This window comes from Oryctolagus cuniculus, chromosome 5, assembly GCF_051225735.1.
Source record: "Oryctolagus cuniculus isolate XC-2025 breed Fujian yellow rabbit chromosome 5, ASM5122573v1, whole genome shotgun sequence".
NCBI classification, from domain to species: Eukaryota; Metazoa; Chordata; class Mammalia; order Lagomorpha; family Leporidae; genus Oryctolagus; species Oryctolagus cuniculus.
The window spans coordinates 114,102,947-114,391,304 of NC_142871.1; the positions used below are offsets into that span (position 1 = coordinate 114,102,947).

The window sequence follows — 288,358 nt, forward strand, 5'->3', positions numbered from 1 at the left end:
GGCCCTGGCCCATTTGGACCACCTGGAAAGCTGTCCTAGCTATATGACCTTCAAGCTGATTGGAGAAGCAAAGTGGTACCAATATCGTTCTATCCTATAGAATTAGTGTTGCCCTGAATTAGTTACTCCCCTTCTGACTGCCCTTTAAAAAGTGTGTGTGATCATTAGTAAAGTGGACATGTTCATCGATACTTGTCTCCAGTGCTTCTTGCAGAAGAACGTTATCGCCTCACCATCCTGGCAGTGTGCAGGCTTTGTGAGTTGAGCCTGCAAGAGATAAAGATATTACATAGATAGATAAATAAGTAGATAGAATCATGCACAAGTAGATAGATAGATAGATAGATAGGAACATGAACACAGTCCATGTGGGTTCTGTATCTGGATAAAACTAATCTGAGATTGAAGATATCAGAAAATTACGTTTTTATTGAATATATGTAGACTTTTGTATTGTCATTATTACCTAAACAATACAATATAAGAACTATTTACTTAGCATTTAATTTGTGATAAGTATTATAAGCAAGCTAGAGATGATTTAAAATACATGGGAGGATATGCATATGCAATTAGTATGCCATTTATGTAAGAGATTTGTGCATGTATATATTTTACTTCCTACAGGGTATCCTGGAACCAATTTTCCATGGGTTTCAAGAGATGACTATATATTATTATTTACATTTGAAATTCTAATTTATTTGATAAATATATTAATTTAGCTAATACTTTGTGTTCTATCAAGTTATTTTACTTTGATGCGATCTGTATTCTGTTAACATAATTCAATTTCATAAAATTTCGTGATTATAGATTGTATATTTTTCTATTTAACATCTCTTCTTATAGTCTCATCAGAAATTTACTTCATCTAATAAAAATAATATTTTAAAATATTTTCAATTGTACTTGTCTGAAATATATTTGCTCATAAATTAGTTTTATTTTTTCTTATCTTTTATATATCATTCTTAATTAATATGCGACTAGAATTTGGATTAACTGAGTGATTCTATCCATTCAATTCTTTCACAAAAAATAATAGATTTTACCTTCTGAGTCACCTTATGATGACATTTTTCCTTCTCTCAAATTTTTACTTACTTATTTGAAGGGCAGAAAGAGATCTCCCATCTGCTGATTTACTCCCCAAGTGTCCATGACAGCTAAGGTTAGACCCAGGAACTCAATCCAGATTTCCCATGTGGTGGTAGGGACTCAGTATGGACGTCAGGGACCCAAATAGTTAAGTCATCACCTATAGCTTCCTAGAGTCTGCATTAGAAGGGCAAGAGTTGGGACTCACACACTGCACTCTAAATGGTATGCAGCATTCCAATCAGCATCTTTACCACTGAACCAAATGACCAGCCCTCCATTTTCCTTACTCTTGATGATCTTGCTTAAATTCACTTTGTCGACTAAAGAAAGAGTAGACTAAAGTCTCCTCTTCCGTAACACTTTTTATTGTAAATAATTTCAAAATTTTAGTCCCAGGCTGCTATAAAATTATTCATTTAATATTACTCCTTGTTTTCAAGAATCTTGGCATTAATTTTTAAAATTTTTTTCTTTCATCTTTATTTTTTCTGTTTTTTTTAACTTTTATTTAATAAATATAAATTTCCAAAGTACAGCTTGTGGATTACAGTGGCTTTTCCCTCCCATAACTTCCCTCCCACCCACAACCCTCCCATCTCCTGCTCCCTCTCCCAGTCCATTCACATCAAGATTCATTTTCAATTATCTTTATATACAGAAGATCAATTTAGTATATGTTAAGTAAAGATTTCAACAGTTTGCACCCACACAGAAACACAAAGTGTAAAGTACTGTTTGAGTACTAGTTATGGCATTAATTCACATTGTACAACACATTAAGGACAGAGATCCTACATGGGGAGTAAGTGCACAGTGACTCCTGATGTTGACTTAACAGTTGACACTCTTGTTTATGGCGTCAGTAATCACCCTAGGCTCTTGTCATGAGTCACCAAGGCTATGGAAGCCTTTTGAGTTTGCCAACTCCATCCTTATTTAGACAAGGTCATAGTCAAAGTGGAAGTTCTCTCCTCCGTTCAGAGAAAGGTACCTCCTTCTTTGATGACCCGTTCTTTCCATTGGGATCTCATAGAGATCTTTCATTTAGGTGTTTGTTTCTTTGTTTGTTTGTTTTTGCCAGAGTGTCTTGGCTTTCCATGCCTAAAATACTCTCATGGGCTCTTCAGCCAGATCCGAATGCCTTAAGGGCTGATTCTGTCCAAAGTGCTGTTTAGGACATCTGCCATTCTATGAGTCTGCTGTGTATCCCACTTCCCATGTTGGATCCTTCTCTCTGTTTTAATTCTATCAGTTAGTTTTAGCAGACACTGGTCTTGTTTATGTGACCCCTTTGACTCTTAATCCTATAGTTATGATCAATTGTGAACTGAAACTGCTCACTTGGACTAGTGAGATGGCATTGGTACATGCCACCTTGATGGGATTGAATTGGAATCACCTGGCACATTTCTAACTACTGTTTGGGGCAAGTCCGATTGAGCATGTGCCAAACTGTACATCTCCTCCCTCTCTTATTCCCACTCTTATATTTAACAGGGATCACTTTTCAGTTAAATTTAAACACATAAGAATTATTGTGTGTTAATTAAAGAGTTCAACCAATAGTATCAAGTAGAACAAAAAACATTAATTTTAAATACTTGCATAAGTACATTACTCTTTCTCCCTAACTTTATTCAAAGCATCAGTGAATTAAAATTTGTTGCTAAATTAATTTAACCAGTTAAAACACTTCAGAACCTGGGCTCACTGATAATTGAAATGGTTGGTTGAGGTTCCTTCTTTCTTTGTCCTTCTTTTTTTTATAATCTGACATGACAAATGGATCCTTAACAGCCACCTTGCACAGAGCATGATAATCTTATGCTAAGGATATAGGACAGAAACACAGGAGGCTGGCACTCTGGAAACTGTAATGCCCACACACAAATTCTCCCTTCCTCTCTGGATTGCATGTGATTGAGAAACAATTAACTAGTCCTGTCTTTAAGGCACTTCTGTGAACTATTTTCTGCAACCAAAACTAATCCTATCTAATAACCAATTTCCACATGACTCTGTTAATGTATGTATGTGAGAATGTTTATGTTAAGATTTGCTGCTCAAATCTCATCATCTTCACTTTCTCCCTGTACTGAGATTATTTTGTCATTTAGCTTAATTTTAAAATTTCTTCCAGGAAATTATTCTCCTTGACTCATTAAATGTCCCACAATGTGGCCCTTTGGTTTGACACGTTATAGATTCAGCACCACAGATCCCTAACATCTGCTCTTGCCTGTGCATAAAATTCATGAAGGTCTGAGGCACTGCAAGGATGGAATACTGCAGTGGCATATTAAAATCTCAACTCAAAGCAGGGTGGCCCTTTTAAGAAATGGCAGCTGAAGAGTAAGCTGTGTCACCGAAGAGCTTCAACCTCTTGGACCTGGGATGGGTTTTGACAGGAGATATCCCTGGTTCTGTATAACACAAGAGGAGAAAATTTCTCCCACTTAGAGTAGATACATGCACACTCAGGTGCACACTCAGATAAAGGGGGAGAGAACAGAATCCTCAAAGCTCACATGTCCAAGGCACCATTAGCCAGGCTGCAGCCAGCAGAGCAGGCAGTAGTGGGCCAGGTGGTGGCAGATTCTTGGCTCTAAGACCAGCCAGTTGGCAGCATTCTCAGGGTGCCTGAGGAAACATGTGCCAGAGAGGCAAGGTGGGGGTCCTTGTTTGGAGGAGAAAAAGAAATAAGACAGCACAAGGAGAAAACTTTTACGTGTGATCCTAAGTCAGTCATCTCCATCAATATATACAGACAAAAAAAAAAGTATGTTAACAAGGGGAGGACAAATCCAGAAATGTGTTTAAAGCACCTCAGCTACTGGAACAACCTTCTATTAAAGTGGATGGTGGCTGAGATCCATAATAAATAGAATTAAACATTAATGTGATCTCTTATTTCCCAAATCTTCATCTAGATATTAAATCTAGTGTTTATATTTCAGTCCATGCCACTGCCTTGGTTTAGTTCCAAATCATGCTTCGTGAGGATGGTTATTTCTATAAAAACCCATCTGAGACCTAAACTTACTATATCCTACCTTGAAATTCACCAGCTACCTGGCTATGAAAACACTCTCCAAAATACAAATCTAACTATGTCTCTTCTCTGGCTAGAATTTCTAGATTGTTCTCCATTACATAGCACAATTCTCAAATTTCTTTGGATGTTTTAAATCGAGTTTTATTTCCTACCCATTTTGACCCATCCAATGCCATTTTCTACCATCAGTTCCCATTTTCCCTTTAAGGTATATGCAATTCCCTACAGGGGTCATGCCGCCACTCCACATCCTTACCACATTGTAGAGCAGTCCCTTCAGCCCAGAACAGCTGTCCTCATCTCTGCCTTTGAACTCCCAAGAAACCCGTTTTCAAAGCTACCTTTCTCCAGGCAGAGCCAGAAGTTCTTTTATTTTTTTTTCTAAAGATTTATTTACTTATTTGAAAGAGTTACAGAGAGAGAGGGAGAGAGAGAGAGAGAGAGAGAGAGAGAGAGAAGAGAGAATCTTCCACCTGCTGATTCACTCTCCAGGTGGTCACAATGCCAGCACAGGGATAGACCAAAGCCAGGAACCAGGAATTTCATCCTGATCTCCCATGAGGATAGCAGGGACACAAACACCTGACCATGCTCCTCTGCTTTCCCCAGGCCATTAGCAGGGAGCTGGATGGGAAGTGGAACAGCTGGTTCTTGAACCAGCTCCGATATGGGATGTTGACATTGCAGGTGGCATCTTTACCCACTATAACACAGTACCAGCCCCAGATCCAGAAGTTCTATCCAGACATAATAGGCTTTAATATAAAAAATGTTAAAAAGAGGTGAAGAAGGTCACTATGTAACGATTAAGGGAGCAAATCAACAGGAAGATGTGACTATAATAAACGTATACATACCCAATTACAGGGCACCTGACTATTTAAAAGCAATGTGAATGGATCCAAAGGGAGACATGAACTCCAATACAATAGTAATGGGGGACTTTAACATCCCACTTTCATCAATGGACAGATCAACTAGACAGAAAATCAGCAAAGAAACAACAGATCTAATAGGTACTATGAACCAAATGGACCTAACAGTAGATATGTTAGATATATGTTAGATATTATATCAGAACTTTTCACCACACATTTGCAGAATACATATTCTTCTCTTCTGTGCATGGAACTTTCTCTTGGGTAGACCATATGCTGGGCCAAAGAGCAAGTCTCAGCAAATTCAAAAAATAAAAATCATACCATGCATCTTCTCTGACCACAATGGAATGAGGCAACTAAAATTTCATTTTTAAACTTTACATTCTTCTTTACAAAGCAGTAAACTTGATATGCACAATAGTTTAGCCATTTTGATCTATATATTCTGCCTTACTATACTGTTTAGGTAAGTAGTAGGCACTCAATACTTATTCCTTGTTAACAATCTCATATTGTTTAAAGAGCTTTTCAAAATTGACTTAAGTAAAGCAGAAACTTATATAGGGATTTCTTCATTTAATGATTTGGACAACAGAATGAGGTACTCTGCTAGGGCCTGGGACTGACATACAAATCTTATGAATAGAGTGTGGTTTCTCCCTTCTAGTAGGTATGTCCCAGTAGAAAATAAAAATGCTCATATCTACAATTAATTGAAAAGAATTTGGTACTCTTGTGTTCTGAAATTATATTTAGGAGATTACTGAAATAATGTTTAGAGGACAATGACATAATTATTGAAAGGTGAGGTTTTTTTCAATTTTAAGAAAATCAGGAACAGAAATATTTATCAAGACTTGAAATCTAGCAACTGGGAGATGATCTGATGTTTCAAAAATCCTTTATGGGAGCCTTTTTAAAGAAAAATTATTAATGTGACACATTGTGGAGTAAAGAGTTATTGAATCCCATCTGAAGGTCTTGAGAATATAAAGCAGGGTTGTTCACCTGCCAGCTGTGACATGGGCAGACACATCTTATCCAATCATCAGTGGAATTTAGAACCAACATAAGCTCTTCTACAGATGTCACACATAGTCTGGGAGACTTAAGTCCCAAATTTGCACTTGTACCTTTTAGGTTCAAATATTCTCCCTGTGATACAGTTTAGTTTTTTTTTTTTTTATTTTTAATTTTAATTTGAAGAAGTCATTTTGGAGCTGACATTGTGGTGCAACAGACTAAGCTACCACCTGCAATGCCAGCCTGACATATTTGAGCACTGGTTAGAATTCTGGTTGCTCCACTTCCAACCCAGCTCCCTGTTAACATGCCTGAGAAAGTGGATGATAACCCAAGTACTTTGACTCCTGCTACACATGTGAGAGTTCAGGATGTAGCTCAAGTCTCCTGGCTTTGGCCTGGACCAGACCTGGCTCTTTCCTCCATTAGGGGAGAGAACTAGTAGTTGGAAGATCTCTTTCTCTGTCTCTCCTTTCTGTCACTGCCTTTCAAATAAATAAAATAAATCTTAAAGAAAAATGAAATCATTTGCTAAAATGATGTATATATAAATGTATCACTAGCAATTTTTCAGTTTTGCTTAATATTCATCTCTTTAAATATTTCCAGATACTTTTGTATTTTGTGTCAATTGGCTTTATTTATATTTATTTGTTCCAAAAATCACTTAAATACAAAATTCAATTTAAAAAATTAAAATGCTTGGAAATGGAGGCATATAGGGAAAGAAAATAGAAAATAAAGTAAAGCCAGTTGGAGATTAACACATACAATCTTGTCCATGATGTCATGCAAAATTGCTAAATTGAGATTGGGCAGGTTACAGATCTGCTTGTAATACTTCCAGCAGGCAATTTGAAAAATGAGCACAATTTGAAAAATAATTGTACATTATGCAATGTTTTTAACATGAGGGTAAGAAATTTACAAGTATTCCGGGTACAAAGTTCAGGCAAACTGTTCTTTTTATATAGTATTTCATAGGACCTAGGAATGCCATGGCCAGTTTCTGCAATATTTTCAAGTAAACATAGGACAACATTATTAGGATCTATTCCCTTGAATGCTTCTTAATAAAGGGTACTATCATCATGTGTGGTGTGTGTGACACACACACTGAGATGGAAGGACCAAGCTCCACCTGGGACTAATAGAAAAATATATTTTAAAGTAACAGGACAGAAACATAAAAAGAGAGCTAGTCCCACAGAAAATTTACCCAAAGATATGTAAAGGACAGTGTTGAGTTCCTTAAGTTCTAAAAAACAACCAGTTAGCTTCTGAAAGGCCACTTGGAATTCTATTTGTAAGTCCAAAGTACACCATCTGGTGGTGGTAGAAAGAATTTTATTTTATCATAACTATCAAATACTGTTAGCTGAAAATTTACAACTGAAAAATACACATGAATTTTGAAAGGAGCTTGGAATGTAACTATGCTACCAGAGAAAAATGGAGCCATATAATTTAGCTCTTATGAAAATGGAATTGTATTGACATTTTCTGGCCACTAAGAAGCCAAATAGGGATTGTAGTATGAATGGAATGCTGCCAATTCCAGTCTCAAGCAGGCAGAGAGGCCCATAGACTACAAATATTCTCCTCAAGACATAATGAGTCGGCTGTAAAGCAGATAAGTGAATGTTTGACTCCTTCGAGACCCTGGCAATAAATCAGTTATAAAATGCCAGAATCAGAATCCATGAGTTTCATCCTACACCAACTAAAATCTGCGTTTTTAAGAGGAATCTCAAGGGATGGTGAAACACAAATGAGTTGATGGTATCTGTCAGGGAAGCCTGTTCACAATAATTTTAGCTTTGTGAAGAGGTACAGTAAAAAAAAAAAATACCCTAGTAAATCACTCACTAAATGTCCAACTTTAAGTATCACTAGCTTGATACACTCTCCAAGAATATCCTGTTGAAAAATAAGTACCAATGTGGTTAGATGATTTTTTATTAGCCAAATTAATAAGATAGAGACCTCAAATTCTACAAGCATTGATTGGCAGCCATATTAGTGTATAGCTAAACAGAATAATCATGTTTATTTAAAATATCTTATTTAAGGTTCTTTTTGTTGGTAATCATTGGAGCACTGTTTCAGTGTTCTATCCAGGATATCTCTAGCTGCAATATGACCTTTCCACATGTGTATAAAATATTAACAATCATTGTGTGCCCTGAGGGGACAGAATTCATTAATTTTCACCCCATTGGGAAACCTTGCTAAGGAACAACTTGACAGGTGCTGACTCTAAGAAAATATGGAGCCTCAAACCAATGTAAGCATCACTCACTGGACTTGCAGACATTCTTTGAGAAACAGGAGGCAGGAAGGTAGATTCAGTTTTCTGAACCATTTGCATTCAGGGCTGGATTTAACCTGCATGTAAGTTGTTCATGAGTGATAAGTGTGAAAGAATCTCCTGTAAGACTACATAGCATTCTGCTAACCTTCAAAAATATTTTCTTGCTCAATCTTCTGAATGTCAAGACCTCACTTGATTTGAGTTATGTACATGACAAGTCACGGGAACAAAAACTAGAATCAAGAAGATAAAGAGATGAAGTCTCCTTTCAAAAACAGGAAAACAGGATGGCAACAAACATTGGGTAACATTTGAAGCTAAATATTCATGCTCCCATGGTAAAATAAAATAAAACAAACAAAAACATTGTTGGTAGATGTTTCTTACAGCTTTAACGGCTCAGACTAGATTTTCTTGAGGACAGTGGGCTTTTAGAATTGATAGAATATACATAGAAGGAAGGAGCAAACTTTGTATGGAGCAAGGTAGTTTTCTAATAAAAAAAATAATTAATTTAGTCATCATAGCAGAGATGGAGTGAAGAAACAAAAGTGATTAATGCCATGAGTGTCTTCCAACCTGGAGTGTTTGGAGAGGAGTTTTGAACTGGAGAAGACTGGTTCTACAAGCCTGGCTTGTGTTCACATGAGTTTCTGTGCCTTGCTTGAGTCATCAGATTTCTAGTGCTATTGGAGAGCAGGCTCCTTCTTACATGAAAAACTGATAATATGCTTATCAAGACAAAAAATAAGAAATTGTTTGAAGTGAAGCATGTGCAGTCATGAATACATTACCACTTATTGTCTTGCTTTTGGGGGACTAGGGGAGAAGCAAGTCCAGGATGAGACTTGTTATCAAGGACCATTGAGTCTTAAGTATCATTGTTCTCTCCTTTCATTTTCCCTAAATTTCTATAATCATATGAATACTAGTAAAAATCAAATAAAAATAGATTAAAAAAAGAAAAATAAAAAATAAATTCTTGAAGAAAAGACTTTCTAGAGTACCTGAAACATGCGGTCTGGATATTTGTAAGAGTAAGGAGATCAAGGAGCGAAGCTACAAGACGTAATTTAAGAGAGAGTGACCAAATTGAATCAAGAAATCTGTACAAAGCTAAAACATGAAGTTGATATACATGTTGGGCTATATTCAGACTAATTAACTGCATTGTACTCACTTATATATGTATATATATATGTATATATATGTACTCACTTTATATATGCATAAATCTACATTTACAAAAATTACACATCTTCAGATGTTGTTTAGTAATGCCCTGAAATAGTAATTTTTTCTCATTCCTAATAAATACTCTGCATGTGGTAGATAGGCTTTGCAAAAGAGTTCTCCACTTGGTCTACCTGAACCACACAAAGATAGCATTTAGGCTGGCACTGTGGCTCACTTGGCTAATCCTCTGCCTGTGGCGCCGGCACCCGGGGTTCTAGCTGCGGTTGGGGCACCGGATTCTGTCCCGGTTGCTCCTCTTCCAGTCCAGCTCTCTGCTGTGGCCTGGGAAGGCAATGGAGGATGGCCCAAGTCTTGGGCCCTGCACCCGCATGGGAGACCAGGAGGAAGCACGTGGCTCCTGGCTTCGGATCAGTGCAGTGTGCCAGCTGTAGAGCCATTTTGGGGGTGAACCAACGAAGGAAGACCTTTCTCTCTGTCTCTCTCTCTCTCTCACACACACTGTCTAACTCTACCTGTCAAAAAAAAAAGCAAAATGGCCAAATTCTTTGGATGCGAAACTGTCAATTTTGTACTTTTTCTTTAGAATCTGATTGCCACTTACTACTCAGTCCCCTCAGCAAGTATCAAGAGCCTGAGGCAAGTGTATAGAGTTGGACTAAGTGATGGTTCAGGAGCTCTGCTGGGCATGGGAAGTAGTGGAGGGAAGTCTGCTAATGCTCAGGTTGGGAGTTGAAGAAAGAAAATAATGAAAAGAGGGCAAGACCAAAGTGGTGCTTCCAGAAGGTGTCTTCTGATGCCATACTTCTCATCCATGGCTGCTAGCCTATATGAAAAGTGGAGATGCTGTGACCTCCCTTCAGAAGTGGTCAAGTATGTAGACTGTGATATTGCATTACTCAGAACAAAGCAGTTGCACCACTGAAAGAGTTTGATGGGATTCTGCCATGAGACAATGCACTTCATCCTGAGAAACCACTCCACACTCAAATCACATTTCTCTGGGAGTCAAGGACTTATTTTGCCTAGTTACTTTGGCTCCACTTTTGATAAAGGTTAGAATAAACAGTGATGAATAAATTTTTTTTTTAAATGAAAATCCTTGGCACTTGATTCTGTAGTTTATCAGAATCACTTAGGTAAAAGAAGAGCAGAATAGTATTTTAAAGTTAATCATTGAACGTAAAATAATCCTGAGACTTATATATAATAGTCTATAAAAGATGAACTACAATTGCCATATTTAGTACTCTAATACTAAACTAAAAACCACATGGTCATTATTTCATTTAAGAATGAAGTAGATTAAGTCTCTTGATTCAAGATAAAAGCTCCAAATTTAATGCTATATGTATATGGTTTTGCATAACTATTATAAAATATTTCAGTATTAATCTTAACCTTTATTATTGTACTTGCTCTTAGAAACAACATTAAAAACCCTTTATATCATGATTATCCCCAGTTACATAAACTTATTGGTAAAAATATCTTGGTCATTGAGCACTGTAGCACAAAGCTTAATTCAATCTTTAACTGCAAAGATTTAACTCTAATTATGAATGAATATGCAACATATCTAGTCAACAACAAAATTTTTCATGTAATAGAGATGTCACTGTAAATATGATGATCAAGTTCTCAATATGGTTTTTACTTAAAAACTTCAAAAAGAGCATCTGTCGCAGCAAAAGGTGTGTGATCATCTTGGGTTTGATAAATTTCTCCATGAAGACACTATACAATCAAGCCTACAGAATCTTACAAGATAATTGTTAAGCAACTGACATTGTGTTATACACATGAGATACAACAGTTACAGAAATACATTTCAGGAAAAACTTAGAAGACATTCTAACTCCAAAGCTTATAAGGAAAATTTAAGAGGCTAGAAATACGTAGCAAGTTAGAGGGTAATCTTTTGCCCCTCTTTTAGCATCAGTAAGTGTGTAGAAAACAACTCCCTTTGAATTTTAGGAGATACTAGTATTTTCGTGCCTTTTCATTTCATTTTCTGCGGTGCATAGGTACTAGAATATACTTGAAATAATATTTTCTCTGTTAATATATTGTCTCTAAAAATCTATTATTTTGTTTCATGCAATTTGAAAACTAACTGAAAATAACCCAATGGAATTTACTTTTTTTTAACTTGTGATCTGTAGGAAGTAGAAAAGTGATCCGTCATAAAATTAACTGGCATTGAAAAGCTTTCTAAGTTGTAATAACTAGCCAGCTACTTTGAGATGCATTCTGTTACTATTATAATTTACATCAAGAACAAAATAATAGATTATAATGCTAGTAAAATCATAGCCCTCCTGACAATTTGGATCCTTAGCAGCTTTAGGTTTTTTGGCATTCTGATATTTCAGGCTCAAGCATACTTAAACAATATGTTGTAAGCATATTTACCTTAATTTTCCTGAAAATGTGAAATTTAATATGATTGTTTCTGACACTTTTGTAATTAATTCATCAATGATTTATAACAGGAATTTAACAGACAAGAAACTACCCAAGTTTTGGAGAGTTTAGAAGTAATTTTCTTCACAAACCAGGAGTAACTTTTTGATCAAGAGTGAATAAGTTCATATATCAAGGTTTTGTTTTTTTTTTTTATTTTGTGGAAATTCAGAAATAATGAAGTTCAAATGGATTTTATTTTAGAGTATTAAAGTATAGCTCATTCATATTGACAAGAAAATTTCAGTGAGACTGACATCTTACATTAAATCTTTTAAATACAGCAAAAAAAGGATATATATGTATATTCAATGTATAACACAAAACAGCCCCAACACATTCCTTTCATAAGAATTCTTCTCATTTGTGTCATTAGCACATAATGAGGTAAGTAGTTGACCCTTGTTCCATAGATTGTCAGAGCTGGGAACACCTGTTTCTTTGCCATTAGTCCTAAGGTAACCATACTAAATCCAGACCTCTCAGAAGGATTCCTGGATCCATATGTTGAGAAGTATGTACATCATCATGTATTATTCCATTCCAGTTTCTTGTAATTACAGGCTTTATTTTACTTTTTTCTTTCAGGAAATGATCATTCCTAGAACTGTCTGCTCTCCCAAAACGTATATTTTAGTAATTATAAATAAGATTGGGGATATGAAAGTCTGATTTCAAAACTCAAGTCATCCAGGTTGCCATAGAGCACATAAGTGCCTTAAAAACAGTTTTCTTCCACCCTTACAATTCAGTAGTAATTGTTTTGTAAACCATTCTCTTTAACTGAGATGACACTGGTGAGATTCAACAGCAGCTTCTTCTTTCAGACCTCCAACCAGGTTAACAGTAGTGAGGATGACGGCCCCTGTTGTAGATACCTGTACAGTAAAAGACTTTATTGCACATGGGCTAATAAACTCATGCTATGTGGTATCATTTACCTTAAGGTGCTTCACCTGTAAGGCTTGTGAATGCACAGATTCCTGCATACCATCCTTCTCAACATCTCTGGTTTGGTAGGCAGAAACTTGCATGTTGAATAATTTCTCAGGTAACAATGAAATTAATTTTTTGGAAATATATTTTGAGGATCACTTATTTAGAGCAAAGGAATTATGAATTCTAAATGCACACAAATTATTCCTCTCTGAGAGTCAGTCTCTCTCTCTCTTTCTCTTTCTTCCCTCATCTTAACTGATAAGAATTAGGCAAACTGGTGTCTTACACTGAGCTATTACTATTACTTGTCTTTAAGGCATATTATCATATTATGTTCAAAATAAAGTGATGGCTTTCACCACAATCTGAAAATTACAACTTTCCTTTCATGCAGCAGAAATAACAACAACAACAACAACAAAAACTTCCCAGTTGCACAAAGGGGAGGAAAGAGAGATTTAAAAAAAACATGCTTGCATTGACATACTGCTAATATTTAGCAATATTACAATAAAGCTCATCTAAGAAGGCTAATTTTTGCTTTGAGTAATAAAAGGCACAAAAAACAAAATCCTAAATTCTAAGATTTGAAAGCAAATTATGAATAATTTGGTTGTGTTAATTTTCTCTTAGGGTAATGAGTTGGAAACAAGAGAAAATAGCAATCTAGTAATTATCTCCTATGAAAATCTTAAATATTGTACCCGTATCTTTTACTTCAATACAATCAGAACACCTGCTGGTATAATGTGAGGTGAAGAACATCTTCTCACAAACAGTTCTATTACTTTGAATTTAATTTAAAATTGAATATCTGAATCAAAAATCTTGCAGAGGAACCAATTTGAAATTACCCAGTGCTTTGGATCCCTGATCTTTTGTTTGTACAAAATAAACTATAGTGATCTCTGGCATCTGAGTTAACAGCAAGACTGTTCATTTTTCTGATCCTGTGGTCCTCAGCTCCAGGCACATTTGGAATCACTGACGTGGACAATGGAAGTGTAATTAGATGGGAAACAACGTGCTAATCTGCCACCAATGTTCTGTTGAAGATAGTACTTCATTGACACAGTTTTTTCCATGCCCAGGAATCTTCCTCCTTGGCTGTTGGCTGTCTTGCACTCTGTCAACAAGCCTCCCTCACTGTACCACAGCTCTTTTGGAGGCCTCTTTGCACTTGGCCCTGCTTCCTTTTCTAGTGCACACTACACTGTTATATTCATAAATTAATCCATCAGGGCTGAGTGTATCTTGTTTTGGTTAAAAGAATACAATGGAGTGATTTTATTGTATTCTTACCAACTCTTTCTTTGGAGGTGAAAATTTTCATTTATTAGTAGTTACTCCAACTTTTTTATTTTACACAGAATCTTACTGGGCATAGATTGAGACAAGAAATGTTAACAACGGTAAAGTTCCAAACCAGAGAAAATTATGTAAATTAATGATAAATATAGAAGAAAATAAAGTTTAATAGTATATATTGTATGCAAACTTGTTGGATAGATTTTGAATTATCTAATGTTTTCTAATATATAAATGTTCTCTCAGATGCTAATTTCAATGACAGTCTTTTGTGATGTTTTTAATAAACACTATTAAGTCAATTTCTCTGCCTGTTGTTCATTCACAGAAACTGATACTGCTTTTAGTAACTGAAGGAAATCATCAGATAACTTTTGGTAATTTTTAACAAGCTCTTTAAATATCTGAGAATAAAATTAAAATAACAAGGGATCATAAAAAGAATTAGAAATATTAAAACATTTAATTGACACATGTAAATACAAGAAACTAAAATTGAAAAAGACTTAAATAAGTACAGTTGCAGGTTAAACTTCTAACACCTTAAGTCAAAATTTGAGAAATTATTTTAAATGGACTTTTTTTAATTTCCAAAGATAAATACATTCTTAAAAAAGGATCCACAAGTAATTTTAGCTTCATATCATTAGAATAATAAAATTTCTGTTTACAGAGATTTTAAAAAATAAGAGTTTTATTCAGTAATTCTTGTCATATGAACAAATATTCTACCAGTTTTGAAGCGGTCCTGCTCCATTGGCTGCTGGGAGGGTGCTTATGCTAGTGAGCACAACTTGCTCTGAGAGTTTTGATACATTTTCCAAGTTGCTGATCTGCGTGGTCAGCGACTTCCTGCTCTCTGTGCTGGTTCGGCCCCTGGTGAGCCGATCCTCTTGGCGATGGTGAACTCCAAGGCAACAGCAAGAAAATGCAGCTTTAAATTCCTCTCGAAATTTTCCTGGCAAACCAGGGAGAATGGAAGGAAAAGGAATTATTCAGAAATGTTTCAACAAATAATGAGTAGGGTACATCTGAGTTGCTCCCTTGAGCCAAACTAACAATGAGGTGTAATATTCTGCAAAGATGGGAAAAATAGGAAGAGGAAATTGAGTTTATTGGAAGTTTGATAGACTTTTGAAATGATGAGGTATTTCCATGTAAGAATGAGACTGCTTTTCATATATGACTCTTAGAGTTTGCTACATTCCTTTATAGTCACACCATATGTATTTCTGAATATAGCTATATTTTAACTATAAAAGCGATCATCAGTAGAAAGATATACTGAGGTATTCAATATTTTTAAAAATGATAACCAAATCTACATAGAAGTTACCCCTGCATCATGTTCAGAAGACACTCCTACTGGCACAATCATCTTAATAAACTATCAAAAGAAATACTTTAAAAAACATCTAAAATATTTCCAATTCCATAATCTTACAAAGCAGAACAAAAACAAACAAACAAAAAACTCAAAGGGAAAAAACTTTAGAAGATATTCCTTATCTCTAACTTATTGATGTGGAGGCTGGCTTTGTGGCATAGCAGGTTAAGCCTCCGCCTGCAGTGCCCACATCTCATATGACACTGGTTCGAGACCCCTCTGCTCCACTTCTGATCTGGCTCTCTGCTATGGCCTGGGAAAGCAGTAGAAGATGACCCAACTGCTTGGGCCCTGGCACCCGCATAGGAGATCCAGAGGAAACTCCTGCCTCCTGGCTTTGAATTGGCACGACTCCAGCTGTTGAAGCCAACTGGGGAGTGAATCAGTGGATGGAAGACCTCTCTCTGCCTCTCCTTCTCTCTCTGTGTAACTCTGACTTTCAAATAAATAAATAAATCTTTTAAAAAATAAATTATTGATGTGAAATTGGAGAACGATGAAAGTGGGAAAAAACTGTATTAGGGTGAATGCCAGTGTTGGGACTCATCCTTTCTTCTCCCTTGCTCTTCAACACCCTGCTGGGTTTCAGAGAGCAGAGGAACATTCAAGAGCCAAGGACAATGGCAGGCACAGAACAAGTTCTCAGAGAGTCTTATTAGCTTGCCCTCACTTTAGTCTCACTGTCCATACTGGAACATTGACTTCATTCTGTGGCATCAGCTTCAAGTGCTCTCCCTACACCTTCCTAATAGATTTTACATGCATCGTATAAGGCTCAGAACTTTAGTCACTGTGCATTATTTTTTTAAAAAGGACAAAATTATTTTTTAAAAAATGAATTTTTTTTGCTTTTTACTTGATAAACTCTTATTTAGTGAAGCATTAAGTCATTTTACTCTAATGTAAATTTAAAAGATAATATCTCTCTTTTTTTTTTTTTTTTTTTTTTTTTGACAGGCAGAGTGGATAGTGTGAGAGAGAGACAGAGAGAAAGGTCTTCCTTTGCCGTTGGTTCACCCTCCAATGGCCGCCACGGCTGGCGTGCTGTGGCCGGCGCACCGCGCTGATCCGAAGGCAGGAGCCAGGTGCTTCTCCTAGTCTCCCATGGGATGCAGGGCCCAAGCACTTGGGCCATCCTCCACTGCACTCCCGGGCCACAGCAGAGAGCTGGCCTGGAAGAGGGGCAACCGGGACAGAATCCGGCACCCTGACTGGGACTAGAACCCGGTGTGCTGGCGCCACTAGATGGAGGATTAGTCTATTGAGCCACGGTGCCGGCCATAAAAGATAATATCTCAAAAACTGAAAAAATAAGAAAGAAAAGTAGAAGGAGGGAGGGTAGGAGGAAGAAAGGAGGAGGGAGGGATGGAGAAAAGGAATATAATTATATTCTTAGAATTGTATGTAGGAAGGGCCAGCGCTGTGGCATAGCAAATTAAGCTGCTGCTTGCAGTGCCTGCATCCCATATGGACACCGGTTCGAGTCATGGTTGCACCACTTCCAATCCAGCTTTCTGCTGTGGCCTGGGAAAGCAGTAGAAGATGGCCCAAGTCCTTGGGCCCCTGCACATGCGTGGGAGACCCAGAAGAAGCTCCAGGTTCCTGGCTTCAGATTGGCCCAGCTCCAGCCACTGGGTCATTTGGGGAGTGAACCAGAGGACTGAAGGCTTTTCTCTCTCTGCATCTGCCTCGCCTCTGTGTAACTGCCTTTCAGATAAATAAATAAGTCTTTAAAAAAATAGAATTATATGTAAGAACTACATTGAATCTGTTAAAAACCAACCAAAATTAAAAATAAAAAAGCAACCAAAAGGCCAAAGGTAAAGTTAGAAGATGCACATAAATTTATTGGGTATGTAATAAAATGAATTGTTATTCTTCCACATAAACTATACACTAGAAATAAAGAAAAAAAGAAATAGACAATAGTTTGGAGATGAAGAAAATGCCCATGTAGTTAATTAAAACACAATTCTAGAGGTCAATCAGACAAAATACAAAGAAAACAATAGCTTATCTAGGGGCTGGTCTTGTGACACAGCAGATTAAGCAACTGCCTGTACTGATGGCATCCCATGTCAGAGCCCTGGCGCTAGCCCTAGCTGCTCCATCTCTGATTGAACTCCCTGAAAATGCTTCTGGGGAAGCAGCAGAAGATGGCCAAGGTACTTGGGCCCCTATCATCAGGTGGAAGATCCAGACTGTCTTCCAGCTTCATGATTTCAGCCTGGTCCAGCCCTGGCTATTGCAGCCATTCAGGGAATAAACCAAATCTCATTGTCTCTATCTCTCCCTCTCTCTATCACTCTTCCTTTCAAATACCTAAATAAAAATTCATCATTTAAAATGTATTTAAATAGCTTTTATAATAATGCTAATCACACAAACAGAGATAGATTAGAGATTTTTTTAAAATCAATTTTGTGATTAGCAAGAAATCTTAAGATAAACACAAGAGATGTTACCCACAAGAGAAATGTAAATACAGTAAATATATGAAAGTGAAAAAATTCCAATTCAATGTCAATTAGTATGTGCATTTTAGGAAAGGATTGATACAACATGGCAAAACAGATAAAATATTTTATATTTTGTGAATCATAGGTTGAAAGTTTACACTCAAGGTTCTGCATTATCTGTTTCTCACAATCTTCACTTTCCTAGTATTATAACTTGTCATCTTAGATTGGGGGGGGGGTCATTTAGAAAATTTTCTCTGATTGTTAGATAATATATATTCCCTCTCCTAAATGGAAAAATAAAAAAACATACCAGGTGAGAGAAAGAAAATATTTCAGAGATCAGCTAAGTTTTTTATATGCTTTGAGAATATTCTGTGTCTGGTGTTGTGGCCTAGCAGGTTAAGCCATCGCAGGTATCCTATATGGGAACTGGTTTGAGTCCTAGATGCTCCATGTCAAATCCATCTCAAGCTAATGGCCTAGGAAAGGCAGTGGAAGATGGCCCAACTGCTTGGGCCATTGCCACCTGTGTGGGAGACCCAGATGAAGCTCCTGGCTCCTGGCTTTATCTGGTTAATCCCAGCCATTGAAGACATCTGGGTAGTGACCCAGAGGATAGAAAATCTCTCTGTCTCTCTCTTTCTCTGTACCTTTGGCTTTCAAATAAATAAATAAATAAATAAATCTTAGAAAAAAAAGAGTATTCCAATCTTCTGGTCATTGTCCCTCACCCTTAGTTAAAGCTGTTTTATAGAAGAAATAAGTGAAAACTCACCACTAAGAAAATTATAAATAATTGGGTTCGCAGCACTGTTGGCATAAACAAGCCAATGTGAAAATGTAAACCAGGCATAAACAGTCTCTCTGTCTTCTGTGTGGGTAAACATCCCAAATACTCTGTAGGAAAAGAAACAATAACAGAAAATACAGTGTGAGGGTGGAAAGTGCCTTTAAACCGTCAGATTCAAAGTGAGCAAGCCTGCAGTACTAACCACGGGCTGGTGTAACACATGATGGTCAGTGTGGAACAGAGTTTGTTTCCAAACAGAACCTTCATGGCACAATTAGTAATCAAAAGCTCAGTCAGGCTAGAGAAAAAGGATCACTTCGTCAGGCAAAGAGCAAATACAGTGCTTCTTGTAGACAAGAATACAGAAGTTGAATACATATCTTCCTTATTCCATTTTGTGTCTTAAACATAAACAATCTCGTGTTCAATGAGTATTATGTGGATCATTTCAAGAGCACTCACAATATGCATTCTATAAGTACTTCTTCCTAGTTTCATTTGCACAGGGATCAAAATATTATATGTTTAATTCCAACCTTCCTGGCTTTGTTGAAATTTGGCTTCTGGGAACTCTTTACACCCAAAGAATTATTATTTTCAGTAGGCATAACTCAGATAATTTGCTAAAATTCATGAGTTCTAAGTTTTTGTACAATATACTGAATGCCACAAAATATTTTATTGTGGCATCCTTAAGGGCTATCTTAAGTTTTGTTCCATAGTTAGAATATTTTATATATCAAATTCTATTCACTAACCTATTGCAGATAACTTACAGCTGGAAGTTTATAGGCCAAAGATTATAAGGGATTTCCTGTTGGAGGCTTCATCATTGATTATATGTTTTGTGTCCTATCTTAATGCTTTCTTTTGATAAGAAGGCATCTGATAAAAGTGCATCTCTGAAATGAAGCAATGCTCTACAGATAACTAGAGTTGTTTTTTTTTTTTTAATACAAACACTGTAAGACAGAATGGACAAATGAAATCCATCAGGTTATAACCCTTTACCCCAAAATAGCTTTGAAATCCTGGAAAAACTAGAACTGATTTAAGAAGTTGCTTTTGACTACTGTTTTTTGGTAAATTCAAGTTTCAAGGAAATTTCTTATGTGTGTGAAGAAGAAAAAAAAAACTTTACTATGTAAGGGCAACCCTAGACATAGTAATTTTAAAAAAAATGTATATGTTAAACTGAAAAACAATTTTCAAGATTATTTAAAAAATTTTTATTTTGTGGAAACAAGCAGAATGTTCACTAGATTGAAAATATTTAAAATTTAACACAAATTTTCTTAAAAGTTATTTATTTTCTTTGGAAAGGAGGATATTCAAGTCAGAAGTCTAAAAGAAATATTATATATGAGTAGGTATTCGGAAATCAGTGCAAATGCTGAGATACAGGAATTCCAAATGAGCAATGCAGAGTAGTAAATGAAAATTGAATTTACACTGACTTAAAACAGTAAACGACAAAAAGAGAACTCATCTGGTCCCATAGCATGTTTTCTAGCTTCTTTTGTAAGGGCAGGAGACACAATCTAGAAAAGGACCATATTTGATCTGCATGGGATTTTTGTGAGCAAGAAAAAGTAAGAGGGGGAATATGAAAATATATGAAGGGCAAGATACTTATTTTCTTGTGAGCCAATATACATCTCAAGGATCTGAGTTGCCAAAAATCTTATACCTTTAAGACTGTGACTGCAGTAAGTAATATTGCTGAACAAAAGTTCATTTTCCAATTCTTCTCTACTGAAAAAAAAAAAAACCACTAAATAATCAAAAAACAGGGGCCAAAGAGAATGGAAGATCTTTGCAGCTGGTCATACCACCTTTATATTGACTCTCGCCAAAGCTGCCTCTCTCTAGAGTCCCCAGCTGTGAGGAATCTGATATTGACTCCAAAACAGGGAAAACTGAGAGGAGCAAGTCCAGGTTAAGTTTGAAGCCCATAATAAACAGAATTAGTATTGTCTTGGGAGCAATCCCTGTACAACAGTTTTGATAATTTCCAATAAAGTTGGCTGGCCATGCAGTTTTGTGTGTACCACTGCCTCTGCATCTGCTGTTCATGTCATTGTCTGATAATCTGAATTTAATAATTGCATCTGCAGCATAATGTATTACATACTTTCCTTCACTGAAAAATTTTGTGATGATTTTTATTAATATTCACCTTGAGCTTGATTCAGTAACTTGAGAAAATGGATTTTCTCTCTTTTTGTTTATATATTCAAAACACAGCATTATCTTTGATTACTTTTTTTTTCTTTAGAGCTTAAAAACAAAACATTCTTATCTCTTTATCTTTAGATAGAATTTTGTCACAATTGCCTATGACTTTGAGGACAAAGTTTTGGAAATCCTATTTGTTCTCATCAAAAAAAGAACTCCAAGATGCAAAGCAGTTTTTCTTTTCTTTTTTTCTTTGCATAAAAATTTTCACTGCATGGAAGGCTTAGCAATTAGCTTCAAGAGTTTGGAGGAACATCTGTTTTATGTCTGCCATTCAACAGAGAATCTGCATAGACAAGAGCATATGTCTGAGCACTTAAAAAGGCTGTTCACCTCACCTGTTGTTAACAACATAACTGGGCCATCTGGCCTGAGAAGGTATCTAGGCAAAAAGTGTATTTTCTCCTGGCTTGAAATAAAGTTATTAATGATGGACCGAGAAATGATAAACCACTTCATTTCCAAATAGATAAGTTTTACCTTTTTAGCACATTTAGGATGCTAATTGGTAGATAGCAAATTGCAAACACCAAAAGCACGACCATTAACATCCGGGCTGTTTTCCTTCTGGCTCGGATCTGTTTTATTTCAGCAGCCACAGCGCTAATCCGGGACTTGGTCTGCTGTCCTGGCGCTCGAGACTGTGAAACGGGCTGCAAGGGCTTCCATTTTCTCTGAACTACAGATGATGTTCCAGGGATCTGAAAGGAGAGGGGATTCTTTGTTGCTATTTGACTTAGGAAAGTTCCACGTTGGAGAAGTAATTAGAAGACACAGGAAAGTGTGCCAGACACCGGAGGTCTGGGAGTTTTGAGTGCCTATTTCTCCAAAACGTTTGTGGAGTGGAATAGGTTTTTGGCTTTCCTTCAGTGGACAGCTAACTAGGTGTTTGGATGGAAACAAGCTAAAACAGCATAATTTTGTCAAGGTCTAAAGACAGTTGCAAATGGAAAAGGTGTTCCCTTATAAAAGGGGAAGTAAAAACTGGAGAAGGAGAATGTTAAATGGATGACAATCCTATTAGGAATTCTGGAGCGGCTCAGACACCTAAGGAAAGAAGGAAAACCTAGCTGGTAATGAAACAAATCACCCAAATGAGTTTGTTCCATGCTTCAACACTGCCATCTGCTGGCAGATGGAGAGGTAGACCTTAACTCCCTACTGTTTTCTGTGAGGTTTTCTGCTTCTCAGGCTTGTGTAAAGCAAACCTTTGAGTGAAACAAATACACTTAACTACTCTGTGCTTTTTAATATTTGAAGATATTAAATTGTCTGCAGCCGATTTTTGGTCAAGCCCTTTAAAATGCCCACAAAAACACGAGGAGTCCTTGTGATCTTATGTTAACATTTCAAATAACTAGAATTGGTAACAACAGTTACACAACTTGTACTTTTCCATCTCTTTTCAAAGTATCTGATAATAGCAGGGAGTCCCGCCAAGTATAATATTTTCTTAATTGTAAGCTCATGAAGATTGATAGGCTTTACTGAGCAAAACAATAAAATTCAGCATGTGTAATTTTTTCAAGAGGAAAATGTGCCAACGAGCATGCCGTAAGGCTGCCTTAGTTCTATTAAGATTATTCAGCTGTTACTTTTCTCCCTCTGCAGCAAGGCAGGACAGACCAATGTGTCCTTGTGGTCTTTCCAAATGGGTGTTAGATGGATTCTCTGCCTTTTACACCACAAAATCAAAGACTGTTAGATAATGTTTAACTTGAGAACAGAATTTTGCTTTGATGCCCATACAGATGAGTAAATGTGGTCTCCCTTTGACCATCTCCTCTCTTGAAGAAGAGGGAAATATCCTAACGAAAGATCTACCCTTAAATAGAAAGCATTCGACAAGCTATCTTCTCTTTATATCGTGCTATGTAGACCACACTTTCACATAGTGGCAGTCCAACCCAATCTTTTAATCTATTGGTTGGTGGGGGGCAAGGAGACAGCAATTGAGAATTCTTTCTCTTCTGTGACTCCAATTTTAGGACAGTAATTCTGTTTAATAACTGAGAAGCAACAATGAATGTTAGAAAGTTCCAGAAGAACTAGCATGAAAACTCTAAGTACACTAAATGGTCTTGTACTGCCTTTCTAAATGATCGCTGAGAGATCATTTGAACTTTAGTGACTCTATTATTAAGTGCTCCCTTGAAGGACAGAACCAATGTCCTGCATCTGGTGACTTTTGCAGCTATCAGAAATAGCTCCCATAAAGAGAAACTGTCATGGGGATCATAGGCATGGTTCTTAAATCAGAAAAACTAATGTAGTGATCCGCTTTTTACCTTACAATCTGCATAAGGACAGATATGTGTGACCTTACACTCATTTTGAGAATAAAATTCTCCACTGATAAGCTGTCCAGAGAAAGTAAGTGTCCAAAGAAACTGCACATAATGTTTAATAATTCTGAATGCATCCCTAAAATTAGCGTATAGCAAATCCCTTTATACAGATTTCACAGATCAAGAAAACACTGAAGATTAAATCAAGTATCCAAGCCAGTATCTTTAATAAGTGGCATGCCACATTTTGAGTTCTATCTGACTGCAAAGCTTTTTTTGCAATGCAAAGCATTTCTTTTAAATGTGAGCACAATGTGATCTAGAAATCAGTATATTTTTAATTGTATGCCTAGTTACATAAAAGCAGTAATAATTATGGCAAATAAAAAACTTTAAAAGATCCAACCTGGGAGGTTGTCAATATGGGAAATCAGTATATTTTTAATTGTATGCCTAGTTACATAAAAGCAGTAATAATTATGGCAAATAAAAAACTTTAAAAGATCCAACCTGGGAGGTTGTCAATAAGGGAAGCTCTATTCTGCATTGACAGTGGTGACTCAATGATCTCTGACTAGGAAAATCACACACTTTTATTCCAGTGTTTTAAGTCATTTTATAACTCACACTCGATATAAAAATACATTCTGCAAGTGGTATTACCACCCTAATTAATTGGTAATTTTTTGTCAATAATTGACCTTGAAATCCACCATGTCTTCAGAAGTACTTGTGATCAGGATGAAATGGCAGATTATGGTACACTCTTTAAAAAGAGAATTAGAGGCTGGAGCCGTGGCTCACTTGGCTAATCCTCTGCCTGAGGTTCTAGTCCCATTTGGGGAGCCGGATTCTGTCCTGGTTGCTCCTCTTCCAGTCCAGCTCTCTGCTGTGGCCCCGGAGGGCATTGGAGGACGGCCCAAGTGCTTGGGTCCCTGTACCCGCTTGGGAGACCAGGAGGAAGCATCTGGCTCCTGGCTTTGGATCGGCACAGCGCCGGCCATAGCGGCCATTAGGGGAGTGAACCAACAGAAGGAAGACCTTTCTCTTTGTCTCTCTCTCTCACTGTCTATAACCCTCTCTCTGTCTCTCTCACTTTTGAACTCTGCCTGTCAAAAAATAAAAAAGAGAGAGAGAATTAGAGAATATTATGAACAGTAAATTTGTTAGTGTTCATGAAATGGAAAAACAAATATTGAAAGACAAATAATACCAAAACTGACACTACATGGTGTTTAGAAATCTTGCTAAAAAACATCCCAGTATCAAATAGCTCATTGATACATTTCATCAAACGGTAAAGAATAAATTGTAAATAATCTTGTTCAGACTCTTTACAAAATTCATAGAATTTCAATGAATTTCATGAGACTTATAATAATCATAGGTATGAGCTCAGTAGAAAACCACTGAGCAAATATCCCTGACAAATAATTATAAAAGCCTCTTCAAATACATCATCAAATCAAAGCCAGAAATATATTTTTAAAAAGATAATACTGAACATTCAACTCATTTCTGCAATGCAGTGTTGGCTTCACAGTTCAGAACTCAAACAATACAACTTATATTAATAGCACAAAATATAATTATTTTAATAGACAAAAGAGAAGCATTAGAAAAAAAATCAACACCCATTTATAATAAAAACTCTCAGTAATCTAGTTATAGAAGGAAACAATCTCAACCAGAAAATGGTTATCTACAAACAGACATCAGTTGCCAAATAAATGCTAAAAGATCAGAATTTTCTTCAAAGAAACAAAGAACTTCTCATACCATTTACACTGCAGTTTTAAGCAGTTTTAAGCCATAGAAGACAAGGAAAACAAGTAAAAGGCATACGTATTTATTGTAATGAGAAAAAACTATCCCTTAACAAAAAATAATCCTAAGGAATCTACAAAATGTCCACCAGAAAAAAAGAATTTAGCAAGATGGAAGACACAAGGTTATAAACAAAAATCAATTGTATAAAATATACTAGCAATAAACAAAAAGGAAAATTAAATTACAGAGCAAAAATTTCTATAACAAAGTATGTATTTTAGGAGGACATTTAAAAATACGTTGGTAAAACATGTATACCTGACATTATGAAACATGGATGAGAGATATTAAGGCTGAAATAAAAATGAATAAATTCAATATAAATGTGGATTAAAAGATGTGATATTGTTAATAAGGTAATCTTTCCAAATTTATCCATAGATTGAATGCAATCAATTCCACTAAAATCATAGCAGTCTATTTAATTGAAGCATTGATTAAATTTTTATAAAAATAAAGATATCTGCAGAGCTGAGCTTTTTTTTTTTTTAAGTTTTTATTTATTTATTTGAGAGGTAGAGTTAAAGATAGAGAGAAGGAGTGACAGAGAAAGGTCTTCCATTCTCTGATTCACTCCCCAAATGGCCACAAAGGCCAGAGCTGGGCTGATCGGAAGCCAGGAACCTGGAGCTTCTTCTGGGTCTCCCACGCATGTGCAGGGGCCCAAGGACTTGCACCATCTCCTACTGCTTTCCCAGGCCATAGCAGAAATCTGGACTAGAAGAGGAGTAGTGGAGTCTCGAATTGCTACCCATATGGGATGCTAGAACCACAGGTGGAGTCTTAGCCTACTATTCCACAGCACTGGCCCAACTGAAGTTTATATATTTTTTTTTAAATAAAATGTAGGAGGACCTATATAATTTGATTTCAAGACTTTTTGAAAGATACAGTGAGTGTCTCTGTTTATGTATGATTCTTTGTAAATAAGAGGACTAGTCTGATATATATAAAATTAATTGCAAATACATATATATTTATTTGTTTATCATTGAAAAAATACCTGGGAACAAGACCACCTAAAACAGTGTATGGAGTTGTTGAGGGACCTAATAAAGCATTATTTAATATCCAGGAAGAAGACAATAAGCATTCAAAGCAAGGAGAAGCAAAGAGGCTGAGAGTAAGCCTGTGAAAAGGGAGTTTGTGAACAATGAAACCTTGAACCATTGTTTATTGTTGCCAAAAGACAGGGCAAGACTTTAGGAAATCATTCCTTTGAAAATCATTGGTGGCTTTAATGAAAGTTGTGTTGTAGTGATGGAACTTGAAACCAGAATGAAAGTGGCCAAGAAATCAATGGGAGTCAGAGGTGGTGAGGAGATGGAGACCACAAATGAACATTATGGATTTTATCTGGGAGGAGAAACAAAGTCTGAGAGTTTGGCTGATGCATTTTCTTAGCACTCAACAATTGCCTGCTCTAAGAGATAAGTCTCACCTTTCCTTTATTCCCTGACTCATTACCCATTTGTTGACAGTGGTTGGGTACACAGACGCTTAATGGACACTGACTCTCTCATATAAAACATCGGCCTCCTTACATTTCGCTATTTGGCAAGGAGATGATGATTTTGCGCCAACCCTCAGTGAATTGATATTAAACTCCGTGACTTCGTGAAGCTTTTCTTGACCTTGCTGCTGCTCTGTTATTATGGTCCACACCCTAAGTTCTTTTGCTGAGGACTATAACAATGTTCTTCTTCCATTCTTCCATTCTCATAATAAATAGTTCTATTTTCAGAGTCTTCACATAGTTCTTATGGATCCCAGCTACTACTCCCAGTTCTCTCCTATATCCCACCCCTAACCCTGCTTCCTGTCCCTTGTCCATCTCCAGATCCATTGTCTCTCAAAGTCGTTCCATTGCACACTCTATCAGCTTTTCTGTACAGAAACTGGTTTCCCCTCTCGTTTCTGGTATCTGATACATAATTTTTGCTACTGGCTCTTTCTTGTTCTACACGTCTATCAACCTTAAAATATTACTAATAAACAAATCCTGGAGAGTCCCCACTAAACACTTTCCTTATATCATGTCAGATCATATGATTAACCTGGCTTTTTGTCCCAGCAGTTACAGCAGAATTTTCTAAAAGACATTCCCTCCGCCTTTTAATTTTTTTTTTTACTTGAACGTATTCATCATTTGCTGTTCTTTCCTTTATAAAAACAGATTTATTGAGATATAATTAACATACCATAAATTTATCCATTTAAGGAGTACAACTAAGTGGATTTTAGTATATTCACAGAGTTGTGCAATCACTACACTGTTGTCTTCTGATGCCAGAAGATATTCCTTACCCTAAAAAGGAGTTCCAGATTCATTAGCAGTCATTTCCCATTGTCCAATCCTGCAGCTCCTGTCAAGCATGAAACTTTGGCTCTATCAGTTTTCCTATTCTCAGTATTTCATATAAGCAGAATCATATATGTTTGTTTAGCTCCTTTCACATACCATAAAGTTTTCAAGACTCACCTGTATAATATAATATTCCATACCCTTTTACACCTGAATAATATTTTATTGTGTGCATATACCAGTTATTTTAATCTATCCATCCACTGATAGACACTCATTAAAGCTTTCTCCCATTTTTGGCTACTATGTGTTGTGATGGTATGAACACTCATACACATTTTTGTATGGATACATTTTCAGTTCTGATGGAGATATAGATCATAATTATAAGCCACTTGTTAAATTCATTGCTTAAGATGTTTAAGCACTGTGAAATTGCCTTTCTAAGTAACTGTATCATTTGTATTCCCACCAGGCAATGTATAGAGATTTCAATTTCTCCACATCATCACCATTTGTTATTCTCTTCCATTTTTATTTTTAATAGTCCTTACTGAATGTCAAAAGGTGCGCCATTGCAGTTTTTATTTGCATTTCTCTAATGTTTAATGATGTTGAACATCTTTTTTTAAAAATATTTGTTAGCAATTTGGGTATATTCTTTGGAGAAGTTATTTTCAAATCTTTGTTTATTTTTTGAAAATATAGTTTATTAATGTATTTTTACTTGAGAGAAAGAGAAAGAAAGAGAGATTGCCCCCATACTCTCCACAAATGCCTAACAAAGGCTGAGTCTGAGCATGAACCAAAGCCAGGAGCCAGGTACTCAGTCCAGGTTCCAACATGGGTGGCAGGATCTCAATTACATGAGCCATCACCTGCTGCCTCCCAGAGTCTGCATTAGCAACAAGCTGTCACCAGGAGCTGGAGCCAGGAACTCTCAGGAGAACCCAGGCACTCCATTGTGGAACCACAGGGCTCTTTACCAGTAGGCTAGACTCCTGCTCCATCTTCGCCTACTTATTATCAGATTTTATTTATTTACTTTAGAGAGAGGGGAAGAGAAAGAGAGAGAGATTTTCCACATGCTGATTCACTCTCTGAATGTCAGCGATTGCTGATGCTGGTCCAGAAAAAAATCAAGGAGCCAGGAATTTGATCCATGTCTCCCAAATGGGTGGCAGATACCCAACTACCTAATCCATCACCTGCTGTATCACAGGATGTACATTAACAGGAATCTAGAATTGGGAGAAGACCAAGAACTCACATCTAAGCACTCTAATATGGTATGTGTTTGTCTTAACCCTTACCTTAAGTGCTAGGTCAAACTTAACCTTCTTTGCCCAATTTTAATTAGTTTATTTTTTTCAGTTGTTGATTCTTAAGAATTGTTGCATATTCTGTTACATACAAACCTCTGAACAGATATATGATCTGCCAGTACTTTCTGTCATTCTTTGGGTTGTCTTTTTACTTTATTCATGATATACTTTGAAACACAAAAGTTTTAATTTTGATAATGTCTAATTTACTTATTTTGTCATTTTGTTTTTGCTTTTGTTGTCATATGTAAGAACATTTTGCCTAAACCAAAGTCATAGTGATTTACTCCTGTTTTATTCTGGGATTTATTTCTAGTATTAGCCCTTATATTTAAGTTTATGATTCATTTTGAGTTAAATTGTTAGTATGATGTGAAGTGGGAAGTCTTTGTGTGTGTGTGTGTGTGTGTGTGTGTGTGAAGGAGGGATGGGCGTTCAATGTGATTCTTCTGCATGTTGACAGACAGATGGGCTAGCACCGTCTACTGACGAGGCTATGATTACTCCATGAAACATGTTGGAACCCTTCTCAAAAATCAAGTGAGCATATACATGAGTTTATTAGTTGATTATAAACTCGATTCCCTTAAGTAATGTTTTATAGATATCAGCTATGTTCTGTGGTTGGTAATTTTGTTAAAATCCTGTATTTTCTCAAAGCTTTTTTATTTAGTGCCCCATGAGTTTATCAACTGTAATTATTGAATTGTGTATTTATTGCTATAATTCAATTAGATTTTGTCTGTTGTATTTTGCATTTCAGTTGTTAAGTGCATATGTTTATAATTTTACAACTTCCTAATGGATTTCATCATTGTGAACTATCCTCTCTATCTGTGGCAATATTTTTGTTAAAATCTCTTTTGCTAACAGTTTTCCTACTTCAGCTGTCTTTTAGGTATCGTTTGCCTAGAACATCTTTTTCTGGTTTGATTGTTTTTCATCTACTTGTACTTTTAAGCATAATCTGTGTCTCTTATATATAGCATAAAGTGAGATCAATTTTTTGTTGTTGTTGATTGGTTGGTTTGCCTGTTTCTCCAATCTATTTAATTTTATTGGAATGTTTCTTTCATTTATGTTTAATGTAATTGAAGAGGTATAATTTATATGTTCCATTTTCTTAATTGTTTTCTCTGTATAGTATCTGCTGTGTATCTCTATTCCTCCATTAATGCTTTAGTTTGAGTTTGTGTCAGCTAGATATTTTAATGAAATTAGATTTAATTCCCTTTTTTCTTTTACTATTTAAAAATATTTTCTAAATGGTTACAATTGGGAATGCAAAGAACAACTTAATCTAAACAATACTTTGAATTAATACCAACTTAGTTTTAATGGCATGCTTTAAGTGTGCCCTAATATAGTTGCATTCCCTCTTCCTTCATTGAAATTACATATTTATACATCATATCTTCACAGTTTTATAGCCAAATTTTCATACAATTGTCTTTTAATTCAGACATGGAAGGAAAAAATTAGAAACAAAAATGTTTGTACTATTTATTTCTATTTACCTTTATTACTACTTTTATTAGTGTTTGTTTCTTTGCATGGATTTGAGTTACTATGTTCCTGATTCCTTCTTTGCAATTATATTTTGCTATTCACTTCCTCAAGCTAGACTGATTTGTCTTCAACTTATTATTATTTAAATTATTTTTGATGAAGAATTTTGAACAATGAATGTCATCAAAGGAGACTGTGGTAAAAGCTGAGAAGAGTAAGTCCATTAAAAGTAGTTGGGGAGTAGATTGTGGTGTAGCAGGCAAAGTCACTACCTATGATGCTGTCAATCCATATGAGTGCTGGTTCAAACCCTAGCTTCTCCACTTCTGATCCAGCTCCTGCTAATGGCCTGAGAAAAGAAGCAGAAGATGGCTCAAGTATTTGAGACCCTGCCATCCATGTGGTTACGTGGATGAAGTTCCTGGCTCCCAGCTGTGACCTGGCCCATCCCTAGCCATTGTGGCCATATGCGGAGTGAACCTGTGGATAGAAGATGGCTCTCTCTGTGTCTGTTTTTCTGTAACTCCCCCTTTTAAAATAAATAAATTAGTATTTAAATAAAAAGATATTGTGGTTTTTATTACGTTTTATTACTAGTGCTACATTTAATACCAGATAAATAGTAAGTACTTAACACATATTTTGGAATAAATTAACCTAAGTCACTTGATGACTGATGCTTAAGAGTTGAATTATATAAGGCACAGAACTGGGAAGAATGCTTGATACAGGGCCAAGCATGCTATGATTTTAAAAAGTTCTTGCTTCTTAAAGAGGAATCAGAGGAGACTGTGACAGCTCATGTCATTGGTGATATTGCCTGAGGGAGAACCCTGTGAGCCACATAGACTTTCAGTCTGACCTGGAACACTAGATGGGGGCAGGGTGCCTACCTAAACCCTTTGAAGAGAACATTGCAGGCTTCCTATCACCCTGAACAAAAGGGTTCCAGGTGAATAGCAGGGAGAAAGCACCATCTTAAAAGGCAAGTACAGGATACAGTGGCTCATATGCATATGACTAAGAAATTTTACACTGTTGACCAAATGGACCTAATTGATATTTAAAGAATATTTCTTCACAGAGATGCAGAATACACATTCTATTCAACAGTACATGGAACTTTCTCTAGGATAAACCATATACCTGGGAATAAAGCAAATTTAAACAAATTCAAAAAAAAGAAATAAAATGTATCATTTTATGACCACAATGGAATAAAGCTGGCAATTAACAACTTCACAAAATCCAGAAAATATGCAAATACATGTAGACTGAGCAGTGTACTCCTGAATGAACAGTAGGTAATAGAAGAAATAAATATGGAAAGAAACAATTCCTGGAAATGAATGAATATTATAGCACAGCATATCAAAACCTTTGGGATACTGCAAAAGCAGTATTATGAAGGATATTTATAGCAATTAGTACCTACATACAGAAATTGGAAAGGCATCAAATGTGTGAGCTATCAATGCATCTCAGGGACTTTGAAAAACAACAACAAACCATAACCAAAATTAGCAAGAGGAAAGAAATTATTAAAATTAGAGAATAAATGAAAATGAGATTCAAAAAAGATACAAAAGATCAGTGAAATGAAGACCTGTTTTTTTGAAAAAAATAAAATTGATACATTATTGTACCAACTAACTAAAAATAAAAAGTGAGAAAACGCAAATTAATAAAATCAGAGGGGTACAATGGACACCAAAGAAACCAAAAGAGCCATCAGGAATTACTACAAAACAGCTATAATTGTAAAATACAGAAGAAATAGATAGATTTCTGGACACATACACTCTACCAAAAATAAGTCACGAAGACAGAGAAAACTTAAACAGACAAATAATTTAGATGGAGATTGAGTCAGTGAAAAAGACCCTGCTATCAACGAAAAGCTCAGGACTTGAAGGCTTCACTGCTGAATTCTACCAAACTTTTAAAGAACTAATTTCAATTCCTCTCTAATTATTCAAAACAATTTAAAGGTAGGGAATTCTCTCAAACTCTTTCTGTGAGGTCAGTATCACCTTAATTCCAATACCAAAAAAGATCCAACATAGAAAGAGAACTATAGACCAATAACCCTGATGAATATACATGCAAAAATACTCAACAAAATACAAGCTAATTGAAGACAACAACACATCAGATAGATCATTCACCCAGACCAACTGTGATTTGTGTCTGGTATGCAGGGATGGTTCAACACTCACAAATCAATAACAATGATACATTACACAAAGAAATTGGAAAATAAAAACTATGTGATTATCTCAAAAGATGAAGAGAAAGCACTGGATCAAATACAACATCTTATCATGATAAAAATCTTAAGTAAATTGGGTATAGAATATTCCTTAACCCAAACAAGGAAATATATGACAAACATATAGCCACCATCCTATTGAGTGGGTAAAAGCGTTTCCACTAAGACCTGGGACATGACAAGGATGTCTACTTCCAGCATTGGTTTTCAATATAATTCTGGAAGTTTTAGCCAGAGCCATTAGGCAAGAAAAAAAAGATCTAAAGAATACAAATTGGAAAAGAGTAAGTCAAATTATCCCTGCTTGCAGATGACATGAATCTACATATAGGGAAACCAAAAGACTCCACTGAAACTATTGGAATTCATAAGAGAGTTTGGTAAAGTTCCAGGATATAAAATCAACATGCAAACATCAATAGCCTTTGTATACACTGACAGTGCCATATCTGAGAAAGAAATTGTAAGGTCAGTACCATTCCAAAAAATCCACAAAAATTAAGTAGCTTGGATAAATTTAACAAAGCAGGTGAAAGATTTCTATAGTGAAAATTATAAAATATTAAAGAAAGAAATAAAAGAAGATACATGAAAAGGGTGAAAAATTCTGTTTGTGGATTGAAAGAATTAACATCATCAAAAGGTCCTTACAACCAATAGCAATTTACACATTCATTGCAATACCAATGAAAATACCAATAACATCCTTTTCAGATCTAAAAAAAAAATTATGCTAAAATTCCAATGGAAACACAGACAATCCTGAAAAGCTAAAGCAATCTTAAAAAGCAACAACAACAACAAAAAGCTTTAAATCCCAGATTTAAAGACATACTACAGGGCAGTTATAATCAAAACAACCAGAGATTGGCACAAAAATAGACTAGGAGACAAATGTAACTAAATAGAAGCCACAGAAATCACTCCATGTATCCACAACCAACTATTTTGACAAAGGAGCTAAAATCAATCCCTAGAGAAAGAATGGTCTCTTCAATAAATCATGCTGGGAAAATTGGTTCTCTGTATGCAGAAGTGAGATCCCTACTTTACATTGTATACCAAAATCAACTAAAAATGGATCGGGGAGCTGAATCTACAACCTGATACCATCAAATTACTAGAGGAAAACCTCAGGGACACTCTTTAAGGCATTATCTTTAGCGAAGACTTCCTGGAAAGACCCCAGAAAACCAGACATTTAAAAAAATAGATAAAAGGGATTACATCAATCTAAGAAGCTTTTGCACTGCAAAAGAAACATTCAACCAAATAAAGAGGCAACCAACAGAATGGGAGAAAATATTTACCAACTATGCAACCGATAAGGGATTTATACTTAAAATCTATTGAGAGTTCAAAAAAACTCAACAAAAGCAAACAGATAAACAAACAAAAATGTAGTTAAGAAACGGGCACAGGGCATGAACAGACATTTTTCGAAGAATGAAATGCAAATAGCAACAGGAACAAGAAAAAATGCTTAGGATCACTAGCCATCAGGGAAATGCAAATCAAAATTGCAATATTTCACCTCCAACCCCAGTTGAAATGGCTCTCATATGGAAATCAAATAATAAATAAATAAATAAATAAATACTTATATACATACATACATGCTGGCAAGGATTAGGGGAAAATGTAACGTACTACATTGTTGGTGGGAATGTAAATCAGTACAGCCATTACGGAGGTACCTCAGAAAACTCAAAATAGATATACTGTATGACCCAGCAATCCCCTCCTGGGAATTTACCCAAAGAAAACAACATCATGTTTATTGAAGTTCAATTCACAATAGCAAATTTATGGAATCAACCCAGATGTTCATCAACTGATGACTTGATAAAGAAATTGTGGTGTATATACAATATGGAATACTACTTAGAGCCATTAAAAAAAGGATGAAATCCTGTCTTTTGCAACAAAATGGATGCAACTGGAACCCATTATGCTTAGTGAAATAAATTAGTCTCCAAAATACCAATATCATGTTTTCCCTGATCTGTGGTAATTGATAGAGTACAAAAAATGTAATTCATATATATATATATATATATATATATATGCTTATAGCCCATTTCTATACTGTTGAGTAACAGTGGTGTTGCTATTTTTTTGAATTTTTACTTAGTGAGAATTAAGCTTATGATTATTAAATAAACTGAAAGTGTGTCTTTATAAAAATTCAAAGAAAGAATAAGAAAGCAAGGAGGTGGGAGGGTGGAAATGTGGGTGGGATGGAGGGTAGTGACAAAATATCACTGTGGCCCTAAATCTGTATATATAAAACATAAAATTTGTACACCTTATATAAATAAAAAAATAAAAAGTTCTTAAAAAGATGAGTTTTACAGAGTTGTCTGTAGGGTTTTTTGATAGAATTCTGAGACACACTTTCAATGAGAGAACTTAAAAATTGATTAAGCAAAGCATTAACTAATTCCTTGAGTGAAGCTTAAAGTTCTTCAGGAAGTCAAACAAGGGCACAAAATGTGATCACTAATAATCTTATACATACTAATTTAAAAGTATACAACAGATTTCATGGATCTCTGTAATTTAACGCAAATAGGACAGGTTCTTCAGTTGATGGCTCACTTGATATAGCCTATTGCACACATATTGCCTTACAATCCTGTTTATAGACACTAACAGTTGGAAACTGAGAGTTGCTCAAGCAGAATTCTACATAATTACCCATTTGGGGTTAATTTACTTTTATTGTGCCTGCAAAAGTGAACTCAGCTAAACTTGCCATTTTCCATTCCAATGGGTTGTAAATGTTTTCAGTTTCACAGCTCAGGCATTTTGCTGCAAATCTTCTGAACCATGTGACTTGGACTAAGCAGGACAACATGTCAAAAGAATGTAGATTACTTCTAAATCTGCAGCACAATTTTAAATTTCTGTTAGAGTGTGGGAAATTGGCAACTACAAGCATCAGTAATGGAAATATAAATTGTTTGGGATTTAGTAGTCAGCATTTACTCAACAAACAGTTTTGGAATAATTTTTCTGTGTAAGATACTAAGTTTTGGGGTTACAGTGACAAGAAACAGACCAATATAAAAGCTTCAAAGAGTGTTAAAGGTTGGTCAACTTGTAAATTGAATAGTATGCATTATATATATATATGTATATATATATTTAATGAACACTAGCTAGAAATACATGGAGATTGAATACACTCTTAATAATGAAAATTCTCAGTGAAAATCTCTATCTGACTCTAAAATGTCTTTATTTCTACTTGCTCATTAAATCATTTTTCCCCATCAAAGCATTTTTTTCAAATTCCAGTTTTTCTCAAAACTTTTCTTTGAGTATCTGGGCAATGAATTTTCTTATGTCATTCTTTATAAACTTTCACAGAACTTCTCTTATTCTTCTATTTATTTTTTGCTTATAAAGCAAATATTGAGCTCCTGACATGTTCTGACCATGGTTAATTGAAGGGATATAAAGACGAAAGTGTCTTTATCTTAATAACTAGAGGAAACAAATAACAAAACCATTACAATTCCGATTAAATGTGCCATGTTTGGCTTATTGCTTAAGATTCCAATCAGATCAACAGCATCCCATATTGGAACTCCTGGGTTTGAATTGCATCTCTGTTCTCTATTTTACCTACCTGCTAAGGTACACCCTGCAAGACAGCAAGCAATGGCTCAAGTACTTGGATCCCTGCCACCTTCTTTGATTGAGTTCCTGGTCTCTTGCTTAGCCTGACCCCATCCTGGCTGTTGTGGGCATTTGTGAAATGAGCCAGAGAATGGGAACAGCTAAAGTTCAACTAACTAACTACATAAATATAAAAATGCTATAAAGAGGCCTATTTAAAAAAATAACAAACTTCAATGCAATGCAGGATTGTTTTTTTAGAAATATTAGCTGAACTAGTTAAAAAATCAAATAACACAGATACTACTAAAATATTAAATGGAAACTTTCTGTGTTTTAGACAATTGAATTAATTAATCTAATGCATATAGCAAGTCTGAGGCAGATCATATGCCACAGTATTTTAAAGATGATGAAAGAGGGGTAGGTGTTGTGTTGCAAAGCTATGTGTTGCTTGTGATGCCTGCAACTCATATCAGAGTGCCAGTTCAAGTCCTGGACACTCCATTTCTTATCAAGCTCCCTGCTAACATGCCTGGGAAAGTAGCAGAAGATAGCCACAGTACTTGGGCATCAGCCACCCATGTGGGAGAACTGGATGGAGTTCCTGGCTCCTGGTTTTGGCCAAGCCTGGTCCCAACAGTTACAGCCATTTTAGAAGTTAACTAGTTGATGAATGCATTCTCTTTCTCTCTCTCTCTCTCTCTCCTCTATCTATAATTACCTTTAAAATAAATTAGTAAATAAATCTTTAGGAAAAAAGATGATAAAAGAGAGGAAAGGGAATTTAAAATTTAAATGATTGACATAATTCATGTAACTGTTAAGTGACGGAGTCAGGATTTGCATTCATACACTTGGGCAAATGAAGTTGTGTTTATCTGTAGTTTTTCATTCCAGATTATCTATCTCCAGTTTATAAGAATAACTCATCAACTTGTGACTTACAAAGTATTCTGTCAGAGAAGAATACTTCCCTTCTTCATGATCCTCACCACTGTAATAGGAGTGAGAGAGAACTGTTGTTGCAAACTACTTTTTGTTCACCATATAATAACCTAGTGAAAACTGATGGGTACAATAATAGATACCAGGATGTGGGATATCACAATGACAAACACTCTAAAACATTGGCTCATGAGTGTATGGGGAGTGCTGGGAACACTGTAATTGGGATGTAGAAAATTATCATTCATATTTTTTAGTAGTCCACATTTGCTTTTTAGTTAAAGATTTGAGAAACAGAATGCTAATAAATATTGCCTCTGATAATACTTACAAAGTAATTAAATAAATGTCTGCTTTTCAAAAATAGAAAAAAGGGAACATTTTGACATTATGTGACTATAAAGTTAGAAAATACAAGTGCTGCTTGTTCTTCAAAAATTGTTTGAATAGCATGGGTTGAATAAAAGTCAAATAAAACTCCACACTCAAAGATTAAATAAAAATTTGTGAAATCCTTTTAATGAATTAATGTGACTCTAGTCAATCTTTTCAGTTGGATAAAATATGTCAGAGGAAACAGTAATGGCATAGCTTTACACAAGCATACTAAGCACAAAGAACTAGCAATAAGATTAGAGAAGGGAAGAAAAGCATCGTCAAGAATTGTGGCATTTTAGGATACAATTTACAGACTACATGAGGCTGAGCTATATTCTTTTTTTTATTTTTACTTTTTGACAGGCAGAGTTAGACAGTGAGAGAGAGAGAGAGAGAGAGAGAGAGAATGGTTTTCTTTTTTCCGTTGGTTCACCCCCCAAGTGGCCACTATGGCTGGTGCATTGCGGCCAGCGCGCAATCCGAAGCCAGGAGCCAGGTGCTTCCTCCTGGTGTCCCATGCGGGTGGCAGGGCCCAAGGACCTGGGCCATCCTCCACTGCCTTCCCAGGCCACAGCAGAGAGCTGGACTAGAAGAGGAGCAACTGGGACAGAATCCAGTGCCCCAACCAGGACTAGAACCCCGGGGTGCTGGCGCTGCAGGCGGGGGATTAGCCTGGTGAGCCATGGCGGCGGCCTGAGCTATATTCTTTGTACCTTTAAAATCCACTGCATATATTTGTAGGTGATTTTTATTGAATCATCAAGGTTCAACTTAAATGCCAACTGCCTTGGATTAAATACTCCTTCATTACATCTTATTTGGATTCTCTGTTCCTTATTATATTTATGAAGGTGACTTCTACCCTGCAACTGACTATGCCCCCCTATGTAATTTGAATTTGTCAATGACTTTTAAATTTTGTAAGATATGTATGCAAAAGCTACATGATAAATGTTTGATGCTTGAATAATTGAGCAGATTAGTACAAACCTTCACTGACATAGCAGAATAATCTAACCAGTTGCAATAATCCCAGTTCAAAACTAAAAACAGTTTTAAGAATTCACAATTCTACCTGATTCCTTAACTTAAAAAATAAAAAAAATTCAAGAGTAGATTTAACCTGTACAGTAAAATGTGTTACATAAATCTCATCAAAAATATAATCTTTTAGACTTCTAGTCTCAGGAAATTTTGAAGGATTTTTATTTGCTACTTTTCATTAATAATTTTCTTCATAGACAAAAGTCAAGTCAATTAATCACAGATTTAAATTTGGTTATAAATTTAAAGGCCTGTTTCAGGTCATAAAATTCATTACCTAAATACCACTTTAAAAAATAGTCGACATATTTCCATGGTGAGGGCCTTGATATAAGAAGAAATCACAATCATTTGTTGCACATATCTTGTTTGTTCAATAAATTCCCAAATTTTGTTTTTTTTATCATATTCTAAAGGAAACAACAACCAAATTATTGGAATTTACATACCTGTCGGCACCAGAGTTTACGAAATATTTGTAGATAAGCCAACACCATAAGACACAGTGGTGCCATGTATGTCACCAGAAAGAAACAAATGTGATACATCTTGGGGTAAATGTCACCTATGATGAAAATTGAAAACAATGCAATCTCCTGTTACAATGGATGAATATTTTAACAGACATATCTATCAACATTTTTCAAAGTAAAAATTTATACTTTATGTGATTCCCTTGGCATGTTTTATACACTACATTCTCATGTTAAATACTCTACAGTATTTAACTGCTTACTTATTACTTCTCCTTACTAGAATATAAATTCCCCAAGAACTGGTAGGCTGTTCCTAATTTTACCTCCAAATACAAATGTGGCAACATCTGGAGAAAGTAAATACAACCAGTGGTTCCTTCTGTTAACTTATAGGCACTTACTCAAAGTTCTTTAAGCTTGCCATGTCTGTGCTTGTAAATGATTGTACACATGAGGAAAGAGTTTTAGGGATATTTGAAGTTAATTTCAATCCAGTATGGATTTTTTTGTTTATATCCATGTCACTTATTCACAAAAACACAATTAGATTATAGTGCTTTTTTATTTTTAAATCTAAAATACACAAAAGGTACCTATTATGCATTAGGCAGTTAATAGAGAACCAATCAATTCATTAAAAGTTTTGCGTCATTTTTTTTTTAAGATGTATTTATTTATTTGTAAGGCAGAGATACAGAGAGAGAAGGGAGAGAGAGAGAGAAAGAGAGGGGGAGAGAGAGGGAGAGAGAGAGAGGGAGAGAGAGAGAGGGAGAGAGAGAGAGGGAGAGAGAGAGAGGGAGAGAGAGAGAGGGAGAAAGGAGTCTTCCATCCACTGGTTCACACCCCAAATGGCCACAACGACTAGGGTCAGGCCAGGCAGAAGCCAGGAGCCAGGAGCTTTATCCAGGTCTCCCACGTGGGTGCAGGGACCCAAGCACTTGGGCCATCTTCTGCTGCTTTCCTAGGCACATTATCAGTGAGCTAGATTGGAGGTACAGTGGCTGGGACTCGAACCAGCGTCCAAATGGGATGTTGCCTCTTTAGGCAGAGACTTAAACTTCTAAGTTGTATCAAATTAATATTCTAGTATTTCTAGACTATGTCTATTATTGACTTTAAAATGATTTAGAAATCATTTTCCTTAAGCTAGCATTTGAATTCATTACAGTAGACCATCTACTTATACTACAACGTAAAACAAGAAACAACAAACTCTGCATAGATTCCATGGATACTACATCCAATAATTCAATATGAGTCTAATTTATTGATAACAAAACAAATTTTGCTTTGTATTTCTAAAAATTAAATCCTTTATTTTGCCTTTGATTTTGGCAAGGTGTTAGTTTCATGCAGTTATTGAGAGGTAAAGCTATCAGTTCCATGCATTTTATTCTTTTCATTACATCAGAAAAGTGAATAGGAGGATAAAGGCTTGCTTATGAGATAAAATTTGTGTTAAGGGCAACTTATAGTCAGGATTAACAATGACCTTAGTAATCAGTAATACTTATTAAAGCATTTATCTCTTACTGAATGCATTTTAAAAATATCCACAAGTTTAATATCCTCCACAATCTAGATTCCATAGCCTTGTCTCCCAGAGTCAATTGTGTTTGAGCACATTATTTTCTGTATTCTTCCTTGTAAATCGCTGTCAGCTTTCTCAGAATAGACATTTTTCTCCACTGAAATCTTCAAAAGGAAAAGCAGAGTGCATATGCTGCTAAGTGGTCTAAGAGACCAATCTGAGTTGTCATTTTTATCCTCTCTCTGGCCCAGGATGCACTCACCTATGTCATCAGTTTCTAACTTCCTTTCAAGTTTATCCTGTACCAGCAGGCCACTTACATAAAACGTTGTAGAATCCAAGCAGCCCAACTGAAGGAAAAACAAATAGATTTTCCCTTTGAAGTGCTACACTTGAGCAATATGTGGTGGGCCAGTTTCAATGGAACCGGTAGGTGACCTCAGCACTTCCCAGGCACCTGAGTGGCTTGGAACTTTTATTTGTATTGAAGAAAGTGTCACATGAACTTTGCAAATAAAAAAATGTCTTTAACACTTACCTACCTGTGAAGCTCTGATGCCTGCCTCAGACTAAATTGAGTGACAGGAGAAGATAGATGTGATAGGTAATTTTCTCTCTCTTCAGCATGTTATCATTGTGATAATGGTTTGGAGTTTTGAACAGATGGGAGTTTTTTGTGGTTGGCATGTGTATAAATAGTTGGAAAACTATGCACTTGACTGCTAAGTGAATATTGTAAGAATGAACACTTACATGGAGAAAAGTTGTTCAAGAAAATTGTTCTTCCAGGATAGCATAGATTGTGTTTTCATAAGGAGATTATAATAGATAATTGGGGAAACATGATCATCTTAAATCCCTCATTTCATGCTTACAGTCTAAGGTAATTGAAAATCCAGATATATCACTGAAAATTTAATTGTGTTTGTTAAAGATACCTTTGGTATTTTTCTATACTTGATAAGCAGTGTCTCCCATATATTTTAAGACATTTATGTATGACCTAGAATATAGCTTTATCAAATTTGTTTCCCTTAAGAATAACCTTAATTAGTTAACTTCCATTTTGAAGATTGACATCTACTAAAAATCCGTGTCTCTACTCAGATGATAAACAGGCCCATTCTAAATAAATCCTGGCATATATGAAGAACAAATGTGGATCTTTAGCCTGAAATCAAAGATTAAATAGTATTATCATGTATTAAATAGGCAAAATTTCACTTCACTCACACAAGTTAAAGTCCATTATTCAGTAGCATGTTAACCTGATTTTTTGAAAATTATGAATATTTCTTCTTCATGCTAACCTTATCAGAGACTAAATGGGCAGAAATATTATTTCCCAATATTCAATTTGGACTGTCATAACCTATCAAACCTGTTTTCCTCCACTCGCTCAATTGAGTCTAGGCACACAATCAGGCCCTGCCTTCTATGTGTGCACCCCTTTTCCTTACAGGAACATTTATTAAACTACTTACATAATTTACCTGAATCTTTAATAGCGTTATCTTTTTTAATGGTGTTTTTAGTAAATGTTCTAGTGGATACATGTACATATATTTTAATCAATTTTAAAATCTTACAATATGCCAGATTATGATTGCTTTGGCTGTCAAAAAGGACTCCACTTTTATTTTTTAGCTACCAAAGAACAATTTGTCAGTAAGATTCAGCAGGAGATATATTATTAATTCCCAGCATCCAGACCAGTGTTTGACAAACAACAAGTGTTCCTTAAATACTGATGAATTAGTAATGAGACCATTGTTCCTTTGATTGTGCTTGGGAAAAGAGAGATGCTTTCCTTTCAATAGGTTCTATCTTGTGGAATCATGCATTTACAAACCATTCATGAAAGAAAGGGGGCCAGCATTGTGGCATACCAGATAAAGCTGCTGCTTGGGATAGGGATATCCCATATGTGATCTCCAGCTCCCTCTAATGGCCAGGGGAAAACTGCAGCGTATAACCCAAATGTTTGTGCCCTTGCTACTTAGGTGGGAGACTTGGATGTGGCTCCTGGTTCCTGGCTCCTGGCTTCTGGCTTTGGTCTGGCCCAGCTCTGGTGTTACAGCCTTCTGGAGAGTGGATCAGCAAATGTAAGATCTCTGTCTCTCTCTCTCTCTTTAACTTGACTTTCAAATAAACAAACAAATCTTTAAACAAAAAAAAAATTGGGAATAAATTTTTGGAAGAAATCTAAACTTGCAGAAATATGAATATATGTGCTCAAGTAAAGAGTGAGCAAAACATGTAGAAAAACTCAAATTCATGGAGTAATGGAATCAAAGGTCAGATTTGCTTTGGTGCCCAAAATTTTCTGAAATCCATGTGTAGTTTTTAGGGTATGTAATTTTTGAATTTTTTAAAGAGTTCTCGTACACATGGAATTCAAAAAACAAACATTAAGAAGCTATGAAGAAGGCTTTTAAGCTATTAAGTTATTAATGTCAAAATCAATATAAAATAATAAAAAACAGATTAATTTAATGCCACATCATAAAAGCCTCTCTAAACATTGTAAGTAAACATGGACTATATAAAATCACTTTAATTACTTTTCTAAAGTATTTAAGTATTTAGACTGAGTTCGATGTTAAGGTATTCAGCAATACTTGTGGTTTATTTTCAAGAAAATTTTCATGATAGAGTTAAATAATAAAATACTAGAGTTACAAAAACTTCTATGTGTATATAGTTATTATTCAAAGGTAATTGAATAGAATGTGCCTACTTAATCATAATAAATGACAGGATTAATATAATAAATCATAATAAATGACAAGATTCTCAGGTTAATGCTACTTGATTATTCATAGCAACATAATGAAAATTTATAAATGCAAGTTATATATCATGTATACATAAATGAAATTAATTACTAAAATACCTTAGAGAAAACATACTCACATATATTAAGTAATATATGTTATCTAATTACCCTCTCTATAAATTTAAAAAAATCCTAACTTTTGAGTTGGAAGTTTTGATTTAAATGTACATATTTACTTCATAATCTTGAACAAATAATGTAAACTTTCTACATATTTAAATTTGTATTTCTGGAAATTTAAGAAAACCTAACATGACTAAGTCTACATTATAAAATAAGCTCTTCATTCCATTGACTATCTGAAAAATATGAAAGCTAGAAATCAGTCCAAATAGATTTTCCAAAAGACATGATTTTGGGTTTTAACTTGGTTTTCATATTTTTGCAACTGAATTATAAGTGCCAATAAACTATATAAGCCCTATTTTATGGTGGCTATGAAAATCCGAACTTTCAGTTTGTAGCTGTAATAGAAATGAAAGCTCATGGGCTTAAATGTACTTACCTCCCCAGCGCTCATCACATACTGTGAAGAGAGTGGTTTTATTGGCTAAGCCAGGGAGCATGGTACTGCACTCCATGACGATGGCCTGAGGAATCATTATGATGCAGGAGACAATCCAGATGATGACAATGCTGTTCCGGGCCCGTTTGGCTGTGCTCTTAAACATCAAAGGATGACAGATGGCATACCATCGATCTAAGGCGATGCAGCTCAGTGTGAGAACAGACACAGACACTGACACAGTCTAGAGAATGGAGAAGGAACATAGTACAAGAGAAGCATCAGGTGTCAAAAGGATCACTCATTGTCTTTACTGCATTAGAAAAATGGTCACAGTAGGTAAACAAATTCAAAGCTGTCAAAAGGTGAGGATGTGGAGAAAGGGGAATCCTAATACACTGTTGATGGAAATGCTAATTAGTGCAGCCATTATGTAAAACAGCATGGAGCTTTCTCAGAAAACTGAAATAGATCTGCCATGTGATTCAGCTGTCCCATTTTGGGGAATATATCCAAAGGAAGTGAAGTCAGCATATGAAAGAGATACCTGGACTCACATGTATATTGCAGCTAAATTCACAATGGTAAAGATGTGGAATCAACCTAGATGTCCATCAGCTGATGACTGGATAAAGAAGGTGTAGTATATAAATGGGATGGAATATTACTCTGTGATAAAAAGAATGAAATCTTGACATTTGCAATGAAAGGCATGGAAGTGGAGATAACTGGAATAATTGAGATTAACCAGACACAGAAAGATAAATTCCACATGTTTTCTCTGATATGTGGAAGTTAATAAATATATATATATTACATATGCAATATGTAGCATAAAATGCGTGGATGTCATATTATTTGGTATATAGCTATTTATAAATATTTTCTTCACTGAATTGTACCCTTACTTAAAAACATACTTCCTTCACTCTTCGATTCATGTCATATTAATATCTGTTTTCAAAAATAGCATGTGTGTATAATATGAGGCAAATAAGGAAAAATTTTAAAAATTATTTTTAAAATCACTAAAAATATAACTCTGAACTCTGAATGAAAAATATAACTATGAACTCTTTAAAGTTCCTTCATAAAAAGTCTTAAGAATAAAGTAATACTGATTTTGACAAGTAAAAAATTATAATAGCACTAAAAATATGATACCACAGAACAAAGTCTGAGAACTACAAGTTTTATGGAAGATTTTTAAAGAACTGAAATAAAACAAGATACAGAATATTAAAAAAAATCCACACATGTGTCGTCTATATCTTTCATGGTAACATCAGAAAGAGGAAGAATATATTGGAAAAATGCCTATTTCCTGTCAAATTTGGGAAAAAATGCCATGAAAACTTCTTAAATTTCCTTGACACCAAATATTTTAATTTATAATCGGTATTTGTTGAATAATTACTTCCACAATTTTGTCTTAAGACTTTTTTATTGATATAAGAAATCATATCTTAAAATTAAACAAAAAAGAAACCCATATATTTTTTCTCAAATGGAACAACCTCTTTCTCTTACAGGGAATAGTATGATGTGTCTATCCTGTAAATTTTCAGGTAGGAATTTTAAAGAAACATTTTAAGCATAGCTATACTCACATGATCAATATATGTAATTATGTTTAGTGTGTTCTCCTTTCCTGGATAAAACATTGATACCTATATTATTCCCAAGATTCTCTCTTCCTATATAAAAAAAGTTTTCATTTCTCTTATTTTTAATCAAAAATTCTTATTTGTTTTCTTTTCAGAACATGTCACACAGTAAATGATTTTGTTTAATTTGCTTATTTTGTCTGTTTTCTCTATTGGAACAATTCACCATGACAGGATACACTGCTTCTATGCTTCTGGTTTTTTTTTTCTTCTTTTTCATAACTGGCTCAGAATTTGATGTGTATTATGTACTTAATAAATATTTTTAATCAATTATTAGTGATCAGCCTCAATTTAAGGTAATAGATGTGACATCTTCCTCTTTCTTATGTCCTAGTGTGCTGACCCCATAATATGCACCAAAGGTAAGTTTCTATGCTTGTTAAAACAGGAATTTCTCATTTGATGTATTGACTATAGCTACAACTAACGGGAAAGAGTCTAAGAGCCAGTGCAACACAGGAAGAGCTTGGGGCTAATATGTCAGGATGATCTATTTTCGTTCTTCCACCAGCGAGCTGCACAATATTGGCTAACCCACTTTACAGCTTGTGCTGACTGTGAGTGTGCCTGTGTGTGTGTTTCTTAAATGAAGGATATTTGACAGGGTTAGATTCTTACCAATCCTGATTCTTTGATTCTGTCTGGGAGAGGTAACAGAGTACAATCAATTTGGCAACCAGGTTTCCTGGGCATGAATCTGAACTCACTTCCTGAGTGTGTAATTTTAGATAAGCTACTTAATCTCAGTATTGCTCAGTTATCTCCTCTATAAAAAGAGTATAATAGTAGCATTCAATCAGGTAGGGAGAGTTGATTGAAATGTAAAATGCCTGGCCCAAAACTGGCATATAAGTGTGTGCATTTGTTATTAGTTACAACGATTATAGTAATAATAATGCTAATTGCAATATAGGTGTTCTCTTTTATTTTTGGACATAGAATTATAGATTTTTGGAATAGGCTGCTTTTTAGAGAAGAGTAGTGATAGATATGATAAGTAAAAATGTAAATTCTACTAAATTATTGGAGGCTAATTTCATTTTAAGTATAGGCTTACAGGACCAGAATCCACTGGAACAGCTTAGGTTAGTTGATGACTCATACTCCCTTAGAGCACCTTTAACTCTATTTCTCAAAATAATTTCACTCCCACCCTGTAAACTTCCATTTCTTCTGTCCAGATAAATCAATCACTAATGCCCCTCCATACCTTAACTAAACTGGGATTAGAACTATGGCAGTGTAGATCTGCAGAATTGATTTCTCATAGCTACAGGTCAGGACTTATATTTATTCACTCTAGCAATGAGAAGAAATGTTCAAGGCTTTATAGTTTATTTTTTATGAATTCTAATCAACCTGGATGAAAGAGAGAGATGTAACATGACCCAACTCTATATTTCTTAATTCTATTAGGTAATAGTAATCAATTCATATCCGTGCACTTGAAAGACTGGTATCTAGTGCCAGCAGTTACCCAGGATACATTGCCATTAAGTTGCATAGCTGACTCTAACAGTAGAATCCATTGAATGGAGCTTTGACAAACAGTGACTTAATATTAACTATTTAATGTGTAAAATATGAGTATACAATTAACATCTAATTTAAAAGATTTTGGAGGGAGGGTATAAAATTGTATCTTATCACGTGTATAAATGAGAGTTTTGCTAACCTTTAGCACTTAAGGCATGCACTTCTGGGTCCTTTTTTGTGTATTCTGATATTAGCTCAAATCAATCTTTTAGTAAGTCATTTTAGAAGTGAATCTGTGGACTATGTGTTATAAATGAAGTGTAATCAGGCAATGGGAATTTTTGCCTTCAGGTATTTGGTCTTTCATTTGTATTATGGGTAACTTATGGACAAAGTAAAGATAGAGGATTTCATTTAGGATAAAACAATATTACTTTATGAGAGCACATAAAAGCATCAAAACTATTTATTAGAAAGGTTCAGCAACAGAGAGAGACAGAGATCTTCAATTTTCTGGTTCACTCTCTAAATGGTTCCAACAATTAGCTCTTTGTCGGGCCAAAGTCATGAACAAGGAACTACATCTGGGTGGCAGGAACCCAAGTATTTGGGCCATCATCTGCTGCCTGCCCAGGTACATTAGCAGGAAGCTAGATCAGAAGCAGAGGAGCATAGATTCCAACCAGCCTTCTGATATGGGATCCAGGCATCCCAATTTGGCATTTAAGCTTTTGTATAATAACACCTGTCCCTCAAAGGATCCTAAAATCCATGGAAAGTGGAAATGTAAATTTTTCCAAATCAAAAATCTAGGTAATAGACACTGATAGATTTGAAGGTGATAAAATATGGCTGAGAAAGTGAAGCGTGTCTATCTGCATAGCTCACACCACCCATGTTTCATTTGGCTTTTGTTCTTTTCCTGGAATTTCCTGTGAAAAATCTTTTCTGCAGCTGAAAAAAATTCACCATGAATAAATAATCTCCTACTGCTATCAATCTTGGTTATTGGACGAGAAGTAAAACACATGATAATTATTAAGCCAACAGCCTAACAAATGTTAATGGTTTTGGAATTACAGAATTCTTAAAGATCCATAAGGATCATTTTATTCAGCTAAGTTTTATTACAATTGTCATATTTTTAAATATTTTGAGAATTTGCCAAAGTGTTACTGTGTATCACTCATAAATCTAAAGTTATATTGTTTTTAGAAGAACATATAAATCATAGCAAATTAGCAAATGTGCCTGAAGTCTCAAATGAAACCAAATAACTTTAAGTGGTGGCAAGCATTATGTAATATATGTTAAATATTCAGTAAGATACAAATTTCATATCAAGAATAAAAGCTACCAGTTTCAGAATATCACAACTGGGGAATAAACCTACTCCAATTAAATGATAGACGTATTGCCTAGTTTCATTGCTCATTGCTTTTGGGAAATCTCTATGGAAAAGGTACAATAAATGTTGAAAAGGTGGAGATACTGCTGTTACTAGGTTGCAGTCTTTTTGTAAATTTACATCTTTACACCAAAAGTAGCACTGCATGAGTTGATGAGTGAATCTAGTTTATTCTGCCTTACAGTTACTCAATATATTTTGCTCATTGGCCTGAGTTGAACAGGGCTAGTTGAGAAGTTTATCATATTGGGACACTGTTTACAGACAAGCAGACTAAATTTCTCAGGAAATGAGGATATCTCTTCAACTGCAGAACTTGCTATTAAGTTGTGCTCTATGAAAGAGTTATAAAGAATTTGACTACTGCAACCTCTCATTTCAGGCAAAAGCATAGTCAGTGATTTTAAGAGCTACCTATGACCTTCATCACTCTGTGGTTACAGGCTGCTTCCAGTCTGTCCTCCTTGTGCATAGTGGACTCAGAATTCCTACTCTATATGATGAACGGCACTGCACCTGCTAGAAGGGGATACACTCCTCCATTTTTATCCCATTCACCACTGGGGAATTCTCTGGTTCACTGGAAGAGCATGAAATCTTCTCAGCTAGCTGAAGAGTCTGGGCAAACGGAGTCATCCTGAAACTTAATAGGAGCCATGAAATTTCCTTCTGGGTGATTACAGGAACCAAGATAAATACAAAGCTTTCCAGAACTAGCACAGAGGTGAGGCTGGCATTGTGACCTAATGGGTAAAGCCACTGCCTTCAGTGCTGGCATCCCTTATGGGCAGCTGTTCCACTTCCAATTCTGCTCCCTGCTAATGCACCTGGGAAAGTAGTGGAAAACAGTCCAAGTGCTTGGTTCCCTGCACCCACGTGAGAGACTTCCCTTCAACCATGTGAGAAACTAGGAAGAAGCTGCTGTCTCCTGGCTTCAGCTTGGACCAGCCCCAGCTGTTGTAGCCTTTTGGGGAGTGAACCAGTGGATGGAAGATCTCTTTTTCATGATCTCTCTGCAACTCTGCCTTTCAAATAAATAAAATAAATCTTAAAAAAAGAAGAAGATAGACACACACATACTCCCTCTTTCAAAAATGAAAAAAAAAAAAAAACACAGAGGTGGTGAAATGTTAGAATTGTCTAATTTTCCCACTGCCTCTCTGCAAATTCCATCAGAATAAATATGTTTCTTACTGAATTTTGTTCTATGAGAATAATTTCTCTATTCTTTCATTTCTTTTTATCTAAAAATCTGGTACAGTTCATTTTTTTAAATTCGTTCATGATTTTTAGCACATTGCCCCAAACTAACCCTATAATTATATATAATGTATGCAGGAAACATAACTTCTATGACATTTTACTTTCTATGCTGTAAATGATGCTTGACCCTTAAAAATTATCACTTCTCTTTGTAAGAGGTTATTGAAGAACTATTGAGCTAAAGATTCCTTTGAACCGTATCAGTTCCAAAAGCCCAATTAGTATAATTTCTAGTAATGAGCGACTTATCGCATCCCTCAAATTTGTATTATTGGAAGATTATTTTCTGTTCTTCTAGATATTATGGTGACTGTCCGGGACACTAGATAGAGTAAGTTCTGGGGTGGTGGGTGGAGGAAGTCTATGGGATGACGAGAAGACGGTGGCTGTCATTTCACTCACATTCAAATGCCTTAGGGACTCGACCTCTTTGGAAAATGTGGCTGTGGCTACCATCTTGGGAATCTGATTTTCAAAGATTATAGAATTATATAAACAATCAGAAAACAATTCACTGAATTTATTTTTAAAATATATATTTAATTGACAGAGAAATAGAGAGAGAGAGAGAGACATCATCTGCTGGTTTATATGCCAAGTGCCCACCATTGCCATCAGCTGGACCTCAGCCAAACCTGGGAACAGAAACTCAATCCAAGTCCCCTACTTGTGATAGAAACTCAATTACTCAGCTATCACTGCTGTTTTCTGGAATCTGCATTAGTAGAAAGCTAGAGACAGTAGCTGGAGCTGAGAATCAAACTCAGGTACTTTGATTGGGAGTCGTAATCTCTAGACTAAACATTCATTTCTGTTCATTTTTAAAACGGCAAGTAGATAGTGAAGCATTTCTTTCACTAATGAGCAATGAAATATTTTATAATGCTGCTGTTATTGTTCCTTAACACCCTATGCTTTTATTATATAATCATTTTCCAGAGGGTTAGCACTGTGCCATGAGATACATAAACTTTGAAAGTCCATTGTCACAGCAACCATATGAGCTGGATCTTCTTAAAATTATTATTCTCTTTAAATAGGTGAACCTTAAAGAGTTTATTTATTTAGCTTAATACTGCATAGTCAATGAATGTCATAGCAATGGTTTCAAGTCTGGTAGTTTGAGTTAGGACCTATATTAAACCTATTTACTATACTAATTTGAAACACAGTTCTTAAACTCTTCAATAGGAAATGAAGCCACTTATAAACACATCATTTCAATAACTTGAACTGAAAGAGCCTAGCTTATTAATTTGCTGAAAGTATGGATCAAAGAAATAAAACATTTGTTCAGCATATTATGATAACTTGGGTAGTTTTATTGTTATTTTTGTCTGGAATTTAACTTCTCTAGAAAAATCTTAAATATTTTTCTTCTTTAAGTTTGCAAATTCCAATATGGTGTATTTCTTTTTATCTCACTAGTTAAATAACTGGAAGGCCATGACTGTGAAAATACTCTGTGAAACTATAATGGTATATATACCATTATAGTATCTTACAGAGTAGCAGACATACATATATATATATATATATAGTAGTAGACATATATATATAAGTGTAGTAGACAAATACATATATATATATAATGGTATATATATATACACACACATGCCATTATAGTATCTTACAGAGTAGTAGGCATATATATATATATATATATATATGTCATCACACATTTGTCCAAACCCATAATATGCATATCACCAGGTAACCCTAGTATAAACTATGGATTCTGAGTGATGATGATGTGTCAATATAGCTTCATCAGTTATAACAAATGTACCACTTTGGCAGAGGAAGGGAAATGTTAGTAATGGGGAAGGGTTCACATGTGGGAGCAAATTTGAAATCATTGTGCTGTGTGCTTGATTTTGCTGTGACACTAAAACGGCCCTAAAAATATATTTCTTCAGAACCTTCTGTATATGAATCCAAAAATTGTGGAAAAAAACGAATTACCTGTAAATAAGGAATCACTTTGCAGAGAGACTGTCCAAAGAACCAGGTCTCAGTAATATCCACGACCAGTGTGGCTGGAAGGCAGGTGATGGTCACAAGAACATCAGCCAGAGAAAGGTTGACTATGAAGTAGTTTGTCACTGTCCTCATGTGGTGGTTCTTCCACACTGCCACACAAACTCATTTGTAAAGAAAGCAGAATAATTAGATGGAGACAATAGGCACCAATGAAGAAATATTTTTAAATTTGCACATTTATATCATAAGCAATAGACAATTTAAACATGTTCTGTGTAATCAATGAACCAGTCCATCTACTCCATTGTTGAAGACGTGCTTGAAGTTAGTTCATTTACTTTGCAAGCCATTTCTCAATCGAACCTGAGGCTGCACTTATTTTCATTTCATTTTAAATTGAATGTCCCAGAAATTAAACAATAATCTTTGATTCAGCTTTCTATTTTCTCACTACTAAGTATGTAGTAGAACCTGAAGGGGTAGTGGCTAAATTATATTGACTAGACGCTGGGAATTTTCATTAACTTGTGTGTTTTCCTTATCCATGCCCTTGAACCATATCTGCTCCCAAACTCTGTGTTTGGAACTTTAATAGATAAAAATCTTTGCCTTTAAAAGAAACGAGCCAACAATTATTCAGCTCTAACCATTGTCAAATACTGAGCTATGAAATTCATATATTTATGTTATTCAATCTCAACAATAATCTGAGGGATTCATAAATGAAATAAGACATGGGGGATTCATGGAAGTTGTGTAAGGACACTTTGTTCAAAAAGAACAGAATTATAGTTACAACCGGGATTTAGCTCTAAGTGAAAAGATGGTCTCTACTACACAACTCATCTCATGGAATTCAGGGAGCAGTAACAAAACTCATATAAACTCTAGAAATGCAATTCTTTCTCCTTTCTATTACCCTGATGACCTAGAAACATCACCTTCCAAAAAAACACACTTTTTAATACTTTCTCCTTTGTCCTCTCTGTGCACTAGAGAATATCTACAGTTTAAAATTTGGGCTATTTCACTCAGTTCCATAAAGCAGCTGAAACAATATCCAATATCCCACCCCCTGTCCTCCACCTGATTCAAGTATACAAAGGTTATAAAATCACTGGTTCTCGAATTGAATATGTGTATGCACAGCTACTCACATCTGTTGATGGATTTGCTTTACTGAAAGTAACTGTGAATTTGGGGTATCATTAATCTGTCAGTGTTTTCACTTACACACCCAGATGATGAAGTGATTAGTAACTTTATATAGCAATGAAACAACTGAAATAACGCATTTTGTCAGATTTTAGTCACTGAATGAAGAATTCAATTATGTACCATTTATTAAGAGTTTTGTGTGTTGGAAAATGCTTTTACCACCTCCTGAAGCTTAAATTGGCTGTCAGCTACCAACAGATGTTAATTTAATAAAATGCCTAGATTCCTGAGGAATTAGTTTTGAAGATGCCACATCTTTCTCCCCAGGATACTTGTACCTGAAAACTCAGGTGAGCCTTAATTAGGGTAAACTATAGCCTTTATTATTTGAAAATAATTCTGTTGAATGATTATTTATGTTGAATGATTTATCTTCTATAAACACTAGAAACATATACACACAAACATGCACATTCATTCTTGCAGTTGACAAACACATTTTTATAATTTATTATGAGAAAATTACCAAAAATATATTTATTATATTTGATCAACAAATAACTGCAATCATGTAAGCTTAAATCTAGGAAAGAATATACTTAGTACTTTAATTAAATATTAAATGCAATTAATGTAGTTCTAGTTTGACTTCAACTCTATATTTAGGAGGTGAGAAATGGCAGTTATGAGATGATGGTGTGAATGTATTGTGTCTAACCAAGATTAAAGAAAATATTTGCACAAACAGCACTTTTTTCATGCTTACTATGTGGCATATCTTCTGTGCTAAACACTTTAAATTATTAACTTGTTTAATCATAATAACACTATGAAGGGAGTCCTATTATCATCTCTCTTTAACATATGCGAAGCTAGGGATGGAGAGGTTAGGTAACCCACCTAAGGACACAAGACTAACTAGCAACTACTAGAGCTTGAATCTGAATCCTATTCACAATTTTGGCATGCCCATGCTTGAAGTAGAAAATTAATAATAATAATAAAAGAAACTGCCAACCTCTATCTGACAGGACTTTAACACTGAATTCTTGAATTGGATCTCATTCACTCTAACTTGCTATCTGATGCCTGAGTAATCACCTCTGCAACACCCTTGATCCAACATGCTTGAGCATTTATAATTGGTGGTAACAGTTTATTTTATTGAGTTGAAATGGTTCCCTTGCACATCTGTATATTATTCCTTAATTCTTGAAACCTAAAGAATAAAATTTACTTATTTTTCTACATTGTGTTATCTGCATGTGTTTCCTAGGGCGGTTGTGGCAGAGTATTATAAACGAGGTGTTGAAAACAATAGAAATTTACTGTTTCACAGTTCTAGAAGCAGTAAGTCTGAAATCATTGAGTCAGCAGGGCTATGATCCTCCCAAATCCTGTAACAACATCTTTTTCTTCTCTCTCACTTCTCAGTCTTTGGTGTTCTCAATCTCTGCCTTAGACTTAACATGGTATTTTTCTATATCCCTATGTACCATGCTATGGTAAGGATATGGTCACACGGGGTTAGAAGGTCACCCTATTATAGTCTGACCCCAACATAACAAATTACACTTGCAATGGCCCTGTTTCCAAATAATTTACATTCTGAAGTTCTGGGGGTTAAGATGTAATCAAATCTTCAGGTGGAGGATGTGTGAGTACATTATTTCACTCATATTAGTATTAGCTGAAATATTGAAAGACAGAATTATGTCTATTCCCCTAGCCTTTGTCTCTGCATTAATGATCTCCAGAATCTTCATGTTCAACTCTAGAGGTTTGCATTGAACATAACCAAGATCTTTTATTCTGAACACATTCCAGATTATTGACAATGGCTCTACATGAGCCATTTGTAGATGAATAGACATCTCCAGGTAGTCTATCCAAAGCACCAATGGATGGTTGCTTTGGTCACTATCTCTCTGTTAAGACAGTTTGAAATCTTTTCAGCTTTCTTAACTGCCAAGTCAAGATTTTTTTTTTTTTTTTTTTGGATCACACCTTATATCAAGTTACTAGGAACTGGTTTTCTTGAGTAGATGCTAAATTAAATCTGAATCTTGGGAGACGGGATATGGATAAAACATGAAAAATGACAGAGAAATTAGGTACTCATTAATATTCTCTTATATGTAATTGATCTATATTTCTCAGTTTCCATATATTACCTTCTGATGAACTTCAACAAGCTCCAAAATCTAAATTTTGTACTACATTTGAAATTAGTCCTATGAATGACCATTATACAACAACATTAAAGTCCATTTGCATGTAGTCTGCATCTAAAATCCTTCTTCCATTACCTAGGAATAAGTGAAGAGCTGAGCACACAGGGAGAAAGATAACAGAGGACAAGAATTAAGACTTAGTGAAGCTCCATCTCTAATACAAACATTACTGAGCTGAAATTTCAAGATGCAAATGAACCCATTTCTTTCTTTATCTTTCAATCCATTGTTTGATTTCCTCCTCTTTCTCTGTTTTAATTATATATATAGCCCTGAAAGGTAAGAATATTGTTACGATGCCCATGACCCGTACCGCAGATTCTGGCTTTGATACCTGGCTCTATATCCTAACTGCACATTTTTGCTTATGCAGATCCGGAAAGGTAGTGCTCATGGGTCAAGAGATTGGGTTTCTACGACCCACTTGGGAGACCTGAATTGATTCCTAGGCTCTCAGCTTTCTCCTTTCCAGCCCTGGCTATCATGGGCATTTGAGGAGTAAACAAGTGGATGGGAGCTCTCCTTCTCTCTCTCTCTCAAATAAACAAATAAGAAAAGTATAAAATACCTTTTCCATTATAACCTGTGCCCTAATAATCTTTTCTTTTAATATTGATGTCATTGTATATAAACAAAGCCAAATTCACAAACCAATACTTGCTCTAAGAACAATTTGACCATAAGTTATATCCTGCTAATCTACTGATATTAAGACTTGACTAAGAACATGTAAGATGCCCATGTTTATAGCAGCCGAATTCACCATAACAAAGATATGGAATAAATCTTGTTGTCCATTAACTGATGATAGGATGAAAAAAACGTAGTATGTACACACAATGGTGTACTACTCAGCCATAAAAAGAATGATATCCTGCCATTTCTAACAAAATGGATGGAACTGTTGACCATTACGTTAATGAAAATCAGCCTATACTGAAAGACAAATATCACACATTTTCTGTTATTTGTGAAAGTTAATATACAGAGATTATACAAACAGTGTAGATGTCATATCATTTTGCATATGGTCATAATATTGCATCACTGAATCATACATGACACTATGCCTTTCTTTCCCAATGCTTTGATCTTTCTCAGGAATTCCTCATTTTATAATACTTATATTTTCTGTTTTACAAGGAAAAATTATACATGTTTATGTATTTAATTTCTACACTTGAAGTAAATGTGACAAAACGTTAGAAATTGCTTAATTATACAACAAATAAGAAACTCAGAGTAAAAAAATAAAAAGAACACGTGAAATGAACTTCTGATTCTGTATATTATTGAACATATACTTGCCTTTGAAATGTCAACTACTAATTCACTTTAAAGCTTATAATATTGAGATGTGATTATACATGCTATATAAGTAATGATGATTGATCTTCTTGAAAAGATCTGTACTAACTATATAGATTTAATTTCAAGTATTTGTGGATGTATTTAATTTTTTATATTAAAATTGAAATAGCATGGACATGAAAGGACAATGATCGCATGATTCTACTTATAGGAGGTACCCTTAGCAGTCAAAATCAGGAGACAATAGTAGAATGGTGTTTACCAAGGAATAGGAAAACAGAGGAATGTTCTGGAGGTGGATGGTAGTAATGATTGCATACCAATGTTGATGTGCTTACTGTCACTGCACTGTACATCTAAAAATGGTTAAGATTACAAGTTTTATGATGAATTCATTTTATCAAAATTTTAAATTTTTCTTGCCATTATAATTGAGTCTATGAAATAGAAAAGAAAATTTTTTCCACCAATAATCATGTTCTTCAAAAATCTTGGAAGCAGTATGGAGAGATCCACATATTATCTAAATGATTTTTTTGAAAAATATGTTTATATGAACCAGTGAGTATATAAAATAGTGAAATGAAAAGTTTCAAAATATACTTTATTCTTCATAAACATAACAGCCATGAGATTTTTATTATTTGTGAAACAAAATTATTGTTTGTTAAATTGTTAGGTTGTAGGTTAAGAAATATTGTAGTAAAACATTTTTTCATCTTTTTGATTTTTTTACATATATGCGTATACAGATAAGTAAGATAACAATTTCTTGACTCTTGTTTGCTATATTACACACATATAAAATAAACATTTCAGAAAATCTATCTACAAAACATTGTAGTTCCGCTCTTTGCCACAAAGTGTCAGTGAAAGCCTTTGAAAATGCTCATCTTGGGGCTTCAGGGACAAACATTATGGTCATTGTCTTTAAAATACAGAAGTGAATTTTTTTTTCAAATTGTAAATTTAGAACAAAGAGTGCTCAACAAATGATAAAGTCACCAACAACTCCTAAATTAGATACAAATAAATGGCTGAGTGAAAGTGAAATAAAACAATTTTTCTTTTTTTTTAAAGTTATTTATTTATTTATTTAACAGGTAGAGTTATAGACAGTGAGAGAGACAGAGACAGAGAGAAAGTCTTCCTTCCGTTGGTTTACCCCCAAATGGCCGCTACAGCCAGTGCTGCGCTGATCCGAAGCCAGGTGCCAGGTGCTTCTTCCTGGTCTCCCATGCGGATGCAGGGGTCCAAGAGCTTGGGCCATCCTCCACTGCCCTCCCAGGCCACAGCAGAGAGCTGGACTGGAAGAAGAGCAGCTGGGACTAGAACCGGGCATCCATATGGGATGCCAACGCCACAAGGCAGAGGATTAACCAAGTGAGCCAGGGCGCCGGCCATAAACAATTTTTCTAATGAAAATTCAAAAGAAAAAAAAAGGCAGTTGAAAGTATATAGAAGAGAGTTAGTGTGTAACTCCTGTAAAGAATCTGTCTTGAAAAGATAATGTAGTGAAGTCTCTAGAATAATTTCAAGAGTGTAATTTTAGGATCAGGAAAGTGGCCCACCAGTATAGTTCTAATAGGGTAAAAAACAACCTCCATACAGTTCAGAGATGTGTTTCTTGTTTTCACTCCACTTGATTGGCCTTCCCTCTGTCGATCAGTTTTATCCTGTTTTCCTGAGCAAGTCGACCTGTCTCATTATCCCACCTTCTAACTCCACAGTTTGGGATAAGTTTTTGTAAACCTCTGTATATAAAGATAATTAAAAATGAATCTTAACTAAGAATGGGATGGAAGAGGGAGTAGGAAATGGGATGGTTTACAGGCAAGAGGGTGGTCATGGGGTGGGGGGGAGAACCGCTAAAATCCAAAAGTTGTACTTTTAAAATTTATATTTATTAAATAAAAGTTTTCTATTAAAAAAATCACCTCTGTCACAGAATGAATCGTGGTTCAAGGTCTATCAAGTAAGGAAAAGTAAGCCTCTGCTTTTAGCTGCAACTCCAGGGGTGAACTATAATAGAGATGAACCGCAAGAAGATCTCCCAATGAAGTGTAGACTCAAATCCTTCATTAAGGCACTACATAGAGATTTTCTGTTCTAATATTAACTGCCTGAAAAACCTGCATCAAATTATCTGAAAGAAGATAACATTAGATTCAGCATCACATAATTCCTATAATTTTCCAAACTAAATCCTACTCAAAGGGCTATAGTACAGAAGGTTAAGCCACTACTTGAGATGCCAGTGCCCTATATCAAAGTTCAGGGGCTGGACTGCTCTGGTTTCAATTCAACTTCAAGCTAATGTGCCTAGGAAGGCAGCAGATGTTGGCTCAAAAACTTGGGTCCTACCAACCATGTGGATGACAAGGATTGAATTCCTGGCTTTGGCTTCAGCCTGGTCCAGACCTGGCTCTTACAGCCATTTGGAGAGTGAGATTGCAGGTGGAAGATCTTTCTCATTCTTTCACTATCTGTATATCCCTCTCTTTCTATGTCATTCAAAAAAAATCTAACGGCATACAAGGAGGTAGTAGCACATGGTCAAAAATCTATAGGAAAATAAAGAAAATATATATCCTGAAGAAATTTGGAATTTACTATATTAATTAATAATCAGGAAAATAAATGGAACTATGGGGATTAAACATACATTTATTAGAAATGCCACAAAGATATTTAACAGAAGATAAATAGAACCATCTGGGGCCAGCACTGTGATGTAGTGGGTAAAGCCGCTGCCTGCAGTGCCAGTATCCCATATGTGCGCCGGTTCAAGTCCTGGCTGCTTCACTTCTGATCCAGCTCTCTGCTATGTCCTGAGAAAATAGTACAAGATGGCACAAGTCCTTGGGCCCCTGTACCCATGTGGGAGACCCAGAAGAAGCTCCTGGCTTCAGATCAGTGTAGCGCCAGCAGTTGCAGTCAATTAGGGAGTGAACCAGTGGATGGATGACCTCTCTCTCTCTCTCTCACTCTCGCTCTTGCTCTTGCTCTCGCTTTGCCTCTCCACCTCTCTCAGTGTAACTCTGACTTTCAAATAAATAAATAATTCTTTAACAAAAAAAGATAGAACCATCTATTGGAGTATCTAAACTAGTAGAAAATGTCTAACCTAACAAAGAGCTGTATGCCAACAAACTGGGAAACCTAGCAGGAATGGATAGATTCCTGGATACACAACCTACCTAAACTGAGCCATTAAGACATAGAAAACCTAAACAGATGCATAACCAAGGCAGATATTGAATCAGTAACAAAGATCCTCCAACAAAGAAAAGCCCAGGACTGGATGGCTTCACTGATGAATTCTACCAGACATTTAAAGAAGAAATAATTCAAATTCTTCTCAAGCTATTCAAAAAAATTGAGAGGAAAGGAATCTTCCCAAATTCTTTCTATGAATCCAGCATCACCTTACTTTCTAAACCTGAAAAAGATACAACAGAAAAAGAGAACTACAGACCAATTTCTCTGATGAACATAGACACAAAACTACCGAACAAAATTCTGGCCAATCGAATCCAACAACACATCAGAAAGATCAATCACCCAGAAAAAGTGGGATTTATCCCTGGTATGCAAGGATGGTTCAACATCTGAAAAATCAATGTGATACATCACAGTAACAAGTAAGAACAAGAAATATAAGATTATCTCAATAGATACAGAAAAAGCATTTGCTAAAAATGTGACGCCCTTTCATGATGAAAATTCTAAGCAAATTGGCTGTAGAAAAAACATTCCTAAACACAATTAAGGCAACTTAAGACAAACCCATAGCTAGCATCCTGTTGAATGGATAAAAGTTGGAACCATTCCCACTGAGATCTGGAATAAGACAAGGATGCCTACTCTCACCATTGCTATTCATTTTGTCCTGTAAGTTTTAACCAGAGCCATTAACCAAGAAAAATAAATCAAAGGGATACAAATTGGAAAGGAGGAAGTCAAACTATCCTTATTTGCAGATAACATGATTCTATGTATAGGGTATCCAAAAAACTCCACCAAGAGACTACTGGGATTCATAGAAGAGTTTGTAAAGTAGCACGATATAAAATCAATACACAAAAATCAACAGTCTTTGTATACACAGACAATGCCATGGCTGAGAAAGAACTCCTAAGATCCATCCCATTCACAATAGCCATTCAAATAACTTGGAATAAATTTAACTAAAGATGTCAAAGATCTCTATGATGAGAGCTACAAAACATTAAAGAAAGAAATAGAAGACATTTAAAAAATGGAAAAATCTTCCATGCTTATGGATTGAAAGAATCAGTGTCATCAAACTGTCCATGCTACTGAAAGCAATTTACAGATTCAGTGTGATACCAATCAAAATACCAAGAACATTCTTCTCTGATACAGAAAAAAATTATACTGAAATTCATATCAAAACACAGTAGACCCCGAATAGCTAAAGGAATCTTTCAACAAAACAAAACCAGAGGCATCACAATGCCAGATTTCAAGACATACTACAGGGCAGTCATAATAAAAATATCTTGGTATTGGTACAAAAACAGATGTATCGACCAATGGAACATAATAGAATCACCAGAAATCAACCCAAGCATCTACAACCAAGTCATCTTTGACAAGTGAGCCAAAATCAATCCCTCTAGCAATGATAGTTTCTTTAACAAATGGAGCTGGGAAAACTGGATTTTCACATGCAGAAGAATAAAGCAAGACCCCTACCTTATACCTTACTAAAAATCCACTCAAAATGGATTAAAGACCTAAATCTATGATCTGATACCATCAAATTATTAGAGAACATTGGGGATTATTAGAGAACATTGCATATGCAAGACATTGGCATATGCGAAGAGTTCTTGGAAAAGACCCCAGAGGCACAGGCAATCAAAGCCAACATCAACAACTGGGATTATATCAATTGAAAAGTTTCTGTACTGCAAAAGAAACACCCTGGAAAGTGAAGAAGCAACCAACAGAATCGGAGAAAATATTTGAAAACTATACAACTGATAAAGGATCAATAACCAGAATATATAAAGAGATCAAAAAACTCAACAACAAAACAAACGACCCAGTTAAGAAATAGGCAAAGGAGTTAGACATTTTTCAAAAGAGGAAACCCAAATAGCCAACAGATACATGAAAAATGCTCAAGCTCTCTAGCAGTCAGAAAAATGCAAATCAAAACCACAATGAGGTTTCATCTCACACCTGTTAGAATGGCTTTCATACGGAAATCAATAAACAAGTAATGCTGGTGGGATGTGGGGGAAAAGGTACCCTAATCCATTGTTGATGGGAATGTAAACTGTTAAAGCCACTATGAAAGACAGTAATTCAAGAATCTGAATATAGACTTACCATATGACCCAGCCATCCCATTCTTGGAAATATTCCCAAAGGAAATAAAATCAACATATTAAAAAGCTATCTGTACAACCATGTTTATTGCAGTCAATTTCACAATAACTAAGACATGTAATCAACCAAAATGCCAGTCAACTGAAGACTGGATAAAAAAGATTACGGCATGTGTACATCATGGAATACTACACAGTGGTAAAAAATGAAATCTGGATATTTGTAGTATAATGGATGAAACTGTAAAATATAATATTTAATAAGCCAGTCCCAAAGAGACAAATACCATATGTTCTCCCTGACCTGCAATAATTGAGCACTTAAAAGGCAATCTAGAAGTGAAACTGATACTTTGAGATGCAGTCACTTTGAACAGCTATTGTCTCGACTGTTGAGGAACAGTTTGCCTCCTTTCTTTTTTCCTTTTTTCTCTTTTATCTTCTTTCGCATAATCTGTTGAACTTTTACTCAAAATAGAGACAACCATATGTGTATAAAATTAGCTGAAAATAGATCTTAGAAAAAGCAAGAATGCAAATAAAAAAGAGGAAGGGAGGTGGGAACATGGGTGGGAGGATGATCATGGAGGGAAGAATCACCATATTCTTAAGATGTAACTGTGAAACATGTGAAGTTTGCAACTCCAAAACTGTATAGTTCTTCATACATTCATATGGACTTAATTTTTTTATTTTTATTTTTTTGACAGGCAGAGTGGACAGTGAGAGAGAGTTCACCCTCCAATGGCTGCTGCAGCCGGCGCGCCACGCTGATCTGATGGCAGGAGCCAGGTACTTATCCTGGTCTCCCATGGGGTGCAGGGCCCAAGTATTTGGGCCGTCCTCCACTGCACTCCCTGGCCACAGCAGAGAGCTGGCCTGGAAGAAGGGCAACCAGAACAGAATCCAGCGCCCCAACCAGGACTAGAACCTGGTGTGCCAGCGCTGCAAGGCGGAGGATTAGCCTAGTGAGCCACGGTGCTGGCCATCATATGGACTTAATTCTAAGGGTCCAGTTTAAAAACTTACCATGGCACCCAAACCCCTGAAACTGGGTGGTAAAAATAGCATTTTGATTTTTAGAGTGAGAATAGGGATAGGATTGAGTGATAAAGTGATCATATAGATAGAATTAAGTAAAGTGATCATACAAACAGGATTAAATCTTTGATAATAATAAGAGAGAGTTAAAAAGAGTGAATGCTTCAATATGAGAAGTGGTCCATAGAGCAGACTCATACAATGACTATCACTTTAAGTAACAGTCTGTCCTCAGAATCATCCCATAAGGCAATCTGGTCTGGCTGAAAAGCAAATCAGAGTACTTCAGGCATGCAAGGCCAAAACACTATGGCAAAAAGTGTCCCACATGAAGAACTTCTGTAGGTAAGACCCCAACAGAAAGAAATGGTCATCAAAGAAGGGTGTTCTTTACTCTAAATGGAGGAAAAAACTTTCACTTTGCTCATGACCCTTGTGTAAATATGGAAGGAGTCAGTGGATTCAAAAGGCTTCCACAGTGTAGGCAGTTCATTTCAAAAGCTTCAGGTGATCACTGACATTATACATAAGAACGTTAATTATTAAATCAACAACAGGAGTCACTGTGCACTAACTTTCCATGCAGGATCTCTCTCCTCAAAGAGCTGGATTATGAGAGTTACCAGTAAATCTTGATCGCATATATTTACCTTGTTTTAATGTATTAAGTGGAGGATACTTTCTATGTCTCATAAGCTATAGTAATGCCTAAGTGCTTACAAAATAGGCACTGTTCTTGAGTTCTTTTCCAAAGTAATTCTCTCAAAAAAAAATCTCTCTCTCTTTCTCTCTCTCTATATATAGATACAGATAGAGAGAAATCAAAGCTCAGAAAGGTTTACTTTTATTCAATTAAAGAATACTTTCTTTCCTTATTTTAAAAACAATTATGTTGGCGTTCTAGCAATAATAGGGTAATAATAGTTAACAGTAGTAAAGTGTACCTTTCTAAAGAAACCTTGAATATATGAAACAATGGATGCTAATTATCCTAATATGATCATTGAAATGTATGATGTAGGGGTTGGTGCCATGGGTCACTTGGTTAATCCTTCGCCTGCGGTGCCGGCATCCTATATGGACACCAGATTCTAGTCCCGGTTGCTCCTCTTCCAGTCCAGCTCTCTGCTGTGGCCTGGGAGGGCAGTGGAGGATGGCCCAAGTGCTTGGGCCCCTGCACTCGCATGGGAGACCGGGAAGAAGCACCTGGCTCCTGACTTCGGATCGGCGCAGCGCCGGCCATAGCAGCCATTTGGGGGTGAACCAATGGAAGGAAGACCTTTCTCTCTGACTCTCTCTCTCTCACTGTCTAGCTCTGTCAAATAAAAAAATAAAATAAAATGTATGATGTACTGAAATATTACATTGTACCCCATAAATACATACACTTACTGTTTGTCAATAAATACAAAAAATAAAAATAAAATCAAAAAGAATGCAGAAATTTAAGAAAAATATCCAAGCTAAAGAAGACAGAAAAAATTTAAAATGCAGACAGAAATATTCAAAATACATAAATATAGCTGTATGTATATAATATACATGTAATGTAATTTTCAATATATGTAAAAATGTAAAATGAAGTAGAAACAATATTTAAAAGTATATTAGCCAGGAAATTATATTAATCAAGAATTTCTCAAAACTAACTAAAAGTATCCACAGATTTAAGAAGTGCTATAAATCTCAACTAGGATAAATGTAATGGAAATCACCCCAAGTTATGTTATTATAAAATTTTTGAAAACCTGTAACAAAGAGATGAATTCTAAATAAGGAAGAAAAATGACATTGCCATGGAGCCCATGCTGTGGCATAGTGGGATAAGCCACCGCCGAAAGAGCCGGCATCCCATATGGGTGCCCGTTCAAGTCCAGGCTGCTTCATTTCCGATCCAGCTCTCTGCTATGGCCTGGGAAAGCAATAAAAGTTGGCCAAGTGCTTGGGCCTCTGTACCTGCATGGGCGACTCAGAAGCAGCTCCTGGCTCCTTGCTTTGGATTGGACTAGCTCTGTCAGTTGCAGCAATTTGGAGAGTGAACCAGTGGACAGAAGAACTTTCTATCTCTCCCTATGTCTGTTATTCTACCTCTCAAATAATTAAATAAAATCTTTTATAAAAAGAGAGAAAGAGATCAGGGGTACAAAATAAAACATTGGGATCTACATCTGCATATTTAGGAACTCTTCATGAATGTAGAACCATCATGTCCTCTACTATGCAAGGAGTGTCTCTTCTTGAAATGATGTTATGTAAATTGATATCTACATGGAAAAAATGATATTTGATTTCCCTATGACATCATACACAAATATCAATTCCAGGTCAATTATTGATCTAAATATGAAAGATAAGTAATTAATCTCACATTATCATATTCTTGGGATATGTAAGAGATTCTTAAAAAATTTCTTAAAACATATGAAATATAAATAAAATATTTGATGAATTAAGCATCCTTAAAATTAGAGTACATCAAAAGAATGTGAAAGTACATTCCAGAGATTAAAAGTAGTTATTTAGTGCATTTTTATTTGAAAAGCATCAGCTTGCATTATTATACCTTACAGTCAATGGACATTGATTTTGCTACTGCTGTTGTGGCTTTTAAGATACATTTTTATTGTAGCATCATACATGTGCAGAAATATATGAATCATAAGCTTGTCACTGGAGAAATTACCATAGAGCAAACATATATTTATAATTACTGTTCAACCCCCCCCCCAAAAAAAAGACAGAACAGGAATCCCAGAAGCTCTGTTCCTATTTGTTCTCTACAAGCATTCCCCTGTCCCAACAAGGAAACCTATATACTGATTGTAATATCATAGTCTGTTATTTGTTTTTAAGTGGAATCAAAATGTATGTATCCTTTGTGTGTTTGACTCCTCTCAATCATAACTTTTTTATGCTTCTAAAATCATCCTGGTCATACACGTAGGTATAGTTGCATAGTTTTATTGCTGTGTAATATTTCAGTACATGTTATTATGATTTCTAAACTATTCTACCATTTAGGAACATTTTGGTTCATTCTAATCTGGGCTATTGTAAACAGTGTTGCTACTTATATTTTTATATATCTCCTTTGACTCACAAATGTGTGAATTTCTTTTAGCTATATATATAAGTGATATTGTTATAACAAAGTATGTTATAACAAAGTATTGTTATTACATAACTTCATCAAGTTTTCCAAAGTACTTGTGCAGTATCAGTTTTTATTCTCACCAATAGGTGTGAATCTCTCCATTGCTCTCCATTTTAGCCAATTCTCAGTACTGTCGGTTTATTTTTGTTCATAATAGATATTCAGATGGGTCAAGTTTAATACCTGCTATCTTTATTAGCTGTTTGGAAATGGAGTATAAACATTACTCTATGGGACTTTCATTATTTTATAGGAATCTTATTAAAAACACATCTGGAGAGGCCGGCTTTGTGGCATTGCAGATAAAGTCACCACTTGAGATGCTGTCATCTGTTATGGGCACAAATTTAACACTTGGTTGCTGGGAAAAGCAGCAGAGGATGGCTTAAGTGCTTGGGATCCTGCCAGCCACATGGGAGACCCAGATGAAGTTCCTGGCTTCAGTCTGGCCAAGCAAAGCTCAGCTGATGTGGCCACTTGGGAAGTGAATCAGCAGATGGACAAGCTCTTTCCGTCTCTGTAACTCTAACTTTTAAATAAATAAATAAATCTTTAAAAAAAATCTGGAGCAATTGGATGGCAACATTAGAATTTATTTATTCCAGGGGCCAGCACTGTGTTGCAGTGGGTTAAAGCGCTGGCCTGCTACACTGGTTTTCTATATGGGCGCTTGTCTGAGTTCCAGCTGCTCCACTTCCGATCCAGCTTTCTGCGATGGCCTGGGAAAGTAGTGGAAGGCAGCGCCGGTCTTTGGGACTGTACCTGCATGGGAGACCGGGAAGAAGTTCCTGGCTCCTGGCTTCAGATCAGCTCAGCTCTGGCCTTTGCAGTCATTAGGGGAGTGAACCAGTGGATGGAAGACTTCTCTCTCTCTTTCTCTCTCTCTGGCTCTGGCTCTACATCTCTCTATATCTCTTTCAAATAAATAAAAATAAATCTTTAAAAAAAGAATTTATTCATGAATTAATGTGATGATTTCTTGGTTTACATCTGAACTTGTTTTAAAACTATTGCTCAAATTCAGCTAGTAATTTATCCTCTTATTCCTGTAGTATTTCGTAAACTTTTATGTTTTTACCATTTAATAGAGTCTCTATTTCCTTAAAGTGTATGTCTTTCTTTACAAAAGTGATCTTGTACTTTTTCGTTTTCTGAAGTCAGGGGCTCTATTCTGAACTTGGTAGATGACATTGTATGAAATTTGTGTGACTCAGGTTTTATTTTCAACATTAGAGAATTTACCATGAATATTTGATCCTGGAGAGGAGAAAAGAATTTAACTTAGAGAATGTATAGTTTATTCTTGGACTTTGGCATCTTACATCATTTTGCTCTCATAAATCCCTATATAGTGAATGCCTGAAAATGAATTATATGAAGGCTGAAAACAAAGGAGTGACCTTTTAGATAACAGGATAGAAGACATTAAATATGTTTGCACTTAATCTAGAGACTGAATGAAATCCTTTCTGTCATGGTGTAAGTACATTATAATTATGAAGAATACAATCACTGCTTCTGACCATACTGATTTATATTTTATAGTGATTTATATTTAATGAATGCAAGTGTATTTACTACTCATTAAAATTCATTTTATTTTACTAAATAGCTTATATCATCCTTGTCTTGTTACAATTAATATAAGAAGCTAGCCTTTAAATTATTAATCTACCTGTATTAAAATTACATCCCTCAAATATAGATGTTATAGGGTTCCTGATTTGTTGTTAAAAATACCTAATTCAGATTTTACCTTCAATATTCTGTTAACATTGGGCAAGTTGTTTAGCCCCTCTGTGCTTCAGTTTTGATATGTATAGGATCAAGATACTCATGTCTATCTCATGGGATTGCTTTAATGGACATCAAAGTACTTGCCACAAATTTTGGAATGTGAATGAATGATAGATATCCATTAAAGATTATTTATATTTTTCAACAGTAAAATTTAATAAAATTACTCAGAAGTGATCCCCATCACCCATTAACCCAAGTCTCATAATATTTTAAAAATTGTACTGCAGAAACTAATCTTTATTGAGTAGTTAAAACTTGAGCTAAATTAGAGAGTAGCAAACATCTCCTAGTATCAGGGTTAACATGGACTAAAATAGATGACATCTTTTCAGATAGCACGTAAGAGAAAGGTTTTTTTAATTATTATTATTATTACTATTTGAACTCTATGCAAGTAAGGGCAAAAAATAGAATGTTCACCTGCCTCTATTAGACAAGAGCAATGACATAAACAGTTGCAGCTGTTTCAAAATTCACATCTCATAGATTCAGTGAGAACTCCCAAAGAATTTGGACTGTGTTGTGCATTTTAACAAGTGAATATATAAAGATTATATTAATTAATTGCCCATTTGACTAAGTAATATTCATATCCCAGTGAATGAGTATGAAAGTGAATTACATGCAAATTAATGTAAATAGTCGCACATTGACAAAGAGGGAATGCTCTTTGAAGCAACTATTAGTATTGTTAAGTTTTTAATTATATGTTGAATCCAAATGTTTCTGTCAGAATAGATCTTTGAAATAAAAAAGGGAAATCATTTTGTATACAAAAAATGCATTTGGGAAAAATGGGTTAGAACACATCTGTTCTGTGGAAGACGATGGACAATTAACAAAAATGGAGAAATTATTCATAGTAGGATGAGCAGAGTGGAATCAAGATTCTGAACATGCTAAATTTGATGTGTTTAAGGGCATCCATTAGGAAATGTATTAAGGTGTTGTTTACTTTAAAGCAACAACAACCAAATGTGTGATTAAATATAGTGACTCAACTTAGTTGCAAAAATTTTTATTAAATGGAAGTCTCTGCGTTTGCTTATCCTAACTTGTCATTTCAGTACCTCACAGCTTTGCTAGATTTGGCAGTATTTTTCCTTTAACAAGTAACTTGATTTTTTTCTCTCATTAATTTTTTGGGTCAAGTAATACTTTACAATAACTGAATCTGCAAATTTGAAAAGCGCACGAAGTAAACATTTATTTTTACAAGTCCTTGCTTTGTTTCTTAAAAATAAAATATATGCAAGTATCCACCACAGTTTCAATTAGAAATCGAAAACATTATTAATTTTAGTTGTCAGTTAACTAAAGTGAGTTATTATAATTCTATTCTTCATTGAAACAAAGAGAAAATGAAAAGCAATAATTTTAATTCAAAAGATATCCAAGCATTCATTTACCTTTCATTAAAAAGCACACAAAAAACTTCCCATGGAAAAAAAATAAGAATAAAATTATGTTTTTGAAAATTGTTAAAATATGTTCCTGAGGAAACAAATTTTAGTCATTTTCAAATTACATGTATAAGACCTATGTTTACTTCAGACTGACAAAGGTTTGGATATAAAATTAAACAGTTTATGTGATACCAAAAACCTGTCATTATTTCAGTGTTTTAAAACTCAACCTAAATTATTTCTATAGCTATGTAAACTACTTGACTTTGAAATAGATATTCAAAAATATACATCCTTTTTTAATAAATTATTACAGTGTATTGCCAGTCTTCAACAGTGAACATTATTAATCATATTGTTTGCAAACATTGAAGAAGAGTAAATAAATGGTGGAATATTTGAAAGTGTTCATTTCAAATACGTGCTTTGAAGGAAAGGACAAAACCCTGTGTCCATGTTGAGGAATTCAGTTCAGTCTTTTTTTTTTTTTTTTTTTTTTTTTGACAGGCAGAATGGACAGTGTGAGAGAGACAGAGAGAAAGGTCTTCCTTTTGCCGTTGGTTCACCCTCCAATGGCCGTTGTGGCCAGCGCACCGCGCTTATCTGAAGGCAGGAGCCAGCTGCTTCTCCTGGTCTCCCATGGGGTGCAGGGCCCAAGCACCTGGGACATCCTCCACTGCACACCCGGGCCACAGCAGAGAGCTGGCCTGGAAGAGGGGCAACCGGGACAGAATCCGGAGCCCCGACTGGGACTAGAACCTGGTGTGCCGGCGCCGCAAGGCAGAGGATTAGCCTATTGAGCCGCAGCGCAGGCTCTCAGTTCAGTCTTAAGTGTTGCTCCTTCACCTAAGTTGACAGATCTTCACCTGAGGGCAACAGAGGAAGAGGAAGTGTCATTTGCATGGCTAAGGTGCTCTGATGTCCTGTAGCATGCATTAATACACCCTGTGTCTCAAGGAGCAGGAGTGGCACTTTACTAAATTACTCAGTCATATCTGACACAGACAAGAGATTCTCATTCCTTTAGAGTCCAATTCCCAGCAAGTAAACTTTCCTTTTCTCCTGCTAACTGATCTGAATGTTGTAAACGTTATCTTTGTGCAACACTTGAGGACTTGTAGATCGGTTATTGATGTTTTAGACCTTCTCTAAGCCAAAATATTGCCATTTTGGTTTTTCCTTCTGTGAGTAGGGCCTCTGTGTTTGGTCTGGTATGATCAGAAAGGTACCAGTTACCATATAATGACTTCACTAAGTCCTCCGGACATGGTGGCCTGAGAGGGGATGCATTGCTAGGGCATTAGCGCAGGGGGACATGCTGCAGAAGACTACTCTTACTTTCTAAGAATGCTCCTAGCATTGGAAGAAAGTGCTTTGGTGGATTTAGAAATTATTGAAACTCATAGAAAATCATGCTGGTTGGGGCAAAGGTCTTCAGCGTATATCATCTTTATCGTCCCTTCTTCTGTCCGGTCCTCATTCTTGGATAGGCACAGGTGGCTTTTTCCCTGGCAGGGGCTATTTCTTTCATATCTTTCCATTGCTGGTAGAAAAGAAGACTTTGGTATCTTAGATAAATGCTCTTCAAGAAGTCTTTTCGCTAGAATTGAGGGCTTCTCAGAAAAGGCGGATTTCTTTTCTCAGGCAAAGCACTCTCTGTCATGTGGAACTATTGAACACTATGGAGATGGAAAGTGGTCCAAGCTTCTAACCACTGAAGGAGTAAAGAGCTTTGCTGTTTTGTATTTTCTACTTCTACTAGGTTGGAGGCAGGTAGGATATTTTCTTGGTGTTTGCCTAAATCATATCTCCAAATGACATTAACATGACAAGAGCGTAGGAACATAGGAGTTACGGGAAATATCAATAATGTGGGCTAATTATGAAAGATGAAATGGTCGGTTACTTTTTATTTCTTTGTAACCCCCAATAAAGGGTTCCATATAGAGGTCAAGTGAATGGGCCTTGGTCTTGTTGGCTAGAAATGAATTACAAAGAAAATCATTGAGGACTTTCCTTGGGTAATGACATTCAGATGACAAGCCACATTTGAGTCTTTACCTGAATTCTTACTCATTAATTAATTTCCCTAACACATACTTACTGAAGATAATATTTTAAGCTTGCTAAAGTAAATTACACATGTTTTGTCAAATGATCATTTATTTTGCACAAAATGCAAAACTGTGTACTGTGGTTTGAATACTTTTAATCTGTTTCTTATATTCATGCTCTGAATCATATTAACTGGGAATTTTCATAATAACTATGGTAGGTGACAGTGAAAAATGTTCTGATGGATTCCTTCAACACATTCCAGAATAATTCAATTCGAAGACATAATGTAATTTTTCTACTCATGTTTATTTTAACTCATAAAGTTTTAATACATTCTTTTTTAAAAAAAGTTATTTATTTGAGAGGCAGAGTTATAGATACATTTATTTTGTGTCGGACAGCTTAGTTAATTACATATCTTGGCTATTGTGAAAAATGTTGCAAGAAACATTGTGACACAGGAATCTTAGATACAGTGAGTTCATGTCTTTTGGGTGTATACCCTGTAATTTGGATTGCTTGATCATATGGCAAGTCTATTTCCATTTAATAAGAAATCTCCACACTGTTTTCCACAGTGGCTGTACCAACTTAGATTCAATAGCATATAGGAGTTTCCAGTTGTTCACATCCATGCCAGAATTTCGTATTTTTTTTTAACCATTGTCATACTGACCTGGATGAGGTGATATCTCATTATGGTTTTGAACGCATTTCCCTGACAGCTAGTGCTTTAAGCATTTTTTAATTTATTTGTTAGCCATTTGTATATCTTGTCTTGAGAACTGTCTATTCAGGTCCTTTGCCAATTTCTTAAACTGGATTGTTTTGGTAGTTATTGTTTTTTGTTGTTGTTGTTCTTGAGTTTTTTTGTGTAGCTGATATCTTCTAGGTATTTATTCTTTATTAGATAAATCATTTGCAAATATTTTCTGCCATTTTGTTGGATGCCTCCTTACTGTATTATTTGTTTTGTTTGCTATACAAAAGTTTCCAAGTTTGATAAACCCATTTATCTCATTTTGCTTTTGTTTCCTTTGTTAATGGGGTCTTATCAAATAAATCATAATCCATGTCAATGTCTTGAAATTTTTCCCTTATGTTTTCATCTAATACCACTACTGGTACATTTTGCAAAGCAAATCTATAAAACAAAGTTTTTTTGTGCATAATTTAAACTATATATTTGTTGGATAGTAGTATTTCACCCTCAACTCCAGCTTCTGAAAATCTCAATACTATGCTTGATTTCAATGTAGTTGACTATTTCAGAGAACACAGATAATGGGAATCACGCAGCTACTGTCTCTCTGTGACTGTGTTATTTCACTTAGCATAAAGTACTCCAGGTTTATCCATGTAGTTTATATAGCAGGATTCCCCCTCTCTTCAAAAGCTGACTAATAATCCATTGTATGTGTATTCCAAACATTTTTATCCATACACACATGAACCGTGAGTTTCTTTTGTGAATAACACTACTAAGATCATGGATGGGAATGCAAATATCTCTTCAAGGACCAAATTTCAATTTTATATATATGTATATGCAAAAGAGAAATTTCTGGATCAGATAACAATTCTACTTTTGATTTGTAAATTAATATAAACATTTTTCACAGTGGCTACACCATTTTACATTTCTATCAACTATTTACAGGGGTACCGATTTGTCCACATCCTTGTTAATATTTGCTAAATTTGTTTATTTGAGTATAGTCATCATAACAGGTATAAAGTGATTTATCATTATGGTTTTGATTTAAAAAATCCTTTCTCTTCCAATGAACATCCTTATATACCATAAATATCAGCCTTATTTAAATACATAATAACCAAATAAAGGAAGCAGGAAATATGGTGGGTAAATGAAATGAATATAAAGTTTGTTCCTGAAATCACTCAAAAGAAGTGCTGAAAAGTTGTGATTAGAGTTATATTAAATTATTTCTCTATTTCCAATGTTTCCACCAAAATGTGAGTTATTTTTCAAAAAAAGGAAACAGAACTCATGAAGCTTATAAAAACATGTCATTTTAGAACAAAAGATGATTTTTTTTTAATTTAGAAAAGTTTAAGTATACTGTTTCTAAGAAAATGAGACCTCCATAGGAAAATGAATATAATGATATCTCAAGTTCTATTCGTTAAATTGTTTTCAAACATTGGAGTATGTTATTGGATTTTTTGGCCTGTTTATAACATCTGTCACCATTGAATCTATGATATCATTTTGATATCATCAAAAAAAACGATAAATTTGGATTGAGTATTATGGGCCTGACTTCTTCAGACACACACTACAAGATGCAGAAATGGTGACCTTTTGCTCTGCATTTCAAGTCAATGCCACAAAGAACCAGCATTGTAAACTGTATTCTGAGTCTCATGGTGGTAAAATCCTACAATATTATTCAAAAATCTTCAATATTTTTATTTTCCTTATTAAACCCTCTTACTTTCTTGCCAAATTTCAATTAAAACTATTTGTTCTCTACATGTTAATGTATTCATTCAGCTCCTTAAGTTTCAAATCTCTTTCTTCCCCAATTTTGTTTGACTTATACTCCCATGCCCCTATCATTATTCATATTATGCTCCAAGTGCACATACTCTTTCAGAGGAGAGTCTATCATCACTGCCCTGGTGATCCTCTCACCGCTTCATCCATGACTTCGGCATTTGTTGGAGTTTTAATTGACTTCTTCCTTACTGTCTGTGTGCTCCACCATGCCCTAGGCCTAAACAAACTAACTTATTGAATCATCTTCCAGACCATAACCAGTGCCTCAACAATCTCCTGAGATTTGGTATCTCTCCAAAACTCAAATGACCCAGCGACTGAACACAGTGGATTTGAGTGTCCTTAGGCTAATCTATACTGGAAGATAAAGTTATCTTTTTTTTTTTTTTTTTCTTTCAGGCTCTATACTGAACAAATAGGAACAAATAGGAAGTACTTTAGATCACTGTGATTCATCTTAAATTGTTATGTGGGCTTAACAAAACTCATGAAGCAAAACAAAAGGGAGAGAACAATAGGAAATCAGAACAGGAAGAATGGTGACGGTTTGATAATCAGCATATCCTGTAAAGATATGAGTATTGGCATTTGATTTGAACTTAAAGCTGACTTGTACCCTTCTCATTAAGCAGGAATGCACAACTAGGGAAGAACAACAAGACAAGCTTAGGATGTCTTTCTTACAATGTTGTGGTGGGATCAGATGAAGAGTCTGAATGTGTTTTTCAATGGTCTGTCTATAAAAGAGGGCTTAAAACACATTTCATGTGTGAAAACCTCTATATAAATCAAACAATGTCAAAGTCACTTAGTAGCAGTTTTACTTAAAAAATTTATACTTAGCAGAAATTGTACTTTTAGTTTCTGTTGATTATGAATAAATTAAACTAAAATTTCAATTTTTTGGGGGAAATTTTTAAACCATATCTACAGTTTATTAATTACAACACTGCTTTTCATATGTCTGAAAAATATCATTCTATGTATATAGAATTATAACATTACAACACATTAACATTATCTGATAACTTTAGCATTGCTGACTGGATGAATGGTGGTGCCTGTGTTAGGATTTTTTTTTTTATCTATATCATCTACAGGTTCTGAAACACATATCAAAATCTTTCAAGAAGCATTTGTGGAGATGATTACATTCTTTTTTTTTTTTTTTTTTTTTTTTTTTTTTTTTTTACAGGCAGAGTGGACAGTGAGAGAGAGAGAGACAGAGAGAAAGGTCTTCCTTTGCCGTTGGTTCACCCTCCAATGGCCGCCGCGGCCGGCGCACCGCGCTGATCCGATGGCAGGAGCCAGGTGCTTCTCCTGGTCTCCCATGGGGTGCAGGGCCCAAGCACTTGGGCCATCCTCCACTGCACTCCCTGGCCACAGCAGAGAGCTGGCCTGGAAGAGGGGCAACAGGGACAGAATCCGGTGCCCTGACCAGGACTAGAACCCGGTGTGCCGGCGCCGCAAGGCAGAGGATTAGCCTAGTGAGCCGCGGTGCCAGCTGAGATGATTACATTCTTTAAACAGACAATGCTTGTGAAAATTCATATGGCCTTGACTCTCCATTTGGTACCACATACTTTCACTACTACACTGGGATACAGTCAATAAGTCATCTCATAGGAGGGTAGGGGCAAAAATAAGCAGAATTTGTTGTAGATTTTACAAAGACTATAACTCATATAATAGTAGGTAGTTGAAAGTCCATATATGCCATTTGCGAGGACACACTCATTCCTTTTTAGTTATTTGTGTAGTAACAGTTGTGGGGAGAAACGTTTATGTGAATCTAAAGTGATAATATATTATGCATAAATGCAACATGCTAATTTTAATTATCATTCCTTTAAATAAATTAAATTTTTATAAATATTTGTTTACTTATTTGAGAGAAAGAGACAGAAAAAGACAGACTGAAAACTCACACCTGCTGGTTCACACTCCAAATGCCTGAAGTGGCGAGGGTTGGGACTTGGCTGGATCCAGTGGCAGGGAACACAACCCAAGGATCCAATTACTTGATCCTTCACTGCAGCACCCCAGAATCTGCATTGCCAAGAAGCTGGAGTCCAGAACCCAAGCCAGGAAGCAAATCCAAGCATTCTGATGTGAGTAGCAGGCATTTTGATTACTAGGTAAAATGCCTGCTTTTTATTTATATTTTAAGTGAAAGTAAAAATTTTGTGTTTATTGTATAGAACATGATGTTTTGGAATATGTAAATATTGATTAAATGGCTAAATTAACACATACATTACCTAACATATTAATAAATTTTTGTGTTGAAAATACTTTAAATATACTCTCAGCAATGTTGAAGGATATAATTTATTATTATTAACTATACTTAGCATATTATACAATGTATCTCTTAAATTTACATATCTTATCTACTGAAATTTTTAGGTAGCTGATGAATATCTCCCTAGAACACTCCACCCCCACCTCTATGCCTGGTACTCAACATCTTATTCTCTATTACATGAATTCATTGTTTATAGATTACACATATAAATCATATTATGCAATATTTGTCTCTCTAGGTCTAGTAATAACACTTACCCTTATGTTCTCTAGGTTTGTTCATGTTTTAAATGACAGAATTTACTTCTTTTAAAGGTGGAATAATATTCCATTTATATATAACATATTATCTATTTGTTTGAGATGGACACTTAGGTTGGAATCATAGCTTGGCTATTGACAATATGCTGTAATGAACAGATTATTTCCTCAACTTACAATTTTGATTTCCTTTGTATATGTACTGAATCATGGGACTACTGGGTCATATGGTAGTCCTATTTTAAAATTTTAATATTTATAAGACAAAATTTACTTAAGAAAATAAAATAATTTTAATTGACTTCCCTTTACATTAAGACAAAAAATATTCCAACGGAAACTAAACCTTAAAAGATAGTTCATCTACTTAGAATGCAATATCCCAAATAGAAAAAATGTCATCAACTCTCTGTGAAATTGTAGAAAATGCACTAATTTGGAAATAAGCATTTGTTTAAATATTTCTTATGCTTTACAGGTAGAGATTTGGCTTATACTTTGCTGCTATTAATAGAACTACATGCAATTTCCTCCATAATGTTAAGGAATAAAATTACTTCAAAATAGTAAATTGGTAAAAAGAAGTAGTGAAATGGAATTACTTTTTATGCTAGATAGAGTGCCAAAGTGTTTTGCTACAGTTCTTTTCATTGTAGCCAAATGTTTTATTTTAATTTTTTTCCCTAATTTGGGGATATGCCTACCATATAGAGGTTGAAAATTTAAAAGGAAAAAAAATTCTCGAGGTAAAAATTTCAACAGGTGATGAAACTTCAGTGGAATTCAGAAATAAAAGTTAGCAAAAGTAACCAGAAATAATGAAACAAACATAAAAAGGCTGCCTCCTTCTGCCACAAATTGAAATGATTTTTCAACAGGTAAAGCGTGTTTCTAAGTTGATTAGGGTCAGAGAGCACAAAAAAGAAGTGTATCCCACTGAATGGTGTTAAAAACCCGTCCCAGAAGTTCAGTGAGTGCTGCTGTGTTTTTTAATTCATGCTTACAGGGCAAAGTCTGTATTCATCCAAGAAACTAGATGAATTGTTGTAATAGAACTGGCCAGTCTAATTGTTTGGTGACACATAGATGCAGCTAAGAAAATCTCAATTCCTAAAGAAGAAGTTAGCAAAGTGTGATATAGTGTCAATAATTTTGGAAGATTAATATGATATATAAAAATGAGAAATGAACTATAAGAAATGGGTCAATGGAACAAAATATTAGTTTATATAGATTGCTCCAGTAAATATTCCCGAAAATGGTACAAGGATACATAAATAATAATTTCTTGTTTGAGCAGCATTTTATTTGAATTCATATTATTACAACATTACAACTACCATCAGCAATTTAGCAATTTAGTTTAAAAAAACTTTTGATAAAAATACATAACATGATATCTGCTCTCTTAAAAATATTAAGTAAATGGTGAAGTACTGTTAACTATGTACACATTGCTATACAGTAGATCTCTAGGACTTTTGCATTATATTGAATATTGTACCCATTTAGCATTGATCAAATATTGTACCCATTGAACAGTAGGTTCCCATTAGCCTCTGACCTTAGCTCCTGGTAAACATCACTCTACTTTATACTTAAATAAGTTTGACTACCTTAGAAAACTTGATACAACTTTGCTCATGCATATTCATTTTTCTAGGGCTGACATTTCATTTAGCATAAATTCCTCAGGTTTTATCTATCTTGAAATAAAGGAAAGGATTTCCTTCTTTTATAAGGCTAACTACCATTTCATTGTGGATATATACCACTTTTTCTTCATCCATTCATCTGTTGATGGGAAATTTGCATGTTTCTACTTCTTGGCTAATGCTTCAATGGACACAATAGTGCAAATATCTCTTCAATATTATGGTTTCAACTCTTTGGGATAAATATTCTGAAGTAGGATTTCTGTATTAAATCATAGCTCTATTTTTCTAAGTTTATTTATTTATTGGAAAGGCAAAATGACAGAGAGAGAGAGAGACAAGCGTTGGTAGGCTGATTTGTTACTCAAATGCCTGCAATGGCCAGGGCCAAGCCAAATTCAAGGCAGAATCCAGGACCTGCATCTGGTTTTCCCACGTGGTTGGCAAGAGCCAAGTACTTGGGCCATTATCTTTTACCTCCCAGGCACTAGCAGGAAGCTGCATCATAAACGTGAAAGAGCTGTGACTGGAACCAGGCACTAAGAAATGGGATGTGAGCATCCCAAGTAGCAGCTTAACTCATTCTGCCACAAGTCCAACCCCATGTATTCTAATTTTTTTGAGGAAACCCCAAGCTTTACTTTTTCTCTTGGTGTCTGCACAATCGTTTCAATTCGTCACATTCTAGCCAATGCTTATCATATATATACATATACATATTGATCATCCTAAAAAGTATAAGGTAATATGTAGTTGTTTTCCTGTGATTTCCCTTTTTTAGAACTTTTTTAAGTTAATGTGATATTAATATAAACAGAACAGAGTTAGTGTGATTCAAAGACATGATTCTAACAATATAAGGATATTCCCTTCCTCCTTCCCTTCCTTCCTTCCTCTACCTCTTCTCTCCTTAGTTTTTGCTTTCTTTCTTCCTTTCTTTCTTCCTTTCTTTCTTTTTTTTGACAGGCAGAGTTAGTAAGAGAGACAGAGTGAAAAGTCTTCCTTCCTTTGGTTCACCCCCCAAAATGGCTGCTATGGCCGGGCGCTGTGCAGATCCAAAGCCAGGAGCCACGTGCTTCCTCCTGGTCTCCCGTGTGGGTGCAGGGCCCAAGCACTTGGGCCAACCTCCACTGCCTTTCTGAGCCACAGCAGAGAGCTGGACTGGAAGAGGAGCAACAGGGACAGAATCTGGTGCCCCAACCGGGACTAGAACCTGGGGTGCCGGTTCCGCAGGCAGAGGATTAGCCTAGTGAGCCATGGCGCTGGCCTCCTTCTTAGTTTTTAACACAACATATGTATAATTTACATGATAGTCAAAGACTTAATTCTTTTTTTTTTTTTTTTTTTTTTGACAGGCAGAGCAGACAGTGAGAGAGAGAGAGACAGAGAGAAAGGTCTTCCTTTTTCCGTTAGTTCAGCCCCCAATGGCCCCTGTGGCCGGCGCACTGCGCTGATCCGAAGCCAGGAGCCAGGTGCTTCTCCTGGTCTCCCATGCAGGTGCAGGGCCCAAGGACTTGGGCTATCCTCCACTGCACTCCCGGGCCACAGCAGAGAGTTGGCCTGAAAGAGGAGCAACCGGACAGAATCCGGCACCCTGGCCAAAGACTTAATTCTTTACTAAACAAAGATTTCAACAAGTAAGAAGTACAAAGACCCTAGTTTGTGAGAATATGGGAAAAGACTATTTAAAAATCAAATGAAAAGATAACAATTTCACTTATACATAATAACTTTTAAAACAATAACAGATCATTACAACTATAGTAATATAATCTTAGTCAGCCATTGGTTTAACAAAGATATACAACAAGATTTGACAAAACTGTATTTGTAGTAGTACTGATATGCACAAGCATTTCCTTATTTTTTGCTTTTCTTTTTGATTTCTTTATTCATTTAAGCTCCCACATGTAATGTAGAACACGTGATATTTGTCTTTCTGTGTCCAGCTTAGTTCATTCAATATGATGTCCTTTGGTTGCACCCATATTCCTGCGAACGGTAGAATCTCATTGCTTTAATAGCTAAGCAATGTAATACCCATTGTGTATACACTTACATACACACAGACGTATTTTCTTAATCCATTCATCTGATAATGGATGCCTGGATTGATTTCATATTTTGGCTGTTGTGAGCAATGCTGCTATAAACATGCTGGTGTATATCTTTGATACATCATGTCCACATCCTTTGGTTATATACACAATAGTGGTATTGATAGGTCATACAGTGAGCTTATTTTTCTAGTTTTTTTTTTTTTTTTCATTTCCCTTCCCTTAGGATTAGTGATATTGAAGTGCACATTTTCATAAACCTAATGGCTATATGTATGCATTCTTTGGAGAAATATCTATCAATCATGTTATTTGTTTTTTGTTCTTACTTTAGGTATTCTATTTCATTTTGGATATTAATTCCTTATCAGATATTGTGTTTGCCCATGTTTTCACTCATTCCATAGGTTGCTTTTCACTGTGCTGTTTGTTTGCGTTCTTGTGCAGAAGGTTTTTAATTTGATGTAGTCCCACTCTTCTACTTTTACTTTGATTATCTATGTTTTTGGAGTCATATCCAAGAAATCATTGCCAAAACATGGTGTTAGGAAATTTTTCTCCTGTTTTATTCTTGAAGTTTTACAGTGTCTACTATTATCTATTCAGACAAAATTTTAGTTTTTTTTGTGTGTCATATAAGAGATGAATTCCCTTCTTTTACACATAGTTACATAATATGCATGTATATAATTTATAGTTTTTCAAACATCGTTGTTGGTAAACACTATCTTCTCCCTGTTGTATAGTCTTCATACCTTGTGAAACATCTTAGATCATATATTATATGTTTATTCTTGGGTTCTCCATTCTGTCACAATGATCAATATATATCTATCTCTCTGCCAATGCCGTATTATTTTGATTATTTTATATTTGGAATATGTTTTGAAGTCATGAACTATGAGACCTGCTTTGTCCTTTTCCAAGACTATGTTGGTAACTCAAAAACTTTGTGGTTCATTATGAATGTTATGATTTTTTATATGCCATTGGAATTTTGATAGTGATTATATATATTTGTAGATCATTCTAGATATTTAAAAAACGTTAAGTCTTCTAATCCATGAACATAGGATATTTTTCCATTTACTTGACACTTTTAATTTATTTTGGCAATGTTTAATAGATTTTATATAAAAACCTTTCATTCCTATAGTTAATGTTATGCCTCATCATTTTATTCTATTTGATAGTGTTATAAATAGGAATGCCTTTTTAATTTCTTTTCAAACTATTGCTATATTGCATGAGTTTTGTTTGTTGACTTTCATGTAATTTTGTGGAATTTATTGGTTCCAATAGTTTCCTTTTGTAATTTTTAGGGTTTCCTAAATACAAGAACATCTCCTCTGAAAATAGAGATTTTAATTCATATTTTTTGATTTCAATGTCTTTTATTCATTTCACGTGTATAATTGCTTTATTAAGCAGTTCTGCTGCCTTGTTGAATAGAAGTGGCAGCAATGTGCGTTCTTGCCTTGTCCTTGATCTTAGAGGAAAAGTTTTCCTTTTTCATTTTTTTTTAACCATTGAACAGAACATTACTTGTGGGTTTTTCCTATGTAGCCTTTACTGTGTTGAGGTACATGCTTTCTATTACTTGTTTGCTAAATGCTATTATCCTGAGTATTAAATTTTGTCAAATGCTGTTTCTGACTATGTAGATGATCATGTGGTTTTTATCCTTCACTCTGTAAATGTCATGAATCACACTGACTTTCCCATGCTGAGTCACCCTTGCATCCCACTTGTCAGGTTATGATCCTTTTAACATAGTGTTGTATTCTGTTTGCTTGTGTTTTGTTGAGGATTTCTGGATCTATAATCACCAGAAATACCTTGGTTTTGGCATCAGGATAATGTTGACCTCTTAAATGAGTTTGGAAATGTCCTTTCTTCTCCAGTTTTTTGTAAGACTTTCAGGATAGGTTACTTCAGATTTTTCTTAAATGTTGGTGTGATTTTCCAGTGAAGTCATTTAATCCTGAGCTTTTATGTGTTGGGAAGTTTTGATTATTGATCCAATCTTCTTACTGGTTAGGGATCTTATCAGATTTACTATTTATAATTCAGTCTTGATAAGTTGTATGTTTTTAGGAACATTTCTTCTAATTTATCAAATTTCCTGCTTGTGATTGGTTAGAGGCATCTCATACAAATCACTTTTTTTAACTTTTATTTAATGAATATAAATTTCCAAAGTACAGCTTATGGATTACAATGGCTTCCCCCCATAACGTCCCTCCCATTCACATCAAGATTCATTTTCAATTCTCTTTATATACAGAAGATCAGTTTAGTATACATTAAGTAAAGATTTCAACAGTTTGCTCCCACACAGAAACATAAAATGAAAAATACTGTTTGAGTACTAGTTATAGCATTAAATCTCAATGTATAGCACACTAAGGACAGAGATCCTACATGAGGAGTAAGTGCACAGTGACTCCTGTTGTTGACTTAACAAATTGACACTCTTGTTTATGGCATCAGTAATCACCCTACGCTCTTGTCATGAGCTACCAAGGCTATGGAAGCCCCCTGAGTTCACTGACTCTGATAATTTTTAGACAAGGCCATGTCAAAGTGGAAGTTCTCTCCTCCCTTCAGAGAAAGGTACCTCCTTCTTTGATGGCCCGTTCTTTCCACTGGGATCTCACTTGAGGAGATCTTTCATTTAGTTTTTTTTTTTTTTTTTCAGAGTGTCTTGGCTTTCCATGCCTGAAGTAGTCTTATGGGCTTTTCAGCTGGATCCACATGCCTTAAGGAGGCCAGAGTGCTGTTAGGACATCTGCCATTCTATGAGTCTGCTGAGTATCTCACTTACCATGTTGGATCATTCTCTCCCTTTTTTATTCTATCAGCTAGTATTTGCAGACACTAGTCTTGTTTATGTGATCCCTTTGGTTCTTAGTCCTATCATTATGATCAATTGTGAACAGAAATTGATCACTTGGACTAGTGAGATGGCATTGGTACATGCCACCTTGATGGGATTGAATTGGTATCCCCTGGTATGTTTCTAACTCTACCGTTTGAGGTAAGTCAGCTTAAGCATGTCCCAAATCACTTATATTTCTAAACGATTGGTGATAATGCCTCCTTCTTCATTTCTGAGTCAATTGTCTAAATCTTTTCTCCTTGTTTTCTTATTCTACCTAATTTTTTACAAATATTGTTACTCTATTCAAAATACACCATCTTAGCTATGCTTATTTTTCTATTCATTTTCTATTCTATTTAACTTATTTCTTCTCCAATATTTATTTTTTTTATTTGGCTACTACTTGTCTTAAGTTTCTTCTTCTAATCCCATAAGGTATAAATCCAAGTATTTAACTGAAATCTGTCTTCTTTTTTAAATATAGGCATTTACCACTAAAAACTTCCCTCCTATTAGAACATTTTCTTCATTCCATAAGTCTCCATGTGTTATGATTTCATTTTCTTTCTTTCCTGAGATATATATTAATTTTCCTTTGGATTTTCTCTTTGACCCATTGACTATTCAAGAATATCTTGTTTATTTCCCACATATTTCTGAGTTGTTCAGTTTTCCTTCTATTACTAATTTCTAGTTTCATTCCATTATAAAAAATACATATTAGATTTCAATCTTCTTAAGCTTTTTAAGAAATATTTGTGACTTGTATATGATCTATCTTGGAGAAAATATTATGTGTGAATGAGAATAATATCTATTCTGTTACTATTGTTTAAAATGATCTCTGTATGTGTGTGCTTGTGCATATATATATATATATATATTAAAAATATCTCCAATAGATCCATTTGGCCTATTGTGTTGTTCAAGTCCTGTGTTTTCTTATTTCATTAGTCCATTTTCTTCTTCTGTAGAAAAATGCCTGGAGTTGAAGAATATTTTAAAATGAAAGATTATTTAGCTCACAATTTTGGAAGCTGACAGTCCCTATTTATCTTCTGTTGAAGGCATCCTGTCAATGGCACCAGAAGGATCCTAGCTCATGTAGAAGATATCTCAAGGTAATACAGAAAGCCAGAAATAATGAAGGGCTTGTCTTACTCTTTTTATGACAACTTGTAGAGAATTCTGCATAAGTGCTTCTCAGGGGGGCACAGACCCTAAAATTAGAGGCATGGCTGCAGTTTCTGCTCATACCAAAACAGACCAGGGATGGGCACAGCCGCCCCTAAAGGGTTGTGGCAGCGGGGGTAGCAGGGGGCTAATGAACAGGAATTGGTATCTGGGGTATTTGGTTTTTGGCAATTTGTAAATTTGCAGGAGCATTTAAATGAGCCTGTCTCTGAAGATTTACAACACAGTTCTGATCCCCATCTTAGGCCACAAGACCAAAATCCTTTCCCCAAATCCTTAAGTTGATGTATAACCTTGCCTATGTGCCTGCTGGCTTGTAGACTTGCTAGTACCCTCTAAATAAAAGTGGGAGTACATAGCTATCCAGTGGTGCACTCTTAGAATGGATGCTCCCGTGTCCTATCTCCTCATTTGAAAAGCTCCACAACAACCCATCTTTATGGGAATTCATCAGGGACCCACAAGGATGATATTAATCCCTTCCAAGAGTGATACATCCTAATGAATTAACTACCTTCAACTATCCCTTAAAGGTTTACCACCTCTTATTATCTCCATACTTGGGACCACACTCTTAGCACATTAATCCTCAAACTGTGTCCAAACTGTAGCACTAATTTATTTTATGATGGATATTCTATCCATCATTGAAAGTTTGGTTCTGAAACCTTCTACTCTTACTGCAGTGATATTAGAAATAATATTACTATTGGTCTGTATACTCAGTACTATTAATGTTTACTTCATATATTTGAGTGGTCTGGTGTTGCATGTGTGTATAGTGTTATATTTTCCTGATGAACTAAAGTTTATCATTACATAATGCCCTTCTTTGTTTCTTGTGTAATTTTTTATGCAATTTCTGTTTTGTCTGCCATAATATATTCAATTCCGCTCTCATTTGGTTATATTTATCATGAGATAACTTCATCCATTATCTCAGTTTCAGCATATCTATGCCATAAACTTAACATGAGTCTCTTATAAGCAGTATATAGTTGGATCTTGTTTTTTTTTTTTTTCAGTTTAGTCACTTTATGTCTTTTACTTACATTTATATTTCATTTCTGCCAGAGAAGACTACTGTTGCCATTTTGTAATTTATTATTTGTCCCTTTTTTGCATTTTGCCCCTGTATTGCTTTCTTGCTGTTCTCCTTTGTGTTTTGTTGATTTTTTTGATAATGATACGCTTTGGCTTATTTCTGATTTTCTATAGGTATGTATTTGTGACTGTTTTGACTTACATAAAATATCTTAATAGTTTTTAAGATGATAAAAACTTCAATTTGGTAAAACAATCTCTACACTGTTACTTTTTCCCTCTACACAGTATGTGCTATTGATATCACACAAGGCATCTTTTTTATTATGTATATATTACACAATAATGGTATTTTGTGTATTTTTGTAGTTAAAATTTCTTTTATGCTTTTGGTTTTAACTTCGTATATGAGAATAAAAAGTGATTTAATTACCACCATTACAGTATTACAGTACTCTGTATTTATTTATAAACTTATCCTTACTAGAAAGCTTAATAATTTCATATGTTTTTGTATTACTGTCTAGTGTGCTTTTATTTTGTCTTGAATGGTTTCCTTTAGCATTTTTTCTTTCCTTTTTTTAAAATTTATTTTATTTATTTGAAAGGCGGAGTTATAGAAAGAGAGAGAAGGATAGGGGTAGAAGGGGGGGCATCTTTCAACCCCTGGTTCATTCTCCAAATGGCCGCAATGGTCAGAGATGAGCCAGGCCTGAACCAGGCCAAAGCCAGGAGCCAGAAACTCCTCTGCTTTCTCAGGCACATTAGCAGGGAGCTGCATCAGAAGTGGAGCAGCCAGGACTGAAACTACCACCCATATGGGATGCAAGGCTTAGCCTGTTACACCACAATGTCGTCCCCTGGCATTTCTTATAAAGCATGTTTAGTGGGGATGAAATCAGCTTTTGTTTATCTGGAAAAAATCTTTATTCTCCTTCATTTTGAAGTATATTCTGTAGGATATGGTCTTCTTGGTTGGCAGTTTTCTTTCTTTAGAACTTTGAATATTGAATCCCATTCTCTTCTGGCCAGCAAGATTTCATCTGACAAATTCTGATTGTTTTATAGAAGCTCCCTTATATGTGATGAGTCACTGAATTTCTGTTGCTTTCCAAATTCTCTCTTTGTCCTTGACTTTGGAAGACATGCATACAGTGTTTCTCAGTGTAGACTTTTCTGGTTTCACCTTAGGTGTCGCTGATGCTGCTACTGAATCTGGATATTCATCCCCTTTCCTGTATTTTTGGAGTTTATGGTCCATATTTCATCAGCTAAGCTTCCTACTTCTTTCTATCTTTTCATTCTGAAACTCCGTGGACCTACTTGATAACATCCTTTAAGTTACTTAGGTTTTCCTCACTTTTTTCGTTATTTTCTCTTTTTGCTCTTCTGACTGCAAAATGTCAAATGACCTGAATTCAAGCTTACTGATTCTTTCTTCTGCTTGTTCAAATCCAGTGTCAAATTCCTCTAGTGAAACTTTTAATTTAGTTCTTTTTATTTTTTGGCTCCAAATTTTTATCTAACTTTAATACTTATAAAACATCCTTATTGATATTACAATTGATATGTATAAGCACCATTTTCCTGACCTCTTTAATATCTTTATGGTGGTTATTTTAAATGTTTTGCCAGATAATTCATCTACCTTTATTTCTTTAGGGTCTAATTTCTGAAGATTTAATTTGTCCCTTTGATTTGGATGTTTCACTGTTTCTTCATATAATTTCTACTTTTCTTGGAATTATCACAAACAAAAAGTCACCTCTGTCACTATTTGGGGACTAGCTTCTTGTAGGGACCGATTATCACTGATTAACCCAGCTAGAGATTTTGTGCGTTTCCAATCCTTTTTCTGTGTATTCATCCTCTCTGAAACTATGTCTATAAATTTTCAAAGAAAAGAAATTGCTGATTTCTTTTTTTTCAGGAGCTTATAGTATCCTGCCCTTTATCCTTTTTCCCCCAACCACACTCCCCTCCACACAGGTATCTGTCCCTGATACTTCTGGTTTTCTGAAGCTGCTGCAAGTTGTCTAGCTCTTTTGTTCTTAATGGTCTCTAGCCATCTCAAGTGTGCTAGGTTCCATCAGCACTCAGACAGGCAAGACAGAAAGTTTGTCAAGTAGCCTAACAAAAATTCAGAATGTTGGATACATGCTCTGACTCTTTTTCCTCATGAAGAACCCAGGGAATTTAATCTCTCCCCCACTCCACCCCACTTTTGATTTGGTGCTGACCTGGTTGGAGGAATATGGCAAACAGGTAACTATATTCTGAGCCACTGTTTTCATTATCTGAGATGCCCAGCCTGAAACCTTTTCCTTTCAGCACTTTGATTCAGGCAAGACCTGAGACACTGAAAGTTACCTCAAGAAAGTCAGAATATTGGATAGATTATAAAATATTATCTTTTCTTCCCAAGGGAGAATCCAGGATCTTGGAGTTTCTTTTCCAGACTGCACTGTGCTGTGCCAGGAAAAATGACATTCCCAATGTGTGAGTGAATGCCAAAAATTTCCTTCTGGGTTTGATGCAGCTGGTTTTGCATCCACTTAGGATGTGGGATACTCATTACTGTTTTTTTTTTCTCACAAAAGGAATTTGTGCATGTATTATTTTTGAGTCTATGTTTCCATAGGAAGATGGAGGTTCAGAGGCTTCCTTTTTTTCTTTTTTTTTTGGTCACCTCTCACAAACTGGTTTAATTTTAAATTTCCCAAAATTACCCATAAATAGCAATACCAATGGCAAAACAGTTACATAAGAATTAATTTCTATTATGATAATTTTAAGATGTGACAAGGTGAATTGCCATCTATTGGAACCTGACTTTTATGAATCTATATCTTCAAGACTGTACCTGTTGCCATTTAGTGTTCTTTCTTTTTCATTCCATGTTACCCTTCCAAGTTCGATAGCTCTTTGGACATTGAATTTCTTTGCTGACATGTTCATGTACCTCCTCAGAGTTTGACCTTATCCTGCCTTTCTTCTTTCTTATTGCCATGTAAGTTTCTACTTCTCTCTTTTATGTACTTTAATTTCCTTCTCTCCCTTGAGAGTCACTGATCCATGCCAAGTTAGAAAGTAAAAATCACAGCTACAATGTCAACACAAAAGTATTGGAAATTATCCCCATTGAAGACACCTGTGCATCTGTGGTTCTTTTCTGAGATTCAGATTTTATTTAGGCTGTTCTAAATAGCTGGGATCTTAAACTAGATTGCCATCAGTCAGGTGCATTTTACTGGATTGAAGAAAGATTGCATTATGTTTAATGTAGTTGTTTGCAAAGAATGCCTTAAAGCATGATGAAATTTGATATTGAAGGAGAATTCTGATAAATTCGAATTCAAGGTTAGTTCAACACTTCATGAAATACAAGGGACACAGTCTCTCTCCCTTCTTCCACATGGTCCTTTATCCTTATGTTACTCAACACATACTCAGAAAATGTCCATCTGAACTCTAATTATCAGACATTTTAATAATTACACCCAAGTCAGGAAGAGATGAAAGAGGCCCAAAAGGACGTTCTCATGGTAGCGTTTTGCTGTACATCAGAGCAACATCTCTCTCAGAGACTCTAAAAATGAATGCCTCTTAAATATCGTTGGATAGAACTTGTTAATATATATGTATATTTCTATATCAATCATTGGGAAAGGAAAAGAGGATCAATATAATTGCATCAAAAATATCATGGCCTTTTGATGAAGCTGGACAGTATTTCACTCAGAAAAATTTAGATTTCTGTAGTAAGGAGAAAAATGGGAATGGATGGGTAGTTATCTAGTGACATCTTCTTGGCGTCATTTCCTTATACACCATCGCCTTGAAGAGTCAAAATTTCTCCATTCACTCTAGCAGTAAGCCTTACACTCAAGAAAGAAAATGCAGCCATGATGGGGAGAATATGGTCTGCCATAGTCATCTTGCATTATCAGTTCTGATACAGAAATGTATGGATGAATGTTCTAGTTCTTGGCATAAAGATATGTATTTCTCTGTATGTGTCTGGGTATATTTGTGTGGGTGTCTATTAATGTGACACTTGTGGTTGTAAGAGCATTTACACATAGGACATATGCTATACAGAAAGCAAGACTGCCAAGGTTTCTGCTCACACAATACTCATGGGCTACCTGGCAAGATGTCATTAAACAAATAATAACCATAAAGTGAGATACATATGTAGTCCAGCATGCTGTGGAAGAACACATTCTAGTAACTAAGGGATAACAAAAGTTCTAACAGGAAGTGAGATTCAAATTGATACCTGAAGAAGAAGACAGATTTGACCAGGCAGATATCAAGAATATTATATTTGCAAAGTCTCAAAGGCCAGGAAGAACCTGACAAAAATCCAGCAAAGCTAGAAGGAAGAGTTGGAAAAGAAAACTCATAATAGGTAAGACCAGCTCATGTAGAGCTTTTAATAATTCCACAGTATTTCTTAAATGGCACAATTCTACACCAGATTGGGATAAGCAACACATTACCCGTGAAGTACATGAAATACTGTGTAAAATGAGAATTATAGGAATAGGAAAATATTTCAAATTATCTCACTAATATTTAGGCAAGACATCGCTTTTCAAAAAGACAGTGTGTTAATTCCAGGATGTTTTAACTGTTATCTGAGTTATATCTTTTGTTGCTTTATGAAAATACTTATGACATTGAGGGTCTTATGAGGTTGAAGTTGAACTGATATGCAAAAGGGCTTTCTAGTGCAGGATAAGGTAGCAAAATTACATTATATGCATGGAGGGTTGTTGTTGCTGTTGTCTTTCTTATAATTTTTATTTTAATTTATGCGACGGGTAGAGTTATAGACAGCGAGATAGAAACAGAGAGAAAGATCTTCCCTCCATTGGTTCACTTCCCAAATGGCCACCGTGGCCGGTGCTGCGCCGATCTAAAGCCAGGAGCCAGGTGCCTCTTTCCGGTCTCCCATGTGGGTGCAGGGGCCCAAGTACTTGGGTCATCCTCCACTGCCTTCCAGGACCACAGCAGAGAGCTGGACTGGAAGAGGAGCAGCTGGGACTAGAACTGGCACCCATATGGGATGCCGGTGCCGCAGGCAGAGGATTAACCACGTGAGCCACGATGTCGGCCCCAGTTGCTGTTGTTTTTCATAAAAGGAAATTAACTCCAGATTATGAAAAGAAATAGAAATATTATGTAAGAGAATAAACATGTCTTTTAGAGACTAGAGACAGATTTGTATCTGAACACATGAAGGGATTGTGATAAAAAATAGAAACCCATCAAGACTCTTTTTTTGTGTCTCTTTTCCTGTTCTTGCTTATTTATTCTTTTCTCCATGCCTTCTTTCCTTGTGGAACAAGAAGCCACATTATTCTAATATAAGTGATAGCAGAGATGAGCTGCAGTTTCTGAGTTCATAATATAAAATTTTAAAAAATGTATCCAAGTGACCCCAAGGCAGATGTCTACTTCTGATAAATTCAGGGAGGGTCAGAATTACAGCCTTACAGACTTCATGTCTACCAGCCATCTAGTTCTATATTTAATAGCAGGTCATTCTGAACTACAAAAAAGAACCCAAAACCTATTACAACACCAAAAAATCTAAAGACAAGTCCTAGTAATTGTATTGTTAATTTATTTGTATTTAGTAGAGTACATAGAAGTTATAACTGCCCAATAAATAACACTTTTGGACAATCTTCATATTTGCATTTTATTTTTAACATAAAGAAGCTATACTGAACTAAATAGGTTTGAACAATGTCTTTGTGAAGGATAAACGAATGACTATTTTGTGGGATTACAGTCATATTCAATGAGGTATTCTATAACTATTTTCCATTGTATTTTTTGACCAACATACTTTTCCATGATACTTAAGTAGCATACTTAAGCTTCCTTTGTGATATGACTCATTCATACTTGAATTCAGGTAGAGTAGGGATTAAATCATGTCTTCTGAAACATATAAATAACATTCAGTAGAAAATAAGTGTTTATGAATTCCTTATGGTGTTCTGCCTTAGTGGACTTAAAAACACTATGTGGTTTGTCTTAAAATCATACTATCATAGCACAAAAATGATTTGCAGTAAATATACAACACATTTATAATAAAGGAATTACAATAAATAAAGCAATTTTTAATTTGTAAGTATTTTTAGTACATCACATCTTTCTGAGAGCTGCCTCAACAGCAGTATCCGTGTTAAGACAAAAAAAGACATGATTTCCATTGCAATGTAACTCAAAACAATCCTTGATTTCAATTCCTCTGTTTAGTTCTGTGTGAAGTCTAGTAAAAAAAATGCTTTACACCAATGTAATGTTAATGCGTATGCCTTTTACTTATGTAGTTCACCTGAATCTGACACTAATTGAAATGTAACTCATCTTTGAGTCCTCTTAAACGTACCTAATACTATTTGTCATGACTGCATTCCATCACAGATTTAATCTCAAGGTCTTGAATGGGCATTACAGCAGAAAAAAGGAAAATTGACATCTGGTTAAAACGTGAGGTGGAACTTCATCCATATGAATCAGAGCATAAATCAGTAGATGACATTCATAATACCCTGGATAGACCTTTCCATTCCTATCAATATACATATCATTGCAGGATTAGATCTAATCATCAGTGCAGCAATTTTATGAATAATACATTTTTAAATGTAGTTTTACAGATAAAATTTGGGATTCTGCTTTTTTGTTGTTGTTAAATAAAGAAAGAGTTCTTGCTAAGAAGATTGAATATTATGTCATTGGGGTAGCATTATAGGGTTGGTCAAAGGTTTCCCAAAATTAATTCTCAAGCCATAACACCTGATGATGTCATTAAAGCTCAGCTTGTTCTAACAAATGTATATTAAAACAAGAAAGCTATGATTTTAAAAGAAAAATTTATTCTGGGTCACAGAGATTACCAACTGTTCCTTTCAATATCTATAGTTGATGTTTTTAATAGATGCAGATATAGTACCATTCATCAAGTTTATTGCCTTCTTTTGATGTTATACATCTTGTAGGATAGAAAAAAATGAGTTGTGCTTTTTTGCTGGTAGAAGAAACTGTGAAAGGTCACCTTAGCTGATCTTCTGCCCAAGGCAGAGAATATTCGGTAAATGGCCTGTTATACTAAATTGCTTAAACATTGAAGCATTTAGGGGTGTATGTCATTATTTCAGCCTTGTTCCATCATTTTATAATTCATAAAAGTTCATTTCTATTGCTGTCTTGTAAAGATAGTAACTTGGGAATCTAGCAAAGAATCTTTCTACTGTTTCTACCCTTTTGTCTCAATACAACCCCACAAAAGTGTCCATGTGGTTACTGTGTAATATATGTTCAAAAGCCTACTGTATTTTAGGTTTATTTCAAATGAAAAATTATAAAATAAATCATATTTTTATTTCTCAAACTTGATATGCAGATAATTGAAAAGACAGCGAATAATCATTAAACTAATGGGAAGTACATATATTACCCTATCAATTTCTGCATCAAATGTGTTAAAGGCAAAGAAAATATTTGCCTACATATTACATATTAACTCATAAATACTTTCATAATTAAACATTTATTTTACAAGTTATCAAAGCCACACATGTAAAATAAATTATCCGTATACTATTAATGAAATGTGTTAATATATTGATCAATATAAATTAGATAGACTTCAGAATTTATTTTCAACCCCACTATAAAACATAAATAGTAGACTCAACCTTAATAATCTAAGAATTTTCATATCAAAACAAAAGGTTCTTAAGCTTCTAAGACAATTTGGAAGTTATTCTGCACTTTTTTATGAAAAAGTAAACCAATAATATGAAGGTTATGCATATTATACATATTTAATATAGTCACATTCCAGTGAATCGTAAAGGTAGGAATATAAGATGGCTTCTTGTTTTCTGTCTTGTTTTTTAAAATATTCATTTGAAAGAGGAAGATCTTCAATTTGTTGCTTTGCTCTCTAAATGCCTGCAACCAGGGCTAGATCAAGCTAAAGCCAGGAGTCCAGAACTCCATTCAGGTCTCCAATATATCTGGCAATGACTCAAGTACATAAGCCATCCTCTGCTATCTTCTAGGGTGCACATTAACTGGACGTTGGACTTGGAAGTGGAGCTTGGACTTGAACCCAGGGAGACTAAATGGAATGTGAGTGTTCTAAGTGTCTCCTTAAAATCAGTGCCAAATGCTTGCCCTAAAGGTCTCTTGCCTTCTAAACCAGTGTTTTTGATATCTTTACTTTATAATAAATATTGAACTTGGAAATCTCACCCTAAATCAATTATGATACTTAAAATATTATCCTACAATAATTATTAAATTATATTTGCAGTTTCTGTGTGATCATTTCAACAGTAAGAGGTCATGTTAACTCTGACATTCAAAATAACTAAATAAATCATTTTTTAAAGTCTCACATTAATTAAATAATGAAAATCTTCCTGATCTTGAACAAAACATATAAAACCCTGAAATTTTGTTAATTAATGTCACATGTCTTATTTTTGTCTCCATTATTTTTGGTCTAGTTAGCATGACCCAAGGACGCGAACCTTAATTCTGGATTTCCCGATGTTTTTAAAGGAATCAGAACATTTGCAAATTCTGAGAGGCACTTGTTATTTTTCACTATCCTACTTGCAATTTTTTCTTTAAAAATCACATTTATTAATGTTTTAAATTTTTTATTTGTCTACTTGAAAGGTAGACAGTTTATTTATTTGGCAGATAGACACACAGAAAAACAGAGTGTTCCCATCTGCTGCTTTTCTCTCCAAATGCCTACAACAATCTGGGCTGGGCTAAATCAAGGCAAAGCTGAGTGCCAGGAATTCAAACCAGGTCTCCTACATGGATGGCAGGGAACCAATTATTTGAGACATTACATGCTGCCTCCAAGAGTGCACATTAGCAGAAACTGGTATTAAGATGTTACTGAGACTTGATTCAAGACATTTGAATATGGGATGCAGGCATCCCACTCAACGTCTTACTCGCTAGGATAAATGCTTGCCCCTAACTCCTTATAGTCTAACATAGCTATCATTAACTTCAGTTTATGCTTGAGATCTGCATCTTTTCTTCAAGCTTCATTTTAACTAGATACAGAAAATAAAAATAGACTAGATATTTATTTTTAATGGAAATAAACTCCCCAGTAAAATCTCAAATTATGAGATAATTTTTGTTTATAATTATCTTTCAGTTTTATATTTTTATAATCATTGCTAGCTCTTCTTTCATTTGCAAATTGCTTCAAATATTATGAATTCAAGCAAAGATTTTTAATTGATAATTGGTATAACTACACCAACACTTATTAAAAACTGATTGAGCCCACCTCAGTTCTTTTCTAGCCCTAAAATATCTGAACTCTTCCCAACTAATACTTGGCTGTTTACCAGTCTCATTAAAATACTTCTCAAAACTGTATTATTTGTTTAGGCCTAATCTTTTTTTTTTTGACCTTTTAATTTAAAACAAATTTTCTTTGTTCTTTTTTCCCCCAGATATGAAGAATTTTGCCCAGGCCTAATCTTCTGAAAAATCAGGGAATGCTTTCAGTAAATAAAACAGTGAACACTACTTAGAAAATTTTAAATATAAAATAATTTTTAAATGAAATAAAACTGAAAATATAATAAATGTGTGAGGAAATCCAGGCGAGGCAAACTACAATATTTTTACAATAAATGAGACATGTTATCCTGCACTGTCTGGTGACTGATATTAACATGTATACAAATACAGATGATGGTACTTCTCCAAACCCATCTGAAAAGCAAACATAGCAATTAACCAAAACATTTAAACCTCTCTCTAGATTCTATTCTGCTTTCCAAATAAATATTTTATCTTGTCTTTTTTTTAATCAAAGAATCATTAGAAAAGTTGTGTATGTCAATGTCTCTGATTCCTCTCATTCTGTTCTCTTTTAAATCTACTGTATCTTTTCCTCCACTGTTTCTACAGTAAAAGAACTGTCCTTAAATCATTAATATTGTCATAATGTTAAATTAAATGGTTAATTTTCTTCCTATATCTTATCTGAATGAACAGTAGCTTCTGAGCAGATTCTCTTCATGAAACATTTCAATTTCTTGACTTCCTTAGATTTTTCCTTCACTGATCATTCTCAGGCTCCTCTCCCGTCTGATTGTTTCCCAGCACTTATTGGAGTTATTCCACGTCCAGGTTCTTGGATATTTTCTTTTATTTTTCTGTATTTCCTACTTACTGATCTAATCTGAACTAATTATTTTAAATAGCAAGTAATGTTGACATTTTATAAATACATATCTTCAAATTGAACTTTTCTGTGAAATTTCAGTCTCATATATTCAAGTGTCTATTTAACTTCTCAACTAGGACATCCCATAGACTTTTCAAACTAGATATTTGAAGTTACAGTTTTAATACTATATTAAAATTCTCCTGGATGCAAACTTCTCCAAGAAAATAATTTTGGTGACATCTTTTGCCTCCTTTCTTTCTCAAGTCACTCATCACAATCTTTGATCTCTCTTTCTTTCTCTTAAATAATTTGTCACAATCCATTTGTCACTAAATCCCATTGGTCCAGCCCTCTAAATGCATCCAGAGTATGATCTCCATTGTTACCACCTTGGTCCAAGCCAGCAGCTTCACTCATAGATTCTGGCAGAGACCTGTGAACCACTTCCTTATTTCCAATGTTGCTCTTGTTTTTACCCATATTCCCCCAGGAGAAGACGTCAATAAATAAAGTATGCAAGGAAATATCGCTTGATAAGCTTTCCCAAGAGACACTTTGGAACAAGGAGAAAGAAGCTCAGGAGGATAGAAAATTAATAAAAGATATGTCATTTAGGGGCTGACGCCGTGGCTCACTTGGTTAATCCTCCGCCTTGTGGCACCGGCATCCGATATGAGCGCCAGGTTCTAGTCCTGGTTGCTCCTCCTCCAGTCCAACTCTCTGCTGTGGCCCGGGAGGGCAGTGGAGAATAGCCTAAGTGCTTAGGCCCCTGCACCCGCATGGGAGAACAGGAGGAAGCACCTGGCTCCTGGCTTCGGATCAGCACAGCGCAGGCCATAGCAGCCATTTGGGGGGTGAACCAATGGAAGGAAGACCTTTCTCTCTGTCTCTCTCTCTCTCACTGTCTATAACTCTACCTGTCAAATAAATAAATAAATAATAATAAAAAAGATACGTCATTTAGTAAGACACCACTTTTGGTTAGAAACCTAATCCAGAGGGCACTGCTGGACCACAGTGCAGAATGCACATCTCAGGACTGTTCTAACCAAGGAGAATGCTGTGAAGCGCAAGGTGACGTTCTTGGTGAGCACTCTGTGTCACTTCCAGCTATGTGGACAGATGAGGCTCTCATGGCCATTATTAGATGGCATAAGGAAATCTCTTAAGGTAAAAGTCACAGGAGTTGGCAACTGGAACGTGGACTGGCAAGTAAAACATTAAACGGACAATGATAAGGATAATATAGGATTTGATATATGCCATTATATATACTTTATTTTTATTCCAGCAACAGAGTTATCTTAAGAAATGTAAGTCAAATCATATCACTTCTCTGTTCAAATCCTTCTAATAGATACCCATATTGCTAGGTGGAAATAAACCTTACATCCTACCATATACCTTTTGGCTCCTAGCTACACATTTTTTTGCATGCTACCAATTCCTCACTGTTGCTCATATACATGAGGTATATTTCAAAATCAGAATTTTTACATGATCATTTGCTTTGTTGAGAATGTTTTTTTCCTAGGATAACTGTGTGGCATTTTTGCTTCCTTCTGAAAGTCTTCCCTAAAATGTCACCTTTTAGTGAGAATGCTCACAATATCCCACTTGTAAAGGGAATCCATATTCTATCAGGCATTCCAGAATACCTCTTCTATTTTATTATTTGCCATCACACTTAATTTCACCTACAATATTAGCGTATATATTTTACTTGGTGCTTATACTCACTGTCTCCAATCACCTACAGAAATGAGCTCTAAACAGACAGGGATTTGCTTCTGTTTTGTTTATTTCCATCTCCTTTGTATTTATAATTGTACACATGAAAGGCTCACAGTGTGAAAAAATAACAATAACAACAAATAAATAATATACTCCAAAAACAGCTGCAATATGGAATATAATTATTTAATAAGAAACATATAAAAATAAGAAATTTCTTCAGCTTGGACCCATGAATGTTACTTGTAAAATGAGATTTTATATTATAGGTCTAAGGATAAATTTCTATCTTGAGATGAATTTATTTTGTGTATATGTGTGTAGATATTCCCTCTATTTGGCTTTGATAATACTTAGGTAACACAGTTTTTCTCTTTACAGAGGCAAAGTTAAAGAGGAGGTTCCTAATCATGTAGAGTTTCTAGTTCCAATTTTGACATAACATAAATCTGGATATTTATGGTTAATGATAAATATAAAATGTTAGTTTTGGAGTAGACATAAGGGTCGGAGTTAGTTTTAAAGTTATGGTAGAAATGGAAGTTATATTTATATCCCGTAAGTAATTTGGAAACTCAATAGACAAAATTTCATTTCTTCATTTGAATCAAATTATCATCCCTTTGCCATATATTGTGGGTGGGGGATGGGAGATGATTAGGCATTTCTGTCTCTGGTCTCACAGGCTAGGATAATATGGTTGGTTGACAGTTTCTCCCCACCCATCTATATGGAATGGAAAAAGGACAGTTTCCTAAAGGAAGAGGTAGTGCTACTGGAAAAAAGGGGATGAGAAAAAAAGGAAAGTGATTATTGGGAAGACAAAAACAACCATCAACTACACATACCTAAGCTTCAGTGCAATTTAAAATTCTTGACATTTTAATATTGTGGAATATTCAGGGCTGGGTTCCTTTTCATTATCTGTACTCTATCTGTGCCTGTTTCAGTTTTCGTCTCTCTCTCTCTTGCTCTCTCTTTCTCATTTTAAGCCATTTCTTCTCATCTCACCTTCAATGGTTACCAAGAACATGATGATTCACTTCCTTAAGGATAACTTTACTTAAATACAGTTTAAAAGTTTGTCAGTACTCAAAGCATCTTAATATGATTTTCCTTTCACTTTATTATTTGTTTCGACATTTATTTCCCTGAGATGTTTCATATTGTGATGTTTCTGTCTTTCAAAACAATCAATATCCTATTGACTTTTCAATATATCTTCATTACCTTTTCAGTTCTGTATTGTTACTGGATTTCCTTTGATTCATTCATTCATTCTTCATTTACCCTCTTCACTTCCTGCCCTTTATTCCAAAAGTGAGTACTCGATAATTATCATTTCACAATAATTTTGGTTATATTTTTCTGTAAAACATATCTAGAGAAATCAACATGTCTTTCTAAGTGTTATTTAAGAATATTCTATATGAATAAGTCTATGCTTGTTTTTTAATGTAATTGTTTCTTTCCATATGATTACATTATCATTAAAAGTTATAATTTATTTTGTTTTACAGAAATTCAAGGAACCAGTATCTCTTTAATGAAAAAAGTCACATTCAATAACAAAAAACTGTCAGTAATGTGTCATTGTTTTGGTTCCATACAAGTCATACTCAAGTGTCAAAGCCTACTCAAGTGACAAAGACATATAAGTAAACAGCAAATTTGTCAAAACTGAATATTGTAAAGCAGAACAGAGAATTTAAAAAGAATTCTCAAGTTGGCGCCGTGGCTCACTAGGCTAATCCTCCACCTGCGGTGCCAGCACTCTGGGTTCTAGTCCCGGTTGGGGCGCCGGATTCTGTCCCGGTTGCTTCTCTTCGAGTCCAGCTCTCTGCTGTGGCCCAAGAGGGCAGCGGAGGATGGCCAAAGTGCTTGGGTCCCTGCACCGGCATGGGAGACTAGGAGGAAGTACCTGGCTCCTGGCAGTGCCAGCTGTAGCGGCCATTTAGGGGAGTGAACCAATGGAAGGAAGATCTTTCTGTCTGTCTCTTTCTCACTGTCTAACTCTGCCTGGCAAAAAAATAAAAAATAAAAAAAAAAGAAATCTCAAGTTTTTATATGACTTTGTTCATTATATTTATAAGAAAACTGAACTCATGTTAATATGTGGAAGCTTATGGTACTGATAATGAAGTGGGAATTGCAATACAGGTACAGATTAATTAGTATCTCGGACAAATTTTCTGATTTGATATTTGAAAATGAATAGCCATATTTTATTATGCAGTGAATCATTTTTAAAATTTCACTGAATAATATTCTTTTCTAGATGACATACTGTTATTTCATAAATGGGTAGTTATAATATGAAAATACCTGTTTAAAATGAACTTTATTTTTTTTACTACTATTGCTCAAAGAAAAACATTATTGTCATACTGGAAAGTCATATAGTTACCTAGCAACATAAAATATTTTCTATTAAATGACAAATAGCACATGATTTCAAAAAAGTAAATAAATTCCAAGGTTTGCCACAGGGAGTGGGAAAAGGGAAAAAAAAAAAGATAAAACAACTCTCAAATCCAAAGATGTTTTCTATCACTCTCATGTTACTAAAGACTTCAGGTAGCAAAAGTGTAACTAGGACTTCTTGACATATTTGCATAGCACATTTTGCTTTATTTATTTTTTGCACATTCTGTCATTCACTTATTTGATGCTCCAATCTTTAGTGTTAATGTTCTAATCACATTCATTAAGTTAATTTCATGTCTTAGACTATCTCAATATACTGTTCATATATATTTTTTTTAATTTTAAAAGTACACACACACACACACACACACAAAGCAGGGGGTGGAGATAGGGAGCTACCATCTACTGGTTTACTTCAAATGTCCACCAGGGTTGACCAGGCCACAGCTAGGAGTTTGAAACTCAATCTTGGTTCCCAACAAGTGTGTCCTGGACTTAACTACTTACTCCATCACCTACTACCTGCTACTATATGCATTATTGAGAAGCTGGATTGAAAGTAGAATAACTGAGACTTGAACCAGGCACTTTGTTTGAGATGGGATGTGAACGTTCCAAGGGACTTCTTAACCTTTATTCCAAATGCTTGTCCTGTCATATCTTTTTAATAGTAGATTCTACATTGTATTTCATTTTCATGTAACTATATTTCTGCCCTTACCATGAGACTGCTATCTCTTTGAGGTCGATGGTTTTTTTGATGATTGTTCCTTCTAATGTCAAGGAGTGTGTCTGGTAATTAATATACTCTCAATATTTGCTTCATGAATGAGTGAATGATATTGTCTCATTATTCAGATTTAACTTGTACTCATTTTAGAGTAGCACACAAGGCTGGCATTTGGTGCAGTTAAGATGTTACTTGGGAAACTTTTATCCCATATACAGGTGTCAGGGTTCAAGTCCCAGGTATGTGTGCTATCCAGTTTCCTGATAATCACATCTGGGAGGCACCAGGTGATGGTTCAAGAAGCTGGGTCCTTGCCATCCACATGGGAAACCCAGTTGGAGTTCTGAACTCCTAGCTTCAGGCCTGATCCAATCCTGACTGTTCTGGGCATTTGGGGAATGAACCAGTACACAGAAGAATTTTTTCATCTGTCAATATCTTTCTCTCTCTGTCTCTTTTTTTTTTTCCAAATAAAATGAAAATAAGTAAATAAAATTATAAGAGTAGCTCACTATCCTGGTTAGATCTAAGCAGAATATAAGGATTCAGACTGAAAGATGCTGACATTTCTCTCAAAAAATTGTTGTTCCTGAGCTTCCAAAGGAATCAGTCCGTGTGACCATTATCCAAAAACTTGAGTAAATTTTCTTTTCTAAGCACAGATTATGCTTTCTCATACACACACTTAGTGCTAGAATTAAACTTTAAGTGTCTAATTGTAATTCTGAACAGAAAAAAATATATAAAATATATATAAGATAAGCATATTCTAGTCCCTGTGCTATGTTCAGAATTTATGCATTAATAAATGATACTCAAGGATTGCCTACAAAAGAAGGCAATTAGCCCTAGTGAAGAAAAGAGTTTAAAATATTTTATCAATCAATACATTCTTATTTATCAATATCATAATTAGACATAAAATAATGGCTTGAAATTAGGTGAAAGAATGTGTCCTCATTGTTGAAGGCAAGGCTTTTCTTAGTAAAAGCCAGCATTGGTCATAAATACATTAATTAAAATGAAAATTGAAACTTTAAATTTGAATACCTTGCACTAAATATAAAATAAGTTCAAACCATCTCTTATTAATTCCATTGATATTTTATTAAAATATGTATGATATACACAAAATTTTATATATATATACAATACATATGCAATGTATAGGAAGAATTTTAGGTTCACATGTTGGAAATCTGAATTATTATAGTTCAAAAAATTTGCTTCAAGTCTCTAATCTACAACAAGCAGGTACACATCTTAAATTTTATAAGTTTGTTACAATATTTAGGTAACACTATTCAGAGATAAAATATTTGAAAAACTCCCAATATATTGCAGAAGAGGGTAGGTAACCATCAATGTGGATTATGTAGACCTCTCAAGAGTCAGGTTTCTTCTTTGTTTCCTCACGGAAGATTAAAGATATTTCAGTGAAAACTGCATTTCTAAAATCTTAGAGTAAACGAGTCCTTCAAGAGAATTTTTTTTCCTATCTTAATTCTCATTTTTCTAGTATTTTCATACTTTTAGTGTTATTGCTGAAATTTATGATAATTTTAGACTTTAACGTAATTCTATCATCTATTTTGTGACCAACAACTTTTGACATTTATAATTTAATAAATCAGAACCATAGGTTTGAATAAGAGCCAGTCTTTCACAATGCTTTTGTGTCATGAATTTTCATAGTGACCCCTCATTTCCTTCCATGATATAATTGATTGCACTTATTATGTGGCAGTAAGTTTAATGGTTGAAGAGCCACTCAGCAAACAGGAGTAAAATTCATCTTAATCCTGAAATATTTTCAAATGGAAAATAATAAATTAGAAAATATAGAACAAGATTTTTGTTCTGTTGATTCTATTACACAGTGATTTCTATATATCATTGTAGACTTCTGAAATATCTTTTAGTTTTGGTAAGTATGTATAATAAAAAGATGTTATTTGCCTAATACATTATAAAGTGTTTCCATGTTCATGTTGATAATTCTGCTTAAAATGTTACACAGCTACGTATGTTATCACTCAGAAAACTTTTTTAGGCTCTCACACATTTATTGTATAATTATCGACTGTTACCCCTTCTATTGGTCTTCTTTTACATTTTCTTTTCTTCCTAATGCTGCTTCAAGGTAGGTCTTTTAGTCATCTCTTATTTAATAAGGGCATTATTGTCACAACTGAATTTTTGTCCAATAGAAAAGCATTTGGCTTTACAGTTGTTCTCCATCAGATAATAGCAGGCCTGCTTTTACTTTTCTCCATGGCAGAGATTCTCACATTGAGTGTACCAGGTGTCCAGCTTCCCCTGAAATTCCATCTTAAGAAGTCAGGAATGAGTCCTCAAATCAGAGCTTTTTACCGTATGCCTGGTTTTCGTTTCATGGATTTTTCAAACTGCATGGTTCAAGGTGATCCTTTCCAAGACTTAAAGAATTATAGCTGTTAGGGATTCCAAGATCGCTGAATAGATAGCTATGCTCATTCTAATCAGGGGAAGATAGCAGAAAAAAAGCTAAGGAAGTGTATTCCCAGGGGAGAGTTGAAGTGTTCACAGTAGAAATTATACAGAATGAAGAGAAACACCATGGAACAGCGTGGAAAGCAGAGATACACAGCAGCCAGTGGGGACACCATCCACTAACCCCACAGCTGGAGGCTGTGGGAGACACCAGGTTCTGAGAGTGAGGTGACAGCAGACTGCTGCAGCCAGTGGTATTAACTGTTGGAGAGCTTTACAGACCACACAATCTGTGAGTCTGCCTGGAGTCCCAGTAGCGGGCAAGGTACCTGCCTAATCCAGTGAAGGAAAAGTACATTTCATTCTCACCACCTCCTTGTGGTGGACAAGCATGCCAGGCAGTAGAGAAGGCACAATCTTTGACACAAGTAGAGGCTGTGGTGGCTCTCTCTCGTGACCGTGAAATTTTAGCAGAGGAAAAATCCTCATTTCTAATTGCCTTTGAGTCTGTCTGAGAGGGTTACTAGGGGTCTGAACATCCACTTAAGATTGTGGGATAACCTCATACTTTCAACCTATCACAGGCTCTGGGACTCAAATCGTCAAGGTGGAGCACCCACCCAAGGGCAGCAGACTCTGAAAACAACTCTGTTCTCTCCATATACTGGGCAGGCTCATGGAGCAGAGAGTGATCCTCTGCACCCCATGACTGTAGGAGCCTTGCATGCTATGGCTATGGGAATCTTATGACTGCATACTACAGCATGAAGTCTAACTGAGTCTTTGGGAAATCACCGTCTAGTGTCAGAGGCTCAGAGCTCCCTGACTGCTTGGAGTATTTCATTGCTGAATGTTCTGTGCTCATATAGGACTGCACAGATCCTTTGTGTTATTCATGTGCCAGTGTGGGTGAGGGTTACACTGACTGTGGGCCAACCCAGGCATGGATCACCTTGGAAGAGAGTTTGTGAGGTTGGGATTATACCAACAGATGTGATCATACCTACCCCCTGCTGACCATGGAAATCTATCATACCTTATTTGGGTTGTCTCCCTTGAATCTCACCCAACCAGTGAGCACTGACCAGCTCCCTAGCCTCAACCAGCACATGCCTCTAGGTATTCACTGAAGGAGCAGACATTCAACTAAACCACAGAGGCATAGTTCAAAGATAAACCTCATTAGTGGATAAACCAATTGTTTCTGCAAATGCCTAAAAATAAATGCAGAAACACAAGAAATAAGAAAAAGGAAGACAACGTGGCTACCCCCAAAGCAATACAACAAAATTCAATATTACAATGTGAAGATGAAGAGATCGATGAAATGCCTGAGAAAGAATTCAAAATAATGATCATAGGATTACTCTGAAGCAACAAGAAGCAAATTTATGAGTTAAAGAAATCAATGCATGACACAGATGAAAAATTTTTCCATGAGGTTGAGATTTTGAAGACAAATCAAACTGAAATACTAGAAATGAAGAATTCAATATATCAAAAATGTTTAAGAACAGACTTGGTAAGGAAGAAGAAAGAATATCTGACCTAGAAGACAAATCTTTGGAATTATTTCAGTCAGACCAGAAAAAGAAAAAGAAATTAGAAAAATTAAAAATAATGTCAGAGATTTATGGGATACTAACAAATGACCCAACATATGGATCTTAGGAGTTCCTGAAGTTGTGGAATGAGAGAATGGACCAGAGTCCTATTCAGTGAGATAATAATAAAAAAAAACTTCCCTGTTTTTAAGAAAGAGAGGGATATCCAAGTACAGGAAGCAATTAGAATTCCTAATAGATATGGCCAGAAAACATCTTCATCACAACACAATGTAGTCAAACTTTCAACATAAAACATAAATAAAACTTTCTAAAAGTTCCAGAAACATAGGATTACCTTCAGAGGATTATCAATTCAATTCACTGCTTGATTTCTCGTAAGAAACTCTAGAGGCTAGGAGAGATGAAGAGACATAATCCAAAAAAAAACAAACAAACAAACAAAAAAAACTGTCAACTCTGAAAATCATACCCTGCAAAGCTCTCACTCATGAAAGAAGGGGAAATAAAAACCTTGTATAACAAACATAAATTGAAAGAATTTGTCACCCCTAATTGAACTTCACAAATGATGCTTAAGTATGTGCTAAACACAGAAATATAGATATTCATCATTATTAAAGAATCAAAAGCAGAAAATTTCTTAGTAAAAGAGCAAAGGAAATTCAAAGCAATCAATAGGAACATTTATGGGAAAAAATGTCAGGGCCAAGACATTGCTTATTAATATTAACCTTAAAGGTAAATGGCTTAAATTCTCCAAATAAAAGATGCAGATGAGCTGAATGAATTAAAAAGCAAAATCCACCTATTTGCTGCCTCACCATCAAAGATAAATCCAGACTGAAAGTGAAATCATGGAAAAAGTTATTCCATGCTAATGGGAAACAAAAAAAGGGTGAGTATAGCCATTCTAATATTAGGTAAAATAGACTTTAACACAAAAACTGTTAAACGAGACAAAGAAGGGCATCATATAATGATTAAAGAATCAAGCAACAGGAACATATGACTACAGTAAATGTACATTCAACCAATACCAGGGCTCCTGCTTGTTTAAAAGCGATGTCAATGAGTTTAAAGGGAGACATAGACTACAATAAAATAGCAATGAGGGTTTCAACAGTCCACTTTCATCAATGGACAAATCAACTAGACAAAAAATTAACAAAAACAACAGAACAACAGAGCTAATTGACACTATGGACCAAATGGATCTAACTGAATTATGCAAAACACTTCATCCCACAGTGGATAAATACACATTCTTTTCATTAGTACATGGAATTTTCTCTAGGAAAGACCATATGCTAGGCCATTAAGCAAGTCTCAGCAAATTAAAAAAAAAAGTTGAAATGGTTTCATGTATCTTTTCTTACACAATGGAATAAACCTAGAAGTTAACAACTCAAGAATCTCTAGAACATTTACAAACACATGAAAACCAAACAACATGCTCCTGAATAAACAGTAAATCATAGGGGAAAGCAAAGGAATCAAATAAATGAACCATCAATGTATCTCAAGGATCTATAAAAGGAGCAATAAACCTAACCCAAAATTAACAGAAGGAAAGAAATACTTAAAAAGAAATAAACAAAATTGCAACAAAAATGATACAAAAGATCAGCAAAATAAAGAGCTGGCTTTTTAAAAAAATAAACAAAATCGATACAGCATTGGCCCAACTAACAAAAAATAAGAAGGAGAAACCAAAATCAATAAACTCAGAGAAAAAAAAAGGAGTTGTAACAACGGATACCACAGAAATCAAAAGAATCATCAGGAATTACTGTAAGCAGCTATATAACAACAAATTAGAAAATCTAGAAGAAACGCATAGATCCCTGGACACTCACAATCTACCAAAATTGAGTCATGAAGACATAGAAAACTTAACAGAACAATAATCAAGATGGATATTCAATCAGTAATAACCTCCCAACAAAGGAAAGCTCTGGACCAGATGGCTTCACTGCTGAATTCTAACGGACTTTTAAAGAACTAATTCTAATTCTTCTCAAACTACTCAAAGCAATTGAAAGGGAGGGAATTGTCCCAAATTCCTTCCATGAGGCAATCATCACCTTGATTCCAAAACCAGAAAAAGATACAAAAAAAAAAATGAGAAATATAGACCAATATGCCTGATGAACATAGATACGAAAATCCTCAACATAACATTAGCTAATCAAATCAAATAATATATCAGAATGATTATTCACCCAGACCATCTGGGATTTATCCCTGGTACACAGGGATGTTTCAACATATGCAAATCAATAAACATGATACACCACATAAACAAATTGAAGAATACAAGCCATATGATTATCTCAGTAGGTACAGATGTTACATCTGATAAAATACAAGGTACTTTGATGATAAAAACCTTAAGTACATTGGGCACAGAAAAAACATTCCTCAACAAAATAAAGGTAATATACAAAAAACTACTTCCCGCATTATACTGAATGGGGAAAAGTTGGAAGCATTTCTACCTAAGATCTGGAGCCAGACAAAGATGCCCACTGTCACCATTACTATCCCATATACTTCTGAAAGTTTTAGCCAGAGCCATTAGGCAAAGAAAAGAAATGAAAGGGATAAAAATTGAAAAGGAGGAAGTCAAATTATCCCTGTTTGCAGATGGCATGATTCTGTATATAGGGGAACCAAAAGATTTCACTAAGAGACTGTTGGAACTCATAACAGAGTTTGGTAAAGTGTCAGGATATAAAACTAATATACAAAAATCAATAGCCTTGGTATACACAGACAGTGCCATGGCTGCAAAAGAACTTGAAAGATCAGTCCCATTCACAATAGCTACAAAACATTTAAATATGCTGTAATAAATTTTACCAAGAAGATTAAAGATCTCTACAATGTAGGATCTTTGTCCTTAGTGTGCTGTACATTGAGATTTAATGCTATAACGAGTACTCAAACAGTATATTTAACTTTGTGTTTCTATGGGGGTGCAAACTGTTGAAATCTTTACTTAATGTATACTAAACTGATCTTCTGTAAAAAAAAAATTATCAATTCCCAACTTGACTCTCACTGGGATTAAACATGACAATAGGTCTGATCTGATTTCATCATCATTTAAAAAATCATCTATTATTTTTCACTTTATGTTTCTGTGTGGGAGCAAACTGTTGAAATCTTTACTTAATGTAAACTAAACTGATCTTCTGTATATTAAGAGAATCGAAAATGAATCTTGATGTGAATGGAAGGGGAGAGGGAGTGGGAAAGGGGAGGGTTGCAGGTGGGAGGGACGATATGGGGGGGAAGCCATTGTAATCCATAAGCTGTACTTTGGAAATTTATATTCATTAAATAAAAGTTTAAAAAAAAGAAAAAACAAACATTCATAAACATTAGTTTCTTTTTAAAATATTTCTATGGTTGTGTATGTGAATAATAAATGAGTAAAATATAATGTATTAAATAGCTAAAAAAATCTCTACAATGAAAATTACAAAACATTAAAGAAAGAAATGAGACAAAAATGAAAAAAAATCTTCCATGTTCATAGACTGAAAGAATTAGTATCATCAAAATGTCTATACTACTCAAAGCAATTTACAGATTCAATGCAATCCCAATGAAAATACCAATTCTATTCTTCTCAGATCTAGAATAAAATGATGCTAAAATTCATATGGAAACACAAGAGAATCTGAATAGTAAAGAAAATTTAAACAACAAAAACAAAGCCTGAGGTACCACAATACCAGATTTCAAGATATCCTACAAAGCAGTTATATTTGAAACAACATGGTACTGGCGAAAAATAGACATGTAGACCAGTTGACCAGAACAGAAGCCACAGAAATTAATTCATTATCTACAACCAACTAATTTTTGACAAAAAACATAGAACTAATCCCTTGACAGTCTCTTCAATAAATGATACTGGGAAACTTGTATCTTCACATACAGAACTATGAAAGCAGGCTCCCAACTAGTTTTCTGATGTTTTGTGTCTCTTAACTTCAATACCAATGCCCCAAATTAATCTTCCTTTAGAATATTCTGATATGTCAGAAAAGAGCTATTTAAAAACAACAGCAGGGATTTTAAAAAATATTTTATTTAATCCACCATGACACAACATTGCAGTAAAGACTAGGGCAAAAACTCACTGGGGCAGATATATAGAAGGTTATGGAATCAAAGAAAAGCATCACAGATTAGGGCCCTATTATTTTAAAATCCTTATAAAACCTCATGAAATTTTGTGAATTTCATGAATAATTTTTATGGCATTCTTTTTGCCTAATTAATTATATATCTCTTAGCCTTCATAAATTTATATCACTATGTATCAAGTAAAGTAGGCTTTGTTATTATTCTTTTAAAAATCATATTCACATGTCAACAACACTGCAGATGATACCAGCTGAGTTAAGGACTTACTTGAAGTCAGATCCAACTGTTACATTGCTGTGTTTAATCTAGGCCTCTTCAGTGATGCTTATAGTATAGTCTGTTGTTTACATGTTAGTCTCCCTCACAAGATTAGAAATTCCTTGTAGGTAAGGACCATGCCTCACTCACTTCTGTATTTCCTCCACAGAATGTAATAGAACAGATTACATGTTGTGGGCGTTCAATAAATATTTGCTGAATGAAATAAGAAAAGGAAATAGCTCCAAATTAGATAAGCCCTAGAAAGTCAGTGTGTTGATTCAAGATGCTTTATTTTTCTGTTTGCCTTTTGCTGCTACAGCTGGACTGAGTCCTCTGCTGCCCTATGTTGCTCCTGCATCCATTTGGGTGATGAAGATTTTCCATTCAATTATTGTTTACAGCATTGTCTATATTCCCACTAAACGAGGGATGTTTTGCTTTTTACTCCTCAAAGTTCTTCTTCAGTGAAGTATTAAGCCCTTTTTTACTGTAATGTAAATAAAACTATTTTATTGAAAAAACTAAAAAAAAGAAAGAAAGGTAAAAGAAAGGAGGATTGGAGGAGAGAGGAAGTGAATATCATTATGTTCTTAGACTTGTATCTACAACTCATACTGAATCTGTTGAAAATTAATTAAAATTCAAATAAAAATGAAGTTAAAAACATGTTTGCATGACCACAAGCTAACAATCTGTAGATAGTTCCATTGTTGCTAACATTAACTCAGAATTAAAAGCAACATGACATATATCAAACATAAAAATCTATGCCTTGCTTAGCTCTTGGATTCCTCACTCTCTTACTCTCTAGTATCTTTGATTATGGACCTATAAGTTATATACTACTGATGCAATGGTAATTAATCATAAAACTCAAGTCCCTTTCAACTGAACATAGAAGAAAATGAGTTTCCCTTAAATTTTGCAATGATATTTTTCAACACACTGTGCAGACTATTATGGATGTACTCAAAGGAAGTTCTCAAAGGAAGAACAGAAATGAGAATAGAGCATGGCATTCACTCACTATTTAGGAATCAGGAAGCCAAATGTTGATATGGAAAACTATTCCAAAGACAAACTCATTGTTGCGCTCAAATCTAAATTTCACTATCTGGAGAAAGGAGCAAATTATATAACCCTATCATGCTAGTTGCTATAAGAGTAAATAAAACAATGTAGCAAAAACATTTATGTTGAAGAATTGTCTAATTAGATCAATATATCAATCCAAAAGGCCTGCCATTTACTGATTTATAATAATGGAAAATACTGAAAAGCTTTGTTTAATTATTCTAAAGTTCACATGAATTATCAGCTTTACTTCTTTGGGCAAGATTACACTTTGCTTTTTAAAAAGTTGTAGTTTGGAGGCTGGCACTGTGGCTTAGCAGGTAAAGCTGTTGCCTACAGTGCTGGCATCCCATATGGGTGTAGGTTTGAGACCCAGCTGCTCCACATCCTATCCAGCTCTCTACTATGGCCTGGGAAAGTAGCAGAGGATGGCCCAAGTCCTTGGGCCCCTGCACCCACGTGGAAGTCCCGGAAGAATCTCCTGGCTCCTGGCTTTGGATGGGCACAGCTCCAACTGTTGCAGCCAGTTGGGAGTGAACCAGTGGATGGAAGATATCTATTTTTCTCCCTGCCTCTCCTTCTCTCTGTGTGTATCTCCAACTTACAAATAAATAAATAAATCTTAAAAAAAAAGTTGTAGTCTAATGGCCATTTTAGGAATTTAAAGGCCAGAGGTAGTCAACAGAGTTTGCTTCCTTCTTCTCAAATAAATGATGTGTCTAGAATTATCTGCATTATCAACATTGGTCTTGCACTCTGCCTGAGAATGTGATTTTTTTTTTTCATTTAGTTGCATAGTCCAAGTGACCAAATTGGCCTAAGTCACTGGCACTGAGGGAGAATGACAGAGCATCCTTAAACTGAACATTATACACATTCCTGGAACATCCTGAACTCAGATGGGGATTTATACTTTCATTGAGGAAAGTATAGTCATCTTTGAGATACCTATGATCTAGTATTTCCTTAGATTTAATAAGAATTATTTTAAAATAAAATGGATTTAAATAAGAGTTTGGCACATTACATGTTCTCAGTCATTGCAGAGATATAACATTATTGGGAAGGATCTTGTACTTTTTTTGAGGGAAAACACATTCAAAACTGCCAGTTTGTTAATCCCATTTGCTTTTCATGAGAAGACCAAGATTTCTTAGTACACTGAATAATGTCAAGGGGATCTCAGTGTTGAGAACAGATTTTACTTTAATCATTATAAAATGATTAATTTTCTTAATATTAATTATAAAATATTATTTTAATGCGCATATTTCTTAAGATGAAAACTAAAATGATCACAAAAATGATTCAAATTATAGAGGTTTTATTTTAATAATTTACATAGAAGAAATTTAGATACTAAAATGCATGATTTATAAAATGTATTTATTAAAATATTCCTCCAGGTAGAATTTAATAATAATTCAACTGTAGCTAAAATGTGTTAATTTACTGACACTGTCCTAGGCTCTGGGAATACAAACATGGAAACAAGAGAGAGAGAGGAACTATTCTCATGGAACTTACCTTTCACATGAGGGACACAATAGAAGAATGAGTAGGTAAATTATTAATATAATTTCAAAAAATAGTGAGTCCTATAATGAAAAAGAAATGGATTGTTATTGTTCATGAAGGAAGAGTGATTCAGATTTGGCATTCTGAGAGATTTTCTGTGAAAATGTACCATGTGAGCTGAGCAGCAGCCAGTCATGGGGATGTCAGAAGGTTAGCAATTGTTGAAGACTCTAAAGCAGTAATATATTGAGTCTGTTCAAAGAAATGATGCCACAGTGATCAATCACCCTAGTGGTACTCTTTTTTACATGGATGCTAATTCAAGGACTTATTCCCCTCTAGTGTATTTTTCTTTTTTATTTTCCCAAAGGCAACAGTTCATTTACTTAGGAGATAGCTAAAAATCTATTTTAATTTGGGAGTTCAAGGTACTATGTTCAGTTTTGGGAATTTTTAATGTGTTTGAAAGATAGTTACCTGGGGGCGGTGCCATGGCACAGTAGGTTAATCCTCCGCCTGTAGTGCCGGCATCCCACATGGATGCCGGTTCTGGTCCCAGTTGCCCCTCTTCCCATCCAGGTCTCTGCTATGGCCTGGGAAAGCAGTAGAGGATGGCCCAAGTGCTTGGGCCCCTACACCCACATGGGAGACCAGAAAGAGGCACCTGGCTCCTGGCTTTGGATCAGTGCGCAGCTCGGACCATTGCGGCCATCTGGGGAGTGAACCAGCAGAAGGAAGAGCTTTCTCTGTCTCTCCCTCTCATTATCTATAACTCTACCTCTCAAATAAATAAATAAAATCTTTTATAAAAAAGAAATTTACTTAATCCTACATGAAAATGTATATATTAATCATATTATTCATATCATCTAATTGATAAAATGCGCTTATAATTATATATGTGGTGTATACATTTTTTAAAATTTTGTAGTTTTAATAGCTTAAATGTTTATTTTCCCTTTTCCTCTAGGATGATTTGGTTTCCTGTCCATGACCAGTCACAGCTTTCATTATGCCTGAGGGAGAAGGGAGAACATAAATTTGCAACCTGGAGTAATCTCATTGACTTTCAGGAATCTCTGAGTCACTGTTACCATCTCCAAGGACTACTTCAAAGAATGAGGACTTCTAGGCTTTCCTGTGTCCAAAATATAAATCAGGGCCAAGAACACAAAAGTCCTAATCACTATTAGGTTCCCTTCCTCCACCAGCTCGTAAAAAATTGTTACTGCACTTGCTTCAAGGTTACTAATATAGGGGAAGAGTTGTATAAAGCATTCTAATTGAAGAGTTAGATTTTTTAGCCATATTTTCACAATGAAATGTCGACTCAGTTTAACACAATAACAAAATGATTTCCTAAGCACTTTGCCATACCTTCAGACACTTGTACCATAAAGATTAACATGCCTTCAAAGTTTAAGAAAAAGAAGTTGTCTGAAAATCCTATTAGGAGCAATATAGTTATCAGCCAGAGTGAATGAGTCATCAAATTCATTCTGAATTGATTAAATAAATTATTAAAGCTACCAATTTTTGACCCTATTTCTAGCAATGAAGTAGAAAACTCAAGGCCCCCATAGTTACAAACTGTATGACATATTAAAGTCATCTAAAAGTCATTGAATAAGAAAAAAAAGCCTTCTTGAGAATCTAGAAAAGCATGTTAAAAATTTTAATCACTGTTCTATACTCACTGTGAACTTGGAATAGCAAAATAAATAAATAAATAAAATAAACTACCACAATTTTAGAAACCAAGCCAACTAAAGAGAAATGAATTCAATTAAATTCCCTAAGGGTTGACCTGGGGTCAATGTAAAATTTTCATTGATTATTTGAAGAGTATGTCATTTAAAGTTAATCTTCAAATGAAAGTGTTCAGAAAATTATAGGTAATTCAGAAAGAAAATGGAGTTAGTAGAAAAATATCAAAAATTTAATTAATCTCAAATCTTTAATCTTTTAGATTTCATTATGGGGTTATAATATGATCTAAAAGCCAAAATGAGAGATAGAAAGGAATATATTAATCCATTGAAACTCAAATAGGTAGGTTATTATAAAAATGATTTTTTGAAAAACTACATTAAACTTTGGAAAATAGTAATAGAGCTATGGCATCTAAGATTCATAAACATATATTCCAGGAAAGAAACAGTAAATAATTATTTAAATAATAATTATTTCACACAGTGTAAACTTTCAGTACAGGAAAAACAGCAGCAGTTTTCCCTGTATGTTCCTTCTTTCATTTGTTTCCTTTTTTAGTGCCTTTTTTTTTTTTCATTTTTTCCCCTTTTCTCCTTATTTAGCATGTTAAAAGCCTCCTGGCAGTAATTATCTAGAGAATTTGGATTATGTCCTTTAGTGATAGTTGTTTCTTTGTGTTATCTTTAATTCAGGCTTGATTAGCTGGACCAAAGCAAAACACAAATCCCAATATGAAAACCTTCTCTAGTCATTCTTCCTGCTTCCGCATCTGCAGAATACTTTCATGGAAGATACAAAGTAATGATCACACTCTCCTTAAAACCTTAAACTACAGTATCAAGTCCTACTTCTTACAACTGACACACAAGTTCCTCCATGACCCAATCCTCATCTACTGGTTCCTGCTTATTTCTGGGTTTTCCAAACCTGCACTTAACATTGGAGTGTCCCAATTATTTAACATACTCTTCATAGCTCATTCTATTTCATGCCTCTTTGATCTTGCACATGTTCTTTCCTCTGCTTAGAACATCTTTATCCATTTTTTTTTTTTTCACCTGGGCAACCTTTATTCAACCATTAAATCTCAGTTTAGGTGTCACTGTCTTCTACAGCTCTCTCAGTCCCCCAAATAGAGCTAGATGTCCTACTCATTTGCTTCTTCAACATTCTGTGAATCCCTCTATAACACCACTTACCTCATTATATTGAGAATAACTGTTTATATGTCTGTTTCTTGAATTAGAGTGCATGGATTCTATTATCTTTTTGTCCTCAATGCTAGCACTGTAATTGACACAAAGATTCTTCATACTGTCAGCTACTGTAGTTTGCAATTACATATATACTTCCTCTGAGTTGTCTTATTCTGAGTCTAGGCAAGGTAAAAATGCTTTTTAACTATTGTACAGTTTTTGTGAGAGAGACTTTACAACTACAGCCTCTTTTACAGTTTGGACGACAAAATATGATTGATTTTGGCCAAATGATTATGTGCATGAATGACACCTTTGGTTTTTGGCAAAGCTAGATCAAAGCCAATTGTTTTGTTTAGTTCACCCTTCTACTATAACTATAGTGAATATGTAACAACTTATCCTAAAACTTAAAGCTTGGAACAATAAAAATTAATTATTAAATTTCTCCAAGTTCAGCAGTATGTGACAAACTTTACTGGGTAGTTCTGTCTCAGAGTCCATTATGATATTGTAGTCAAGCTGGTGGTGGATTGAGGTAGGGATGCCATTATAATCACCTCAAAATTCTACCTAGCCATAAAAATTCATTTCCCAGCTCAGACACGAGGTTGTCAACCCTGTATTTCCTCTAGGAGTATGGGGTGGAGATTTCAATCTTCATAACAAAGTAGCTTACCTCCTCCTGAGGACAAGATAAAAAGGAATGACAGTTGGCACTCCACTCAAAAGTTACATTCTTTCATAATGCAATGTTCAGAGAGATGTACTGTCTGCAGTATGTATTGGTCACCAGACCAATGCTGACATAATGTAGAAGACTATATATGGATATGAATGTTGTATTATGAGATGTTATTGGAAGCCGTCTTGAAAATTGATTGTTATAGAGGCTAGATGTTGAGAAGGTGAATAAGAACAGTGGGTTGGGGCTGGCACAGTGGTGTGGAGGTTTAAGCCCCCATTTGTAGTGCCAGCATCCCATATGGGCACCAGTTTGAGTCACAGCTGTTCTACTTCTGATTCAGCTCCCTGTTAATGTGCCTGAGAAAGCAGCAGAAGCCCAAGTGTTTGAAACCCTGTACCTATGTGGGACACTCAGAAGAAGCTCCTGGCCCCTGGCTTTGGCCTGGCCCAGCCCTGGCCATTGTGACCATCTAAGAAGTGAACCAGTAGATAGAAGACTTTTCTCTCTGCCTCTGTCTCTCCTTATCTGTAATTCCACCTTTCAAATAATAAATAAATCTAAAATGAAAACAGAAATTAAAACAAAAATGAGGATGTCTGAACCCTGAATCTTGTGTAAAACTGATTCTGCAACCCGTACTATATGAGAAATGAGCAAGAAACAAACTTGTGGTGCTAACCTAATGAGAATTTGAGAGTGTGTTTGGTACTGTGCCATAGAGTATCTATTCAAACCATAACAGTTTTTATGTGGTTCATTCTACTGGAAAAGATTATGATGATAGAAAGAGCTCTGGGTATTCTAAGACTTGTAGGATAACTTTTAAATTAAAACATTGGAATTATTATTTTATTTTATTGTGGACTCCTAGATTCTGGATCTAGTTAATGTGAATCCTTCCTCAGAGTTTTGACAAAATCATGTATCAAAGACTGCATAGCTGAACACCAGACAAAGGTCATCACATCCCCCATAGGAAACTGACAAGTTATTCCAATGTTGAAACACAACCCTTTGATATTTCTGTGTGCCTGTGATTTTTTTTCCACAGTGACTTTAAATCATTTCTGATAGATGAATCTTTTTCACTAAATAAGATCTTTATCAGAAGTTTGTAGTGAAGGATAAATGAGACAAAAATGTAAGAATATCTTCTGAAGAGTAGAACACTATAAAGTATTAAACATTATTCTTGTTAAATACAAAATGTAAATTACTGATAGACCCAGAAATAAGAATCCCTAAATATTTTTGAAGAATTAATAAAGGAGCTTTTATTTTTAGGGATTTGCTATTTCAAATAGTAATCTACTACATTTATGTGGTCAAAAGATCATTTCTCATGGAGAACAAAGGTGGCATGAAACAATTTAATACTCAGAATCAGTTATTCAAATACTGGCCATATATGACATGTTTTAAATCCAATAACATCTCAAAGTATTCCATACTCAGAGCATAAGGTCATTTCATGTCTTGTGTGATGCCTCTTTGAACATATATAAGAGCATTCTGCTCTAGGAACATAATATGAGGACTGATTTATTCATTCAAACAATGAAACTTATGATTTGTTTAAATATACATTAATTATCTTATTAAGTGATGACTGTATTTGAATATAGGAAAAAAACTCATTATGTGAAGTCTTAAGTGTTTAGGCTGTCAGTCTTACACTGTGATTAAAGATACCACTCAATAACAACACAACCTTTGGACACAGTTATCTGGCATTTTTTTTTCTATTGAGTCACCCTCCCCCCCCTTACAGGCAAAAGCATTTTTGGCAGCACCTATTTTACCTTGAAATTTTCTGTTGTAAAGTAACCCTAGCCTGACCTTGATTAGCTTATCAAATGAGCTCATCCTCAAAGCTAAAGTGCTGTAGTGTATGAAAGAAATAGCATGGCATCATGCCAGAACAACTCTGTAAATTGTCTAGAGGGCATATCAAAGCATCACTTTCTTCCCTCTTTCTTCTGTACTTCTCCAGCCCAAGTTAGAAACTAGGGAAAGAGGCAGTATGAAGTAATGACAAATGTGGAGTGTGCAATTGGTAAAATATGTACTTGAAATCTAGTGCTGCTACTTACTGATGACTAAACTGTGGAACAAGTTAAAACTGCTCTTTGAATTTCATTTATCTCATTTGTAAAATAAAGTATTTAACTACTCATCATTAGGAGGTTGATGTTGTAAGGCATCAATAAATACACAAAAGTGGAGGCTGCCATATATAAGACCTGGCATACAATCTGAAATACTCTTCATTTTCCTTTGAAGTGAGAAGAGGGACTGGAGTCAAATACACTTAGCTTCATCTATTGCATGTCTGGTTGACTCATACTAGTAAGCCATTACGTAACAATGTTAGTATCTGTAAGAGTATAGGAGTTGTCAGAATACAAAAGGAAATGGGGCCAGCATTGTGGCATAGAAGGTTAAACTGTCACCTGCACTGCCAGCATCCCATATGGGTGCCAGTTTAAGTCCCATCTGCTCCACTTTTGATCCTGCTTCCTGCTTATGCACCTGGGAAAGTAGGGGAGCATGGCACAAGTGCTTGGGTCCCTGTACCAACAAGGGAGACCTGAAAGAAGCTCCTGGCTCCTGGCTTCAGCCAAGCCCAACTCCAGCCATTGCAGCCATTTGGGGAGTGAACTAACAGATGGAAGACCTCTCTCTGTCTCTCCTTCTCTCTCCATAACTCTACCTTTCAATTACATAAAAAATCATTAAGAAAAAATAATAATACAATAGGAAGAAAAATAGAAGGATCTTCTTCTTGTAGTAAAGTAACATCAGCAATTGATGTTCCTGATATTTTAGGAGCTGAGTGATAATTCAGGGATTTATGAATGTGAATGTAGCTACCATACAGGATAGTTTTTAAATATAATCTAAAATACAAGATAATGAAAATCCATTTAAATACATATCATAAAATTCAATATATGTATTTTTACTAAAGTCAAGAAAAATGTAAACTAGAGCATTGTATCTGTATTTGAGTTTTAGTTTTGACTTCCATTTACAAAAATGTTTGAGTTATTTATTTTATTTATTTGAGAGGCAGAGAGAGGGAAAGACATATGCATATGTAGAGAATGAACTCCTATTCACTAGGTCACTCACCAAATACCTGCAATAGCAAGAATAGGACCAGACTGAAGCCAAGAGCTCAGAACTTAGTGCAGATCTCCCAAGTGGCAAAGACTCAGCTACTTGAACCATCATGTTCTATCTCCTATGATGTCCATTAGTAGGAAGCTGGAATACAAAACTGGGCTGCAACTCAATACAGGATGCAAGCATCTGAAGCCATGTCTTAAAAATTAGACCAAATGCATGTCCTTCAATTTGACCTCTTTTGACAAATTTTTCCAAATTGTTTCACTTTTTCTATGTACTTTTTCAAGTATAAGAAGAAATCCATTGTCATTAAATTATGCATAGCACATGTTACTCTCATAATTGTCTGTCCAGGATAAATGTTGCTCTGTTATCTATGATATAGCCATTTATAGAGTTATCATTTGAATTCTGCTCAAGTCAAAGATATAACTTATCTTTACCAACTAAACCCAAATGACTATGGTTTAGCAAAAATGCAGAGGCATCAGTTTAATTCCCATTAAAATAAGTACTTTTTATTAAAAATATTCTGCAAATAAAAACACACAACAGGTTTAAAACCCAATAGCTAATATTGTCTTTTACACTCACTATTTCTGACTTCTATTGAGTCTTTGCAGAGATGAGTAATGTATTCTCTCTAATTTCTTTCTGTTTCCTGTATAGCAAATGATGGGTTCATGGACACCCACAGATCTCAAATGAGCATTAGGAGATATAGATAAGTAATGCCTCTTATGCTTAGGAGTAGCAGACACTCAGAAGTCTGCCACTTCCACTACTAGAATATAAGATTAAGTCTGTAGGAAGCAACTCTTTCATGGATATTCCCTCTACCCCATCTAACTACTTGACCTTAACTCATATGGGGTAAATTCCTTAATGCCTTAAGTGCTTCATCTGAGTTAAATTAACAACATTAAAAATAATAGACTGACGAATAACAACTCAAAAATCAAGTGAATGAGACCTACTAAAAGCAAGTTTAACCTGGATGAAAGAAAATTATCCCAACAGTTAGGAATAGCTTTCAGAAAGGGGAAGACAATGTACAGTAATCACTTTGAAGGGGATGAGTGGGTGGAGCTGACCTGGCAAAGGAGAGTAAGCTGTCAATTCCATATTACTCACATCTTTCAGTAAAACAATCAATTTTAACAAAAGCTACAGCAGAGACCATAAAGAGCTTAAAAGGTACTGAGGCCATGGAGGTATAAAATGACTAAAAACCACATTAGGGAGATATTTCAGTAGTGAGAGTCAAGGATTAATAACTGCCATTAATTATTATATAGTATATGTCAAGTATGTGTTCCTGCATCTCTACATAGAATATGTATGTATTACATCATGATATAATTTCTACAAGGCAGGCATTATCAACTTGGTATGCAATTTAAAAAAAGGAGACATTATTAGTTCAATAACTTGCTAGTAGTCACACAAGAAGCAAGAAGAATAGATGGATTCATACCTACACATATAATATCTTTGGATGCAGACACAAGAGAGTCATTAAACTGATGTTTTTCCCCAGGTATTTAATGCTTGAGCTGACTGGAAACACATCTCTCCCTCCAATCTACATTTCAGAAATCATGAGTAAAAATTACATCGAATATATTCCTTTGTATTTCCCCAAAAATCCTCCTCACACTTACACACTGACTTTAAGAACATAATATTACTCAAAATATACTAGTTGATTAAAGAGACACATCTAGTGGCTATAGCACAAGATATATTTGGGAATACATCATGTAGTGTATACATATATGTATGTATATGTGGTGTATGTGGCATCATTTTGAAGAAACTGGAAAAATTACTCCTTCCAAAAAGATGCTATTACCATGATCCAAATCCACAATTAGTCACTCATGTGTCTTTTTACAATGTAAATATTCATGAAATACCATTTACAGTGGTTGTGCCTGTTGTGAATGGCCTTGTAATTTTTTTTCCAGGAAACTGTTTCATGTCTCTGAAAGGATCATCTTATAATGGAGAAAGGTTATAATGAGAAAGACTGTGGAGAAAAAAAAAAGGTGAGGATGATCAAGACTTTTTCATTCTTCACAGAGCATATCCTGTTCCATCAGTTTATAAAAGGCACTGTAGGAGAAATTATTTCTCACTGATAGCATTATTTTTGTAAGTTCAACAAGGTTGAGCTTTTCCAAGTAGTCAGTTACATGAAAGCAAACAGTGAATGGACCTGATGGGTCAGTGATTACATATGCTGCCTGCACTGTGGTACTTCACCTCCATAACGAAGGTTGTCTCTTTATCTTTCATGAATAATGTGAGTTCTTGTCTTTGCATTCTATTTGTAAAATCACTAAAGGGGGGCAAAAAAGCAAGTCTCAGTCTAATCCATTTTGCAAATTTGACAAGAACATCAAAGAGCAAGAAGTAGTCTGAGTAATGACACTGCTCATTCATTTAAATGTCAAACTTAAACCTCATCAACTTTCAGGGAATATTTTAGTAAAGAATGAATTTCAGTCTATCCAGAGAGGATTTCTGTGTTATTCAGTCCTGAGGAAAACAGCTGTCAGTATCTTGAGAGCAGAGTGCCTTGAGTTAATCTTTCATTTTGAACTGAATGGAATTGGCCATTTCAGCACTTGAGGCTATGGACAGCAATCTCTTTTTGAAGTAAAGTAAGTGGCCTTACTGTAGAGGTGTTTCCTTCTGGAATCTGAAACTCCCCAGGCTAGTGATCATGTATTACTAAACTATGCAATTAGTCTATGAGGACTATGCATCAGAAGGCCTATGCAAAGCAAAAATTAAATAACAGCAAAGAAAAGCACATTTTACCACAAAGAGTAAGCCTGAAATAAAATTAGGGAGAGGAAATAGTTATAATTTATAACTATTCCTGCAAAACAAATGTCTTTTTTAACTGTAAAAGTTTCCCCTGTAGGTGGGTTTTTGGTTGTGAGAATCACAAGTGCTATTAACCTATCATGGTACTTTATTGACATAAATGGACTTAGATGCAGACAACAGGAAATGCATCCAACAGACTTGCAGATAATCAGAAACAGATAATCCATTCTCCATATGATTTCTATCTCCAGAGTGTAATATCAATGGAGAATTGTGGATTTGAGGCAAAAGAAATGAAATTGAATTTCAATTATGTCTGTTAATTAGTCATTGATTTGTCTAAGCCTTGTTTGTACTATTGAGTATGGTCTATTTTGAATTCTAAATGACAGAATGTTTGGCAAGGGGTCTGGAATACAGTAAGTTGTCAATATATGTTCAATTTTGGTTATTCGTGTAACAGTAAGTATGGCATAATACAGTGAAATGTTGATATGCTGGTACTCATATGTCATATAAATGTAAACTGAAGAAAAGATGGCAAGAAGGAGGAAAGCAGGAATGGCCTTGCTATCAGCAGACTCATTTATCCTGGTAACAAGAGACTTAGTCATGTATATTTTCACTTTCATCCACTTTGTCTATATCCCAAGAAGATTCTCTTTATGTTTACTCTAAACACTTAACAGCAACACTGACAACAAATCCTGAAAACAATATAGAAAGAGCAAGCTAAATGTCTCAGAGGTTTCCTACCTCATCTCATAATATCCTACCAACTCACTGGAGAATTCCCCTTTGTGACATACTATGACTGCATGCCTCTTAGCCAGACCAACACACTTAGGAGAAAAAGCAAAAATCAGGTTATTGCTGAAAACCTGATAAGTTCCTTATCATCCTCTGTAACAGCTGAAAACCCTTTCCTTTTTCTTTTTTTTTATAACAAATTATTTGCTTCTGACTTCAAAGCCTTGGAACCTAATTCACCTCTCTCACCTTCTCTTTTTAGAACTGAAAATAAAGAGCACCTTCCCCTGGCCCCCTCCATCTCCTCCTGACATTTTCAACAGACACTTCCTCCACACTGCCCTCTGCATCTGAAATGCCTCCCGGCATCCCACTCTCCATTCATCAAGGTACAGGCTCCTTCCATTCACAATTCCTTCTTAGTCCTCCCTCCCTTCCAAAGGTCCTTTTCTTGCACTAGATTCTTCTGGTTCCCTAATACACTCCAACATCTAAGTCACCTTATCATCACCCAATCCCCTTCCCAACACTCAGAAATTCACGGTAGGGAGGGGTCGAGGAAACCTGTGTTTGCATGCGGACCTAGCAGGGACATTCACATTAAGCCCAGCATTAAGCTTTTAGTGTCATCTTTTGGTGGGGGGTGGGAGGGAGTGAGGACGGAGCAGTTAACACAATAGATATTTCCTGACACTGGCAACAGGCAGGCTCTGGAAAACATTGGCTGAATGGATGAATGAATGAATGAATGAATGGGTGGGTGGGTGGACGGACGGAGGGCTGAGTGAGATTTCCGAGGTACTTTTCTTGGATGCTCCTCCTTCTCCTTGCAGCCCGCAAGCTTGTTTAATTCAGGCTCAGGCTCCGGAGTGAGTGCACTTCCGTGCTTTGCCTGATCTCAGCTCCTGCCCCTTCATTACCTCTTCCTGACAGGGAGCCCAAACCTTGCCAAAGGGCAGGCTACCTAGCTCGCAAGTGCTTTGTGACTTCAACAGTCAAGACAGCTTGCACTCTGCAAGCCCTGCCTCTCCTCAGATCCCCTCCACAACATTCAGCCGCCTTACACAAAAGGATGACTGATTCCCCCACACTCCACCAAATCCACCTGCAGATCCCTGTGGTTTGCCCCTTCTCCCCGCGCTTGTAACCTAGGTGCTCGGAAAAGAAACGCGGTTTCCCTCTGCTGCCTGCAGAAAGAGGAATAACCATGCCATGGTCTGTCCTGGTGCATGAAACAAGAAAACTTTTGTTTTATTTTTGCATTAGAAAACCTCACGAGGGGGAGAGAAAGAGAGGGAGAGCTAGGGAGAGCGCTACGACCTCTTTGTTTGCATCCCAGAGGGTGGGAGGGGTCTTCAGAGCCTTCCGGAGCAGAGGTGACAGCCCTTTTGGAGGGCTGCCCGGGAGGAAACTCACCCAGGACGTTTCCAATAAGAGCCACGACGAATACGATGATGTACCCTGCGATCAGGACCCACTCATATTCTTTCGGGTGTAGGTATTCTCTCCACAGGTACCGCAGGAATTCCTCATCGTCATAGTCGGTGGGGTTTAAAAACGGCTCTTGAGTTTCGTTCAGCTCTGAGGCAGATGACCAGTTGCGACGAGGCGGGGAGTCCTCCAATTTGGTGCCGGACATCACGGGCTCGAGTCCGGTTCAGTTCAGTGCTGCAAGCTCCTTTTCGCCTGCCCCATGAGCACTGGTGATTTGCGGTGGGAAAGGCTGCGCGGAGAGGCGAGCAGGGGCTCAGGAGCAGAAAATGACGTGAAAAGTTACTGAGCCAATGCCTCCGGAGTCTTCTGCCGGGCAACTTCTGCGGCGGCTTTGCTGTCTTTGCAGGCGGTTTTGCATAGGAAAGAGAGGCAGCTGAGCAACTGGGGAACGGACAGTGGAGGCTGCAGCAATGACACCGGGAGGAGCAGGCTACCTCGGGCTCAGCTCGAGCTCAACTACTCCTCATTCCAACACTGAGTCCTCAGCCCACAGACTCCTCCTGCGGATGCTAGGGCAAAGAAAAAAATATTATTTTGACCTCTTTCCCTGTGGGTTAAATCTCCTTTCCTACATTTTTCAAGAGCGGTTTGTGTAAAGCACACAGAGTCATCTGTAGGTATGTGGACATCACAAGATGGTCAACACAGGGTTAATACAGGATGTATTGTGGTTTTTCCTAATGAGAATGTAAAAGTAATGAACCACTGTGTTCCTTAAGCAGGACAGTGCCGAAGTCATTTCAGCAAATATTTTAACATTTAACATTTGCCAAATTAGCACTTGCTCAATCTTTAAGATATCTCCTTTCTGTCCTCCTCAAAACTGGGAAATGACAATGTTTTTTTTGACTGAAGGGTATATTTAGCTGGAATTTGTATTTGCAACACTAAATGTCATATGAAATATAGCAACAAATCCTTGAAGGACACCAAGGGTCATAAATGTAATCATAGTTAATGTTGCCAAGCAAAAGATCCCACCAATATACTAAACGCTATTAAAACAGATTCTCAGTAGCATGTAGTGAGCAAGCAGCAGTGGGTACTCTCTGGTGAATACATACCTCACTGGTCTCTCTTCTCATTGATTCAGGGCTGATGTCACCTGATATTGATATTTTTCTCTAAGAATGAGGATGCTGGGATTATCTGTCAACATGTGAATTCATGATCCTTCCATTCATGCAACGCTGTTGAATATTTCATTGATTAGTTACAGTCTGGGACGTGGGAGGGACCCTGGAATCATTAAGCCAGAACTTCTACCTCCTGATAACCTTGCTGATATATCTCTGTTGATTTTGGATGTAACCACCACAATTCACTACTTCTACCATCATGAGATTTGCCTTTCTAAGACTTTTACTTTCAATTCCCAGGGTGTAACTTGATATTACCCAGAATAAATCCTCTGCTTGACAATCCTTCACACTTGGTAAAGTACACCCCCCCCATTCCATCTCCCCCATTCTCCATGTTTCCCCTCCATTTCCCCACTGTTTTTCAGACAACACAATTCCATGCCTATATTTGAGTGCTCTTCCTTTGGACAATAGTATCTTGAAAAATATTCAATTGAGAGGAAATGCAGTATCTGGTCTGGGTCTTGTAAGGAAAAATAGACATTATTTTTTGGATGTAACCCATATTTTATTTAATTTTTTTCCAAAAGTTAAAAGGCACCTATAGTTTACATTGAGGTTTTACTCAACTGCCTCACCTTCATCACCAGTCACAATCTTTTATAATTGTTTTGTACTGTACATTTCATAAAATTTTTTCACATGCATTATTTTAAAAGCCCCAAGGGGTTGGGTATTATTAGTCCTGTTTTATAGATGAGGAAACTGTTACCAAAAACATTGAATGATCTACCAAAAATCAAATTATTAATCACTGCATGTCCCCATCTAGTGCTGTTATTCTACAAATGTCTTCTTGATCCATAACCAGTGCTTCTATTATTCTACAGAGGTCAATTTTTTTTTATAAAAATGAAGATGTTGTTGGAATTTTCCAAGTATGCCAACTACATTGCTTTAAAAGAAAGATTTATTTTATTTATTTGAAAAGCAGAGTTACAGAGAGAGGGAGACACAGAGAGAGACATCTTCGATCCACTGGTTCACTCCCCAAATGACCACAATGGCCAGGGCTGGGCCGAACCAAGGCCAGAAGCCAGAGCTTCTTTACAGGCTCCAACATGAGTGAGGCACCCAAGCTGCTTTCGCAGGTGCATTAGCAGGCGCATTAGGAGCTGGACTGGAAGCACAGTATCTGAGACACAAACTGGCAACCAAATTGGATGCCAGCGTTGCATGCAACTGCTTAACTCACTATGCCATAACACTGGCCCCCTAAATTTCTTTTTAACAGAAGTACTTAAATAAGCATTTTATTGTTTCACCAGTCACTGAGTTATTCATTTACATTCTTAGTGACATAAGTTAAACATGCTGCTTTCACATATTTTAATTTTTAGTACAGTTAGAAAACAGATGAACTGATAAAGGAAAGCACCAGGAAGGGATCAATGATATCACGAAAATCAGAGTAAAGTGCTGGTGAGTGGAGAATCCCAAAGACTATACTAGAACTAAGTGGTCCAAAGGGCCTCTGAAGAGGTGACATGTAAGCAGGAGATTCAAATGACTTATGGATATATTAATTCAATTTTGTTAATTTGAGGTTTAAATAGATCTTCTTAAATGCTAATGCTATTATCCAAAGCATTTGCCATTCCTCCAGACCTGTTGTCAGCAGTAAATTTGACAAGCAGACCTTTTGTGTTTTCTTTCAAGATCACTGATACAAATCTGCTAACATTTTGCTATCGTATGTTTTCCACTGCGTTATTACTATTTGTATTTTCCTCTTCCATGGACAACTCTTTTCAAAGTGGGACAGGTTGCTACAACTTTAGTTCAGATCTATAGTCATTAATGCCTGTAAATTCCTTGTCACTGACAATCTATAAACATGGACCCAGTCTGCTCTTCCCTAAGGAATCAGTGCTTTTAGATTTCGTTGTGTGGAACATTGACCTGTCTACCTTTCCATCTTCTCTTTAAATCTTCTATCTGAAATTAATCATCACTGCTTATTGAAGTTATAAAGAGAAATGAAAATCTTTTCAAGATTTTATTCTGATATCTGCTTTATGTTATGACAAGCTTGGATTTATCTTGATTCTACAAATATTCCATTTCCTCCTATCCATGGTTTATCAACTGCTTTATTTTAAATATGGGTTACTCCAATGTCATGCAAAAATTCCACTCTAATCCTCAAATTATTATTTGTTTTCCTTTTTTGCAACTACATTAGAGACGGCAAATATTGCAGCACTCACTTTTGATATTATCTCCTTCCTTAGATCTTTTAGGATATCTGAAAAGAATTTATATTTCTTAGGTATTATTATTTTCTTTAATTCACAATATTTCTGCTAGATGTACAGGAAAGAAGCCAAACTAATATTACAAAACATTAAAGAAAGTTTGAAATTTTCCCTGTATGTCCTCTTTAGGTACTTTAAAGAATTAAATAAACTGATATATTTTCTCTCCCTGTTAATGGTTGTAGTTGAGTTTTGTTCAAAGATTGCAGAATGGTATGGGCTATCCTAGATTTTATTTTTTTTATTCCTGATGAGAGGTATCTTTTTTGAAGGTCTATAATAATTTTCTAGATCCATTTCAATAAGATTCCTGAGTATCTACTATGTGCTCAGGATTGTAACTAGAATTTGGAGCCAGAAAGATCAAAAAAACTATTGTAGCCTAAATGATCCGTAAGTTGACTGGTGAATTAGAAATATGATTATTGCATAACTGAGTTTCCAAGGTAGAGAGATTCACAAAATGTCATGAGAGTTTGGAAGTATGCTTCATTTAGCCTGAAGGGAATCAGAATGAGTAGCTTCCCCACAGGGAGAGTCATTGTGGGATGAACATGTGAAGAAGTGGGAGATTACAAAGTGGTTAAAGAGGAAAGGTTGCAGGCAGAGGTAATAAGTACTTTGTGGAAAATTTGCGGCAGGAGAAAACACAGAATATAAGGGCACAAACAAGATGAAGTGAGGCAAAATCAGGCTTTCCGAGCAATTGTTGGCAATAATGTGGAGAACAGATTAAAGAAGGGTGAGACAGAAGGTAGAGGGACTAGGTAGGAGGGCTGTAACATGATCCCACTCTCATCTGGTTGTGGGGATTACTTGACTGAGTACCTCTTGTTATTGTTAATAAAATGTAAGGGTTCAGATAGACATCAACCAAAGTGCTGCATGACTATGTTTGAAGTTTATTTCTCTATATTTTTAACTACTGTCAATTTTTTTAACTTGAAAAATAGTATCTATACATAATTATGGGGTACATTGTCATATTTCAGTACATACATACAGTATATAGTGACAAAATAAGTAAACTAGCATATCCCTTATTTTAAACATTTATCATTTCTTTCTTGTGAAAATGTTCAAAATCCTATCTTTTAGGAGAAGAAACACAGTGAACAGTAACTTATTGCTCACCTAAGTCACCCAATGGTGCTAAACACTAGAACCTACTCTTATCTTACTGTAATTTTGTACCTCATAACTGGCCTCTCCCTAGACTGCCTTCTCTTCAACCCTCCCAGTCTTTGCTAACAACTGTTCTACTCTCTATTTCAGTGTGATCATATTTTGAAGAAAAAAACAAGTGATATTCCACTGTTAACTTCCTAGTGTTTGCAAAGAACTTGCTTTCCACGTGTCTTCCAGTTTTAGATGAAGAAATTATGACACAGACAGATTAAGTAACTTTGTCAGAGTCACACAGAAATGACAGAATCTTTATGTACCACTGTCAAGGCCCACTTGCAAAAATATGCTTGCTGTCATTGTCCTATTCTGTTTCCAATATGATAAACTATTTCATTGATTATTGGTAATAATAACAAATCATGAGTGTTTACAAACACATTTATAAAATCATGTTAGCTTTGTGTATTTTTTAAAAATTCTATTAAATTTTAAATAGTGTTGAATTTGTAGAATTGTGGGGAAAATTGTTATTTCCTTCAAGATGATCTCACACCCTTAATAGTAAGTCAGTCTCTCATGTTCCCCACAATTGTACATTTAAGGGAATAAATGCTGTTCAATTTATCTCTTCTTTCAAAGTTAGCATAACATTTTACTTGTAGCTATTGGTCAATCACTATTTGATGATAAGGCCTGAATTCAATTGAAAGGAGGAATTCTTTTTCCAAAAGGGAGGAGAGAACTTCCACTTTGACCATGGCCTTGTCTATAATCAGAGTCAGTGAACTCAGGGGGCTTCCATAGCCTTGGCAGCTCATGACAAGAGCCTAGGGTGATTACTGAGGCCATAAACAAGAGTGTCAACTGTTAAGTCAACATCAGGAGTCACTGTGCACTTACTCCTCATGTAGGATCTTTGTCCTTAGTGTGCTTTACATTGAGATTTAATGCTATAACTAGTACTCAAACAGTATTTTTCACTTTGTGTTTCTATGGGGGTGCAAACTGTTGAAATCTTTACTTAATATATGCTAAACTGATCTTCAGTATATAAAGAGAATCGAAAATGAATCTTGATGTGAATGGAAGGGGAGAGGGAGTGGGAAAGGGGAGGGTTGCGGGTGGGAGGGACGTTATGGGGGGGAAGCCATTGTAATCCATAAGCTGTACTTTGGAAATTTATATTCATTAAATAAAAGTTAAAACACACACACACACACAAAGACACTTACAAAACAATCAAAAAGAAAGGTGAATATTTTGTGAAAAATTATACATCTGTGTCACTTTTGCTTCCATAACATTAAAAAAAAAAAAAAAAAACCTTCTTGGAAATACTACCACATTGCTGCCCTTTACTAAACCTTTAGCCTTAAAAAGAATTTAGTGAACTTTTTGTTGGATGCACCATTCTATTAATTCATTTCCTCTTCCCATAATCTAAAAATGTTTTTATTTTTTCATAATGGCCATTGGGTAAAATGGGAAAATAATAATAGACAGTAGAAAGAGAGTTTCAATGTAATCCTGGAGTGCAGACTGTACCTTTTGAGGTGCTTGCCTGCTTGAACCACCCTTCTCAGAGAACCATTCATTATCACCAGGTGCTTTACAGAGTAGGATCTTGGGATAAAAAGTATGAATACAATAGTTACATTTTAAACATCAATCCTTAGACCACATGATTTTTTTTGCTATGACCCAGGTCTTGGGTTCATGGAAATATTTCTTTGTTCTTTGAATATATGGCGCTTTTCCTTGAGCTCATTTCACTGTGTGTCTCTCTCCCTTGAAAATTATAAAATTTGATGAGTTCAAGGAGGTTAATCTAGGTTAGCATTAGGTTTGGCGAGTAACAATAAAAATGCATGTTCAGATTTTCTATAGTAAAAAAAAAGATCCATTTTATTGTGTCAGTGATTTTTTATTCTATTTTATCAAATATGCATGGTATACTGTCTACATAGTTAAAATGAGGAAATATTGGGCTATTGAATTCTAATCTGAAAGAGCAATGTGGCCGGCACCGCGGCTCACTAGGCTAATGCTCCACCTAGCGGCACCGGCACACCGGGTTCTAGTCCCGGTCAGGGCGCCGGATTCTGTCCCGGTTGCCCCCCTTCCAGGCCAGCTCTCTGCTGTGGCCCGGGAGTGCAGTGGAGGATGGCCCAAGTGCTTGAGTCCTGCACCCCATGGGAGACCAGGATAGGCACCTGGCTCCTGCCATCCGTGGCGGCCATTGGAGGGTGAACCAATGGCAAAGGAAGACCTTTCTCTCTGTCTCTCTCTCTCTCACTGTCCACTCTGCCTGTCAAAAAAAAAACAGCAATGTGGATGCTTGGCTCAGCAGTTAGTATGCCCCTTGGGATGCCAGCATCCCATGTGTGAGTGCCTGAGTTCCACACCTTGTCTTAGCTCCTGATTCCACATTCCTATAAAAGCAGACCTTGGGAGTCAAAAGTGATGACTCAAATAGTTGGATCCCTGCCACTCACCTGGGATATCTTGACTGAGATCCCAGTTCCCACCTTTGGCAGGGATAAATGCTGGCTGTTGTGGGCATTTGAAGTAGTAAAACAGCATATGGAAGTTCTCTCTCTCTCGCTCTCAAATAAGTGAATTAAAAAATCAGCTTAAATAAATTAAAATGTGACAAGTGTTTCTCAAGTACAAATGCAACCTTTGAATTTCACTGAGTGACATTGTAGAAACTACATAGAGGGGATCTCTTTGTTGCTGATCATGTTTATTTTTAAAAACTATATTGTCATTGCTTCTTGGCCTTTTGGCTAAAATCAAGTGTAAAACTATATTGTCTGGGGCCTGTGCTGTGGTATAGTGGGTAAAGCCGTTGCCTGCAGTGCCAGCATCCCATATGTGCACCGGTTCAAGTCCCAGCTGCTCCATTTCCAATCCTGCTCTCTGCTATGGCCTGGGAAATCAGTAGAAGATGGCCCAAGTCTCCCTGCACCCATGTGGGAGACCCAGAGGAGGCTCCTGGCTTCAGATTGGCACAGCTCTGGCCATTGTGGCATGTGGGGAGTGAACCAGTGGATAGAAGACCTCTCTCTCATTTTCTGCCTCTCTGTAACTCTTCCTTTCAAATAAATAAATAAATAAATCTTTAAAAAACTATATTTTCATTGAGATAAAATTCAAAAATATAAAAGTTGCCATTGTATCTACTTTTAGGATACAATTAACAGTTTGCACTTTATTCACAATGTGCTGCCATTACCACTATCTAATTCTAGAAATCCCATAACTCCTTATTCTCCTCTCCTCTCAAATGCTAGCAAACACTAGTGTACATTCTTCTATGGGTTTGAATAGTCTGGAGAATTCTTATAGATGAAATACAAATGTATGTTTTTTTTGTCTGGAATTTTTCACTCAGGATAATGTTTCAAAGTTCATCCATGTATTAGCATATAACAATGCTTTATTTTTTATGTTTGAATATTAATCTATTGTATGTATATACCACATTTGTTTATCTATTCAGCAGTTGACAAACATTTGGATTGCTTCTTTTTTGTCCTATTATTAACAGAGTTTGTAGGAACATTCATGTACAAGTTTTTATATGAATTCTGCTTTAGTTTTCTTGGGTGTATACCTAGAAGTGGATATATCAGACAGGATTCTCTAGAGATACCTATAAGATAGATATAGGGATATGAAAAGGATTTACAGATAATTGTGGCAGCTGGGAAATCCCACAACAAGTAGTCTGCAAGCTGGAGACCCTGTAATATGACTTAGTCCAAGTCCAAGGGCCTCAGAACCAGAGAAGTCAAAGGTTTAACTCTCAGAGTATGAAAGCCCAAGTGCCAGCAAGTCAACTGCTCATGTAAGTCTGGGAGTCCAACGGCTTCAACTGATGTCCAATGCAAGAGTTGACTGTATCCTCGCTATCAGAGTAAGAGTAAAGAGACCAAGTATCCTCTGTATTTAATCTCTTCAGACTGTCGGTCAACTGATGCTGCTTGGGATTTCTCAGCTGATCCACTCAGACTCACATGCTAAGCCCCTGACAGACACTTTGCATATAATGATTTTCCAGGTTTCTAATTTCGTAATCCATATAGTAACTCCATGTTTACCTGTTTGGGGAGCTGCCTGTTTTCTACAGGGGCTGCATTGCTTTACAGGCAACATATAAGGGCTTCAATATCTTCAGGTTCTTATCAAACCTTGCTACCTTCCATTAAAAAAAGATAGAAAAAGAAAAAAAAAAAGCAGCTACAGTTATCCTAGAGGATCTGAAGTTACATTTGATTATGGTTTTAATTTGCATTTCCCAATGACTGAGATGCTGATCATAATTTGCATGCGCCTGTGGAACATTTGTTTATGCACTTTAAAGAAACTGCTATTTTAACTTTTCCAGTTTTTAAAAATCAAATAGTTTTTTTTTTTTTTGCTGAGTTATAAGAGCAGCTTATGTATTCTGGGTACCAGATTTTAAGATACATGGTTTGCAAATATTTTCTCTAATTCTCTGAGTTGACTTTTCACACTCTTGATTATATTCAGTGATTAAAAAATCTCATTAATTTGATGAGGTCCAATTTATCCATGTTTTCTTTTGTTGCTTTTGCTTTTTGACACAGCGCTTGGCTGCTAATTTACCTTCTGCGTTTAGGTTTTCTGTCCCTTTTGAATTAGCTTTTCTATATTGTGTAAGACATTCAAATTAATGTGTTTATAGTCAGTTATTCTGACATTTTTAATTGGAAGAACTCTACATTTCCTGTTGAGTAATATTGAAATTCTTGTCAAATATTAGCTAAACATAGAGACATGGGCTTATTTGTTCTCTCCCAATTCTCTTCCTTGGGATTATAGCTCTATCATTATTACTCTTTGTAGTAAGTTTTTGCAATTTATTTATTTTTACTTACATATTTGCATTTATCTTTGAAAGACGCAGAGATAGACAGAGATCTTCCATCCATTGGCTCACTCCTCAAATACTCACAATAGCCAGAGCTGAGCCAGGCCTAAGCAAGGAGCCAGAACTCCTTCCAGGTCTTCCACCTGGATCTCAAGGGCACAGTATTGGAACCATCATCTGCTGCCTCCTGGGAAGTGCCTCAGCAGGGAGCTGGATCAGACACAAAATAACCGAACTTGAATGAGGCACTCCAGTATGGGATGTGGGTATCCCGAGTAGCAACTTAGGATGCTGTGCCCAATTTCCACCCCAGGCGTTTCATTTAGATACGTGATCTGCCAATTTTTGTTTATTTTTTAAGACTGCTTTGGCTGTTCATGGTCCCTAGCAATTTCATATGAATTTTAGGATCAGCTTGTCTGTTTTTGCAAAATATGCAGATTGAATTGAATTTTAGATCACATTGCAGCATATTTTCAATGTAAACAGCATTGCCCTCCAATGTATGAACATAGGAAACCTTTCTTTATATTTGATAATATTTTATATTTTTCATTCCACAAAACTTGCACCTTTTTGGATGAATTCACTCTTAGGCATTTTATTCTTCCTGGTGCTATTGGAGATGGAATTGTTTTTTAATTCTCATTTACAGATTGTTCATTGTTACTATATAGAAATATAAATGCTTTTGCCTATTGACCTGCAAATTTTCTGGATTCATTTACTGACTCCAGTTATTGTGGATGTGTAGCATATATGTGGTTTTCTATATATAAAATCATGTCATCTGCCAGAGATAATTTTAATTCTTCTTTTCTATTCTGGATGGCTTTTATTTCTTTTCAAGTGTAATAGGCTAGAATTTCTGGTGCCTGTTGAACAGAATTGGTGGACCTCTTTGTAATTTCCTGCTCTTAGGGAAGCTTTTAATCATTCACCATTAAGTATGATGTTAGTTGTGGGTATATATAGATGCCTTTGTCAAGTTGAAGATATTCCCTTCTATTCTTAGTCTGATGAATATTTTCACCACAAGACAGTGCTGGAATTTGTCAGCATATTTTTTCCAAACTATGAGTTGATCATTTGGATTTTTCCCCGTTTATTACAGTGTATTATATTGGCCAATTTTCTGAAGCTTAACCAAACTTATATTACTGGAATCATTTGCTCTTGGTATATAATCCTTTTATTATACTGCTGAGTTTGATTTACAAGTAATTTTTGAGGATTTTTGCATTTACATTCAGATTTCTCATTTTAAAAAAATTCATTTTTTGAAAGTCAGAGAGAGAGAGAGAGAGAAAGAGAGAGAGAGAGATCTTCCATTTGCTGTTCACTCCCCAAATGTTTGCGACAGCTAGGGTTGGTGCAGGCAGAAGCCAGGAGCTAGGTGCTTCATCCAAGTCTCTCACATGGATGCAAAGACCCATGTACTTGGGCCATGTTCTGCTGCTTTCCCAAGTGCATTAACAGGTAGCTGGTCAGAAGTAGAGCAGGCAGGACTCGAAATAGCACACATATGGGATGCCAATGTTGCAGGAGGCAGTTTAACCCACTACACCACAATGTTGGCCCCTCACTTCCCATTTTTTGATAACTAATAATGCCATGAAAGTTGTTGTGATGGTTAGATGAAATTATTATGTACAGTATATAAACTTTAAATTGCAGCATTTATAATAAACTGAGAGAAAAATTGGTGTGAGCTACAGGAATGATAGAAAGTGGAGGTACTCCTACTTTAATGAAATGCATTTTGAACAGTGCAGTTTTAAATGTGTATTACTGATGTATTGTCAACAAAATGTGAATGACAATATGAGCACATATTGGGGCTACATCCTGGAAACTGAGGCTGACCCAAGGAAGACTGTGACTGCTAATGTTCAGTGATGCTTCCATGAAAACAGCATCGATAATTGAACTATTTTTATTTTAATAAAAACTCAGAATTGATCAATCTAATATTTGGTAAAGTGTAGCTTTGAAAAGATTTAAACTTATCAAATGTTGTAACTGATTTCTAAGTAAAAATTTTGAAAGCCAAGTATACTTGTCTTGCTTAAATACGATATTCCGAATATTTCCTGAAAGTAGATTCATTGATTACATAAAATTATATTTATACATATAATTTATAAATTATATGTTTATATACATGAAAAGATAAATACAGATGCAGAATGAGTAAATCTCTTAAAATGTATTTACATTCATTTTATCCAAAGGATGATTATAAAATTATTTATTATCATTGAAGTATTGATATCATGATGTCAAGATATGTATCCTGGCTGGAACACTTTATGTAAAACCTGCACTGAATGGTTTATGTTCAATTTCAAGTGTATTATTCTTATTATGTGACCTGTTTGGCTTTGGAGGATACGTTAAGCTGTCTCTGAATGACAGTCACTTGATACTAAGAGAGAATAATGGCTATCCCTTCAATTTCCAATGGACAGTTGATATTACTGAGCCTTAGATGAAAAATGTGGAAATAATTTAGGTCTTCTCATGATAGGTGCCATCAAAATTAAAGTTGAAGCAACTTTCCATATTCTTCAGGGGTTCCTTTCATTTGCTATTTTGGAGAGAAAATATTTTTGGTTTTCTGGTTTACCACAACAGATCTTATAGGGTTATTTTGGTCAGTATTCACTTTTGAAAAATCAATGTAAAGCTGCTGCCTGCAGTGCCGCCTCCCCATATGAGTGGCAGTTTGAGTCTCAGCTGCTCCACTTCCAAGCCAGCTCTCTGCTATGGCCTGGGAGAGCTGTAGAAGATGGCACAAGTCCTTTGGCCCCTGCACTCCCACGGGAGACCTAGAAGAAGATCCTGGGTCCTGGCTTCGGATCCAATCAGCCCAGCTCTGGCCATTGTGGCCATTTGGGGAATGAACCAGCAGATGGAGGACCTCTCTCTGTCTTTCTCTCTGCCTCTGCCTCTCTGTAACTCTGCCTTTCAAATAAATAAAATATAAAAAAAAAACAATGCATTTAATCCCTCTAATACACGAGCACGCACACACACACAATAATTGTGTGTGTATACAGATATGTATTTTCTCCACTAAGCAGAAGATCATTTCTTCTTGAGTGCTTTTATATTTGAAATTAATCTTACTCTTTGGTGCATTTTAATCAGTCCTATAATAGTAGAGGCTTTTTGCTACTGTAGATAAAACAATGTACACCTTGATTTACCACACTGTTGGAAATATTAATGACTTACACCCATTTAAAAAGGAATGAGCTTTAATGACAATCTCTAACAAATTCATTGATGCAGAGATTTTATAAATTCATTGTATCTCCCATCACGATTTCAGTTAAACACCTCTACCAGAGCTAAACTATTTGCATCCAGAGCAGGTACAAAGCCATGTAAGCTACAATCAGCTCTTTTCTTATTGCAAATAACTGTGCCATCATGATTTTTAAGAAACAATTTCAAAGAGACACACTGTTAAATGAAGAAGTTTCAATCCAACCAAACAGAGCATCAAAATGAATTTTTGAAAGAGAACATAATATAGCAGCCTGTTGTATTGACCCTAAGAGATCTATGCTAAAATCTCAGTTCTGCTTCTTGCTAATTGTGTCATGTAGCTGAAAAAAGTTACCTGTGTCTCCGTTTTAATCTTTATAAAATGGGAAGAACAATAGTACTCGTGTTATCAGGTTAGTGCAAGTTGATACGCAGGCATGTAGGAGATTATCGGACCCATAAAAGTATTATAAACATATATATCTAGATCTAGATCAATCATTTAGAAACTATGTATGTATACATGTACATGTAGATTTATAGTATTCTTATTAAACTAATGTTGTTATTAGTTAACACACATTACCCTGTATATTAATAGAGGGGAGCCATAATATGGTGCATGTTCATTTTTAACAATTATGTATATTTTGGTGAATATCATTAAGTAATGCATATTAAATACTTACCCAAATACTGACTTATATATAAACTGAAACATAATTAATAAATCACTATGCTTTCTGTTTACACTTATAGTAACTAAACATAAAATGAAAATCATCAAAATAGCATATGAACTTACAATGTGTGAGAAAATAGGTTTGGAATAATTTTAGATTTTCCCTAAGCTAATGGTTCCTAAATTTGCTATCTACTAAAATCATCCGAGAGTTTCTAAAAATCCCAATGCCCTGATAACATCCCACACCAATTAAACAAGTGTGTCTGCCAGCAAAATCTAGGTATTCATAGTTTTTAAAAATCCCCTTGTGATTCCTTTGTGCAGCAAAATTTGGAACCACTCCCCTAAGCTCTCTTCTTCAAAGTGTGGTGCAGAGATCAAACATATTGGCATCACCTGGGATTCCCATAGGCCCCACCCTATTCCTACTAAATCTGAATCTACACGGTTAGCAAGATCCCCAGGTGATTCACATCCATGTTGAAGTTTGGAATCTACTCTTTGAAATTTGAAGGATATACTAAGAAATCCCTAAGCAAAATAATATATGGAAATTAATTCAGGCAAATATATTGGCATCAAAAGCAGCTTTAACAGTAATCCTAAGGAGAAAAAAAGAGGACTTTATTTTTTTCACTAACCTTTGTCCTGATCTAATATTCTGGTTTTATTAATCAAATGTCAGGTATTTTATCTGCAATATTAATTATTCCAACTTCTTTCCAATAAAGCATTTTGTATTTGTCCAAGACTCAATTATCATTTTTGACCTTGAAATGTCAATGTTTTATAGATCTGTATTGTAAAAATTAATGTGTGCAAGTCTTTTTCAGTACAGTAATAAGAATTTTATAACAATGTGGCATTTTTGATATTATGTGAATAAATTATTACTTTTGCATTAAAACAGTGTACTTTTTTCCAGCTGCCTTGTGTACAGGCTAGATATCTTATATTGATATTATTCCTTTCAGATAAGCACTATTTGCCAATTCCATACAAGTCTTATGATTATTCTCCACTTTTCAACGTTTGTTAACATGATAACATTTGTGCCATGTCTACTATGTGCCAGCCAATTTTACAGGGGAGATCTTTTACAAGGCCTTGACAACTAATACCAAATATTGTTCAACTTGGAATTTAGTTTGGAAAAAAAATCAATAAATTGGAAAAAATTAAATTTAGCTTTCCAACTGCAATAGTAGATGGGGGCAACATGCTATTGGACAGAATTGCCAATGACTGCTCTTCAGTGGAAGGATTATAACTCATATGATGAGTAACAATATATGATTTCACTATTTTAAGTAAATGGGGAGAGAGAGTGACATGAGACCGAATAACATTTTTAAGGCGTCCATGGAAAAGAGAAATTGTGGCTATGTTATAGGCTGATGGGGAGAGGAGAAAGGAGGTAGCAAAGAGGCTACAGAGGATTGCTATGAGATTACTTCACATGCTGTATTAGAGAACCAGAGCATTTCCCATGCCTATGTGGAGTCGTCAGATTGCAGCATGCAAGCAACCTTAACTCTCTTTTCTGTTTGTTTTGGAAAGGGATATCTAGTTTTGAAAAAGAAAATGAAACCTGTTCAAAGAAGACCAATTAAGTGGCTGTTACAACAGTCTACATTTCATGCTATGAGAACATAAATTACCTTGGTAATCTAAGGAACAGGAAGGAGAGAGTATATTTAAATCATTATTTGGGAAGAAAGGTCTCCAGGACTTGGTGACTGGGAGTCTAGGAAACGAAGAATAGTGAAATAGAAGATGAAGTTTACTGTTGGTTTTTCTTTGGACTGTAGCCTGGTAATGGTGAGGTTAATAAAGAAAAACAGGAATAAAAAGCAGTTTGGAAATTAGTGGGTTTAATTCTAGTATCCTTTTCCTGTAGAACATCTCAGCAGAGCTCTAAGGGAAGCAAATGAAGTATTCAATACAGAGCTGACAAGTTAAGCATGGTCTAGGAATTTGAGTCATTCATGTTCACAGGTGATTTATGATGCTGAATTGTTCATCTCACTTAGAAATTAGTGGAAGAGGGCCCGGAGCCTAAGTTTCTGTAGGCCGGACACACGGGAGAAAATTCTGCAGATGACACTGAGAAAGATCTGGGATGGTGGAGAGAGCAGGACAGGAAAGGAAGGTTCACACAACCATTTGTGTAAGAGAATTAAGATGAAACATGTGCCAGTCAGACCTGTTGTGGTTCATTTTTACCAAACATAATACTTGAGTAATGTGTGACTCCATTCCTTCTGGAGGTCTCAAAGACTATTTTAAAAAACTACAAGCTGTATATATGAAAGTAAAAAAAAAACAAAACTGATCATTACTAATTAATGCTGAAAAACTTGAATTTAATCCCTATCACATGACAGTTGGGTGACCTCATTAGCTAAGATGACCCAGTCTCCCTTCCTGGGCTCGTGTCTTGGTCATATTCACTGTACATGAGTAATCTCAACAGAAAATGGCATTGACCTCCTTTATGTCTTATTTCCCCATGTATTAAATGGAATTAACTTTTCCCATACTCATAGAATCGTTGTGTGGATTAAATGAGTTGATAAAAGCCAAGCATTTGGAAAGAGTTGGCAGTAAGTAAATGTTTACTATTATTATGATTAAAATGTTTGTTTAGATTGGTTAGAATCCTGCTAGGTTATACCAGTGACACAACTGCAAATAAGACAAAGTTTTTTTTTTAACTTTTATTTAATGAATATAAATTTCCAAAGTACGATTTATGGATTACAATGGCTTCCCCCCCATACCGTCCCTCCCACCAACAACCCTCCCCTTTCCCACTCCCTCTCCCCTTCCATTCACATCAAGATTCATTTTCAATTATCTTAATATACAGAAGATCAGCTTAGTATACATTAAGTAAGGATTTCAACAGTTTGCTCCCACACAGAAACATAAAGTGAAAAATAATAGATGATTTTTTTTAAATGATGATGAAATCAGAGCAGACCTATTGTCATGTTTAATCCCAGTAAGAGTCAAGTTGGGAGTTGATAATGTCTTTCTTTTTTTTTTTTTTTTTTTTTTTTTTTACAGAGGATCAGTTTAGTATGCATTAAGTAAAGATTTCAACAGTTTGCACCCCCATAGAAACACAAAGTGAAATATATTGTTTGAGTACTCGTTATAGCATTAAATCTCAATGCACAGCACATTAAAGACAGAGATAAATAAGACAAAGTTTTAAAAATATACAAAGCATTTTCTAAGCAAGTCATTAAGTTACTGATGTTGGCCGGTGCTGTGGCTCACTAGGCTAATCCTCCACCTTGCGGCGCCGGCACACCGGGTTCTAGTCCCGGTCGGGGCGCCGCATTCTGTCCCAGTTGCCCCTCTTCCAGGCCAGCTCTCTGCTGTGGCCAGGGAGTGCAGTGGAAGATGGCCCAAGTCCTTGGGCCCCTGCACCCCATGGGAGACCAGGATAAGTACCTGGCTCCTGCCATCGGATCAGCGCGGTGTGCCGGCCGCAGCGCGCTGGCCGCGGTGGCCATTGGAGGGTGAACCAACGGCAAAGGAAGACCTTTCTCTCTGTCTCTCTCTCTCACTGTCCACTCTGCCTGTCAAAAAAAAAAAAAAAAGTTACTGATCTTAGGCAAACTATCATTTTGAATGATTTTTTTAAACCATGCATTAATTAGGAAAGACAGACATGTGGGTGTGTAGAATCCACATCATTGAATTAATTGCAGAAACTGAAAGAAAACAATATATTTTTTGTTATAAGAAAAAACATGTACAAAGGAAGACTTTGTAGATAACAGTGCCAGAGTACCAAACTAAATATTTTGAACACACTAAAAGAAGTCAAGAGAATTTGAATGCTGGCCTTCCAAGCTATTTGGAACAATTTTTAATGATATTATAACTATAAATACTAAAAACTATCACTCTGTTAACTTAAAATACAAATTTGTAAAGTGTCACACTTTGCTTAATAGTTTAAAACGACCTCTGATTATCTAGAAATAGTAAACTTTATACATAATATCAAGCATAGAATGTAAGGAAAACTTTTTCTATCATAATCTATCACTTTACATTTATTTGCTTGTAGATCATACCTGAGTTCTGAGATGTTATGGAATATAATTATGTGCATTTCATAAGTATTCTCTCTTCATCCCTGAATATCCTTTCTGTTGACCACTGTTAATGGCTTGAATCAGAGGTATTTCCTTGAACAGAAATAATTTGGATGACTCAGAATTATGGGCCTGGTAACATACACAGCTAGAAAATAATTCATTACTATTAAATCTTGGTGTGTGCCTTTTATCTCAGTGCTACTTTTAATTTCAAAGAATACTAAATCAAGCACCTGGAAAACTATACTGAAAAAACAAAAAATTAAATTTTTTATCAACTACTTATGTATATTTTTATTTTAAAATCCTTGTCACAAAACCTTGTGTCCAGGAAATAAACATATCATTAATAATATTTTAAAAAATTAAATGGCCAGTAGAAGTGTACTCTAATAAATGTCATCCTTTCTCTTAAGGCCTCTTTAACAAATTCTCCTTAAGTTGTTTAAATTTTGTAGACAATAAATCTTACTATTTAATTTATGTACTTTGTTGGTACCAATCAAACATTTATTTTACCATGTAGCGCAACCACATTGGACTGTTCCATCATTTTGCTGATGATTATAATGTGAAATATTTCATTGGCAAAATTTTATAATATATTTCTTATTTCTTGGTCTTCTATGTACTGTAAGTTATGAAGTGAAATTCTTGGATGTACCTTACATGGACTTTCATAATTTTCATCTCTTTTCAGCAATAGTTTCCTTGTACATATCTCATATGTTCAATGTTCTGAATGCGTTTGTACAAATTAGTAGTCACTGCTAATATGTTATCTGTCAAAAATATTTTTATTTCCTTCCTCATATCTCCAAATACTATTGACTTATAATTGTTTGTTTTCCATGTTTCTTTAATAATTAATGCTATAGATTTCCAAATACTCAATAGCTCAATTAAAACAGAATTTTTACATAAAATGGAATAGTTTTCAATTTGAAATATTATCATTTGCATCAAAACGGTTGGTACTGGAAGACATCATACTAAGTATAATAAGCCTGACATAGAAAAGACAAATACTGGGTCCGGCTCCATGGCTCATTTGGTTAATCCTCCGCCTGCGATGCCAGTTTGAGTCCAGACTGCTCCACTTCCGATCCAGCTCTCTACTGTGGCCTGAGAAAGCAGTGGAAGATGGCCGGAGTCCTTGAACCCCTGTACTCATATTGGAGACCTGCAGGAAGCTCCTGGCTCCTGGCTTCGGATCCATGCAGCTCTAACCGTTGCATCCATCTGGGGAGTGAACCAGAGGATGGAGGACTATTTCTTTCTCTCTCTCCCCCCACCCCCACCTCTCTGTAACTCTGCCTTTCAAATAAAATATTAAACAAATCTTTTAAAAAAATCAAAAACTCCACTCCGTTTTTGGTTTGTCACTGTAGAAGTTTTGGGTGTACAGGAAAAGTTTGTTAGTGTCCTAAGATGCAGCTGTAAGTTTCATAATAGTAAATTAAACCACAATGGCTCACTTTCAAAATGACAAAATTCAGATTTAAATGACATTTTCAAAAGCTACCCCAAAGGCTACAGTACTTAAAATTGATCAATTTTATGTCTTCTGAATTTCAAGGAAAATCTTCGCTTTTTAAAACAAAACAAGACAAAAAGTCAAATGATCAGGTTCAGATTCCACGTACTTACTTAAGGTACAAGATAGTAAGGTTTCATTTTGTTTAGGATGTGGCTTGGTTCTTGTTTGATAAATCTAGAGGAAACAAGCAGTTCTTTGCTGAAAATCAAACCAGGACCAAGACTTATGCATAATAATGCCCAGCATTTACAGAGCATCATGCTTTGAAGTTTCTGACTTACTCAGTGTTTTGATTATATATTGTCTCCTTTGATCCTACCACCAATGTGTGCAGAAGAGAAGACAGCACCCCTGTATTTTACGGATAAGTAGAACTGAGACTTTCAGCCAGGATAGTCCTTGAAGCACAAACTTAGCCACATGTCTTCGTCCTATCCCCTAAATTTCAAGAGATGACCTCACATGTGAAAGTGAGCCCACAATTCCTTTTCTTTTTTTTCCCACAATTCCTTTTCTGATCTGTGAGGCCCCTCTAGAACCACCCTGGAGGTCCATCCTTTCACTTTCTCACCCCAGGGTAGCCACTTTTGCTTCTTTCTCTGATACTCCAAGGGAACTCTGGGCTTTCACGGTTGTGCCTGGAATACTCTCCAAGTACAATCTATGCTTCCAAATTTCTATCTCCCATTTTGTGTGGCTAATTGATTTAGGTCTCTGGTTTCTATAAACTCTTCAGAACAATTTTTCCACATTTAAAGAATTCCCCAGGGGCCGGTGCAGTGGCTTCCCTGGTTAATCCTCTGCCTGTGGCGCCAGTATTGCATGTGGGTGCCGGTTTTAGTCCCAGTTGCTCCTCTTCCAGCCCCACTCTCTACTGTGGCCCAGGAAGGCAGTGGAGGATGGCCCAAGTGCTTGGGCCCCCTGCACCCACATGGGAGACCAGGAGGAGGCTCCTGGCTCATGGCTTTGGATCAGCGTAGCTCTGGCCTTGGCGGCCATTTGGGGGGTGAAGCAACAGAGGGAAGACCTTTCTCTCTGTCTCTCTCTTTCTCTCACCGTCTAACTCTATCTGTCAAATAAATTAAAAAAAAGAATTCCCCAAATCTATACTTAACCTCTGTCCTCTTACTCTTTTGTATCTGCAGTACTTGGAGAAATGCATAGCAAAGATAGGATTCAGCAAATATATATTGAATGAACAGATGAATAAATGAGTACATAAATACAATTAAGAAGAAAGAAATACAGAAAGGTTGTTTTTCTCCCATGTTATGCTATCCATGCAGACATAACCCTAAATGCTCTAGAGATGTAACTACCTGTATCAGTAAGCAATTTCTTTCAGAAAATTTCTAATTCTCTAGTTGCTTTGTCAGTTTAAAATGAGTCTGAGTCAAATTGGGTTCTAAATAAAATTTAAAGGTAAAGATTATAATTCAGGAGGAATTAGCCATGTAAATCAGAGATTGTAACTAAAAAATCCATTTTTTACATCTATTCCTCTACCCACTACATTAACTATAAAGTACTGGCAACACAGTAGGAATCATGGGCATACTACTCTCCAGTGCTTTATGACAGAGATTTAAGTTTAATGAATTAATACATGCTGCATTCACTTATTCACGTATCAACAATACATTCTTCATGCATACACAGAGAAAGGATGATCAGAGTATGCAACATTTAAAATGTCAGCAATTGATGGAACTGGCATTGTGGGATATAGAGTACAGCCACCACCTGCTATGTTGGCATCCTATATGTCTGCTGGTTCATGTCCTGGATGCTCCACTTCCAATCCAGCTCCTTGCTAATGGCCTGGGAAATGCAGCAGAAGATGGCTCATGTGCTCGGGCCATTGTGACCCATGTGGGAGACCTGGAAGAAGCTTCTGGCTTCTAGCTTTGGCCTGTCCCATCCCAGGGAAGTTGCACCTATCTGGGGAGTGAACCAGCAGATGAAAGATTTCTCTCTCTGTCCTTCTCTCTCGCTCTGTAAGTCTGGCTTTCAAATAAATAAATCTTTTTAAAAATGTAAGTATTTGAGAACTAAGAAAGGAAGAAACTTGAGGGAAGAAATTATTTTGGACATTTTCAATGGTCAAACAGTGATTTTTGTCACAGGATTTAGTTTTTCATTTCCTTTATATGAATTCAGCAAATTTCCAATAGCAACTAAAGAACTTTCCTTTTCTTCTCTGTTCTTCCCTTTTCTCTTTTCTTTTCTTGTTTCTTTCTTTCCTTTGTATGTTTTGCAGTCCAGAGAGTGCTTTCATAAAAATTATCTCACCAGTTCTCACAACCACACAGTATGACAATATGTCAATATTTATGTAATTTTCATAGTTAACCAGCAAGAGGCTCAATGAATGGTGTAAGTAAGAACTAGAGCAAGGATGTTTGACCCTATAGCTCACCCTTTTCCCACTAAATTATACTGGCTCTTTGATTTCTTTTTTTTTTCTGTGCCAAATTGTACTTTTCTTTTTTTTTTAACTTTTATTTAATGAATATAAATTTCCAAAGTACAACTTATGGATTACAATGGCTTCCCCCCCATACCGTCCCTCCCACCCACAACTCTTCCCCCTCCCACTCCCTCTCCCCTTCCATTCACATCAAGATTCATTTTCGATTATCTTAATATACAGAAGATCAGCTTAGTATACATTAAGTAAGGATTTCAACAGTTTGCTCCCACACAGAAACATAAAGTGAAAAATAATAGATGATTTTTTTTAAATGATGATGAAATCAGATCAGACCTATTGTCATGTTTAATCCCAGTGAGAGTCAAGTGGGGAATTGATAATTTCTTTTTTTTATTTTTCTTTTTACAGAGGATCAGTTTAGTATGCATTAAGTAAAGATTTCAACAGTTTGCACCCCCATAGAAACACAAAGTGAAATATATTGTTTGAGTACTCGTTATAGCATTAAATCTCAATGTACAGCACATTAAGGACAGAGATCCTACATGAGGAGTAAGTGCACAGTGACTCCTGTTGTTGACTTTACCAATTGACACTCCTGTCTATGGCATCAGTAATCTCCCTATGCTCCAGTCATGAGTTTCCAAGGCTATGGAAGCCCTCTGAGTTCTCCGACTCTTATCATATTTAGACAAGGTCATAGTCAAAGTGGAGGTTCTCTCCTCCCTTCAGAGAAAGGTACCTCCTTCTTTGAAGACCTGTTCTTTCCACTGGGATCTCACTCGCAGAGATCTTTTGCCAGAGTGTCTTGGATTTCCATGCCTGAAATACTCTCATGGGCTTTTCAGCCAGATCCGAATGCCTTTATGGCTGATTCTGAGGCCAGAGTGCTATTTAGGACATCTGACATTCTATGAGTCTGCTGAGTATCTCACTTCCCATGTTGGATCACTCTCCCCTTTATTTATTCTATCGGTTAGTGTTAGCAGGTACTAGACTTGTTTATGTGCTCCCTTTGACTCTTAGAACTTTCATTATGATCAATTGTGAACTGAAATTGATCATTTGGAATAGTGAGATGGCATTGGTACATGCCACCTTGATGGGATTGAATTGGAATCCCCTGGTATGTTTCTAACTCTACCGTTTGGGGCAAGTCAGCTTGTGGCTCTTTGATTTCTAAGGCATAAAGTTTTTCAAGTTTTTTACCTAGTTTTGCCTCAACTTTCATGAGTTCAGGGTATTACTGAATGATAGCCCTTCCTTATACTTGGTCATTATTTTTAATTACAAAATAATATCACAACTGACCTTGAGAGTTTTGGAGAGAGAAAGAGAGAGAGTGGGAAAGAGAGAGAGGGGTAGAGAGAGGGAGAGAGACCCTCAAATGTTGGCAATAGCTGTTACTAGGCTAGGATCCAATTATGTACCTGGAACACAATCTAGGTCTCCCATATGAGTAGCAAATTTACTTGAGCCGTCATTACTCCCTCCTAGGGTTTGCATTGCCAGGAAGCTGGAGTCAAGAGGCAAAGCTGGGAATTAGACCTAGGTACTGAGTATGGGCAACTGACTTAGCAGCTATGTTGCTATTTGAAACATCACCAACTCTTATTGTTGTGCCTGGGTTTAAATCCCATCTCCTCTTGGATTCTAGTTTCCTGCTAATGAGCACTTGAGGAAGCAGCAGGTAATAATTCACCACGCCCTTCCTCTCAGCAATGAATCCACTGCCAACAGTCGAGTACCTGTTACCCATGTGGGAGACTTGGATTGGTGTTTCCTGGTTTCTGTCTTCAGTTCAGGCCTGGCCTAGCCCCTGTTCTGGGGGACATTTGAGGTTTGAATAAACAGATAAGAGAGCTCTTTCCACCTGTCCATTTCTCTCTCTCTCTTTCTCTGTTTGTGTGTGTGTGTGTATGTGTCTTTCTCTCAAATAAATAAAATAAATTAACAACCCAGGTACTCTGATTAAAAAAATGTGGGAATCTTACCTACTAAGTGACGACTCCCATCTTGGGAGTTTTTAATACCTTATTCTTAGAGAAAATAACTTATTAATTACTAGACGAATTTGCTTCCATATGTATTACTTCTCTCTATTTTGACAATAAGTCGGATCTTGTAAATGAACATTCCCTTAACAAGAGCTTTCATTAGTCTCATGGCTATCCAGGGTGCTGTTTCCAGAGTAGAAGGAAGGTTACAGTTGGCTGCCTTTCAAGCCAGAACTTTAAATGTGACTAGTGTACAGGATGTATTTTGAATATACTCTAAAGGGATTTTTATTCTTTGATTTTGCCATTTCTGTCACAGAAATAGAAATTAATTTCAGAAAGGTCAAGTTTGGGAATTAGAACGGTTTTAAAGCTCATTTTTATACCTGTGACTATTAGTCACATAAGGCTGTCATGACAGCAAACTTCCAGTGCTTGTCTATATCCAACTCATCCCATTTTGGACTCAAATAAGAATGACATTTTCCATCATGTGACCCTTTCTGGATAATGGCTTGTTGAGCAAAATGAAGTGGTGTTTAGCTCCTGGCTATAACACATCCTTCAGTGCTTTTTTTCCTTGCTCCACAACTGTGTTGACACCAAGTTCCAGGTGGCATAGCTGGAAGATGGAGAGGCTGTGCCAGTTGGGGTCGCTTTGTGGAGAAAGGCACCTACCAACCATGTGTGCCAGGGTAGGCATGAGTGAGAAAGGAGCCTTATTGCTGTAAGCGATTGCAATTTGAGGGCTATTTAATTATTGTCCATTCTGATGAAAAATTCAGAGGCTACAGTTAAGGGGGGACTGGGAACATCTGGATGAATTCCAACATAATAGCTTTGTCATGTAAATATGTTGATATTTGCCTTTCAAAATAGAGATATGAAATATTTCCTACCTACTTGAAAGAGTAATCATGAAAATCAAATTGCACAGTGTAGATTGTCACTATAATTTTTATTCATAAATGGGATGTTTTTAGATTTATTTATTTAGCTAGTTAGTTAGCTTAGAGAGTTACAGAGAGAAAAGATACAGAGAAATGTATCTCTAATGCTACTCCACAGTACCAGTCCTTATTCATAAATGTGCTGACATATTTTTTATTCCATTGCAATTGTAGTTTCCTAATCAAGGAAATTTCTCTTCCCAGTGTTCTATAGTCTAGCCCTACAAAGTAGACAAGAAAACCAAAGTTAGATAGTATGAATGAACAGGATGCCATTATTTATTAGTTTGTTTTGATTCATTATTTTAATCATACTGTAATTCTGGTAATTAAATTTATAATTTCTTTGAGGCAGGTACTTCGTAGTCATGTTCAATTTCATGACAACCAGCTATCTCAAATTTGTATATTTTTACTCTAACTAGCTTTGATCTTCAGGGTATCAAGGCACTCCTTTATATTTCTTTATTAATCCATGTGTTAAGAGATCATGGGATCTGTTTTTATTATTCATGGGCTTCTTAAACCCAAGGAAAAATTTATTCTAATAGTAAGTCTTACCATTTAACCCAGTGCTATTAATTTGATTTTGCATTCAACATGAATATGTTATATATATATCAACAATTAAATCCAGATCGTTACTAACCAAGTTGAGACTACTATAGTTCAGTGGAATTCAGCATTTCAAGGCACTTGTGATTGTTATCTATGCCAGTTTTTTTTTTTTTTTTTTTTTAATTTTTTGGACAGGCAGAGAGACAGGCGAAAGAAAGGTCTTCCTTTTTCCGTTGGTTCATCCTCCAAAATGGCCGCTCTGGCCTGCGCGCTGTAACCAGCGTGCTGCGTTGATCTGGAGCCAGGAGCCAGGTGCTTCCTCCTGGTGCAGGGCCCAAGCACTTGGGCCATCCTCCACTGCACTCCCGGGCCACAGCAGAGAGCTGGACTAGAAGAGGAGCAACAGGGATAGAACCGGCATCCCAACCGGGACTAGAACCTGGTGTGCCAGCGCCGCAGGTGGAAGATTAGCCAAGTGAGCCACGGCGCCGGCCAGCTATGCCAGTTCTTAAAGATTACTTCAGTGTAACTGTATGAAAAACTTTCTTATCCCTGATTGTTGACCAAAAATCTGTTACTTAACAGCACTATCATCTTGAATCTCTGCTGCTGAAGTAAAAAGTTGTTTGTGTGTTTCCTAAAAAGATGACTCACGAAGTCAGTTCCAGCCCAAAAGTAAAGCAGTTCCACTTCTGAACATTTTTTAAATTTCTCTTTACAGTTTATTGGCTGAATATAAATGAGAGGGAAGTGGAGTTGCTCTGAAGCAGGACTTCAGTGTCCTTTCCATTGCCCCTCAACGATTGTCTTCCTTCGCTTAGGCATAAGAGCTAACACCCGAATGAAAGGGATATTCTGCTGGAGCAGCTCATCTTTGAAAGACTGTCAGTATCTTCTTTCTCCCAATAGTATTCAACTCTAAAATGCTACCCTGAATCTTTTCCCCTCTTCTTGAGACTAATTGTATAACATACATGCTGTCAACCGGCTCCAGTGATGGCACAGTTTATATTCCTTCCCTTTCTTGTGCTCATGCCACCTGGATAATCAAAACTACATCTTTCTTCATTTGCCCAGAATTTTTTAAAATCCTTGTCATCATTGATCTTCAGTAAGTCTTTAGTAGTCAGTCAGGACTAAAATCTGCTTGCTACCTCTAGGCTACCTGTTTGCATCTAAAATATGTATAGTTTAACAAAAGAATTGAAGAGAGAATAATTGATAGAATAATTGATTTAAAATTCATTTTTATTATGACCATGTAAAGTTAACAAATTATATAAATATTTAGATATATTACATATAAGAGCACTTCAAAAATTCATGAAAAAAATGGAAATAAAAATGTTTATTTTAGTGCAAGAAAAATTTGAAATTTATGTCTATGCAAGTTTGTCAAAAAGTCCATGGAAAATGCATGCTATGACAAAACATGCACGAATTTCAAATTTTTTACACCTAAAGTCTTATTTTAATTCCAGTTTCCAGAAGCCTTTGAAACTTCCTCATACTTATATAACAGACTCATCCTCATGGTAATCATTAACTTTACACCTCTACCCAAAAATACCATGAAGTGAAAATTCTATTCAAAGACTATTAATTTTGTTAATTAAAGAGACATCTCCGTACATATAGAATTGACTACAAGAACTCATATATGTCTTATTATTTGTTCAGGCTACACAAAATGGTTTCTGAAAAACAGATTTAAGGCATTGTTCTTTCTTTTCTGTGTTCAAAATGCATTGTATTTAACTTGATTATAATGCTTGTCACATTTTTTTGTAATTACTTCTTTTTTTGTTTCCCTTAGGAAGCAGGACTACCTCATTTCTCATTGCATCCTTAGTGCCCTACACAGGTTTTTTCACATGAATTTGGCATAGAATGTTTACAGAATAAATAAATGATTGAATAAGATTTTATTTCTTAACACATTCTCTTACACAATTACTTTGCTGTCACGAAATCAATTTTTCTCTTAGTGCATCCAAAACATTTTAATTTTCCTTTGCTAATAAAATTTTGTGCTACAACTATTTTCAAATTTATATTTCTCCTTAGAAATTTCTTTTTTTGCCTATAACACTAAATTAATTGGCATTAGTTTTATACTCATATTAAGTGTGTATACTGTTATTAATTAATTTAAATTATGAAATTAATTTAAGAGCTATAATTCTTAAAATCACCTAAGTAATTATATGAATTTTTGTGACTAGAAGTTTTAATATTTATATAAGATTGCTAGCATGCAAGTACGTTCAAAGAAGTTCAAAACTTTTCAAAAAAAGTAAAGCATCTTTGGATCATTGGAGGGACATTTGAAATTTAAATTTTTAAATTTATTTTTTAGTTAACAAAATCTGCAAACATTTATGGAGTATCTCTTTATTCTAAACATTTATTTATGTATTTGAATGGCTGAGTTGGAGAGGGAGAGACGCAGATCTCCCATCTAATGAGAGAACTACCCAAATGTCTGCAATGGTGGGAGCTGGGCCAGGGCAAAGCCAGAAGCCCAGAGTTCCTTCTGGGTCTCCTGCATGGATGCAGAGGCCCAAGCACTTGAGCCGTCCTCCACTACTTCCCCAGGACATTAAAAGGGAACTGGATCAGAAGCGGAGTAGCTGGGACTTGAACTGGTGCCCATATGGGATGCTGACACCACAGGCAGTAGTTTTACCTACTATGCCATAGCCAGCGCCTTATGGAGTATCTTGTGGTGTTTTGATACATGTATTCATTTTGTATTGCTCAAATAAGGCTACATAGTTTTATCCTATCAATTATTTATGATTTTCTGATGCTGAAAACATTCAAAATACTTTCTTTTGGGTGTTAGAAATATTCAATACATGGTTTTTAGCTATAATCATTTGATTTTGTGATAGAACACCAGAATGTATATATCTATCCAACTAGTCACACTTCTCTTTATAATTTAAATGCATTCCCACAATAGGAAAAATCTAAAAACTCAGAATATTACAAAACGTAAATTACTGTGCATTTTAGAATAATAATAATAAGTCAAATCACTCTACCCACCCTTAAAGAAATGGATTCCTTGATATCTCAAAGAATTATTTAATTGCAGGAAATGCTGACAAGCCAATTATGAATATTTGAAACTATCCCTTAAGGCTTATTGATTAACAGCAATCATTTAATTCAAGTTAACCTCACCCTTACTGAATCATCAGCTTAACTGCCCAATTAGACTCTTATTTTGTATTTTAAAATTCAACTAGCACTGGTTCTTTGTATTTCCTCCTCCAGTGCCCAGAAGTTGTTAAATCCCAATGTCAGTGATTCATGAATCTCAAGGACATATTTTTGTACATGAATATTTGTATAAGTCAGAAATCCTATCTTTGAGGAAATAATTGACCTGCTATTTTAAATCAGTAGGGTTTATGAGTCATTTTTTGTGTTAGGGTTGCAGTTGTTGATGCAGGTGGGAAAAAAACATACAGAATGTGAAGGGATTTCAATATCTTTGTAGAAAAATGGAAATAAAAGATAAAATTACTTTGTGCAAAAATATTGCATACTTTCAAAACCTATTTCATAGGTTTTTCCTAATATGCATATTCTATGCATTTTTGAAGTCTTTGTATATACAAAAATCCTGGGGTATGAGGAAACATGGGGTCTTCAAGATGATTGGAGACTTAAAGGCCAAGCTATGTTCTATATTCCCTGCCAAAAATATTTGTTTTTATTCTAAAAGCAATGAGATAATTTTGAAAAATTTTAAAGATATATTTATTTTAAGAGTCAGAGTTATATAGAGAGGGAGAGAGAATGAGAGAGGGAGAGAGAGAGAGAGGGAGAGAGAGAGCACTCTTCCATCTGCTGGTTCATTCCCCAGATGGCTACAATAGCCAATGCTGTGCCAGTCTGAAGCCAAGAGCCAGAAGCTTCTTCCAGGTCTCCCACATGGGTAGCAGGGACCCAAACACTTGAGCCATCTTCCGTTGCTTTTCCCAGGACACAAGTAGGGAGCTGGATACGAAGTGGAGCAGCTGGGACATGAACCAATGCCCACATGAGATGCTTTACCTACTATTCCACAATGCTGGCCTCTGAAATATTTTAAGTAGAAAGTTGATAGCATCAGATTTTCACTTTCAAAGACTCCTTCTGGCTATAAAGCCTGGGAAATTATTAAAAAGGAGACAAGAGCAGATGAAGAGAATCCATGACCCATCTGGTAGCTAATGATAACATTTAAAGAAATAGAAATGATTCCAGAATATATAGGAGTTAAGATAAGTAGAAAGTGGTGATGGGTCACTTTGGGGGAGTTAATGGGAGAAAAATGAAAGGAAGACTCCTGGTTCTCTGCTGGTAATCGTGGCTACACTGTGGCCACATTCACCATGTTTGGAGCACTGGGAGAGGACCAGCATTGGGAGCAAAGATCACATTACATATTGGTCACACTGCATTTGTACTACCTTTGAAAGTGATCAGGTAGGAACTTAGGTATAGAGATCCATGACTTAGAGGGAAGTCACAGAGTAGAAATAAAAATGTATAAGTCACTACATAAGATCACTGTCTCTGACAAGGATGAAGGTGAAAATACTGATAAATAAGATAAGGGATTAAGGCTTACTTGAGGAAGTTCAACTCACTTTGAAATCTAAAATGAAAGTGGAAACATCAGAATTTTTTTTTTTTTGACAGGCAGAGTGGACAGTGAGAGAGAGAGAGACAGAGAGAAAGGTCTTCCTTTGCCATTGGTTCACCCTCCAATGGCAGCTGCGGCCGGCGCACCGCACTGATCCGAAGCCAGGAGCTAGGTGCTTCTCCTGGTCTCCCATGTGGGTGCAGAGCCCTAGGACTTGGGCCATCCTCCACTGCACTCCCAGGCCATTGCAGAGAGCTGGCCTGGAAGAGGAGGAACCGGGACAGCATCCGGTGCCCCGACCTGGACTAGAACCCAATGGTGGGGCCAGCTAATGCATGAAAATTGGCATCACTAAGAAACAAATTGAGAGGAAAGTAAAGGAGACGGATATGAGTAAGGAGATTAATAAATTCAAGTCAGAGAACTCACTCTCAATCTGAAGAGAGGAGGAAAGAATGAGTAAAAAAATATTTAGTGAACATGACAATTTATTTGTCAGGTTTTGGAGAGTAAATAAGAGAAGACTATAGATGGTATGACTTGCAAGTTTCTAGTTTTGATGACAAAGCAAATCATAGAGCCATTTATGGTCATTTCCCCTCACTCAATATTTTAACACCATCAATTCCCATATATTTTCACATATCCACTCTAGAATCTCACACCATTATGTCATTATTTAATTAACTCTTACTCTTGTTTCAAAATCCCTTCAACACAGTTGGATTTTTGCAATTCTTAATCCTTTTCTACATATATTAGTGGCATATTTATGGAGGCTTGTACATATGGAAAGGAGCTTTCTGTTTGAAAACGTTGATTTTGCAGTGATTCTGCTATAAACAGGGGGATATGATTAGTCAATTTTTAATGCATGAGAAAACAGGAAAGACTGATAATGGGTTTGTATGCAGTTCATAAAACTAAAAAAGAGTCAATGAATTTATGTAATCAACATAAACAAAGCAGTGGACCAATGACAACTTCCTAGAAAACATGCACTTTAAGTTTTAGACTGATAAAGAGATATCAAAAGAAAGCAATGCAAAAATCAGAATTGTTGAAGAGAACCATGAGAAACCAAAAATTTTCAGTAATGAGGGGTCTACAGTGTTAGAAGCAGAAAGGAATCATTGTATTTTAAAGCATGCTGTTTGGTTCACTTCCATCTATTTTTATTACTTTTTACTTAAAAGTAAAAAGTACTTATTACTTTAGATATTCCAGATATCTCTATGATGATGCTGTTCTGTTATACTAACAATATGGAGTTCTAGAGTGCCATGGTGGTATAAGCTTACTATATTCCTCTTAATGATAACAACTAAAACAAAATCCATAAAAACGTATTTTTAAGAAACCCACATCCTGAGTCTTCTGAAAAGTAAATTAAAATTAGGAAGATTGAGAAGTGGGGTCAAAATATAGAGAAGCAACCGTCAAGGGAATGCATTTCACAATATCTATTCTTTTGAGGCAGTATCACAAGAACAGGTGTCAGTCAGAGTGGCATAGCAACAGCTGACTTTGAATAGCAATAAAAATTCTAGTTCTGTAAAGAGGAACTAGGAAACAGAGCTCCTATGGATGGAGGGTGTGTAAAAAGACCACTTATTAGAGTTACACCCAGCTCTAACTCTGTGTTCATTATTTTAGACCTCTTGAGCGAACATTTTTGAGCACTTATCTAAACCTGTGGGAAAAAGAGGCTACTGTGATACTTTCTTGCTTAGTTTGTCAGAGCTATGATAAATATCAAATACAGCAGTATACTCTGGAGTGCTCTAAAAGATCATAATTTTTTACTCAGTTATTAATCAAATTTACACTTCTGTTGTTTTATAATCTTTGACACTTTTACAATGTGGGTCCATATTCCAGACATTATCTGAACAGTGTCCAAATTCAGATACTTATCACCCTATCTTTACTCAGCACACTTAATGCGATTGTTATTTAATTAGCTGACATCATATAATAAACATAGTTTTTTACCTTGGTTATATCTATCCTGAAAATGCAACTGTACATGGAGTGCCTTATTCTTTGTCAAATGTTTTATTTAAAACCTGATGTCTAATGAGCAAGGAAAACCCATTTAGCAATGATGGAAGTCTCTTTTCTGTGGCCTATGACTTCTTCACAGTGTCCTGTTTCCACATAATTATAGTTCTGAGAGGTTTGTGAACCAACTTCTTCACTTAGAACTCATATCATTTTGACTATTAGAATTTTTTCATAATTATGACCTTTGAGGAGTGGTTTCTGAATTCGTGCCACTGGAATTAAAGCTTGATTTTTTTCTCCTTATAGTACTCATCAAAATAATTACTATTTTTCATATAATCATTTGGAAGCAGATGTCCAAGTCTAATTGGTTACAACAGAATTCCTTTTGGATCAATTGTATACTGCATTTTTTTTTTTAATTTTTAATTGTTATCACAAATCCTAGCCTTTTCTCTCTTGCCCTACCTTTTACCTTCTTCCTTATTTCTCCTCCTTGTCCTCACTTGTAATTCTCCTCATCCTCCTCTTTTTACTCTCTTGCCTTTTCTCTTTCCCCTAGAGGTATTTTAATATCTTTAAATTTTTATTTATCTTTAAAGATTGATGCATTTATTTTATTATAAAGGCAGAGTCTCACACACACACAGACACACACACACAGAATATGAGAATTTTTTGCCTAGTATTTCACTTCCCAAATGGCTGCAACAATGAGGACTGGGTCAAACTGAAGCCAGGAATCAGGAACTCTACATAGGTCTCGCTCATAGGTGACAGAGGCCCAAGTATTTACTCCATCTTCTGCTGCTTTCCCAAGTGAATTAGCAGGGAGCTGAGTCAGAAGCAGATCATCCAGGACTAGAACCAGCATCAGATATGGAATGGCAGCATTGCAAGCCATGGCTTAACCCCTTCTTACACAAGGTAAGCCATTTTAATTTTTAAAAATCAACAAACAAGAAATTATGGGATATGTATACTATGGAATACTACACAGAGGTAAAAATGAAATACAGTTATTTACAACAAAATGGATGAATCTGGAAAGCATCATACTTAGTGAAAGAAGTCAGTCTCAAAGGGACAAATACCATATGATTTCCCTGATCTTTGAGAACTGATAGAGCACTTAAAATGAAATTTGTCGAAGTGAAATTGACACTTCAAGAAGGGAATGATTTGAGCTGCCCCTATGTTACTGCTGAGGAATAGTTTCATGGATTTTGTTTGTTTGGTTGTTTCTTTCAGTTTTTTACTTCACACTATTTGATGAACTCTTAACATATAGATAATCATATGTGTATAAAGTTAATTGAAAATAGATCAGTAAAAAATAAGAGTGGGAATAAGAGATGGAGGAGGAAGTTTGTAACTGTAAAGCTGCATAGGTCTGCATACATTCTCTATGGACTTACTTCTAAGGATACAGTTTAAAAGCTTGTTGTGGGACCTCAAATTTTATTAAGCTGGGTGGTAAAAATGCCATCATAAAGTGTTAAAGTGATCATATTAAGTGTTAAAGTGAACATGTAGATAGGATTAAGTGTCAAAGTGATCATGTAAATAGGATCAGTGTCTGGCAATAATAATAGAATTAAAAAAGAGAGAATGTTCCAACATGGGAAGCAGTCCACACAGCAGATTCATAGAATGACAATCACTTTAAGTAACACTCTGACCTCAGAATCAGCCCTTAAGGCTTCCTGGTCTGGCTGAAAAGCCCATGAGAGCATTTCAGGCATGGAAAGCCAAGACATTGTGTGCAAAAAAAAGTTGTACAGGAAGAATCTCAGTGAGTGAGACCCCAGTGGAAAAAAGTGGCCATCAAAGCAGCTTGTGCTTTTCTCTAAAGGGAGGAGAGAACTTCTATTTTGCTTGTGGTCTTGTCTAAATGCTGACAGAGTTTGTGGATTCAAAAGGCTCCTATAGCCTAGGCAGCTCAAGTCAAGATCCTCTGGTGGTCACTGATGACATACATAAGCGTGTTAATTGTTAAATTAACAACAGATGTCACTGTGCACTAACTCCCCATGCAGGACCTTTGTCCTCAATGAGTTGTATTATGAGAGTTAACTGTAAAACTATTTCTCAGTTTTGTGTGTGTGTGTGTGTGTGCAAATTGTTGAAATCTTTACTTAGTATTGAGTTGGCCTTCTGTGCACCAAGTTAATTGAAAATGAATCTTGCAAGATGGCGGAATAGTGAGGGTGCGCACCAATAGTCTGGGAAAATTTAGTTTAATAAAAGTGGAGTTACGGTAGCCTCAGGAGAGGATCAGGAAAAAATTGCAGAGGAAACTATTCCGGATCTAGTGGCTGTGACTCGGAGGACCTACTGGGAGAGCAGGGTCATCCACTGCGCGGAAGCCGAACCGCGGGAGTCGCAGGGTCTGCGTGCCAGTGCGGGAAGTGGAGCGGATGTGACACAGACACCAGCGGGGAGAGCAGGGACGCCCAGGGCTCCGAGTCCACACAGCGGCGCTGGAAGGGGAGGTGAGTTCAGTAACCAGAGACATTGGCAGGGAAACGGCGGACAGAATTTAGAAGGAAGTGGGCTTTGAAGCGGGAAAGTTCACCAGACTGACTACAGGAGAGAAGGAAAAAAATAATAAAAGGGTGGGGGGAGTACTGGTACAGACAAGTTTCTCTCTCCGCCAACCTTGCAAAGGCGAGCAAGAGACAAAGAGCAAGCCCCACTTGGGATATACATAATAAAAGGGGAGAGCTAAGGCTACAATTCATTAGCCTAGGCAACCCAGTGGGAGTCCGCAGGAGAAACTGAGCCTGCACAGACTCTTTGGGTAGAAATCAGAGATTGGAAGCTCAATACCATCAATTCTGCTCAGCCGTGCAGTATTACTTACCTCCTGAATAAAAAATAAAATAAAATAAAATAAAATAGATAAATAAATAAAGAGATTTACCATGCATAACCTGAGGGTGTCACATTTGCATACCCATAACATGGAAGAACCAAGCAGAGCTCTCAGGCCACACCCATCTCAAGCCTCCAAGGCTCCTCCAACAGCAGGCAGTCCACTTAACACAGACATAGTATAATAAAAAAAAAAAAAAAAAACTCACAGTGAGGGTAGAAGAATTAACTATGCCAAGCAACAAACACAAAAATCGAGGGAACAAGATCAACGATGACACGATGACGCCTCCAAATAAACAAAACACCCCAAGTCAAGATTATGAAGATGATGAGATAGAAGAAATGCAAAAAACGGATTTCAAAAAATTTATGATAAGAACATTTAGAAGTTTTCAAAAGCAAATCCTTGAACTACAGAAATCCTTATTGGACAGGATTGAAAATCTCTCTTGTGAAAATGAAATTTTAAGGAAGAATCAAAATGAAACTCAAAAACTAGTAGAACAGGAAAGTGTGATAGTGAAGAGAAATCAAAATGAAATGAAGAGCTCAATAGATCCAAATGACAAACACATTAGGGAGCCTTAAAAACAGAATGGGTGAAGCAGGAGAGAATATCGGACTTAGAACACAGAAAACAGGAAAGGATACAGTCAAACCAAAGAAAAGAAGAAGAAATTAGAAATCTAAAAAATATTGTTGGGAATCTACAGGATACTATTAAAAAAAAAAACAACATTCAAGTTCTAGGAGTTCCTGAAGGCATGGAGAGAGAGAAAGGATTAGAAGGCCTTTTTAGTGAGATACTAGCAGAGAACTTTCCAGGTTTGGAGAAGGACAGAGACATCCTAGTACAGGAAGCTCATAGAACCCCCAGTAAACATGACCAAAAGAGATCCTCATCACGACACGTTGTAATTAAACTCTCCACAGTGAAACATAAAGAAAAGATCCTAAAATGTGCAAGAGAGAAACATCAGATTACTCTCAGAAGATCTCCAATTAGACTCACAGCAGACTTCTCATCAGAAACACTACAGGCTAGGAGCGAATGGCAAGACATAGCATAGGTGCTAAGAGAGAAAAACTGCCAGCCCAGAATATTATATCCTGCTAAGCTCTCATTTGTGAATGAAGGTGAAATAAAGACTTCATAGCAAACAGAAATTGAAAGACTTTGTGGCCACTCGTCCGGCCCTGCAAAAGATACTTAAAGATGTGTTGCACTCAGAAACACAGAAACACGGCCATCAATATGAAAGAAGGTAAAGGAAGAACACCTACCAGTAAAAGAGCATGGGAAGCTCAAAGCATATACTAGAAAATATCTCCGGGAAAATGGCAGGGCAGTCACTATGTATCAATAGTCACATTAAACGTTAATGGACTTAACTCTTCAGTTAAAAGACACCGATTGGCTGATTGGCTTAAGGAACAACACCCAACTATTTGTTGCCTACAAGAAACACATCTCTCTAACAAAGATGCTTGCAGACAACGTGAAAGGTTGGAAAAAGATATTCCATGCCAACAGAAACCAAAAAAAAGCAGGTGTAGCCATATTAATATCAGACAAAATAAACTTTAATACAAAAACTGTTAAGAGAGACAAAGAGGGGCACTATATAATGATTAAGGGTTCAATTCAACAGGAAGATGTAACTATTATAAATGTATATGCACCTAATTACAGGGCACCAGTCTATTTAAAAGATATGTTAACGGACTGAAAGGGAGATTTAGATTCCAATACAAAAGTACTGGGGGACTTCAATACTCCACTCTCAGAAATAGACAGATCATCCGGACAGAAGATCAACAAGGAAACAGCAGATTTAATCGACACTATTGCCCAAATGGATCTAACAGATATCTACAGAACTTTCAATCCTACATCTAAAGACTTTACATTCTTCTCAGCAGTACATGGAACCTTCTCTAGGATTGATCACATACTAGGCCATAAAGCAAGTCTCAGCAAATTTAAAAGAATTAGAATCATACCATGCAGCTTCTCAGACCACAGCAGAATGAAGCTGGAAATTAGCAACTCAGGAAACCCCAGAAAGTATGCAAACACATGGAGACTGAACAACATGCTCCTGAATGAACACTGGGTCATTCAAGAAATCAAAAGAGAAATCAAAAACTTTCTGGAAGTAAATGAGGATAACAACACAACATATCAAAACTTATGGGATACACAAAAGCAGTATTGAGAGGCAAGTTTATAGCAATAGGGGCCTATATCAAGAAATTGGAAAGGTACCAAATAAATGAGCTTTCAGCACATCTCAAGGACCTAGAAAAACTGCAGCAAACCAGACCCAAATCTAGTAGAAGAAGAGAAATAATTAAAATCAGAGAAGAAATTAACAGGATTGAATCCAAAAAAAATTACAAAAAATCAGCCAAGCGAAGAGCTGGTTTTTTGAAAAAGTAAACAAAATTGACACCCCATTGGCCCAACTAACTAAAAAAAGAAGAGAAAAGACCCAAATCAATAAAATCAGAGATGAAAAAGGAAACGTAACAACAGACACCACAGAAATAAAAAGAATCATCAGAAATTACTACAAGGACTTGCATGCCAGCAAACAGGAAAATCTATCAGAAATGGATAGATTCCTGGACACATGCAATCTACCTAAATTGAACCATGAAGACATAGAAAACCTAAATAGACCCATAACTGAGACAGAAATTGAAACAGTAATAAAGGCCCTCCCAACAAAGAAAAGCCCAGGACCAGATGGATTCACTGCTGAATTCTACCAGACATTTAAAGAAGAACTAATCCCATTTCTTCTCAAACTATTCAGAACAATCAAAAAAGATGGAATCCTCCCAAATTCTTTCTATGAAACCAGCATCACCTTAATCCCTAAGCCAGAGAAAGACGCAGCACTGAAAGAAAATTATAGACCAACATCCCTGATGAACATAGATGCAAAAATCCTCAATAAAATTCTTGCCAATAGAATGCAACAACACATCAGAAAGATCATCCACCCAGACCAAGTGGGATTTATCCCTGGTGTGCAGGGATGGTTCAATGTTCGCAAATCAATCAATGTGATTCACCACATTAGCAGACTGCAGAAGAAAAACCATATGATTATCTCAATAGATGCAGAGAAAGCATTAGATAAAATTCAACACCCTTTCATGATGAAAACTCTAAGCAAATTGGGTATAGAAGGAACATTCCTGAATATAATCAAAGCAATTTATGAAAAACCCACAGCCAGCATCCTATTGAATGGGGAAAAGTTGGAAGCATTTCCACTGAGATCTGGTACCAGACAGGGATGCCCCCTCTCACCACTGCTATTCAACATAGTTCTGGAAGTTTTAGCCAGAGCCATCAGACAAGAAAAAGAAATTAAAGGAATACAAATTGAGAAGGAAGAAGTCAAACTATCCCTCTTTGCAGACGATATGATTCTTTACTTAGAGGATCCAAAGAACTCTACTAAGAGACTATTAGAACTCATAGAGGAGTTTGGCAAAGTGGCAGGATATAAAATCAATGCACAAAAATCAACAGCCTTTGTATACACAATCAATGCCACGGCTGAGAAAGAACTGCTAAGATCAATCCCATTCACAATAGCTACAAAAACAATGAAATACCTTGGAATAAACTTAACCAAGGACGTTAAAGATCTCTACAATGAGAATTACAAAATCTTAAAGAAAGAAATGGAAGAGGATACCAAGAAATGGAAAAATCTTCCATGCTCTTGGATTGGAAGAATCAACATCATCAAAATGTCCATTCTCCCAAAAGCAATTTATAGATTCAATGCAATACAAATCAAGATACCAAAGACCTTCTTCTCAGATCTGGAAAAAATGATGCTGACATTCATATGGAGGCACAAGAGACCTCGAATAGCTAAAGCAATCTTGTACAACAAAAACAAAGCTGGAGGCATCACAATACCAGATTTCAGGACATACTACAGGGCAGTTGTAATCAAAACAGCATGGTACTGGTACAGAAACAGATGGATAGACCAATGGAACAGAAATGAAACACCAGAAATCAACCCAAACATCTACAGCCAACTTATATTTGACCAAGGATCTAAAAGCAATTCCTGGAGCAAGGACAGTCTATTCAATAAATGGTGCTGGGTAAATTGGATTTCCACATGCAGAAGCATGAAGCAAGACCCCTACCTTACACCTTACACAAAAATCCACTCAACGTGGATTAAAGACCTAAATCTACGTCCTGACACCATTAAGTTATTAGAGAACATTGGAGAAACCCTTCAAGATATTGGCACAGGCAAAGAATTTCTGGAAAAGACCCGGGAGGCACAGGCAGTCAAAGCCAAAATCAACTATTGGGATTGCATCAAATTGAGAAGTTTCTGTACTGCAAATAAACAATCAGGAGAGTGAAGAGACACCGACAGAATGGGAAAAAATATTTGCAAACTATGCAACAGATAAAGGGTTAATAACCAGAATCTACAAAGAGATCAAGAAACTTCACAAAAACAAAACAAACAACCCACTTAAGAGATGGCCAAGGACCTCATTAGACATTTTTCAAAAGAGGAAATCCAAATGGCCAACAGGCACATGAAAAAATGTTCAAGGTCACTAGCAATCAGGGAAATGCAAATCAAAACTACAATGAGGTTTCACTTCATCCAGGTTAGAATGGCTTACATACAGAAATCTACCAACAACAGATGCTGGGAGGATGTGGGGAAAAAGGGACACTAACCCACTGTTGGTGGGAATGCAAACTGGTCAAGCCACTATGGAAGTCAGTCTGGAGATTCCTCAGAAACCTGAGGATAACCCTACCGTTCTACCTAGCCATCCCACTTCTTGGAATTTACCCAAAGGAATTTAAATCGGCAAACAAAAAAGCGGTCTGCACCCTAATATTTATTGCAGCACAATTCACAATAGCCAAGACCTGGAACCAACCTAAATCCCCATCAACAGTAGACTGGATATAGAAATTGTGGGATATGTACTCTTTAGAATACTATACCGCAGTAAGAAACAATGAAATCCAGTCATTTGCAACAAAATGGAGGAATCTGGAACACATCATGCTGAGTGAAATAAGCCAGTCCCAAAGGGACAAATACCATATGTTCTCCCTGATCGGTAACAACTGACTGAACACCAAAAAGGAAACCTGTTGAAGTGAAATGGACACTATGAGAAACGGTGACTTGATCAGCATAGCCCTGACTGTTAATGAACAACTTAATACATTACCCCTCTTAGTAGTTTTTTGTCTGTTCTACTTAATACGACTGGTTTAATTCTGTAATTAATACAGAGTTATTCATTAAGTGATGAAAATTAACTGAAATGTGATCCCTGTTAAACATAAGAGTGGGAATAAGAGAGGGAAGAGATGTATAATTTGGGACATGCTCAAGCTGACTTGCCACAAATGGTAGAGTTAGAAACATACCAGGGGATTCCAATTCAATCCCATCAAGGTGGCATGTAGCAATGCCATCTCACTAGTCCAAGTGATCAATTTCAGTTCACAATTGATCATAATGAAAGGACTAAGAGTCAAAGGGATCACATAAATAAGTCTAGTACCTGCTAATACTAACCGATAGAATAAATAAAGGGGAGAGCGATCCAACATGGGAAGCGAGATACACAGCCGACTCATAGGATGGCAGATGTCCTAAACAGCACTCTGGCCTCAGAATCAGCCCTTAAGGCATTCGGATCTGGCTGAAAAGCCCATGAGAGTATTTCAGGCATGGAAAGCCAAGACACTCTGGCAAAAAACAAACAAACAAACAAACAACAACTAAATGAAAGATCTCTGTGAGTGAGATCCCAGTGGAAAGAACAGGTCTTCAAAGAAGGAGGTACCTTTCTCTGAAGGGAGGAGAGAACCTCCACTTTGACTATGACCTTGTCTAAATAGATAAGAGTCGGAGAACTCAAAAGACTTCCATAGCCTTGGAAACTGATGACTGGAGCATAGGGAGATAACTGATGCCATAAACAAGAGTGTCAATTTGTTAAGTCAACAACAGGAGTCACTGTGTACTTACTCCTCATGTAGGATCTCTGTCCTTAATGTGCTGTACATTGTGATTTAATGCTATAACGAGTACTCAAATAGTATTTTTCACTTTGTGTCTCTATGTGGGTGCAAACTGTTGAAATCTTTACTTAGTGTATACTAAACTGTTCTTCTCTATATATAGAAAATTGAAAATGAATCTTGATATGAATGGAAGGGGAGAGAGAGCGGGAAAGGGGAGTGTTGAGGGTGGGAGGGAAGTCATGGGGGGGGTGCGGGAAGCCAATGTAGTCCATAAGCTGTACTTTGGAAATCTATATTCATTAAATAAAAGAAAAAAAATTTAAAAAAAGAAAATGAATCTTAATTGAGAATGGGACTGAAAGGGGAAAGGGAGGAGAAACAATGGTGGGAGTGTGGGTTTGAGGACATGTATGGTGGGAAGAATAATTATATTCCTAAAGTTATACTTGTTCATTTACCTTAATTCAATCTAAACACTTGAAAATATTTCCTTGATTATGCCAACTCAAAATACTTAGCTCAAAAAATTTGCATTAACAAAAAAATGTCATTCTTACATGTACCAGTGAATTATTTAATATATTCATTTGTTTCATTGGTCATTTCATGTAAATAGATCCTTACAATGGATTCTGGAGAAGGACAATATCTCAAGTATCACATGCCATTTGATTTCTCTTCAGAATTAGTAGATTTTTATTGCCACAAAACAAATAAATATGTCGACAATATCTTCTAAAATTAAAAAAATGCTAGCAATATCTTGTACAATTTTAAAAAAAATGTAAATAAATCTTGAGATGGAAACCCGCATTCAACAATAAGAGATACATTGGGATTTAAAAATCTTGAAAAAAGCCATTGTAATCCATAAACTGTACTTTGGAAATTTATATTTACTAAATAAAAGTTAAAAAATATTAAATGGTAACCAGGCTAGTGCTGTGGTGCAGTGGGTAAAGTCAGTGATTTTGGTGCCAGCATCTCACGTGAGCACTGGTTTGAGTCTCAGCTGCTCTACTTCCAATCCAGCTCCTTGTTAATGCTTCTGTGAAAGCCACAGATGATGGTCCATGTGCTTGAGACCCTACGTCCATGTGAGAGGCCCGGAGGAAGTTCATGGCTCCCGGCTTCAGATTGTCTCAGCTCCTGCCATTGCGGTCATTTGGGGAGTGAACCAGTGGGTAGATCTTAGTTACCCTCTCTCTCTCTCTATCTCTCTGTAACTCTGCCTTTCAAAAACAAATAAAACATTTTTTAAAGATAAAAAAAAAAAAATTCTTGAGTATCTGAAACAGAATTGTCCTGTTTTATTCAGCAACTTTTTTAATAGGGATAGGGTTTGAATTTGTTCTGGTGGATTTTTTTTTTTAAGATTTACTTATTTGAAAGTCAATAGTTACTGAGAAAGAGGGAGACACACACAGAGAATGTTCCACCTGTTGGTTTACTCCTCAGGTGGCTGCGACGGCCTGGGTTGGGCCAAGCTGAAGGTAGGAGCCAGCAGCTTCTTTCAGGTGTCCCATATGAATGCCAGGGGCCCAAACACTTCAGCCATCCTCTGCTGCTTTTACCCAGGTGGTTGACAACAAGCTGAATCAGAAGTGGAGCAACCAGGACGCAAACCAGCACTCATATTGGATGCTGGCATTGCAGGTGGCAGCTCTACTCACAGTGTCATAATGCTGACCTCCTAGATTATTCTTTTAAACAAAAAGCCCCTACTTTTTATTATGAGCTGAGGATATGGAAATGATGAGCAATTTGGTCCTATTCTTAAGTTATTTATAGTCAAAAATGAAGAAGTAAGTTGAGGGACTCAGAAGCCAAAACAGTCAGTTAATACACATAGATAAACACAACATAGAGATAGAGAAAGAAGGAAAGAGTCTTGGGAAGCTAGTAGCAATACTGGGATATTCTTCCTAGTCTTGCAGTCACCGCTTGCACATTTCTAACTTGCTTGTTGTCTATATACCTCTGAGAAGTGCAGTGCTGTCACTGGAAAATAAGGGATTTTGAGCCATGAAAACTTTATGTTTTCCCCACTCACACACCCATTAATCATCCACTTGGATTTGACTGCTAAACTCTGATAAGAATAAGTATCTTCCAATTGCTGCAGAGTAGACGCTGTATTTGTATTAGACAACCAGCCCCAGTAATGCTATAACATAGATTAAAATATGAATACTCTCTATTGGAAAGTGAAGTATTCATAGAACTATTAATTTTCCACCATCACTGGAAGATTCAAAAGCATAAATATAAATATTTTAAAGATTTTTTTATTAATAAAGAAACTAGGAGCATTTTTCTTTTCCATGTCAGCATCCTGTATTTAAACAGGGAAAGTGGGTATTGCAAATAAAGAAAGTTGAGTATTTAAGTAGAAATTTATCTACTGGAAAATTTGACTTGTTAGAGTTTGGTGTAAACACGTTGTTTGAGGTACAATCAAGTTAAGGTTAACAGAGTGCTACTGAGAGGAGAAAAATTGTTTATATTATTAGAGAATGTGACTAATGAACAGATGATGAACAGATGACATAAAGAATGGGTGATTGTAAAAATAGCAGTAAATTTAGACAATCAAGGACATACCACAATGCATATTTAAATTAATTATGTCATTGTTGTCACATTCAAATATGCATGAAACTTGATATCTTAAGGAAGAAACCTAAAACAATGGAGACATTTTGCAAAGCTGTCTGTCTTACAACAATACTACTATATACATGTATTTTTAAATTAGGTATTTTAAGATATACTTCCAAGTTAAAAATAATAGTAGAATAGTACTTCTCCCAAAAACTTAATGGAAAATAAGTATTATTTTAAGCATTTTGTTAGGATTTTTTTTAACCAAAATTTGACCTACCTTGTAATTCTATTATTTCTCAAGCTTTTTGAAGTACCCTGGAGAATGCAAAAGCACCTATTAGTATAAAATATATTTATGCATTTTATGGATATATGTGTCTATCCACTCATTCCTATCCTTCAATACATGCAATGAGACAGAAACAGGAAAAAAAATACTTGTATCTTTATATAGATTAACTCTGAAACAAAAAACAAGAGTCTAATTGCTTTGGGGAATGAAGAGCTGGGAGTTAGAAAGTCAATTTATGATGGAGACTTTGTATGTTGGAGAAATTTCTGTAAAATCCCCCAAACTGGGTCTACTCACCCAATATACAGCAAGACAATCACTTATGCATGGGTGGTGGAAGAAAGCAGGTGTTTACTGCAAAGCACACAACAAGGAGCTGCACAGCTATCACTTAAATCCTGGACTTTCTGCGGGATTGTTGTTGAATAAGTTCCAAACTATATGGAAGTGTTTCTATAGAACACCTCAACCTGGATCTACTCATCAGAAATGCGGAAAGTCAATCCTTGACATTGGGGTGGTGGAAAATTGGAAAACATCATGCTGAGTGAATTAAGCCAGGCCCAAAGGGACAAATATCATATGTTCTCCCTGATTGGCGACTACTAACTGAGCACCAAGGGGGAAACTTGTTGAAGTGAAATGGACACTGTGAGAAACAGTGACTTGATCAGCTCTTGTCCTGACGGTTGATGTACAATGTAATACTTTATCCATTTTAGTATTTTTTTTGTTCTAGTACCATTGGTTGAACTCTGTAATTAACACACAATTATTCTTAGGTGTTTAAATTTTAACTGAAAAGTGATCCCTGTTAGGAATTTGGAAAACATTATGTTGAGTGAAATAAGCCAATCCCAAAGGGACAAATACCACTTGTTCTCCTTGATAGGTGACAACTAACTGAGCACCAAAAAGGAAACCTGTTAAAGTGAAATGAACACTATGAGAAACGGTGACTTGATCAGCCCTCACCCTGACTGTTGATGAGCAGCTTAATATGTTATCCCTCTTAGTATTTTTTTTGTTTGTTCTACTTAATACGACTGGTTTAATTCTGTAATCAATACACAATTCCTCTTAAGTGCTGAAACTTAATTGAAAAGTGATCCCTGTTAAACATAAGAGTGGGAATAAGAGAGGGAAGAGATGTGCAATTCGGGACATGCTCAAGCTGACTTACCTCAAACAGTAGACTTAGAAACATACCAGGGGATTCCAATTCAATCCCATCAAGGTGGCATGTACCAATGCCATCTCACTAGTCCAAGTGATCAATTTCTGTTCACAATTGATCGTAATGATAGGACTAAGAACCAAAGGGATCACATAAACAAGAATAGTGTCTGCGAATACTAGCTGATAGAATCAAAATGGGAGAGAATGGTCCAACATGGGAAGTGAGATACACAGCAGACCCATAGAATGGCAAATGTCCTAACAGCACTCTGGCCTCATAATCAGCCCTTAAGGCATGCAGATTCGGCTGAAATGTCCATGAGAGTATTTCAGGCATGGAAAGCCAAGACACTCTGGGGAAAAAAAAAAAACCTAAATGAAAGATCTCCTCAAGTGAGATCCCAGTGGAAAGAATGGGTCATCAAAGAAGGAGGTACCTTTCTCTGAAGGGAGGAGAGAACTTCCACTTTGACCATGGCCTTGTCTAAAAATTATCAGAGTCAGTGAACTCAGGGGGCTTCCATAGTCTTGGCAGCTCATGACAAGAGCCTAGGGTGATTACTGATGCCATAAACAAGAGTGTCAATTTGTTAAGTCAACAACAGGAGTCACTGTGCACTTACTCCTCATGTAGGATCTCTGTTCTTTATGTGCTGTACATTGAGATTTAATGCTATAACTAGTACTCAAACAGTATTTTTCACTTTATGTTTCTGTGTGGGAGCAAACTGTTGAAATCTTTACTTAATATATGCTAAACTGATCTTCTGTATATAAAGAGAATCGAAAATGAATCTTGATGTGAATGGAAGGGGAGAGGGAGTGGGAAAGGGGAGGGTTGGGGGTTGGAGGGACGTTATGGGGGGGAAGCCATTGTAATCAATATTCTGTACTTTGGAAATTTATATTCATTAAATAAAAGTTAAAAAAATTAAAAAAAATTAAAAAATAAAAAAGAATACTTAGTTTCTGGGATTACAAAATAGTTAGGGGTTAAAGTTCTCAGATTAAAATTGTACTTGAGGGATGCATGTTCAGCTTGTGTCTAAGCTCTGGGTTAATCAGGGGTGCTTGTGAACATCCTTTGATTGGTTGATGGTGTCATGTTTTTTAGGGGATTTTTATGATGGCCTGATGGTCTTCCACTGGTCTGACCGTAAAGGAGGAGGGACAGGACAAAATGGAGACAGGATAGGAGCCCATGGCCAGAATAGATTTATTTAAGGAAATAAATTTGGAGAGGTGGCTAAATACCAGAGTGCACACAGGGCAAACACATGGTAGAGACCCTGGTCTTCCTGCAGGCTGGAACTTACATAGCTTCTGGGTGGCTAAGAGATATTCGAGTTGAGGGGTGGGTGGGTTTGAGCTGGTTGAAAAACATGATCAGAGAAGATGTCCCTATGAAGCAGTACCAGGGGCAGAAAACTGAAATAAATCTAAAATTTTTGTCCTTGCTCCATCTCCAGGGGTTGCGGGGGTTTACATACACTAAACTTGGAATTTCTCTGCCTGACCCATAATTTCCCTAAACAACTAGCCCCCTCCAGAGGACACTGGCCAACAAGAACAAGGTTTTATCTACGGGGGAAACAAATAACTTTTTATGTCTGGTGATTAGAACCCTGTAGGGTCAACTATAACACTCCCTGACTTTAGTGAATTCCGTTTGATAAAAGACAGGCAAGTACATTTTCTATTAAGGGAGACAGTAGAGGTTGGATCCTTCCTTTACATCATAAAAGTTTGGTCTCAGGATTAGAGGCAGTGAATCGTATAGTTTTAAAGTTAAGTGTGGGGGCTGGCGCCATGGCTCACTTGGCTAATCCTCCGCGTTCAGTGCCGGTATCCCATACGGACTTTGGGTTCTAGTCGTGGTTGCTCCTCTTCCAGTCCAGCTCTCTGCTGTGGCCCAGGAAGGCAGTGGAGGATGGCCCAAATGCTTGGGTACCTGCACCCGTGTGGGAGACCAGGAGGAAGCACCTGACTCCTGGCTTCGAATCGGTGCATCACGCTGGTCTTGGCGGCCATGTGGAGGGTGAACCAACGGAAGGAAGACCTTTCTCTCTGTTTCTCTCTTTCTCACTGTCTAACTCTGCCTGTCAAAAAAAGTAAAAAGTATCAATATTTAAAATTATGTGTGAGCACTGCATAATCAGCTTGTATATGTGAGCCTCTGACTGGTACAAAGTGATTGTAGCCTTTTCATAAGTAAGCAATAGAGGTGAGTGTGCTTGTTTTACACTGACAAAGGTAGGCTCTAGCCTCTCTGGATCTAAGGGTAGATTGGATATTATCTGTAAGATTAGGGCCTGTGAGTTCCTGTTGAGCTCTCAGAATATGGACTTACAGACTCTCATTCAGATGTTCACCACCAAGTCTTTTTATTTTTATTTTTATTTTATTTTATTTTTTTTGACAGGCAGAGTGGACAGTGAGAGAGAGAGACAGAGAGAAAGGGCTTCCTTTTTCCATTGGTTCACCCTCCAATGGCAGCTGCAGCTGGCGCACCACACTGATCCGAAGCCAGGAGCCAGGTGCTTATCCTGGTCTCCCATGTGGGTGCAGGGCCCAAGGACTTGGGCCATCCTCCACTGTACTCCCTGGCCACAGCAGAGAGCTGGCCTGGAAGAGGGGCAACCGGGACAGAATCCGGCACCCTGACCGGGACTAGAACCCGGTGTGCTGGCGCCGCAAGGCGGAGGATTAGCCTATTGAGCCACAGCGCTGGCCACCAAGTCTTTAACATTAGGAGTCTTAAAGGAATTCACCCCTGCCTTCACTCCCATGTTGCTCCTTAACTTAGTTAATCTTTACACAGGAAGAGATATTGGGACCTAATGAAGCATACATCAAAAGCATTAGGTGTAGGGTTTAGCTGCAGTCCCCCTTTTTGCTTGTAATTCATCAGTCTTGAGGTATACCAAGGCAATTATCATTCCAGCAATTTCTTACTGAAAAGGGCACAGTAGGGATTTTCCAAAATGGAGGAGAGAAAGTTATGGATATTTCTTTTCTGAGAAAATCTTCATCTCAGGCTTGACTAAGGAAATTCTACAGAGCATTGAAACTGAGAGCCCAAACAATATCTTGAAGGTGGTTGCTAGATATACAGTTAGACCCCTTAGGCCGGCGCCGTGGCTCAACAGGGTAATCCTCCACCTAGCGGTGCCGGCACACCCGGTTCTAGTCCCGGTTGGGGCGCTGGATTCTGTCCCAGTTGCCCCTCTTCCAGGCCAGCTCTCTGCTGTGGCCAGGAAGTACAGTGGAGGATGGCCCAAGTCCTTGGGCCCTGCACCCCATGGGAGACCAGGAGAAGCACCTGGCTCCTGGCTTTGGATCAGCGCGGTGCGCCGGCCGCAGCGGCCATTGGAGGGTGAACCAACGGCAAAGGAAGCCCTTTCTCTCTGTCTCTCTCTCTCACTGTCTACTCTGCCTGTCAAAAAAAAAAAAAAAAAGAAAAAAAAAAAGATATATAGTTAGACCCCATCTAGCCTCCCACCCTTAGTTTAAAGTGCCTTGTCCTGCATTTTGATAGCACTATAATTAGCTCACTGTACAGGATAAGAGGTACAGCCAGCCCTAAAAAGTGATAATCACAAGACTCATGAGCTCATTTGCATCTTCAATAGATAACAGCTTGATGACCAGTATTGTTCCAAGGGCTTTTATTTAACCGCCTTCCAAGTTCTGGCAGGCGAATTCCAGGTCCAAGGAAGAAAGTGCTGAAATCTGCTTGCCCATTATAGTAATTCTCTGAAACGTATGGCATTGATGACCTTCCATGAATTTGATCAGGAGCTGAACATGTAATTGAACCAAATAATCATTCTTATTCCAATCAGAAACCTATTGCCTGGCTAAAGGCCAGCATGCAACTGTTTCTTTCCTTTGGTCCCCTTATTCCTTTCTTCCGCTTACTTGTAGCCTCCATTAAAAACTATAAAGCATCCTTACTCAACAGAACAGTAGTTCCGCCACCTCATCTATTGATAGGTTAAAATTTCTCTTTCATTTATCTTCAAATTCTTTTCACATTATTTTGATTTGGCACCATTGACAATGATCAAGCTTTTGATAACATCCTGATGGGGTTTGTGCAGGTGGTTTCTACATGATTTATCTTTTTTTAAAAGATTTACTTATTTATTTGAAAGTCAGAGTTACACAGAGAGAGAGGTGTCTTCCATCCACAGATTCACTCCCCAACTGGCCGCAAGGGCCGGAGCTGAGCCAATCCGAAGCCAGGAGCCAGGATCTTCTTCTGGGTCTTCCACGCAGGTGCAAGGGCCCAAGGACTTGGGCCACCCTCTCTGCTTTCCCAGGCTACAGCAAAGAGCTGGATCTGAAGTGGAGCAGCCAAGAAATGAACTGGTGCCCATAGCGGATGCCGGCACTGCAGGCCGCAGTTTTACCTGCTACGCCACAGTGCCTGCCCCTCCATGACTTATCTTGCTGGTGGAACATCATTTTGCAGCAACAATAAAAAGCCATCAGTATTCCTATACCTAAATGAAGCTAGAAAGATTAGCAGTTTTGCCACCAGGAGCTTTCAATCCCAAACTAAGAGTAGAGACATTGAATAAAGCTCAGTGTGGGGTCAGACATAGCATTTATCTGGGTGAGAATATCCTGGAGAGTCAGGGAAATGTTCCCAGAACTATTGTGCATGTACATCATGTTTTAATGAGGGCATGAATTCCCTCTTAGGTGGCTGTGAGAACACTCAAACCATCTGGTTTTGAACGATGGCCTTCCTCAGTAGAAAAACTTCAGTATTAAACATGGACAATACTCTGTCCTTTTAAATAGCCATGTGGGCATGTAATACAGGCAAAGCATACTTGGGAGTCATTATAAATGGTTCCTTTCTTGCCTTTTCCAATGCATAAAGCATAGCCAAGGGCTGTGAGTTTAGTCCTTTGAGCTGAGGTACCTGGTGATAATGTTTCTGCCTCCAAAGTTGACTGGGAGGCATATCTAAACTTTCAGTTTCCGCAGTTCACGAAGCTTCTTCCATCTATGAAGAGATTTGGATCTGGAGTTTATAAGGGGTTGATCTTGCTGGTATATGCTGTTCAGAAACTTGCAAGTTCTCATGCATAGTTTCCTCAGAGGGATCTGGAGGCAAAGATGGTAGCTAGATTTAAAGATGAGATTGTTTTAGAATAACATTTACTTTATTAAATAATATGGGTTGGTATTTCCCCAAGTGGCCAGAGTGAGTCAGTAACTTCCTTTTTTTCCCAGAAGTGACAGCACACAGTGAGGTGATTGGCCAAGAGTGAACTACCACGTCTCCTGCAGTATATCATAGGTGACTTCTTTTGAACACAGACAGCGTCCAGATTCTTTGAAAAAATATGCCGCCAGATATTTTTATTTTCTTGAGTACAAATAAGTCAAAAAACTTTCTCGGATCAGAGAATCCCAGCGTGAGTGCTATACATAGATTCCAGCATAGGGTTTAAGAATATAAAACATCATATAATGGTTATCTCTCTCTTGAAATGGTCACCCTTCTGTATGTTGGATGGTTCTGTCAAAGTCTTTCATGATAGTTTGTATCAGATGACATGCATAAGAACCCTTCCTTCATAAACTTCAGGCATTATATTTTGGTTTAGGTTTCACAACAGTGAAACTTTTCTATCTCCCTGTGTTTTTTTTTTTTTTTTTTAATCAAAAGCACCACCAATCATCCATGCTGTAGCTAGGTTCTATTTGTCTCTCATTGCCAGGAGGAATCTATCCTGGTTGCTGGTATGGTCTGGTCCCACATTGGTGGGGGGAATGATTAACAATTAAGAGTCAGTGACAAAAAACTATTTTAGCCATATTTGAGCTACAAAGCAGTTTTAGAAGCAGGAATTCTTATAATATCAAGAGTTCGTATAAAATTTATTTCTATCAGTTTTGTGGGCAAGAGTCAACATCTCAAAATGCCAGGACAATATTTTATTGCTGAGGCAACAGGCATAAAGCTCAAAAGGGAAAACAAAGCAAAACTAAGAGTGTGACAAAGTTTTTAATACAATGAACAGAATTATAACCTAAAAGTGCATGTATTATCTTTGACTGCTGGCAAATAGACAGCAAGGACAGTTGGCTTGCTATAGAGTAATCTTGGAGTTAGAAAACCCTCAAAGTCAGTAAAACTAGTCAAGGCAGATGTAAGATTTCTTAAACTATAGTACCTAATATTTTGAGGTTTCAAGATCTACTGAAAATGATTTTATTTACTCTTTGTAAGAATGGGGGCCCTTAATATAAGGCATTTTATGTATATTTTATTTATGTTAATGTTCTGAATTATATTATATTATGAAGAGATCATATTCCTAATGAATATGTGGAAATATTCAAAGCCATTAAAAATGCTCATAAACAGTTTTTGAATTTTGGAAGAATTAAATAGGAAGAAAAAGGAAATGTTTTATCTTTATTTATGAAAACACGCTTTACCAAAATATTACAAATGCCAAAAATACTCAAAAAATTTCTTTAATGTTATAAGACAAAATATTCAGTATAGTAGCAACAATGTTTTTGGGAAAAGACATAGAAATTCACGAATTTCACCAGTCTGTTGAATCTTATGTGATTACTTCTTATCTTATTTGATATCCATTAGCAGTTTCATGAATCTGTCAGCTTGTTTAACTGAGTTCTGGAAATTTTTAGTTAGTCCACTGATCTTTGGCCAGAAACCTATATTTACAAATATTAGTTGGAATATTTTCTGTGACATAGAAGAACCAAAACTGTGGATGACAAAAGACTTAAAATCATTAAAATTTGGATGAGATCTTAGCAATCTACAAAATTTAGTTTTTTTCATTGTATACAGCATATTAGAAAGCACAGCAGTTTTTCAAAAAAAAATTCAATCTTTTTATAGCTCTAGACCTGTGATGGAAGGTAGCAGTCTTCAAGATTTTTGAAAGACCCCTAAGTTACATTTCTCAATAGTATTAAAACTATGAATGATATGGTCCACCAGAAACACCAGACCTCTATAAATGTCATATGATCTCCAGAATATCTGCATTGCATCAACAACAGACACATACACACACACAGAGACACAGAGACACACAGACACACACACACACACAATGTCAAATTTAGTACCATTTCAAAACCTAAAAAATGCCTTGTATACAATTCAAGTACGCTTAATTAGTTGCTGTCTTTACAAGATGAAATATTCATCCTTTGAGGATCTCCAGGGGCCCAACTGGAAATCTCAAAGTCAAGACTTAATTTAGAACTTTGATTTTGAAAAAAAGTCCTGTCAAAAATGTCAGAGGTTTAGAACATTTGGTCAAAATAGGATGCCACATCATAGTGAAATAATAGTCATCCATTCAATCAGGGAGTTTTAATCAGAGCCACAGAGCAAATTTAATCAGTCATAAATTTCATCAGTCTAATATTTCAAAATAAGCAGGCATCCAAAGCAGTTTAACTCTTTTAAGACTCACCCTTTCCCAATAAATCAGAACCTAACAAGCAAAGGAGGGAACACAAGAGAACATTCCCACAAAAAAAGACAACTTTGTGTCCTTAATCAGATTAGCTGCTAAAAGGCAAAGAAAAGCCTCGAAAAGAAAAAGAAAAACTTGATTCATAAACAGTAAAAGCACATGAGCATTTTTAGTGTCAGGTCATACAGAGTCAGGACTAGGGAGGAGAAAAAAGTTTATAGAAGCCAAGTAGAAAGTTTAAGGAAAAAAAAAGGAAAACTATAGTTCAGAAGGTTTTTGAAAAAGCTTTAAAATTAAAGCTCGAAACATCTTGCAGGTATTTACTAACATAACAAAATGTTAAGAAAACCTTGTTGCTTTAATGCAGAGGATCAAATTCTAGCTTATGTCAGTGTACTTTTGATATTAATGCTCAACTTTCAGCAATTCGTAGAAGTAGTTTCCTTCTAATCTCAGCCAACCTAACCTCACATAGGATTCATCTCCACAAACCTTCTACAATCTTCTTATATTCCTTCATTACTTTTATTCATTCTATACTTTTCTCCTTTCTCCTTGTGAAACAGCAGTCATTTTACTTTAAGAGAAAAATTACTTTGTTTCCCTTAAGTAAACATATGTCCATATCACATGGCTTCACTTACAAAATATATGTCTTATTTTCTCACATACAGAATTGTTTTCCATTTTTTTCTAATTTAAATTGTCATATTGATTAGAATTATTTCTCTTAGTAATTTAATTTGTAGTGAAAATTAAGTAAGCAATTTTTAACTATACTATGTCGATAATTTCTAAAAACATATTTACTATTGGGCCCAATGATTTAGAAAAGATTTAAGAAACCAAGACTACATAACTTTATGCTTAGAAACATTTAGACCTGTTGTATTTACCCAATTTATTTTGAATAATTATACTTTAGTTACTTAAGAAACAAATACTAGAAAAACAAGACTATTATTTAAGTCATTTTCTTTCTATAGACAAACTCTAAAACTAAATTGTTATGCTTCATACACAGGAAGGAATGAACATGTATCATCATAACTTCAACTGCATTATTTGTTCTTAAGTCAAGATTACTTTTTTATGATTTTAAGTATCTAACAAAAATAAGAATAACTTTTACTTTTCCAGAAGACTCAATCACAAATGTGGGGAGCAACTCGGACTAGACTGTTACTGGAATTAAGACTTATTCTATGCATCTGCTCTCCCACAATATGGCGCTGAGAAGGGAGTAACAACTTCTACGCAGCTGCCTCTCGCCAACTTGAGTGATGACCTGCAGGAACTGATCCTGCTCCTGATTGGAGGAGAGCAGCGTACTCGGCGTGTGGGTAGCAGAGTTGGGATTGGTGGAAGAGGACTGTAAAGGAGGAGAGAGACAACATGCACCAGGAACATCTGAATGAACACCTGAGCAGCCCCCGAGAGAGCCGGTTGGCGGTGTGCCGCTCCCCCGCGGAAGTGGGGAAAGTGGCAGGGGGAACCGCCCTTCCTCGGAGGTGGAAGGGTCGGTAGCCAACCCGGGAAGAACCAGCAGCAAACCCGGGGAGGGCCGAGCAGATGAAAGAACAGCGCAGGCGTCCTTTGTCGTTCCTCCACAAAGAGGGGGAGCGACAACAAATATGTTAGTAATTCTGAAATTATCTTTATTTTGCTTCTACCAACAAATTTAAAGTTCTCTTTTAGTTTTATTTAAGTCAGATGAACTAAAACCATTTTTGATTAAATTAAATTTCATCTTGTGTGAGTGCTGATTTATCTATTAGCCAATCAAAAAGTGGAATTAATTTACCATATAGATATGTTGGAATGGCAAAAAAGTAGAAATAACAAATACAAATGATAACAGATGTAACAGCTCTCACTCCACAGAAATTGAAAGCACAACACATACAATATGAATCCTAAGATACCATAGAAAAGTAACAGAGGCCAGAGTGCACTTATCCTGGATGCCAGCAGGGGTCAATTAGGTTCTTGACTCCATGTGGGGGAGTCTCTCCACCCACCACTCAACCAAAACTCATTAAGAGCTAATTTAGAACCCACAAAATACTGACCAAGACTTATGAAAATGCCAATGGGAGAGGCAAGGAGGGAGACAAGATTGTTTTTGAGCTTACTCATCCTGAAAGGTAACCAGGTTCCTAAATGAGTTTGTGAAGTTATAAAGCAATCTCTTCAAGAATTTGTTTTTGAGAACTTCTTAATGTTCTTATCAATTTTTTGAGATCTGCTTCTTGCATTTCTTCTAACTCATCATCTTCATAATCTTGAATTGGGGTGTCTTTCATTTGGGGGCATCAAGGTGATTTCCTTGTTTTTATTACCTCGGTTTTTGCGTTTGTTATTTGACATATTGGAGATATTTGGTTTCTTAAGGCAGGCGTCTCTTTCTAGCCATAGAAAGGTAAAATTCAAATTAGCACAGCAGATGTTACCTCAGATCATCATGCACAGATTGGTAGTAACGGCCAACGATGTCTCCTAATTCCAAGTCAAAGTCAAGTCTATTTCTTCAACCCCAAAATTTCCTTGGACCAATGATGCCTGGTCAACAGTCAGTCACTACGGGGCTTCCCTGCGTCTAGCAAACACTCAAAGCAATTGAGGAGCGCTCCCCAGGGTGCTTGCTGACAAGGGCCATGTGTGCCATGGGTGAGATACCCACCTAGGATGGTAGTCTCTTTGTGGTGGTCATTTTGTTATAGAACACCCCCAAAGCAGGATAGAAGAATTGCTGTAATAACTCCAAAACTGTGTCTACTTGCCTGATACTCTGCAATCCAATAACTGACATTAGGATGATGAAGAAAATTAGATGTTTATTGGAAAGCATAGAGAAAGGTTCCACATAGCTATCGCTTAATTCTTAGGCTCTCTGTAGGATTGGAGGAAGTGAATATGGTTTAAAGTGAGGATTTAGCAGTGTAATTAATTCTTGTGTGGACCTCTGGTTGATACACAGTGTGCTTAGCCTTTCTTTGATTGGTCAGTGATAGGGACCAGTGGTTTTGTTTTGCTTTGTTGGAATGGCAAAAGTGGGAAGCATTCTGTCTGGGTCTAAAAGTAGATTGGATATTATTTTGTTTCATCAGGGCCCGTGGGTCCCTGACAAGCTCTCAGGTTAGAAGCTAGTATTGACATGTCACTTATGTTAGCTACTAAAAAAATGCAAACTCTTTATGAGTCAAGGGTTTGGCTCTGATTTTACTTTTGTGCTACTCTCTTAATTTAATGAGTTTTACAGAGGAACTCTAATCTTAGAGATATCAGGGCTTGATAAAATATCTATTAAAGGCATTAGAGGTAGGGTCTCTGCTTTATTAATATATGCTCCTTTTCAGGTTTTTGTAAGCATGTTAATCTGCATCTCAAAATAATGATAAGAAATAAAACCATATACATTGTCAATTTTTAAAAAATCATGAAATTTTGATAAAAATAGAAAAATTTTTGCATCTACGATAAAACATCTATCATGAAAGAAAGATGATGAGTAATCTAAATTAATCACTAAGTAATAATTTGCATACATACCCTTTGTAGTCATTTTTTAGTATTACCTCAAAAGGAAAAATCTTCATAATGGAAGGAATTTGTGTGACTCTTTGAACTATGGATTGGGTCATTTGTTTGATACTGAACAAATTGAGTATCTTTTTTTATAGTCAAGCTAAATACCACGACCCTTACTTCCAATGATGCCTGCACAAGGGATCACTACATATGTTAAATAAGCATAGATAGGCTCATTTAATTCAAGATATTGTTGGAATTAGCTTGATATATTTATCATGATGATATCTGAGACATCTGAAATGGCAAAACTATTTGGTGGTTAGTGACAATTTTTAAAACTTACCAAAATATTTATTAAATTATCTTTAATAAATCACAATATACCTTATGACAATTTTCTAAAATATGGTAGGAAGTCAAAAATATTTGTTGAATTGACCTTTGAATAAATGGGAAAATACACAAGTGATGAATTAAAGTAGATACCCTAAAAGTTCAAACATCACTATTTACTTAAAATATCTCACTTCAATATGTTAACCTCTTGAGGTTTTTCAGTGAGTCAAAAGCAATGGTTAAAACAGTAACTTCTATTATATTTGATGAGATTTTTATAATTACATAAGCAGTAATCTTGAGATAGCTCTCTGCTATGAGAGGTTAGCACGGAAAAGAGAAGTTTTTAAACTAAGGCTGAATTATTTGTTTCCATGGGAGGAAAAGAATCAACACAAAGGGTAAGAGCTCTGTGAGATGAGTAACACCATGCATTTTAAGGAATCAGAATGGCCCACAGTTGAGGGCAGATTATTTTCAAGACTAAATTTCCATTAACATTGCAAGGGATTATAAAAATTGCTTTCCTTTTATTTAAATCTTCGCTGGTCAAGATCACTTCAATGAAAATATTCTATTTAGACCTAGAATGTTCTTTGTGGTGGTATAAGTCATTTAACTGTTAAAATTCTTTTTAAGAAATAGCTGAGAGGCTGGTGCTGTGGTGTAGAGGGTAAAGCTGCCACCTGCAGTGCCAGCATTCCATATGGATGCAGTTTAAGTCCCAGCTGCTCCACTTCCGATCCAGCTATCTGCTATGGCCTGGGGAAGCAGTAGTAGATGGTCCAAGTCCTTGGGTTCCTACACCTGCGTGAAAGACCTGGAAGAAGCTCCTGGTTCCTGCCATTGGATCTGTATAGCTTTGGTCCTTGCGGCCGTCTGGGGAGTGAACCAGTGGATGGAAGACCTCTCTCTCTTCACCTCTCTCTGCCTCTGCCTCTCTGTAACTTTGCCTTTCAAATAAATCAATTGATAAATAAATCTTAAAAAAGAAAAAGAAATAGCTGAATTAGTAATCTCCCTTAATTGAGGAAAATATTTAGACTGTGATTTATTTGGGTCAACAGAAAAGACTAATTGGTAACTTAATCAACACTTTGCCATGTGAATGTGACTTTACTTTCAATAGGAAGATATTTTAATGAAATTTTTAGCAATAACCTAAAAGTATTACTTTCCCCACTCTTTTCTACATGCTATTCTAAGCACATCAGTGATTATTGTGATGTAGTCATTAATCAGTAAAAATATGATGCAATTTGTATCTATGTATTTATGTTCATCATAAAACCCTTAAATATTATGATAACAAGAGAGATGAAAGGCATTTACAAGATGTGGCACATAGTATATGTATAATGAGGGCTCAGATATTGAAATGCAAGTAAAGTATAACCTAATCCTTGCAGGGGGTTCAACAAGATGCTAGGCAGTAATGCTAACTATTTTGCATATGGCATTACCAAGCAACTTCACAGCAACCCTTGCTAAGCAATAAGTGCTGCTTCCTTTCTAATCACATAAGGAAGAGGAATCATTTGTAGGGCATACCATTTTATTTCCAATTATGTAAATATTTTGACAAGAAGGTAAATGGAAGCCAATCTTAAACTCAGAAAGTCTGACTCCCTCTTCTAACCACTACACATAGTGAAAAACAGTGCTCAGAAACCTCTTGAAACAAAAAGAAGAGTTGTTGTTGTAATGGTAAATGATTGTAGATGAGATTACAAAATTTCACACATTTTGTGATGATACCCAAAACTTCAAAGACTCACTTTTGGTGGTATGCGCTCTTCTCTTTTGTGTTACTTTATGGACAAAATCAAGAAGCAGTGCTACTGGCATAATTATACACACTGTCATCCTCTTTGATCCATTTCAAAGTTGGGAAAGTATCAAAATGGGGAGTGATTTCTATCACCCCATAAAAATCATATGTCCCCAGAATTGAAGTAAAGGGTACTATAAAGCATTTAAAAGCAATCATAAACATACAATTATATCATTATGACTAAATATTGCCTAAGCATAGAAATAAACACATATTTTCAAGTCAATAATATAAGATTATCATATTTCTACCTACAGATATGTATCTTTCAGATTTATGATTAATACGGGAAAAACAGAAGCCATTTCTTTAAACAAATAAACCAGATAGTCTTTTCAGTCCTTTCAATGAAAGAAATGTTAGCTTAAAATATTTTTTTCTTGAGGACATGCTGTAATTTATTTCTTCTTAAATACTCTATAAAATAACATCCCATATACACTACAGATTTGCACTTTCAGAAAACTAAAAAGAGCACACCAAATTCATACAACAGATGTACTCAAAACATGCATATCAAAGCTTTCACTGAATTCATGTCAAAAATACAAGAAAAAAGACATCTTAGTATCTTAGGATGTACAATATAGTCCATTTGAGATGGTATACAAAGGCTTAGAAAACCACTCAAAACTGCAATATATTATAAAACTTCAAAGGACAAGAAAAAAGCATGTAAATGGTTTTGTTTTCCTTTGTTCTTGCATTCTTGAGTTGTGGAACAGGAACTTACTGAGTTCCATCAAGATTGATGTCTGAAAATCACTGAAATAATAGCGTTTCCCAAAATCTTAAAGAAAAGACCTTTATTCTCCTATGCCAGACGTTATCATCAGTTCCCTAGAGCTTACATGAAGTATACGGATATACCTCATGTGGACAACAGAGTGCTAGCCTCTTAATAAAACTGAATTATTTGCCAGCATTTAAAGTGAGGATATTTCTGAATTTTCAATTTCTCATGACAAACTAGGTGATCAATTAACTCCAATCTTTCAATGACTGGAGCTGAAGAGCAGTTGTTTCTTCTTTACTCCTTTCCACAGCCTGCCTTACCTCTTCCTACTATTTGACTTGTTCTTCCAAACATTTGAATTTACATTGCTTGCCCTTACTCAAGTTCTGTCATCTAATCACATTTGTATTCATAGTGCACCTCTTCCCATGAAGTTTAAACTCAAGCAATTTTCTCATCATCTCAATTTCAGCTCATATTTATTCCTTATTTTCGCTTCCAATTTATTACAGAGTCTACAAGTGTATAAGACATATCACCACTGACATTATACAGGACTGAGAGCTTCATACTCAACAGAGTTAGGTTCTACACAGAGAGAAGAGGAGAGGGAGGAGGGAAGGGAAGGGAAGAGAGGAGAAAATGGGAAGGGGAGGGGAGGGGAGAAGAGGGGAGAGAAGGGAAAGGAAGGGAAGGAAAGGGAAGGAGAGGGGAGGGGAGGGAAGGGAGGGGAAAAGAGAAGAGGACTAACTACCATAAGGAGGACCACAGATTTCAAACAGATCATATTTATACATGCAAACAAATATTTCTGTATCTATAACTCTGTGCAAAGAATCATACTGGCCAGTGGGGATGTTATAGTGAGAAAAAACTTGACATGACTCCTAAACCTAACCTCATGGAATTAATAGTCTATTGAAGCAAATAGAGACAGACATTTAGAAAACAGTAACAAGCATCCTGAGTGTTGTGAATAACAGATTGCACAGTGCAATGGCAGTACTTGGAGAATCTAATGCAGGAGAGAATAGCTTCCCTAAGAAAGTCAGTTTTGTTCTATTCCCAGAAAATCAGTAAGTATGGATTCGGTTAAGGGAAGGGCAGTTGAAGGAAGTGGGAGTAGAGTCACCGTGGAAATGGAAGAGTAGGTTGGATTTAGGGAAAAGTTTCTGACAAAGACTGAGCTGCAGGCAAGACCAACATGACTAAGCAGGGGGCAAGATATAAGAAGTCACATTGAAGAGCTGCAGAGATGGAAACTACATTATAAACAATATAAGACTCTTATAAATACATTCTGGATTTAGGGCATTTTTTAGTTGTAGTATGCTAGCAAAGTTTAATGAGAAATAATGAAGAGAGATTACCAGACAGATCAGTAAAGAACTAAGAGTCCAGTCTGCATTCAGACTGGAGTTTTTATGGACGTTGGGTGTAGACCTCCTTTCTCCTCCCCCATACCCTTTCTGAAATATTGCTAGGTGGAGGGATTTCTGGGTGTGGAATCCCTCCCAGAACTTCATAAGCTTCCAAGGACTTCTTCCTTGTTCCATCACACAGAAATTCCCATTTCTCTCTAGCCTCTCACACACACATAGGCTCAGGTCTGCCTAGCTACCTTTACATTCATTCCCTCTTCAAGAGAAGTAACCCATAATCTTATGGGGAGAACATGGATAAAGGTCTATCTTTTGTATTTTCTTCAGAGCTGTCATATGGATGTAGAGCTGGTTACGGCTATTCTTTTCTTGCTAACTCTCCTATTGTGTTCAGAGTTTGCCTGGACAATGATGGTCATGTACAGTCCAGAGGACTAGCCATGTCATCCTAAGAGATAGACTGGAAACCCTGTCTTATGACCAATTGGAGCTAAATGGCTTATACTCTATTAGAGACAAAATGGAGGAGAGCATTAAAGTTGTATGGTCCAAAAAGAAGCAGCAAGAGGATGGAAGCTATAGGACTAAACAGGGGCAAAAGTCAGAATTTCCATGACCAGATGTTAGGCCAAAAATTCCATTCTGTGTATTCAGCCTGGTTCTAGAGTTGTCTGTCTGGCTTTACCAAAAAATGGTGAACATGGTTTTTTACCTTTCCAGACTGATTGACCTCTCACTAAAAAACATTTTTAGACACAGATATCCCCTTGGGTGCCAGTTAGTATTTCTAACTGCTTGCCTGTTTTGAAGGACTAGGTTTAGGGATCCTAGTGCAGGGTTCTCAGTCATGACAGCCTTGAACTGGGCAAAGGTTGTGTTCAGTTCTTTCATAAAGCAGGGGCTGTGCTCTAACTTACTCTTTTATTTTTTATTTTATATATATATATATATATATACTTTTTTTTGACAGGCAGAGTTAGACAGTGAGAGAGAGACAGAGAGAAAGGTCTTCCTTTTTCCATTGGTTCACTCCCCAAGTGGCTGCCGCCACGTCCGGCGCACAGGGGCCTGCATGCTGTGCTGATCCGAAGGCAGGAGCCAGGTGCTTCCTGCCTGGTCTCCCATGGGGTGCAGGGCCCAAGGACCTGGGCCATCCTCCACTGCACTCCCAGGCCACAGCAGAGAGCTGGACAGGAAGAGGAGCAATAAGGACAGAATTCGGTGCCCCACCAGGACTAGAACCTGGGGTGCCAGTGCCACAGGGGGAGGATTATCCCAGTGAGCCACAGCGCTGGCCCTAACTTACTCTTAAAAGCCTGATACAGAGCTTCTTACAGGAACTTCGCTATTTTCCTTTACCTAGGGCTCCATAACCTATTAGTTGGGGATGTGTTGCAGTGGATTTGTTTCTGAGAGGACGAGCGTGGTAGGGGCAAGAGGCATGGAGTCACCACACAAACCCCAGGAGTCAGGTGAAAGCAGGCCTGAGGCAAGCAGCCTGCAGACTCATTTATTTCAGCTGTTACAGCTGCTTATATAGCCAAGGCAGCCAATCTGGTCAAGGGGCAATCTATTCCCTAACCAATCACAGCCCGTTGCCAGGCAGTTTCTGAAGCTATCCAATCACGGCCTGTTGCCATCCTCACCCAGTGAGAATCCCCACATCTGTGGCAGTCCCCAGGCACCCCAGGCTCTCAGGGCAGCTACTAGACCCCATCCCACCCGCACATTTGCCATAAATCTAGGAGTGGACACAAAATTCAGGCCCTGGATTTCAACACCTGTAAAAAGGCTTCTGCTAACCAAGGGTCACGGATATGCTTGTGTCTTCCCAGAGAATGCAGAACAGCCCATTTGGGTACCAGCCAGAAACATCAAGCCTGCAACTGACAGCCAACCAGAACCAGCTGAACAAGATTGAGAGTCTGCCTTGTTAGCAGACGCACCTGTCCTATCATCCTACCCTGAGAAACTGCCCATAGCCACATCCATTACTGCTTTATACCCCACTAGCTCTGGTCAGCCACTTAAATGGCCCACAGCCTGCGTGTGGTCATGCCATTCCTGATTACCACTGTTCCTCATTCCTACCACCATCTGAGCAAGCTCTCCTGTGGTCTCCTGTTTTGAGTGCCAGTTAGTCAATGATGGGTAAGATCCCCTAGGGGACAACCTAAGACAGGCACAGTTGCATACAGAGACCACGTGGAAACAGGGTCAACAATGGTATGGCCAAGAATCATGCCTCCCGTTGCTCAAAAATAAAAGAAAAGGGGGAAATGTGGTGGAATGAGAAGGTGAAAAGGTCATGAGAAGGTGAGAAGGTCATGCCAAGATGGCCACAGACAACAGAAACTGCCTGGCAACAGGCCGTAATTGGATGGCTTTGGAAACCACATGACAACAGAGCCTGACTGACAACAGGCTGTGATTTGATGGTTTCAGAAACTGCCTGGCAACAGGGATGTATTAAAGTTGTAGGAACATGGGATGTATTCTCTCTGGGGAGCAATTTCCGTTCCCCAGGTCAGAATGAGCCCCAAATAGTTTATTTCTTTTTTTCTTTTTTTCTTTTTTTCTTTCTTTTTTTTTGATAGGCAGAGTTAGACAGAGAGAGAAATAGAGAGAAAGGTCTTCCTTCCATTGGTTCACACCCCAAATGGCCGCTACGGCCAGAGTGCTGTGCTGTTCTGAAGCCAGGAGCCAGTGCTTCCTGCCTGGTCTCCCATGTGGGTGCAGGGCCCAAGCACTTGAGCCATCCTCCACTACCTTCCTGGGCCACAGCAGAGAGCTGGACTGGTAGAGGAGCAACCGGGACAGAACTGTCATCCTTGTAAGACATGTTGTGCTTTCTCTTGGATACCCAGTATCCAGGTTCTGCTAGAGCCTAAAATTGGAGTCTCCAGTGGGAAGCAGACTACAAACTATCTACATTTTAAATAATCTCTCCACCTCCATCAAGAGATTGATCCTTTAGGTCCTCAACCAAGAAACTGTCCAAATAGGTGGGAGCTGTCTGTAAATCCTTATTAGGTAGTACTGTCCAAGTGAGTTGTCCTATACCAGTCAATGGATTTTCAAAAGCAAAAAAGGGCTCGCTTTCTGATTCTAGAAGTATGCAGAAAATGGCATCATTAAGTTCTAGTATGGAAAAGAAACACGGTTTTGGGTATCAGGGTCAGGAGAGTATAAGGATTGGGTACTACTGGATGGAGCGTGACCATTGCCACATTAATGAGCTTCAGGCCTTGGACCAGTCTCCATTTATCTAGGCCCTTTTTGGCTCCCCTAATGGATGAGTTGTAGGGGCAGACATATTCCTTAAGTATTCCCTGTTCAATAGGCTTTAAACTTCTTTGTATGGGTATAATTTTTAAGACAAATAGAAATCTGTTAAAGAATTTCAAATGCATGATAAATATTATCATATTGATTTATGTTTATTGTTTGGGGGCTTTAAAATGTTTGATTTTGTGATAATTGTTACAACGACTTTAAAAAGTAATGTAAGAACAAACAAACCACTTAAGAGATGGGCCCAGGACCTCAATAGACATTTTTCAAAAGAGGAAATCCAAATGGCCAACAGACACATGAAAAAATGTTCAGGATCACTAGCAATCAGGGAAATGCAATCTACTTACTCCTCATGTGGGATCTGTCCTTAATGTGTTGTCCAAAGTGAAGTAATGCTATAACTAGTACTGAAACAGTATTTTACACTTTGTGTTTCTGTGCGGGTGCAAATTGATGAAATCTTTACTTAATATATACTAAATAGATCTTCTGTATATAAAGATAATTGAAAATGAATCTTGATGTGAATGGAAAAGGAAAGGGAGTGGGAGATGGGAGGGGTGCGAGTGGGAGGGAAGTTATGGGGGGGGGGAGCCATTGTACTCCATAAACTGTACTTCGGAAATTTATATTCACTAAATAAAAGTTAAAAAAAAAAACACAATGAGGTTTCACCTCACCCCAGTGAGAATGACTCACATTCAGAAATCTACCAACAACAGATGCTGGCGAGGATGTGGGGAAAAAGGGACACTAACCCACTGTTGGTGGGAATGCAAACTGCTCAAGCCACTATGGAAGTCAGTCTGGAGATTCCTCAGAAATCTGAATATAACCCTACCATTCAACCCAGCCATCCTACTCCTTGGAATTTACCCAAAGGAAATTAAATTGGTAAACACAAAAGCTGTCTGCACCTTAATGTTTATCACAGCTCAATTCACAATAGCTAAGATCAGGAACCAACCCAAATGCCCATCAACAGTAGACTGGGTAAAGAAATTATGGGACATGTACTGTATAGAATACTATACAGCAATAAAAAAAATGAAATCCGGTCATTTGCAACAAAATGGAGGAACCTGGAAAACATCATTCTGAGTGAAATAAGCCAGTCCCAAAGGGACAAATATCATATGTTCTCCCTGATTGGTGACAACTAACCGAGCATCAAAAAGGAAACCTGGTAAAGTTAAATGGACAATATGAGAAACAATGACTTGATCAGCCCTTATCATCACTGTTGATGTACAATTTAATACTATACCCTTGTAGCATTTTTGTTTGTTCTACTTAATACCATTGGTTGAGCTATGTAATTAACACACAATTATTCTTAGGTGTTTAAAGTTAACTGAAAAGTGATCTCTATTAAATATAAGAGTGGGAATAAAAGAGGGTGGAGATGTACAATTTGGGACATGCTCAAGCTGACTTCCCCCAAGTGGTGGAGTTAGAAATGTGCCAGGGGATTCCAATACAATCCCATCAAGGTTGCATGTACCAATGCCACCTCACTAGTCCAAGTGATCAATTTCAGATCACAATAGACCATAATGATAGGACTAAGAGTCAAAGGGATCACACAAACAAGACTAGTGTCTGCTAATACTAACTGATAGAATCAAAAAGGGAGAGAACGATCCAACATGGGAAGCAGGATACACAGCAGACTCATAGAATGTCAGTTGTCCTAAATAGCACTCTGGCCTCGGAATCAGCCCTTAAGGCATTCGGATCTGGCTGAAGAGTCCATGAGAGTATTTCAGGCATGGAAAGCCAAGACACTCCGGCAAAATAAATAAATAAATAAATAAAATAAAATTTAAAAAAGGACCTAAATGAAAGATCTCTGTGAGTGAGATCCCAGTGGAAAGGATGGGCCATCAAAGAAGGAGGTACCTTTCTCTGAATGGGAGGAGAGAACTTCCACTTTGACTGTGGCCTTGTCGAAATAAGATCAAAAATGGCAAGCTCAGGGGGCTTCCATGTCCTTGGCAATTCATGACTAGAGCCTGGGGAGATTGCTGACACCTTAAACAAGAGCGTCAATTTGTTAAGTCAACAATAGGAGTCACTGTGTACTTACTCCCCATGTAGGATCTCTGTCCTTAATGTGTAGTTCAATGTGAATTAATGATATGACTAGTGCTCAAAAAGTATTTGACACTGTGTGTTCTGTGTGGGTGGAAACTGATGAAATCTTTATTTAATATATACTAAATTGATCTTCTGTATATAAAGATAATTGAAAATGAATCTTGATATGAATGGAATGGGAGAGGGAGCGGGAGATGGGAGGGGTGTGGGTGGGAGGGAAGTTATGGGGGAGAAAAAGCCATTGTACTCCATAAACTGTACTTTGGAAATTTATATTCACTAAATAGAAGTTAAAAAAAAAAAGAGAATAGGAGAGGGAGGAGGAAGAGGGATGGTAGTGTGGGTGGGAGGGTGGGTATGGTGGGAAGAATAACTATGTTCCTGAAGTTGTATTTATGAAATGCATGAAGTTTGTATTCATTAAATAAAGGTTTCTTTAGGAAGAAATTTTTAAAAAAAGTAATGTAGGAAAGGAATATGATTAGTAAAAGACAAATTTGACAGAATGAAATTAATATGGATGTTTCTACAGTGAATCAGGTAAAGTAGGTAAATTTTTTATTCCATCCTTCTTTTTGGGGGACCACTCCATTCTTCATTCCTAATCTATGTGGTATGGATAGAGCTAACTCCAGTTTTTCCATCCTGGGGCTGCAGTTCCAAAGTAGCTACCTTTCTCATTCCTGTATTGGTACTGGAGTTAATAATAAATTCAAACCATCTCATTTTAAAAGGCTGGTATGGATGCTGAAGAAAAAAAAGGTCTGACCTCTTCGGAGAAAGCTGATACTAAGGATCATGTTAAGTCTGAGCTCCTGGGGAATCTGCTGTAGCAGGAAAAGCATACCTAAAAGCTGACCCAGCAGAATGTAGAGATAAATGATATTTTACATTTCTGTTGCTGGAAACTACAAGCTTCTGAATATGAAGTTAAGAGAGAGATAAGGGTGATTTTGACTAGTGTGGTGGTGGAGAGAGTGAAGAATAAAAAAGAAACAATGTACTACACATTTAGTTACAGTGTGGTTCAAGAGTCTGATAGTTAAATACCTTCGCTCGAGTTTAAGATAAATGCACTTATGTGAGCATACTTATCACATGCAAGATAAATGCAAAGCATATTTGTTGAATTTTATCTGAAGTATAAGAAAATGGTTGTTTAGACTGATTTTTTCACCCAATTTCTGGCAAACAGACATAAAAAGAATGCCTAGCCCTAGTTTTCTAAGGTACAGAAAGCATTCGCTGTTTCATTTCCTACTTTGCTGCCTTTCAGGGCAGCTCTGAAGTAGTGCACTGCCCAGGTGGCTGAACCAAGTGACACTTCTGGATTTGTTCTATATATAGACATTCCCAAGGCAGGATGCTTCTTAACTGTGATCTCCTTGGATTGGCAATCACCCTCTGTTGATCCTGAAATTATGAATTCAGTGAGTGCATATAGTAACAATTTACATTCTTGAGTAGTATCAGTATTCAAACTGATAACTTTTCCAGGAATAAGGAAAAGCACAGAAAGATTTTAAAGTAGACTCAATAGCCAAGATCTAGGTTGAAGGCAATTTTATTATCAACAACTCTGTGCTTGCTCTAACACATGTTTAAAGAATGATTACATGGGAAATAAGCCAAATGGTACCCAAGTGTACCAATCAAAGCTATTTAAATTTTCTTTTGTTTTAGGGCTTGATATTTCCAAGGACATCACATTAGGAGAGTGTTTTCTACTGAATTAAGTGTCACAGCTCTCATTCTCATTTACCTAAGCCCTGATGGAACTTTTCAGAGGTTGCTGATTGGTTGTAAACATGGTTTTTCTTCAGTATCAGGGAACTACACTTTAACTCTTATCCACCTACTTGGGGAAATGCTCTCATCCTGCAGTTTCTGTGGCCCTTAACTTTGCTGATTTTCCTGCATTGCTAATGCTGCACTTCTCAGTTTCTGTAAGCCTTATGATTCTGTGGGACACAGGGTTCTGTTTGAAGCAAAATATTCCTTATTTGTTACATGCATTTCTCCCCCACTTTATTACAAGCCCCTATTTCTCGCTAACAAATGAGTAACTCCTGAATACATATCTTTCTATCGTGTTAAACTTCATATCTGCAAAATAAATTAATAAGTTATCTTTCTAAATATGCTGTTATCTAATTTGCTTTGAAATAAATTGAGGCATAGACAAACACTGTCCATTTTAGTACTAAAATGAAAAAGAAGGGGCAGGTTTTATATGCCACAGGGAAGGTAGGCAGCATATATAGTGGTGCTTGGATTTGCATCCAAATCCTAGCTCCTGCCAATGAGTACCCTGGGAGGCAACAGGTGATTGTTCTAGTAGTTGGTTATCTGCCAATCACAGAGAGACCCCGATTGAGGTTCTAGTCCCTGACCACTGACTTGTCTATCATGGACATTTGGGGAAAGAATTAACAGATGGGCTATTGTGTCTGAGTATCTCCACCTTTCTAATAAAATTACTTCTTGCTAATTGAAATTCCTTTGTAAAACAGGGATGTTTTTGAAAATTTTATTTTCATAAATGTGGTTAATATTATAAATTATTTTCAGAAAGACATCCTATTCTCATTCATATTAAACTATAGTTTAGGAAAAGAGAAAAGATTCATCTGCTATTTTTTCCCACCTTGATTTTATAGACTAATAACATATTTTTATAATTAGTTCGATATAATGACAAAAATATTAATATGCCAACCATTTTCTAAAAGTTGATTTCCAGTGTCCAGTATAATTTATTTTCATCAGCATGCAAATGGGAGGTATTCTTCCAGCTGGTTCCCATTACTATGTGCTGTTTTGTATTTGTTTTGAGGAGAGTTAATATTATTTGATACATTCAATTTCACACTAAGCCATATATTTAAATGAAGCTACTTTAATTTTCATGATTACATCATGTGGTAGCTATAAGATATTGTGTCAGCATTTAAATCAGGTCATGTTTACCCCAAGCAGACATTTCCACCACATCAAGTTGGTATTTTAATAATTAAGATGGGTTTCAGATAATGTGCAACATAGTTTCTTTTCTCTTTTAAATGTAATAAGATGTGTGGTGCCAATGCTGTGGCACAGCCCGTAAAGCTGTCACCTGCAGTGCTGGCATCCCATATGGGCACTTGTTTGAGTCCTAGCTGCTCTACTTCGATCCAGCTCTCTGCTATGGTCTGGGAAAGCAGTGAAAGGTTGTTCAGGTCCTGGAACCACTGCTCAGGTTCTTGGGCAACTGCACTTGTTGGGAGACCCGGAGGAAGCTCCTGGTTCATGCCTTTGGAAAGGCACAGCTCCAGCCATTGCACATTGCAGCCATCTGGGGAGTGAACCGTCGGATGGAAGACATTCTCTCTCTCTCTCTCTCTCTCTCTCTCTCTCTCTCTCTCTCCATCTGCCTCTCTGTAACTCTGCCTTTCAAATAAATAAATAAATTTTTAAAGAAATTTAATAAGATGTGTTTCAGAAATGTGCAACAAAGTATGTTTTCTTTTATAAACATGTTATTATATATATGGAATATTGAAATATATTTTATTTTTCTATTTGACTTCCAATTTCTAACTTTGCATAGACCAGAATTAAGCACCCCAAGCAATGCAAAACAAATCTGCAAAAATCCACAAAGATGGCCGGCACCACAACTCACTGGGCTAGTCCTTTGCCTGCGGCACTGGCACCCCGGGTTCTACTCCCTGTTGGGGCGCCAGACTCTGTCCCAGTAGCTCCTCTTCCAGTCCAGCTCTCTGCTGTGGTCCGAGAAGGCAGTGGAGGATGGCCCAAGTGCTTGGGCCCTGCACCCCATGGGAGACCAGGAGAAGCACCTGGCTCCTGGCTTTGGATTGGAGCCACGCGCCAGCTGCAGCGCACTGGCTGTAGCAGCCATTTGGGGGGTGAACCAATGGAAAAATTAAGACCTTTCTCTCTGTCTCTTTCTCTCTGTCTAACTCTGCCTGTCAAACAAAATAAAATAAAAAAATAAAATAAAATAAAATAAAATAAAACACAAAGAGCTACTTAAGGTTTCGAAGTACAGTGAACACTAGAGACCGGAGAGGGGGTTTAAGGACTGAATGTATTCTTTTAGCATAGATTAACAGAATGCCAATCTAACACACTGGGAACTACAATTTCAAAATACTTTTTTCCCTCTTTTTACAAGAAATGTTGACCAAAATCATCTAATTTCTTATTATACTTTTTTAAAATTTTGTTTAAGGAATATAACTTCATGAATTTAATATAAGGTACTATAAACTAAAAGAAGTCAGAAAATTTATTATGGAAGACTCATTATCAAAGGAAAAAATCATGGATTTTCTGCAGTTTAGTTGGCTCAAGAGTTGGTTCCATCATTATAAATATTTAATGATCATCACATCTAAACAATTTCATTGATTCTCCATTGCAAAAAGTGAAGCCTTTCTTACTCCACTCTTACTCTGTTGTTCTCCAAATCAGTTTAATAAAGTGCATAAAATTTTAATTTATTATTTTGATTATCTTTGAGACCCAGATTATATTTTTATCTGTTTCTATTCTAGTAACTTTAAACAGTAGTTTCTAAACTCTCCTATGAAATATAAGAATATTATACATCTATACTTCTATGTTCTTTTTTTATTCTTACATCAGCATTGTTTCTACACTTCTATTTTGTATCACAAGATTGCAAAAATAGTCTAGTCTACATTAAGATATATGCTACTCATTTTTAAACCATCAAGTGACTCTGAGTGTGTAAAATTGGTAAAAAATCATTTAATTTTAATCACTATAAATTTAAACATGATAGGAAATATAAATATATTAAAAGTTAAAACAGTATTCCAAGATGGTGGAATAGGGATGGTGTTTACGGTTCCTGTCTAAGGGAAGATAGTTAAAAAATAAAAAAAAAAAAAGTGAAGAGCATACAATCTCAGGGAAGAGTTACAGAGAAAACTGCAGAGGAAACACTATGCAAGTTAGAGGGACACTATGGATCTACGTGGAGGGTGTGGACATGCAGCACCAACATGGACACAGCACAGGACTCCATCAGCCAAGAGCCTCAGCAATCAGCTTTTGGAGTGTGGGGTGAGACCAGATTGCAGAAGCCCAAGCCACTGGTGATAAAGTTGTGGGAAGAGCTTGGTATATGTCCAGCTTGGAGAACTGTGGGGAACAGTGTACCTGCCAACCTAGAGGGAACAAAAAATGGGGGATATGCTTCCCTCTCCCCAACCACTTGGCACTGGCATCTTGTAACTAGCTGATAGGGTGGGTGCCATTTTGGACGTATATGACAGCTGTGCCACCTTGTGTCCTTGTGACCAGCAATCAGCAAAGAGGAGACTCCTGAGTCTGTCTGGGCAAATTGACAGGATGCTGGGTGCTTGTTACTGTGGGAGCCTTGTGTGATGGAACTATTAAAACACTGTGGCTGTGTGGGAGGGCACAGAATGTAGCTAGGTCTCAGGACAGTCACTGTGGGCAGCTCCATATGCTCAAGGCTCCCTGATTGCATGGTGAGGCTCATTGCTACAGGATCCTTTGCAGTCCTGAGGACTGCACAGATCCTTTGTGTGGTTTTTGTGCCAGCACAGCTGAATATAGCACCTACTGGGGCTAGTGCCCAGGCGTCTATCTCTTTGGAGGAGAGGAGGTGAATGTGAGACTAAGCTAACAGAACTGATCAACTCTCTTTTCTGATTAAAAAAAAAAAATTACCATGCCCAACTTGAGTGTTCCCTTGGACACTCTCTTCACCCTGGAGCACTGAGCTGAACTCCCAGTCCACACCCAGAACAGGCCTCTGAGTATTCACTGAAAGAACAATACTCCACTAATCCACAGAGGAATAACCGAAAGATGAAAGCCATAATAGGGGGAAAAATAGTCAACAAGTATCTACATAAATGTCTAAAAACAAATTCAGAAATTCAAGAAACAGAAATAAAGAAGACAACATGATGCCCCCAAAGGAGCACAACACATTAATACTAGAATATGAAGATGAAGAGATTGAGCAAGTGCTGGAAACAGAATTCAAAAAAATGATCATAGGATTACTTAGAAATAATCAGAAGCAAATCCACAAATTAAAGAAATACATACAAGATATAAATGAAAAAGATTCCCATGAAATTAAGATTTTAAAGAGAAATCAAAATGAAGTATTAGAAATGAAGAATTCAATAGATTAAATAAAAATGTGGTGGAAAGCCTCAACAACAGACTCTGAAACAGAAGAAAGAATAGCCGAGTTAGAAGACAAATCTCTGGAATTTTTACAGTCAGAGCAAAAAAGAAGAAATTAGAATACTATCAAATGATCCCACACGCAGGTCTTAAGAGTTCCTGAAAGCATGGAAAGACAGAATGGATTAGAAGACCTATTTAGTAAAATAATTACAGAAAATTTCCCCAATTTGGATAAAGAAAGGGATGTCCAAGTACAGGAAGCACATAGAACTCCAAACAGACATGACCAGAAAAGAACTTCACCACAGCACATTCTAGTCAAAGTTTCCACAGTAAAACATAAAGAAAAGATTCTAAAATGTGCACCAGAAAATGTTAGATTAATTTCAGAGGATCTCCAATTAGACTCATAGCTGACTTCTCATTAGAAACCCTACAGGCTAGGAGAGAATGGCATGATATATTACAAGTCTTAGGACAAAAAACCGTCAACCCAGATACTATACCCTGCAAAGCTCTCATTTATGAATGAAAGTGAAGTAAAGGCCAGCGCTGCATCTCACTTGGCTAATCCTCCTCCTGTGCCGCCAGCATCCCGGGTTCTAGTCCCGGTTGGGGTGCTGGATTCTGTCCTGGCTGCTCCTCTTCCAGTCCAGCTCTCTGCTGTGGCCCAGGAAGGCAGTGGAGGATGGCCCAAGAGTGCCAGCCATATCAGCCATTTGGTGGGGTGAACCAATGGAAAAAGGAAGACCTTTCTCTCTGTCTCTCTCACTCTCTTACTCCTCCTGTCAAAAAAAAAAAATGGTGAAGTAAAGACCTTCCATAACAAACAGAAATTGAAACAATTAGTCACCACTTGTACAGCCTTAAGAAAGATGCTTAAGGATGTGGTACACACAGAAACACAGAAACATGGTCATCACTATGAAAGAAAGTAAAGGTAGAAAATCTCAAAACAGAAGTACAAAGGAAATCCAAAGTAAACAATAAGAATATTTATGAAAAAATGGCAGGGTCAAGTCAGTACTTATCTATAGTCACCTTGAATGTAAATGATCTCAACTCTACAGTTAAAATATACAGCCTGGATGAACAGATTAAAAAGACCCATCTATTTGCTGCCTACAAGAACCATCTTACCAACAAAGATACAAGCAGACTGAAAGTAAAGGGATTGAATAAAATATTCCATACTAATAGAGACAAAAAAGAGCTGGTATAGCCATTCTAATATCAGACAAAATAGACTTTAACACAAAAATTGATAAAAGAAACAAAGAAGGACACTTTGTAATGATTAAGAGATCAATTCAACAGGAATATGAGACTTTATAATAAACGTGTATGCACCCAATTACATGACACCCAGCTATTTAAAAGAAATGTTAATGGAACTAATGGACTTAGCCCTGCCATTTTGTTCATAAATATTTTTATTATTTACTTTGGATTTCCTTTGTATAGAATTCAATACAATAGTAATGGGGGACTTCAATACCCCCCTTTCAGCAATGGACAGATCAACCAGAAAGAAAATAAGCGAGTAAACAACAGAGTTAATAGAAACCAAATGGGCCTAAGTGATTTCTGCAGAATTTTTCATCCTACAGCCACAAAGTACACATTCTTCTCACTGGTGCATGGAACTTTCTCTAGGATACACCACATGCTAGGCCATAAAGCAAGTCTCAGCTAATTAAAAAAAATCAAAACCATACCATGCATCTTCTCTGACCACAGTGGAATGAAGCTGGAAATCTACAACTCAAGAATCTCTAGAACATATGCAAATATATGGAGACTGAAGAGCAATCTCTGAATTAACAGTGGGTCATAGAAGAAATAAAAAGAGAAATAAAAAAATTTTGGAAATGAATAAAGATGACGATACATCATATTAAAATTTACAGGATACAGCAAGAGCAATGTTAAGAGAAAAGTTTATAGCAATTGGTGCCTACTACAAGAAAGTTGAAAGGCATCAAATAAATGAACTATCAATGCATCTCAAGGACCTAGAAAAATAACAGTCAACAAAACTCAAAATGAGTAGGAGAAACTACATAATTAAAATTAGAGAAGAAACAAACAAAATTGAAACTAAACAAAAATACAAAAATCAGTGAAACAAAGAACTGTCTTTTTTTGTAAAAATATTAAAAAATTGACTAGCAATAGACCCAACTAACCAAAAAAAAAATGAAGATAAGAAGACCCAATAGAGATGGAAAAAGAAATATAACAACAGGTATCACAGAAATAAAAAGAATCATCAGAAATCACTACAAAGAATTGTGTGCCAACAAATTGAGATACCTAGAAGAAATGGATAGATTCATGGACACATACAGCCTACCTAAATTGAGCCATGAAGAGAAAGAAACCCTAAATAGACCAATAACCAAAACAGAAATTGAATCAGTAATAAAGACCTTCCCACCAAAGAAATGCTCAAACCAGATGGCTTCACTGCTGAATTCTATCAGACATTTAACGAAGAACTAACCCCAGTGCTTCTCAAGCTATTTAAAAGAATTTAAAGGGATGGAATCTTCCCAAAGTTCATGAAGCTAGTATTACCTTAATTCCTAAAACTGAAAAAGATACAGCAGAGAAAGAGAACAACAGACCAATTTCCCTGATGAAGACAGACACAAAAATCTTCAACAAAATACTCGCCACTCAACTCCAACAACACATCAGAAAGATCATTCACCCAGACCAAATGGGATTTATCCCGGTATGCAGGGATGGTTTACCATTCATAAATCAATAAATGTGATAAGTCACATTAACCAACTGAGCAGGGGAAACATTTGATAAAATACAGCATGTAATCATGATGAAAACCTTAAGCACGTGGGTATGGAAGGAACATTCCTCAACACAATCAACATAATATACAACAAATCCATTGGCAGTATCCTGTTGAATGGGGAAAGGCTGGACATATTCCCCCTAAGATCAGGAACAAAACAAGGATGCCCACTCTTACCATTGCTATTAAACATAGTCCTAGAAGTTTTAGCCAGAGCCACTAGGCATGAAAAAGAAATCAAAAGGATACAAATTGGGAAAGAGGAAGTCAAACTATCCCTACTTGCAAATGACATGATTCTATATATAGGGGATCCAAAAGACTCCATTAATAGACTATTGGAACTCATAAAAGAGTTTGGTAAAGTGGCATGATATAAAATTAACACACCAAAACCAATAGCTTTTTTATACACAGACAATGCTCAGCTGAGAAAGAACTTCTATGATCAATCCCATTCACAACAGCTGCCAAAAAAAATAAATATCTTGAAATAAACTTAACCAAGGACATCAAAGATCTCTACAATGAGAATTACAAAGCATTAAAGAATGAAGTAGAAGAAGATATGAAAAATGGAAAAATCTTCCATGTTCATGGATTGGAAGAATCAATATCATCATAATGTCCATACTACCAAAAGCAATTTACAGGTACAATGTGATACCAATCAAAATACCAAGGACATTCTTCTTAGATTTAGAAAAAGCAATGCTGAAATTCATATGGAAACACAGGATACTCTGAATACTAAAACACTCTTTTTTTTATTTGACAGAGTTAGACAGTGAGAGAGAGAGACAGAGAGAAAGGTCTTCCTTGCATTGGTTCACTCTCCAAATGGCCGCCACGGAGTCAGGTGCTTTCTCCTGGTCTCCCACGTGGGTGCAGGAGCCCAAGCACTTGGGCCATCCTCCACTGACTTCCTGGACCACAGCAGAGAGCTGGACTGGATTTGGAGCAACCGGGACTAGAACCTAGCACCCATAGGGGATGGCTTCACCGCAGGCGGAGGGTTAACCAAGTGAGCCACCATGCCAGCCCGCTGAAACACTTTCATACAACAAAAACAAAGCCATAGGCATCACAATACTTGATTTCAACACATATTACAGGACAGTTATAACCAAACAGCTTGGTACTGGCACAATAACAGATGGATAGACCAATGGAACAGCATAGAAATGACAAAAAATCAATCCACATGTCTACATCCAACTTTTAAAAAGGAGCTAAAATCAATCCCTGGAGTAAAGAAAGGCTCTTCGACAAATGCTGCTGAGAAAACAAAATCTCCACATGTAGAAGTATGACATTAGGCCCCTAGCTTACACCTTACATGAAAATCCACACAAAATGGATCAAAGACCTAAATCTATGACCCACTACCATAAAATTATAGGGAACACTGGGGAAATCATGGAAGATATTGGCATAGGAAAAGAGTTCTTGGAAAAGAGCCTAGAAGAACAGGCAATCAAAGCTAAAATTGACAAATGGGATTACGTCAATCTGAGAAGCTCCTGCACTGCAAAAGAAACACTCAGCAAAGGGCCAACTGACAGAATGGTATAAATTATTTCTAAACTATGAAACTGATAGAGAATTAATATCCAGAATATATAAAGAGCTCAAGAAACTCCACAACACAAAACAAAGAACCCAATTAAGAAATGGGTAAAGGATTTAAACACACATTTTTCAAAAGAGAAAATCCAAATGGCTAACAGACACATGAACAATTGCTCAGAATAACTAGCCATCAGGAAAATGCAAATAAAAACCATGATGAGGTTTCACCTCATCACTGTTAGAATTACTTTAATATAGAAATCACGATGCAACAAGTGATGGTGAGGGTATATAGGGGAAAATGTACCCTAATCCACTGTTGTGGGAGTGCAAACTGGTCTATGATTTATGGAAGACAGTATGGAGATACATTAGAAATCTGAATATAGACCTACCATATGACCCAGCCATTCCATTCCTGGGAATTAACCATGGGAAATGAAATCAGCATATGAAAGAGTGATCTGTAGCCCCATGTTACTGCAGCTTATTTCACAATAGCTAAGATATGGAATTAACTCAGATGTCCATCAGCTGAAGACTGGATAAAGAAATTATGGGATATGTAGACCCACATTTTGTACACCCATAAATCATGAGAATATTATACTGCAGTGAAAAATGAAATCTTGTTGTTTGCAACAAAATGAGTGCCACTGGGAAACATTATATTTAGTGAAATAAGCCAGTCCCGAGAGTACAAATACCATATGTTCTCCCTGATCTGTGTTAACTAATAGAATACCTTAAAGGTAATCTATAGAAGTGAAATTGACACTTTTTAAAAAAATGATTTATTTATTTGAAAGACAGCTACAGAAAGGCAGAAAGAGAGAGAGAGAGATCGATATTCCATCTGCTGGTTCACCCCCCCAGGTGGCCACAACAGCTGGAAGTGAACTGTTCTGAAGTCAGGAGCCAAGAATCTCTTCCAGGTCTCCCATGGGGGTATAGGGGCCCAAGGATTTTAACCATTTTCTAGTATTTTCCCAGGCCAAAGCAAAGAGTTGGATCAGAAGTGGAGCAGTTGGGACTCAAACCAGAGCCCAGGCAGGATGGCTGCGCTGCAGGCACTGGCCCCTGAAACTGACATTTTGAGATGAAAAGAGTTTGAACAGCTCTTATCTCCACCATTAAGGAACTTTTTTTTTTTCATAATATTTGTTGAACTCTTTATTTAGTATATTATAATCTCATGATATAAACTTAATAAAAATATATCAGTAAAAAATAATAATGGGAATAAAAGAGAGAGGAGGGAGAAACACGGGAGTGGGGGTGGGAGGGCGAGTAGGGTGGAAAGAATCACTATATTCCGGGCCAGCGCCGTGGCTCAATAGGCTAATCCTCTGCCTGCGGCGCCAGCACCCTAGGTTCTAGTCCTGGATGGGGCGCCAGATTCTGTCCCGGTTGTTCCTCTTCCTGTTCAGCTCTTTGCTGTGTCCTGGGAGTGCAGTGGAGGATGGCCCAAGTCCTTGGGCCCTACACCCACATGGGAGACCAGGAGAAGCACCTGGCTCCTGGCTTTGGATTGGAGCAGTGCACCAGCTGCAGCGCACTGGCCGCAGCGGCCATTGAGGGGGTGAACCAACGGAAAAGGAAGACCTTTCTCTCTGTCTGTCTCTCTCTCACTGTCTACTCTGCCTGTCAAAATAAATAAATAAATTAATTAATTAAAAAAAAGAATCACTATATTCCTAAATTTGTATTTTTGAAATGCATGAAGTGTGACTACCTTAAATAAAAGGCTTCTGGGTAAAAAAAAATGTAAAAACAGATGGAAGGAAGCTTAAACACTAAAACCAAAACTCTCTCCACTTTGTTGCCTCTTCCCCAGTTATTTTCCAGTGCCATTAGTACTTTTTGAGTATACATTGGTAGTCTTGTCATAATGGATAGTCTATGGACTCTGTTTTTTTTTTAATCCAACAAAATGATTAATAAAATCTCTATCAAGAGATATTGACATTAGAGAGTATTGACTTTCTCTTGGGAGCAAATATCTAGGTGGAATAGATTACATGCTTCTCTAACTCAATCTACAAAATGTAGGTGATTTGTGAATCACTGTATGTGACATAGGGTCACCAAAATGACTGACTACAGCCTACCTAAGATAACAAAGAATCAAGGCCTTCATACGTGAGTAACGTATAGACCATAACACATCTCATGACAGGGCATATAGATATATATAATAAATAGTCCAGAGACTCTGACAGCTAAATGACCCATGACTCATATGAAGTTCTTTTGAGAGAGCCCAAGTGTTAAGGCTACAGGGAGTTCAGTCCTCCTGTGGATGATTAATAAATGCTCAAGAGGTGAAAAATTACAGTATACAACAGGTACTACAATGTTGTCATTTCTTAAAAGAACATACCAGAATGGTTTCTCAACCTATGATAATGCTACAAATAAGAAGCACATAAAAAAGAAGCACAAAGCCTTAAAGAACAATTGTATTAACATCTTTCTTGATATAGCAGAAGTAATTTTATCTACCATTTCCCATACAAACGCCCTCACAAACACATCATTCACTTGGAAGTAGGGCTTTAAACTTGTTAAGAAAATGTCTCAAAATCAAGGAGAGCAAGTACCTTCAGTTTCTCAATGTGTCTACTAATCAATGTTAAATGTAAAGTAAGTTACATTTCTTAAAACTTTTATATATGTAGTTTAGCTTTTTTCATTTGTTATGTGCACTGACCTATCTGGTGTAAACACAAAGCCTCTCATTTGTCCTGACATAAAATAAACATATCAAAGATCAGAGAAATGGGACCTGCATCATGGCATACTGGATTACGCCAATGCCTACAACATTGATATTGCATTTGTGCACCAATTCATGTCCCAGCTTCTCCACTACTGATCCAGCTTACTGCTAATATGCCTGGAAAGACAGCATAAGGTAGCCACAGGACTTTGGCCCATCTATTCACATGGGAGACTTGCAAGTAGCTGCTGGCTCCTGGTTCCAGCCCAGCCTAGTCCTAGCTGTTATGACCATTTGGTGAGTGAACCAGATGATGGAAGATTCTCTGTCTTTCTCTCTCCCTCCATTCTTCTGTCTTTTTCTGTAAAGCTACCTTTCAAATAAGTAAGTAAATGTTTTTTAAAAGTCAGGGAACCAACCCAGAGGTAAATAAATCATAGTACACACACACACACACACACACACAGAATACTACAATTAGAGACCACAATGGTAAAAATCTTTCAACTATGTGCACAAAATGAGAAAGGATATAAAAGGGGTACTTATTATTTAAAAACTATTTAAAATAGTTTTAAAAATTATAATAGTGCTAATGATCAACAAGCTGGTCACAATCCATCTAATGTGAATAATGTAATTGGAGTCTTTTTTTTTTCCTTTTTTAATTTTTTTTTTAATTTATTTATTTGACAGATACAGTTCGACAGTGAGAGAGAGAGAGAGAGAGAGAGAGAGACAGAGAGAAAGGTCTTCCTGCCGTTGGTTCACCTTCCAAATGGCCACTACGGCAGGCGCTGCGCCATTCTGAAACCAGAAGCCAGGTGCTTCTTCCTGGTCTCCCATGTGGGTGCAGGGGCCCAAGCACCTGGGCTATCCTGCATGGCCTTCCTGGGCCACAGCAGAGAGCTGGACTGAAGAGGAGCAACCAGGACTAGACCTCGGCGCCCATATGGGATGCCGGCGCTCCAGGAGGAGGATTAACCAAGCAAGCCACAGCGCCGGCCCCGTAATGGGAGTCTTAAAAGGAGAATATGGAAAGGAAATCTATTGGAAGACACATAGGCAAAACTTTTCCAAAATGATATTTCTTGTTGTTTTAGCCTACCATTTTGTCTGATGTTTTTTTAAAAAAATTATTCTACTACTTTTAAAAATTTTAAAGGAATTATTAATAAATTATATTCTCATGGTCATAGCAGAAGCCTGATAATTACTACAACACAATTTTCATGTTAATGTTATTTTAATACAAAGAGAACAGAATAAATGTAGTTTATAGATACAAGAATATAATACTTCCTTTCCTTACACCCTCCCTTCCTCCTGTCCTCCCTCAAACCCAACAATAATACAAACGGCTTGACAATCCTTCAAGGAAAATAAAAAACTCAAGAGAAATCATAATCAAATTCCTGAAAATTCAAGATAATGAAAACATCTTAAAAGAATCCCAAGGGACAATAACAATCAGAGAAACAATGATGAGATAATAAAAGACTTCTTTCAGAAATTATACAAGCCAAAAGAAAATAGAACAGCATCTGTGGAGTCTAAAAGGAATAAACTATTGGCCTAGAATTCTACATTCATTAAGATATTTTTAATAACAAGATGAAATAGGAACTTCTGGACAAACAAAAGCTGACAGAATTTAATTATGAAAGATTCACATTCAAGAAATGTTAAAGGATATTCTTTAAGAAAAAGGAAAATGATGCAAGACAGAAATTGGTATTATCTTAAAAGAATTCAATATGATAGAAATGGCAATTATGTGCTCATACATGGTCATATAAAAAGATGTTTTATCTGGTTTTTTAAGTTTTTAAAGTATAGGTGAATCTTACACACACACTTCTGTGGTTATTTAAGACCATATAGAAGTATAATTAAAATCTATGAAAAAAGCACAAAGGGTAGAAATGGGATATCAGAAATTTATTTTTATAAAATTTTTATATTATAAATGATGTTGCATAATAATAATATCTGAAGTTATATTAGGAAGAAATAAAGGAGAAAATTGGAACCCCCAGAGCAGCAATGAAAAATTACAGCAGATGTATAGAATAAATAATAAACCAAGCTTAATAAAAATAAACTGACCTAAAATAGATGCCAGGAATATTTAAGTGAAAAGGCACAAGAAAAGAGAAACAGGGAAACTAAGACCACATGGAGAATGTCACACTTAAACCACACTACATTGCTACATACCTTGTAAGTCATTAAGTATAAGTGGGCCAAACAACCAACTTAAAGACCAATCAAGTCAACCTGGATGAAACAGTAAGACCTAACTCTATGCATCAGAAAGAAATGGCTTAATTGATCTAAAAAATGAAATTTCTGAATAAAGAAGATTACCAGGAAAAGGAGGATTATTTAGTAATTATAAAAATGTTAATTTCTTTTTTAAATGTTAATTTCTTTTTTAAAATGTTAATTTCATAGCAAGAGAGAATATGAAATATTATGTACCTCCAAATACTTAAGAACATATTAGACAAAAATCAGCAAGGCTGAAAAGACAAATATACAAATTCACGAAACTATTTGAACACATTAACATCACCTGTGATTAATTCAGAAAACAAGTGCAAAGAAACTAAGTAAGGATGTAGAAGATTGGGTAACTACTACAACCAGCTTGACCTACATACAATTTATAGAAAAGTCCTTTCAAAAATTACAGGATGCACATTGTGCTCGGGTTTATATGGATCATTCACCAAGATATGATAGGTTATAAAACAAGTCTTAGTGGCCGGCGCCGCAGCTCACTAAGCTAATCTTCCGCCTGTGGGGCTGGCACCCCGGGTTCTAGTCCTAGTTGGGGTGCCAGATTTTGTCCTGGTTGCTCCTCTTCCAGTCCAGCTCTCTGCTGTTGGCCGCGAGTGCAGTGGAGGACAGTTCAGGTCCTTGGGCCCTGCACCCGCATGGGAGACCAGGAGAAGCACCTGGCTCCTGGCTTCGGATCGGTGCAGCACGCCAGCCGTAGCAGCCATTTGGGGGGTGAACCAACGGAAGGAAGACCTTTCTCTCTGTCTCTCTCTCTCTCTCTCTCTCACTGTCTAACTCTGTTTATCAAAAAATAAATAAATAAATAAATAATACATAAAACAAGTCTTAGCAAAGTTAGCCATAGAGAATATGATTCCACACATAATAAAATTGTATTAGAAATCAATAGTACAAAATAAAATATACATTTTTGTAGTGCACTACAAATCCTAAATGCTTTATGAAAAAATCATAAAGAATATTAGGAAATGCTTTGACTATAAATTTTAAAATAACATAATTACAATATACAATGAAAAGTCAAAGGAAAAGGAAATTTGTAGTTTAAAAAATCTTTGTTAGAATAAAGGAAAAATTGAACATTAATATCTTCAACTGCAATGCTAACTTAAAAGGAACAAATTAAATGCTAAATATGCAAAGGCAACAAAAAATAAAACTATGAGCAGAAATTGATAGAATGGAAAATGAAAAACACTAGAGAAAATCAATGAAAAAGGAACCTGGCCTATTGAAAAGATCAACAAAATTAATAAACTCCTGGCTAGATTAGTCATTAAAAAAGAATAAAACAAAACAAATGTCAATTTACCAGGAAACAAAGAAAGAATATTACCATAGATGCTAGAGATAGTAAAGGATAATAAAGCAATATTATGAACAATTTTATGACAAAAACTTTATAACTGATATGAAATAGACCATGAATTTGGAAGATATAGACTACCAAATTAGTTCAGGAAAAATATAAAATCTTAATACATTTGTATCAATTAATGTAATTCCATTCATAATTAAACATCTTTCTACAATGCATTCATTACTGTTAGATTGTTTCATTAGAAAATTCTCTCACTTATAACAATGCTGATTTTCTTCAAACTCAGGGAAGAATTAGAACATTTCTCAACACATTCTGTCAGGCCAGTGTCATCCTGAAAACAAAACCAGGCAAAGGTAGTGTATGTAAAACATGAAATGATAGAACACTGATTTTTGTCCCCTTGAGACTGAAAGCAAAGCTTGTATATAATGGTTTATTTCCTAGGAAATCTATCTAGTAAAATTAAGTAAAAATAAAAAAATACATAATAGAAATTGGAAAGATGGACCTAATAATCTCTTTATTCCTAAATGACACAATCACGTATGTACAAAATCCTCCACCTGTAGCACCGGCACCCAGGGTACTAGTCACGGTTGCTCCTCTTCCAGTCCAGCTCTCTGGTCCGGGAGGGCAGTAGAGGATGGCCTAAAGTGTTTGGGTCCCTGTACCCGCATGGGACACTGGGAAGAAGTACCTGGCTCCAGGCTTCGGATCCGCGCAGTGCTGGCCCTAGCGGCCATTTGGGGGGTGAACCAACCAAAAGAAGACCTTTCTCTCTGTCTCTCTCTCACTGTCTAACTCTGCCTGTCAAAAAAAAAAAAAAAAAAAAAAGAAAAGATAATGTAGGGAAACATTTCAAGGCATTGGTGTTGGTGATGACTTCTTGGAAAAGACTCCCAAAGTGCAGACAACAAAAGTAAAACTAGACAAATGGTATTACATCAAACTCAGAAGTTTTGCACACAAAGGAAACAATCAATTGAGTGAAGAGACATCCAACAGAATGGGAGAAAATATTTGCAAGCCACTCTTATGACAAAGTTTTAATATCCAGAAAACATTAGCAATTCAAAACCCCAGAACAAATAAAAATCAATTATGAAATAGGAGAAGGACCTGAACAGTTTTCAAAAGAAAAAATACAAATGTCCAACAAATACATGAAAAAAAATGTTCATTATCACTAGCCATCAGGGAAATGCAAATCAAAAGCACAGTGACATTTCATCCCATCCCTGTTAGAATGGCTATTATACAAAAGACAGAGAGCAACATATTCTGGCGAGGATGTAGAGAAAGGGAAACTCTTATATATTGGTGGTATGAATATAATTAAGGGCAAGCACTGTGGAAAACATTATGGAGATTTCTTATAAATCCAGCAATGGATCTGCCATATTATCCGGCAAACCCACTACTGGGTATGTACCCAAAAGCTATGAACCGATTGTATCAAAGATACCTACTCCATAATATTAATTGCAGCACTGTTGACATTAGCCAAAATATGGACTCAACCTAGGTGTCCATTATCAAATAAATGGATAAAGAAAGTGTGGTATGTATATATGTGTGTGTGTTTGTGTGTACATATATATTTACGATCTTTTCTTTGCCTCAAGTATGAAGAAATACAATTGCTTTAAAAATTATTTTATTTTATTTGAAAGATGGAGTTACAGCGAGAGAGGTCTTCCTTCTGCCGGTTCACTCCCCAATTGACTGCAACAGCCAGAGCTGCGCTGATCCTAGGCCAGGAGACAGGAGCTTCTTCTGGGTCTCCCACATGGGTGCAGTCCATAGCAGAGAGCTGGACAGGAAGAGGAGCAGCCATATAGGATGCTGGCGCTTCAGGCCAGGGCTTTAACCCACTGTGACACAACGCTGGCCCCAAAATACATTTTTTTAAAAAGTACAATTATTATACACCTGAAATAACAGTAATTATCTTATATAAAGTTAAATTCTATAATATGTATAATAACCTCAATGAAAGTATTCCAGAAATGTTAAAGTTTGAAGTCTGTCAGACAGTTTCAAATATATATGAACTCTGAAAAAAGAGTTTTATGATGAAATAAAACTGCATAAAATATGAACAGAGGAATGGAGTAGTAATGATACAAAGACTTGTGAATAAACAATTATGCAAATTACGGTTACAGAAAATAATATGCTATAAACCTTAAAAATGCAGAGATAATCATGTTATTGTGTCAAATCAGAGAAGTGCATTTTGTGGAATGTGGCTCATTTTATCATCTATTAGAGTAGGGAGCCAGAGATATCCTTAAAGTTACTAAATCAAATATTTATGGAAAATATTACTTAAGGGTTTAATGATAATCTCCACAGCACCAATACAGCTATAAATCTTCCCAATGACCAGAAGCAAAACATTAAGTAAACAGAAGAATATAAAACAAGAAAACGTAGGCCATAGGGTTAAGATTTTAAAACAAGTAATCCGATCCTTAAAAGTAGAAATCCCAATATAAAATTATATCAAAGAAATAAAACAAAAGAAAGCAGTCAAATCAATAAAGATAAATGGTGAGCTTACCTATTAAGAGGTCCATTTTATGGTGCTGCTGGTTAAGCAGGTGCTTGCACTGCCAACATCCCACATCAGAGAGTCAGTTAAAGTCTCAGCTACTTTGCTACTGATGCAGCTCCCTGTAATGTGGCTGGGAAGGCAGTGGAACATGGTCCAAATGTTTGAACCCCTGCGACCCACGTAGAAGACCAGGATGAAGTTCCCGGTTCCTGGCTTCAGTCTGGTCCAGACCTGGCTGTTGCAGCCATTGGGAGAAGCGAACCAGTGGATAGAAGATTCTCTCTATCTCTCTTTCTCTGTACTCTGCCATTCAAGTAAATAAATAAATAAATCTTTTTAAAAACTTATCTTTTAAAAGAAAATTTTCACATATTGTTTAGAAAATGCAAAAGCATATTAATTATTATGTATTAGAAATTTGAAAACAAAAATAATAAAATATAAAGTATTAAGCATTGGCCAAGAAGTATGAAGAAATGCATTTTTTTTTTTTGGCCAGGCAGAGTGGATAGTGAGAGAGAGAGACAGAGAAAGGTCTTTCTTTGCCATTGGTTCACCGCTCAATGGCCGCTGCTGCCAGCATGCTGCGGCCAGTGCACTGCGCTGATCTGAAGCCAGGAGACAGGTGCTTCTCCTGGTCTCCCATGCAGGTGCAGGCCCCAAGGACCTGGGCCATCCTCCACTGCACTCCTGGCCCACAGCAGAGAGCTGGCCTGGAAGAGGGGCAACCTGGACAGAATCTGGCACCCCAACCAGGACTAGAACCCGGGGTGCCAGTGCCTCAGGTGGAGGATTAGCATAGCGAACCGCGGTGCCAGCCAAGAAATGCATTTTTAAAAAAGTGTAATCATTATATTATTAACAAAGAAAGTCAAATTTGTGACAGAAAGCAAAAAAAGAAAAAAAAATGACTTTAGTGATAATATTTACATACCACATTAAACAACTAACAGACATGAATATTTGCTCATCAAATAAACCTGTCATCAAAATTTATGAAGTACACAAAACAAAGTAAACAAAACCAGAAATAGAAAGAAGATTTCATATGATTAAAACATTTGTTCTCATAGATCCTTCCATGGAAGCTCTACCAGTGAAAAATTGACAAAATTAAAAGCCTCAAACTATTCTCCGCAGAAGTCATCTCACAATATAATAAAATTAGAATTTAATCATTAAAGTAGAAGGTAAAAAAAATGACCATCTCAAGTACAAACTATGAAGTCATATTATCTGCATTAGAGTCTATCTGATTAAAGTATATTAAATTTCTGGAGCCACAAGTTTCTCATATTGGAAGTGAAAATAGTACATACTGCATATTGTAGTTTAGACATTTGTTAGGACTCTAAAATGCGCATTAATTTTGTAGGGCTGTCATAACAAAATACTATATAGACTGGGAGACCTGAAAAATAGAAATTTATTTTCTTTCAGTTTTAGAGGCTGGGAGTCCAATAACAAGGTGCTGGTGCAGCTGGTTTCTGGTTAGGCATCTTGTCCAGGTGTGCAGATGGCTGTGACCTCACATAACCTTTCTTCAATGTTATAGAATCCCTGAAACATCTCAAATAAAATCGCACTAGAGCACTGGAGGATATTGCTTCAACATGCAAACTAAGGCAGGGGATGTGAGACACAGTTCAGTATGCAACAAATGGATTACATGGAATCCTTTAGTTCTTAGTGTGGTGATTGGCAGCTAGTAAGCTTTCAATATGTTTTCTGCCATTAGCCCATTCACTTTAATTTCTGTTAGTAGAATAATGAAAGTCCAGAATTTCAGATACTTAAATGCTACCTCATTCATTCATATTTTTCTTCACTGCAGTTCCTTTTGATGCAAAGAAAATATATACTTTGCTTGGAAGGCTTCCTAATAGCCCCTTTTTGTTGGCCAGGAAATCGTATCATTCACCCCTTTATTAAAATCCTATGCCCTGTACATAGCTATGTTACGGTATCTAATGTAGTCTATCTGAATTCTTTTTTTAAAGACTTTATTTATTTATTTATTTATTTAACAGGTACAGTTACAAATAGTGAGAAAGAGAGACAGAGAGAGAGGTCTTCCTTCCGTTGGTTCACTCTCCAAATGGCCACAATGGCCAGAGCTGCAATGATCAGAAGCCAGGAACCAGATGCTTCTTCCTGGTCTCCCATGCAGGTGCAGGGGCCCAAGCACTTGGGCCATCCTCCACTGCCTTCCCTGGCCACAGCAGAGAGCCGGACTGGAAGAGGAGCAACCAGGACTAGAACTGGTGCCCGTATGGAATGCCAGCTCTATGGGCAGAGGATTAACCTAGTGTACCACGGTGCCGGGCCCCTGAATTCTTGTTTTTTAAAATGTCTCATCTCCTCCCTTTATGAAATGCCTGTCTACTATGTTGCAGCAGTCCTTAAATACTCAATTCCTAGGACAGTGTGTCATGTAATATAGGCAGTGAATATATATATACACAAATATTAATATAAATATTCAATAAAGGAATTAATAATCATGGCATCTGCTTAGACCATATTGGTGTATAAGATTTATTTTTATATTAGTGTTTATATCTACAAGTGATATATAACTCCCAGAGGAAAATATACAGTAAAGAGTCAATTTTTATATAGTCATCACTTAATCAAAACAAAACAAAACAAAAAAACTGCTAAACTGTGTGAAAATTTTTTCTTTCTTAAATGTAAGACTGTGCATAAAGAAATCTAAAATGCAAAATGAAATGCATTTTGAAAACTGAATCTTTTTTAATTATAATTTTTTATTTGAGAAGTAGAGTTACACACAGAGAGAGGGAGAGACAGAGAGAAAGGTTTTCCATGTACCAGTTCACTCCCCAAATGGCCTCAATAGGTTGAGCTGGGCTGATCCAAAGCCAGGAGCCAGAAGCTTCTTTCGGTTCTCCCATGTGTGTGTAGGGGTCCAGGCTTTGGGTCATCCTCCTCTGCGTTTCCAGGCCATTAGCATGGAGGGGGATCTGAAGAGGAGCAGCTGGGACATGAAATGGCACTCTTGTGGGATGACTGTGCCACAGGTAGAGGCTTAACCTAAATAACGAAAATTAGCTTTTGCAGACTAAATTTGTGATATATAATGATATGGTTTTCTACTGATGTTCTTCATTTTGTGTCCCCAAATAGGTTCCAGATAGTAAAGCACTCATTGTTACAATTAGTAAACAGGTGGGGATGGATGAAACTGCCTAAGTAAAGGGTAGAAATTCCAAATAAGTGAAAAGAACAAAAACACAGTGTCTTTTTCCTTTGCAAAAATAGCTAGTAGGTGTGTATTAGGAAAATAGCCAGAATGAGATGAAGCATTACACAAAAGGGAAGCATTATAATTAAATTGCATTAATTTTATGGACTATATAATTCACTAAATTCCCATGCTGTTCATATATTGGGAAAAGATTTTGATTAAAGAGGTGTTTTGCTTTAAATTTGAAAAGTATTTTCTCCTTCTACCATTAAAATTTCCTCACTATTTTGTTTTTCATGTGCCATTTAATCACAATAGCGTAACAATCTCCAGATTTGAACAGTCAATAGGTATCTAGCCACTGCCTAGTTTTTTTGTCAGAACATTTTGGTACTATTTAGGCTCATCTTCTTAATTCCTTGTTGGATTTGGAATAATGATGGCAGACGTTGCAAATTCCATAATGAGAAATAAAGCCAGTGGGACACAAGAGCTGCCAAAAATGGCCACACTAAAATTATCTTCACAAACATGTTCAGTTTCTGTCATTTTACTTTCATTGTTCTGCTTCCACTTCCTGTATTTCTGCATCTTTTTCTGATTTTACCATTAAGCAGTGCTCAGAAGTCAACTTACACTGATTATCAGTGTACCTAGACTCACCCCAACTTAAAACGTGATATGACACTGGAATGATAGCCAATCATCCAGGCCCCAGGATTTAAGAGCTCCAGTTTGCCAGAGTTCTCCTTACATGCTTAGGTGCTTTTATTTTTTTAACAAAGTGGTAACTAAGTACATACACTAGAGCCAATTCTCATTAATTGTCCAAACACTTGTGCACTAACACATAATTACTGAATACTATTACATGTTTGGCATTGTCACCATAGTCAGCTATTTTGGGAGAATAGGTAAGCAATTTTTTGCCCTCAAATAAATTGTAATTTAACAGGCATACTTTTTAATATAATTTTCTTCATGTACTTATATTAATTAATTAGCTAAACTTGACAGCTTGCTCTGATACATACATTAATTCTTTAAAATGGACCTCCAGAGTTAACCTTTTCTGGGAACTTGCCCAAAAGTATACTGGGGCCATCTGCATGCTCAGCAACAGAATATCCAACATGTATCAGAACATAACAAAAATACTAGAGAGACACAAATCTCAGTAGTTTTAGAGAACGACAGTGCAGCTATGATCTTTGAGATAGAAATGGTTCCTCTAATTGTAGGATTCATGAGAAAACCACACCCATCACGGGAAAATAATTCTCTAATCTCCTCAGCTGAGACTCATGGAGATCCCCGTGGAGCCCTTTGATATTAGTCCAATTATTTCACTGGTATAATTAGAAAAAAAAAAAGAAGAAGAAAGAAAGAAAAGAGAAGAGAAGAGAAAAGCCTTTCCTGCATTGCATGATGTAATTGAATAAATAGTAAATTAGCTTTGAAATATGATGGGAAACCATAGTACTTTGACAGTAGATCTCACACAGCACTTGCAATATCAAAATACAGGATTCTTGGACCGTTTTCAATAAAAATCATATGGCCCAGCAAATTAGTAGAATGAACCACAGAGAAGAATGCTAGGGCATTTTAAGGTTACATTGCCATAAATTTTTGCCATTTTTTTTTTTTTGACAAGCAGAGTGGACAGTGAGCGAGAGAGAGAGAGAGAGACAGAGAGAAAGGTCTTCCTTTGCCGTTGGTTCACCCTCCAATGGCTGCCGTGGCTGGCGTGCTGCGGCCGGCGCACCACGCTGATCCGAAGGCAGGAGCCAGGTGCTTATCCTGGTTTCCCATGGGGTACAGGGCCCAAGCACTTGGGCCATCCTCCACTGCACTCCTGGGCCAAATTTTAATTAGACTTTAGAATACTCTCAGGTCCTTAGTTAACATGACATATTTCTCATATTTTCACAAATGTCTAGCATCTTCTATCATACATGTATTTCATCAGAGAGACACATTTGTTACTGTTATGTAACCAAATTGACATGTCATTAATGCTTAAGGTACACAGTTTACACAGTCTATGTGTTGCACATTCTATGGGACTGGAAAAATGCAGAGTATTGTATCTACCATTATAGCATCACACAGTATATGTATTCTCAGTTCCCTAAAAGCCCTCTGTGGTTAACTAATCCATCCCTCCTTCCCTGCAATCCCTAGAAATCATTGATCTTTCTGTTTTCATAATTTTGCCTTTTCTAGAATTTCAGATAATTGTAATTATATACTATGTAGCCTTTTCTTTTTTACTTCTGTCTCTTAGTAATATACAACATATTTTCCTTAAGTCTTTCCATGGCTTGATAGTTCATTTCTTTTTAGCATTGAATAATATTCCCTTGCCTGGATATGCCACAGTTTATCTATATCCTTATTGAACAATGTCTTGTTTGCTTCCTAGTTTGGCAATTATGAATAAATTTCCACAAAGAGCCCATGTGCTGTCCTCCACACGGACATTTGATTTCAAATACTTTGGGTAAACATTAAGGAGCTTGACTGCTAGGTCATGTGGTAATGTTTAGTTTTGTAAGAAATTCTTTCACAGTGGCTGAACTATTTCACATTTCCACTAGCAATGAATGAGGTTTCCAGTTGATTAATGTCTTCAATACCATCTGATGTTTCAGTGCTCTAGATTTTGATTGATCAAAGGATATTCAAACTGCTAGTCTATCTACTGGTTTGTTTTCCAAATGCCCACAATGACTGGGGCTGGACAAAAGCCGAAGGCAGAAGGTAGAAACACAATCCAGGCCTCCTGCATAGATGGCAGGAATCCAATTACATGAACTACCACCACAGCCACCCAAGGTTTGCATTAAGAGGAAGGTGGTATCAAGAGCTGGACCAGGAATTAAACCCAGGTACCCCAATTTGGGCACGTATCCTAAATGGTTGGCTGAATATCTGCTCTTCTTTATCACTTTAATTTGCATTTTCATGATGGATTATGATACAGAGTATCTTTCATATATTCTTATTTATGATCTGTATACTTTATTTAGCAAAGTATCTGTTAAAGTATTTTACTCAGTTTTTGATACTACTTAATTTTTTTTTTTTTTTGGACAGGCAGAGTGGACAGTGAGAGAGAGACAGAGACAGAGAGAAAGGTCTTCCTTTGCTGTTGGTTCACCCTCCAATGGCCGCCACAGCCAGCGCGCTGCGGCCTGCGCACCGCGCTGATCCGATGGCAGGAGCCAGGTACTTCTCCTGGTCTCCCATGGGGTACAGGGCCCAAGCACCTGGGCCATCCTCCACTGCACTCCCTGGCCACAGCAGAGAGCTGGCCTGGAAGAGGGGCAACCAGGACAGAATCCGGCACCCTGACCGGGACTAGAACCCGGTGTGCCGGCGCCGCAGGGCGGAGGATTAGCCTAGTGAGCTGCGGCGCCGGCTTGATACTACCTAATTTTTTAAAGCTCATATATATTAGATAAAAGCTCTTTATCAAATATTTCTTTTGCGAATATTTTCTCCTAATCTGTTGCTTGAATTTTTATGCTCTTTCAGCAAAGGCAGTTTATAGTAGTCAGTTCTTACATCAAAAGAGTATCTCAAATAAGCAATTTATCACTGCACTTCAAGGAATTAGAAAAATAAGAACAAACAAAATCTCAAATCAGTGGAACTAAAGAAATAATAAGTGTATTTATTTGTGGCTGATTGCAGCTGCCTTGGTCTGAGGCCCCCATCAGAACAAACAGCCTTTGCCACTATATGCTTTGGACATACTCCCATGCTGCATTGGTCCTCTTGAGCTGTAGGTTTCAAGTATTAATTAATATTGTGGCATTACTGTCCATAGGAACTACATCAGCAGCAGAAATGGCTAAAACAAACAGTCCATTTCTAGACCTTTCTATGATTTATTGCAAACAATACCCCAACTGGAGATTAGGTGTAGATCTTAGCTTTGAAGTCCTCTAGGGCAGAAGCAGTGAAAACACACCAATAGGTTACTTATGGCAATGTTTCAATAGTAGAAGTATGCATCGACTCAGAAGAAATAAGCAGACTGCTTTGAATTTCTGGAAGGACAGAAACAAACAAATCCAGGTTATGAAGACTTGAAAAATAACTATGTCTTCAATGTGTAGGAGACCCTTATAGCAGCAATTACTAAGAACTTTCAGAGAACTGTGACCTCACCTAGCAAACAAAATATCATGTCAGAAAGCAAGCAGCTAGCAATTGACATTTTTTTTTTTTGATAGGCAGAGTTAGACAGTGAGAGAGAGAGAGAGAAAGACAGAGAGAAAGGTCTTCCTTCCATTGGTTCACCCCCCAAATGGCTGCTATGGCCAGCACGCTGTGCCTATGCAAAGCCAGGAGCCAGGCCCTTCCTCCTGGTCTCCCATGCAGGTGCAGAGCCCAAGCACTTGGGCCATCCTCCACTGCCTTCTCGGGCCACAGCAGAGAGCTGGACTGGAAGAGGAACCACTGGGACAGAATCTGGCGCCCCAGCTGGGGCTAGAACCTGGAGTGCCAGCGCGACAGGCAGAGGATTAGCCAAGTGAACCTCGGCACTGGCCAGCAATTGACATTTGACATTTGAAAGTTCTCAGATGAAGAATTCAAAACACCTGTTTTAAGAAAACTGAGAAAACTTCAGAAGAGCCCACAGAAATTATTGAATATCCTAACAGAGATTAACAGAGAGAAGAAAAGAATTTAAAAGTGTGAAAAAGAATTTCTTGAGCTGAAACATACGCTAAATGAAATGAAAAATGGAACAGAATATATCAATGATAATAAAATAGATCAGAGAGAAGAGTAATGAGATCACAATGAAATGCAGAATATTAGGAAATGTATAATCAAGGAGAAAAATATCAAGATAAATGATGTTATGGGAATATTAAGACAGCATGAAAATAGCATATATCTGAATTATGATTCAAGAGGAACTCGAGAATGCCAAAGGTGCAGGACAGATATTGGAAAGTAAAAAAGAGTTCTCAATTCTAGAGAAAGATATGACTAGTGAGGTACAAGAAAGTCAGAGGACAAACTTAATACTGTCAAAGCACTAAAGGGAAAAAATGAATCCTTTAGATATGTGAAAGAAATAAATGCAATCCAAGATAAACAAATGCTAAGAGAATTTACTTAACCAGATCTGTCCTACAAGAAATTCCAAAGGAAGAAAATCAAACTGATACTTACAAATAAGAAGAAATATCAGAAAGGTAGAAAGCAAGCTGGTGAGATTTATTAAACAGATAAATTCAAAATACTCTAATGTTGTAAACATGGTGCATAAACCATTGATATCTTTAGTATAAAAACTGAAAAACAAAATCAATAGAAATGATAGTAACCATATGAATATATTGTCATATAGATTATATAGAAACATATACAATGGGACATCCAAATGTGGGGGTTGGCAATTGGTCCAGTGGTTAAGATGCTGGTCGGGATATACACATTCCATATCAGAGGGCTTGGATTCATGGCCTGGCTCCACTTCCTATTCCAGGTTCCTTCTAATGTGTGCCCTGAGCGCAGCAGGTGATGACTCAAGTAGTTGGGTCTCTTACACCTACCTGGTAGACTTGGATTGCATTCCCAGCTTCTGGTTTCAGCGTGGCCCAGCTCCAAATATTGTGGGCATTAGGGAAATGAATAAGCAAAATGGAACTCTCTTTTTCCAAAAAATGAATAATAAAAAATTTGAAATGTGTTAGTAGGCTTTCAGTTTTGCAATTAAGATATCCACATCCCACATAACAGTTTCTGGGTTTGATTCTCAGTTCTAGTTCCTTTCAATGGATATCCACTAATACAGATTCTGGAAGTGGAAGTGGTAGCTCAGATAATTGCTTTCCTGCCATGTTAGTGAAATATCGGATAGTGGCCTTGGTATCTAGGTTTGGCAATGGCCCAGTCCCAGCTATTACATGCCTTTGGGGAGTTATTTATTGAATAGGAATCTGTGTCAGTCTTTTTCTCTATATATATCAGATCTGGAATCAGACAGGGATATGTCAATTTCACCACTCTTACTGAATATAGTATTAAAAGTATTAGAAAGATCAGTTAGGGAAGAGAAATAAATAAAGGTCATCAAAATTGGAAAGTAGTAAGTCAAAACATTCATATTTTCAGATGATGTAGTTTGTGCATGGAAAACCTAAATATTTCCTCAAAAAGCTGTTAGAATTGATAACCAATTCTGTAAGTTGACAGGATCAAAAATAAACATTAAAATAGTATTTTGCACACCCATAATAATATTGCTGAGAGAGAGATCAACAAAATAATCCTATTCCCAATAGCTACAAAAATTTAAATATTTAGGAATAAATTAACCAAAGAAATAAGAAATCTCTACAGGGAAAATCATAAAATAATGATTTAAAAAATTCGAGCCGGCGCTGTGGCTCAATAGGCTAATCCTCCACCTTGCGGCGCCAGCACACCGGGTTCTAGTCCCGGTTGGGGCACCGGATTCTGTCCCGGTTGCCCCTCTTCCAGGCCAGCTCTCTGCTATGGCCAGGGAGTGCAGTGGAGGATGGCCCAGGTGCTTGGGCCCTGCACCCCATGGGAGACCAGGAAAAGCAACTGGATCCTGGCTCCTGCCATCGGATCAGCGCGGTGCGCCGGCTGCAGCGGCTGCCATTGGAGGGTGATCCAACGGCAAAGGAAGACCTTTCTCTCTCTGTCTCTCTCTCTCACTGTCCACTCTGCCTGTCAAAAAAAAAAAAAATCCAGGAATGCACACAAAGAGAAATGGAAAGATGTTACTTGATCATGGATTGAAAGAATTAATATTATTAAAATGTCCTTACTATCTAAATCAATCTACATATTCAGTGCAATTTGAATCAAAGACAATCACATTCTGTACAGAATTAGAAAAAGCAATCTTAAAATTTATATGGAACCACAAAGACTAGAATATTTGAAGTGATTTTGAGGAACAATAAATAAATAAATAAAAGTAAAGAAAAATAGATTTCATTTTTTTATTTTTTAAAAGATTATTTATTTGAAAGGCAAAGTTACAGAGAAAAAGAGAGACAGAGAGAAAAAGAGAAGGAGAGAGAGAGGAGAGGGAGGGGTGAGAGAGAGAAAGTGAAAGAGAGAGGGAGGGAGGGAGGGAGAGAGGGAGACAGAGAGGGAGAGGGAGATGGAGAGGGAGAGGGAAAGGGAGAGGGAGAGGGAAAAAGAAACTTACCTCCATCCAATGGTTCACTCGACAAATGCCCTAACAACCAGGGCTGGGCCAGGCTGAAGCTAAGATCCAGGGTCTTCATGTGGGTCCCCCACATGGGTGCAGGGGCTCAAGCACTTGGGCCATCTTTCACTGCTTTCCTAGGCACACTAGTAAGTAGGTAGTCAGATCAGAAATGCAGCAGGACACAAACCAGCACCCATTTTGGATGCCACTGTGGCAGGCAGTGGCTTAGCCCATTGTGCCACTATGCCAGCTTGAATACTTGATTTCAAATACTACAGGAATATAGTAATTAAGGGAAACAAAGGAATATGATATGACATTTAAAAAAGGATATATAGATAAATGGAACAGAATACATATCCCAGAAATAAATCCACACACCTACAGCCAACTGATCTTTGAGAAAGGAATCAAGAATACAGATTGGAGAAAAGATCATCATTTCTTTTTTCTCCACAAGCAACACATAGTAATTTATTTTGAAACTAGCAATAAAATAATCATTGACATTTTTAAAAATTATAAACAAATCAAAAACAAAATACTTACATGCTGTATTCCACTCTGTAAATCTGAGGACTCACTCTCAGAGGACTGTAATGGCCTGTGATTAAAGTTTGCTTCCCCCATTGCTGGAGTGAGTCCACTATTTCACATCATAACCAGAGGCAAAGGGGAAATCCCTTTACCCTACATGAGTGCTAAGTGAAGACTGGGTGTGTTAGCCTTTCCTAAGCAAGCTAATGGGCAGTGCCTGGAGTAGAGTGCACACCAACCTGGAAAGCTTTCACGTCAAAGCTGAAATACATCTGGCCCCCAAATCACGGAAACTGGCCAAGACCAGCAAAGAACCTGAGGTGCTTGCCATTGAGTTAATACAGACACTAGAAGGTATCCCAGCTGTTGCTTCCTCCATAATAAGAAGTGGGGGACACAAGCTGTTTAGCTTGATAACCTAAAAGTAAGAAAAGATGCTGACTAAACTATAAATATGTAGAAGAAATTAAATCAGGTTCTTATCTCTCACCACATAAAAAATCAACTCAAAATGGATCAAAGACCTAATGTAAAAAACATAGGGGAAACACTTCAAACATTTGTGTAGGCAATAACTTTTTTTTTTCCTTTGGAGAAGACTCCAAAGTGCAAACAACTAAAGCAAAACTAGACAAAAAGAATTATGTCAAGTTCAGAATGCTCTGCATAGCAAAGGAAGCATCAATAAAGTAAAGAGACAACTGACAGAATGGAGAAAATGTTTGCATGCCACTTAATGACAAAGGATTTAAGACTAGAATAATCAGGAACTCAAGAAGTTCAATAGCAATGAACAACCAATCCAGTTAAGAAATGGGCAAAGGCACAGAATAAACAGTTCTCAGAAGAAGTACAAATTAGCAAGAAATATATGGAAAAGGGTCCATATTAATAGTCTCTCAGATAAAAAATAATTTTCAATTTGAAAATATGGAAACAGATGTAATACAAATGTGGATTCTCTTATTAGTATTTTATATCTTTTGAAAATATATCCTTTCACCTATCTTTATAATCAGTATCAAATAGTTACCACTTCAAAATAGCTTGTTATAACTAAAATATATTTTTGTAAGCCTCATGGTTAAAGAAGAAGAAATACTCTGTTATAGGCCACAAGAATAAGCAAGGAATGAAAACACACTATTAAAGAAAAATCACCTAACACAAAGGAAGGTTTTAAGAGAGGAAGAAAGAAAGAACTACAACGAAACTGGAAAACAAGTGTCCAAATAGCAATAGTAAGACTTTACCTTAAATAATTACTTTAAGTGTAAATTTATTAAATTTTACAATTTAAAAGTCAAATATTGAATGAACAAAATTGAAAAATCAAGTTTATATACTGCTTATAATAAACTCATTTCAACTGCACTGACACATGTAGACTGAAAGTGAAAGGATTGAATAAGCTATTACTTGCAAGAGGGACACAAAAGAAAGTAAAAGTAGCTATATTTCTATCAGATAAAATAGCCTCTAAATCAAAAGCAATAAAGATTGTGACTACATAATTATAAAGATATCAATTCAAAGCCTACAGTACGACTTACAAACATATATGCAACCATTATCTGAGCATCAAATATATGAGTCAAATATTAATAGACTGGAATGGAGAGATGAACTGCAATGCAATAATAGCAGACGCTTTAAAACTCCACTTTCAGAAATGGATAGATCATCCAGGAACTCAACAAAGAAATAGCAGAATAAAATTGTACCCTAAATCAATAGTACAAACAGACATCCAAAGTACATTCCATCCAATACCTGCAGAATACACTCTTCTCAACAGCCCACGAAATTTTCTCCAGGTTAGATCATGTGGTAGGCAACAAAACAAGTCTCAAAAATTAAAATAATGTATAAATCATATATATCATAGTTTCTAACATATTGCATTGAAATTCACAATCAATAGCAAGAAAAACTCTGAAAACTACATAAACATGTGGAAATTAAATAACTTACTCCTGAATACCCAATTAACAAAGAAAGAAATTAAGAAGAAAATTAAAATATTTCTTGCGTGTAAGTGAAAATACAGCATACCAAAACCAAAAAGAATGCAGTGAAGGCAATTTATAACTGTCAGTTCTTATATCAAAAAAAGTTGGCCGGCGCCGTGGCTCACCAGGCTAATCCTCCGCCTTGCGGCGCTGGCACACTGGGTTCTAGTCCCGGTTGGGGCGCTGGATTCTGTCCCGGTTGCCCCTCTTCCAGGCCAGCTCTCTGCTGTGGCCAGGGAGTGCAGTGGAGGATGGCCCAAGTGCTTTGGCCCTGCACTCCATGGGAGACCAGGAGAAGTACCTGGCTCCTGCCATCAGATAGTGTGTTGCGCCGGCCATAGCGCGCCAGCTGCAGTGGCCCTTGTGGGGGTGAACCAATGGAAAAAGAAGACCTTTCTCTCTGTCTCTCTCTCTCACTGTCCACTCTGCCTGTCAAAAAAAAAAAAAAAAAGATCTCAAATAAACAATTATTCATCGCTGAACTTCAGAGAACTATAAAAAACAATAAGAGTCCGGCAACGCGGCTCACTTGGCTAATCCTCCGCCTGTGGCGCCGGCACTGCGGGTTATAGTCCTGGTTGGGGTGCCGGATTCTGTCCTGGTTGCTCCTCTTCCAGTCCAGCTCTCTGCTGTGGTCCGGGAAGGCAGTGGAGGATGGCCCAACTGCTTGGGCCCTGCACCTGCATGGGAGACCAGGAGGAAGCACCTAGCTCCTGGCTTCAGATTGGTGCTGCGCACCGGCAGTGGCGGCCATTTTGGGGGTGAACCAACAGAAAGATGACCTTTCTCTCTATCTCTCTCTCACACTGTCTAACTCTGCCTGTCAAAAAAATAAATAAAATAAAATAAAATAAGAAACCAAACCCCATATCAGTAGAAAGAATGAAATAATAAAATTCAGGGGCTCACATTGTGGAGTAGTGAACCTATTGCTTGCAACGGCAGCATCCCACATGGCCAGCACTTTGTGTCCCAGCTGCTCCACTTCTGATCCAGCTCCCTATTCATGAACATGGGAATGCAGCAGAAGGACCCCTGCACCCACGTGGGAGATCTGTATGAAGCTCTTGGCTCCTGGCTTCAACATAGCCAAGCCTTGGCAATAACTGTCATCTGAGGAGTGAAACACCAGATCAAAGATTCTCTCTCTCTCCTCTCCCTCTCTGCTTCTTTTTCCTTCCTTGTTGTATCTCCCTCTATCTCTAGAACTCTGACTTTCAAATAAATAAATAATTTTTTTAAATTAATAAAACTCATGGCAGAGGCAAGTATTATGGTACAGTGGCTTAAGCAGCAGCTTGCAGTGCTGGTGTCCCATATCAGGGTGCTTATTCAAGTACTGAAATCTCTACTTCTAATCTATTTTCCTGCTAATGTGCCTGGGGAGGTTGTAGAACATGGCCCTAGAGCTTGGGGACCTGCTACATATGTGGGATACCAGGATGGATTCTCTGGCTCCTGGTTGCAGCCTGGCCAAAACCTGGCTGTTGTGGCCATTTGGGGATTGCATCTGCAGATGGAAGTTCTCTCTCTGCCTCTACCTTTCTCTCTCTCTCTTTCTCTCTCTCTCTCTCTCTCTCTCTGTAGCTCTGGCTTTCAAATAAATAAATAATAAATCTTTTAAAACATAAAATTCAATGCAGAGTACCTGAAAGAGAAACTATATTAAAGATGACACAAAAATCAATGAAACAAAGAACTAGTTCTTTGAAAAGACAGGCAAAATTAACAAACCTTATCTAGACTAAGAAAAACAGTGTACTCAAATAAAATCTGGGAAGAAAAGGTAAACCTTATAACTGATGTTGCAGAAATAAAAACAGTTATTGAAGTTTTTATGTAAATAATCATTTTTCAATGAAAATGATATCTTAGAATAAATGGGCCAATTTATCAAGATAAAATTACAAAGATGTAGAACACAAAATAGATCAATAATAAGTAAATGAGATTGAAGTTTTTATAAACAGTTTGTCACCAAAGTTCAGAACCAGATGGATTCATTGATATATTCTACCCAACATTTAAATAAAATTATATACCAATTCTTCTTAAATTATTCATAAAAATGAGGAGGAAATGTTTCACACTAGTTCTGTAAGGCCAGCATTATCATGAAACCAAAACCAGACAAGGATATAACAAAGAAGAAAGCTACAGGCTATCTAATATTCTAGATGAATATGACAAAAAAAAACCCTTAAACAAAATATAAGCAAACCAATCTAACAACATGTTTAAAAAATTATTCATATATGAGCAATTGGGATTTGTTGTGGGGACACAGGATGGTGTAATATATGCATCTATAAGTATTATATACCACATCAATTGAATGAAGGACAAAAATCATGATCATGTCCATAGATGCAGAAACTGCATTTGCTAAAATCCAATATCCCTTTATGATAAAATCTCTGAATAAATTAGGGATATAAAAATGTACCATAACAAATAAAGGACATATATAACACACCAACAGCTACTATTTTATTGAATGGGAAACAGCTGAAAACTTTCTCTCTCATATTGGGAATAAGTCAAGGATGTCCACTTTCATCACTTTGTTCAGCATTATATTGGAAGTCCTGGTCCAAGAAATTAGACAAGAGAAAGGAACAAAGGTCATTCAAATTGTAAAAAGGGAATAAACTTGCCACTTGTAACAGGTGACATGCTTTTACATGTGGAAAATCCTAAACACCGCATCAAAAAAAATTCGGAAATAACAAACAAGTTCAACACAATTGCAAGATACAAAGTCAATACACAAAAATATGATGTACTGTTCAATACATCAATAGCAAATTGTCTGAAAAAGAAAGGAATTATATTTACAAAAGCTGCAAAATTGACACCTAGAAACGAATATAATCAAAGACGTGAAATATCTCAACAATGAACCTATAAAACACCAATTAAAGAAATCGAAGAGGACATACAGAAATAAAAACAACCTATATTTATGGATTAAAATAATCCTATCTTTTCTTCCCTATGTTTATGGATTGAAAGAAATTGAAAGAATCAATATCTTCAAAACATCTATTATGTTCAAACCAATTTACAGATTCAATGTAATGTCTGTCAAAACACTAATGACATTTACACAGAACTAGAAAAAAATTCTGCTAAAATTCGCCAGGAACCAAAAGACTAAAGCAATCATGAATAAAAATAACAAAATAGCAGACACTTCACTACCATAATTTAAATTATATTGCAAAGCTAGTAATTAAAATAACATTATACTTGCCCAGAAACATATATTGACCAATGAACAGAGTGCTTCAGGGTAAACTCTCACATCTACAGTGAACTGGTCTTTGACAAATGTGTTAAGAAAACAAAGCACGATCATTTCAATAAATGGTGCCAGAGAATTGGATATCCAAAGGCAAAGAAAAAAAACTATATTCATTTCCCTCACAATGTACAAAAATCAATTCAAACTGGATTAAATTACTTAAAGACCCCAAATTGAAACCACTATAATATATCATAGGGGCAAAGCCTCAGTACATTGGAATGCACAAGGCTTTGCTTTGAGTCATACCCTAAGAACACAAAAGTGAAAAGCAAAGCAGACACATAGGATTTCATCAAACTAAAGAGTTTCTGTGCAGGAAAAGAATCAGTAGAGTAAAGAGACAACCTATATAATTGGAGAAAAATATTTATGTAACTGATAGGAGGTTAATAACCAGGATATATATTGAATTCACACAACTCAATAGTATTAAAAAAAAGCATATAATGTTTTTAAAAAATGCATCAGATCAAAACAAACATTTCTCAAAGGAAGACATACAAGTGGACAAAAGGTACAAGAAAAAATGCTCATTATAAGGAAAAATACACATCAAATCCAGAATGAGAGATATCATCTCACTCCAGGTATTTACAATTATCAAAACAATAAGGATAACAAATATTGTTGAGGATGTGGAGAACAGGGAACACTTGCATACTATTGGTGAGAATGTAAATTAGTAGAGTCACTGTGGAAAACAGTTTGGAGGTTCAGTAAAAGACTAAAATTAGAACAGATACTATACTAATACCAGGTGTGTAACCTATACTATAGGTATAGTATACTATTTATACTGCTAGTTGTGCAGCCAAGGGAAATGAAGTCATTCTTTTAAAGAGACACCTGCATTCCCATATTTATTGCAGCACTATTCACAGTAGGCAGGAAATAAATAATCCATGATTCTAACTGAAAATGAATAAAGAAAATATTGTGCACACACCCAATAGAATACTATTCAGCTATAAAAACAGATAAAATCTTGTCATTTGCAATAATATGGATGGAATTGGAGGTTAGGTGAAATAAGCCAAACGCAGAAAGACAAGTGCTACACTCATATGTATAATCTAAAAATTTTATCTCATGGATGCTAAGGTCATAATGGTGGTTCCCAGAGGGTGGGTAAAGCAGCAGGGAGAGAGAAATGAGCAAAGGTTAACCAGTGAGTACTAAGATAGAGTTAGATGCAAGTAGAAAGTTTTGGTATCTTTTGCACAGTATGGTGGTTATATATAATGACTGTATACTGTTTATTTTTCTACATGCATTGATTAAAAATAACCAAATTACTAAAAATAAACAAAATAAGCTAGTGGAGTTGCTGAATTTTTCACAATAAAAGGAAAATGGTTGATACATTTGAAATTTTTAAACAAAAATAAAATTGCAAAATCACATTGTGATGGGAAAATGAGTCCAGAGATTAAAGACTAAAGACGGGGTAGAGAAAATAGAGCTCAATTGCTGATAAATACAAAATGCATCCAAGTCAAACACTGAGACAAAATCTTTCTGACAACCATTTTGACAGGAAGAATCATCTGAATATTAACACTAAAATTTATTTTTTCAGATCTCCTCCTTTCCCTAAGTCTCAGCTTTGCCATATATAGGCACTTAACATAACTCTAGCATTTCTTTTCTCTTGTCAAAATGCTTACTAAGCACACTGTGATTCCTTTTCTCTCGTAGGCCAGTGACAGTATTTTTACAATAGTGCTAATATTATTACTAATGTTTCAAAAGCATGATGTATTGAAGAATGGCATACAAGCAATTTTGGAGAATTAATAAAGATACCTACAAAGGCTTAGATACGTGCCTCACCTGCATTTTATTTGCTGAACCACACTTAAGATTGAAGTTTTGCTATCCTTGATTTTCTATTAAAGACTTTTCCCTTCCAATGCTAACTTCAGCTATTTTTCCATAAAATACTGTAGTAATGTTAAATTACACATAACCCACTATCCTTCTATAACCAATGCACTATAAAACTTTAGTTGAGGAATTAATATAAACCCAAAGTGGTTTTAAAATAACCTCTCACCATCACATTAATGTTGGTTGCAAATACAATGTTTTATAAAAATCTTTAATATGATGTCCAATCTTGAATATTTTTCTGATTATCTTTTAAATTTGGGTTAATATTACAATTGTGACAAATTAGAACATTGATCTTTAAAAGGTTTTCTTTATTAAGCTATTAATATTTTGAATATTGTTGAAAGAATGCATGAACCAATATAACAATTCCTGATTCTTAATATATTAAGAGAATGTAAGATCAGTCTGAAATAGTGTGGGGAGCCATTGCACGGCGCCCTAAAGATGGCGCCGGCTCCTTTCTCCCGGAAGGACTGGCGAGAAACAAACAACTCCTAATAAGGAGATGGCTGAGCTCCCTTCCGGCTTCCGCATTGCTGTACCTATCAATCCTTGCCACTTGGCTGCTTTTGATTGGTGTGCTGATGGCTATAAGAGGGATGGGAGAGGGAAGGAGGCAGAAGAAGAAGCTTGTTCAAGGTTCCTGAATAAACTGCTTGAAGAAGAGTTCGGGTCGTGTCTTCCTTGCTGGTCGAGGGACGCGACAACTGGTGGCCCGTACGGGGAACCATCTCAAATGCGAACTCAGAACTTCCTGCAGTCAGGGCAGCGCTGGTAAGTCCCCCAGGAAAATAAGGTGGGGATCCGCGATAAGAGTGGGAAGTCCTGCGACAATAGCGGGAGGATAGCTCTGCGATTAAAGCAGAGGAAGTTCTGTGACAAAAGCAGAAGGAGCTCTGACCCGTGGCCAGGGAAAGAGTAAAATTTTTGACGATGGGTAATTCACAGTCCCATCCAATTTTTCTGGCGCTGAATGCGCTGCTTTGAGAAAACGGTTTGAAACTTAAGCCTAGTACATTGCATAGGTTTTTACGTAACTGCGATACCATTGCACCCTGGTATGGGGTTTCGGGAAGCCTTACTATCCCTTCATGGGACAAACTAGGCAGGGATTTGGATTTTGCATTCGAACAGGGTAATCTCGAAAGGGGAGTGAGACCAATATGGAAGTTAGTGCGAGCATGCCTCGAGGATGAGCAGTGTAGTGAAACTATTCTGAGCGGTCAAGCTGCCTTGGAGGAGCTTCAGGAAGAGCGCTCCGAGAGAGCTGCCAGTGAAAAAGGGAAAACTTTGAAGGAGAGTCAGAAAAGAACTAGGAAAAAACTGTACCCCGATCTTCCCGAGTTGCGCAGCCCCTCCTTAGTAAGTAGTACTAGTGCAGAAAGCAGCAGTGAGTCTGAAGAGTGTGGCGATAACAAAGAGTCTGGTATAAAGCAAGTACGGGAATTGAATCGGCAAATGAGGATTTCCAAAAATTACAGCTGCTGAGCCATTACCAGTTGTTGTCAGATTCCTTATATGTGGTGAACGCATTAAAGATATTGGAAACCACAGGACCGATTAAACCTTCTAGCCCAATTGTATCCCTAATGTCAGGTGATTGCTCATTGTCTGGATGCATGGGCCGCCTGGGGGAGACCCCAGGTGCTAAAAACTGATAATGGCCTGGCCTATACATCTCAAACCTTTACCACCTTTTGCCAAAAAATGGAGGTTCAACTTGTCCATGGATTACCATACAATCCTCAGGGTCAGGGCATAATTGAGCGAGCACACTGCACACTGAAAGAATATCTTTTAAAACAAAAAGGGGGGCACGACAGGCCAGGAGAAAGAGAGAGGAAAAATTCCACAGGTATCTTGACCTAGAGAAAAGTCTTAATTCGATAACCCTTTCCAACTTGATGGGTTTTTCTCTTTACAGTTAATAAAAACTTAAGCAATGGGCTCATACGCTGACAATTCTTTCCTGTGCTGCTGTAGCTAACTTATCTAATGAGAGTTTTCATGTGTCTTGAAGGTTTCACATTTTTCTATTGCCAGTATGAGTCTTGATTGGAAAAACTGCACCATGAAGCTGTTCACGTTATATCTCTAATGTTTGAGTGATTACCTAACTCTGATTAGATCTAGTCCACAGCCTTGGTTAAACGTACTAATTTTTGACTAAAATGGTTTGACTCTCTGATAGTTTAAATTCTAAACCGAGTCTTTCAACTTTGGGGCTTCCAGTCGGATCCCTGGAACTCTCAAAGGATGGGACTCTAAATTTGTTAAAGTAACAGCTGTTTGAGTCAATTCAAATTGTACGAAGTGTATTAAAATGTAGTAAATGATGTCAAATCTATGTTGTATTCATGTTTTTGCTTTTCAGCTAAAGTAGTCTTATAAAAATGAGAGTAAATTCTGTGTATACAAGCCTTTATGTTGTTAACTCAAGTAAGCCAATACAGATTGGTTCAGAAAGTTGGGTTAATGCAAATGCCCTTTGGTTCACTTGCTCAGTTTTACATTTACATGTCTTTGATATGCTTTAAACTTGTTTCTCTTAAGGATGAAGATCTTTTCAAAGTTGTAAATATGCACTAGTGACTGTTGCTGCCCAAGTGGTGTTATCCTTATGTTACTTAAAAGCATGGAAATGTAATTTTGACTTTTAATTCAGATAATGGTGTGGTATTCATTAATAGCTCAGTGTTTTAAGTTATCCAGGCATCGGTGCTAAGTAAAATATGGAAAACGTATTATGTGTACCTTTAACATCTTAAATTTGATAAGAGAGACTTTTAAGTTTGCCAGCATGTATTCTCATAGGTTGTCCATACATGATAATTCAAGACTGTAAAAGTAACTACAGGTATAAAGTTTCAGAAGGTGTGAGCAAGTCATGAAAAGTTGTAAAAAGTTTACGATTTTAAAGCATTGTTTACAGAGTTTTCTATAAGTTAAATGTTAATGCCAAAATTACACTAACCTAAAGTTGAAGTCTGATCTTCTGTTATAACAATGGGATTTTTTAAAATGTGTACTAATGTTAGTAATTATCTGGAAATGGTCTCAATTGTAAATCTTAAAATCTGTTGTTGCAAAAACTGTAACGTCTCTTTTTAACAGTGTCTGCTTAATCAGTTACTCTGCCATTTCTAAAGTTAGGTCGTGTAAGCTCTTTTTAACTCTGTTAAATAGTTCTGAGTTATGTGATAATTTCATGTGCTAACTCTTATGTTCAAGGTTTTTGTATTTCTGGTTTACCTAAAAATTCATGTTCTGCCAAGTAAATGTGTACTCTACTGTCTGTTAAGTTATGATTGATAAAAAGTATTAAGTCTTAAAAAGTTATGTTAAATATTATTATGATCAGATCTGGTCTAAAAGTGTTAAAATCACCCTGACTAAATGTTAAGGAATTCTATTTTGACCAGATACTCTAAGTTCTCTTGGCACCTTTAACAGACTTTCTGAAAATCAAAGTTCTAAATTCTCTGGACTTTTGGTATCTCCAGAGGGCCCCTGGAGATGTCAAAAGATATATCTCTCATCTTGCAGAGATAATAACCAATCGGGCTGTTTAGATTAAAAGTGGTGCCAAGATGTGAAATGATGCTAAACTTCAGCTATAAACGTGTTTCTTTCTAGCTGCTCCAGTCTCTGGCTCAGAAGTCAGATCCTTTAAAGAGGGACTGACAAAGTCTAAGAAGCATCCCATGGTCATGATTTGCATCACCTCAATGTCCAAACCTTAAGCTTTGGCAGATGGATGTTACCCATTTTTCTGAATTTGGTAAACTAAAATACATACATGTCTCTTTAGATACATGTTCAGGTTTTGTTTTTGCCACCCCGCAATGCGGCGAGGCTGCCAAACATCTCTCATTGCCTTCAGGCCTTTGCTGTTCTAGGAACCCCTATACAGATAAAAACTGATAATGGCCCAGCGTATACTTCCAACTCTTTTAAGCACTTCTGTACTAACTTCCACATCTCTCATCACCGGGATTCCTTATAATCCCCAGGGACAAGGTATTGTGGAACGAGCACATGCCACATTAAAAAATTATTTACAAAAAATAAAAAAGGGGGAATACGGGACCATGGCATATTCCCCACAAAAATGGCTATCACATGCTCTTTTCATTTTAAATTTTCTAATACTGGATAATCAAGGGAAATCTGCAGCTCATCGTCACTTGCATCCTGAAACCAAAAGACAACAAGTCTATTTGAAGTGGAAAGACCCTCTAACTGCTCAATGGTATGGACCTGACCCTGTTTTAATATGGGGACGTGGACATGTTTCTATATTCTCGATGGTTACCTGAGCGACTGGTGCGGCAAACAATGTCACAAAGCAGCCCCTCGATCTTCATTATGATAACATTGCTGATTGGGATCGTTACTGCAGCCGTTATAACCGCCATTTCCATTGCAGCTGTGGGTGCTACAACAGCTGCTATAGCGCTCACAGGGACAGTTCAAACTGCTAATACCCTGAATAATTTGACAGCCTCCGTGGCTGCTGCTTTGGATACTCAGACATCCTTAAATGTACATATAAAGGGAGGCTTGATGATTGTTAATCGGCGTGTGGATTTGGTACAGGAGCAGGTGGATACTCTCTGGCAGCTTGCTCAGCTAGGATGTGAGTGGAAATTTTCAGGGTTGTGTGTGACCTCTGTTCAGTACGATAACATGACTCAGGCAGCAAATTACTCTAAACAGTTGTCTCAGATGCTCTTGCAGAATTGGTCCGCAGAATTTGACTACACCTTGAAGCAACTGTGCCTTGCCGTGGTCACCATCAACTCCACACGTGTGGATGTCTCCTTCACATCTGGATTGTCATCCTGGATCTGCACAGCCGTCTCCAACCTGAAGGAGTGGGCAGGACTTGGAGCTTTGACGGGGTTGCTGTTACTTGTTGTGTTATTTTGCCTGTGGTGTTTGTGCAGGATGAGGACAGCTCATTGGCGGGAATTGGCCATGATAGCTCAAGCCTTTTATGCCCTTGAGGCTGGACAATCGCCGCAAGCATGGCTGGCCTTCCTTGAATGCTAGGCATGGGTGCAGGGTGCGAGGCAAAGCACTGCAGAGAGAACGAGCCATTACGTTCTCTGGAAGGCAAGTCTGTCTGCATGTGGGTTGGCATCCCAGATCCCACCCCCGCGAAAAGGATGCTGTTCCAGGTGGATGCCTGGCAGTGGGGGACAGACCCCTACCTTCTCCTGTAATCCTTAGATGCCTGGTTCTAAAACAAAAAGGGGGAACTGTGGGGAGCCATTGCACGGCGCCCTAAAGATGGCGCCGGCTCCTTTCTCCCGGAAGGACTGGCGAGAAACAAACAACTCCTAATAAGGAGATGGCTGAGCTCCCTTCCGGCTTCCGCATTGCTGTACCTATCAATCCTTGCCACTTGGCTGCTTTTGATTGGTGTGCTGATGGCTATAAGAGGGATGGGAGAGGGAAGGAGGCGGAAGAAGAAGCTTGTTCAAGGTTCCTGAATAAACTGCTTGAAGAAGAGTTCGGGTCGTGTCTTCCTTGCTGGTAGAGGGACGCGACAAAATAGCATATGTAGTTTCCCCTCACCTAAGGTAGAAGAAGCTTTTTTCTAATTGTATATTACTTTATATAAAAGGTAATGTTTTCAAAGTAACATTTATTCATTAAATACATTATTTGTTGAAATCTGTTTCAAAAACTTAGAATTGAAGATGACTTTATTCTTATTAGTTTGAGATGTTGGAATATAACTTAAATTGAATCAAGAGTTTCAATCTAAATAAATTTGACCCCATAATGTTTACTGAATTCTAAGAAATACTACCTTCATAGCTTGAACTATGTCCAAAGTCATAAATAAGAATAACAAAACAGCTTCCTTTATCAATGGTCATCCCTTGGAAACTGGGTTATACCCAAATCTTTTTGACCCTTCAGAATTCCTTTTCTTTCCTGATCTGTTGCCAGAAATCTTAAATTACATCTTAATGTAAAACTCCAACTTAATTTTCATTATGGTAAATATCAAAATGTGGGTACTTTAAAAAGGTTTGTGGAAAATAGAATCAAAAGTTTTATTTTTGTATTCCATACAAATTTCTCACATAATACTTATTTCCTATTAACTTTATAAGATTGTATATTTAACCCACAAAACCATAGTTCTCTTAGGGATCCACAAAAATGTCTGAGAAGTCCTCAATTTAAGATGTTTAAGAAATAATAACACAGAAGATCTGTCTTGTAAATCTTGCCTAGTTTATTCTATTTTACCATCTGAGATTTAGTTTATATTTTAAATCTTTCACTACTTTGAAGAACGTGATGATTCTATTTAACCCATAGGTCGTACCCGCTCACTCTGGATTAAACCACTACTGTCAACTCGACCAGTGTAACTAGACAACTCTCTGGTTAAGCAACCGGATTTTAAAAATGCTAAAAATGTCTGTTCACATATTTAACTTACAATATAATATCTATAAAACAACCATTGTAGCTCTGTTAAAACATAAAAGAGGGGCCGGCTCTGTGGCTTATCGGGTAAAGCTGCTGCCTGCAGTGCCGGCATCCCATATGGGCACCAGTTCGAGTCCTGGCTCCTCCACTTCCCATCCAGCTCTCTGCTGTGGCCTGGAAAAGCAGTAGAAGATGGTGCAAGCTCTTGGGCCCCTGCATCCATGTGGGAGACCCAGAGGAAACTCCTGGTACCTGGCTCCTGGCTTCTGATTGGTGCAGCTCTGGCCATTGCGGCCATCTGGGGAGTGAACCAGTGGATGGAAGATCTCTCTCTCTCTCTCTCTTTCTGCCTCTCCTTCTCTCTGTGTAACTCTTTCAAGTAAAATAAATAATAAATCTTTAAAAAAAAAACATAAAAGAGAGATCTTATCCTTCCTTTGTCAGGAATCCACCTTCAGAATCAAAGATAATTGTGATAAACCTACTGTGTTCCCCAGACACTGTCTGATAACTTTTCACACTACCAACCTTTACTTCAGCTTCTTTATCCACACTGGCTTCCCTGTTGGGCTTCAAACAAGCTAGGTTTGGTGTCCTTTGCTCGTCCTACCCACTGTGTAGGACTTTGTTCCCCAAGAAAGCCATTTGGCTGGCTCCTCCACTTCTTCAAATTCTTATTGACAAGTCTCTTAAAGACTTCTATCGACTACCCCCATCATTATGGATTTTAACTTCCAAACATTTCATTCTCCCTTCCCTAATTTATTTGTCCTTGTTGGCACTTAACTCCATCTAACATGAAATATATATATATTTATATATATATATATATATATATATATATTTTCCCAAGGCACGGACCCCTCTCTAGGGGCAAACCTATTCCACCTATTCCGGGGCGTCCTGCCCTTCACAAAGAATGACAGAGAGACAGAGATCTTCCATTCAAGTGTCCACAACAGACAGGTTTGGGCCAGCCTGAAGCCAGGAGCCTGGAGTTCCATTCAGTTCTTCCACATGGTGACAAGGGCCCAAGCATTTGAGCCATCACCCACTGTTTCTCCGGATGCATTAGCAAGAATCTAGATCAGAAGCAGAATAGCTGGGCTTGGTCTAGAAGTCGCTCTTCAGTATGAGATGCTGGCATCTCGAGAGGTGGATTAATTCATTCTACCACAATAGCTTCCTCTAGCTCGTGCTATTAAGAAACCATATTCCAAATGTGAATGAACAGAATAAGGATGTCCATAAGCACCAGATGGTAGTGCAAACAGAGTCAGAAGATATCCACAGGAGACATAATTGATAGGGATAGACCACAATTACTGAAGAAACAAATTCTCAATCTCTGCACTGGACTGAGGAGAGAATACAGTGAGTCCTTTGAAATGTAGGGAAGAGGGAAGAGTGCCTAGGAGTTCAAGGGGTCCAGACAAAAGAGGAAACTTGAAGCCTTCAGGGAATATTAGAAAAATAGGTCTTGATTCATGCTACAAATATTTCATTGAGAGCATACAGAAATTCTATCAAAAATTAAAATTAAATAAAATGGTTAGAAATAAATTTAACTAAAGAGGTGAAAATGTTCCATAAAACATTTATGAAAAAAATTGAACTTACAAACAAATGTAAAGATACCCTAAATAATGGATTTAGAAGACTTAAGTTGCAAAAGATCCACACTATTCAGAGTGATCTACAGAGTTAATGTAATCTCTTGTCAAAATTTCAGTGATATTTCTTTACAGACATAGAAATTGTAAACTTAAAATTCATATGGAACTTTAAAGCTCCCAGGCAGATAAACCAAACCCAAACAAGAATAACATTGAAGGAATAATACCATCTGATTTCAAAAAAATATTATGAAGCTATGGTAACCAAAACAGTATGGTATTGGCATGCAGACATGTAGAACAATTTAACCTAATAGGGAATCCAGAAATAAGCTCAAGCATACAAAGTCAACTAATTTTTAACAAGAACACCAAACTGATAACATGGGAAAGCAAATTCTTTTCTGTAAATGATGTTGGGAAAACTGTACATCCACATATAATGGAAAGAAGCTTGAATGTGTTTATACAATATACACCAACATCAACTTAAAAGGCATTAAAGGCCTAACTGTAAGACCTGAAGCTCTAAAAGTTTTAGAATAAAACATGGTGGAAGCAGTGTTTTTTTTTAGATATGATGCCAAGAACACAGATATCAAAGTAAAAATAAACAAATGGGATAATATCAAAATAAAAATTTGGATAGCAACTGAATCAATGTACAAACTGAAAAAGCAGTATATATATTGTAAGAAGCTATTTGTGGGACCAGCATTGTGGCATAGCATGTTAAGCTGCCTTCTGCAATGCCTGAATTCCATATGGGGGCTGATTTGTATCCCAGTTGTTCCACTTCGATTCAGCTTCCTGCTGATATGGCTGGGAAGGAGGCAGATGACAGCCTGATTGCTTGGGCCCCTGTCACCCACGTGGGAAACTTGGATGAAGTTCCAGGCCCCTGGCTTTGACTCAGTCCAGCCCTGACCATTGCAGCCATCTGGTGAGTGAACCAATGGATGGAAAATCTCTTTTCATGTATTCATTCTCTCTCTCTCTCTCTCTCTCTCTCTCTCTCTCTCTCACTATGCCTTTCAAATAAATAAATAAATAAATAATTTTTAAAATGGAAAATAATCCCATATAATATTTTTAAACAGGAAATTTTTCCCATATATCTGATAAGGGATAAATTTCCAAAATTTCAAAGTATATAAGGAATTCACACAACTCAATAGCAAAAAAATCCCCAAATTATTGGATTTTTTTGCAGTATAATATATATTTTCATTAAACATAAACCTACTTTTATTTTTTTCTTAGTCTATTTTATCTGATGAGAATAGTTACTGCTGCTCATTTTTGATTACCACTTACACAGAATATTTTTTTCCATCCTTTCACTTTGAGTCAGTGTGTATCTTTACTGGTGAAGTGTATTTCTGGTAGGTGCCTTGATTTTAATCCAATCAGCTGGAGCTGAACAGGATCTAAAGCCAGGAGCCAGGAGGCTCTTCAATGTGGGTGTAAGGGCCCAAGTACTTGGGCTTTCTTCTACTGCTTTCCCAGGCCACAAGCAGAGAGGTGGATTGGAAGGGGAGCAACAGAGACTCAAACTGGCACCTAAATGGGATGCTGGCACTGAAGGCAAAGGCTTAGCCCACTATGCCACAGTGCTGGTCCCCTCAAGTATCATTTTTAAGGCTGGCCAAGAGGTGAAAAATTATTTCAGATTTTTCTTGTCTTGGAAGGCTTTCTTGCATCTTCATTTATGAATGAGTTTCAGTGGGTAATTTATTCTGCGTTGGCAGTTTTTATTGTTTTGGACTTCGATTATATCTTTCCATTCTGTCCATGTCTATAGGGCTTCTGTTGAGAAATCTAATGTTAATCTGATGGGAGATCCATTAAAGATGATCTGGCATTTCATTCTCTTCATGGTTTGCCTTTGAAAGTTTGACTACAATGTATCATAGGGATTTTTCTAATCATGCCTATTTGGGGTTCTGTGTGCTTCCTGTATTTGGATGGCCCCATTTTTTTCTCATAATTGGGGAAATTTCCTGTTATTATTTCCCTTCATGGAGCAAAGTAGTCACTAAACCTTCCACCAGATCCCTAGGCCATACTCAAAGCCAGTAATAACCATGGAATTCTCCCTCTGTCAAAGCTGCCAGTGGTGGTGGCCAGAGCAGACTCCTCTCACATTTCCTAGGAAGATGGTGCTCACAACTGGGCACCAGCCACGTACATGCAGGAGTTTCTGGTGGCTGTGTGTCTGCACTCTCTCCTCACTGCTCCATGGAGTCTTTTTTCTGTTCTGCCCATTCTCCACTGAAAATATCTCTCAAACAGTCCCCTGGGAAGGCGTTCCTTTTCTTGTTTTACTGTTATCTGTGGCTGAAATATTCAGCCATCATCGATCTCCATAACTTGATTTTCTGGATGAGCAATGAACCTGAATAGACACTTTCCCAAAGAAGTTATAAAAATAACCAACAGATATATAAAAGAGTGCTCAAAATCATTAATCATCAGGAAGGTGCACTATTTATTTATTTATTTATTTATTTGACAGGTAGAGTTATAGATAGTGAGAGAGAGACAAAGGTCTTCCTTCTGTTGGTTCACTCCCCAAATGGCCTCCACAGCCAGCGCTGCACCCATCCGAAGCCAGGAGCCAGGTGCTTCCTCCTGGTCTCCCATGGAGGTGCAGGGGCCCAAGTGGGGCCCAAGTGGAGCCCAAGCACTTGGGCCATCTGCCACTGCCCTCCCAGGCCACAGTAGAGAGATGGACCAGAAGAGGAGCAACCAGGACTAGATCCGACGCCCACATACGATGCCAGTGCCACAGGCAGAGGATTAACCAAGTGAGCCACGGCGCCGGCCTCAGGAAAGTGCACTTTAGAATCATGATCCATGAGATGTTGTTTCACATCTATTAAGATGGATTTTATCAAAATGATAAAAAAATACATTGGCAAGGGCAGGAGATACTTGTATGCTGTTGTTGTTAATGTAGATTAGGGTAGCCTCTTTAGAAACAATATAGAAGTTTCTCAAATAATTTAATTAGGACTACCAAATTATCTAGAAATACTACTTTTGGGCATATAGGAAAAATATAATCACCACAATGTAAAGATATCTGAACTCTTATGTAGACTGCAGTGTTATTCAGAATAGCCATGAAATGTTCATCAGTGAAGGAATGAAGAAATCATGGTAATTATATAGGTCTATATTTATCTTTATCAACCTATAATGAAATATTATTTTGCTTTAAAAAAGAAAAAAATCTTATTTGTGAAAACATGAAAGCATAAAGGCCACTATGTTAAGTGAAATAAACCAAATGCAGAAAGTACTATTACCCTACTTATATGTAGAAGTAAAAAATAAATAATTGAATACATAGGAACTTAGAGTAAAATGTTAGTTACCAAAAGTAAGGAGAGATGTAAAGAAGTAGGTAAAAAGAGTACAAAATTGCAATTATGTAGGATGAAAAAAATCTAGAGATATAATATACAAGTTGAGGGAGAGTTGCAGTTAATAACATTTTATTATACTTGGGTTATTTGCTGTGAGGGGAAGTTTTCAATATTCTTACCATGAAAACAAACACCAAAACAATAATAAAGGTAACTAGATGAAGTAAAAAATATGTTAATTTGCTTTATGGTAATCACTCCATTATGTGTATGCATACCAATATAGGTGTATTGCGACATCATGTTGTATACCCTAAATATATACAGTAAAATAACTTAATAAATAAATGTAATATGTTGGAATAGAAATTACAGAAATTGAAAGCATCTTTGAAGAATTAGTAAGTCCCTGAAATACTACAGACCAAAATTAGGTTTCACTGTTTCAATGGTTGATCACACAGGAACCACAAAAAAAAAAAAGAGTGCCAACAGTGAAAGGGTGGGGGGAAATGCCAGTGAAATCCTAAGTGGTTTTAGAGGAAATAAACCAATACCCAGGAATGAAAACATGTAACAGTCAGTAGCTATTTAGTGACATTTGAACACTGTAATGAGGATGGTCATTCTGGGGTTATTGAGCAGACACCCACAGCTTTAGCCCTAGGACCTTCGAGTTCTCCCTCACATTGTTTCAAACATTGTGAACATCCCAGAAGACTACTGGGCAGTTTTCTACTCTAAATATTACTTAGATTGCCTGTTGACTGAATTTTCTGTAGTGCTCCCTTTTTCCTTCTTTCTGATGACTATTAGCAATTCTTTTCCATGTCTCTTTATTTTTCTTAGGCATATTTTCAAAGTCCTAAAATAATTTTAACAGTGTCCTAAATTCTTAACAGTTTCTCCTTATGTTATATATTTCTACTATCAGTAATATACAGTATAATATAATTTTAATACAGTATAATATAATTGTAAAGGCAATTACACTTATTAAATGCTAAAAGTGCCACATTTATGTTTTAAAAATCACCCTCCTGGATTCTGGCAGACATATTTACCCCATATTAATTTTCACCCATAGAAAATATCATGCTGCTTTCCATTATCTTCTCTCTGGCATGGTATGCAATGAACCATCTGATATTTATAGCAATGCCCTTTTTCTGTCTACATACAAACTGCCTTTAACTGAGAATTTTGATCCTTATTCTATAGAACACTGTGTTCTCAGTACATTTCTATGCTGTGGAATTGAATTGCTAAACCTTTATCTTTTACCGATGTTCAATGTCACCCTTCAGACTGCTTTTCAGCATGAAAGATTTCTGCCACCTGTCTCCTTCATGCTGCCAAGTCCAGAATATAAGGTGCTGCTTTCTGTCCAGCCCTTTCCCTAGTCTGACTATTGAAATTTTCATGGAATGACCTGCAGCATTCAGCCAAAAAGCCGTGACAGCAACCTCCTCAAATGAGGTTTGAATAAAATGAATACTACAAGCACAAATGGAACTAAAAATCCAGTGAGTAATCTGAAGTACTTTGCAAACTAAATGACTATGCATTTGTCTTTGACGAATGACTTTGACCTTGGGTATAATCACTGCCCGGACTACCTACGGGAACAGGGGCAACTGTAACACACACACACACACACACACACACAGATACACACACACTTGCTGGTCATTTTTTTTTTAATCTCAAAGGCCCTAGCCACATTATTTACATCGTTTTGTCTTTTTAACTTCCAACATAACTTGTGGAAGTATACTGTAAAGCTATAGCTCTCTGTGATGTTATAATTTATTTAATGGATAGTTTATGAGTTTCACTCAAATTCAGTCTCTGCAGCTATGTTTCCTTTATGACAACAGAGTTTACACTACTGTCATTCAACAGCAGTTCAAGTTGAACCTCAGTGGTTGTGCAGTGCAGCAATTTCACCCATCTTCTTTGGGTTATTTCACTGAAGTTGTGTATGTAGCCACTGTTTATTGTTCATTCTTCCTCTCTGCAGGAACAGTACTCTGAGTCCGAGGTCCAATGAGCCTACTTTAGATGCAAGCAAACAGATTGACAGCTCCAGGACCTTATTATCTGATACTTTGTTCAGGCATTTGATGCTAAGCATGGTAGGCAAGAACCCTGGCAAAACACATTCAAAAGTGTAGTATAATGTCCTCTATCCATATGGTAAATTGAACAGAACTGCTGCTTCGTGACTCAAAAGCAGAAAAGTCTCAGAAAGCAATGTATTTCAGAAAACTTTCCTGAAGTTCAAATATATACTGCCTTAGTTACTTAACCTCCCTACATGGTCTGCAGATAGCAACTCCTTCTGTGCCAGGTGCTGAAAGAGCATATGAAAAGATTTGAAGGTAAGTATCATATGAAAACATGACTAAATAAAATTTCATATGAAAGCCAATGGAAATCCTCAACACTTTTTAAATATTAAAATGTAGATACATATTTAAGCCAAAAAAATTGAAGGAAATTAATACAACTTATCTGATTTCCTAGAAATGACAAATATTTACAATAAAAATTAAAGCACACAGGAAGTGAAAAGTCGTGGCCTGTAGCTTATGGTAGCTGCTCTAAGTGCAAAAGGAAGCTGTATCTGAATATGAAAGTCATAGGCAAAGAAGCCTATATGAGTTCCATGTTCCTCAGTTGGGTTTAGGAAAATCTAAATAATAATGGAATTTATTTTTGCCAAAGAGATAAATAGAGGTAAGGATTCATTTCAAAGGGATAAAACAATAAAACCATATTTTTAAAATACTGTAACTAGGAAAGCATCCAGCTGGTGATCAGTGGACAAAAGGAGAGGGTTGAATATTTACATGTAATACCCAGTGCCCTCGGAGAGAATGTTCCAAATGAGTTCTCTACAGAAAAATGGAATTATCCAAAATGTGGACCAAATAGATCAAACATTGTTAGGTCTTGTAGGATTAGAATAATGATGTAAAATAATTCTACATTTACTTTGCAGGAAGGATCTAACTACTTAATCCTGTACCTGACATGTTGTGCACTATAAATATTTGCTGAACAAAGGAAAGAGGAAAAAAATAGAGAAATAGCAAAAACAATAAAACCTTCAAGGATATACAAGCATTCTATTAGCATTTATTGACATTTTAAGTAGATCAGAAGTTATCAGTATGGGCTATACATACGTCATTATCTAAAATTACTATGACATACATGGAAACTAGCAATATACAATAAAGGAAAATATGGCAATATAGACGAAACTTTGATTTCTGTTTTCCTCCCTGTTCTTGGCTCTACTCTAGGTATAATATTATCATCACCATAGTTTATTTATAAATTTTCAACATAAATTTAATTATTATAATTATATACTGCCATTTTGAATGTTTTAAACAGTCTATGTAAATGATATAGTCTACATTCTTTATAAATTTCAGCTTATTATATTTGTGAAATTGTAGTTATGAAATTCCTCCAAATGGATAAGTATAGCTTCAGTTCATGCATTTTCATGACTTTATAACATTGTATTACATAAAAATATAACAATTCAGTTACTCATTGTTGTATTTCTAGTTGAAGGCTATTGCAGATAAGGCAGCTATAAAAAGTTATAATTCATATGAATTTACATAACTTTTTGCCTTTATAGTGTATGCTTTCTTAAAACAAAATCATTTTGTATTCCTATAAAGGGAAGAAAAAAGATGTTTTCCTAGTCACCCTTCCAAAAAATTTGGAAAGTACTGTTTGTATTAATGGCTTTATACATCCATCCGAATTTCATTTTTGTGGATGGTGTAAGACAAAATGTAGTTTATTATAAAAGAGAAGAATGTATCATGTCATCATTAGGTATGATGTTTGTTATAGGTTTTGACACTCACTGGTATAATTTATAAGATTAATTTAGGTATTTCTATTCTTGGTGCACTCGTTTTCTATAGCTGCTCTACCAAAGTACCATTAATTGGGTGGCTGAAAACAACAGAGCTGATTTTTTTCACAGTTCTGGATACTTGAAGCCAGAAATAAAAACTTTTGCAGGCACATTCCCCTTCTGAAACCTGCAGGCAAGAACACTTTCTCACTTCTTTCAGAGTTTGGTATTTACTTTGTTTAGCATTTCTTGGCTTGTAGATGCAGCACTCCAAACTTCCCCCATCATCACACACCCATACTCTCCTTTTGTGTCTCTGTTTTTGTATTTCTCCTTTCTTTTCTTCTATTCTCTGTTTAGAGTCCCCTAGAGGCTATACGTTCTTTTTTGTTAACGTTTATTTTTCATTTTTTACTTATTTGAAAGTTGGGCAGGGGAGACAGACACATGCACACACACACACACAAAGGGAGTGAGAGGGAGAAGAAGAGAGGAAGAGAGAGAGGGAGAGAGGGAGAGAGGGGGGAAGAGAGAGAGAATGAGAATATCTTCCATCTGCGGTTCACTCCCCAAATCTGGCTCACTTTTGCAAGTGCCCATGACAGCCAGACTGAAGCCAGAATCTCCTATGTGGGTAGCAGAGAGTGAAGCATGATCTGCTGCTTCCCAGGCACATTAGCAGTAAACTAGATCGGAAGGCAGACACAGGACTCCCCGGCACTCTGACCTGGAATGTGGGTATCCAAATGGGGGCTGAACAGGCTGAATTGCAATATCCTCCTCTTCTCTTGAAGACACCTATGAGATTGGATTAAGGACCCTCCATTCTCTGGGAGAACTTCATTTTAACTGATTGTACTTGCAATAATTCTGTTTCCAAATAAGTTCACATTCTGACATAATGGGAGTTAGAATTTTAGCATAACTTTTTGGGAAATGCAATTTAACCCACAAGACTTAGTAAAACAATACTGTTTAAAAATGTATTTTAAGTTCTGTGGATTTATTTTCTGAATCTTTTGGCAGATCATGTTTTTCCTGTTTTAAAATGCATCAATAGGGGGCTGGCACAGTGCACAGAGGGTAAAGCCGCTGCCTGCAGTGCCGGCATCGCATATGGCGGCTGGTTTGAGTCCCAGCTACTCTACTTCCGATCCTACTCTCTGCTATGGCCTCAGAAAGCAATAGAAGATGGCTCAAGTCCTTGGGCCCTTGCCCCCACGTTGAGATCTGGAAGAAGCTCCTGGCTACTGGCTTCGGATGGGCACAGCTCCGGCTGTTGAGGCCAATTGGAGAGTGAAACAGTGGATGGAAGAATTCTCTCTCTGCCTCTCTGTCTCTCTCTGTATAATCTGACATTCAAATAAATTTAAAAAAATCTTTAAAAAAACTCATTAATAGGGGGCCTGTGCAGTGGCATAGCGGATAAAGCCACCGCCTGCTCTGCCAGCATCCCATATGTATGCTGGTTCAAGTCCCGGCTGCTCCACTTCTGATCCAGCTCTCTACTATGGCCTGGAAAAGCAGTAAAAGATGGCCCAAGTCCCTGGACCCCTGCACCTGCCTGGGAGACTCAGAGGAAACTCCTGGCTCCTAGCTTTGGATCCAGTCAGCCCAGCTCCGGCCATTGCTGCCATTTGGGAAGTGAACCAGCAGATGGAAGACCTCTCTCTCTCTCTCTCTCTCTCTCTCTCTCTGCCTCTCCTTCTCTCTGTGTAACTCTGACTGGCAAATAATTAAATAAATCTTTAAAAAATAAATTAATAGGATTTTGACAGAATTCTATGATTTTCATCAATGTGGGTTCATATTCACACTTGGAATTCATCACTAAAGATTCTTTTTTATAATACCATTTAATCTTGTATTTCATATCTCTTGTATTCTTCTAGTCACCACAGGTATCCCTTCTATTTCACATACAAAGTAATATTTTAATTCTGCCATGAATTTTTACTGTCTGAAAATTGCCTTCCCCTTCCTTTAATTGTCAATATTTATTTAGAATTAACTACATGCTATCTGATGGTTTTTCATTTAATTCCTATTCTCATACTTCTATTTGGGATATATTCCTCCATTCTGAATTGTATCCTTCAAAAGATACTACAGTGCAGTTCTTTTGATAGGAAAGTCTTTGGGATTATTATTTTTTGGTATCTTTTGCTCTTCTTTGTTCTAAATGAATGTTTAGCTGAGGACATAATTAGAGATTGGCATTTACTTTCCTTCTAAGCATAAAGTAATTTCACTGTTTTTTTTTTTTTTTGCTTTCACTACTGATGTTGAAGGATCAGCTGTAAGTCCAGTTGCCATTCTTTTATTGATAATAGCTCTGTTTAATCTGCTTTCAAAGTTGTTCGGTTGTCTGCAATTTCACTAAAATTCCTACCAACAAATATCCTTTTATTTAACCCTGTTAATATTCCTTGTTTTCCAAATTTAAGCGTTCATGGATTTAAAAATACTAGCACTTCTTAATCATTATGAGAACATATGTTTCCTTTTTCTCATTGGATCATGATCTATATATATATACTATACGTATAAAATAATATATATTTCATATAATTATGCATTTAATTCAATAGTATGAATGTTAATGGATAGATTAAGTTAATGAATATGCAAATCTTTTTATTATTATTTTTATATTCTTTTTTGTAAGTTTGGAATTACTACTATATAAAATAAAATAATAAATTATATTTTCTTATACTCAGTCACTCATTCCTGCTATTTTCATTCATTTCAAATGTTTTCATATATATTGACATAAATTTGTTTCTTCTTTATCCTAAATATATCCTTATGACTTTAATGTGTAGAACTCTTGGGATAAGAATTTTGACACTTTTGTTTCTGATCTCTCCTAATCACTTGGTTGTTTCCTCATATGTTTTTTAGTTCTTTTTGGTGACAAGTTTCTTTAACTTCCTGATATAAATCTGTGGAGATTTTTATTAAAGATTTATTTAATTATTTTGAAAATAAGAGTCACAGAGAAAGGGAGAGACACAAACACAGAGATTTTCCATCCATTGGTTTACTCCCCAGATGGCCACAACTACCACACTAAGCCAGGCTAAAGCCACGAGTCCCATTCCATGGGTGGCAAGGGTCTAAGCACTTGGGTTGTCTACTTTGCTCTTCCCAGACCATTTGCAGGGAGATGAAGCAGTAGTAAAGCACCAGGATGAATCTCCAAGCTCATATGGAATGCAAGCTTCATGGCTAGTAGCTTTACCTGCTATGCCACAACACGGGCCCTGATCTATGGAAATTCTTATGAATTTCTTATGAAGTGAAGTGTGTCTTCTCTAAAGTTGTACATCTTTATATGAGTGTATTTGGACATACGATCTTTAAAGAGGTAATGAAAGTTAAATGCGGTCATGAAAGTGAAATCTAAACTGATATGACTGATGTACTTACGAAAAGACAAAGAGACACCAAGGATGAGTGCACACAGAGCCGTCATAGCAAGATGGCAGCCATCAGCAAGTCACAGGGAAACAAAAGCTGTCAACACCCTTAATTGGGACTTTCAAGATATTCTTATATCCAGAATATAAGAAAAAAAAATTTCAGTTATGTAAGCTACTCAGTCTATGGTATTTTATCATGACAGTCTTAGCAAATGATATGAGTACAAACTTCTAGAAGTCTTAGGATTGTACCAATCATGGACAACCTTATGTTCATATTTCAGCTTAGATGCTCCCAGAGTGATCACAACATGTAACATCAACTCAAACTCACACAAAGCCAGGAATTTGTTATCTTCTTTCTTGATAGATTTTTTTCCCAATCATAGCAGAAGCCACAGCAGTTAAGCTTCCGATATTGTAAATAGGTTATTGTCTGTGCCTTTTTTCTTTCTTTTCTTCTTCTTCTTCTTCTCTTCTCCCTCCTCCTCCTTCTTCTCCTCTAAATCTATACCCTTTCCAGGTCTTCAGGCTTATGTGTCTATACAGAACTCAAGGTCTCATCTGTTCTCTGTGTACATGATAAAGTGCCAATTCTGTAGATAATTAAAGCAAAAGGGCTTTAAAATTTTCTTAGATAATAAGGATTGTCATTTAATCCCATTTTTCCATCAACTTTTTGAAGCCCATGCAGATAAGCAACATTCTCAAGCAGTCATGTTTTTAGAGCTTATTTACCATTCATTTTTTACTTTTTTTAATTAATAGGTAAAGGAAGAGACAAATGGAGAGAAACAGAGTGAGTACACATTCCCATTCATTGGCTCACTCCCCAAATACCTACAAATGGCTGAGGCTGGACAAGTTCAAAGCTAGGAGCCAGGAACACAATTCAGGTTTTCCATGTGGTGGAAGGAATTTAATTACTGGAGCCATCATTATTGCCTCTCAGAGTCAATATTACCAGGAAGCTGGTGTCAGGAGTCAGGAGTCAAAGGCAGGCATTTAACCCATTTAACTCTGATGTGGGATGTGGGCATCTTAACTGTTAGGCCAATGCCTGCTCCCTGGAACTGACATTTTGAGGAAACTAATGATCCAGCTTATCGGGTTCCCTCTATATATTCACAAAAACTCTACCAGGGGGTCCAGAAGAGAAAGAGGAAGATTGTGTAACTAACATACATTACCCATTGTGTCTCCAAATGTTTGCTGGCATCTCATTATCTCAAAATGGCTTTTTCACATGTATTTTTTAAGCTGCAGAAATGATAACTGTATAAATAACTGAGCCATTTACCATAGAAATTTTATGGAAATACCTGATAATTTTCATAAATTGAAAGAAGCGTTGCATAACAAGTAGAACCAAGGACTATTTATATATATGAAGACAGGGATGTGAAAGCTAACAGTGACCTCTGAGAGGAAAAGAAAGTTACAGAACACTAAAGACTGTGGTGTAATTTAATATTTTAAGTACAAATGTGAAGCATCAATCATTTTATCTGGTGCCAGATTTCCTAGATTCATAACAAAATAATTGTAAAATGATTCCCTAAAATTCAAAAATCTTCCATGTAACAGAACCCATTAATGCACTTGTCCTCAGACATCAAGAACAGACCCAGCACTGCGTCTTGTTAGATTGGAATGGAAAAATGCAGCAGGAAGAAGGGAAAGTTCTGTCCAAAAAGAGTCCTAAGGACCCGTGGCATTTGTTGCCACCTACCTAGTTTTGGTTTGCAGGAAATTGCACAGCATTTCAAGGGGTCTTATTCTGCATAGTTTTTACACCAATATTATGTTTCCAAATTAGGTGTGAAAATTGGAATTTTGTATTATTAGAGAAAGTCTAGATAATAATGGTCTAAGGTAAGAGTCCAATTGAGCTGATGCTCTTGCTGGGAGACCCAAGCCTTCTTTTAGTCAGTGTTTCTCAATTCTATTGAACACAAGAAAACTTCCAGGTGATTTTCAAAATCGTAGTCTATATTCAAAAATAATTCAATCAAAATTTTTTCATATAGGAACCATCATCAATATTTTTCAAGGACAGAAAGACCAAAAACTGTTTCTATGTAAGTCTTTCAAACTTTAGGTTACAACATACCTGGAGGATTTCTTAAAACACAGATTGTGGAACCCTGAACTCCAGAGTTTCTGCTTTTGTGAGGGAACCCAAGAGTTTGTATTTCTAACAGATATCAAGGGGATGCTGCTGCTGCTAACTGAACTATGTGCATGACCAGAATTTGACCTCTGATGTCAGGGTACCAGATCTACCCTAAGAGGTAATCACATTGACATTGATATATACTTGCCCCTAAGCTAGCCTAGTTTTACCTAAATGCTTTGGGAACACTGCAGAGCTTGCAACTATGCACATAGTATGCTTGGACTATGGCTAAACCCTAAGATATTTCAGGGTTTAACCTTCATCTATCTTCTCATGAGACTGATCTAACTCATTGTCAACTTGGTGTTATCTACAGTAGTCTATTTGAAATCACAGTCAGTTTGGCCAAACCATACTTTGCATTTTAATAACCTTCTAGAATAATGATGAACTATCAAGTTGTAACTTTAGAGCTTCAGAGAAGTTTGTAGTAAAAAGCTGGGACTGTCTTTAATTTACTTAGGACATTAACTGCCTTTACCAGCATCCCTACCCCTCCCACTGCCACCTTAGCAAAAGTACTATGATTTCACTTTAAAATTTTTTTTTAGTTACTTATCATCTACTTGAAAAGCAGAAAAACAGGGAAAAAGAGAGAGAGAATGAGAATATGTTCCACTCACTGGTTCACTCCCAAATGACCAAGACTGCCAAGGTAGGACCAGGCCAAAGTCAAAAACTGGGAATTCCATTTGATTCTCCCACTTGGATGGCAGAAGCCCAAGCACTTGAACCATCTTCTGCTGCCTCTCAGAATACATTAACAGAAAGTTCTGTGGCAAATAGAGCAGGCAGGACTTGGACTGACATTCAGATATATGATATGGGCATGCCAAACAGTAGCTTAACAAGCTGTACTACAAGGCCTGAACCTACATTGCCTTCAAAAAATTTACCAAAGAAGTGCTATCTAGTATGCTTTTCAAATCCTATATTTTCTGGTACATTAAAGAATATGTTTTTCTGGCATTTTTCAATTTTTTTTCCCTTTTCTAGCCAGGTGAAAAATGATAGAGAACAAGAATGCCACAATAGTTTGATGTCCGTTTTTAAGAAAACATTATTGAAGCCAGCAGTGTGGTATAGCAGATAAAACCACAGCCTGTAGTGCCGGCACCCCTTATGGGCACTGATTATTGACCCAGCTGCTCCACTTCCAATCCAGCTCTCTGCTATGGCCTGGGAAAGCAGTTGAAGATAGCCCAGGTGCTTGGGCCCCTGCACCCATGTGGGAGACCTGGAAGAAGCTCCTAGCTCTTGGCTTCAGATCAGCTCAGCTCTGGCTGTTGCAACCTTTTGGGGAGTGAACCAGCAAATGGAAGATTCTCTCTCTCTCTCTCTCTCTCTCTCTCTCTCTCTACCTCTGCCTCTCTGTAACTCTACCTTTCAAATAAATAAATATTTTTTTAAAAAAGTGATTTTAAGAAAACATTATTGCCGCAACCAGAAACCAGTTTTTTTTTTTTTAAGATGTATTTATTTATTTGAAAGTCAGAGTTACACAGAGAGAGAAAGAGAGAGAGATCTTCCACCTGATGGCTCACTCCCCAATTGGCCGCAACTGCCAGAGCTGCACTGATGCGAAGACAGGAGCCAGGAGCCATAGCAAAGAGCTAGATCTGAAGTGAGGCAGCCAGGTCTCCAACTGGCGCCCATATGGGTTACCAGCTCTTCAAGCCAGGGCATTAACCCTCTATGCCACAGCACCGGCCCCGAGAAACCAGTTTTTACTTTTATAATTTCCTAGCTTTGGCAAAAATTATATCTGGTATTTTGGGATATGCATCATGCTTTCTAGGGTAAATATATATATATATATACACACATATAATATATATAGTGCCATTTTAAAATCTCATCTTCAACTGCTCTCCATCATGGCTCAAATTTCATAGAAAATGAAGTTAAGGTTAATTTCAATGAAGCATATATTTAAAACGAAAGACAAAGATTTTTCATAAGGTCACAACATATGAAAGAGCCATACATGGTCAGATAAACAGTGTTCATGTGGTGCCTGGATTTTCAGGGAGATGGTTTCTGGAATTGGCTGAGTGCAATTTGAAGACAAAACTAAGGAAAACAGCAACAGTATTCCTTTTGCTTTTTCTATGCCATTTTCTTAAAAAAGAATTTTATTTTATATTCTGAGAAAAAAAGTATAAAAATAATAATTTATTATTGTCAGTACCGGTTAGAAAGAAAACACCTTAAAAGAGAAGGATGGGGTACAACTGTCTGTCTTTAATATCAACTATAAATTCTGTTGACTAGTAAAATTCAGCGAAATGCATAAGGAATTTTATTTTTAAAACTACAGCAGCATTGGTCCAAGCTTTTAATAATTTTTAAACTAATTAGACACATCTAAAATCAAAAAAAAAGACTTTTAGTAATGATTCTATTCATTAGGAAGTTCCAACTTTCATGTGGGATAGTTGTATAATAAACTCTAAAATTGAAGTAGGATATTTCTTTCTTATGATTGAAAGCAAATTTTAAAAATTTCTTTCTAAAAATATGTGGTTTGGGTTTTCTTGTGTACATATTTTTATAAAAAATTCCTATTCTACATTCATTATATTTTGGTAAATAGAATATATTATTATTATTTTATTTTTATATTATTTTATATTATTAATATTATATTAATTTATCTCTCAGTGTGTATTGAATTCTATGTTTTGAGAAGTTTTGAACATGGTCACATAAGAACTGGGGGTCAAATCACCAACAGTACAGATAGGGCTTTCACTTATTTGGACAGAGTCCAGAAGAAAAAGCCACTGGGGAGTTAACACAAACTACAGATTCTTCAGTGGAAGGTTTTTTAAGATTTTTACTTATTTATTTGAAATGTAGAGTTACAGGCAGAGAGAGGGAGAGACAGAGAGAGAGGTCTTCCATCCCCTAGTTCGCTCACCAAATGAACACAATGACTCGAGCTGAGCCGATCAGAAGCCAGGAACCAGGAGCTGCTGGATCTTCCAAGCAGGTGCAGGGCCCCAAATACTTGTGCTGTCTTCCACTGCTTTGCTTTCCCAGGCCATAAGCAGAAAGCATTTCTGGAGCCTTCTAACCAAACTCATCAACTGATCCTTTCTGATTTAGTTTCCACACGGAAAACAGATTGACCTGAAATATTATTTTCTTTTGCTAAATACATTTAGATGGCCTCCTATTTCACTTAGTATGAAACCCTGTAAGGCCAGGAAAGATCTTCTTTCTCCCTATAATTTTATTTCAAACCCTATGAGCTCTTAGTAATTGAGCTTCAACCACCCTCTCATGTTTTCAGGATCCTTTTGCTAGGAGCACCCTCTCTTCTAATCTTTACTTTGAAGGTTTTTTATTATCATTCAAATCTCAAATTAGTATCTTGGGTTTTTATTGGTCATTCTGTGTTCTCCTTTAAATTCTACAGACTACTATGGACTTCACAATCTTTCTTTCACTAAATATTTTCCTTGTAGCAATTTTATTTCATGGTGTGATTTTTTTTTTTTTTTTTTTTTTTTGGACAGGCAGAGTGGACAGTGAGAGAGAGAGACAGAGAGAAAGGTCTTCCTTTTGCCGTTGGTTCACCTTCCAATGGCTGCCGCGGCCAACGCGCTGTGGCCGGCGCACCACGCTGATCTGAACGCAGGAGCCAGGTACTTATCCTGGTCTCCCATGGGGTGCAGGGCCCAAGTACTTGGGCCATCCTCCACTGCACTCCCTGGCCACAGCAGAGAGCTGGCCTGGAAGAGGGGCAACCGGGATAGAATCCGGCGCCCCGACCAGGACTAGAACCTGGTATGCTAGCACCGCAAGGCGGAGGATTAGCCTAGTGAGCTGTGGCGCCGGCCAGTGTGATCTTAGAAATCGTATTCTTAATGCCCCTGCCATGGTATAGATTATCAGAAATTTTAATTGTATCTTTGTCTACTTATGAGTTATCTTTTTCATTAGACCATAAATTCTGTGAGACAAAGCCTGACCTAGTAGATTTATTTGTTCATCTACCATATGTAGCACACTGTAGTGCAAAAGAGGCATCTACAAAAACATGTTTATTGAAAACCTGAAGATAACTTAATGACATTCACTAGATAGCCTCATTCCCCCCTTAAACATCAGGTAAGTCTTCAATTTGTACCCAAACCTCCCTTAAATACGAGTCTTCAATTAATTACTTATAAGAAAATAAGTTAATCTGTAGAATAGCTACTTATAATCAGGTAAAACATTAGCCAAAATGTAGCTGTTCAGATTAGTGTCACACGCCCTGAATAACCAACTCTTGAAACCTAAAATGCAATTAAATCAAATAGTTTTAGAAAAATTCTGTGTGCCATGAAATAACGTTTGCTGTATTTTGATAAACTATATCTCCATAACAATGCTTCTATGTCTTGATATGAAATGCTATATTAATGGGTTTCAGTAGAAAATTTAATTTGTGAAAACAATTCTCCACTGAAATTTTTAATATAATCTCTTGTGTTCTGGGGAAATCCATTATGTTATCAAGGGAAAAACCAATAAATAGCCCTCTGCTGATGTTATTACTGATTTATTGGATGTAAAATTTCAGAAGCATGTTCTTAGATTACATTATTGAGGGGGCTGATGTTTGAAATGTAAATCTCTCTATAAAAGCATTCATAACTAATATTTTGAGAGATTTCTGAGAAGGACAGCAGGGACTTTTCAAGGTACTTTAAGGGACCACTTCCCTAAAGCACTTTTGTTCTTTCATTTTAAAGATTTTGAAATTGGATTAAATAATTTACTTATTCAACAATGATCTAATTAGCTGTATCAATGTGACTTCTGTGCTAGGAATTGGTCTCAATTCCTCATTTCAGTTTTCACTTAAATATTCCAATTACACCTTTACCTCCTCTCCCACTGCATCAAAAGTGCTCTTGATGACATCAACTATGGGCTCTATACTGCCAAATACCATGGACAGTTAGGATCAACTGAAACTATTCATTACACCTTTGTATAGAGAACAATTCCTTACTGGGACTCCAGAATATCACACTTGCTCAATTTCCTAACCAAGCACTCTGTCCTAATTCTTTTTTTGAGATGCTTTTGCTCCTTTGATCTCTAGCCTCTAAACGTGGGTTTTCACAGGGCTTGTGTCTTGAAACCCTTCTATTCTTTATGTGCAATCCTCCTTTTTTGCACCACACCCAGTGTAATACCCTTAAATACCATCTTTATGACAGTGGCTCCCAGGTTTGCTTGGGCTGCCATACAAAGTACCACATTGGGATTATTAAACACCAGAAATCTATTTTTTCTCAGTTCTGGAAACTAGAAACCTGAGGTCTACTTGTCAAGGTGGTTTCCTCTCAGGCTTTTCTCCTGCGTTGTAGGTTGCTTCCCCTCCCTGTGTCTTCACATGATCTTCCCTCTGATATTTCTCTTCATAATATCTTCTTCATAACACACCAGGAATATTGGGAAATGGCCCGCCCTGGACACCTCATGTTAACTTAATTACTTCTGTAAAGTCCATGTGTGCAAACACAGTTAAAACAGGGAGGTTAGGACTTCAACATGTGAGTTTTAAGAGGACCCAGTTGGCTCAAAGCCAGAAACTGAATTAGGTAATTTCTCCCACAAACCTTTCCTGTGTGAGTTTTTTTTTTTTTTTTTTCAACAATGACAATTCCTTTCTTAGAATTTCTGGAATCATACACTTTGGAATTATCCCTGAATTTTTTTCTCTTACACTCACATCTAACACATTAGTAGATCCCATTGATCCACTTGCAAAATAAGTTCAAAATCAGGAGCAGCACTATGGCATAGCAGGTAAAGCTGCGCCTGCAGTGCTGCCATTCCATATTAGAGTCCCAGCTGCTCCACTTCTGATCCAGCTCTCTGCTATGGCCTGAGACAGCAGTGGAAGACGGCCCCACCCAGTTCTTGGGCCCCTGTGCCTGTGTGGGAGACCCAGAAGAAGCTCCAGGCTCCTGGCTTCAGATTGGCACAGCTCCGGCCGTTGTGGCCAATTGGGAAGTGAACCAGCAGATGGAAGACCTCTCTCTCTCTCTCTCTCTCTCTCTCTGCTTCTCCTTCTCTCTGTGTAACCCTTTCAAATAAATAAATAAATCTTAAAAAAAAAATAAGTTCAAAATCTTATCCATTCTCATTATTTCTAATGCTACCGTGTTTTGACCTAACTTTGATTATCTCTTACCTCAGTTGCTTTGGTAGTTTCCTAACTAGTCAATTATTTTTAACTTTGTCCCACTGTACTCTCTTCCCAACTCAGCAACTACATTGAGACATTTTGCACTAAGTCAATACAGGATAATTCCTTTCTCAAAATCCTCTAGTACCTCACTTTTCGCTTAGAATATCATCAAAACTTAAAATGGCCAATGGGACTCAGCAGTGTATTTTCAAGTCTCTCATACTATTTCTCACTAAACTACTTCTCACTCAATTCCAGCCACACAGAACTTCATGCTGGCCCTGTAAAACTCTAGCGCTCTTCTGCCTGAGGCTTCTTGAAGCATGCATGCAAAGACTGTCAGTGACATCCGTGATTAGTTAAATGTGTTGAACACAGCACTGCTTTGGGAAGGTCTCAGAAATATCTCAAGGGGGTCACAGATTTGAAGGCTGGAGTTAGTGCCATAGGGCAAAATATACTTAGCAAATTCTGGGCAGAAATTGGTGAGTTTGTAAACAAGGCAAGTTGCTCAATAGGTCAGCTGGCTTTGGAAACTATGAGTCCTTTAATCAGTCTGTCTGATTTTATTTTGGAATGTATGGTTCAGAGGTAGTTGATAATCAATCAGAGACCTTGGCTTGTGTCTTCTTTCAGTTTCACCCAGTTCTTCTGCTTCTAAGTCATTAGGGGTTTATAAGTCATATTTTCTCATTCATTCCTTTGTCTTTGAATTAGTTTTTTTTTTTTTTTTTTTCTCTTGCTGGAAAAAATCCTCTCAGATATTTTCATGGCACATGCTTGAATCTCTTTCAGAATTTGCACAAATCTCTTCTCCATAAGGACTACATTAATCATCCTATTTAAAATCCCAATCTCTATGTCACCACTCCCAATTCCTTTTACTTGACTGTTTTTACATAGGACTCACCACACTGTAATATATAACAATGATATTTTCTTATTGTATTCATTGTCTAGATATTACATATTATTATATAATCTCAGTTAAGGACAAGGGGCCAGCTTCGTGGTGCATCAGGTTAACGCCCTAGCCTGAAGGGCCCGCATCCCATATGGGCACTGGTTTGGAACCCGGTTGCTCCACTTCCCATCCAGCTCTCGGCTACGGCCTGGGAAAGCAGTGGAAGATGGCCCAAGTCCTTGGGCCCCTGCACCCACGTGGGAGACCGGGAAGAAGCTCCTGGCTCCTGACATCAGATTGGCACAGTTCTGGCTGTTGTGGCCAACTGGGGAATGAACCATCGGATGGAAGACCTCTCTCTCTCTCTACCCCTCCTCTCTCTGTGTGACTCTGACTTTCAAATAAATAAATAAATCTTTTAAAAAAAAAAGGGGGGGTGGGGACTGAGGCTGGCATTGTTGCGTAGCTGGTAAAGCCACCACCTTCAGTGCCAGCATCCCATATAGGCACTGGTTCGATTCTCTGCTGCTCCACTTCCAATCCAGCTCTCTGCTATGCCCTGGGAAAGCAATGGAAGATGGCCCAAATCCTTGGGCCTCTGCACCCACGTGGGAGACCCAGAAGAAGCTCCTGGCTCCTGGCTTCAGATCAGCACAGCTCTAGCCATTGTGGCCAAATGGGGAGTGAACCAGCAGATGAAAGATCTCTCTCTCTCTCTCTATCTCTATCTCTCTCTTTCTCTCTGCCTCTCCTTCTCTCTCTGTGTAACTTTAACTTTCAAATAAATAAAATAAATCTTAAAAAAAGGGACTGATTCATACTCTAATCTCAGGGGAGTCTGTTGTTAAATTACCATGCAGATGTACTAAATACAATAAGGAATGAGCATGCATTATTGACATACCTAATGTTACCATTAACTTCATATGTTGCAAGACATGAAACATTAAAAAAAGACAAATGTAAATATTTATTGACAAAAAACCCATTAGTGATTTCCTGGGACAATGACTTCTGGTGGGCCTGACAAGGAAAGGTACCACTGGCACTTTTGGTGTAATGGGGATGTTCTGTATCTCAATTACGCTGGTAAATATGAGAGTCAATGCATTTGTGAAGAATCAACAAATTCTATACTGAAATGCATTTTATTGTATATTATACCTCTATAAAATTAATTTTAAAATGAAATTTAAAAAACTGGAATATGTTACACTTTTAGCTTGTTGTTCCTACTTTGCTCTGATAACATAAAAAATATACAGTGTATATCTTCCATTCATATCTCAAGGGACCACCTCTCCCACAGTCTTATAAGTAAAATGAATAGTTGAAAACTGGTTTATTTTCACCTCTACCCTTTGCAGAAAATATCAGACATGTTTTCTTCAGCAGAGTAGTACATAATAAAATTAATTCAACTACAGCTATCTTAAGTTTCCTTTTTGTATTCACTTTATGAGTTTAACTTGACTAGATTCAGATTTGCTGATTTGGACAAAAACAAATTAGCTAATCATCTTAGTATAACACATAGTGATGTTTACTTCAGAGAATGTTTTATTCCCTTAAAGTGACATCATTCTGTCCTGAATCCCATTTTCCCAGACAACTTAGTGTTTCTACATATGTACTAATTCTAGTGACCAGAAATAGACAATGCTGAGAATAAAATACAGTAAGAATATGTTGTGGTTGTAGCCTCAACAAATGGCTCTTGGTTCTAAAGTATGTTAATCCATTTTATGTTGCTATAACAATACAAAAGAAATGGTGATTTTTAAAGAAAATAAACCTAGTTTTCAACGTTATGGAGGCTGGAAAATCACAAATCAATGTGCCAAAATCTGGTAAGGGTATTCTGCCGCATCATAACATTAGGACCAAGGAGCATGCAGAAAACAGAAAATAATCATTTTTATCAAGAACTCACTCTCCTGTTAACAGCACTGATTCATTCTTAGGAGTGTTCCTCCTGTACCCATATGATTTTTTACTTCTTTCACCTGCAGTTTAACAGCCTGGTAACTACTCATCACATGGAGGTTTTGATCCTTATTAAACTTACAAACTATGATTAAATTACATGCATGGATCTGTATCTTCTTTTTTGTCACCCAGCTATGCCTGCTGTCAACTCCTTCATATTACCTAGAATAGCTATTTTAAATGGTGATGTTATATTCCACATTGCTGTATCATAATTTTTCCACCATTCTACTTCTGATAATTATTATATGGTTGCCAGCTTAACCAACATAAGCCATAATAGTTCTAATACTTCATTGTAATTTGCTATATACTAAATATTATTCTAAGTGCTATACAAAGATTACATGAATTATAAATCATGAATTTCCAGATGTGGGATTTCTTAATTAAAATTACATGTATTAACAGTACTTTTAACAACATTTGAGAGACTATAATAATTGATTTTTCCTTTTTTAGAAGATTTTATTTATTTCTTTGAGAGGCAGGTTACAGAGAGAGGGAGAGACAAAAAGAAAGGTCTTCCATCCGCTGGTTCACTCCCCAAATTGCCGCAAAGGCTGGAGTTGAGCCAATCTGAAGCCAGGAGCCAGGAGCCAGGAGCCAGGAGCCAGGAGCCAGGATCTTCTTCCGGGTCTCCTAAATGAGTGCATGGGCCCAAGCACTTGGACCATCCTCTACTGCTTTCCCAGGACATAGTAGAAAGCTTGATCAGAAGAAGAGCAGCTGGGACTCGAATCAGCACCCATATGGGATGCCTGGCACTCCCGGCAGAGGCTTAGCCACTATGCCAAATGCCAGGCCCAATAATTCACTTTTCTATCAAAGGTGTCTCATATGTCTGTATCCCACAATCACTGAAGAAATCAATGTTATCAGTCTTTTAAATGTGTTTATCTCATAAAAGTAAAGCAATATTTCATAGTTAAATTCATATTTATCTCTTTTACCCTAGTGATTTACGAACATCTCTTGTGTTTATAGACCACTGGTCTTCCATGGAACTTCCACGAAATTGGCACATTTTGTCAATTTTACTTTTCTTTTAGCTTTTTTTTAAAGATTTATTTATTTATTTGAAAGTCAGAGTTACACAGAGAAGGAGAGGGAGAGGCAGAGGGAAAGAGAGAGAGAGAGAAAGAGAGAGAGAGAGAGTTCTTCTATCTGCTGGTTCACTCCCCAATCGGCTGTAACGGCCTGAATTGCCCCCATCCAAAGCCAGGAGCCAGGAGCTTCCTCCCCGTCTCCCATGCAGGTACAGGGTCCCAAGCACTTGGGCCCTCTTGTACTGCTTTCCCAGGCCATAGCAAAGAGCTGGATCAGAAGCAGAGCCCATATGAGTTGTTGGAGCTGCAGTCAGCAGCTTTACCCGCCATGCCACAGCACCGGCCCCTACTTTTCTTCTTATATGATGTATCACAACTACTAACCCTCCTGCTGTTCTCTGTATGGCAGGAATTATGTACTAAATATACTTTCTTTATCACCTTTAATTGTACTAAATATACCCTATAGAGTTCCTAATTTTATATGTTTAAAAAACTTCAGCTCTTCCCTAGATGTACTTTGTGGATGCTTAAATGCATTTATATAATCCTTGGAGATTTATTTTGAAAGTTGCACTATTTCTTGAAATGTTTAATACAATTAGAATCTGTTATGTATGTGGTGTGGAAGAGGAGAATTACTTACTTTTCTTTCACATACAAAACCAGTTATCTCATGATTATTTCTTAAGTATTTCAAACCTCTCCCACTAAATAATATATTATGTATCATATAAAAATAGATATATAAATAGATATTTATTATTGTACATAGTTTTTCTTATATAATGATTACTTTATAAGCATTCCATTCCTTTCCCAATGAAGTAAAATGTATTTTGCTTTACATTATATTCCTTTGTGTATTTTTATGTATTTTTTAAAGATTTTTTTTTATTTACTTGAGAGATAAAGTTACAGACAGAGAGGTAGAGACATAGAAATGGCTTCCTTCTGCAGGTTCACTCCTCAGCTGGCCACAACTGCTGAAGCTGGGCTGATCGGAAGCCAGGAACCAAGAACTTCCTCTGGGTCTCCAACATTGGTGCCAGGGCCCAAGGACTTGGGCCATCTTCCACTGCCTTCCCAGGCCATAGCAGAGAGCTGGATTGGAAGAGGAGCAGCCAGGACTAGAACTGGCACCCATATGGGATGCCAGCACCGCAGGCGGAGGATTAACCTACTGTGCCACAGAGCCGGCCCTCTATATTTTATATTCAGTTCCAGTGCCATGATTATCTATTCATATGACAATATAGCACTGATGATTTTTTTTTTGTTTTAAATTATTCTGCTGTTCCTGGATATGCTTTCACAAGAATTCTAAGTTAATTTTTTCTACCTTTTGTGAAGACAACAGTTTTGTATTGTAATCATAATTTATTAAATGTATATTTGTAACACAAAATAAATTATATGTTTTTTTCCAGTAAGCCTCCCCATCCAATAAGTTGGCATACTTTTCATTGATTTATCCTGCTCTTCACATCAGACTTTTGTCACTGCTGTTAAATTTATGCCCAAATATATTATAGATATTGTAACTCTGGCAAATGAAACATTTCTCCATTTATTTTTCTTGATATTTATTACTAGAATAAAGAAAAACTATTGATTTTCTTAACTATTTCTTGTGGCCAGTCAGCTTGTCCTATTATTTTAATAATAATAATTATTCTTTTTTTACTAGAGTTCTTTGTTTTTCTAGATTTATAATCTTCAAGTAAATCAATGGTTTTGTATTTTCCCTAAATATTTATACAATTATTGAATTTTATTGATATATAGAACTTATCAAAACATTTATTTTATTAATATTTGCATAGAACTATGTTACAGTGGTTATAATAATTACTAAGCTTTTGATAAATGGCTTCTATACTATTTAGTTCAGGTGGTCCAAGTCCCTGCACCCATGTGGGAAACCTGGAAGAAGCTCCTGGCTCCTGGCTTCAGATCAGCACAGCTCTGACCATTGTAGCCACCTGGGGAGTGAACTAACAGATGGAAGACCTCTCTCTCTCTCTCTATCTCTCTCCCTCCCTCTCTCTATCTCTCTGCCTCTGCCTCTTTGCAACTCTGACTTTCAAATAAATAAATGAATTTTAAAAAAATGTTAAATGAAAATATATCTTAGTAAAAAACAGTACTGGTAACAGGAGAGGAAAGCAGAAGAAGGATGGGAGAGTGGGTGGGAGGGCAGGCATGGCAGGAAGAATTACTATGATTCTAAAGTTACATTTATGAAATGCATACAAATAAATAAAATAAAATAAACTTACACAGCAAAACAAAAAGAAATTCTGTTTTGACATCCCTGTAGGAATCAAAAAGGAGCATTTTAATGCATGAAACTGGAGCCCAGGCAATCTAGTTGGTGTCTGCATATATATCCAGAATCATCACACTACATATACTAAACATATGTAGTTTTGTATATCAAATACACTACAAGAAATCTGTTAAAACACTTCTTTTGGAATTAAACTGACCTTAAGTTATTGTCAATACAATATTAAAAAAATATTAAAAGCAAAACCTCTCCTTTTGAAGGCACATGCAGAACACAGAGGCAAATGCAAAAAAAATAAAAAAAGTCAATTAGAGAGTAAGAAATGCAGAGAGAGGCCAAGATTGGCATATGTTGGCCTGATAAGGAAGGAGAGACTGGAGAAACTTCAGAGAGAGAAAAATGATGGCAGTAGCTAGAAAGGAAATTTTAGATTAAAGTAAGACTCAGTAAAAGAAGAAAATGAGAAGAAGCATGAAAGGGGATTACTTTATCTGTTACTTTGGTATAAATATTCAGAACACACTGATAAAAGCTAAGTTTTAGAAGAGTAGAAGTTCTCTACAGTTCACCTCCCCTACCCCCAAGGAATAATCTGTTCCAGCTAAAATGATCAGAAGGCATATTTATGAAGTTATTTGACTCCCTTACAAATGTTTGTTTTTTCAATTAAGGTATCAGATTTTTTTAATGGTGACTAGATATTTTCATATTTTTGATACCAAATTCTAGAAATATACTGCATATATAATAAGTACTCATCAGTTGTCTATTGTCAAACTGATTTTTGTTTTACTCTAAAATCTATTATGTAAATTTTAATATTTCTATTTTTAAAGGAAAAATCATTTAAAAGCCTAAAATGAAACTTTGTAGGATTTCAGAAAAAAGTTTAAGATAAAGCAGATATTGTGTTTGGAATATTTTTTATATATTTCCAGAATTTTATAGAATTTAAATAATTCTTTTTTTTTAACTTTTATTTAATGCATATAAATTTCCAAAGTACGACTTATGGATTACAATGGCTTCCCCCCCATACCGTCCCTCCCACCCACAACCCTCCCCTTTCCCACTCCCTCTCCCCTTCCATTCACATCAAGATTCATTTTTGATTATCTTAATATACAGAAGATCAGCTTAGTATACATCAAGTATGGATTTCAACAGTTTGCTCCCACACAGAAACATAAAGTGAAAAATAATAGATGATTTTTTTAAAAATGATGATGAAATCAGAGCAGACCTATTGTCATGTTTAATCCCAGTGAGAGTCAAGTTGGGAATTGATAATTTCTTTTTTTTTTTTTTTTTACAGAGGATCAGCTTAGTATGCATTAAGTAAGGATTTCAACAGTTTGCACCCCCATAGAAACACAAAGTGAAATATATTGTTTGAGTACTCGTTATAGCATTAAAACTCAATGTACAGCACATTAAGGATAGAGATCCTACATGAGGAGTAAGTGCACAGTGACTCCTGTTGTTGACTTTACAAATTGACACTCCTGTCTATGGCATCAGTAATCTCCCTATGCTCCAGTCATGAGTTTCCAAGGCTATGGAAGCCCTCTGAGTTCTCCGATTCTTATCTTGTTTAGACAAGGTCATAGTCAAAGTGGAAGTTCTCTCCTCCCTTCAGAGAAAGGTACCTCCTTCTTTGAAGACCTGTTCTTTCCACTGGGATCTCACTCACAGAGATCTTTTGCCAGAGTGTCTTGGCTTTCCATGCCTGAAATACTCTCATGGGATTTTCAGCCAGATCCGAATGCCTTTAGGGCTGATTCTGAGGCCAGAGTGCTATTTAGGACATCTGCCATTCTATGAGTCTGCTGAGTATCTCACTTCCCATGTTGGATCACTCTCCCCTTTATTTACTCCATCGGTTAGCGTTAGCAGGTACTAGACTTGTCTATGTGCTCCCTTTGACTCCCAGTCCCTCCACCATGACCAACTGTGAACTGAAACTGATCACCTGGAACAGTGAGATGGCATTGGTACATGCCACCTCGATGGGATTGAATTGGAATCCCCTGGTATGCTTCCAACTCCACCACTTGGGGCAAGTCAGCCTGAGCATGTCCCAAATTATACATCTCTTCCCTCTCCCATTCCCACCACCATGTTCAACAGGGATCACATTTCAATTAATTTTCAACACTTAAGATATATTCTTAAATCTGTTTTTTGTACTTCATCATTCATGCCTCCATCTCGCTGTTTTTAATAGTTTCAGATCAATGAAATATGTCTTAGGAATTTTGTTTTTCTCATACTCACAGCTTCAGAGTTTATTCACACATTTCAGAGGAATTAATTACATAAGTAATTTCATTTTTTAATGGTATTAGAGTGTGACTTCACCTTTCATGCATTTATTTAAATTTTACTTCTTTATTTGAAAGGTAGAGTGATAGAGAGAGGGAGAGACAGGGAGATAAACAGATCCTGCAGTTACTGATTCACTCCTGAAATGGAACTCCACCCAGGTCTCCAACATGGGAGGCAGGGGCCCAAATACTTGGGCCACATCTGCTGCCTTCCAGGGAGCATCAGGAGGGCGCTGGATTCACACCAGTACTCCCATGAGATATTGATGTCGCAAGCGGCAGTTTAACACTCTGTGCCATAATGTAGGCCTCTATGACTTAACCTTTTAATGACAGGGACCAACGGGGATCTCCCCTTCACAACTATGTATTTGTTTACTAGACAATATATTTATCTGTGCACTTAGGGATCCCTACAGAAATGCAACCTTTATGTACATTTGTGTTCGTATACATGAATGCTATTTCTCTCATTTATAAAATAGAATTTGTATCAATAAATGGAAAAACCTATAAATAAATAATCATACTAATTAAGTACTGCCACATGAAAAGAAGAATCTTAATTGAGTTGGAAAGGAGTTATCTTTTGTTTTTTTTTATTTGTTTTCATCTCTTGAGATATTAATCCAGATATGTGCATTAATTAGGGATCTGAGGAGCAGCCTCACCTCTCTCCTGTGCATCTTCATTTCTTCCTTTCTCCTCCAGCTCATCAGCACTTCTTCCCCACAATTTCTATACTGACTGGGATCCCACGAAAACAATAAAACAGGAGTTATAGAGACAAAATGTACAAGGATTTCTAAATCTGAAGAGATGGACAATCTCAAAGTAAACCGCTGTGCCATGGCCCTTCTTTCTGGATGTGGAGAATCAGGCAGTATAATCTGAAAAATACCCCACTTACCATGAACAAAAGAAATACCCTATATCAATGATTGTCAACACATGCTATTCAAAACTCAGCAGTGTTCACAATAGCTGAAATATGTAATCAGCCAAGGTATCCATCATCAGATGAATAAAGAAGTATGGTGAATAAAAACAATGAAATACTATTAGATCATAAGAGAGAAAGAAATGCTGTCATTTACAGGAAAATGGATGGAACTTGAGAACATCATGTTGAGTGAAATAAGCCAGACACAGGGAAGAAAATACTCTTTGCTCTCTTTCAAATGTGGGAGCTAAAATAAAAAAAAAAATAAAACTCTTAGGACCATAATTAAAATAATGCATAGATCCATTTTAATAGGGAAAAAATATAAATGCCAATGTCAGATTGCATTTTATTATTTTATATTTTATTATTAAAGCTAAAACAAGTAAACATAGGTCATAAATACATACATTTATATGTATATAAACTCTCATTATGCTTATCGTTTTTATGTAATAAAGACAAAACACTATCCATTTACCCCTTGGCACATGGTTACAACTTCCTGAATGGTATCACTAATCTAAAGTAACTTGTAAAATCATAAATCTTATAGATGAAAACATAGGAGAAAAATCTATGTGGGCTTGTGTTTAAGAATTGATTTTTAGATAAAAAACTAAAAGCATGATTCAAGAAAGAAAAAATGACGGGTTGGACTTCCTAAAAATTAAAGCATTTGCACTGTAAATGAAACTTCTGAGACAACAGAAACAAGTCATAGGCTGGGAGAAAATCTTTTCAACTATTTTCTAATCAAGAGTTTGTATCCAAAGCGCACACAAAAGTTTTACAAAACACTGAGAAAACAAACCAATTTTTAAAAGTAAGAGAAAAATCTGAATATATACCTCACCAAAGGTTATAAACAGATGGCAAATAAGCATATGAAAAGATGAAAAAAATCATCTGGAATTAGGGAAATGCAAATTAAAATAACATAACACAACATCTGTATTATAATGGTCAAGATCTGAAAATACTGATTGCTGGCATGGAGATAGAGCAATAAAAATTTCTCATTCATTGCTGATTGGAATACAAAATATCACAGCCAGTTTGGTAGACAATTTGACAGCTTTTTTCAAACATAGTCTCACAATATTATCCATCAATCATGCTACTAGCTATTTATCTAACTGATATGAAAACATATCCAACAAAATCTGTATGCCGACATTTGTAGCGGTGTCTTCCTAATCACCAAACAGGAAAAGGCACCATAAATTGTCTTTGGATGTGAATAGAAAACCTGTGGTATATACTGTGAAATATTACCCAGTGATAAAAATGAATGAGTGATCAACTCTGAAAAGACGTGGATGAATATCAGATGCATGTTAGTTAAATATGTGTAGAAATAGCTAAATTTGCATGATTCCATTATGTGACTCTCTGGAAAGACAAACAATAAAAGGGTAATGGTAACTTTAGCAGTAATGCCCAAAGATTTGGAGAAGTTTGAACAAATGACACGTGGGATTTTAAGGCAATGAAATTATAGTGTTAAATACTTTAAGGTATGATACCAAGCACAATACCAAGCATTTTTTTAAACCAATGAAAATTTAAAGTGCAAAAAGTATTATCTTTAAGCTTACAAATTAAAAAAAAAATTGTGATGCTTGTTGAATCCACTGTGAAATGCAGGCTGTGAAAAAAGATTTAACTATATTAAAATGTATAAAAATACCCTCAATGAAAGGAGTGGGAGACAAAGCTGAAGACCCAAATAGCTGGAAATAAACGGTGTTTCTGGGACTAAAGCTAACAGAAAACTATACATAACCTGGTAAACTACTTGATAAAATTATTTTTATGGGCATGCATATTAACAAACCTGATACCATTATGCATATATATTGGAATTAAACAATTGAGTAAATGAGTTTTGGGAACCAAGAGTGAAAATTTATAGGTAAGATAGAACAGGGAACTAAAATGACCTATGTTCAGAGCTGAAGACATCAGTATGAACTATGAACTCATGTTTGGCGTAATACAAATACAGATGAATACATACCAAAATATTTGTAAGGATGTATAGACAAAATGGTTAGTATATGCTTATAAAGACACTTTTAAAAGTTTGTGGGAAATGGAATTTAATATATATATATATTTTGCTGAAAAAAATTTGAAATCCATGTATATGAGGGATCTTCAAAATATTTATGAAAATGTATATTGTGAAAAATGTATGCATGAATTTAAAAAATAATTTTAAATTTCTGTGAACTTCTTGAAGTGCCCTCACATATACTCCGCTCTTCTGCCAGTAAGGAGGGTCTAGAAACATTGTCAGCCCAGCAGCAATGAGCACAATCAGCATCCAACGGAAGGACTTCTCGTGGACACATCTGGAACAATTTGAGCAATAAGATGTATTCAATAATGTTGAATTTAAGGTGGAGGATGAAATAAATGTGAATCTATACTCATAAATAAGTGAATAAAATATAAGTGAGAAAGGGAGGACAGAAATCTCCTTTGCTGAAGAAATCTAAAGAATGTCTGTTGAGGGGTGAGTGTTTGGAAGAGTTCTTAAGTCACTGCTTGTGACTCCCACATCTCATACAGGAGAACGGGGTTCCAATCCCAGCAACTATGTTTTGGATTCAACTTCCTGCTGATACATACCCTGGATGAGGCAGCAGATGAGGGCTCATGTATTTGGTTCCCTGCCACCCACTAGGAAGGTACAAATGGAGTTCTGGTTTCCTGGCTTCAACTTGGTTGTTGTGGTCATTTGGGGAGTTAAGTAGAATATAAAAGCTTTCTCTCAGTCTCCCTGCTCCTCATTTTCAAACAAAATGAAAAAAAAATTTAAAAAACAGAGTGTGTGTAGGTTTCCCGCTTGCTACTTGCAGGTAGAATGTAATTATTTGATTCTTATGTGTAAACTTCGTATAGTAACTCCTGTCAAAAACAATTTGGGAAAGAACGTAAAACATCGTAGGAAATTGAAAAAAAAAAAAAACTCTAATTCAATCTTAAATTAACTTCACTATCAGTAGTGATGTTATTGCTGCTGCTTATCCCTGGTAAAAGAGATGTTCAGAATAGCTCTTCACCTCCTACCCTACACAATGTTTCACCCTAAGTGTAATCATGAGAAAAACGTGAAATCCTGATTGAAAGATATCCTATGACATATAAACACAATACTGTTTACAACAAAGAAATAGTCCTGGTCTTCAAAACCAAGTTCATGGCCAGGAAGAACTTAAGAGGCATGACAAATAAATGCAATATGGTATGCTGGATGGGATTCTGAAACCATAGCAACAAAAGACCATAAGTTAAAACTAAGGAAGTCTGAATAAAATATGGACTATTGTTAATAATACTGTGTCAATACTGATAAATTGATTGTTGCAAATGTGCCATAGTAATAAAATGCTAACAACTGGGGAAACTGAGTGTGGGCTATTTGGAAACTCTGAGTTATGTTCCCAAAGTCAAAGAGTGGAACATGACATTTGGTGGCCCCTTGTGGCCACCATGAGGAATTCATCAATTGCTCCAAATTATATGGAAGCCACTGCAGAGTTTTGAATAGAAGTGTGACATAATCAGATGGGTGTTTTTAAATAATCATTCGTAATGCCATGTTGAAAAAGGCTGTTGGGGAAGGGTAGCAATGATGGAAGCCATGAGAACAGGAGGCTGTCTGGATATCCAGGTGAAAGGCAGTGATGCCAGGAGGTTGTCTGATGGATTGGGTGCAGAGTGTAAGAGGAAATGAGCAATCAAGGGCAACTGCAAACACCTTGGATTGAGCCAGCTGGAAGGGTGAAGTAGTTTGTGGAAGAAGAAGAAAGTTTGGGCATGAATATAAATATATACTAATTGGAGCTAGTAAATTCCCAATTGAAAGTAGATGACTAGATACTGAGTCTACAGTAGAAGGAAATTTCCAGCCTAGAGATATTAATTAATTAATTAATTTGGAAATGCTTAATTTATGGGTAGTGTGTTCAAGTGTGAGAGATATTGTTTTCCAATAAGTTTTTTTAAGTTCTTAAAATCAAAATTTATGACCTATTCTTTAGTAACAGTCTACCATGGATAGACTAAATTGAAGTTTTTGTTCACAACTCTTCAACAAAGAAAATTGATTTTCATTCTTGCTGTACATTTTGATTTTTCTTTTCCCATTTTAATCTTCAGAGAGTGTTCCAAAACAAATAGTCCACTGATGTTTGCTGATACAAGTATTTACCTTCTTGAAGTGTGGTATATGCAGAATACATATATATATATATATATATACATGTATATATATACACTCTCTCTATATATATACTCTCTCTATATATATATATGTGTGTGTGTGTGTGTGTGTGTGTGTATGTCTAGAAATATCTGCTCTGAAGAATATTGAGCTCAGGGCCAAGGAAAAGGGTTTCCTCTTTAGCACTTGAGTTTTATATGCTGGGGGAAAAGGACATTGCCATAAGTTCTAAGAAAAATCAAAAACTCCTATTTTTTTCCTTCAGATATTTATCAAAGAAGAAGAAAGCTTTAAAATGTGTAATGGGGGCAGATATTTGGCCTAGCAGTGAAGCCTCCAGTGAAGATGCTTGCATCCCATATTGAAGTACCTGGATTCAGTGCTCAGCTCTACCTCCTGATTCCAGCTTCCTACTAATGCAGACCCTGGGAGGCAGCGGTGACGATTCAACTGGTTTGCTTCCTTCCACCTGTGTGGTAGGTTCCCAGTGACAGTCCCTGGCCTGGCCCAGGAGCTTTTTTGTATTTGGGGAGTGAAGCACCATATTCAAGTATCTCTATCTTTCTACCTCTATAATGGATTAATTTCAAAACTACACTCTATTAAAAAGAAATAAGTCAACATTTGAGTTCATCTTCATAGCATTAGAGGGCAAACTCTCAACAATTACTGAGTGATGTAACTGTATATATTATTTTTCCATTAGCCAAGATTCCAGGTACAACCAAATATTTTATTTTGTGCACAGCAAATTTTCCACTTGCTTTGACTGCATGTGAACTTTCTACAATTTGGCTGCAAAGAAAAAAATATGGAGAATTTAAAATAAAATATGCCATTAAAAGCAGAACAGTAAAAACCACATAAAATGTGATTAAATTTTAAAAGCATATTGCAGATAACAGGAAACTTAATACTTGGGGAATTTATTGTTTTCAGGTAGTGAAATGTGTCCACAAATCTGTTGCTAGCTAAAATGGCACAGATTTGCCAATGTGTAAAAGTACAAAGAGTATTTTTAAGAGTATAAAGTCTGAGTGAGTGCTACTTCTGTTATCTGTCCATTTTAAGCCGTTCTCAGACCCTCAGTTACCACTGTGAGACATGTCATCTGCCCTACAGTTAAATTCTATGCTGTTGACTTAAATATATATTTATAAAAATATGTGTTTAAATATTTCATTAAATAGATATTTAAGTATCTATTTAGGAGTGGGTGCTGGTGCAAAGGTTAAGACATTCCATGGGATACCTTATCTCACATCAGAGTGCCTTCATTTAAATCTTGGCTATGCTCCCAATTCCAGCTTTCTGTTCATGTGCACCCTGGGAAGCAGCAGGTGATGGCTCAAGCACTTGGACCTGTATCACACATGTGGGAGACTTGAACTGAGCTCCCAACGCCTGGCTCAGGCCTGGACAGGCCCCATGTATTGCTGGTGCTTGGAGCAGTTAACCAATGTCTGTTCCTCTTCTCCTTCCCTCCCTCTCCCTGTGTCTTTACCTTTCAAAAAGGAATAAAATAAAACAATACAATTACAAAAATAAATAAAAGCATTGATTCCAATTGTAACCCTAATAAGAACACTGAGTTTTAGATATTGAAACAATCTTGGGGGGAGGGGTAAGTGTTGTGGCATCAGGTTAAGTCACCACTTGGAGAACCCAAATGGAGTTCTGGGCTCTTGACTTTGATTGGCACAGCCCTAGATGTTGCAGGCATTTGGGGAATGAAACAGGGGATAGAAGATTTCTCTCTCTTTCTCTCTGTCACTCTGCTTTCAAGTAGATGAAAATAAATAAATATGCTTTTTGAAAAGAAACAATTTAAGGATTTGGGAAAGCTTTGGAAATCTTGAAAATGTATTATCGTGCTCGCTTCGGCAGCACATATACTAAAATTGGAACGATACAGAGAAGATTAGCATGGCCCCTGCGCAAGGATGATACGCAAATTCGTGAAGCGTTCCATAAAAAAAAAATGTATTATCAAGTTTTCTTTTTGCTATAACTCTAATATACTATGTCCTTCCAAGGAGTATGCTTTCACTGATGTTTTAAACAAATAGCCTGTCATACTAATATCTATGAAACACTTCATACACTTTCTTTAATTTTTCAGTACTATCAACCAAAAGAAATCTACAAAATATTTTTACATTCAGGTTATAAAGAGAAGTATCATAAAACACAGGGTTTTTTAAACTGTACACTTATTTAAGAAGGACAGTGAGAGAGAGAGAGAGAGAGAGAGAGAAACAGAGACAGAGAGAGATAACACTCCTTTCCCTTGGTTCACTCTCCAAATGCCCACAATGGCCAGTACTGGGCCTCACCAACGTCAGGAATCCATAGCCCAGGACTGAATCCAGGTTTCCCTATGTGTGGTAGGAATATAATTTCTTGAGCCTTCACTACTGTCTCCCAGGGTCTCTATTACCAGGAAGTCAGGAACCAAAGACAGGTTTCAAATCCAGCTCCCTCAACTAGGGCCACAGAATTCTTAACCTTTAGTTGAAATGTCTGCTCCAAGCACAAGATTTGTTTGCCTTTTTCTCACAACCATCAAAATTACACAGTTTTATTTTGCATCTCATACATATTTTGTTCTTCCTGAAAGAATGGAAATCTGCACAAAATCAATGCAAGTGTTTTATCTTCTTTTTTCATTTATTTCTTTTACTCATTTTTATTAATATAAAGAGAACAGATTTCATGTATTTCATAGATACAATTCTAAGAAGATAACCATACTTGCCTCTTCTCTTCCCTTCCTCAAACTCCTAAACACAGAGTTTTTAATTAGGTTGATTTATGCTGGGGAGAAAGGAACACATCTTCATGGTCAAGCCCTCATATTTTGTATATCAGTGGGGTGGGGATCAGCTAGTTATATGGATGCCAGCTAGCAGACATTTTCCCAATTTAACTCATTATCTCTCCTTGACTACATTTCCTCTTACTTGATGAGCAGAGAGGATACATTTGTTAAGGAGCTGTTTATTCACTCCTCCTGTACTGTGTCACTCACTAACTTATTATTATAGTAACCTCCAGCAAGATAACGAGTTTACAGCCTACCCTGAGAGCAGGAGTACATGGGGAGAGGGAGGGCAAACATGTCTTTTTCATGCATCCTTCTCAAGCCATCTTTTGTCACCCTGAGTTTCCTGTTCTCCCACTTTGTCAGTGGCTCGATGTTTATGCCTAGATCAGGTACCAATTTATTATACTAGATTACAGTACATAAAGAGACCTTCAATTATGCCAGAATAGGTCTGTAAGACTGTATTCCCTTCAGTACAACTCTGCCCACGATGCTGGCTTTGCAAACCAGAGAGACAATAAGAACTTCCAGCTGACTTATGTTTTCATTAAATGAACAGTGAAATGCAAATATGCATACATTAAAGAAAAAGCGAGCATGCATCACCTAAAATTTCTCAAATGCAATAATATAACCTTTGTACAAATCCAACCTGGCTAGTATCAATGAAAGTCTATAATATAAACAAAGAAGACTGTGCATTCCAAATTTTGTAGTGTCTGCCTCAGGCAAGTTAAAATATGAATAACTTTGAAACTAAACTTTATACTATAAAATATATGAAATGGGGGAACTTCAGATCCGCTAGATTATCTGAGCATTGCTAATTACTAAATGCAGTTGCACCTTTAATCTACTTGAAAATTTAAATATCATACAAGTGAGGTTCTCTTTAATATTCCAAAGGTACTGGTTATGTTTGAAGAGCCATCAATTGATTCTACACATCCATTTATCCACAACACAGAGCTATTGCCTCGACTTCATTTTACTTCTGAGGTTCCTTTAGGGTCATCTCTTTGAAAATATTAATCCGAGCACATAGTCCGCAACAGTGTGTGTCAAGCCTCATACAAAGCAAGGTAACAACATAAAGAAACTAAATGAGTTAATAATGTTATATGATTGATCAATTTTAGGATGATCAAAGAATTTTCTTAGGGTCTATAACACTTTGTTTTGTAGTATAAAAATGTGATATGCATTCAACCAGGCAACTTTTCTAACGTAGTTTTTAAAAAAAGATTTATTCATTTATTTCAAAGTCAGAGTTATGGAGACAGAGGAAGAGGGAGAAAGAGAGAGAGAGAGAGAATCTTCTATCTGCTGGTTCACTCCTCAAATGGCCTCAACAATCAGGGCTGAGCCAGGCTGAAGCAAGGAGCCAGGAGCTCCTTCCACGTCTCCCATATGGGTGGCAGGGGTCCAAGTACTTGAGCCCTCCTCTGTTGCTTTTCTCAGGTGGTTGGCAGAGAATAGAATTGATAATGAGGCAACCATAGGCATGAGCCAGTGCCCATATGTGATGCTGGTGCTGCAGGCAGGTGCTTTACTCACTACACCAAAATGCCACTGCTCTAAAGTAGTTTTATACCCATCTGGTCAAGAATGGATATTAAAATATTTTAAAAGTTAAGTATGTAAATAAACTCACTTAAACAACTAATTTACTTGCTTAGAAAGCCTAAATGTAGCTAAACATAAATACATGTAACCATATTGTAGCTGTTGCAATATTATGTTAGGAATGCTTTAGTAATATGTTGGCCTTAGCAATGTTCAATGCCAAGTTTTGCTTCCAGGAAGTATTATTTCCATAAAATTGACTTCTTAGTATATTGACGATTCCACTAACTAATGTATATGATATCCTGGCTGATAAAAACACATGGATGAATTAAAAATCATTATCCTTAAATACATATTTAAAAGTCCTTATAATTAAAACATTGTGATATTGAAAAATGAATAGAGGGAGCAAATAGAATGGTATAGAAAATCCAAAAACCAGACCCAAGAACACAGGGAAATTTTTCATTAAAAATTGATGTCTCAATTACAGAAAGAAATATGTTAAATAGTAGTTAAGACAACACCTGGGACATCTACGTTGCATATTAGAATGCCTGGGTTCGAGCCCTGGCTCTACTCTCCATTCTAGGCTCCTGCTAATGCTCACCCTGGGAGGCAGACAGTATATGAGAGATCAAGTAGTTCTGTCTCTGTCATGCATGTGGGAGACCTTAACTTCCAAGCTCCTGACTTTGGCCTCAATAGCCCTAACTGTTGTGGATATTTGCATAGTGAATCAATGGGTGAGATTCTGTCTTTGTCCCTATGTGTCTGCTTTTCAAATAAGTAGAATTTTTTAAAAATGATTTAACTTTTCTCCCACAGTATTAGCATATTTGGAGAAATGCAAACACACAGAGATTCATTTTTACACACACAGAATAAAATATATTTGGAAATAAATACATATCCTGCTTATTGAAGTTGTAATAAAATAATTCCAAATTAAGCAATAAATTTTATATAAAAGAGAAAAGCAAAACACAGATTTACTACTAATAATAGCCACAAAGTAGTAAAATAGCTATTTAAAAATCGTATAGACAATTATTTTGATAAACAGAGAGGCAGAAGAAAGAAAAAGAGAGACAGAGGGAGACAGAAAGAGCATCCACCTGCTAGTTTACTCACCAAATGTCCACAATGACTGGGTCCCCAGCCAGGTGCTAGGATATCAATCTAGGTATCCTACTTGAGATGCAAGGATTCTCCCACTTTAGCCACCATCACTGCTTCCCAGGGTCAGTATTAGCAAGAACCTAGAACCAGGAGCTGGTGTCTAGATTCAAATGCAGGTACAGTAACAAAGTTTGTAGCCTTCTTAATTGTTAGGCCAAATGCCTGCCCTGAATAGACTATTTTTATGACATCTTTAGGACCGAATGAGTGAGTGAGAAGGGAAGAGAGAGCGATTCCATATGTGTCCTTCCACACATATGGCTTCCATTATCATTAACATTGTATTATATGTTATATTTTCTACAGTTAATGAACCAACATTGATATTCTTAACACGTGTCTAGAATTTATTCAAGTTCATTGTTTTTTTACCTATTGTCTTTGCTGTGTTCTGGGACCTCTTCCCATTATACTTGATCAGCACGCCCCTAAGATATTTCTTGGCTGTGACAGTTTCTCAGACTTTCCTTGTCTTTGATGACCTTGAAAGCTTTGAGGAATGCTGGTCAGGTATATTGCAAAACATCCCTCTACCAGAATGTGTCTTTCAGAGGATGACAGACTTAAATCTGGTTTAGATCATGATGTCCTCAATTATGCTATTTGTTAAGGAAAAAAGAGAGGTAAATGAATCTTAAATTTCAATTCTGTTGTTTTCTAGTAATACTGGAATGATTTTGAAATTATTTTATGAATGTTATATAATAAAATGATGAGTCATCAATATTTCAAAGTGAAGAGATATATTGTATTCTGAAATGTCAATTGGAAACGTCAATATTAAACCATGCTTTTTTTAATCTTTAAAAAACACAAATTACTGGATTTCTGCTTCTGACTATGACAGAGTAAAAGGAATCATATTCATTCTTCCATCTTTCAAACATTAAAAAGTTGGACAAAATATACAATACAATAGTTTGTTTTAAGACATTGGACAACAGGGGAGCATGTACCCAATGACTCCCGTTGTTGATTTAACAATTGCCACTCTTATTTATGCTCCCCACATAGGATCCCTGTCCTTAATGTGTTCTACTATGAAACTTAAAAAACAACACTTCTAGTTGAACAATACCCTATACCTTGTGCGGTTGTGTGAGTGCAGCCTGTTGAAATCCTTGCTTAGTATATACTAAGTTGATCTTCAGTATATGAAGGTAATTGAAAATGAAACTCGATGAAGGGCGGGATGGGAGAGGGAGTGGGAGAGGGGAGGGCCGCAGGAGGGAGGCAGGTTGGGGGGGAGCTACAACAATACAAAAGTTGCACTTTGTAAATTCACATTTATTAAATAAAAAAATAACTATATAACAAACAAAAAAAGAAAAAAGAACTTAATACTTTACCCTTTTAGTATTTTTTATGTTCTACTTAAAACTATTGGTTGAACTCTGTAATTAATACACAATTACTCTTAGGTGTTTAATTAATGCTATAACTAGTACTCAAATAGTATTTTATACTTTGTGTTTCTGTGTGGGTGCAAACTGTTGAAATCTTTACTTAATATATGCTAAATTGATCTTCTGTATATAAAGATAACTGAAAATTAATCATGATGTGAATGGAAGGGAGAGGGAGTGGGAGAGGGGAGTGTTGTGGGTGGGAGGGAAATTATGGGGGGAAACTATTGTAATCCACAAGCTGTACTTTGCAAATTTATGTTCATTAAATAAAATATAAATATAAAAAAAGATATTGAACAACAGGAAGCATGGAATTGTGATCTCTTAGGGCAGGACAACAAATGAGGTGAGCCCAATGAGTGCCTGAGCTTAATGCCTTATGGCAGTTTCTAAGCCACAGTGAGGAGCAGGGGAACCCAAAGAGAGCATGCTAGTCACATGGAATGGAGGAAACAGAGATGCAATTTCAGAAATGCTTAAGCAGCTAGAATTGATGAAGCAGAATAACAGAAAAGGAAGCTGCACAAAGAATAGCTCAAAAATGATAGAGAATGCTCGTGGGTTCTTTGCCTGAGTAATGATCTGTGCATGCATGAAATGAAATTACTCAGGGTCATCAGAGAAACTCCTGAAATCACCACAGTGAAACAGTTCCTGCAGGCACAAGCACAGAAAATGGCAAACCACTGAAGGGATTTGATGTTGAAAAACAGGAAGCTTACAATAATAATGTAAAGGACAACATGGGGAACAAACTCTGTTGGAGGATGGGAGAAGAATATTGGAAACCTACAGGAGAGAAAAGTTTAAGAAACAGAATAAAGAAGTAGCATGGAATAGAGAGGAGGGTTCACATATGACTAATTGAAGAGTAAACAACCAAGTATTTGTTGACACACCAATTATCAAATGATGAGGATAAAAGGTCACTACAGAATAGGTTCTACATTTCTGATTTGGGAGTTATTATGTGCTCATTTATTTTATCCAAAAATTCCTATAATGAAAACCCAACCTCTAGTACTTCAAATGTGGCTATATTTGGAATCCTTGAAAAGTTTATTAAGGTAAAATGATACTGTTCAGGTAAACCCTAATCCAACTTGAGCTATTACTCTTGTTAGAAGAAATTTGGAACAAAAGAAACATCAGGATGTACTTGCACAAAGAAAATCCCATGTGAGAATACATAGAGAAAGAAGGTGCTTACAAACCAAGCAACAAGGCCTCAGGATAAACCAAACCTGCCAATCCCTTCATTTGAATTCTAGTTACTAGAAGTATGAGAAATAAACTCTGTTGATTGAGCAGCCCAAACTGTGTAACTTCATTTCAGGAACAACAAACTTTTTAAGGCATAACATTAGACAGGGATGGGGGAGAGAGAGAAAGAAGAACAGAGAAAGAGAGATAGAGAGAGCTCTTTCCATCTGCTGGTTCACTCCTCAACTGGCTACAACAGCTGGGGCTGGACCAGACTAATACAGGTACCAAAATGGATGATGATGATGATACCCTTTTACAATCCGATTAAATTGACAGAATTAGAATTGAAGAACAATAGTTACAACTTGAGAAGTTCTGTGTTTAAAGTCTCCAAAGGTGCATATATATAGCACAAAGTTGAATATATGGGACTAGAACTCAGAAGAAAATTTAAACAATAGATTAGAGAAGATGAGGTAGAGATTCTAGAGTGAAAAAACCACCATTAAATGCATATACACATACATTTATTCACATACAGCTATGGTTCTGATGTTTGCTCCCTTCAAAACACATGTATAAATTTAATTGCCATTGTAATAGTATTCAGAGGTGGGAAATTTAAGAGGTGATTATACCATAGGCTTCTACTCTTATGAATGTATTAATACAATTATGGCATGTGTGGTTCCTTATCTCAGGAGTGATTCCTTTAAAAAAAAAAGATTTAATTTGTTTATTTAAGAGGTAGAGTTGCAAACATTGAAAGGGAGAGATAGAGAGAAAGGTCTTCCTTCCGTTGGTTCACTCCCCAAATGGTTGCAACGGCCGGGGCTGCACTGATGCAAAGCCAGGAGCCAGGAGCTTCTTTCCAGTCTCCGGTGTGGGTGCAGGGGCCCGAGGACTTGGGTCATCTTTTACTGCTCTCCCAAGAACTTGAGCCACCCTCACTGTTTTCCCAGGTCACAGCAGAGAGCTGGATTGGAAGAAGAACAACAGGGACTAGAACCGGCGCCTGTATGGGATGCTGGAGCCGCAAGTGAAGGATTAACCTACTGCACCACAGCGCGGGCCCCAGGAGTGATTCCTTTTAAGAGTTTGGACCCTCTGGCTGGCGTTGTGGTGTAACAGGTTAAGCTACCATCTGCAATGCTGGAATCCTACATGGGTACTGGCTCCAGCCCTGGATGCTCCACTTACTATCCAACTCTCTGCTACTGGTCTAAGAAAGCAGGAGAAGATAGCCCAAGTGCTTGGGTCCATGAACCCACATGGGAGACCTGAAAGAAACTCCTGGCTCCTGGCTTCTGCTTGGCCCAACCCCAGCCATTAGAGCCAATTGAGGAGTGCATCAGCAGATGGAGGACCCCTTTCTCTCTACCTCTCCTTGCCTTTCTCTGTAAGTCTGCCTTTCAAATAAATAAAATAAATCTGTAAAAAAAAGAGTTTGCCCCTTTTTTGTCTCTCTCGATTTTACATTCCCTTGCCCTCACATCTCTCCTATTGGATGATGCTGCAGGAAAGCCCTGGCCAGACATCAGTCTCTTGATCTGGAACCTCCTTGCCTCAAGTGCTGTGAACAGATAAATTTCTGTTCATTAAGGTTACTCAGATTTAGGTATTCTGTTACAGCGGCATGAAGTGAACTAAGATACATATACATATAAATATATGAAGGGCTTAAAAAATTCAATGCAAATGAAATTAAAAGATAATGTGAATTTTTTATTACTTTTTTGAAGCCCCTACAGACATATACTTGTACATATAATTGATAAATGAGGATCAGATATAGTCCTTTTTTAAAAATTTATCTAGTTGACAGATAGAGTTAGACAGTGAGAAAGAGACAGAAAGAAAGGTCTTCCTTCCGTTGGTTCACCCCCCAAATGGCCGCTACGGCCACAGCTATGCCTATCCAAAGCCAGGAGCCAGGTGCTTCTCCTGGTCTCCCATGCGGGTGCAGGGCCCAAGCACTTGGGCTATCCTCCACTGCATTCCCGGGCCACAGCAGAGAGCTGGACTGGAAGAGGAGCAACCGGGACTAGAACCTGGCACCCATATGGGATGCTGGCACTGCAGGAGGAGGATTAACCAAGTGAGCCATGGCACGGCCCCCAGATATAATCTTAGTAAGTTCTCATTAAAAACATTTATCTTGATCTATTGTAGATTCCTTTTCTCACTTCGTCATGGGACATTATGTTCTAAAAGCATAATGCTAGATAATGGAAATACTTTTTATAGAAATTTAGGTTTCTCCTAAGCCTTCTTTATTATGGAATCTTGTAACTCCTTGTTACAAGACTTACACTGTGTAATTTACTTTTATTTATATTTATTTATTTTAAATTTACTGACCTTTGTAGCTTCCATTATACCAGAGCTTTATGAAAACAAGGGCCATGTCTGATTTTATGTACCATTTTCCCCAGAAAGTAGACCATTGATTGACACAATATCAGTGCCCAGTGAGTATCTATGAATGAATAAGTAAACCTTCCAAAAATGCAATCATGTCATTAATAGTTGTGCATAAAGACCAGCCTTGAAAGATTATATTAATATAAAACCTTATATTGATATAAAATACATATAGCATTAGTTTTTTTTTAATTTCACTTTATTTTGGATTTAGCGACATGCCCATTTGTCACATGTAAAATGTCACTTTTTTGCCACCTATAATATGATTCTTCTTATTTTTCTCCCTCAAGCATTTCTAAAACTAAATGTAACACTCTACCCCTTTTATCATGGATACCACCACTTGTCAGCACCTGATGGTGCTGGATGGAGAGACAAGGTAACGAGAAGGCTGGTGCTGCTTAAGTGAAACGAGCGATGTAAACACGAAAGCTGGAACCCCCATCAGATAACATGCTTTCATAGATTAATAACAATAATGATCTCCCATTTATTAATCTCTCCTATGTCAAGCATGCCATCAATGATTTATGTATATTCTTAAAATTAATGCCATGGAAGCACTGCAATTTGGAGGTGTGGAGAGATTAAATGACTGTTTAAGGACAGACAGCTAGCAAATTGCTGGTTTCATGCACTCGCACATCTGTTCGACTCCTAAGCTCCTGCTTTTAACCTCTTCTTCCATGTACTTGGCTCCTGTTTGTGACACAGATGGTAGAGAATACAGTGGTGTACAACACAGTGAGGTATTGTTTATTTGTTTATTGTTTATCATTTATTTGTTTACTGTTTATGAAAATTTACAGAATGATCTCACAGGTAACATAGTAGATAAAAGCAACACTTAGTGCCTTCAAGTGTACCCACACGACTACTTTAGATTGGGTGCTGAGAAAGACTCAGAAAAGAAGAAGTGTTTGAACTGAAGCATAAATTGCAAAAAGAGAGCAATCTAAATAGGTATGGAAACAAAGACTTTCAGATGTCAATCATAAAATAAAAAATGAGTGTGTATTTGGTGCAGTGGTTAGAACTCTTGCTGGGACATCAGCGTTCCATACCAGAGTGCCTGGTTTCAGTACCAGCTCTGCTTCAGATTCCTAGCAATGTGTACCCTGATAGGCAGCAGGCGGCGGTTCAAGTGCTTGAGTTCTTGCCATCCGCCTGGGCAACCTGGACTGAGTTGCCAGCTTCCAGCGCATCCTGAGCCAGAATGGAGTTTGAGGTGTTTGAGGAATGGGCCAGCAGCTGGAGGCTATTTCTGTGTCTCTGCTTTTTAAATAATGAATTAAAAATGTACAATCTTTCATCTTTTTTTAAAAGACTTATTTATTTATTTGAAAGTCAGATTTACACAGAGAGAGAAGGAGAAGAAGAGAGAGAGGTCTTCCATCTGATGCTTCACTCCCCAATTGACCACAATGGCCAGGGCTGCACTGATCCAAAGTCAGAAGCCAGGAGCTCCTTCCGGGTCTCCCACATGGGTGCAGGGGTGCAAGGACTTGGGCCATCTTCTACTGCTTTCCCAGGCCATAGCAGAGAACCGGATGGGAAGTGGAGCAACTGGGACTTGAACCAGCATCCATAGGGGATGTTGGCACTGTAGGAGGTAGCTTTACATGCTGTGCCACAGTGTCACACCCCAATCTTTTTTAAAATATTCATTTATTTATTTGAAAGACAGAGTTACAGAGAGAGGTCGAGACAAAGAGAGAGGTCTTCCATGCACTGGTTCACTCCCCAGTTGGCCGCAATGGCCAGGGCTGCACTGATCCAAAGCCAGGAGCTCCTTCTGGGTCTCCCACATGGGTGCAGGGATGCAAGGACTTGGGCCATCTTCTACTGCTATCCCAGGCCACAGCAGAGAGCTGGATTGGAAGAGGAGCAACTGGGACTAGAACCAGTGCCCATATGGGATGCTGGCATTGCAGGCCAGGGCTTTAACCTGCTGTGCTACAGCGCCGGCCCCACACACCCCAATCTTATGTCTTAACAAATAAAATAAAAGTAAATGGGGCCGGCGACGCGGCTCCATAGGCTAATCCTCCACCTAGTGGCACCGGCACAGTGGGTTCTAGTCCCGGTCGGGGCGCCGGATTCTTTCCCGGTTGCCCCTCTTTCAGGCAAGCTCTCTGCTGTGGCCAGGGAGTGCAGTGGAGGATGGCCCAGGTGCTTGGGCCCTGCACCACATGGGAGACCAGGAGAAGCACTTGGCTCCTGCCTTCGGATCAGCGCAGTGTGCCGGCCGCAGCGGGCCGGCCGTGGCGGCCATTGGAGGGTGAACCAACGGCAAAGGAAGACCTTTCTCTCTGTCTCTCTCTCTCACTATCCAATCTGCCTGTCAAAAAAAAAAAAAAAAGTAAATGGAATTTGATTTGTGTGAGATATATCAAGAGGTCCTGATGGACAGAAAATGGTGAATGGTGGAAACAGTAGTAGATCAGGTTGCAGATAGCAGTAATGGCAAGAGGTTTTTGTCTTAATTGCAATGGAAGTCACAGGAGGATTTTTCAAAATAAAACGGACTGTTCTAATTTTTCTTTTAGAAAAATTATCCTACTGCATTGTGGTGTAGCGGGTAAAGCAGCCACCTGTGTTATTGGCATCCTTTATGGGCACTGGTTGGAGTCCTGGCTGCTCAACTTCAGATCCAGCTCCCTGTTAAGGTGTGTAGGAAAAGCAGCAGAAGATAGGCCAAGTGCTTGGGCCCCTGTACCTACATGGAAGACCTGGAAGAAGCTCTTTGCTTCAGTCTGGTTCAGCCCTGGCTGTTGCAGTCATTTGGGAGAGTGAACCAGCAGATGGAAGATATCTCTCACCCTATCTCTCCCTGTCTCCCTGTCTCTCCCTCTCTCTTTTTAAGTCTGACTTTCAACTACATAAAATAAATGTTTTTTTTTTTTTTAATAATTTAGGCTGCTAAGTACGAAATGGTTTGTATGGAAGTAAGAGAGGAGGAAAAATGACCTCCACAAGGAAGGGATACTTTCTTAGATTTTTCTAGGAACAGTGAAGTTGGAGAGAATAGAAAATTAGTTTGGAAGTTCAGGCAACATGGCTAGCTACTGAATTTAATAAGACTGATGTTCTTGAACAAATGGTTGAATAAGTGGGCTGTTTACAGATGTGCAGAAAAGTCTGGGGAATCAATAGTTTGGGGGATAAAAACAAGGGTTGCAAATTAACCATAAGAAGTTTGGCATGCCTGTTAGATACCAAAATAGAGACAGAACATAAAAGGTAGGATTCACAGCTTTTGAATTTAGGAAAGTAGTCAGGCTAGACAAATAAATTTAGGAGATGATAGCAATTGTTTGTCAAGTGAACTCATAGGACTCAGTACTGAGAAGGAACATAGTGATCACAGAAGAAGTCTTGTAGAATAGATTTTCTCAATTTTCCCAGTTTTAACATTTATATTTTCATCTCATTGCAGTTATTTCAAAGCCCTACGAGTGAAACACAGTTATGGCTAATTCTGTTTCATTTGGATATCCACTCTACAACTACTTTACAAATGCTTCCAGCAAAGAGACTCATTTATCTGTTTTGGTGTTATTCACTCTGCCTGAGTCTAAAGAACATGTGCAATGAAAGGGATTAAAGTGAATTAAAAGAAGGAGTCAATAGAAACAGAGAAATTCTGTGTTGTTTAATGAGAGCATTTTTCACTTTTGTTCTTAAACCCAATTAAATATAATGGAATTTAGATTAGAAAGTTATCACTGCTTTGCTCAGTTTAACAAAATCATCTTCCTTGTTTTGAATCTCTCTTCTCAGATTCATGCCTTTACACAAAAACTGTGTTGAAAATCCTTTTCTGATTCTGTTTTACTTTAAAAAGTACCATTTTCACAAATATTTGGGATGAGGAAGCATAAGGCTGTCTTTTAGTTTGAATTTACCCATAAGTAGATTCTGAGATAAGATTTGAGGGGAAGCAGCTTATTAACAAATACTTCCAAGAAATGTGGGGTATGGGGATAAGAGCCAGGACAGGGGACTAGGGATGGAGAAGAAGACATGAAATAGAATCCTATCAAGTACATTCCTACCTTGGGCAACTAGAACTCAGTATTTCTGGGGCCTTTGAAGGAGTGTAGAACCTGTAGCCCAGAGCACAAGGATCTAGGGCCTTTATCCACTCCACTGTGGCATTAAGTTCCCTGAATGTCTATCAGTGCTACACTCAAGCTGAGTGAATTTCTGTGCCAAGAATGAGCCTACAAGCCAATAGCATTGGATACCTGATGTTGGGAGTTGGAATGTCATGGCTCAAAAGACCAAGTGTGAGGAATGTGTGTGAGACACTGAATGCTTTCGCTGGAATTATGTCATATAGAAAATGACAGCAATCTATTTCTTTAATGAATTTTTTTTAAAGCGACAACTAGTTTCAGCATATAAAAATCTCCCTTTACCACTCTGCAAAAAATATTCAGTCTGTATCCACACTGAGGGAGACAGTTTTCATTTCATAAATAGCAATGGGTTTTGGAAAGTCATGTTTTTAAGCCTCTTTACACAGATAATAATGAGAACCAGAGTGGAAGGGGGAAAGGAGGATGGATAGAGAGAGAGAGGGAGAGAGAGAGAGAGAATGTTTGTGGTTATAAAATTGGAACCTAAGATTTGAATGTAAAATTTAAAAAGAATGTAAAACATTTATCTTACCATTTTGTTATTTCAAGATTTAGAGGTGTTAGAAGATGGAGAGATTAATTACTCTTCTCAGATTCATGAATTGAAGCCCTAAACTCTGAATGTGATAGTATTTGAAGTTGAGGATTTTGGCAGGTGAATAGTTTAGATTAAGGAGGAGCTCACCCTCATGGTGAGCTTATTCCCCTTGTGAGAACAAGAAGACAGATAGATCGCTCCCTTCACATGAGTACCCACCACAGAGAAAAGGCCACATGAGCTCACCATGAGAAGGATTCCATATGCAAGCCAGAAAGGGCCCTTACCAGGAGCTGAATCTTCCAACACCTTGATCTTCAACTTCCCAGGCTCAAGCAATGTGAAAAATAAATGTCTGACTTTTAGCCACACAATCTGTGGTCTTTGTTAATAGCAGCCCAAGTAAACTAAACAGTAGATGGAAAAACATGCCCAAATAACATGCAAACAATAAAGTTTTCTTCTTTTTATTCTCTTATGTCACTATGACATTTTCCTTCCATCTTGACATTCATGGTATACTTAGGGTAATTTGCATTTTCTTGAGAATGAAGCATAAAACCCATGAATTAATCAATGAAGTTAATATTAAGTACAAGAAAATAGCAAATAATTACTTTTCCCTTTTCAGAATGTCATGCAGAGGCCATACCATGATAACTGAGAAGATCTAGTTTCCAAGCACCCATGGAGTATTATGGATCTACCTGTATGAAGACTCAGAAGACTTTACAAACTATTCCCTGCCTTGACCCTAAGATACTGATCATAAGACCAGTTGCCCCATTTATTTCAGACATGCTTTATTTACAATGTCATAATGTGTTTTAAATTACGGACATTACAAAGTAGAATCATGTTGAAAGAAAATACTCCTATGGTATTTAATAGAATTTTTGTGTAACAATTACTTAAATATGTAAGTACACTATAAATCAAGGGTGAAGCACTGATACAGACTAATCACTAATTTTTCCATGATAAAAGACAGGTAAGCTCTTGCTTCATACATGCTCAGAAACAAAATCTCAGAATAGTGTTGCCTTATATTTTCTGTGTTTCATACTTACATTTTATGGTTTTCTCACAGATCCCTGCCCGTCTAATGTCTTAGATTCCACATTTCCTGTGCATTGTTTGCTTTCATCACACAATGATCTTTGTTTTTACTGGCAACATATAGCCTCCATTACACAGTATCTGTGAGCATTTTTGGATTGCATTATCCTCTGCTGATTTCATATGTTTTTTTTTTTTTCATTTTGAGAGTCAAACACACACACACATACACACACACATAAATAGAAAGAGAGAGAGAGACATAGGACAGAGATCTCTCATCCACTGGTTCTCTAATCAATCGCCTACAATGACTGTATGAGCAAGGCTGTCAGCTGGGAACTCCTTCCAGGCCTCCAATGAGGGTGGCAGGAATATAAATACTTGAGCCATCATTGCTGCCTCCAAGGGTCTACTATTAGTAAGAAGCCATGAATGGAGCCCAAGTGTATCCATAGGGAACACAGGCATCTTAATGTGTACCTTAACACTAGACCAAGTGCTCACCCCTGAGCTATGGTTTTACTGTCCTCTGTTTATGCTTTACACTTGGTACTCTGGTACAATGAAGTCAATAATCACACATCCTTTCATCCTATATCTTTTACTTACTTATTTTGTCTTGTTGAGTAGTTCAGTTACGCTGTTTACAATACTCAATGCCACACGCCTAACACCCAAATCTTATACTTGGTATAAACTTTGTTCTTTCTATTCTTAATAATACCTGAGATAACAATTTCATCCCAAGAATTATCATCAGAAAACCACTAGATACACATAAATAGCAAGAATCCATTGGTTTCTGCTCTGCTTATAACTGCAGGTGTTGTCTTGATAATCAAGGAGTATCTAATTTTTTTTGTCTTTAACATTTTTAATAAGTCAGCACAAATTCCAATAAGATAACCCTAGAAACAATAATAGATTCCTCTCTGTGAAATTTTTCCTTCTTTCTTCAAACTTTCCTCTTTGCCACACTGAGTGAGAGAGTACTCCTGAGTCTGCACAATCACACAAAATTTGGTCCATCTTCACTTCTTGTCACACAAGGGTACACTTTCAGAGTTTTATTAGAATTATATTATTGACTTCCTGACCATATACAGGTATTTGAAAGAGTAAGTGTGTTTGTAGTGCACCTGATTATGCATATTTTTCTAAGGATTACTTATTTGAAAGGCAGAGTGACAGGCAGGGAGAGGCAGGGAAAGAAGGAGAGAAAGAGATCTTCCATCTGCTGGTTTACTTCCCAAATGGTCACAACACATGGGACTGGACCAGGAGAAAGCCAGGAGCCAAGAACTCCATCCAGTTCTCCCACATGGGTGGCTGGGACCCAGGTGCTCAAGCCGTCTCGTTTTGCCTCCCAGGATGCATTGCCTTTTTTCTGCCAAGGGTCATTTAGTTATTTATAACATCATTTGTGGACTACAAAAACTATCAACTTAAAAATTAATCTGATGTAGATTTATTTAATAATGGGTTTCATCTGTGGTTGCCTTGGCAATGCCAGACCAAGCAATTTCATGGGCTTTGTACAGCCTTCAGGCTGGACGTTCCCCAACCCTGCATTATAAAGAAGCTGCTTCAAAAATGGAGCAGCCAGGACTCAAACCAGCACTTGATATTAGATGCCAGCATCCCAAGTGGTGTCTTAATCTGTTGTCCCACAATGCTTGTCCCGCGTGCATGTTAGTTTTACAAGTGAGGATACTGAAATTATTCTGTGCTGTGTAACCACCACAGTTTAACCTGAAGAAGTGTCACCTTTGTGGGTGCATTAGTGCATGTGCTCTGTCTGAGGGAATTTTTTGAATCCCTTGATCTACTTCCTCAGTGGGAATGAAATCCTTAAGAAGAAAAATGAATACATAACTCAAACATATTGGAATATGTTACACATATAATACATGTTAAGAACTGGAATATTCGTAACTATTATAAAAATAAGTCTATCTACAGTCAAAATATAATTCATATAAAACACTTGCAAATTTTAGAACAATAAGAAAAGTTTTTATTTCTTTTACCTGAGGCTAAAAGGTACATACAGTATCATGTATATGTGAATACCACTGTTTAGAAAGATATAAAATATAGATGATTATGCAATCCAAGCATGTTTTGCATTTAACATGAGGATCTTATTTTATACTAATGCCTTTGGGTTATGGCAAATAAAACTATGGAGTTGAGCAAAAATCACCTAGGAGTCAAATATTTAAAATAGCATTTGAGCAATAAAGGTAATAATTCTTGCATGCATAATGCAAATAAACATTTACCCAGTTACTAAGAGAATTCAATTATTAAGAATTTTAGGGAGCCTGTGCTGTGGTATAGTAGGCTAAGCCTCTGTCTGCAGCACCAGGTACCCCAAATGGGCACAGGTTAATGTCCCAGCTGCTCCTCTTCGAAGCAAGAGGAAGCCTTTGAGCCTCTGCAGCTGCATGGGAGACCCAGAAGAAGCTCCTGGCTCCTGGCTTCAGATCAGCCCAGCTACAGCTGTTGTGGTCTTTTGGGAACTGAACCAGTGGATGGAAGACCTTTCTGTCTGTCTTTCCCTCTCTCTTGTCTGTAACTCTACCTCTCAAATACATAATTAAAAAAAAGAATTTTAATGGAATGTTAAGATTTTCTATGTACGATACCATGTCACCTGAAAACATGGATATTTTTACTTCCTCCTTTCCAATGTTGATGCTTTTTATTTCTTTTTCCACCCTCATTGCTCTTGCCAATACTTCCAAAATTATGTTGAATAAGAGTGGTGAAAGTGGACATCCCTGTCTTGTTCCTGATCTGAGGGGGAATATTTCCAGCTTTATCCCAAACAGTGTGATATTGACTTGGTTTGTCACATAAAGGCTTTATAATTTTGAGGTATGTTCCTTTCTTTTTTTAAAAAAAGATGTTTTTATTTATTCGAAAGACAGAGTTACAGAAAGAGGAGGAGAGATAAAAATCTTCCAAATGACAGTTCACTCCCCAAATGGCCACAATAATTAGAGCTGGGCCAGGCCAAAGCCAGAAGCCAGGAGTGTCTTCCAGATCTCCCACATGAGTACAGGGGCAAAAGTCCTTGGGCCATCCTAAGCTGCTTTCCCAGGTGCATTAACAGGGAGCTGGACAAGAAGCTGAGTATTCAGGACTCAAACTGGTGTCCATATGTGATGACTGTGCTCCAGGCCATAGCTTAACCCTATATGCCACAGCACTGGCCCTGTTCCTGACATACCTAATTCGTGGAGGATTTGTTTATATTATGAAGTAAGGTTGAATCTTTTCAAATGCTCTCTCCACATCTATTAAGGTGATCATATGGTTTTGTTGTTGTTCATTCTATTGATGTAATTTGTGATGTTTATCATTTTGTGAATGTTGGACTATCCTTGCATCTCTGGGATAAATCTCACTTGATCATGATGTGTATAATATTTTTGATGTGGTGTTGAATTTACTTTGTTGGTATTTTGTAGAAAATTTTTGCATCTATGCTCATCAAGGGTGTGTGAAAATCTATAGCTTGTTTTTGTGTGAAGCTGTCCTCATAAAAAGAATTTGGCGGAGTCCTATACTGTTCAATAGTTTGGAATAGTTTGAAAAGTATTGCAGTTAATTACTCTTTAAATGTTTCATAGAATTCTGTAAGAAAGCCATTAGATCTTGGACATTTCCTTGATGGGAGAATTTAAATTGCTGCCTCAATTTTGTGGCTTACTATGAGTCTGTGTATGCTTTCTACCTTTTAATTATTTCTTCAATTGTTTTGCTTGCTATGAGTCTGTTGAGATTTTCTATATTGTCTTGATTTAATCTTGATAGGTTCTATGAATCCAGGAATGTTCCATTTCTTCAAGGTTTTCCAATTTGTTAGCATATATCTGTTTACAATAGTTTGTTACGATTCTTTGTATTTCAATGATGCTGGTTGTAATGTCTCCTTTTTCCTTTTTAATTAATTTTATTAGAGTTTTTCACTTTTTTCTTTGTTAAAATGGCTAAAAATTTGTCTATTTTGTTTATCTTTTCAAAAACAACTTTTTGTTTTGTTAATCTTTTGTTTTTTAAGTTTCAATTTCATTTATTTCTGCTCTAACCCTTATTATTTCTTGCCTACTGCTATTTTTGAGTTTGGTTTGTTCTTGTTTTTCTAAGTCCTCAAGGTTATCATTAGACCATTTACTTGAGACCATTTTCTCTCTTTTTAATATTAGCATATAATCTTATGCACATTAGCAGGAAGCTGGAAACAGAATGGGAACTGGACTCCAACCCAGGCATTCTAATATGAAATGTAGGCAACCCAAGAAGGAGAGTAACTATTATGCAAAACTTGCACCCTCATTATTCTTAACATTTTTTTTAAATTTCATTTTCATCCCACTTGCAAATCATACTTGTCTATGGATTTCACTCTTGGATTACAACATTTTAAGATTTATCTATTTGAAAACAGAGAGATAGAGGGAGAGAAATACAGACAGATCAATTTTCCATCTGCTGCTTCACTCCCCTAAAGACCACAATGGCCAGCACTAGGCTAGGTCAAAGCCAGGAACCAGGGGCTTCATCTGGGTCTCACAAGTGGGTGGCAGGGGCCCAGACACTTGGGCCATCTTCTGCTGCTTTTCCCAGGCTATCAGCAGGGAGCTGGATCAGAAGTGGAGCTGCTGAGACACAAACAGGCACACGTATGGGACACCAGTGTTACAGGTGGTAGCTTTACCTGCCATTCCACAATGCCAG

The 288,358-nt window shown here is 36.6% G+C and overlaps 1 protein-coding gene and 1 non-coding gene across 3 annotated transcripts; one reads left to right on the plus strand and one right to left on the minus strand.

The window, feature by feature from the left end:
* Nucleotides 1–11,392: 11,392 nt before the first annotated feature.
* Nucleotides 11,393–123,756, minus strand: HCRTR2 (hypocretin receptor 2). 2 transcript variants are annotated; one of them, XM_070073932.2, is made up of 8 exons: nucleotides 123,223–123,756; nucleotides 51,821–51,999; nucleotides 44,039–44,282; nucleotides 39,137–39,252; nucleotides 21,642–21,862; nucleotides 18,909–19,030; nucleotides 15,017–15,242; nucleotides 11,393–12,915 (listed from the first exon to the last, which is right to left on the minus strand). In XM_070073932.2, exons 1-8 carry the CDS (start codon nucleotides 123,443–123,445, stop codon nucleotides 12,861–12,863), a joined length of 1,386 nt encoding a protein of 461 aa, XP_069930033.2. In that variant the 5' UTR covers nucleotides 123,446–123,756; the 3' UTR covers nucleotides 11,393–12,860. The 2 variants fall into 2 exon arrangements, with proteins under 2 accessions (XP_069930033.2, XP_089189204.1); XM_089333078.1 differs by having other exon boundaries at nucleotides 11,393–15,242.
* Nucleotides 123,757–269,115: 145,359 nt separating this feature from the next.
* On the plus strand, nucleotides 269,116–269,222 carry LOC127493314 (U6 spliceosomal RNA). The gene has a single exon (XR_007923373.1). It is a non-coding gene; the product is annotated as a U6 spliceosomal RNA (small nuclear RNA).
* Nucleotides 269,223–288,358: the final 19,136 nt, after the last annotated feature.

Excerpts from the sequence above, each read along its gene's own strand:
- HCRTR2 (XM_070073932.2), bottom strand. The coding sequence starts at position 123,445 with ATGTCCGGCACCAAATTGGAGGACTCCCCGCCTCGTCGCAACTGGTCA. Across the intron at positions 21,863-39,136 it reads GTAAACTCTGGTGCCGACAG|ATCCCTGGAACATCATCTGT; the intron begins GTATGTAAATTC and ends CTCTCCTTTCAG. Across the intron at positions 19,031-21,641 it reads ATCCTAAATGTGCTAAAAAG|AGTATTTGGGATGTTTACCC; the intron begins GTAAAACTTATC and ends CTTTTCCTACAG.